General features: G+C 34.2%; 1 long non-coding RNA gene and 1 pseudogene across 2 annotated transcripts; both read left to right on the top strand.

The window, feature by feature from the left end:
• Window positions 1–538: 538 nt before the first annotated feature.
• On the top strand, window positions 539–146,644 carry LOC144287531 (uncharacterized). 2 transcript variants are annotated; one of them, XR_013355315.1, is made up of 6 exons: window positions 539–584; window positions 45,317–45,397; window positions 47,529–47,607; window positions 51,617–51,690; window positions 61,894–61,995; window positions 146,469–146,644. It is a non-coding gene; the product is annotated as an uncharacterized LOC144287531 (long non-coding RNA). The 2 variants fall into 2 exon arrangements; XR_013355316.1 differs by lacking the exons at window positions 61,894–61,995; window positions 146,469–146,644 and adding an exon at window positions 55,419–55,499.
• LOC144287605 (AN1-type zinc finger protein 6 pseudogene) lies at window positions 26,751–28,093 on the top strand (annotated as a pseudogene).
• Window positions 146,645–243,793: the final 97,149 nt, after the last annotated feature.

The raw sequence follows: 243,793 nt of genomic DNA, 5'->3' as shown, positions 1-243,793 counted from the left end.
ATCCTTTTTTTTATTTCCCATCTCTCCTATTATCTGTAAACTTAATGCAAGCTAGAACTTGCCTTCTTGTTTCATTATGCTATACCTAACTCCAAGCAGAGAGTATTAAACATAACAGGCACCAAAATATCTATCAAATCATTGTATGGATGTATAAAAGAACATGTGAATACAGATATACTAGTCTAAACATGTTTCTATAACACATACATAAGTAAGAGTTTCTAACAAATAAGATGGAGACTGATAATTGACCATTGTCAGAAATGGTCTGGTAATATTTTTACTTTTTAGATATTTAAATATCATTTATGTTAATAAATATGCAAATTAGGTTGCTTTCACAATGCATTAAAACTACTTTGCGACATAATTTTTCATCAGAAGTTTCTTTTCATTTTTTTAAAAAAAGATATTTATGTATTAGAGAGAGAGTGTGCGAACGAGCAGGGGGAGAGGCAGGAGAGGGAGAAACAAGCTCCCCATTGAGCATGGAACCAACTAGTGGTTCTTGGGTTCGAATCCAGAACTCTGGGTTTCTGATCTGAGCTGAAGGCAGACACCTAACCAGCTGAACCATCCAGGTGCTCTTCTTTTCATTTTAAAAATTATTGTTCACTGGGATAAAAAGTGTACACTAAATCTTTTTTTTTTTTTAGGGGAGGGGCGGGGTGGAGGGGCAAAGGGAGAGGGGGAAGAGGGGAAGGGGAGTGGCAGAGGGGAGGGGAGGGGCTAAATCCTGAGAAAAGTTTAGCTATGTGAATATATCAAAAACCCTGAATTATGAAATTGAGTATTTTTAATGTACTTTATTTTAGATACTGTGTTAAACAATTTAATAATGAACATTTGAAAGTAAAATCTTCCCTTAATATATATGAGCATGTTAGTCAAGGTAATATTTGCATCTCACTGGCTTAACAAATAAAAGTTGATTTTTTATGTGTGCAAATTCCAATGTTGAGATTCATGGAGACTATCTCTAAATGTGAGTCAGTGATCCAAGTGAATTCCATTGTTTGGAGACCACATATTTAAAGTGTGGCCTCTAAAATCTCCAGTCATTGTGTGGCTCAATGAGTTAAGTGCCTGCTTTGATTCTGGCTCACATCATGATTTCAGAATCCTGAGACTGAGCCCTGCGTCAGGCTCTGACCTCAGCATGGAGTCGGCTTGAGTTTCCCTCTCTCCCTCTCCCTTTGCTCTTCCCCTTGCTCTCTCTCTTTCTAAAATAAGAAAATAAATAAATAAAATAAAATAAAATAAAATAAAATAAAATAAAATAAATAACATAAAATAAATTAAATTTCCACAGCCAGCATTGTAATTGGTACTCGGTCCTTTGACTATCATTTCATAAACCAGTGCTCAGTCAACTAGCTGGACCTCACTTCAAAAGAGTGGGAAAAGACAGTTTAGGGATGTTTCAGAAATAGAAGGGAAGAATATATATTACAAAATCGTAAGCCTTGGGTTGTGGAGGGAAGAATATATATTGCAAAATCCTAGGTAATGGGAAATTGTTATGGGTTAAATTGAGTCTCTCAAAAAGATATGTTGATCATATGTTTTTTTTCTTTATTTTGTTAATGTGATGTATCACATAGATTGATTTGCTAATATTGAACTACCTTTACATCCCTGGAACAAATCCCACTTGATCTTGGTGAATGATCTTTTTAATGTATTTTTGAGTATATAATATCATTTATATGTGGAATCTAAAAATCAAGACAAACAAACAAAAACACAAAGAAACAGACTCCTAAATACAGAGAATGAACTAGTGGTTGCTAGAACAGAGATGGGTAGGTGAATGGGCAAAATAGGTAAAGGGGATTAAGAGGTATAAACTTTCAGTTGTAAAATAAATAAGTCACAAAGATGAAAAGTATAGCATAGAGAATATAATCAAGAATATTGTAATAATGTACAGTACTAAACATATTTCAATTTTTTATTATGTGTAGATGGTGGGCATTGAGTAACATATAGAATTGTCAAAGCACTAAGTTGCACTCCTGAAACTAATATTGTATAGGAATATACTTCAATCATCATCATCATCATCATCATCATCAAATAAGTATTGAAGTCCTAACCCCAGGATCCATGAATGTGACATTTTTGGAAATAGTGTCTTTGATAGATAATAGATGTTAGCTCTAATCCAATTAACTGGTGTCCCTATAAGGAAAGAAAACACACATGCACATACACACACATGGAGAGGAGAAGCCCAGTAAAGATTTAGAGACACACATAAAGGGAAAAAAAGATGGTCTTTTGAAGATGGAGGCAGAGAGAAGTGAACCTGCTACAGACCAGGGAATGCCTAGGGCTGTCAGACAGAAACTGGCCAAGGCAAGTAAAAATCTTCACCTGGAGGCTTAGGAAAAACCATGGCTTTGCTAACACCTTCATTCTAGACTTCTAGCCTCCACAACCATGAGATAATACATTTGTCTTTACTATGTCCATCAGTTTGTGCTACTTTGTTATGGCAGCCCTGGGAAACTAAAAAAGATTTTTGTTAAATAGAAGTATGGAACAAAGTAGAAGGTTAATCATGCCCTTTAAAACATAAAACAAGTTGGGATATAGGGTAAAATAATATTCTACCCATTGGACTCAGACTAAATCTAGTGTATTTCTTCACTGTTCTAGATATTGGCAGAACAGCCACAACATTTTTATTTTATCTGACATTAATAATGAGAAAGAATGAACTAATGCCAGAATTATTGCCATTTGGGGACATGAGTTTAGTAAAAAAAAAACAAAAAAAAAAACCATATAGATTAGAATGAAGCAAGAGACGAGTAACTTGTGGCTGTTGGTCATTCATATTACCTGTGTATTCTGAAAAGTATGAGAGACATGGTTAAGGGTCAAAGAAAAAAAATTAAGGATTCAGAGAGCTTTGCAGGGTAGGAATTCCTCTACAGTCATCTAGTCTATCCTTTTTGTTATATTGGAACAACTTTATGGGTTACATGACGGAAAACATAGATTTGTCTCTAGTAATGTTTAACTTCTCTTGACTAAATGTTCCATCTCTCTCCAGTCTAATCTTACCTTTCTTTCTACTTACCATCTAAATTCATTATCCTCAACATTAAGCAATGTTGCTCAATTTCACCTGTTTAAGTGAATGAACTAATTTTCCCTTCCTTTGGTACTTTTTCTCAAACTCTATATTTGCTGAATAATTTTCAGTACCAAAGTTTTATTCCCCAAGGTTTATTCTTACAGTTAAGCTGGTTTCTTTCCAAACCACGTGCCAAATATTCTTTTGTTTAGGAAACCAGTTATCCCATTGCTACTTCTCAAATCATTGTCCCACTGGTAACTGTTGAACAATTGTATAGCTAATAAAATGTCATTTTTTCTCACTTCTCATAAGGGAAAAGCCATCCCCATCTTTCTTCTATGAGAAAGGAAACTGAGTGAAGCCTGGTATTTACTTTATGTTTTTAAAATTTAGGTTCAGTGGTGGTAGCAATCTGATCAAAGAATGGAGTATTGATGTCTCAGAACCATGGGAAATATAATGTTTCTAGGTCTGAATCCTGCTTGGGTAGGTTCAGAATTGGGCACGTGTCTCCTGGGAGCCAGCAATTGGCCATAATGGAAAGAAACATAAACCAGAAAACTGAACAGAGGATGCAGATCAACACAACCCACTCTTCTTCATTTGCCTTTCTGTTGCCTGACTTTTCTTTGCCCCTATGCCACACATTAGGTTTTAGCCAATACTATTTCTCTACTTTTATAAACTCCTAATTTGGTTTCTATGACACCAGACTCCTTTTCCTATCTCATTGGTCACATGGTACTGCTTTAATTAATTATTGTCTTTTACTTAAATGACTCTCTTGTGGTTTTAGCCACTTGCTCCTCACTTCCTTTTTGCATCAAATGGTCAATTCTTATTATTTAGTCTGCCATATGAATTTTGATTGTGTCCAGATCTCTATTCCCAACATCACTTTCTTCCCTGACTATGACCCATTCTTTCTTTTCATACTGAGAAGTTCTGGGGACATCTCTTATTTACTGGACCTATACTGAATACTTCCCTTTTATAGGCTCAATCCTTAAAAACACAATTTTTCTATGCACTACTATGTACAAATTACATGTACTACTATGTACAAATTACTATGTACAAATTACTATGTACAAACACAATTTTTCTATGCACTACTATGTACAAATTACATGATGATTCAGGACAGAATCATCTCGGTCACTCTCTTGGGTGTCCTACTATTAAGACTTTTCTGCTACTTATTTTTCTACTTAGATATATAATGCAAGACAAAATTGGATCAATTATCTGAAAAGCAAAACAAAACAAATGAAACAATTTTTGACGTGTGACTCTCAAATGACGACTCTCAAATGACGACTCTCAAATATGGCATTTCAGTCAAAAACAGTCTTCTGAGAACTAGGTAAAGATTTTAAATTCTTGAGGTGCCTAGGTGGCTCAATTGGTTAAACATCTTCCTTCGGCTCAGGTCATGATCCCAGAGTCCTGGGATCAACTTTGAGTTGGTTTCCATGCTCTGTAGGGAGTCTGCATATTACTTTCCATCTACCCTCCACCCTCATGCTTTCTTTCACTGTTTCACATTGTTTCTCATTCTCTCAAATAAACAAATAAATAAAATCTTTAAAAAAATTTAAATTCTTTACATCACCACATCATGTCCAAGAATTAATCCATTATTTCATTACTCTTTTACTTAATAATAGTCTTTTCACCCATTTGCCTAAGATAAACTTTAGAATCATTCCAGTTCTTTCTTTTCTCTAATCCCTTCATATGCAGGGAGTTGTCAGGACCACTGGTAGGAGAGTTCCCTTACAGACCTAGACCTCCTACCTGTAGACTCCTATTAGCAGAGAGAGAATTTTAGGGGTATTTCTTTTACCTAAAAAAAGAGTTCAATCCTAGTCAAAGTTTCAAAATATACTTAAAATATTTCATGTTATTTAATTAAAGATAACAAAATAGAATTCTTTAAATTTACAACAATATAAAAATAGAAGTTTCTTGTGAGAACAATGGAACTACTTAAAAAATCAGAACCACACGACTCTGAATAGATTTTGTTTAAGACAAGGATGTTGTTATATATCACTATGAGAACTCCAGTGTTCCATTGAGATGTTAGCTAGAAGCAAAATCCTATGTAAGATGTGATCATTGACAAAAAAGGTGAGAACTACTAATCTGCAAATGTATAATCAATCGTGAAAAGTTCCTTATAGCTTGAAGATGTCATCAAGACTTGGAGTTCTTAAAAAAGAAAAAGACAAAAAAAAAACAAAAAAAGAAATAAAGAAAGAAAAAGACTTGGAGTTCTTACAAATTTAAAATACTCAGAACAGGGGCGCCTGGGTGACTCAGTTGGTTAAGCATCCGACTCTTGATTTTGGTTCAGGTCATGATCTCAGGGTTGTGAGCTGGAGCCCTGTGTTGGACTCTGTACTTGGCATGGAGTAGACTTGAAATTCACCTTCTTTGCCCCTCCGCAATCATGCTCTCTCATGCGTCCTCTCTCTCTGAAGATAAATAAATACAGTCTTAAAAAATACCCAGAATACCTCCCACATTACTAATAAATGTTAGTATAAAACAGTAATATTTAGAGTCACTAGCTGATTAAAAAAATCTGATAAAAATTAGAAATATCTCCTAATGCATTTAAGATGTTTAGCAGCTTCATTTTAAGTACTTGACACTTCCTAAGTATCTCCTGGGTTAAGCACCACAATCAACACTATATTTTCCATGAAAATCAACAGTGTGTCTATATAAACAGCTCTAATTGGTTCAGTTTATTCCAATTCATTATTTCTACTCCATGATATTATTTGTTATGAAAACACTGACAAATTTTAAAAGATTTTCTTCACTTATATGAGTCCTTCTAGTTTGACAGAACTAAATGGGCTTTTAAAATTTATCCTATATTTGATGAACTAGAAAGATTAGCAGAATGGACATAATAGAAATTTGTCTGTTTGAGGTAAATTGTTTTGAATTTGTGTTATTTTGGATAATATACATTTCCTGAACATATCTCTATTCTAAAATGACGTCAATGATATTGCTTTTTTGGTCCCAAGATTGTTAATATTCACTATTTGTTTTGAAGTAGTTTTATAATGAAGATCCTGAGCATTAGCTCAATAGCTGTGACACTTGCAATTAAATATTACAAAATAAGTATCTTAACTTTTACAATGTCTTTCCCTGTGAAACTACACATCATTTTTCAAGACTACTGAAACCTTCCACTTCGCTCTAACAATTCAATTAATTTAACGAGGTTATTTGTTGTGCTTTAAATTGATGTTTCAGATTGAGTGGTTCTGATTTAGAATATGTAATCAGATCCAAGTTCACTTTCTCACTAAGCCATTAAATCTAAATTTAAATTTTTTAAATTGTTTTCATTATATTGATGTGATCCTTTTTATTTGAAGCTTGAAAATTTTACAACTCTAAAAGATAATCGTAGTTGGAGAATTTTTTTGTTTTGTTTTGTTTTTAAATCTAAGTCCTATAAACCTAGCTAATGATACTCATTCATTCAGAAAATATCTACTGATTGCCCAGGCATAGTTTTAGGTGATAGCAATTTATCAAGAAACACAACAGACACAAATACTTGGCATTTTTTTCACAATGATAATACTATTTAATATTTACCCATTTAAAAGTAATTACTAATATATTATGATTTCAAGAATAAGGAGGGGGCACCTAGATGGCTCAGTGACTTAGCATCTGCCTTTAGCTTAGGTGGTGACTGAGTCCCACATCAGGCTTTCCTTGGGGAGCCTGCCTCTCCCTCTGCCTTTGTTTCTGCCTTTCTCTCTGTGTCTTTCATGAATAAATAAATAAAATATTTTTTAAAAAAGAATAGGAGGAAAGAAGAGAAGCATATATCACATTTTATCGTAGTATCAATGTATAATTTGTATACATTTTTAAATTTTTTAAAAAATATTTTATTTATTTATTTGAAAGAGAGAGAGCTAGCAAGTGAGAGGGTACAAGCAGGGGGAGCAGCAGAGGGAGAGGAAGAAGCAGACTCCTTGCTGAGCAGAAAGCCCAACTTGGGGCTCAATCCCAGGACCCTGAGATCATGACCTGAGCCAAAGGCAAATGCTCAACCACTGAGCCACCCAGGCACCCCTAATTTCTCTTTTTAGAAGATTTTCTTTGGGGCACCTGCATGGCTCAGTGGTTGAACATCTGTTTTTGGCTCAGGGTGTGATCCTGGGGTCCTGGGATCGAGTTCCACATTGGGGTCCCTGCATGGAGCCTGATTCTCTCTCTGCCTGGGTCTCTGCCTCTCTCTCTCTCTGTCTCTCATGAATAAATAATTAAATCTTAAAAAAAATAATTGGTACCAAACATTTATAGTGGAAGATTTGGTTACCAAAAACTAACAGGGGGATACACACCTGTTTCAGGATCTGCTACATCACCTACCTTACTCTCTCCCCAAGCAATGGTATTCATGAGATCACTAATCAATTTTGCCAGCTACACTTTTAAAAATACAGTATGAGTTGCATACCTGGTACTTCTCAAGTGTCTATCTTAGGGACACCTGGGTGGCTTAGTCTGCCTTCAGCCCAGGTCATAATGGAATCGAGCTCCACTTCTCCCTCTCCCTCTGCCCCTCCACCTCACTTGTGTTCTCTGTCTCTTTAAAATAAATAAATAAATAAATAAATAAATAAATAAATAAATAAATAATAAATAAATAAAATATTTAAAGTAAAAACAAAACAAAAAAAGGATTAAATTGTATCTTGACCTGTGGGAAGCACCTATTATGTTTGGTAAGCAATACCTTAATTTTTTTTTAAGATTTTATTTATTGATTCATGAGATACGCACAGAGAGGCAGAGACACAGGCAGAGGGAGAAGCAGGCTCCATGCAGGAAGGCTGACATGGGACTCAATCCCGGGTCTCCAGAATCAGGCTCTGGGCTGAAGGCGGTGCTAAACCACTGAACCAACCGGGCTGCTCAGTAAACAATTCTTTAATTCTGTTACTAGTTCTTGGCCCCAAACTTACATTGTGATCTGATGCCCTGTCTTCTGATTTCTGAGACACTCCAGTGTCTTTTTATCATATTCCTTTCTAGTCTCTCATTTGTCCCCATATTTATATTGCTTTCTCTGACCACCAGCCTCCACTGAGAGATCCACCATATTGGCTGCCTCCCTACTCCCACTACCTTAGCTCAACCCTGGAAACTTCATTTCAAACAATCGTGCTTCACTACTACTAACTATTATTGATATTACTGCTATTATTATTCATTTTATATACTTCCTTACCCCACTTGCCTCTAAGTTTCTAAGTTTTCTAAGTTAGGGATCAGTTTAAGCATGGAGTTTTCAATAAATTCTACAAAAACATCTCAGGTTGGGTTTCTTGTTCTCTCCTATGCATTCTCAAGCCTCATTAGCCTTCTTCAAACAGAACACCTATGAAACAAAATTGCATCCACCAACGCACTCACAATTTTTTAGTGTATCAACTAAAAATGTTGATAATAATATGTTGATAAATGTTGATAATGTATGAATTATACATTCTCATTTTTATCCTCAATGGAAGGAGCTTAATAGAACTTATTTAAATGATTGGATGCTTTTTTCTTCCTTTTTGAAGGTAGCTTCTTTTTGCTTCTATGAAAATAGTATACAACTGGGGTGCCTGGGTGGAATAGTCAGTTAAGCATCCAACTCTTGATTTTAGCTCAGGTCACAATCCCAGGGTTGTGAGATAGAAACCTGCATTGAGCTCCACACTAGGCGTGGAGCCTGCTTAAGATTCTTTCTCTCCCTCTACCCCTCTCCCTGCTCACACTCTCTTAAAAAAATGTGTACAATTATTGATAGTCAATGAATTCCTTATTCTATTTTCAAAATTTGGGGTATTTTTATGTAGACATATTATGTAGATTATTATATCCCATAGAAGGAAAACCATACTCACATTTTAAACTTGGCACTTAATAATTAGAACTAAAGCACTTGATGACAAACACTCTGATTGAAAGAAAGGAAACATCACAGAACCTAATTATAACTGCCCTGAAAACGAGAGTAGTGGTAAAAACTGATGAAAGTGATATATGCCTACTACATACTGACTCTATACTATGTACAATTTACATTGAGTTGACATGCAAACTTTGTACTATGGGCTTTTTTTTTAAATAATAACTTATTTTTTATTGGTGTTCAATTTGCCAACATACAGAATAACACCCAGTGTTCATCCCGTCAAGTGTCCACCTCAGTGCCCACCACCCAGTCACCCCCAGCCCCCTCCCTCCTTCCCTTCCACCACCCCTAGTTCATTTCCCAGACATAGGAGTTCTGTCTCCCTTTCTGATATTTCCCACTTATTTTTCCTCCTTTCCCCTTTATTGCCTTTCATTATTATTTATATTCCCCAAATAAATGAGACCATATGATGTTTGTCCTTCTCCGATTGACTTATTTCACTCAGCATAATACCCTCCAGTTCCATCCACGTCGAAGCAAATGGTGGGTATTTGTCATTTCTAATGTACTATGGGCTTTGAACTTATTATTTCCAACTATAAATTATACTGATAATGAAACTACATAACTAAAGTGTCCCTCTATTAAGTCATAATCTCTGTGTTTTTATACTTACAGATTATCTTATATAGTTTCAGGGATAAATGTCCAATGACTTTGAAATTTTGTTTTTATTATTTATTCACAATGTCCACCCACCTTCTTCAGTCAGTAAGCCTGCTTCCATCTTAAAATACTTTTATCCTGAAATGTACATTGACCCTTTGTGACAAAAAGTACCATGATTTAGGGTGCATGCTTTGAACAATGTGTAGATTTATTAATCCATTCTCCTACATTTTCCTTCAGAATTTGGTTACCATAATACAAGATTAAAAACTGGGAAGAAATTTTAAAGTCATAAATAAATACAATACAATCATTTACAGCTATAATGCTACATATAGAACATCTTCACTTAATTATATATAACTGAGAAATCCTCTTGATGCATATTTTAATATCCATATGCATGAAATTTTAGAGAAAAATTTGAACTACTTGAAATAAGTGGAATACAAAGAAATGAAGTCAAGTCTATCTTTGGTTTATAATCAACAGGAATAGACGTTCAGTTGTGTAAGGGAAAAAAAACAATAATTTATTACATGAATGCATGAACTGAATGACAAGGAGATCTTCCAGGCTTGACAGATTAGAACTGGAAATCTAGTAGTTTCCACAGTAAGTTTTCATCTCTCTCTTTTTCACCACGTATTCCTCTTTCAGTACTGCTTCATTCATCTTTCTTTCAGCAGGTTCACTTTCTTTGTTTTTTGTTTTTTGTTTTTTTTTTCTCGGAAATTGTCTCCATACCATTTTCCTAATACCATCTAATATCCAGTCTTGTTTTAATAATTCCAATTTTACATAATTGGAAGTAAGAAACAAAAAAAGAGCTCAAGTGTCTCTCTTCCCTTTATGAACTGATCCCCCGGGACTGGATTTCTGTTTTGGATCAAATTTACTGTCAGTAGAGACAAGGCTATGGACTATGAACAAGATGTAGGGATTCACTGCCTTTTTTTGTGGAGATGAGTTATTAAAGCATATAGAAACTCAGAACCAAAAACATCTCGTGAAATTCTCAGTCTTATCATAGATGAGCCATTTAATGGTGGTAGGAGGATATATAATTAAATAAATATATTATACCAGGTAATAAAAGATTAGTTTTAATTAACATATTTTGTGATGAGTTCAGAGACTTAGTAAGTTTCCCTATACATGACATTTTCTTCCTCTTGATCCTCAAGGCTGCCCTGGGTTTTATGGCACCTTGTGTGAATAAGAAAAGCTGATCTTTCCTCAATGTTCTTTTCTCTCATCTGCTGATAGACTACTGTAACAAATAGATTTTGTTAACTAAGACATGAATGATCTCCTGGATATATATTGTAATAATTATTAAATCTACAATGTCTATGATGTGCAATTTGCCCAATGATATGTGGCCACTTATAGATTCTTACCATCTATTTTGCACCTGAATGGTATGTGGTATAATTAAAGTATTTATAACTGCAAAATGTTTTAATATTTCAAAAATATTTTTGAAACATTATTTTTTAACGGTCTGGAAATTGTTCTTTGCAGAATACAACATGAATGTAGTGCTCCTTAACATGAAGAAATCTTGTAATGCCTTAACCAATTCTGGAAAAAAATATATGTAATACGGATAATTTCAAGTGTCTCAACTTTATAGCATTATCACTCCCTGACCCTTCCCTGCCCCAAACAGAAAAGTGGTTATAGTACTTTCATTCATTCACCAAAATTGCTCTTATTATGTTCCAAGGATTACTGTAGATGCGAGAAATAGAGTAATAAAAATTTTAAGCAAACCTTGTTCTCTCATGCAGGTTACAAAGTAAAGGAAAAGATAAAGACAACACATGAATTTTTAAAAATTTAAATAATTTTATGGAGTACTAAGTGTAAAGACAAATTCCATAAGGCATTATTGGGCAGTTCCAGGAGTTTACACTCAGAAGATAATCTTTAGGCTCAGACTGAGAGACGTTGCAGTTAAAAACTCTTGTGGAAAGAATATTTTTTTTATTATGAGAAATGCCAGTTGCTAAATGTCACTTATACTATAGACAAGTAGAATATATCAGAGGGTCAGCACCATGAAACTACTAGCATGATTGAGTCCTCTGAATGCACTTTAGCATCTAAAGAGTATAAGTATTTGTTTGTGTCTGTATGGTATGTATGTGTGTGAGAGAGAGAAATCCGAAAAAAGTCTTGTTTAGAACTTGGGATTGTGTATCTACGGGGCTTTGGCCTGAAACCTTGCCTTCCGCAGTTATTAACACTTAATTTGCACTTAGTAATGTCAATAATTTTCCTTCAAGGGGGTAGAGAGGGACATAATTTTCTATGTTGTTGAATATAGTCAATTCAAAACCTGTTCCTCAGGAGGAAGGATTTGGAAGGTTTTCTTTGTGACGTCCTCATTACAGTTGTGCTCTAGCCATTGCATAGTAAGGTGTTTTTATTACTTTGTTTACCTACAACGTGGACCTCAAACCCTGTTTGTAATTTCATGACTTTATAACTGCATTTTGTGGTAATCACCATTAGATAATGCTCTTGATTAATTAGATAGCATAAATCTTAGGAGAAAAAGTCCTCTCACACTCTGGACAAGATTATCTGGCCAATTTATGCTTTTCATTAAGACAGTGATACTGTTTTTCAAGGGAACAAATATGAATAGACACTAGATTGTAATATAAATTATGAAATACATATGGTGTTTTAAAGTATGTTGAGTGTTTTCATATTAATATATCTAATTCACTCTTAAAAGATAATTTACCAATTTGGTAAGAAGTATTAAGTCACATTTGAAAAATTAGACTTATTTTCCTATTTATAGCCTTCGTTTTAATGATCTTTAATTTATGTAAAGTTTCCAATATGATCTCTGTCCTTGTTATTCCTCCCTTCCAACTCTCCCCGCTCCCTGCCTTTTCCCTCTCCAGAATATTTGCTGCTCTCAGGTATCACCCAGTGAATTTTACTTATTGTTCTTAATGTACTTTCTAAAGCATCGGCAATAAATATGGAGCAACATAAGCAGTGAATGTGGTTCAATTAATTAATGATTGTAAATTTACTTCTCTTATCTCTGTTGGTATTCTGTGGCTAAATCAGATGAGAATTAGGATTTATTTTAAATGTGCTTGCTGAATGCTTTCTGCAAACTTAAACTGAGTTCATAGATAAGATGAGGCAAATTGTTTCCTCTCAGGGTTCAATGTGTACATTTGCTTATTCAGACAATTTGGGCTGAGCTTTGAGATACTTTGTATCTATCTTGCAATTGATAGGAACACATGTTTTTGACTGCACATCGCAGCAAATCTACATAATATGTACATGCCTGGGACTCTATGAAGTTTTTTATGGCAGAAATTATTTTTAGGTCCTTGATACTTTAAAAATTAGTTTAGGGGCACCTGGGTAGCTCAGTGGTTGAGCACCTGCCTTTGACTCCAAGATCTTGGAATCGAGTCCCACATCAGGTTCCCAATGGGGAGCCCACCTCTCCCTCTGTCTATGTCTCTGCCTCATTCTGTGTGTGTCTCATGAATAAATAAATAAAATCTTTAAAAAATAAGTTTATATACAGATGACCAACAAATATATAAAAATATGCTCAACATCACTAATCATCAGGGAAATGTGAATCAAACCATAAGCTATCATCACACACCTGTCAGAATGGCTGAAATCTGAAGACAAATAAAATAACAATTTTGGGGAAGGGTGTAGAGAAAAAGGAATCCTTGTGCACTGTTGGTGAGAATGTAAATTTGTAGAGAAAGTAGAAAACAGTATGGAGGTTCCTCAAAAAATTAAAAATAGAAATATCATATGAACCAATAATTCCACTACTGAGCATTAACACAAAGAAGACAAAAACACTAATTTGAAAAGATATGTGCACCCCTATGTTTATTGCAGCATTATTTACAATAGCCAAGATACTCAAGTAATCTGTCCATCAATACATAAATTAATAAGGATGTCATATATATGGAATATAAAAGGATGAGATCTTGCTATTTGTGACAGTATGGATGAACCTAGACGATATTATGCTAAGTGAAATAAGTCAGACAGAGAAAGACAAATACCATATGATTTCAATCATATACGGAAACTAAAAAAAAAAAAAACAAAACAAATGAATAAGCAAACCAAAAGCAGAATCAAACCAGTAAATGTAGGGAACAAATGAGTGGCTGGCGGAGGGAAGGGTGTGGGAAGATGAACACAAATGGGTGAAGGGGAGTAGAAGATAAAGGCTACTAGTTTTGGAATGAATAAATCACTAGAATAAACGGTACAATGTATGAAATGTAATCAATGATACTGTGATAGTGTTGTATGACGACAAATGGTAACTACACTTGTGATATACATAGCATAACATACTGAGTAGTTGAATCACTATGTGTACACCTGAAACTAATGTAACATTGTATCAACTATATTCAAATTTAAAAAAAATAATCTTTTTTAAATTTTTTAATAAATTTATTTCTTGTTGGTGTTCAATCTACCAACATACAGAATAACACCCAATGCTCATCCCATCAAGTGCCCCCCTCAGTGCCCGTCACCATTTCACCCCCACCCCCCGCCCTCCTCCCTTTCCACCACCCCTAGTTCGTTTCCCAGAGTTAGGAATCTCTCATGTTCTGTCTCCCTTTCTGATATTTCCCACACATTTCTTCTCCCTTCCCTTATATTCCCTTTCACTATTATTTATATTCCCCAAGTGAATGAGAACATATGACGTTTGTCCTTCTCCGATTGACTTACTTCACTCAGCATAATACCCTCCAGGTCTATCCAGCTCGAAGCAAATGGTGGGTATTTGTCGTTTTTAATGGCTGAGTAATATTCCATTGTATACATAAACCACATCTTCTTTATCCATTCATCTTTCGTTGGACACCGAGGCTCCTTCCACAGTTTGGCTATTGTGGATATTGCTGCTAGAAACATTGGGGTGCAGGTGTCCCGGCATTTCATTGCATATGTATCTTTGGGGTAAATCCCCAACAGTGCAATTGCTGGGTCGTAGGGCAGGTCTATTTATAACTCTTTGAGGAACCTCCACACAGTTTTCCAGAGTGGCTGCACCAGTTCACATTCCCACCAACAGTGTAAGAGGGTTCCCTTTTCTCCGCATCCTCTCCAACATTTGTTGTTTCCTGCCTTGTTAATTTGCCCCATTCTCACCGGTGTGAGGTGGTATCTCATTGTGGTTTTGATTTGTATTTCCCTGATGGCAAGTGATGCAGAGCATTTTCTCATATGCATGTTGGCCATGTCTATGTCTTCCTCTGTGAGATTTGTGTTCATGTCTTTTGCCCATTTCATGATTGGATTGTTTGTTTCTTTGGTGTTGAGTTTAATAAGTTTTTTATAGATCTTGGAAACTAGCCCTACCAATATGTTTAAAAACATATTATGAACAGCTCTATGCCAATAAATTAGGCAGTCTAGAAGAAATGGATGCATTCCTGGAAAGCCACAAACTACCAAACCTGGAACAGGAAGAAATAGAAAACCTTAACAAGCCAATAACCAGGGAGGAAATTGAAGCAGTCATCAAAAACCTCCCAAGACACAAAAGTCCAGGGCCAGATGGCTTCCCAGGGAATCCTATCAAACGTTTAAAGAAGAAACCACACCTATTCTCCTAAAGCTGTTTGGAAAGATAGAAAGAGATGGAGTACTTCCAAATTCGTTCTATGAGGCCAGCATCACCTTAATTCCAAAACCAAAGACCCCACCAAAAGGAGAATTACAGACCAATATCCCTGATGAGCATGGATGCAAAAATTCTCAACAAGATACTAGCCAATGGGATACAATAGTACATTAAGAAAATTATTCACCATGACCAAGTAGGATTTATCCCCGGGACACAAGGCTGGTTCAACACTCGTAAAACAATCAATGTGATTCATCATATCAGCAAGAGAAAAACCAAGAACCATATGATCCTCTCATTAGATGCAGAGAAAGCATTTGACAAAATACAGCATCCATTCCTGATCAAAACTCTTCAGAGTGTAGGGATAGAGGGAACTTTCCCCGACATCTTAAAAGCCATCTACGAAAAGCCCACAGTAAATATCATTCTCAATGGGGAAGCACTGGGAGCCTTTCCCCTAGGAACAAGACAGGGATGTCCACTCTCACCACTGCTATTCAACATAGTACTGGAAGTCCTAGCTTCAGCAATCAGACAACAAAAGGACATTAAAGGCATTCAAATTGGCAAAGAAGAAGTCAAACTCTCCCTCTTCGCCGATGACATGATACTCTACATAGAAAGCCCAAAAGCCTCCACCCCAAGATTGCTAGAACTCATACAGCAATTTGGTAGCGTGGGAGGATACAAAATCAATGCCCAGAAATCAGTGGCATTTCTATACACTAACAATGAGACTGAAGAAAGAGAAATTAAGGAGTCAATCCCATTTACAATTGCACCCAAAAGCATAAGATACCTAGGAATAAACCTAACCAAAGAGGTAAAGGATCTATACCCTAAAAACTATAGAACACTTCTGAAAGAAATTGAGGAAGACACAAAGAGATGGAAAAATATTCCCTGCTCATGGATTGGCAGAATTAATATTGTGAAAATGTCAATGTTACTCAGGGCAATTTACACGTTTAATGCAATCCCTATCCAAATACTATGGACTTTCTTCAGAGAGTTAGAACAAATTATTTTAAGATTTGTGTGGAATCAGAAAAGACCCCGAATAGCCCGGGGAATTTTGAAAAAGAAAACCATAGCTGGGGGCATCACAATGCCAGATTTCAGGTTGTACTACAAAGCTGTGGTTACCAAGACAGTGTGGTACTGGCACAAAAACAGACACATAGATCAATGGTCCACCCAGAAGTGGACCCTGAACTTTATGGTCAACTAATATTTGAGAAAGGAGGAAAGACTATCCATTGGAAGAAAGACAGTCTCTTCAATAAATGGTGCTGGGAAAATTGGACATCCACATGCAGAAGAATGAAACTAGACCACTCTCTTGCACCATACACAAAGATAAACTCAAAATGGATGAAAGATCTAAATGTGAGACAAGATTCCATCAAAATAATCTTTATATATAGGAAGACTTCTAATTAAATTTGGAGTTACTGAAATTAGCTACTTTACATAGAGTGTATTGACCTGAATTCTTAACTTACATTTTAAAATTATTTAATGATACACTGAAAGATTTAAAATAATTCTTGTTTCCAAATTCTGTGTTTTTTATGTATAACCAGTTGGGATATAATCTAAAAGATTAGATCATTTGATTCTATGCCTCCACAGCTCTTATAAGAAAATAAACTTGGCCCATAATGGTGTTGTGAACAGAAACTGGGACTATTCACGTAAAGCAGAGTACAGTCTCTAGAAAACATAAGAACTTGGTAGGTGTTCAGTTTTAGTATTCATATTTTTCTTATTGTCCAGAATTATTTCCCTTTGTTGCTTATTATCCTTTTCACTTTTAGCCATCCCATTTTCAAAGTGGCTTATCATATTGTACTGTCTTTTAATAAATACAATTTTCTCCATCTGGTTCATTTCCAACGACTGTATTCTATTTTATGTGTATTGGTCACCTGGGAATTCAATCTCTGTGTACTCAACATGACTGAATATCATTTCTCCTTTTTATGAACTGTAACATGCACACAAAGGGTGGTATTTTGTCATAACAACCCAGTTGAGTAATGATTTTTCTTAGTTTTCTTTTCTGAGTGGAAGACGCAATATATCTATTTTTATACCCCACAATCTGACATACAGTCTGAGATGTAATGTTCTCATAATGAGCAATTATTGAAGTAAACCAATGGCTAATATATATATATATATATATATATATATATATATATATATATATTTAGGATTTTTCCACATATTGATCAAAGTAAGTATTGACATGGAGGTACCTCATTTGATTTCTATGTGAACACTACACTTGAGTTGTGGGCTATTTTTCCTCAATTCTATTTTCTACTTTTATCAAGTGAAAAGGGTAACCGACTATTCTGATTGCCTAAGTAAGAGGATTCCAAAGTCATAGGACTTCTGGTACTAAACCAGGGAAGTGCTGGGCAAGCTGGATGGCTGATGGCCCAAGATAGACACTCTACATAAATTCATAGATGTTTGACACATTTACAGAGAATCAGAGTATGATTTATATGATTTCGGATACCTTTAGCAAAAGTTAGATAATATAATTTAATAATGTTTAAAACATTAGAATTATGGAAATATTCAAGATGCTTGTTTATACCACGTGATATTTTTTTAACTTTCTTTTGCAATTAAATTCACATGTCTGTATCTCTCACTTAAAAATACAATACATTGTATAAATAACACATGAAATATTTTATACCCATATGGAAGTATTACTAGGTTAAAGAAATTAAAAAGAAACTGCTCAGAAATGCTAAATGACCTTAAAATATCCTATGGTTTGTGACTGTTATGTGATTTATAATATATTCTTACATTAAAAAGTAAATAGTCTTATTTTCATTATTTGATTACAAGTAAATATTTTCTTCTAAAAATATTTCAATTAAACTTTAATTGTTGTTAAACTGCTTGACCATTTTTGGCGAAGCTTTTAGTGAAACTTCAAGGGCAAGGACGATAGACTCAGACAATGTGGATCCACATTTCAGTCCTGGAAACTACTAGGTGACCCTCTACAAATTATCTAGCCAACTGTCAATCTGTTTTTTAACCATAAAGTACAGATAATAGTAATAATACTGATACTAGTAATATCTTCATTTATAAGACTGATGGGATGAAGAAATGAATTGGTTGCCCAGCTGAGAGAAAGTACTCTGTTTAGTGTTTTATAATTATGTACAAAGAGATAAGTTTTCTTTCCCAATCCATTCTAATTATAGAACAGATAAGTCATTCTTTTCCATTTCATGTTTTTAAATATAAATAGTGAATTGCAAAACATATGTTGGTGCCCAAGAATGCATGGCCCTGAGAAAATTGGTGGCTGAAAGGAAACATTTTTCATCCTTTTTTCATCTTATCAAGGATAACCTTTCTGAATGATATAGTCTCTGAAACCCTTTAACATTATGTCCTTGGAACCAACATTCATTAACTTTCTTATTCGCTTCTGGACATTTAATGTTACTTCTTTACTTTATAGGTTTATTTTTAAACGGTCCAAATAAAACTATGAGTTTTATACTGGTCCCTGGGTAGCTCAGTATATGTTATGTATATAAAATTATATCTTTAATATTCACTGAAATTCCTTTTGTTAATACAAAAAATTTTGAGGGATGGGATGCCTGGGTGGCTCAGTGTTTGAGTGCCTGCCTTTGGCTCAGGTCGTGATCCTGGGGTTCTGGGATCAAGTCTCACATTGGGCTCCCTGAAGGGAGCCTGCTTCTCCCTCTACCTATGTCTCGCCTCTCTCTGTGTGTCTTTCATGAATAAATAAATAAAATCTTGATAATCTTTCTAAAAATTTTTTGGAAGAAATATGTCTACTAGTGGGAACATGGATATTATTCTCTGGCCTCAAAAATATAATGCATTATGACAAGTAACCCAAGTTAACATAATCATTTGAAAGTTGTTAGTTTGACAGTCTTTGCAAAGTGATCTCAAATACATTTCCATTTATCTTGAACTAAAGTTAGTTTTAGTTCAAGATAAATTAATCTTCCCTTGAAGTAAATATACATAGTTTTTATCATATACTAAGAACTATTATATCATGTAGTCTTAGAATAACTATAATAAGAAAAGAGAATCTTGCAAATTTTGAAATGACCTGCAGAATTCCTTTTGTATTTCAGAAGAACCATGGAGGATACAAAATTATACAATCAATTTACAAGTCTCATAAAGAGCATATAGCATTGCTTTATTGCCATCTTTTTTTCTCTTTTTCTTTTTTTTTTTTTTTTTTACTTGATAAATTTGTTAAGAAAATTCTATGTCAAAGTGTCGTGGCTTGTGAAAAAAAAAGCAATAGATGCAATTTATCTTACTGTAAGATATGTTCATTAAATCTGAAACAGTCTTTACAGTGACTTGCCAAATTGAATGTGTTCATTGTCTCATTTTGATGTGTTTCTAATAAGGTATAAAAGGATTCCAAAAGAATGAAAATCAGCATGTCAAAATAATGGAGAGGTGAATACTGACACCTGATTTCCAAAAGGATTTCAGTTCTAGGGAAAAAAAAAAAAAGTTTTGTTCAATGTTTTAAAAACTAATAAGAGCACACTAATTAAATTGCAAGTGACAAGAAATTAAGATGAAATGCCAAAATCTTAGAGAAAAGAAGTATTATTTGGAATGACTAGGTCTAATTGGAATTTTCAATTTTTTTCTAGTTCTAAATCTGGATAAAGTGCAAAGGATCTTGAATCTGCTGGAAAATATAACCTGCCTCCATTTGCTGGCTTAGCTGGTGTTCATGATACAGACAGAACATAAGTTACTTTCTCAGGTGTTTTTTTCTTGCCAGTCCTCACATCTCTTGAGTGATCAAAATTGAGTTTAATGACTTTCTAATCAGGAAAAAAGAAGTTGCTGTGTATATACAGTGTCTATGTAACTAAATAAAATCATTTACTTATTTATTCTTCCTTATGTTTCAGAGATGCCACTGGTCCTGATTTTAAAAAATAGGAATGTATTACATTATATCACAGTGACATTAATCACTAGATTATTTTCACTCTTTCTTTCTTGCTTTAAAATTTTTCTTTTATTTTATAATTTTAAATTCTATAATTAAGATTTTTATAAGCTAAATTTAACATTTTACAAGAATTTTCTACGAAACTTTCAATCTCCAGCAATAATTTATCGCTACTTTTATTATTTAAGAAAACATGCAAATTAAAATGTGATTTTCTACAGTGTCTATATAACATTTCATTCTACTAGTAGAGAAAATGGTTTCAATGAGATCCACAAAAAATAGAACCTAGTAAAATTATATATTCACTGTTAACATGGAAATATCTTCAAGTAAATAATGATACATATGTATTTTGCACATGTAATTATACATATGTGGGACATTTATAGAAAGATAAAAGAGAAAGGTCCCTGGGTGGCTCAGTTGTTTAAGCATCCGACTCATGATTTTTGCTCAGGTCATGATCTCATGGGTCTGGAGATTTAGCCCAACTGGAGAGTCTGCTTGACATTCCCTCTTTTTGCCTCTCCATTCACATTCTCTCTCTCTTTAAAATAAGTAAATAAAATATTTCAAAAGAAAAGATAAGAGAGAAGATAAAGATGAAATGGTTAATTTTTATTATGCCAAAGAAGTGGGATTATTTATAAGGCTTCAGGATGAATTTATCATGCTTTAATTTTGCATGGTTTGAGTTTTTAAGAATTTATTTTTAAATTGAATGTTTAAAAATTTATTTTTGTTTTAAATTTAACTTATAAAAAAATGGCTCCAGGCTTAAGCAGACTGATTTTGTTCAAGACATGGTACAGTTCTAAAATTTCTGTCTCAGAATTATAGAAGTTGGAGTCTTGTTTTTAACATGAATACTTATGTAAAATATAAATGTTCATCTCAACTAATAAAAGAATAAAAAGGAATACGTTTTTCATCAGATACTGTCCTTCAAAAATGTGAAAAATCCTCATACTATTTCTGAGTCCAAAGTAGGGACAGTTCACTTAATTTGTATGCCACAGTGTGAATATTTCAGTGGAACTTAATTGTCTTATAATAATCTTAAAATTAAAAAATACATTGTATGTGAAAATATAGGTATTAACATTAAACTATGTGCATATTTTGAATCTTTGCATTAAGTGCAATTTAGTGAAATTGTTAATCATTAAATTTTGTTTAGTTAGACATGGATACTAAATCATTTTAAACGTAAACACTAAAATTAATGGAGCAAGATCACAAAAGAAATTGCTTCCAGGCATTTTTGGTTTACATGCCCGATAAGACAATAGTTAAAGTATATCGATTTTACGAAGTTGTCATCAATTTAGACTAACAGCCATAAGACATTTACTTGAAATAAATATTTACTGAATACCACCTTTGACACTTCCCATGATGGATTAGCCATAGGCATTCTGGAATCATGACAGCATGCCACTGGGGAAAAGCTGGAACTTGCTATAGTTGGTGCTAGGGGACATTATCTTACTAATAATTTGTTGCACAGGGAGTGGTTACTCATTTCAGTTAAAACAGCCACTGTGTATGTTAGTGAGAGTTGAAAGACATTAATGAAATGCTTTTTTGACTTTGGAGTATATTACATTAGTGGAAAAAAGAAGGGAAGGAAGGAGGACTTTGGAGTATATTACATTAGTGAAAAAAAGAAGGGAAGAAAGAAGGAAGGGAGGGAGGGAGGGAGAGAGGAAGGGAGGAAGAAGGAAGGAAGGAAGGAAGAAGGAAGGATGGATGGATGGAAGGAAGGAAGTAATTAATTGAACAAAAAATAAAAAGTAGGATCCTTAATATAGAATCCCAGAATCGAACAATTTCTCACCTACTCAGAGGCAGCTATCTGGGGCTGCTGTATGATCATCACAGTTTCCCTTGCTATACAGGAATAGAGGAGAATGAATGTTTCCTACAGTTAGCTAAATTCTCCAGAGAAAGGAAAGATGGAAGGGCAGAGTCATCCTTCTCTGGCTTCTTTTCCTAAACTCAACTTTAATAATTCAATCTTCCTATCTCATGAGTAAAATAAGTAACAAACAGGAGCCAGGGCTGCAATGCTAACGAGTGGCCCTGCTCATGGAAGAAAATATCAGGATAGAGATTAAGAGTTTCCCCCAATAATATGTCTGTTTGGGAAGAGTGGGTGATGGGCCATTGTATGAGGACAATGATGAACTTGGTTTTGAACCATGATGGTAAAAATTGCTAAGGTTATATGATAGGACCTTGGAGGGAAAACTCCATGAGCTTTCTAATCTTCAGTACTTGCAGTTGAAGAAGTTGGACACCAAAGAGATAATTGTTTGCTCTGTGCAAACCAGAACACTGCTGGCTGCTGAATACATGAAGAAGTAGATCCAGGTTCCAAAGTCAGGGTGTGGATACACCAAAAGTTGTAAGACTTGAACAGACATTCCTCTTTGTTGGAATGCCCTTGACCTCACTTGGTCTAAAAACTCTTGTCTTCTTCAAAGCCTAGTTATTTAGTGCTTGACCTTTGAACTCACATTAATATTGTATACCGCTAAAACAGTAGTTATCAAATTACAATATTGCATGATACACCTTTTTATTTGGGTGAGAAGCATGTTTTTCTCTAATAGAAAATTTGTTGTATTTCTCTTTTTTAAAAAATGCCTTAGATTGCCTTCTGTATTACAACTCTGTCTCTATTTTTGCCTAATTAAAAAAAAAAAGATTTATTTATTTATTTATTTATTTATTTATTTATTTATTTATTATAGACATAGAGAGAGGGATTGAGAGGCAGAGACACAGGAGGAGGGAGAAGCAGGCTCCATGCCGGGAGCCCAACGTGGGACTCGATCCCGGGACTCCAGAATCACACCCTGGGTCAAAGGCAAGCGCCAAACTGCTGAGCCACCCAGGGATCCCCTATTTTTGCCTAATTAATCAAGTTATAAAACAAGGGAGAAGGAGGGACATAATATCTAGCTTGAGTTGGTCAAAGAAGATTTGTAGGCATTTGAAGGGGCATTAGGGTTACATTTTTAAGCATTGAGAGAATTTGAACATAAAGAGAATAAAGGCATAGAAAGCAGGTTGGGGAAAATGATGGGAAGGATTAGTGGCAAGTATGTGTAGGAAATGTGGAGGAGTTCGAGTTCATTGCTAAGTTTCAATATAAGATAAGACAGGAGACAAAGAATAGGGAGTTTTGAATGTCAGCTAAGAAACAGGGTAATATCTGTTAGCTAATGAGGAGTCATTGAATAAGAAAGAGAGAGAAGACCAAAGTTGTATTTCAACAGGAACCTAAATTTGAGAGGTCTTTTAAAAGTCTCCTATAATAATTCAGGTGTGTAGTAATAAGGACCTGGATTTGTGGATTTATTAGAACTCTGGGAGTAATGGCCATAAGAATAGAGAATAGAGAATCTTTTTGAGAGATATTAAGGTAAAATCAGTAAATGTAATACTGATTGATCATTTTACTCACTAGTTTAAAACCCTTCAATGCTTGTCATCTACTGCACTTAGCATAAATTTTAGAGTCTTTATCCTGACCCACAAAACCTTTAATGATTAGGCCCTCTCTTATCTTTTTATCTGCTATCATCTGATGTCGCTTAACTCCACCCCTTCTGTGCTTGCTTCATCCACAATTTGCTCACAATTTTTCTAAAGCTCTTAATTCTTTTCCTGAAGTGCTTTCACACAGACAATCAATTCTCTTGGAATGCTATTTCTTTTCACCTTTCTAACTCCTACATGTACTTCAAGTTTAAACTGAAACAGTTCTCAGAGAGACTCCCCCCAGATCTCCTGGGTATCCTGTCTTTTAGCACCGTTATGTTCGTTTATAGCCATAATCATGTACTATGTGTGTGTGAGTGTGTGAGTGTGTGTGTGGTTAATTGTTTTATGAGAGTTATTTGAGTTATCCTTCCCTTCTATATCACCATTAATGAAGGGTCTTTATTTATTTAATTTGTTATACATGTAGCCCCTATGCCTAGTACATTTGGCACAGAGAAGGTGATCAATTAATACCTTTTTAAATAAACAAATGGGAACAATGCACACTCTAACATCTTTTAATTTAGCAATAGAAATTATCTCTCTGTTTCAACCATGCTCAGGTTGTTCTTCAGAAAGTAAATATAATGAAGTTGTAAAAAATATTCAGAAGTTGTCCTATCCATCTGTCTATCTATCTATCTATCTATCATCTATCTATCATCTATCTAATCTTTCCTAGTATGATAGTCCATTGTGTATGGAGTTGAAGCCAAAAGGATTATTAAGGATTCAATAAAAGGATTATTAAGAGCATTAAAGAGGGAAAAGGAGGAAATCATACCCATGTTTCTAAAGCAAAATGAGATAGGCTAAGCAGAGTAATAAGAAGGAGAAATAAAGAGAGTTAGTGAATGAATCAGAAAAAAAATATATACATAGTATGGAGAATTGCATAAGGCGTGTGGTGGCTGGTAGCGGAGAACAACAGTAGAACATTCTATGGTGATATTTAAGGATCTTTGTTACTTATCTCACAGCAGAAGACATTACAGGAAATGAATAGCTAAATAGTCAAGAGTTTTTAGCTTACTTCTTGTAATGGAGAGATATTACTTGAATTCATATTAAAGACTATCCCTATTGAAAATTTGAGAATTAGCATAATGTGTTGTGAATATACATGTATTGTTCTTCGAATTGCCTATCACCCTTCAGTGTCATGCCTAGAAGGTCCTTAGAATCTCACTTAGCTGTTTCATGTGACACCCCAGGCATTACATTTGTAACCATATTGAATAAGTGGGACTTAGTTAAGGGTGAATAGGCATTAATTTTATTTTTTCAAGGACCTTTAAAGCCATACTCTAGATGTTTTTTGGAGAGAATAGGGGTGAGTGAAATTTTGTGCGGGTCGCATTGCTTTTGTAGTCCATGTCAATCACAAGTGGGATTTCATTTCAGTGATTAAATAACACTCTTAAAAAAAAAAAATTTATTTATTTATTCATGAGAGACACACAGAGAGAGGCAGAGACATAGGCAGAGGGAGGAGCAGGCTTCATGCAGGGAGCCCGATGCGGAACTTGATCCCTGGATTCCAGGGATCACGCCCTGAGCCAAAGGCAGATGCTCAACCACTGAGCCACCCAGGTGTCCCTAAATAACCCTTTTAATATAATATTAAAACTTTATTTATAAATTCAGCTTAAAGTTTCTGCCCAGTGTCAACTCAGTTCTGCCTTAGGCCATAAAGCTTGCATTTGGGAAAGGCGGTTTCTTTTTCCTTCTTTCCTCCTTTTCCTCTCCCAACTACACCTGCTACCTTGGGATCCTCTGGGTTGAAACAAATGGGAAGTTGGTGGGAGGAGGGGACAAGGCTATGCTGAATGTTCTCACTGAATGTTAGATTTTTTTTAGCGTTGGCATGGCCTTAAGGGCACAGGTATATTTGGTAGATGCTGCTTTTCAAATGCTGATCAACTTACAGTCTCTTGATATTTACAAGGTTACCTGTCGCTGGCAATTTTTTGCTGTCTCTTCAGACTTGCAGAAGTCTGTCTCTCTTAAACCTTTAGGCAGTACTTTTAAGGTGAGATCTCCCTTAGGCTGATCTTAGGTAGATTCCTTTGTTCACTCTGTTTAGTCTATAAGAAATATACTTAATTCTATTATGGTATTATATTATGCAGACATAACCCCCCTATACTGCCGTTCTTTACTCCATTGCCAGAAAATGACAGCCTCATCCACAACTTTATAGTAGCGCAGTGGGCAGGGCGGGCTGCCGCCAGGTGTGCAACAGAGGAACATGGCTCAAGAAACTGCACTGCTGGGGATTTACCCCAAAGATGCAGATGAAATGAAATGCCGGACACCTGCACCCCGATGTTTATAGCAGCAATGTCCACAATAGCCAAACTGTGGAAGGAGCCTCGGTGTCCAACGAAAGATGAATGGATAAAGAAGATGTGGTTTATGTATACAATGGAATATTACTCAGCTATTAGAAACGACAAATACCCACCATTTGCTTCAACGTGGATGGAACTGGAGGGTATTATGCTGAGTGAAGTAAGTCAGTCGGAGAAGGACAAACATTATATGGTCTCATTCATTTGGGGAATAGTGAAAGGGAATAAAGGGGAAAGGAGAGAAAATGAGTGGGAAATATCAGAGAGGGAGACAGAACATGAGAGACTCCTAACTCTGGGAAACGAACTAGAGGTAGAGGAAGGGGAGGTGGGCGGGGGCAGGGGGGATAAGGTGACTGGGGTGATGGGCACTGAGGGGGGCACTTGACTTGGGATGAGCACTGGGTGTTATGCTATATGTTGGCGAATTGAACTCCAATAAAAATATATACCAAAAAAAAAAAAAAAAAAAAGAACCTAATCACAGCCAAGTGCCTATGCTTTGTTCCATTGGCTGCAGGTTTTATGGAAACCCTCGTACAAATGGCATGCGTTCAGTATGCTATAAAGAACATCTTCAAAAAGAGAATAGTAGTAATGGTAGTAGAATAAGCCTACCTGCAGCCTCTGTCAGCCTCGGTCTGAATCTTCGCCCGTCCAGGGCACAGACAGCAGGGCCCGGGAGGCTCAGTTACAACTAGACTCCACGTCTGCATCTGTGCAGCCAGGCCCTGTATCGGATCAGTCACTTGTATCAGAATCCGTTGCGTCTCCCCAAATGGACAGTACATCTGTGGACAAAGCAGTGCCTGAGACAGAAGACCTGCAAGCTTCAGTATCAGATACGTCACAGCAGCCATCTGAAGAGCAAAGCAAGTCTCTTGAAAAACCAAAACAAAAAAAGAATCACTGTTTCATGTGCAGGAAGAAAGTGGGACTTACTGGGTTTGAATGCCAGTGTGGAAATGCTTACTGTGGTGTACACCATTACTCCGATGTACAAAATTCCTTTTACAATTACAAAGCTGATGCTGCTGAGAAAATCAAAAAAGAAAATCCAGTAGTTGTTGATGAAAAGATCCAGAAGATTTGAATTCCTGCTGGAATACAAAATCCTTTGACCATCTGCAAACTAAAAATTGACTTTAGGGTTTGTTTGTTTGTTTTTCCTAGTCATTGGGAATGTAGAGCACTGGATCTTGCAAAGACCTTTTAATCATGCATATCATCAGAAGAATAGATTTTTGTTTTTATTTTGAAAATGACTCTGAACATTTATTTCCATTGCAGTTTCTGTGGCTGAAAAGACTTAAGTAAACTTTACAAGTATTATACTTTTAAGAACATTTTAGTTTTAGTTGAGTGCAAAGGGCTTTTATAACAAACGTGAAGAAATTTTGGAGGGCTGAGATTTTTCCAGAATTAAACATGCATGTGTTGATCTTGCAGTTTATTTTCTCATTTTGTGTGTACATAGCTTTTCTCTGCAGCACTACCTCTGTTTATGGCACCCCTTTGGGGCACAGCAACCTACCAGTCACTGAATGTACCTTCATCCTTACGGCTGCTTTGGGGTTTTCATTAACAAAGGTTCTACATATGTTAGCATATAGTTTCTTTGCACCCACTATTTATGTCTGAATCATTTGTCACAGGAGAGTGTGTGCTGATGAGATTCTAAGTTTGTGTATTTTTACATTTTTTTGAGTGAGGGAAGAAAAGGCTGTATGCATTTCATTGCCGACTGCAGGTTTCTTTCAGATTACGTTCATTGGTCTGTGTGTATACAATATGAAGAATGGTCTGAAGTAATTGTGCTATATTTATGTTTTTCCACCAGTCTTTGATTAAATAAAAAGGAAAAAAATAAAAATAAAAAAGGAAAGAAAGGAAAGGAAAATAAAAGAAAAAAAAAAGACTTCTCCCTTTAGGAATCAAATAGTATCTATGTCCCTTGAACTTTAGGAAACACGTAGCAAGCTGTCAGGTGGTTGTATTATTACTTCCTGCATTTGTTTTAAAGGTGGGAAGCACCCTTCTCCATCTCTAAAAAGAATGCTAAAGCCAGGAATCTGAAACCCTCTCTCCCAAGTGGATTTTTTAATGTCTAACTCCTTTACATACCAGAGGTAGCAGAACCCATTTCACATTTAAATATGCCTTAAATAGGTGGATCCCTTCTTTAATTTAGGATCTGAGGGTACTTCACATATATTACATAAATTGTTCTTGATTTTTGAGGCATCAGCCAAAATTAGAACTAAAAAAAACAAAAAAAAACAAAAAACAAATCCTATTTCAACTTTGTGACTTGTGCCACCAAGAAAAAAAAAGTCAGGTGTTAATTCTTGCCATCCCCTATTTTCCTGTTTTTTTTCCCATAGATAAGTATTTACATGTGCTATTTCAAATTCCATTTGAGTCTTGCTCTATACCTGCTTGTCATTTGCTTTAGAATATCCCTGCCAATGCAACATATAGGTCGCATGTTATCAGATCAGATTACCACATTTTAACTAATATTGAAATGATTTTTCTAAATTTAAATATATAAAGTGAATGGTAGATTTTTATATTTTCCCAATATTTAGCCTGGCTCATATTAAAAAAAAAAAAAAAAAAAAAAAAAAACCTCTTTCTAAGTGTCTGTAACTAATATTTAACAATAGTACTTAAGGAATACGTGCTTAACACTAATATTTAACTGGTACTTAACAGCAGTACTTAACCAGTACTTGCTCTTTGACTTTTTTTTTCTTTGACTTCTTCAAGAGCAGGTTTATGTGAATGAATACATGTATATGTGTGCATATCTGTTTAAATTACTTTCCCAAGATGGAGCTACTTCTGCCTGGCACCATCTAAACAAGCTGAAACTTAGGCAATTTTTATGTCCTTATAAATGTTCCACTTGACCAGAAATGAAGTATATTTAAGCACCCAATCTCCAAATGCTAACCCAGCTCTGGGATCTATACTTATTTCTTCTCACTCCCACCAAGGTGGCCCAGCCAATCATGTATTTTCTATTTTTCTCATCCTTGCTCTTTATTCTTTATCCTGTACAAATTTCCTGTCTCACACCCCATTTTGTGGTTCTCTGAGCTCTGGGGAGAGACTGTCTGTTTCATGAGGCATTAAATAAGCACTCATTTGTATCACCTAAATTGTCTTTAATCATTTTTAGCCTGTGTGTGTGTGTGTTTCTGTGTGTTAGTTAAGTGAACTTTTCAAATAATTTTCTCTATGTTCTATATTTCCAATTCCAGTTGGTCTGAGAGGTGATTTGAAAACTGATCACAGAATTTTATGGGGATTTAGCCACCAAGTTATTTCATACATTCAAATTATTTTACTTTGATTTCACATTGTAAACGATTGAAGCTTCCTGAAGATTTAATCTACAAGAAATAATGTATTGTGAATTTTTGTGAAAATGTATGTAAGGGAAGTGAGTTCTCAATTTTCTTTATAAATTTTCCTAGAAGATAAATTTGCAAATCTACATGGCAAAATTGACTTTGATTGATCATTCATGGCATGTTATTTCTTATTTTAAAACTCAAGTTAGGGGGACACCTGGGTGGCTCAGTGGTTGAGCATCTGCCTTCAGCTCAAGGCGTGATCCCAAGGTCCCGGAATCAAGTCCCACATCAGGCTCCCTGCATGGAGCCTGCTTCTCCCTCTGCCTCTGTCTCTGCCTCTCTCTCTCTCTGTGTGTTTCTTATGAATAAATAAATAAAATCTTTAAAAAAATAAAACTAGAGTTAGGGAAATAAAGATGTTTAGTATTCTGAAAAAGTGACAAATTCAATCTTTCTTACTATATTTTCTATGAGAAATATGAGTTCTCATAAACTTATGATAAGTAGATCATTACTGAAAAAGGATACATTAGACTGTCAAATTAACTTCAATTTTTTTCCCCATGGTCTTCAACCTTCTTTGATTTGATCACCAATAAGCTACCAATGTTTAACTTTCAGACAATATACTTAAATTCCATTTCATCAGAAGTCATAGAAATTATGAAATCAGGTTTCTACAGGTTATTATGATGTCCTTTGTATGTTACATCTTCTCTAATTGTTAATCAGTGCAACATAGTTTTTAAATATCTTTTCAAAAAAATCTTTTCAAATTAGAAAAAAAAAATACATAATAGAATAAATAACAAAGTAGAGACAAAAGAATTGCCACTCCCATAAACCAATGCAACCCTTGGATTAGTCTATTTTCTAAATGCATTCACATTGATTTTCTGATTAGAGGCTCACAACAATATTTTAAAAATTTTAGAAACAAGTTCTAATATATTTTTACTATATTACAAATGGGTATGACAGAAATTAAAAATTTAATGTGATTTCTATCCATTATTAGAATGCTGTGTTTCAGGAAACAGTTTTGAGGAACAGATAGAAGGAATTCTCTCTACTTAAAAATACTTTAAAGATTAAAAAGAAAAAACATTAAAGGGTATATTTTTATTCCAGAAAATTATGAAAGGGGAAAAATCCTGAAGGAATAAATTTAGATTTAGAATTTAACTTTCTTAGCAATGATATATTTTTAATAAGAATCACAAACCCAGGGGTGCTCATCGGCTAAGCATCTGCCTTCGGCTCAGGTCATTATTTGAGGGTCCTGGTATTAAGCTCTGCATTAGACTTCCTACTCAACTGGGGGTCTGCTTCTCCTCCCACCCTACTTGAGCTCTCTCTTTCTCTCTCTCTCTCTCAAATAAGTGAATAAAATTTTTTAAAAAATCACAAACCCAAATTGCAAGATTATATTAAGAAGAAAAGTTATGAGAGCCCAATTAATTGGGCTCACATAACTTAGACATCCAGAGAGTTGCCTGTTTGGGATATTTCTTATATCAGGCATTTAACAATGCTATTAGTTCTCTATTTCTTTTCCTACCCTGAGCACTTCTCTCTGAATGTGGGGCTCATTGTCCCCTACTGGACATAACTGAACATGTATATGGGAAATACTGGCACAGGGACCACCTTACATTGTTTTCTAAATTCAAAGTCCTAGGAAGAAAAGAGAAAACTCTTTGCAGGTGTATGGCTCGAACATACTGACTCCAACTGACCTAACTTAATCATTGACCGTTTGGATTGAGTAACAGAATCATGGATCCCTAAATAAAGGCTACTTGAAAGACAGGAGAAATGTTCCCATTAAACAAAATGGGCTACAGCAGCAAACTATCTATGATTTAAATTTGTCAATTAGCACAGCCCTGAAATAAGCTTGAAGAAATCATTAGAGCCATGGGAATCCCATTCAGCATGCGAAATGTTCATTAGCCCCTGATGCATTTATTCAGTAAAACATTTATCCTGTATGATACTTCTGGCTTTTCTAAATGGGAAATTGTGTGTAAGCCACTAGGAAGAAACTCAATGTTGTTTTATTACACTTTCATTTAAGGTAGAAGAGCGTAAATTTGTAATAGGACACTCAAAATATTTGAGTCTTTATGCTGCTTCAATCTCTTTCAAAACAATATGCCTGGTGCCTGGACAGCAATGGTATCTTTTCTCCGGTGCACTCATTGTAAGACTGACGTTGGCAAACTTCGTGATAGGACCATACAAAAAATGCTTTCAGCATTGCAGGCCTACAGTCTCTGTCTCAACTACTCAACTCTGTTGTGTAGCCTGAAAGAAGCCATAGGCAGATAAGAAACAAGTGAACATTGTTGTGATCCGATAAAACTACTGTGGATAAAAGTAAGATCTGCCAATAAGAATAGCAAAAATAACTTGGTATTCCAGCTATTAACACATGTCATCTTTCATAGTGCTATGATTTAAATGCAAAAAAGAGAATCCTCAAGTAGCCTCCTTGTTGAGTATGGAGCCTGAGGTGGTGCTCAATCCCCGGATCCCAAATCATGACTTGAGCCCAAATCAAGAGTTGCTACTTAACCAACTGAGCCATCCAGGTGTCCCAACACTTTTAAAATTTTAAAGGAAACCTGATTTTTATCTTGAATCCCATATCTCAGGAAAATAATATCCATCAAATATGATAGTCTAAAAAAGTCATTCACAGAACTGCTGAGTTGAAGAAATTTTATATCCCACAAACCTGTTCAAAGAAACCCTCTACTAGAGGGTAGAAACCAAAAATGAAGAGTGTATGGTATTAGTTCAGTGAAAAAAACTAAGGAAAACAGCAGGCCTGAAAGATAATTGGGCAAAATTAGAGAAAAATTCATGAGCAAGGGTAGTTGATTTTATTTTTGTTTTATATATATATATATATATATACACACACACACATACACACTCACATGAGAGACACAGAGAGAGGAAGAGACACAGGCAGAGGGAGAAGCAGGCTCCATGCAGGGAGCCTGATGTGGGACTCAGTCCCAGGACTCCAAGATCAAGCCCTGGGCTGAAGGCAGGCACTCAACCACTGAGCCACCCAGGTGTCCCAAGAGTAGTTGATTTTAAAGATTAGAATGCATTCTAAAAAACAGATGAAGTTTTGGAAATGACAAAGGAGAAATATTTTCCAATTATAAAGAGAAATTGGAAAGGCAACCAGAAGTCCTTGGATTGAAAACAAAATGAAACCAAAATCCTGTATAACAATGTCATTATTTAAATATGAATGGAACTAACGTGTAACATAACTTGAGCAATTAGTGGAGTTTAAAAAGAAAATCTACTTGACCTTGCTCTGAGGAACTTTCTCTTTTAAATGGCACAGGGCATGAGCACTGGTAGAGAAGAAGAAGCAATCTATCAGACTTCATTAATTAGACCTGCAGTAAATAATATTTATATAAACAGATCATATTAAATGTTATTGATCCATTCTCAATTTTTAGATACAAAGTACTAAGCATAGAAAATTTCATTATCTTTAAAGAAATAAAAATAAATTTTAGTAACCAAGTGCAAACAAATATACATTTGAAGTAATGTAGGAGGGGATATATGGAGGAGGAGAGGCAGAGGGATGACTGAAAATTTGATAATCTCTTTTTACTAGGAAGAAGAGAATCAATAGGCAATGTTTTGTTAAATTGACAAATCAAGATATTCAGCTCTAACAATCTGAAGCTTAAAAATTACCAGTTAAGGTAATAGAAATAATACAATTATTAGGAAAGAGGGGCTTACAAGCATGGGAGATGCAAATGAATTAGGTCTCTATCAATATTATTAATATTAGGTCAATGGTTAATAAATGGACTTGATTGATCAAGAAATAATAATCTCAGAGCTCAAAGATGGTGAGAGAGTAGGAGGACCATGGGCTTGCTTTGTCCTACAAATACAACTAGATGACTATCAACTCATCCTACATAACCCAGAAATCAACCTCAAGACTGGCAGAACAAACTCCACAACTAAAGGTAGAGAAGAAGCTACATAAAAGAAAGTAAGAAGTGAAGTGATATGGTTTGGTAGAGAAACAGATCTTGCCCACCGAGGAGGGAGCCATGGTAACAGAGAAGAGTGAGAGACAGACAGGGGAGCACACAGTGAAAACTAATCCCCATAGCACTCCAGGAGTCCCACAAGGAGAAAGAGAAAAGGAGGCAGAAATTTATTTGAAGAGATAATAGTGAAAACTTCCCTAATATGGGTAAGGAAACAGATACTTAGTTCCAGGAGGCTCAGAGAACCCCCAACAAAATCAACAAATGCAAATCCACACTAAGACATATTATAATTAAAATGGCAAAATAAAAAATAAAAAAATAAAAATAAATAAAATGGCAAAATATAGGTTAAAAAAAAGAAGAAAAGAAAAGCAGCAAGACAAAAGAAGACAGTTACCTATAAGGGAAACTAATAAGGCTATCAGGGGATTTTTAGCAGACATTTTCCAAGGCAGAAAGGAGTGGCATGATATATAAGAATTTCCCAGACAAAAACTCAATGAGTTCATGACCATTAACCTAGTCCTATATAAATATTAAAAGAGACTCTTTTAAAAATTTATTTATTTATTTATTTATTTATTTGAGGGGCAGAAGGAGAGGGAAAGCGAATCCCAAGCAGACTCTGCACTGAGTGAAGAGCTGGTTGTGGAGCCGGATCTCACAACCTTGAGATCATGATCTGAGCTGAAAACAAGAGCTCCTGGGTGGCTCAACTGAGTGTGCCACCCAGAGACCTGTGAAGGGGACTCTTTGAGTAGAAATACCAGTCAAGAAATTCACAAAGCAAAAGGATGTAAAATATGACACTATATACCGAAAATATGGGGAAGAGAGGAGTAAAGAATGGGTTCAAACTTAAATGACCATCAACTTAATATCGACTACTATATATGCAGAAGATGTTATATACAATCTAAAAGGTAACCACAAGTCAAAAGACACTAAAAATATGCAAAGAATAAAGAGAAATAAATCAAAATATATCAAAATATAAATAAGGTCAGAAAACCATGAAAAAGAGGAAGACAAGGAGGGTCAGAGAAAATCTTCAGAAGCAAAACAGTAATAAAATGGAAATAAATACATATCTATCAATAATTACTTTGAATGTAAATGTACTAAACACTCCAATCAAAAGACAGAGGGTTATAGAATTATAGAAAGAATTAAAAAAGCCATTTATATGCTGCTTACAAGAGATTCATTTTAAAGCTAAAGACACCAACAGATTGAAAGCGAGCAGCTGGAGAAACATCCATCATGCAAATGGATGTCAAAAGAAAGCTGGAGTAGCAATACTTATATCAGATAAAATGGACTTTAAAACAAAGTCTGTAATAAAAGACAAAGAAGGACACTAAATAATAATAAAGGGGATAATACAACAAGAAGACATAAAAATTGTAAATATTTATGCACCCAACATAGGAGCATCAAACACACAAAACAGTTAATAATAAACATAAAGGAACTAACCAGTAATAATACAATAATCCAAAGGCTTTAACACCCAATTACATCAACAGATCATTTTAATAGAAAATCAAGGAAACAATGGCTTTGAATGAGATATTGGACCACATGTATTTAACAGATATTTTCAGAACATTCCATCCTAAAGCAGCAGAATGGAACATTCTCCAGAATAGAAATAGATCATACATTAGGCCATAAAACAAGCCTCAACAGATTCCAAAAATTGAAGTCATTTCATGCATCTTTTCTGATCACAAAGTTATGAACTAGTAGTCAGCCACAATAAAAAAATCTAGATAGACCATGAACACCTGGAAGTTAAAGAACATGCTTAAACAATGAATGGGTCAACTAGGAATAAAAGTATGAATAAAAAAAGTACATGGAAACGAATGAAAATGAAAGCACAATGGTCCAAAGTCTTTGGGATGAAGCAAAAGTGGTTATAAGAAAAAAGTTTATAGCAATACAGGCCTACCTCAAGAAGTAATAAAAAGGTCAAATAAATAATTTAACCTTACACCTAAAGGATCCAGAAAAAGAACAATAAACAAAACCCTAAACCAGCAGGAATTATTATAAAGGAAATAATAAAAATTAGAGAAGAAATAAATGATATAGAAACTAAAAAAGCAATAGAAGGGACGCCTGGGTGGCTCATCAGTTGAGCTTCTGCCTTTGGCTCAGGGCCTGATCCTAGAGTCCCAGGATTGAGTCTCACATTGGGCTCCCTGCATGGAGCCTGCTTCTGCTCCCTCTGCCTAAGTCTTTGCCTCTCTTTCTGTGTCTCTCATGAATAAATAAATAAAATCTTTATAAAAAATAAAACTAAAAAAATAAAAATACATAAAACTAAAAAAGCAATAGAATAGATTAATGAAAGCAAGAGCTGGCTCTTTGAAAAAAATCAATAAAATCAATAAACCTCTAGCCAGACTTACCAAAAAAAAAAAAAAAAAAAAAGAGAGAGATGAAGAATTCAAAAAAATGAAATCACAAATGACAGAGGAGATATAACAACCAACACCACAGAAATAGGGTTATGAGAGAATATTATGAAAAACTATATGCCAACAAATAGTATAACGTAGAGAAAAATTCCTAGAAACATATAAACTACCAAAACTGAAACAGAAACAAATAAAAAATTTGACCAGACTAATTACCAGCGAAGAAATTGAATCAGGGATCCCTGGGTGGCGCAGCAGTTCGGCGCCTGTCTTTGGCCCAGGGCGCGATCCTGGAGACCCGGGATTGAGTCCCACGTCGGGCTCCCGGTGCATGGAGCCTGCTTCTCCCTCTGCCTGTGTCTCTGCCTCTCTCTCTCTCTCTCTGTGTGTGACTATCATAAATAAAAAAAATAGATAAATAAATAAAAAAATTAAAAAAAAAAAGAAATTGAATCAGTAACCAGAAAACTCCTAGCAAACAAAGTCCAATACCTGATGGCTTCACAGGTGATTTCTACCAATCATTTAAAGAAGAGATAATACTGGGGATCCCTGGGTGGCTCATTGGTTCGGCTCCTGCCTTTGGCCCAGGGCGATCCTGGAGTCCCGGAATCGAGCCCCACGTGGGCTCCCGGCATGAAGCCTGCTTCTCCCTCTCTCTCTCTCTCTCTCTCTCTCTCTCTCATAAATAAATAAATAAATAAATAAATAAATAAATAAATAAATAAATCTTAAAAAAAGAGATGATACTTATTCTTCTCAAACTATTCCAAAAAATAGAAAAGGAAGGAAAACTTCCAAATTCATTCTGTGAGGCCAGCCTTACTTTGATACCAAAACCAGATAAAGACAACACACACACACACACACACACACACACACACAAACTATAGGACAATACATCTGATGAACATAGATGCAGAAAAACTTAACAAAATAGTAGCAAACAAATCCAATAATACATTTTTAAAAATCACCAAAATAAAGTGAGATTTATTCCTGGGTTGCCAAAGAGGTTCAACATTTGGAAATTGATTAACATAATACACTACATTAATAAGAGAAGGATATGAACTATGTGATAAAAAAACGGAACTATGTGATAATTTCAATAGAGAAAAAAACATTTGGCAGCATACAACATCCATTCATGATAAAAAAATCTCAACAAAGAATTAGAGGGAGCATACCTCAACATAATAAAGGCCATCTATGAAGAACCCACAGATAACATCATCCTTAATGGATGAAAAATGGAGAACCTTTTCCCTAAGCCCAGGAACAAGACAGGGATAACCACTCTCACACTTTTATACAACATAGTAGTAAGATACTGGCCATAGCAATCAAACAACAAAAAGAAATGAAAGGCACCCAAACCAGTAAAGGAAGCAATAAAACTTTCACTATTTCCATATGGCATACTATATATAGAAAACCCAAAAGGCGTCATCAAAAAACTGCTAGAACTGATAAACAAATTTCGTAGAGTTGCAGGATACAAAATTAGTGTACAGCAATCTGTTGCATTTCTATACCAATAATGAAGCAGCAGAAAGAGAAATTAAGGAATTAGTCCTCTTTACAATTGCATCAAAAAGAATAAGATAACTAGGAATAAACCTAACCAAAGAGATGAAAGACCTGAACTCTGAAAAATATAAAACACTGATGAAAGAAATAAAGGTGATACAAAGAAGTGGAAAGACATTCCACGCTCATGGACTAGAAGAACAAATATTATTAAAATGTCTATACTATACAAAGCAATCTACACATTTAATGCAATCCCCACCAAAATACTGACAACACTTTCCACAGAACTAGAACAAACAATCCTAAAATTTGGATGGACCCACAAAAGACCCAAATAGCCAAAGTAATCTTAAAAAGAAAAGCAAAGCTAGAGATGTCACAGTCTGCGATCTCAAGTTATATGATAAGGCTGTAGTAATCAAAATAGTATGATACTGGTACAAAAACAGACACAAGGATCAATAGAGCAAAATAGAAAACCCAGAAATAAACCCACAATTATATGGTCAATTAATATTCAGCAAAGCAAGAAAGAATATCCAATGGGAAAAAGTCTCTTCAACAAATGGTGTTGGGAAAACTGGACAACAACATGCAAAGAATGAAACTGGATCACTATCTTACACCCTACACAAAAATAAATTCAAAAGGGATTAAGACCTAAATGTGAGACCTTAAAACATAAACATCTTAGAGGAGAACACAGGGAGTAACTTCTCTGATGTGGGCTATAGCAACATTTTTTAAGATATGTCTCCTAAGGCAAGGGAAACAAAAGCAAAAATAAACGGTTGAGACTTCCACAAAATAAAAAGCTTCTGCACAGCAAAGGAAATAATCAACAAACTAAAAGGCAACCTATGGAATGTGAGAAGATATTTGCAAATGACGTATCTGATAAAGGGTTAGTATCCAAAATATAGAAAAGAACTTGAAAATTCAACACCCCAAAACCAAATGGTCTAAGACATGAACAGACATTTCTCCAAAGAAGACATCCAGATAGCCAACAGACATATAGAAAGATGTTCAACATCACTTATCATCAGGAAATGAAAGGCAAACAAGGTATCACCTCATACTCATCAGAATGGCTAAAATCAACAACACAAGAAACAATAGGTGTTGGTGAGGATGTGGGGGAAGAGGAACACTTGTGTACTGTTGTAGAAACTACACTGGTATAGTCACTGTGAAAAACACCGTGGAATTTCCTCAGAAAGTTAAAAATAGAACTATTCTAAGATCTAGCAATTGTACTACTATTTACCCAAAGAATGCAAAAACACTAATTCACTTAGTGTATCCCCATTAAATCCATGGGGATACATGGGCCCCCAATGTTTATGGCAGTATTATTTACAATAGTCAAGATACGGAAGAAGCCCAGTGTCTATCAATTGATGAATGGCTAAAGCAAATATCGTATCAATATACAATGGAATACAAGCATAAAGAAGGATGAAATCCTAATATTTGCCATGACATGGGGGGACTAAACAGTATAATGCTAAGCAATTTAAGTCAGAGAAAGACAAATACTGTATGAGTTCATTCGTGTGGAATTTAAGAAATAAAACAAATAAGCAAAGAGGAAAAAAGAGAGAGATACAGAGGGACAACCAAGAAACACATTCTTTTATTTTTTTTTTAAGATTTTATTTATTTGAGAGAGAGTGCGTGTGTGTGCACAAGTAGGGGAGCAGCAGGAAGAGGGAGAAGCAGGCTCCCCTCGTTGAGCAGGAAACCCAACTAAGCCACCTAGATGCCCCAAGAAACACTCTTTTAACTATAGAGAATAAAATGATGGTTACCAGAAGGGGGATGGGTTAAATAGGTGACGGGGATTACGGGATACACTTGTTATGATGAGTACCAAGTGATGTATGGAAATGTTGATTGTCTATATTGTGCACCTCAGATTAATATAACACTGTATATTAACTAACTGGCATCAAAATAAAAAGCTTAAAAAAGAAATAATCTCAGGGGCACCTGGGTGGCTCAGTCAGTTAAGCATCTGCCTTCAACTCGGGTCATGGTCCTGTGGTCCTTGTGATAGAGTCCCAAGTTGGGCTCCCTGCTCAGTGAAGAGCCCTCTCTCACCCCATTTATGCTCTCTTGCTCTCTCCTTCTCTTCCAAATAAATAAATAAAATCTTCAGGATAAAAAAAAGAAATAATCTCAGGCAAATATTTAGAAATATATGAAGATTTCTTCCAGAAAATATTAAAAAAGACAAAACTAAAAGCAGTTGTCTCTAAGGAGCAGTAATAAAAGACAAAAAGAAAAAAGAAAAATAAATATATCTTAAAGCTAGTAATAAAAGTTTTTTTTAAATCAAACTATTTTCTATTACCTTGTTAAATGCATGAAATCTTATGTGATAAAAACAAAATAAAAGCATACACATAAAACAATGACAACTGCCACCAAAGCAACAACAATAAAAAGATTACTCTCACAATGCCAAATTAATGGACATTTCTCTAGTGAAAGACATTAGGACACCAAGGTCAATGCTAACAAACGTCATTTAGACTGGCAGGATCCTAATACCTGAGTAATTTATACCTTTAATGTAAGTTCACATAGAAAACATTGGAAAATAAAATGTTTAAAATCAAAGTCGAATATGTTCACAACGAGACTGAGAGAGCATAGACTTATTTTTAACTTTTTATTAATTTATCTATTATTAACTTACAAATCTATTCTTTTAAAAATATTTATTTATTTTAAAGAGAGAGAGTGAGCCCGAATGGGGGGAGTGGCAGAGAGAAAGAGAGAATCCTCAAGCAGACTCCTGACTGAGCAAGGAGCCTGACTCCATCCCAGGACCCTGAGATCATGACCTGAGCAGAGGTCAAAAGTGAAAGCTGAAGCAAGTGAGCTAAGCAAGCACCCCTTTAGAAATCTGTTCTTAAAAATTGTGGATTTCTGCCTCTCCATAGTGAGCATTACTTTAAATTATGATATAGTGCAAGGTAAACATGGAAGGGCTGTGGTTTGTGGAGTGTGCAATCAGAGATTGGCAGATACAGTGAACAGTTCTCTTTGGGGGATACATGGCTCCATAGTCACTTATATAAAATTAGGTCTCAGGGAAAAAAAGGATGCAAAAAATAACCAACACTATTTCCTTATGATTTTATTAATTAAGATTCTATTGTTTAAATTTATTCTTTATTTGAATCGAAAAGTGCTATAGTATGTATCTTACCAAAACTACCTTAAAAAGCATACCCCATGTAGCATTTCTTTATTAGTTATTTTGCAACATTTTTATAATATAAAAATGGTAATTTCTTACCTTTAATAACTAGCACTTCAAAAACACAATTACAAGTAGTATGATCAAGAATCCCTTTTGCATTCAATTTTTTCTTAACTTTGTGAATAATTAATTTCCCTTAAAATAACAAAATAATGTATTTTAATAAAAGAATTACAACCCAACTTAAGTGATATAATTAGTAGTAATTATTCTCAATAGCAATTGTCTCTTATTAAAAATATTGAAGTGTCAACTGAGAAACTTTAAGATTTAAAAATGAATTTTTTTCTGCAAATGTCCTTGAAGTTGTAGAATATAATAGACTACTTTAAAGGGAATTATCCTCTGGATAGAGCATGTTTAAACTATATGGAAGTTAGCCTACACTATTAAAGATGCTCCCAGAGGAATTCACAGTGTGATTTTGTGTATCAATTTGACTTCATCTGGATCCAAAGTTAATTTGGCCTTAATTTAGCACATCTCTTGTGATGGAAATTAATTTGGATGTAAGTTCTTCGTGTTAAAAATTGCAATTCTAATGCTAATAAATTGTTATAATTATATTTCCAATATGGAAATATAATTTTACATGTCTATATTCTCATTTGACAGGTATCATATAATAAGGCTAAAGTCAGGAAATTTTATCAAAGAATGAATAGGTAACACTTTGGTAGAAGTGACTGAGGCCACTGATCTAACCAAACTGTTTATAGCTGATTTAGACTTATATAATCTTATGTATATTTGTATAAAATATATCAATATAAATAAATTAAACAAAATATATTACTACACTATTTGAATACTCTCAAATTTCTAGTTGACTGGCATAATTTAGAGAAGATTTAAAATATTATACCATGTAAAGATACCTATGCCATTGAAATTTCTAAATATGTCATTAAATTAGAAAATGTTCTTATGCCTACTTATCTTGACATTTAATGATGTTAAGATTGATATTTTTTACAGTTAGCCAGAGGAGAATCTAAATATTTCAATTTGAAAATGTTAAATAAGGTTAAGTAGAAAAAAGTCCTAATACATTTAAACCACAAAATAAATCCCCACTGCCATATAAGGTATTTCCATGTAGTTTTATGTGGATTGATACAGTTAGAAAATAAATATTCTAGAGAAAAAAAAACAGGAAACAACTTGCTGAATATTTCTGCCTTATTCGTTTGTTTCTGGAAAAGTTCAGATTTCTGCATTTCATCGGATTAGTATAAAGTTCATCTACCTTGGCTATAAATAGAGACAGCAAAGCAAATCCCCTATTCTTTGGACTGAGTCAGGAATCTCTTTCTTGCTTTTCCCTTTGCCTGGCCTGCTCTTCTTGAGAGAATCTGCATGACTTCTACACTCCTCACTTAGCTCCACACCATTCATTCTATACCTACATGTGACTTTTTCAGGGTAGCTTTTTCTGACTATTTCATGAAATAGCATAACCCACCAGGCATCTCCAATGTAGCCTATTAGCGTACTTTATTTTTCTCCAAGTTAGATACCATTACCTAATGTGCCCAACAATTACGTGGTTATTTTCTGTTTTTCTCCCCCAAAATGTAAAATCCATGCAGCAGAGATGGTCTTTCTTTTAGTTACTACCCTCTTGCCATCACTTATAATAATATCTAGCATCCAGTCACTGCTGCATAAATGCTTTTCAGTGAAAATGAAAAGAAAGAAGAGGAGGGAGGACGGAAGGAAGGAAAGGAGGAGGGAGAGAGAATGGGAAAATGGGGACGAAAAGGAGGAAGGAGAACAGGAATAAAAGGAAAGGAGAGGAAGGGAGGAAGAGAAAAAGAAGAAAGGAAAAATAATGAGCTTAACTTTTGTTATTCATTAATAACCCCTGATAAATGCACAGACTAGGCTGACATATAAGGAAGGCTTTGAATCTCTCAAGGTCTTAATTAGGAGTCAGGTAGAACATGGAGTCTGAAGCTGGGGAAAGTTACAAGAGTCTAATTACAACAGGATAAGACGTGTGTAGGAAATCTGGGAGGCACAGTGCAACACCCCAAGCCAGTGACAGTGGAGTTCTGCAATGATGCCTAGGACTGAAGGATTTGACTAAACCATCCAAAGGGGAGTAGGCATGCCAGGCCACTGCCATAAGGAAAGATGGAGAAATGTAAAGGAATAAGCAATCTGACCCATTGGATCTTTGCTTCCAATGTTCTGATGTTCTCCTTTTTTGGTCCCCAACCAGAAGCCAGAGGGCCAGGCAGGTGCTGTCACTGGTTAAGTTCCTAGTGAATATAGGAGAATGACAGATCTGCTGGGTTAGACAGATTAATTCACACTTCTGGAATTTGCTTTGCAAATCTTTTGCCTTATATACAAGTTCATGTCAGATATTTTGGAAGAGTGAGGCAAAATATTAGGTCTCACAATCTCAAATAAGACTTTCTTTTTCTCCCTACTAAGGCTTTACCTCAGGAATTTGTGTTTTTTTTGTGTGTGTGTCCTGCGACTTAAGCCCCTGTTTGATTAACTTAGTTTCAAATAATGTTTCCTATGCATGATTCTCTGAATTAGTCACTCAAAAACCACTCCGTTTTTTTTTTTTTTTCCAGATCTGGGACTTTAGGTTTTTCTCTGATGAGTCTTCCAGTAACGATTGCCAAATTTTCTCCTAAATCCCTGCCCTGTAATCCTGAGCCATTTTCTCAGGAAATGGCTCATTTTCTCAGGAAAATGTATGCCATTTTCTTCATGACTTCATTTCTTCATGACTCTGTGCTACCACATTCTTCCAAATTTCCTGTTTTTCTTCTCCTTGTTTCTCCTTCCTTTATTAAATTACAGTTGTACTATGGTTAATGATTGCAATAATAATAATAATAATAATATCAAGAATGACAAACATATGTAAATAGTAATAATGTACCAGTCATTACTGTAAATAATTTCAAGAAATACCTCTTTTAGGAGTCCTAATTACCCTTTGCAGAAGTTACTGCTATTATCAACTATTTACAGATAGGAAAATCAAGGCAAAGAGCATGTAAGTACTGTGCTGAACTCATGGCTAGAAAGTGAGAGAGAATGGATATCAACCTCATAATCTGTCATTTAAATCCAGGACTTAATCATTGCACTCAATCATCATTCTTAGTAAAATGTTCTAGCATCTTGGATGGAATTTTCTTCCACTTTTCATGGGTTTACACCAAGAAGCCCTCATCCCTATCATGTTTATGTTGTAGGTACTATAAAATTTGATCACAAAGTTTCCATTTTGATCTGCCATTGCCCTCCTTCGCCCACTACTGATAGACTTAAACCAATTTCTGGTAAATTACAAAATCTTAGAATTAACTAGCAGTAATTTCAATTGACCTTGGAAAATACAGATGTGCAGTGCTTGGTTTTTATAATTCTTTAATATCTAAATCAAAACGAAGGGAGATGATCAAAAGTAATTAAAACCTAGAACTGTTCCACAGATTTTCTCAACTTAAAGAGATTCAATTGCAGATATTTTCTAGAATGGAAATAGTATATAATGTATATATAATATTTTCTAGAATAGAAATAGTATATAATGTAAAACTCTTAAGTTAAAATACAATTAAATTTTTTAAAAAGTTTGCTTTTGTAAATAAAGTTTCTTTGAAAATTTTCTTTTAACACCTATCTTTTTTACTTCTTGTCCACCACTTTTTTTTGTTTAATGTGAGAGAGAGAGCACACACACAATTATGGGGGGAGCGGAAGTGAAGGGCAAACGGAGAGAGAGAATCCTAAGGAGGCTAAACTTTCAGTGTGGAGCCTGATGTGGGGCTCAATCTCATGATCCTGAGATCACAACCTGAGCCGAAATCAGGAGTTGTATGCTTAACCAACTGAGCCACTTAGGTGTCCATCACCATTCTTACTAAACATTTCAGCAATCATGAGAAATCACAATCTTTTTTTCATATGCTTTGTCTGTTAGAATGAATGTATGGAAGATTTCTCCCCTGTGTCATCTTATTTTGAATGTATCCAGTAAGAATGTGCACAATATGGATGCTTATAGCACTTACTTCAGTTTATTTACTAAAATAGTATGCTGGAAGATTTTTGGTCCCAAATCTGAAAACATGATAATAAATTAAAAACAAAGCAGAACATATTTCCATTACCTCTTTCTCAATGTCTATTATCCTTTTTCCCCTTCTAACAGTTGAAATTTTAGTTTTCTCAAGATTAACTTCTCCTCTAGAAGATATGCAGTCTGATAATGATATTCTATATTTAATTTCAAATAAGTCTCTCTCTCTTTTTCTCCTTCTCTTTTTGCTTTGGCAGGCAAAGCACAGAGTTCCACCAACCAGATGGGACTTCATGAAGGGAAAAAGAAATAATGCTGTGTTTGGAACAATCATATTGGTATGTGTGGTCTGAATGTGAAATTAAATCTGCCTTCTTGGTTTGATATCCCAGAGAGGAAAGAAGGAGGGAATTGAGGATAAAAAAATAAAAATATCTCAGATATGCCATCTCTGCACAAAATAGTCTAAATGCAACCCAAGACAGAGGAAAAATGTAACTGGAAAGAAATCTGCAGGTGGCTTTGTCACCTAAGGATGTACAAAAAATAAAATGCTACAAATACTCAAATTTTTTCATGATTTGCCATGGACTGTTTCTAGTGATTCAGAGTTGATACCTGTTAGCCTGCACAAAGTAATGCCTAAAAGTAAAATTGTCGAAGAGAAATTTATAATAGACAGTAGAATAAAACACCTTCTTCCTCTGCTTTCGATGCCTGGAGCCCTTTATCTATGTTCTGACTTTACCCCCTCACTATATTTCTGGAAAATTATTGGCTGGGATGAGCTCTCCCCATTAAATTATGTGTTGTAATAAAAGAAGAACTATTTTGGAGACTATATAAAAGCATAGTACAGCTAAAGGGAAAAAAAGGAGAGTGATAATGATTTTCACAGGAATATCTCCAATCCAGTGAGATGACACTGTTAAAAATGTAAAAACTTTGAAGGAAAACCATCGCTTGTGAAATTTGAGAACCTAAATGGAATATGGCCTCAATACTTGAAGGCCTCAGAGCAGATCTACTCCAGGAAGAGATGATGGAAAACTAGTAAGAGATCTAATTTGAGTTTACAGAGCTTAAGAAATGAATGTCCCCCTCCAAAAATAAAAGAAAAAGAAAGAAAGAAGGAAAGTTAGAAAAAAAGAAAAGAAAATTACCTGGAAATTTATTGTGATAGAAAAATAAATAAAAAAGAAAAGGAAAGAACTCCACTGACAATCCAATCAGAAATATGTTCCCATGGCAGAGAAAAGTGGGGGAAAGAAGTGACATAAAAAGACAGAGAAGTGAAAATTAGAAAGTGAGCAATAAATGTTCAAGGAGAAATTGATTCTGCATTGGCATAATTGCTACTTTGAAGAAGAGAACAGAACCAATAAAACTTAAACATACACAGAAGAAGAAAAATTATCATTAAAAGAAATGTGATTTTAATGAAGGAAGATCTGAATATAGAGACTGAATGAAGAGAATCTCACTCCCAGGAAACATGATTCCACAGATTAATATGAACATAGATCTTTTTTTTTTTTAATTTTTATTTTATTATGATAGTCACACACAGAGAGGCAGACATAGGTAGAGGGAGAAGCAGGCTCCATGCACCGGGAGCCCGACGTGGGATTCGATCCCGGGTCTCTAGGATCGTGCCCTGGCAAAGGCAGGCGCCAAACCGCTGCGCTACCCAGGGATCCCTGAACAGATCTTTAAAAAATTTGCTGGAAATCCTCAATAAAGAATTCTCTAAGCAACCAGACCAGAAAATACACACACGTGGGAGCACACTGAAAAGGGAATATCAGGCTAGATTTAGATTTCTTCAGGGCAGCAGTCAGTCATAGAATATAGTAGAGCAAATTTTTTAAATCTCGGGAAAAGAAAAATCACATAGATTTTATTCATCCAAGATGAAAAGTGACAGAAAATATGTTCAAATATGTAAAACTGAATGAATTAGTTGTACTCCATAAGTTCTTGAGAAAAATTACAGAAACAACAAAAAGAAATAATGCAATAAATATGGTGCCTGTAGCAACCTGTACAGAAAGAAAACAAAACAGAACTCTAAGCATACCAACTAGTTAGTCTGGAACACAACGAGAAATTGGATATTCTAATATAATTTTTCTATAATTGTATATATATGTATATATCTTATTTTCTATTTCATCTGTATATTCATGCATAGAGAAATTTAATAAAAGTGTGAGAGGGAAAAATCTGTTATCATAATTAATGGTAAACCACATAAGCCTCTCAGTAACATAAAGAACAAGACAAGGTGATGACTGTTATTATTATTTAACATTATAGAAGTGCCACCCAATTCTCTGACTCAATTTATAATGTTATAAAAATTGGGAAGGATAAAAAAATGATCATAACGGATATAATATGAAATATGCCATTTGACTTATAAGAATTTGACATCATGAGGGTTACTTTCCGTATTTTCTTTTATAGCTTGAGCTCATTTGGGTTTCCCATGATATGGGAGCAGCTGAGCAAAGAAAGGAGAGCACTCAGGCAGTTATCATCTCAGGTGAGTAGTTGACACCATGGCATTAAGGTCTTCTTTCAGACTACTCTAGTTTTGCAGTGAAGAGTATTGCAATTTCATGCATCATTTGCTTTGCTAAGATTGATTTATTTTGTCTCTTCTTTTGGATTTTTTTTGCATAAATGTTTCAATTACATAGACTATCAAATGATTTTTGTTTGCTTGTTTGTAAACTACTGGAGAAATTGCAAACCCATAATGTCACTTATAGTTAATGTTCTAATGATGATAATTGATTCAGATTAGTTTTTCCAGGAACAAACTGCTATTTTAAGTAAAGGGTAGATTAGATGCACATACAGATAATCATATATTTGTGGAACCTAAGATGATAAAATTTAAAAAGTTATTCAGTAAAGTGGTAAGTTACATAATTATTAGGCAAAAATCAATAGTTTTCCTCCATTAAAACATCTCTTAGGAAATATAATGGAAAGAAATATTTGTATTTCTTTGTATTGTATAATGGAAGAAATATTTGTATTAATAATAGTGACAGGAGAATAACGTGTCTATAAATAAACTTAATATTAATGGGAAACATTTAACCTTTGAGAGATGATTGTCATGAATAATGTGATGACCTGTCTGGATGCCCCTTTCAGGGCCAACACATCAATTTTACTTGCTGCTAAAAATATCAGCAGCTGAATATTCACACCTGTGCCTCTCACTGGGATTTGTCCCCAGTCACAGGGAAATGTCTCCCCAAGGTTACACCTCCTTCCAGGGCTCTGCCCATAGTCATTGACTGTGCAGGAGAGAAAAAAAGTTTTCCTCAACCCTCTGAGGGTCCCTGGCTGGGTCTAGATTTCACATGAACGCAGAGATTTATAAGAGAAAAGCACACAGATTTCATGGAATTTTTATATGTACATCCTCACAAGAGAATGAAAACCTGAAGAAGTGATCAGAGCAGGAAGGTTTTATACCTTTTAGACAAAGAGATAATCAATTCGTGAAGAATTGACAAGACACAGGAGTTGGAGCTAGGGATAGTAAATGGTGAAGAAATAACTAAGGAAGTATAGTTAGTTTAACAAGGTTTGTTTATACAGAGTTCTCTGCTCCAAATTCTTTGTCTCTAGAGATAAGAATACCTTCTTTCCTCTTGGTACAGCAAGGGTACTTTTCACTTTGGCGATTTCTCCCCTGCTCTCAGGGAAGAAGGGCAAGTGTGGAGGGACATCAGAGTGGCCTTCCTGCTTCTGCTGTTTTCTCAGACTCACTTCAGCTTAAAATATTCTATATACCAACATGCCATATATCGGAGTTGCATGTCCTGAACTCCATCAATTGGCTGATACAAAAATGTGAAGGCCTTGTGTCCTTGCCTCAATTTGGGATAATTATTAAGGGCCATCCCAGCTTCATGGCATCTCGCAGAATTAGCTACAAATACACTGTGAGTCTGATTTCCTTTGGCCTAACTCTGCCTTTCTTTCATGCTTTCTCTGTCACTCTCTCAGGCATACTTGGGATTGGCATTTCCTTGTTCTCTTAGATTGAAGCTGTGGGTGTGAATAGAGGAAGCAGTGGCTAATAATTCCAGGTGTTCTTTACAGGTTCCGTCTTAGCATCATCTGAGTTTACGAGAAGATACCTACATTCAGAGCTTGTCATGTGCTTGTCTAGATTAACAAAGGCATTTCTTTTTCCTCCTTTGCCATTTCCCCTTCAATAGAGAAAACTACATAAGGGGATCCGGGATCCCAAATGCCACCCTGAATTCTGAACATACATGAATGAGTTTATATAGTCATGGACAAGTATAACCTTAGTGTCTTCACATTCATAAACATTTCAGAATCTCTGTTCTTTTAATGTCCGAATAAAATAAGTTCCACATATGTCTGAGAAGATCTGGGAAATGTTTACGTGGGATACATTTTCTATGGCAGAATGAAGAATTTTGCTGCTGTTGCAGAGATGAGAAAGCAATACATTCTGCTTTGGGAATAGTGAATCGCAAAAAGAAACACATAAATTAGATCCTTGAAGGAATGTAGAAGAATAAACAAGGTTTCACATTGGCTTTTATGCTTAGAAACCTCAATTTACATCTCACAAGCAAATGAAAAACCACACTTTTATTTCAAATTCCAGAAAACTACAATTTTTCATAGTATGGGGTATCGCGATTTCATTGTAGAAAAAGGTTTAAACCTAACTTTTAGGTTGAATTATATATAAAAAGATTAAAAATATGAATAATATTATTTATGAACTATCAGTGACTTCATTTTTGTTATATGTACAAGGAGATAATATGCACAGTTTCTACATCTTACATTAGGTGATAGATCAAAATAAGAAATTGGGAAATGTATACAAAAGCATTAATAATGTACAGTTTTATGAAAATTCAAAGTATTGTTATTGCTTCAAATAATTGTTATTTTTATTGACACTATCACAATTCCAAAATATTTGTAACCTTCTCAAAAATAGGGATGTCAATAACTTAAGAAGAAGAGAAAAACATTAAAAGACTGCAAATACCTTGAGGATAAAGATGGTCTTATTTCTCTTATTACACCATGGTAGAATACATTAGTTCTTGACTGGTTATGGAATTAGTCAGGGTTCTTCAAAGAAATAGGGTATATACAGATGAAGCATCATTATGAGGAATTGATTTATGTGATTTTTATGGTTGAGAATTCCCACAATCTTCTCTCTGCAAAATGGAGTCCTAGGAAATTTAGTCTGAGTCAAAAGGCCTGTGAACCATAGGAGCTGATGGAGAGCAATGGAAGATTAAATGAGATGTCCCAGCTCAATCAGTGAGACAGAAAAATAGGGATGAACCTCTCTTTCCTCTGCCTTTTTTTCTATTCAGGTCCTCAATGGATTGGAGGATGTCTAATCACTTTGGGGAGAAAAATCTACTTTACTGAGTCCACCAACTGAAATGCTAATTTTATCTGGAAACACACTCATAGACCATTCAGAAACAGTGTTTAATGTAGGCATCCCCATGGCTCAATCAAGTTGACATATAAAATTAACCATTGCTGTTATAATATTAACAAATCAGATAGATAGGGATAGATGGATGGATATTTATGTAGAGATATATTTTATAAATGACATGATATAATTATAAAAAATAAAATTATTAAAATTATATATATATATTTTAGATATACTATATCTGTGTATAATGATAAAGAAGTTATATAATTGAATTTTGAAAATTTTAATATATTAGCAATTATTAAATATTTCATTTGAATATTGATTTTCTTTTTTGAATACATTGTTTTTAAAGCTAATGTGAAAATACGTAACATCTAGATATGCTTCTGTTTGCACTGCTACATTTAATGTAGTTGCTCTTGAGAGTATTTTAGATCATTAATACATTGTACTCTCACCACAGTGAGCATTATGATTTATAACACAGTTTTTAAAAATGTGTTTTAATTAGATAAACAGTGAATGATTGAAAGAACCAGATCAGCCTGTAATATATTCTTTCATTTCTCTTAATGAAAATATAGAAACCTAAAAATACTAAGCCTTTTTAATCAACGTTAAATCATTCATATTGGAGATGCCTGGGTGGCTCAGCGGTTAAGCATTTGCCTTCGGCCCAGTGAGTGATCCTGGAGTCCCAGGATCGAGTCCCACATCGGGCTCCCTGCATGGAGCCTGCTTCTCTCTCTGCCTCTGTCTCTGCCTCTCTCTCTCTCTCTCTCTCTATCTCTCATTAATACATAAATAAAATCTTAAGAAAATAAATCATTCACATTGAATTTACATTGTATATTAGGCATTAAATAAATTTTGCCTCTGTCTTGTGAAGGCAAATTCTCACAACCAATGCATTCCCAGATAGAGCTAGAAACTTTGGAAATAAGTTTAATACTTTCAAGTCACTGACTCCTTGTATAGTATCCTAGTGTTCCAGTTAATGAACATTTTAAATGTGTCTCAGGGTAAGATTTGAAAAACTAAGTGACGTCATTTTTTTTTTTTTTAACAGAAATACATTGAGGGCCCACATCATGTCTGGCACTGCTCTAGACTCTGGGAACATACCAATTGTGCAAAGTGCAGGTATACCATAAGCATTCACAAAGCTTTATTCTAGCACAAAAATGTACTCATTGAAATAATGCAATTCAAATTGATTAGATATTTGTCTACATATAGAGGAATATGCTGATGAATATTAGCAAGGGTATATATAATTTGATTCATAATTGGTTTAACCTATTAAAGCATCCTATGAAACATTTAGGTTGATTTTATGTCTTTGGCCACAGGAAAAAAAAATCAGGTAATATTATTGAAAACATTCCAAAGAATTTGGCTTTGCATCTATAAATGATAAATAATTGACCAGGAGTATGACTCAGTCTTGCTTGCTACCTGTAGGTTGACAGCATTCCAGATATTTCTCATATCGTAGCATGAAGCGCATGTTTAGGGGACCTGATTAATGGGTCTCTTTATTCAAGTCACAACTTGATATGTACATCAAGCCATCAAATTAATGACAGTATTCCTATATGATCTGTGTTTTGGTTATTCAGATGTTTTGCCTCCACATCCCCACTTCCATCTTCCTCTTGAGGTATGGGGGCTGGGATTTTGCAAAAGATATTTCTCCTTTGGCAGATCATTCCCTACTGGATTTTGCTAATACAGGTCACCAGAGGAAAACTAGAGGAAGAGGCAAGCAAAAGGTCTTACTCCTTCTGTTGAACTGTTCCTATCAATGTCCTCTTAACAGTGATTCTTCTCGGGGATCCCTGGGTGGCTCAGCGGTTTAGTGTCTGCCTTCAGCCCAGGGTGTGATCCTGGAGAACCGGGATCAAGTCCCACATCAGGCTTCCTGCATGGAGCCTGCTTCTCCCTCTGCTTGTGTCTCTGCCTCTCTCTCTCTCTCTCTCTCTGATGAATAAATAAATAAAAACTTAAAACAAAAAAACAACAGTGATTCTTCTCTCTACCCCAAGCAATTTATCTAGTTTTCAATATTTTTTCAACTATACCCAAACCAGGCTCATGGTTACCTTCAGAGACCATCTGGGCAGTGGCCCTACTCAAGTGTTGGAGTCCCAGTTTCTGACAGGTCCTGCTCTGAGTCTCTGACACACCAGCCACAGCTAGGTTATGCCTCACCTCCAGAGATCTGAGTTCCTTTCTGAATGTTTTCCTGTAAGGTTCTAAGCTCTGATAAACCCCAACCTCTGCCCTTTCTTCACAAAATCCTAGAGACAACAGCTACTTCCTGCAAATAGAATTTCTGTTATGCCTGTTTTCCCTCTCTGCCTTTCTGTCCTTCAATTATGGTTTAATTTCTTATATTAATTTTCCAGTTAAAATAATTAGTATGATTCTGTTTTCCTGTCTGGATCCCAACTGATATGGATTAACTAAAATTAGTTTAAAAATTGACCTTAGGTTTTGAAATCAACTGTTGACACAAAACATGATGACGAAAGTAGACGTTCCAGATCAGGATCAAACAAGAGCTTGAGGTGAAAGAATATTCAAAACATTAAGAACAAATCTTTAAATAGATGTCTATCTTATATGCTGGTTATCATTCATCCTTTGTTGCAACTGAATTACGAAGAATATTGAATTCTGCTTATGGGAGTCACTGTGCAAGGGTTTACATTTGCAAATTCAAACAATGCATGATTCTTTACCTCAAAAAGCTACTCTGAAGACAGAGACAGTTATATTCTAGCAGTATGTACACATTTATACACTGATATCATGTATAAACAACATATAATATTCAGAAATATTACAGAGAAGTTGGTAATTAACTGCCTGGTTGAAGAAAAGGGATTGACCACAGAAGAGGTAAAGACCCAGACAAAGTAAATGGTTCAGTTAAATTTAATCTCTTTACTGTGACCTAGAAGCTTCAATGAATTGAAGAAGTTTGTCAAGTAGATAAAAGGAAAAAAAGTATTCTTGGAAGAGAAAGTTTTAAACAATGTGCCATGCATGTAAACTGCAAATTTGTTTGTAGTTTACAAATTATTGTAGGATATAGTGCCCCAGGAAGAGAAGAGTTGGGTCTAGTTTGGAAGTAGATAATCTAAGAAGTTTAAAATTATTTTAAATATGATGAGGAATCACTGAAGAAAAAAAATGTACGAGTAAAACAGCCACAAATTGACTTTATAGAAAAATATAGAGGCAGAAAAAGAAGTTATAAAATTATATCAAGAGTCCAGGTGAAAGATGAAATTGAATTTAAGGAGGTGTCAGCATAGATGGGGAGGTGAGGGCAGCTTAGAGAGGTACTTACTAGTCACCTATGGAAATGACTGTAAAAATGAAGTGAAAGAGAAGTGATTGGGAGACATAACAAATTTGGATAAATGGTATCATCAACCGAAGTAGGAAATTTAATGAGGAATTCTATTTTGGAGGAATGATAGAAAGATAATTTTAATATGAAGTGTATTGTGTTGCAGGTCCTGCATCTCATATGCAGATCCACTCTAAGCAATCATGAGCTGTTATTTATACCTGAGTATGAAGACTTACAGCTTGAAGATAGACTGGGGAGTTAAATGTATATTCAATTGCATGTTAAACTAAACAACTAAATGAGGATTTCTAGGAGCACATGCAGAATCAAGAAAGAGGAGAATCAAGGATAGAAATCTAGGGAATCTCAAAATTTGACAAACTTCCCAGTGCACCAACTCTATACTATACACTTAATTAACTATCTTTATAAGACTTGGAGTTAAAAGAGTACCTTGAGTAAATTGTGGCATATCTATGTTACACTTCTCTATATAGAATAGAGACTAGAATTCTTTTTTAAAATGCCTTAATGTTATACGTACACTAAAAGAGTGAAAAATTAAGTTGGTCAAAACAGATTCCCATGCCATGTATATGGTGTCATTTCAATTAAAATATGTAAATGTCTATAGAAAAAAATGACACTAAGATATAACATCATAATGTGATATCTACCTGATAGGATTCTGGTGTCTTTTATTCTTTGTGTACATAGCTATTTATCAAAATATTTGATATACATATATATATTTAATTTTAAATTTCATATAATTTATAATTAAAATTTTAATTTTAATATATTTAAATTTTAAATTTAAATAAGTGTAAGTATGTTTAAAACTTTACCTCAAATAGTTGATGAGATTTAATAAAAACTGAGACCTCAAATAGCATTATCAGGCAAGGTCTTGATGTCTACAGAGAGTAGATGATGTAAGAAAAGGGCTTCTCTAAGAATATATATGCAATGTAACAATCTTTGTGATCTCCACTTTGATCACCATAGTCTAAACTACCAACCTACCTAATTGATTGCTTGCCCTCTCTGACTAACTAGTCTCCTTCCTTCCATTACTGTCCATGGCCAGGACCTATTCTCCACACAAAAGCCAGAGTGTTACTTTAAAATGATAATTCGGATTATGTTACTCCTTAGCACAAAAATCAAAGGCCTTGTTTTGCAATCTTATTCCTTTCATAACTTGGCCTTCAACCTCATCTCTGAACTTGGCCCATACGAGCCTTTTCCAGGAATATTAGTCACTTTGCAGGTCCAAACCTACTCCTATGTATGTCCCTTTGTTCTTGATAGTCCTTCCTCAAATTTGCTTTAATCTCAGAAAAACATTAGTCCCTCACAGATGACCTACCTGAGCATTTTGTCTTGAATGTGCTCTGTGCCTCCTTAACATGCTTCTTTTGCCTATATAAACTTTAGCCACTAAGGTATTACATATGAAGAAATTTATGTGTATTTGCATATGTTGTTTCTTCCCCATCAGAATGGGAACTGTATGAGAGAAGGACCTTATTTGTCTTGTTTACTGGTGAATTATCAATCTTTAAAAAGCAGGCTTTCCAGTAAGTATTTGCTAAACAAGCGAATGTGTTTTTTTAGAAGTGCCTGAATAAGAGCTAGTCCTTGATTGTATAAGTACTTGCTAAAAAAAAATGCTCAGAAATTCACAATAGAAATTGCTGTAAGTGCCAAAAGAAAAAACAATATTTATCTACAAGAAATTTGCCTGTACAGCTTAAAAAATTCACTCATGCATCCATCTGCATTATCACTGAAGACTTTGATTCATGAAATCTAAGTTGGGTAAGAGGGTTTTTAAATTATTATTTTGTGGGTATTTTTTTTAAGTTTCATACTTGAAATACTGGTGATTCACTTCAGAAACTATTTATCAAATAATATTTTTTACATAAAAGAACACGTTTGATTTTTTTAATTTAATAATTAATTTTGGCATTTTGGCTGGACAATTCATGTGTAAAGGGATGCAATTAATTTTGAATCACAACTCTCAGTAAAAATATGAAACTTTATAAGGTATTTATGATTGTGAACTCATATATTGGAGAAGTGTTGCTGCAGATTGAGCATTATGTGTTTTAATTTTCATTTTATATTCATGGAAATTCATGCTATAGCATATTCGTAGCATCTAACAGTGAATTTTAATGAATAATTAGAAATATGGATTCACAAATATTCATTAAAAATGCTTGACTATGTTGGAGTGTTATGAAAAGCAGCAACGGTCCGGGCTTAACAGCAATTTTTTTTCTCAGATTTTAGTTCATTGAACTTTTCTAAAGATATTTTATTAGAATAACAGAATAATTTTTTAAGGTTATAGTCAAGTGCTTACACATAAATTTAAACATCATATCATTAAATTCAAAGTCTCTTTTATGTGACAAAATATTAACATACACAAAATCTACTTCATAAGTAAACATTTTGAGTAGGACAGGAAAATATAAATACTTTTTCTTAATCATTTCCTGTGACAGGAATATCTGTTAACATTTATCTGAAACCTGTGTAGAACTTGTTCAGATATGGGCAGACTCAAAATAAGCCCTGAACTGGTTTGTTTTTGCTTTTCCTTTGTTTGTGAATGAATAGGGATACTCACACACTCTATAAAAGAATCAAGTTAGGTTTCCACCCTCTCAATGTTGAGATAATACAGATACATCCCTATGAAGACATAGACAAAGTAGGATTCTTACTGAATAATTAAACTGATAGACAACCAATGCTGAAATTTCATTGGATTGTAAGTAGAAAGATGATGGAACTGGATGGGGGTGAGGGTTCAGTGCTTGATCTATAGAGCCTTTACCTCATGACAGCCTGAAAAAAGAAACAAACTCATTCCTTGCTGTTATAATTTCCACATCCAGGAAGACAATGAAAATTCTTTAAAAACAAAAACATATGGGTTAAAAAATGGTTAGAAAATAGGAAAGAGCATACTTGTTATAGTCTCTAAGTCGGGTTAAGAAAAAGAAAAAGTCAGCATCCCTGGGTGGTGCAGCAGTTTAGTGCCTGCCTTTGGCCCAGGGCATGATCCTGGAGACCCGGGATCAAGTCCCATGTTGGGCTCCTGGTGCATGGAGCCTGCTTCTCCCTCTGCCTGTGTCTCTGCCTCTCTCTCTCTCTCTCTCTCTCTCTCTCTCTCTCTGTGTGACTACCATAAATAAATAAAAATTAAAAAAAAAAAAGTCTAGTAGGAATTTAGCCTGGAAGGGCACTATAGTTTTTGAGAGATGACATGTATTTCTTGTGTGAAGAATAATATCCAAACTTGGATATAAGGCAAAATACATAATGCTAAATCTGCAGTAACATTTCTTCAATATGAGTTTACAATTATAAATACCTTATAAAGTTTCATATTTTTACTGAGAATTGTGATCAAAATTAATCACATCCCTTTACACTTTTCAATATCATACTGGAGCACTGTTACAGGACTATCCAGGGACTATATAATTATCTAAGGAAAGCATTCTTTTGTTTTCCGACTATTTATCATTGATAAGAAGCTATGGTGTTACATGTTTCCTTGTATATTTTTCCCAGTAAAAGTGAAAATTAATCCTGTTTGTTAGAAAATATAACTCCAAAAGTTCAGTTTTTCACTCAGTAGGAGAGTGAACTGTTGTCTCTAACTTAGCAAACTTATCGTTGCATGCATTCTCTGACTGTGTAAATCTCCCTCAAATCCCCTTTCAACCAGCTTCTCTATCCTGCTGATGTCCTCACTAGATAAATCTTTACTCTATATGCAGTCTATATTTGTAAATTATATTTTGACACTACCATGGTGATGAAAGGAAGATGCTATTTCAGTAGGATGGAAATTCTTTAGGTTTCTGCTGTAAGTGAATATCTGGGCAGAGAGCTGCATGCTTAATTTTCTTTGTTTGGAGTTATGCTCTCATCTGGATATCCCTACCTGTCTTTACAGTCTGGTTTCCAATGCTTTTTTTCTGTAAAAAACTAGCTAAAAAATCCCTCAAAATTTCTTGTTCTTTTAATATCCATTCTAGAAAATCTAGAATTCTATGCAAACCCAAACTTCTGTCTTTTCATGTCTGTCCAGATGTAGCTATATGCTGCCATGTACAGAAATGGGTAGGCTAACACCAGTATACCCACATGGTTACCTAGACAAGTAGAATAGGCGGGCACTGAGGGGGGCACTTGATGGGATGAGCACTGGGTGTTATTCTGTATGTTGACAAATTGAACCCCAATAAAAAATAAATTTATTAAAAAGTATATAAAGAAATATTACTGTGCTCCTTCTATCGCTCTGCTCTCTGTATCCTTAGACATTCTCAGCAGGTACCCTTGCCTCCTAATCAAAGAAAATAGAAACAAGGGGGATCCCTGGGTGGCTCAGCGATTTGGCGCCTGCTTTTGGCCCAGGGCATGAGTCCTGGAGTCCTGGAGTTTCAGGATTGAGTCCCACGTCAGGCTCCCTGTATGGAGCCTGCTTCTCCCTCTGCCTGTGTCTCTCCCTCTCTCTCCCTCTGTGTCTCTCATGAATAAATAAATAAAATCTTTAAAGAAAAAAAAAAGAAAATAGAAACAATAAGATACAAATTTTCTCTACTTCTTGATATAAAAATCTATAAACATATAAGCCTACCTGAATTTATGTGAAACTGCATCCTTCCTTTGATGATCAGTAATAGATAAATGATTAATAATGTTAGGTTTCCATAAACATATGGATTTCAGAATATATGATGAGAAATCGGAATATTTAATACTAAAAGCAGAATGAAGAAATGAATGGTAGGAATATATTTTGTAAAAAGTTATATAGGAGTATTGCATAGGAAATGATATTTGAAAATACAAAGTATTCCAAGTGGTTTTCTGTCTGTTGTGGGGTTCTTGATTATTTTAATTTTCTCTTTACATTTTAGGTGTTTCAAGTTTTAACTCTCTAGATCCTTCCTAAGGTATTTTGGGTCTACTCAGCTTGTGATTTGTTTTCTTAGAAAGATGTTATTATGTTTCCTCAGATTCTATGTAAAATATTCCCCTCTTCAGAACTGGAGGTTTTCTCAGTTCAAGGAGGGCTTTTTTTGTTTGTTTGTTTATTGCTGTGTTTCCTTTTGTAGTTGTTGTTGCTGTTTTAGTTTTACTGGAGGATAAACACCTTTTGCTGACCTATCTATACAGCAATCCTAACCCAGCAAAGAATCCCTTAGTAGGGATTGCCCTACTAAGTCATGCATTTCTTTCCAAGGGATATTAGACTCACTATATGTAAAATGTTTCCCTTTTATCAAGTATCTTAACATAATGATCTATGGCACACAGTGTCTTTCCAAATTTACAGAAGAGATAAGTCAAACCATCAATTGAGATGTTTACTTTTATAACCAAGCTAACTTTCTCTCAAAGAATCATTTTTAGGCGATGACCTCTTAATTTTACATACAATTTGATATTGGGGACAAATATTATACATAAGTACTGATTTTTGAAGGCTCCTCTTAATTCTTCCCTAGGAAGTCAGAGATTTTTTTTAAAGCTAGATAAGGTAGGTTGGAGGTAGGGTTTTAAATTATCCACGTTTATGAGTTAATAGATTTTCATAGCAACTAATCTTTCTAGGGTATCTATTTGAACATTAGTTATACAAAGAATGCAAACACTTGGCAGGGTTTTTTATTTTAGGGTGTGATGTCTAAATGCTAGCAATAAATATTTTAGTAGTTAATGAGTGGTTTAAGAATTAAAACATATATTTCAGTCTGAAATATAGCTACTCTAACTTCTTCATCTAAATAATGTCATGTAAAAATAAATGAAACTAAATAGGCTAACAATATTTTAAATCCACCAGAATTAATAGAATGGGAAAAAAATAAAAGAAGAAGAAAATTATTTGGAGAGTCAGCAAAAGAAAAACCCCTAGGCTTCTGGAGATTAAAGTGAATTGGGAAGCTATTATGGCACCTTTCTTTCATTGAATGTAAATTATATATTTCTTCACACGTACTGCATTTAAAAATGTATTACAAAATGGAATTTTAAAATGATACCGAATTTTTAAAAATGAGACTCAAGAAATTCTAAGATGCTTGACTTCTATGTGGAATTACATATACTTTGAAATTCTTTCTTCTTGTCATTAAAGAGAGACAAAGACTGAACTTTTGTTAATTGATTCAGCCAGCATTTATTAAGCACTCACTATGTCTATGTTGCTACATATTCCAAAAGCTGCCTATGATAATGCGAGAAGTGTGTAATACATTGAAGAAGCAAAATATGTTCCTAAACAAAAATGAAAAATATTTCAATAGTTAGAAACAAGAAATTTACTAGGATATCTTTAAAATTTCAGAAGTAATCATCAAATTATTGTGCATTTTTGTTTGGAAACATTTTGCATCTTCAATGTATTATTACACATTTTATGCAAAGAAAAAGAGACAAAAACCCCTTTCTTTTTTAAAAACCAGATTGTATTTATTTATTTGAGAGAGAGAGAGAGACAGTGAGAGAGAACAAGAGCAGAAGGGAGGAGAGAGAGAGAGAGAAGCAGGCTCCCCACTGAGCAGGGAGCCTTGGATGTGGGGTTCAATCCAAGGATCATGACCTAAGGTGAAGGCAGACGCTTAACCCACTAAGCTACCCAGGTATGCTTATAAAACAGAATCTTAAATAGAAAATGAATTGGTGGTTGCCAGAACAGAGGTGGGTGGGAGGATGGGTGAAATAGATAAAAGGAGGGTAGCCTGGTGGCTCAGCGGTTTGGCGCTGCCCTCAGCCCAGGGCATGACCCTGGAGACCCCTGATGGAGTCCCGCATCGGTCTCCCTGCGGGGAGCCTGCTTCTCCCTCTGCCTGTGTCTCTGCCTCTCTCTCTATGTCTCTCATGAATAAATGAATAAAATCTTTAAAAAAATAGATAAAAGGGGATTAAGAGTATACTTATTGTGATGAGCACTGAGCAATGTATAGACCTGATGAATAATTATGTTGTACACCTGAAACTAATGTATTACGGCTCTTAATTATACTTCAATTAAATATATGAAATTAATATAGATATTATAGCTTCGTTAAATAAAAATAACCTGCTGTCAATTTAACAAGTTAGTAGTCATAAATTCAATGTCATAGTTTGTTGTATATTGATCAAAATGTTATAGTGCAAAAAAAATGTTATAGTGCAGACCTAGTCTCAACACAGCCCTACAATAAAAGACAATAAATAAATTTGTCAAATGGACATTTAATATTACATGTTTAAACATTATTCAATGCATCTATAATGTATCCAAAAACTTATATATAATTTTCAAAATCACTGTTTATGTGTGTGTATATACATACACATTTAATTTGGAATAAAATTAGTTGTATAGGAAAGTTGCAAAGATAGTACAGAGAGTTTCCATATATACTTTATCCAGTTTCCATTAATCTTAACATAACCATGGTACATTTGTCAAACTAAGAAATTATCACTGGCACATTACTATTAAGTTTGCTTTTAAGCAAAGTATAGTTTATTTGGATTTCATCAACTTTTCTATCAGTATCTTTTTTCTGTTTCTGAATCCCATCCTGGATACCACCTGGCGCCTTGATGTATTTGTCTCCTTAGTCTCCTCTTCTGTGAGTTTCTCAGTATTTGATTTACATGACTTTGGCAGTTTCGAAGAGTACAGGAAAAAATATCCTGTAAAACTTTCTATATTTGGGGTTATATGGTGCTTGTCTCATGATTGGACTGAGATTATAGCTTTTGGGGAAGAATGCCACAGAAGTCAAAATATCCATGTCATCACATCATGTCAGAAGTGCGTAATATCCGCCCAATGTGACTGATGTTGTTAACTTCGATCGTTTAGTTAAAGTAGTTGTTCCAGGTTACCCCATTGTAAAGTTACTATTTTTTCCCTTTTCATATTTTATTTTTAGGGTGAGTCGCTAAGTCCAGTCCACATTTAAGGGGGAGAGAAGATTAAGCCCTACTTCCAGAGGGTGGAGTATCTACAGTTACTATTTGAAAATCTTCTGACGGTAGGAAGGGAGGCTCTCACTACTATTCAATACTTATTTTTAAAAACTCAGAAACATGTAAAGCAGTTTCAAAACTTCTAAGCTATATAATCTGTGAGAAATATATTCATTAGGCTACCATGTTTTTGCACAGTTCTTTTTTGTTGTTAACCTTAATGTTACCCAGTCAAAATACTGTTTTCCAAAAGTCCTTGGGTCAGCAACATTTGCACTCCATGCTCTGCAGTAAGGCTATGTTAAATATTGAAATATAGTTAGATTCACTTTTCACACGTTATATTCCATCAGTAGACTTTTTGACATTCTGCTTGATTCTTTTCCTTTCTTTTTAAATTTTCATACATTAAAGTTCATGCTTTGTACATTTCCTGAATTTGAGCTGCTACATAGAATGATGTATCAAGCACCCCAGTATCATATGGAACATTTCTACTACCCTAAAACATCCTCTGTAATTCCCTTTTGCCCTCAAAGCACACTCCATGCCTCCAAACCCTTCCACTGAACTTCTTAGATTTGCCTTTATAGAATGTTATATGGATGGAATACTACAACCAACAGCCTTTTAGTTTTTGGTTTCTTGAACTGGGCAAAATGCATTTAGATTCAAACATGGTTTTGTGTTAATATTTTTTATTATTAAAGTATAACTGACATACAATGGTTTATTAGTTTCTGGTGTACAACTTAGCAATTTGACAATTCTATACATTACTCAATGCTTATCAAATTAAGTGTAGCCACCATAGGTCACCATACAATGTTATTACAATATTATTGATTATATTCCTTATGCTATACTTTTCATCTCCTTGATTTATTTATTTTATAACTGGAAGTTTGTACTCCTTAATCGCCTTCACCTATTGTGTCCATCCCTCCATTCCTCTACCTTCTGGCTACCACTAGTGTATTTTCCTTTTAGGAGTTTGTTTCTAGTTTTTCTTATTTGTTTGTTTGCTAATTAATTTTGTGCTTTGTAGATTCCACATATTTGTGAAATCATATGGTATTTGTCTTTCTCCATTTGACTTATTTCACTTAACATAATATCCTCCAGGTCCATGCATGTTGTCAGAAATGGAAGGATTTTGTTATTTTATATGGCTGAATAATATTGTGTATATACACCACACTGTGTACATATGCCACAACTTCTTTATCCATTCATCTATTGTTGGACACTTGGATGACTTCCAAATCTTAAATATTATAAATAATGCTGCAACAAACATAGGGGTGCATATATCTTTTCACATTGATGTTTTCATTTCACTTGCATAAATAACACAGAAGTGGAACTACTGGATCATATGGTATTTCTATTTCTAGTTTTTCTGAGGAAGCTTCATACTATTTTCCATAGTGGCTTTACCAATTTACATTTCCACCAACAGTCCACTTTGGGTTCCCTTTTCTACATACCCTCACCAGCACTTGTTATTTCTTGTCTTTTTGATACTAGCCATTTTGACTGGTGTGAAGTGATAACTCACTATGGTTTTGATGTGCATTTCCCAGGTGGTTAGTGATCTTGAATATCTTTTTATGTATTTGTTTGCCATCTGTAATCCTTGGGAAAATGTCTATTCATGTTCTCTGCCCATTTTTAATTGAATTTCATTTTGCTTTTGAGTTGTATACACTTTTTATATATAATGGGTATCAACCCCTTATTGGATATATTATTTGCAAGTATCTTCTCTTATTTCATAGTTTGCTTTTTTGTTTTGTTGATGGTTTCTTTCACTGTGCAAAAGCTTTTTCATTTGATGGAGCCTCAGTTGTTTATTTTTGCCTTTGTTTCCTAATATATTTTTCTTTTTATTGTTGAATAGATATTCCATTGTAGAGAGGTACTGGTTTGTTTATCCATTCTTCTGTTAACAGATATTTTGGTTCCTTCCAATCTTTGGTGATTCTGAATAAAACCGCTACAAGCATTCACAAACACCTGTTCATGTGAACATGAGTTTTAAATTTATTTGGATAAACATCTAGGCAGAGATTGATGGGTCTATTGATGAGTCTATTATTAACTGTAATATTCCAAAATTTTCCAAAATGTCAAAATGGCTATTCCATTTGGTATTTCCACCAGCAGTGTTTGAGAGTTCTTTTTGCTTTGCATTTATTTGTTGTTATTTAAAAATTATTTCAACACTAAGATCCTGCCATATTCATCTCTAATTCAAGAACTCAGCATAGTGTAAATCATTTGCTAATAATGCTTAGAATATTGCTAATTGCAGTGATAATTTAACTAGTTACTATGTAATAACTCACATTCATTACTGTGAACACACAAATTTAAAAAATAATCGTGCAAATAACTTTACATCTTCACAGCAGTTGTAGAATGTAACCTCAAAACAACTCTGTAAGTGGGTATTAACATTACGATTTTTATTATTATGTTTATATTACAGAAAAAGCATATGAAGCACAGACCTCTTGTTCAATTTAAATTCAAGTTAGTTAACATATAGTGTATTGTTAGTTTCAGAGGTAGAGTTTAGTGACTCATCAGTTGCATATGACACTCAGTGCTCATTCCATCAAGCATCCACCTCCAGAAGCAAAGATCTCTTAAGCAACCTCTTCACCATCACAAAACTCTTAAGTGGTGGAGTCAAGATTCAATTAAATCTTCATCTGATGTTATCAGCTTAGCTCAAATATTATTTTAAAATTATCACCAATAAAAAAAAAATTATCACCAATATATCCATTACCCATAATATCTCCACAAACTATTAGTGGAGTCTGAAGTCCACAGAACTTAGAACAACAAGAAAGGTTAGTAGTCAAGCAAGTTAAAATAGTGGCTAAAAAAAGAGAAATCTGCCAAAGTGTCTTTTCTGGCTCTGGATTAGGAGCTTTGCAAACTGACATAAATGATACAATGCCTCTACCTCCATTTCCTCCACTAGAAAACAGAACTAATTATTACTTCATGAGGGGTATGGAACAATACCTCAAACTTGGTAGCACACAGTAAATTTCACCTCTAATATTAGGATTTGTTCATTGTATTTGATATCATAGAGGAAAGTATAGATAATATACTGATAGAAATTTTTTTTAGGGATGCCTGTGTGGCTCAGTGCCTCTTTCTCTCTGTCTCTCATGAATGAATAAATTATTTTTTAAGAAAGATTTTTTTAATTTTTTTTTTATGATAGTCACAGAGAGAGAGAGAGAGAGAGAGAGAGAGGCAGAGACACAGGCAGAGGGAGAAGCAGGCTCCATGCACCGGGAGCCCGACGTGGGATTCGATCCCGGGTCTCCAGGATCGCGCCCTGGGCCAAAGGCAGGCGCTAAACCGCTGCGCCACCCAGGGATCCCTAAGAAAGATTTTTTTAAAATGATTATTGCTAAGTATAGCTTTCAAAATATTTTCTCTCTCATCTCATATTTCAAAAAAATAACATATTCCAGTTAAGACGAGGACAAAATTTTAAGTTATCTTTTTAAATATTGTTGCTTTTCTAAGACACAATTACTTGTGATGTTCACAACTTGATACCAGCCTTGAAAAAAAATGAAAAGATAGAAAAGCATAGCATTAATTTTGATATGGGTATTGCTGCAGTTTATTACCTTTCATTTATGTACTTTCCACAAGGTTTTTTTTTTTTAAGATTTTATTTATTTATTCATGTGAGACACACAGAGAGAGAGAGAGAGAGAGAGAGAGAGTCAGAGACACAGGCAGGGGGAGAAGCAGGCTCCATGCAGGGAGCCCGACATGGGACTTGATCCCGGAACTCCAGGATCATGCCTTGGCCCGAAGGCGGTGCTAAACCTCTGAGCCACCCGGGTTGCCCAAATTCCACAAGTTTTATAAAAAAGTGGGGTAACAGAAAATGTTGACACAACATGGAACTGCTTTAAAATATTAATCTTCCTTTGAGTTCAACTTCACATTTGTATTTTCCTGCTTGTTTGAATATAGAATCCAAGTTAAACTCATAAAGAACTAAAAATTCAGATTACTGGCATTTACAAGAAAGTGAAGGTGACACTTCAATTAACATAGTCCAAATTCCATTAAACCTAGAAATCATACCTTAAAAAATATGACTGTCATTATTGGATTTTATAATAGATGTTTCAGTAATCACCATACAGATAACAGAATATCTATGATAAAATACATATAAATTTGCAATTGGCCTTATGAAATCTACAGTATATCCTGAAAAATATAATGATATCTAAACTAGAAGAAAATTATATTTTGGAAAATATGTATCTGAGAAAAATCTTAAAGGTTAACCTAATATAAAAACTATTGTCATACTTTAGCTACCTTCATCAACACATCCTCAGGCACCTACGGAAGGTGTGATGAGTTTTTAGCATCTATAATATATTCATCCCTAGGTACAGTGGAGCATCTGCTTATTACTTGGGGTTTTATTCTTCTGCTTTAAGTTAGTTAAGCTGCTGAACATGCATTTCTTTGGTACTTCATTAATTTTAACTAGATTTTGTTGAGGGATAGAAGATTATCAGAGTTTGGAAGTTACAAATACCACTAGTGATCAAGTTATACTGTAGACACTCAAATCTTATTTCTTTAGAGTTTTGCCACTCATTTTCCCCTCTAGTGGGAATCAACTAACAGCCTAACGAACTATTTGGAAAGACTTCTGTATTCCACTTGAATAAATATCCTTACGATAAATGTAGCAAAAATAAAGTAATCCCATTTTATATATGTAATATATACATTTTACAGCTTTCCAGTATATTTCCTCCCCAGATAACTTTCCTAGAATACCCTAGAGTTTACTGAAAGGAGTTATGCAGAGAAACACGATACTGTGTAAATCTAGCTAATCCTCTAACTTATTTATTTATTTAAAAATTATAATTCTGGGAGTAAAATGAGTTAGGGGTTGACCTAGACATAAGTCCTCTGAGCCCTTTTTAGTCTCTACTATCTCCCAGAAAAAGACAGTCAATAGGCAATTTCATTCTAATTTATTTCTCTGCCTCCAGTTGCACCCTGATGTATTTTCCAATATTTCACATTAATTCAAATGTGCTTTTTCCAAGATAATAAATTTGAAGAAAAAAAACAACAACTAGGTAGTACCATGCCAGGTCACAATTAAAATAATTTCCAGTCGACCATGAATAAGATTACCATGAAGTCATTATAGAAATTCTGACAGTGTCCGTAATTAAGCCTATGGGCACTTATAAATCTTTTGCTCATATACTCTCTGAATTTAAGAAGTTGATTTAAAAAATAAATAGTTTCTAAAATTTCTAATTCCTAAACACTTTTTGTCAATAGAATTGACTGATGGCTACAAATATTAGGCTCAGTAAGTTACAATATAGGGCTAAGCTCTATTTTCTAAAAATGTTTCCATGTATGTTTGCCTTTAGCGAGTTCATCTACTGCTAAACTTTGAGTTAGTGATTTATATGTTTTTTTTCTTTTGTTCTTGTTAGTGCAGTCTTGCAATGAACATAGAGCATTCTGTGTATTTAATAAACTTCGATGAGGAGTGTATAATCAGGAATTAATGTGAACAAATTGCACAGCTTTAGTTCCAAATGCAAAAAGTTTAAGGAAAATATACACAATTCCCAATTTGAAATAAATAAATACAGCTTATCCTTATACAAATGTAGACTTATTCCTGGATTCTCAATTGACAAACAAGCTGTATTTCTAAAGATTACTTTTAAAGTTTTTTGGGTGGAAGAAATTAGTGTGTCCCTTAAAAGGGAGATAATTATACTGCTTGGTTTCTCAGGCTATAGATAAAATTGTGTCATGAAAAATTAATAGACTTTTGTGGCCAGAATAAGATTTTCTCATTTGATCATGGTAGCTTTATTTGGGTAATAAAGTTTGAAACTCTACAATTCTCTCTTGTCTTCTCTCTTCTGCCTAATATTCTGTGTCCCATTGCTTCAATCCCTTCCCACTATTTAAAACCAGAACTTTGTAATTCTTGTGATACAGAACATCCCTATAGACAGTAATTAAAGAATGTACTGGTTGATTTTGATTGGCTATTGGGGATTTCAGTATGAGATGACATTCAACTTCCTTTTAACGCTGATGTAGAAAATCCCAGTTTCTCCTTTTAAAAAAATTTTACCCTAATGGTGACAGCGGTCTGCACAGTGAAGTAAGGATTGACAAATGCTTTCAAAGAGGAAGGCAATAATGTTGCTGTGAGATTCTGCTGTAATAATTGTTAACAATATTTACTGCCATAAAGATACCATCTTTGGTAAGGGTGGATAAATAGATTTATAAATAGCTATCAGTGTAAACATGTATGCTAATTTGCAGTGATCATATATTATAAATACTTTTGACCATTTTATGTCTACAATAAGGTGTTATCAACTAGCTTAATAAAGTCAATCTAAACAAATCAGAGAAAACTTAGCAAATGTTTAATTCTAGTGATAGTATGATTATTTTGAAGAACAAAATAACAGTTTTAATAGGAGATAGATGATACTGAATATAAAGTGGTGGCACAGAATGCTAAAATTCTATATTCTCCTGGGTGCTATTCGCAATTAAAATTTTGATTTGATTTTCTAGTGTAATAATCTGACTTCATAGATACAGATTTCTCTGTAACTCACTTTCTCAAGATATAATAAATGAATATTTTAAAATGCCTATCTTTTACACTTTAACCTCAAAAATGAGATCTGAACATTAATATTTAGATACAATATCAGTGAAGGTATTTGCACTAACTATATGCTTACAGATGAATTAAGATATGTATTACAATCAAAATATTTACTTTAAGATGCGTACAGATCAGTCCAGGCAAAATTGAGAATAAAACATTTTAATATTTATTTTTAATACCTCCTTTCTATTCTTTTTCCTTCATCACCCCTGGTTTCAAGTATTTACCAATGTGTTCATGCTCTCTCTCTTCCACTAAAAATTATTTTCTAGGAAAAGCTTCTTGGGGTATGAGATGCCTAAGCAAAACCATGAACTGTGAGTTGGAAGTTAGCCAAGTACAGATGGTGAGAAGGCATTTAAACCTAAGGAGCAGCAGTAGCAAAGGCCAGAGGTGTGAGAAAGCATGACCTAATCAGGAAAGTGCCAGTAGTTAACCTGTCACAACCTTCAAAAGAAGAAATAGGCTTCATCTTCATGAGAGAGTTAATGACTATATAACTTATAACAAAGAATGTAAATGTAGTTCCATCTGCTGAGAGTACTAGTATTTCTGTTGCCATTGTTATTTCTGAGTGGGAGGAGTTACTTCAAAGCATGAGTGGTTTTATAGGTGTATCATCTTGTTGTTATTGTTCTAGGAAGGTAATCTGAGTGGCCTTATGTATATCTACAAGTCTGTGGGACATGTTTGTGGACTAACCCACATTCCAAGGTAGCCATGAAATAATGAATTTCCTTTTTTTCTTGAAAAAAATCTAATCATAATAGGATATTCATCCTGCCAATCTACAAGTGCTTTGTACTACCTCCGGTCAGTTTTTGGAAAAGTCTGGAGATCTAATCAATCATTCATTAATTTATTGACTAAGTAAACATTTATCTAGTATTTACCAGAGCAATTCTGGGAACTGTTTTCCTGTCGAGCAGGAAGGTCAAGGGCCTAACCTCATGGGATTTCTATTTTAATGGTTTTAAATTCTAGCACTTATGACAGAAATGTCTTTTGTTCCAGTCCCTTCAGGTCTGAAAACTGGACTTCTTTTTCCCTAATGTGCAGGGGACCCAAGAATTCTTGCCAAAATGCTACCTGCCACCTGCTTGGGACATGTCCTAGAATGGAGTTGTATATTCCCAGTGCTAAGAAGATCAGCCGGTATTTCTGTCTCTCATTTCATGATGCCATTCCTTCATTAGGAAGTTCATGAGAGGTGTTCATCTTTTTTTCGATATCACTGCCCTATGATGTAATCAAGTCAGTTTAGGTTTTAACAAGAGAGGGGAAGAATTTTTAACCTAAGGTTGCTTCTTCTCAGCTTACTATCAGCACCAAAGTAGGAAATTACAAGGCTTTTCTACCTAAATAAAGGAAACAAAGGAAAAGTATATAAGCTGTTACAAAAATGAATATCCTCTGAATTACCTGGCCATAAATGGTTTCGCATTCGTCTCAGAATCTGTACTTCTTACTTTTAGAGTAGTCCTGCCTGTTGGAATTCTATGAACTAAATTTCATATATAGTGAATCAACACTCCTGTCAGTAAAAAGAAAAGGTTAGCGATCAGGGAGGAACCAGTGTTAAGGAGATGCCTGGGTTCAGGCAAGTGGTGAATCTGAATGAGAGCAACCTGCAGAGGTCGGGCAGCTTATGGCTCTAGAGGGTGACCTGGGGGCTTTGAAGCATCTGGGAATTGGTGCGCAAACAACTGGCAGAGATAACAGTGACAGAACAAAGGATTTCATGGTGATATGAGCATTTCTTTGGGAATTCCAGTGCTTTCTTGTGGGGAGGAAACCAATGAAAAAAATACTAGCTAATGTTTTCACAGCATTACTGTGTGCACGAAGCATGGTTCTAGCACTTCACATGCACTAATTTAACCTTCATGGTAATCCTATGAGGTATTATGTCCAATTTTCAGATGAAGGGGATAAGGTACAAGTAAGCTAAGTAAGTATCCCACAATGTGGATAGTAAATGACAGATTCAGTAGTCAATCAAACCCGGTGGTGTGGTTCAAGTGTATGTGCCTTTTTACCTCTAGCCTGCCTGGAGAGACGGGCTGCCTGAGATCCATAGCTTGGTAATGATGAGAAAAACATCCCCTGAAATCTAGGAGCTGGTCTGGTACTCTTAGCTAAACTATGGTGTTTTTCTGTCAAACATTATCAATTTCACAAAATAGCAACATCAGATAATGTCATTCTGTGACTAGGATGATTTCAAACAAAATAAGACCATTTTGTAACCCTGTCTGAACAGACAAAACATGAACAATGTTTGAGCCACAAAAATGACCAAACATACCCATATCCGGGTAATAGAAGTGACTGCTGCTTCTTTAGTAATTATAGCTGTGCAGTTTTCCTTCCTTCTAGAAAAGACTAATTAAGAATCAATTACCCATGCTTCCTGAAAGCATCTGATTCAAATCAAAATCCTGCTGCCTTAAACTCACCTTAAATTGATGTATCATAAGCTCTGATGCTACAATAGTTTTTTTTTCTAACATCCTTAGACTGAGACACCCCATGGTGTGTGTTCTTTCACTTGCAACAATCATTAAACCCAACTTGTTTAACTACACATATTCCTGGTGGGCTTTGTCTGGAAGGAATTGACAGTGACTTTAAATTGTTTATTTGGGCATTCAAAATGAATGCACCTTATACTAACTAATGAAGTAGAATGAAGTGGTTACACAGAAACATAAAAAAAATATATATATACCAGAAGAACTTTAAAAAAAGAAGAGAAGAAAATATACAAAGAGAAAACCAAGAGGTGAGTGAGAGAGAAGAGTTCTTTACTTAGGCTCCCATAAGGGCTAGGGGATGAAGAAAAATTATTTTGTTGATGATTATAGACTTTACAAAGCATTGCTTCCCCAATCCTAATATTGATAATTTTATATTATGTAGCCTGATTTAAGACATTATCCCTGTCAGTGGCAATACTTTCACGTTTCCCCTAATTATAGAATGAAAGATATTCAAGAAGGAGATAAGGGGGCATGTGTGAGTGCAGGAGGCATCTTCTGGAGCCACCCAAATGTTGCACCAGTACAGTCAACTCTGCAAACTTATGAAGCAAGTCTTAGCAGTAAAATTCAAATACTAAGTAAACATAATTTCAAATTATGAAATTGTGTTATAAATTGCATAAGAAAACACTATTTCAGAGGTGGCTTAAATGATTTAGAGTTTAGAACCTCACTTTCAAATTGTAAGACATATGCCTATTTCTTAGCAAAATTATGTTGGAAATATGTTAGTTATAGTTAAAGGTTAAAACATGAAAAAGGGTAATCATTATTAACATATCTATAAATTATATTTATATTATTACCGTCACAGTATGTGTCTTATTGTGGTGCTGAAATTATATGCCAAAAAAGTTCACAGTTGCCCATCCTTCTTCACAAGAGTGTAAATACATAGATCTTACTTGAGAGAAATGACGTTGGGGTTGTCTCCAAGCCTAGCTTTCTGAGCGATGAGATCATCAGGTCAGCTCAATGTCACCTTAGATAAAAGTCAAACTAAAAGCAGCATGGATTTAAATCTACTGCAATGTGCATTAAGAATTGTCTTTAGTAAATCTTTGTTCATCCTTGTACATATTTATTTATTTGTTTATTTTAAGAGGTGAAATGTAAAATGTATTGCCCTTTGTTCTTCAAGTTCAATACACAGAAGAAAGTAAATTGAACTTATCTGGAAATGCATGTGTTGATTACTGATATTATCTACTTTGACACAAAACACTAATTCTATCATAGTCTTTGAATGTGAAGTGGGCTAAAATTAGTCCACTTTAATTGGAAAACAAAACTGAATAAATACCAAAGACCAACTCCCTCTTCCTTCTGTAATGTTCGAGGGAAACAAATCTTTGGGAAAGTAAATCAGAGTCTTCCTCTACCTATGTCAGGCAGAGATTTAGAGGCAGAATGAGAAATAGAACTTTGTTCTAAGTCTTGATTAAGTGAGTCTGCCATGTGTGTGTCTGGGCATGTCTATGAGAACACATGCATGTATTTGGTTGGTTTTTTAAACAAAGCAATTTGATATGACTGAATTACATATAGTTCTTGTGGAATAGAATACGTACTAAAATGCTAATTGGCCAATGATAGTTATAAATTATATTTATTAAATGATGAGGAAAATGCATGTAGACCTAGAAACATAGATTCAGTCATAAAACAATATGTAAAAACAGAAATCATGGAAGTTACCAGAAGAGTTTATCTTTTAAGCATGGTATATTCTGGATAAATAAAAAAGAGGAGCTGATCAAATATGTGTAGTGTACTGGAAAAGGCAAACAGCAAAGATTTGTAATACATTTTCATTTTCACTAAAGTAGATCTTTTGTTTTTATAATCAGCTTATTACAAAAAATAACTGCATTGTCAACAACATTTAACTGTTTTTGGCAATCTAATATAGCTGGTAGGAAATTCAAATGTAACACAAAAAATGGATTTTATAGGAAATTATGGAAAAGTCACTTGGCAATTTCTTTTGTTGCTCTTTTAAAAGTAATACAGTAATTTTCTTCACTTCAAGAGCTTTCCCCACATGTCTCTTATTTTGAAGAGTCTTTCTGAACTTCATAAAGTCATTATGAACTTCATAATATTTTAAACATTTTATAGGATCTTTTTCATAGTATCATGTTGCAAGTCAACAAGAATAGCATCCATTCTGTGGGTCAAAGCCTTTCATCAGTTTGGAAAATTCTCAGCAATCGTCTTTTCTGACTCACTTTTTCTTTCCTCTGGAACTATATTATCTGGAATCACACATATTTTAAGTTCTTTCAGTGTTTCTCTTATGTCTCTTATGTTCTTGTTCAGTTTCTTCTATTCTTTTTTTGTCTGTATTCTTCAGTTTTGATATTTCCTAAAACCTGTTCTTCAAAGTCCCTAGTCATGTATTCTGCTTTTCCAGATCTTTTAAAGCAAACTAATAAGTTCTTAATTTTGTATACCAAGTTTGGCAAGTTCATCATTGCCATTTGGTTTTAAGTAGATTCAGTTTTCTCATCAAACTCTTTATACTGTCATCTGTTTTCACACTACTGAATATTTTTCTAATATTTTTCCTGTAGCTATTCTATAGTCTCTTTAGGTAACTCTGATAACAGAATCATTTGTGATTGTGTTTCTTTTCTTCTCTCTCAGACTTTGGCCATATCAATTTTTCTGGTATGCCTAATATATCTATATATTTATTATTCAGTTTTGGGTTATTTTTCTCTGTCTGCTTAAGAGTTTTTCCCATTATCTCAGATTTTTTTCACCATTTAAAAGTTTTTATTCAAATTCCAGTAAGTTAACATTAAGTGTTATATTAGTTTCAGGTGTACAATAAAGTGATTCAACAATTCCATACATTACTTGGTGCTGGTGCTCATCATAAATTCACTCCTTAATCCCCATCACCTATTTTACCCACTTCCCCACCCCCTCCCTTCAGGTAACCATCAGTTTGTTCTCTATAGTTAAGAGCCTGTTTCTTGGTTTGCCTCTTTATCTATCTCTCTCTTTTTTCCCCTTTGCTTATTTGTTTCTTAAATTTCACATATGAGTGAAATCATGCCATTATTTCTGACTTTAAGTGGCTCCTGATTCTATTATCTTTCTCCAGGGAGGGTCTACCTCTGCCCCACTAGTCAGAGAATAGAGACTACTCAACTTAAAAAACACAAATGGTTTTGACTCAAGGGAAGGATGCAGCCTTGGGAAGTATCAGTCTACTCTGGTAGTTGCATGAACCTCCGTGGCTTTAAATGAGAATTATGGGTCTCTCATGAATAAATAAATAAAATCTTTAAGAAAAAAGCTTAGTGTAACAATATTTCATGGTCTTACAGTAAGATAATATCCAACTTTTTTAACCGAGACACTTTAGATTGACCAATTTATAACACACTGAGAATTTTTCCTAATTGTTTTCTCTCTTAGGTAAGCCTTGATGAACAATTCTGCTTATTCAAATGTTACCAAAATTTGCATGCTTTATGCATATATTACCCATTAATCACTCAATAATGGCATAACCTTAACTTTCTTCCTCCTATTTGCTTTTGTTCTCCTTTCATTTCTTTTCTATTCTTCATTTCTGTAGTTTTCTTATTTTTTAAGATTTTATTTATTTATTAATGAGAGACAGAGAGAGAGTAAAAGATTTTATTTATTTATTAATGAGAGAGAGAGAGAGAGAGAGAGAGAGAGACAGGCAGAGACATAGGCAGAGGGAGACGCAAGCGCCATGGAGGGAGCCTGATGTGGGTGGGACTTGATCCTGGGACCCCAGGATCACGCCCGGGCCAAAGGCAGGTGCTAAACCGCTGAGCACCAGGGATCATTTCTGTAGTTTTCTAGGCCTTTTCTGTAGTTTTCTAGGCCTTTTTAGAATGTCAGTTTGTTCTAGGTAGTTCAAATCCTTTTGTAAATGAAAAGGTTTTTCAGAGAATAACTCTTAGGAGGAATTTTAAGATATAATTTCTTTAGTAATTCAGAGTCCAGCAATATTTTTACACCTTATATTTTATTCTATTCAGCTCAACAAAGTGTATGAGTACTACCTTTATTCTTTTTAACTTGTATCTTTATTTAATCAGCAGTGAATGTTAATTTGTGAAGCCACTGGTAAAAATATGTTAAATATTTATGACTCTGTTGAAGAAAAGTCAGTCTTTATTCATGCTTCTAGGGGCTGCTGTTCAAATTATAATTCTATCATAAAATGAGTCATCAACTAGGAGAGACCATTTGACAAAATTAGCGTTTATCAAATAAGAACATACATATTCATAAAGAGTGCATTACTTAGCATGATATTTTCTTGATTTTTAAATTTCTCTTTGTGGTAATGATTTCTTTCATTATTTCATACATTTTTAGATGCCAAGCATCATCTTTTTCTAATTTTGCCTTATTTATTTAAACATTTCAGCTTATGTGTTGCAAACTTTTAAAATGCAATCATTCCTCCATGTATTATTCTGAATGTCTGCCATGTTCCCAGCACTGTTAGATAACAGTTCCTATAAAATATGTTCAACATTGATTTCAAAGCTTAAATAAGTGGGGGTGCCTGGCTGGCTCAGTCACTGGAGCATATGACTCTTGATCTCAGGTTTTGAGTTTCAGCCCCACATTGGATGTAGAGATTATTTTTAAAAACTAAAATATTCAAAAAAGTACTTAAATACATGAAAATTATATATGTAACTTGTGATAAAGCAGTCATTCTCAAATGGATATTTGTTGAGATAGGTAGAGTGAGTTCTTAATATTACAATAATAGCCATTCTTACTCAAACAAAAGTTTAAAGGTTACCTATATTCTAAGCAAGGATGGTAAAGAAGACATCTAACTTTGAAGAAAGCTGGAGTTAATGCTCCCTTTTCAAGGGAGTTTTCCACATTCAGTTATTTACTTACTTTTTTATTATAGGTTGGATTCTCTAGATACTTTTTCAAAAACTCATATTATTTTCCACTAAAACTCAGCAAAAATATTATAAATTTTTGAAGCCCAGGTGGTTTACTAAACGATCTGTAAATTACTAAGTTCTATTCAGGAATGTATTATATTGCATAAAATAAACATAATAAGGTGGGTAATACAGAAAAAGTGTTTTTTTCAATAATTTTTATGAACACATGAAATGAAGGCTTCATATTAATTTAATAGCAAAAATTCTTTCTGTAACACAGACATAAAAAACTAATTAGTGCATGCAGTAATATAGGTGAAGCCAATATTCATGAGAGTTTTGTATAAGTATTCACTGTTAACAATTTCATTTATCTTATTCCTCTTTTACTACTACAGGGACTCCCTAGGATGGATTTTTCTTTTCTCTGTGTGATATGCTGGGGAAAATATGAAAAAGTACTGATATGATTATTTTAACTATTAGGCTTCCCTTAAAATGTCTTCATTTATGAATATCTGCCAACACTAGTCTGTAATAGCTAAATCAGTTTATCATCTGCTCCATGTATTTATTAGGTTTTAATGTCATGAGAATAATTTTATGTATGGTAATCCTAACTATATTTGTTTGCATCTTATTCCCTTGGATATAGCACCCCAAGTGAGAAGAAGATCTATTTATTTTAGGCTGCTAAAGGGTACTGCATTAAATTACAGTTTAAGAATTTTTTCAGATCACAATTTTATAGAAATGTTTTTTTTACATCTGGAAAATAATTTGCAAGTTTAAATGTTTATTGATGATTCAGGGTTGAGTTAACTACTATTTGTTGAATTTTTAGCAGAAGTCAGATGCTGGTGCCCTGTATTTTACTATATATGACATATAATGCCTTCTATAAGGCAATAATTTCCAATATTATTGTTTTACATACAGTATACCAGGCATGACAATGTTATTTTCTTACATTATCAAAGTAAGGAGCTGTAGAGCCCAAATTTAAACTCAAAGGCTTCAAAAGTTATGCCATATTGAGGCCTTTGTTTGTGTAGATTTAGGTTAAGCTCCATTTTTCTCAATCACATTGCAAATATGCATAACACTTGAACTTAACTATGTAGCTAAATTCTTTTAAATTCTTTTAAGTCAAATTCCAATTGTGAATGTTTAGGTATTTGTTTGGGTCCTGATCACTTAACTCTCACTCAGACCAAATGACCAAGAATTATTTTTACCATGTTATTATTATATTCTGTACAGTTATTTGGCAAACTATAAATTTCAATTGTCATACATATTATATTAACTTTTACATGTGTTTTTATAATATTTGAGACAGCAATAATTCAATTACTACTTCATGCTATAATTCACATAATTGTAAAATTATTCTCACATATCTTGTATTTCATACTAAAATGAATTCTATAACGAGTCCTATGATTATGGCCACTTAATCTAAGCTAGTTGGTCGTGAAGTCCAGCAAATAAACAAGACATGGAAAGAGTCCACTAAAATGATGTATGTTTTCCTTCCACATAGAACAGAGTCAGGCACAGCGTGGTGCGTTCTTGGGGCAGGTATTGTAACTACAAATCTCAGAAAGAGTTTGGCTCACACATAGCCCTAGACCAAGAGAGAAAAATAAATAGAAAAATGTATGAATGGGCCAAATCTCCTGGAGTCTTAAAGACCTAAACAAGTGATATGAATCCATCCCAAACTGATTAGGAGATTAGCAAGTAAAGAGACCTTCTTCTGTTATCTTCATAAAGAATTGACAATTTTCCTTTTTTTTTTTTTTTTTTTTTTTTGACAATTTTCCTGATGTAGAATGTGAAAAGTTCTTAGAATGTGTCTGGACTATTTTCTGGGGTCCCCTTGGAGGTGATCCTGATCTCCTGTGAATTCACATTGGCAAGTAATGGATGCCTGATTTCGTATTATGGAACATTTAAAAATGAAAACAAAATCCTAACTAAAATGCACATAAAAAGGTATGCTAAGCATTATTTCAAATAAATAAGTGAAATTGGTAAAAAAAAAAAAAAAAAAAAGTGACTATCAGGGGCCGGCAACAAAAATGGAAATGAAATATATAGTTAGTAAGAATGTTATGTGAAACAACATTGGCCATGACTTCATTTGGAAGACCTGAAGTTGTAAGTAATGAATAATTAAGGATGATATTAAATTTCTCACAAATAATATGTTAAAATACTGATTGCCAGACTGTACAAGCAATTGATTATAAAAAAATACACCTAAAATTTAAGACAAAAATGTTGTAAAAAATTAAAAATGCTAACCAATGGAAACTGAAAAAGGTAGAGTAACATAGATAAACTTTTAGAACTGAAATACACATAAATTGAATTACACGAGGCATTTAGAAAGAGGATAAAACTAAAACTAACCAAATGATCATAAATCATAGGAAAATTTGATCAAGCTCACCAGTAATCAGGAAAATCCAAATTGAAATTGATATGCAATAACATTTTACAAATATCAGACTTGCAAAATTCAGTCTGGAAATAGGGATTGCTGGCAGTGAGGTGGAACAGTAGGCATTCTCACACACTGCTGGTCAGAGTGTAATTTGGTATAACTACTTTGCAGCGCAATTTGGCTGGCAATATCTAGTAAACTTGAAAATGTGCATATTTTGTAATACAGCAATTGCCCTTTTAGGTATAATTGTCCGGAGAAACTCTTATAGGTGCACCTAAGGAAACATGTAGGAAACGTTCATTGAAAATGCATCTGTATTAGCAAAACATAGGAAGCAGTCTAAATTTGTAAGATATTATGGTGAGGATTGATAATAAAGCTGACAATACTGAAAGTATAACGCTATGCATCACATCTATAAACCTCAATTTCCAGTAATAAATTGATAATGATTTATAAGCGCAATAATACAAATACTCATGCATGCAAACACAAACATACATATATGATTAAAAAAAACAGTCCAAACTAGATCTATACTATTTATGAATCAGTAGTTATTTAGTAAAATTAAACACAACATATAAAAATGGTAAATACCGGGCAGCCCGGGTGGCTCAGCGGTTTAGCGCCGCCTTCAGCCCAGGGCCTGATCCTGGAGACCTGGGATCGAGTCCCATGTCGGGCTCCCTGAGTGGAGCCGGCTTCTCCCTCTGCCTGTGTCTCTGCCTCTCTGTGTGTGTGTGTGTCTCTCATGAATAAATAAATAAAATATTTTTAAAAAGAAAGGTAAATATCAAAGTCAGAAGGGTTTTTACAATGCCTTAGGAAAGAAGGATGAGGCTCAGACTGGGAACGAGTGTATATGGTAGATATACATATATATAAACATATTTAATATGTTTGTTTTTTAAAAAGAACAATCAAGAGCTGAAACAAACTTCAACAAACATTTGAAAATTTGTGGTGTTGGCACAGAGTTGGTCACTGAATTATCTCTTATAATTTTCAATGTAATTGAACATTTTTATACGGTAAATGATAACCCCATAGGATCCTGTATCCAGTGAGTTAAAGGAGAATCAAAAATTAAAAAAGATATTTAGGAAAATGGAGTCTCTTAAATCTCCAGGGCATACCTTGAACAAACAAAGAAAGAATACTCATAATATGTAAGTCCATTGCATTAAAGAAATTCTCCAGAGGGGGGGAAAAATCAGTCATATTCTGTTCTTATTTTGCAAAGAAGATAGGAACTAGCGAGACTATTTTTTAAAAATCATTTATTCATGAAATCACATAGAGAGGCAGAGACATAGGCGGAGGGAGAAGCAGGCTCCATGCAGAGAGCCCGATGTGGGACTCAATCCCAGGACTCCAGGATCACCTCCTGGGCCAAAGGCAGACACTCAAACACTGAGCCACCCAGGCGTCCCAAAACTAGCAAGACTTAAGTTAGTGAGATGGAAAAACAATGGTAAAAATTTGAAGTCACAGAAAACCACAAGGTTTGAAAAGGTAAGTGATAAGCCCAAAGGCTTAACATATATATGATAGCAATTCCATCAGGAGACAAGGAAATAGATGAAGGAAAGACAAATATTCAGCAAATAATAGAAGTTACCCTGGAACTGAAAAAAGGACTTGAGGTTGCAGGTTGAAGGTGCTCATCTAATTCCAGAAGCAATTGATGAGAAGGAGACACAAATCTTGGCAGATCTTAAAAAGGTTCCTGACCTAGAAAAATTTTAAAAGTGCATACATGTCCTATTGCAATGGGAGAGTCAAAGTAAAGTGAACCCTCACTTATTGCTGATGGATAAGCAAATTGTTGTGGCATTTCTGGAAAGCAACTTGCCAATACCTCTTAAAAACAAGACACACATACCTCTTCCTCTACCCAACAGGATTACACCTGGGAATCTATCACAAATAATTTTAGAAAATACACGTAGCTAAGGATGTAAGTAAAATATGTTTATTAGAACACTGTTTCTGTGGGATCCCAGTAAATTTGTCAATAAAGAAATGATTGAAAAAAAATATGGAGCATCTACCTAATGGAATATTATGTAACTTCCAAAAAGAATTAGCAGGCAGCCTGGGTGGCTCAGCGGTTTAGCACTGCCTTTGGCCTAGGGTGTGATCCTGGAGTCCCAGGATTGAGTCCCATGTCAGGCTTGCTGAATGGAGCTTACTTTCTCCCTCTGCTTGTGTCTGTGCCTCTCTCTCTCTGTCTCTCATGAAGAAATAAAATCTTTAAAAAAAAATAAAAAATAAAACAAAAAAAGAATTAGTACAGAATATACCAGTTGACTTCAAGGGATTTCCATAATGTATTATTAAGTTAGAGAACTAGGATAAAAAATAATCTTGTATCATGTATAATATTCCGTTTTTAGAATCCAATTAATGACCAAAACATTTTGTATTAGTGTACATGCATATGAATGTTTATGTCCATGCATGTTTAAAGTTACTACAAAAATTTATACATGTAAAATTCTCATATAAAGTTTTGCTTATATGTGGAATAAAAGAAATAATGAAAGGGACCATAAGGGAAGGGGGGGAAACTGAGTAGGGAAATATTAGTGAGGAAAACAAACCATGAGAGGCTCCTGACTCTAGGAAACAAACAAAGGGTTGCAGAAGGGGAAGACTATGGAGGATTGGGGTAACTGGTGACGGGCAGTAAGGATGATACATGGTGTGATGAACACTAGGTGTTCGGCAAATTGAATTTAAATAAAAATAAATTTAAAAAATGCCCATATAAGAGCATGAATAAAAAGTGGAAGGAAATTATACTTAATGTAGGTTGTGGGTTGTAATGCAATTTGAGAACAGAAAAGGTTGAATGAGTAGCATTGACAGAAGAAAAAAATTGCCTTTGGAAAGAAAACATGCATGATATTGTACTTTAAATATAATAGTATATATGTGCATAAATCAAGAAATACTATGTAGATTAATATAAATAGTAATTAATATTCGTATAACTGAGTCTAAATGAAGGAGTCTGATAAAATAAATTTAGATATGAATAGATTGCCTCTTAAGGGTACCCCTGTTAGGTGAATAGAGCAGATTATATGTACTAAGCTTTTATTTCAACACAGCAAGAAACAACAAATCATCTATGAGTGTCATGATTGCAAATACTTGCATTAGCAAGGATACACCCAGGTCACAAACATGACTTAACTGTAGGGTAAGATAAGTTGGACCAAAGATGATTGGTTAGCTTTGTCTTAATTCATCTTGCTATTAGGTTGTCAAGTATTGAAACAACTTATTTCTTTATTTATTTGAAAAAAATAAAATAAAATAATTAAAATTACTCAACAAATTTCTTGAAGAACTTTAAGCTAAATGTTATTAAATTCCATTCAAAAATTAGTTTACATTTAATTCAATAAAAGTTTAGATGTTACAGGCATAAAATTCCGGGAGGCACAATGGCCTAATGATTATTTGTTCAAGTTTTAAAATCAAAGAAATTGGGATCATATCATAGTATCTGTATAATCTTGGTATGAAATTCTGGGAGGCACAATGGCCTAATGATTATTTGTTCAAGTTTTAAAATCAAAGAAAGTGGGATTATATCATACTATCTATATAATCTTGGTATAAAATTCTGGGAGGCACAATGGCCTAATGATTATTTGTTCAAGTTTTAAAATCAAAGAAAGTGGGATCATATCATACTACCTATATAATCTTGGAAAATTACCTAATGGCTTAATGCACCAGTTCCTTTGTATGTAAAACACAAATAAGAATAGGAAAATGAGGATAATAATAGATATTAATAGTACTTCTTAAAATAATGCACATGAAACTCTCAAACTGCCTGACACACATTAAATGCCAAATATAGGTTAGTTATAATAATTAAGAAGAAAAAAGATCTTCAGTGAAAATAAGATAAGGACAGCTAACACTGGTTCAGTGAATACTACCGGTGGGCTTCAAAGTTCAGAAGATTTACAAATATCCACTCGAGGATATTCACAATAGCATCAGAGATTTGCCACATCAAATGTATGGGTCATTTACTACATTTCATAAGGAAAAAAAGTCAGAAGCGCTGAGTGATTTTGCCATTGTCACTCAGATTGTCTAAAAATTTAGATTTTCCAATCTTGGTCCAGTGATCACACACCTGGGACATTTTAAAAGCCCTAATTTACATTACTAATATATCTCTGAATATGTATTATGAAGAGTCTTCTGTACATTTGAATAAAGCAATTTGAAAATGAATCTTAATTTTGAAAATTGATAGTATGAATAGTTACAGATTCATTACATGTTTACAGTTAGTTTATCTTTTGTTTGTGGTAGATATCAATTTATACACTTTAATTTTTGAAGGTTTATATTGATTTTTATATTTGGAATCTTCACAGAGTTGGATTATCTTCAAACATTGATTGTAATAGTAACTTGCCAATACTGTTCAGTAAGGACTGGGAAAAGTAAATATATAATTGGCTTTGCTCATGGCTTTATCTTATTTAGATTCAGATGAACACAAGCTCATTTAATGTTTAATCTTGTGTAAATTCACTCTGGTTATACAGAAGAGGTGGGTGTCATGTCCCATGCCCCCAGCTAGCACTTCTGTGGTTACTCTGGCACTCTCGTGTGTTCATTTCCATAGCATTTAACCCTCTGGTATAACATGTTAGAGTCTAATTATAAACTGACTTGGGAGTTTTTATAATTACATACAGAGTATTTTATAATCTCAATTACATAATAAAATCATTAAAACAGGAATAACTTCTTTCATTTCCTTTATAACTCTCCAGTTTGGAACAAATAATACAATCAAAGAGTTTTTATTTTATGACATATAGATGAAAAAAAGCATCTTTTAGATGCAAGCATCCTAATTAATTCAAAACTAGTGCAGGTGTTATGGCTATGTCTAGGAGATGTTTTCCTTTTTGTTTATCTTTTCGTATTTAGACAAAAGACAATTAAATATTCAGAAAATACTTTGGAATTTTTTTTTATAAACTGGGGTTAATAAAAAGATATTGGAAGAACTAGAAGTTCACAACATGCCCCAGTTTCATTATACTCGGGGACAAAAAAAGTCTTATTCTTAGAATTACAATTAAATACTTAGGGACTTTGGGGAATGTTACAGTTTTCTATTTAGTTCACAGTAACTAGAAATAAGAATTTTATCTAAGTCTAAGGAAAAATGCTGCACTCTGACTTCTCTCCACCCTTTCCTTATACCAGCAAGCCTAGCTTAATTAGAAAGCAAGTTTGAGGTGAACAGCTAGCCATTTGAAACTACCTGTATCATGCATGTCTTCCATGGCATTGTGATACCATAGTGTACAGAGCATGTGTGCACAACAGCTCTGAAAAATCTTATAGATCATTTTTTTTTTTTTTTATGACAGTCACAGAGAGAGAGAGAGAGGCAGAGACACAGGCAGAGGGAGAAGCAGGCTCCATGCACCAGGAGCCCGATGTGGGATTCGATCCCGGGCCTCCAGGATGGCGCCCTGGGCCAAAGGCAGGCGCCAAACCGCTGCGCCACCCAGGGATCCCAATAGATCAATTTTTTAAAAAATATTCTGAATTGTCTTTCTCTGATTGACTTATATGACTTAACATAATACCCTGTAGTTCCGTAGTTCTATCCACATCATTGTAAATGGCAAGATTTTTCTTTCTTCTTCCTTTCTTCCTTTCTTTCTTCCTTCCTTTCTTTCTTTTTCTTTCTTTCTTTCTTTCTTTCTTTCTTTCTTTCTTTCTTTCTTTCTTTCTTTCTTTCTTTCTTTCTTTCTCTTTCTTTCTTTCTTTCTTTCTTTCTTTTCTTTTCTTTTCTTTTTTCTTTCTTTTTTTTTGATGGCTGAGTAGTAGTTCATTGTATTTATATAACCACATTTTCTTTATCCATTCATCTTTCATCTGACATCTGGGCTCTTTCCATATTTTGGCTATTGTGGACATTGCTTCTATAAATATTGGGGTGCAGATGCCCCTTCAGATCTACATTTGTATCTTCGGGGTAAATACCCAGTAATGCAATTGCTGGGTCATAGGGTAGCTCTATTTTTAACTTTTTCAGGAACCTCCATACTGTTTTTGGGAGTGGCCATACCAGCTTGCATTCCTACCAACACTGTCAGAGGGTTCCTCTTTCTCCACATCCTCATCAACAGCTGTTGTTTCCTGACTTGTTAAAATTTTACCATTCAGACTGGTGTACTTTGCATGAATTTGATGGCTATCATTAAAAGATGGAATTGAAGATAAGATAATGAAAGAGTGGCCTAGATTTGAAGCTTCTGGCCTGGGCTTATCTCTGCCAGTTCTGTGTCACCACTCTCCTCCTGGTCTACCACATTCTAGAGTATTTAAGAATACAGTTCAGGGAGCACCTGGGTGGCTCAGTTGGTAGAGGAGCTAACTCTTGATTTTGGCTCAGGTCATGATCTCAGGTCCTGGGATTGAGCCCTGCATTGGGCTCTGCACTCAGCAGGCAGTCAGCTTGAGGGTTTTCTCTCTCCCTCTCTATTTGCTCCTCTTCCTACTTTCTCCCCTTTACTATAAAATAAATAAATAAATCTAAAAAAAAAAAGAGAGAGAGAGAGAATACAGTTCAGGATTCTTGCAAAGGCTATTCCTTTCCATGGAAAGCTCTCTGCTCTGCACCATGACTAACCCACACATGGATCTTTCTGCACAGTTTCACAAGACCTTCCTTACAACATATATATACATATGTAAATATAAATATATGTATAGTAATCACCTAAATAAGTTCTCTATTTTTCTCTGTCATTACTATATCATTCCCATCACAATTGGTATTTAAATATTTATTTCCTGATTTTTGCTTTTCTACTTCAGTAGGGTGTAAGCCTCCAGGAGGGCAGAAACTATGACTGTTTTATTTACCAAGTACACCCAGTTTTTGGAATACACTAAATAGACAAAAAAGATTTTAGTGTCTGACTAAACATGATCATTAAGGGATATATAAAATAGCTTACTTAAAATAAAAACAAAGGGGAGGCTAATGAAAAAATAGAAAAACCAAGAGAAGGTGGCATTATGGAAACTAAAAGAAAGGAAGGAGTTCTAAGAGGAATTAAGTTATCAAAAATGACTCATTACTTAAGGTAAGACAACGATTGCAAAGTGCCCAAAGTCAAAGATGGTAATGAGTTAAAAGTGCCACTTTCAAGACAGCACTTTCAGTTCTCATATTCCAGAGTTTTGAGAAGTTAATGAAAGATAACAAGGTAGAGAAAACAATTGAATATAGGCAACATTTTAAAATGTATTTTTCAATGAAAATGAGCAAATTAGAGAAGAGGGAGCAATGGCTGGAAAAGGATGTCGTGATCACAAGAGATTTTTGTCTTGTTTAAATTGTTTTAAGGTGATATATACTGACCAATCACTATTATTCTGAACTTGATTTACATTCAGGGATGTAGAATTGTAGCCAGCCGGTAGAGAAGGACAGCTTACAGGAAGCACTTTCATCATCACTCTTATTTAATAATATTACACAGGCATATTTTAATCAACAGTAAGATTATAAAATAGCCTGTGTGGACTACCACATTCCACACACATAAATTTTCCCAGAAGATTGCATACAAAACTCTCATTTAAGCCTTTAGTTTTATAACAGGGCTTTTGAAAATATTTTTCCAGTTGTGTTAATTATTAATACTACTTAGTTTTTAACACAAATTAGGAAATTTTAAAGTGTGATATCTGCTTATTTCTAAACAGTGCCCAATAGGAGTATTCTGATTCCTTGTCCTAGAATATGTGACATGAGAAGTGGGGTTGGCCAACTCTTAAACTCAGAATCACAAAACAAAATATAGATAGAAGTTTAGGGCTGAGAGAATATAGCTTAATAAATGACACACCTGCATGCTTATTTTTTTTCTTATACTGTTGCACCAATTACATTTCAGTACAATGTTAATAGAAAAGATCATAGCCGCCTTTACTTCCTGAGCTGAGAACAGTGTTTTTTTTTTCAGTATTTCACAATATATGATGTTTGTTCCTGATATTTAGAAGACATCTTTTGTGTGACTCTGTTTCTAGTTTGCAAAATTATTTCTGATAAACCATATATTTATGCTACATTTTATTAGCTTATTTCTGTATTTATAGAAAGGAGTGCATGTTTTACTTTTCTCCAAATTTTGTTGAAGTAGTGAAGCACATTGATTTTCAAATCATTCCAGGAATGATAGCAGGTTTGTTGTTGTGAGGTATCATACTTCTATTTGCTCTATTTGATTTACTGATATTTTGTTTGGTATATTTGCATCTATGTTCATGAGAATGACTAGCCAGAAATTTTCTCTTTTTAAATAATGTCTTGTCAGATTTTGATAACACAGTTACATTATATTCATAAAGTAATTTGGGAAATAGATTTATTCTCTGGAAATGTGTGCAGGGAAGGTAATATTTCTTCCTCAGATTATTAGAATAATTCATACTCAAGATATCTGGGTATTATCTTGAGTGAATTTTATTTGTTGGAAGTTTTTAATCATAGGTTCAATTTTCTTTTTTTTATATAAGATTTATTTATTTATTCATGAGAGACATACACACAGAGAGAGAGAGAGAGAGAGAGGCAGAGACATAGGCAGAGGGAGAAGCAAGCTCCATGCAGGGAGCCTGACGCAGAACTGGATCCTGGATCCTGGGATCAGGCCCTGACCTAAAGGCAGAAAGAAGCTCAACTGCTGAGCCACCCAGGTGCCCCATAGGTTCAATTCTCAATAAGTAAAGGCCAGTTTAAAAACAAAATCGGTGTGTTTTGGAAGTTGTGTGTTTTAAGGAATTTATAAACTTTATAGTTATTCGGTTTATTAGTATAAACTTTTTATTCTATTCTATTATTTTCTTTCCAAAATTAAAGTTTTTAGTGGTATTTCCTTTTCACTCCTGATGTTGGTTATTTTTACCTCTTTTTTTGACAGTTTTTTTTTTTTTTAGTTTATCAATATTATGAGCTCTTTTCTAAAAACTAATTTTAGTTTTTTAGAATCTGTTTTGTATTTGTAATATACTATTTAATTTCTGCTCTTACTCTCATTATTATTGTTTTTATTTTTCTTTCCTTTGGCCTTAACTTTTTACTTGTGTGTTAAATTGAGATATATATTTAGGTCATTGCTTGTTCAACCTTTCTGATTTCTGATGTTTTTAAGGCTATAATTTTTTTTTTCCAACTACTGCTTTGTCAGCATCCCATGGATTTTGATTTGCCTTATTTTGGCTCTCGCTTAGTACAAAAATATTTTCTAATTTCCACTGTGGTTACTTATTATACTTGGTAACATTTTAAGGAGATTGATCAATTTCAACATTTCTAGTAAGCTTTATTATCTATTCTTTACTTTGAGTCCACCATGATTAGAGAATACTCATGGGCTGATTTGAAGGTGGACTTTTATTCCTTATGACAGGCTTTCAATCTGCCCTTATTAATATCTGGTAGTGCTTGAGAGTGCCATCTGAACAGCTGGGATCTATTCCCATGTCCCTCCACTCCAGTAGGCCTCAGGCTACAACTTTTATATCTCTAGCCCCGTGAGATTATGGAATGCTCTATTCAGCTTCTTCACAGCTTTCAAATTGACAAATGATTCAATGGACAAGCAGTGCTAAATGTCAAGCTCTTTTTCTGAGTTTCTTTTCTCTCTGATATTTTGGAACACATGCCCTCACTGCCTTCTAACAAATTGTTGTTGTTGTTTTTGTCAATGTCACACAGAAATAAGGCTGATTTAAAGCATTGTCAACACTTGATAATCAATTAAATCCTAATTTTTAAACACTATGCTCCATGTCATGTGTTTCCTTTTGATACATTTGAATAAAAGTTAAAACTGCTTATATCCAGTAAACATGAGATTGATTCTAAAATTTAGTGCTTTAGTATCCAAAATTCATAGTATATTATCTGCTACATTTTCATTTATTTTAATGAGATTACAAAAGCAAAAATATTTCATCAAGAAAACCCTTAATAGGTAAAGTGGATCACTTTGCAATAACCTGAATTTTATTTTATCAGCTTACTTAGGATAAGAAAATATTCCCAAGGAGGAAGCCATAGAAGAATATTAGTAAATAACATAAAAACCCAGGATATATAAAGGTCAAAACTTTCAAAGTCTTAAATTATAACTTTTCATATCATATTACCATGTTGTTTCCTGTAATTCTCCCATCATTTTGTCTTTAAAACAAACAAACAAAAAAAGACCTCATATGGTGCATACTTGTGCTGTAGGAAAGAGATTATAGGGCTTCATTTATAAACCCATGCACAAGTTTTTAAACAGAGAGTAAAACTATCCCAAGTCAAATTAGTGGTATTTTTAACTTTAAAAATCTTCAGCTAGATTTAATCTTAGCTAGAAAAAAAAGAGTATGTGCCTGGAAATACAATCTCACTAAGACATATATATTTGAAGTCTCTCAAGTACAATCTTATGAAAGAAATCAGAACTTTCCTTCTTTAAAACTCAGGGATTAAAACAAACAACAACAACAACAACAAAGCAAAACAATAACAAAAAAACAAAAACAAAGAAAAACTCATGGATTACTTTCACATGTTTCAAAAATTAGAATTTAGTTAGTTATATCTAAAATATACTGTATTGAACCCTAGTACCATTAGAAATAAGTATGTTAATTTTACATTCTTAAAATTAGAAATAAATTTTATCCCCAACATATAATGGAATTTGGTATAGCTACATACAACAAGTAAGTGAATAAATAAACATAACATGTATTGAGCTCCTAGTATATGCTGGGCAATGTTCTAAGTACTTTAAATGTTAACATTATTTGACTTATGTCATTTGACTTTATTCTCCCAGAACTCAGAATAGTAATTACAAAAATAGAGCATTTCCTGCTCATATCAGGTATAATTCTTGACTTATTCCTATAAAGGAAAAAATAAAAGGGAGAAATAATGGTTTTAGATCATTAGTTATTTTTTCTACCTGTGTTTATTACACTTCTATATATATATAGATATATATATATATCTATATATATATTGCAAACAAGCTAAAGCAAGAAAAAAGAAAACCTGCAGTAATATCCAGGGATCTGTTTGTAAATTCAAAGATTTAGAATACATACCTGCTGTGTGAAAACACAGTGCAGATGCTGCTTATTGGAAAAGATAGCAAAACTATCTGGTACCTTATCTGAAAGAGATTATGATCTGCCAGATAAGACGGGATTTAAATAAATGAATATATACAGAACTATAGATAATGTAAACATTGGCAAAAATGTCTTAGTCTGTATGAGACTGTTCTGTTGTAGCTAAGAATGTAGGCAGTTTCAGAACAGGCAAAGCTGTTTTACTTTAAACTCTTACGAAGTGAGACTCAAAATCATCCTGGAAATGCAATAAGCCAAACTAGAGTATTCTTCAGTCTGCTAGAAAAGTCTTTACGATTTCTTTCTACCCTTATTTGTAAGCTTTACTTCTCACTACTACCATAATTTTCATGACTCCTTAAAACAAGAAATCGTGTATGTGTGTGCGTGTGCATGTGTACTAACAGGAAAGGAGTAAAAGAAACACATTCTGTTCAATAGCCCCAATTATCCATTCCTGTGACTGTTTAGTAGAAACTCAGGAAATTTTTACAACTAAAGCATTGCAATCAATTGTGGCACAAAGTACCAAGGTATATTTTAAAGGCATCACATTTCTGACCACCCAAACCTTCACCAGGACACGGGGAGACATTTTTCCATTTGAAATAGTTGATGCTAATTTCCTCACATTGTAATCACTCTGGATATAACTCACCAAAAAGAAGTAAGATTTCTATACTTTATATTAACTCTATACTGGGCACTGTTCTAGGCCAACTTGATCCAAAGCAATATTTTTCTATGATGGAAACGCTCTACCCAGTTGTTAGGTACTAACCACATATGGCTCCTGAGCACTTGAAATGAGAGGGATATGACAACGGAACTGAATTTTATTTGAATTTATTTTTAATTGTTTTAATTTTCATAGCCACATGTGTCTTACGGCAGTTTACTGGAGATTTGCAATATCAAAGAGACAAAGCTCAAGCTCACACATAGATAGCCTCAAATCTAATAGGATAAGTCAAGCAATAAGTACATCAACAAATACAAGCATGTTAGGTAATAAGGGCTTATTTGAAATAAGCACTTTAGAGAGGATGAAATCTAAGCCAAAACGTGAAGCATATAAGTGAGTTATGCTGATATATCTGGGAGAAGTATTTAAGACAAAGGGAACAGAATGTTCAAAAGCCTCAGACTGGGAGTCTGCTTCACATATTTAAACAGAGTGAGACCACCGTGCCTCAAGAAGGGAAATGTAGGGAGTCAGAGAAGATTAGGTAGGCCATGGTGTTCAGAGCCTTATAAAATCTATGAAGAACTCTGATATTTCTAGTAGATGAGAAGGAAGCCATTGAGCTACATACTGGAGAAAAAATACAAAATTTATAATATATAATTAGAGAAATCACAGCAATAAAAAATCCTATACTGGACATGTTGCAAAGTTATTTCTAGATACAAGAGCAAGTCCCCTCATACACAACAGAGTAAATTCTCATTTATCCTCAGCTAGTAGAACAGAGATCTTCCTCTTGCTGCCCCAGTATCTCACACACTTGGTAGCACTTTTTTAAAATTACAAAATATATAATTTTTATGCATATTTTTGCCAAAATTTAGAAAATAGAAATAACACAGTCATTTGGAAATCCCAAACTTCTTAAGAAAATCATCTATACTTTCTTTTACTATTTCCTATTTCTAATCATCCCATAAGCCATGGCAGAGTGAGTTCTCCAAGTCAGTAATGACTTTCTAGCTAATTCTAGCACACTTGTTTCTTTATCCTACTTGATTTCTTGGCATCAGCTAGCACTGTTAGCACTGGTGTTCCTCTTAAATGCACTTTTGGTTTTAGCTTCTGAGATAAAACTCCATCCTGAACTCTTCCAAAAGGCTCTGATGATCACTCATAATTTCTAGTGGAGTTCTGTTCTTATGCTCATGGCTTTAAAACTGAAATTCTTTGGGTTCTTGCAGTGACTTCTACCCTCTTTAGTTACACAATTTCCCTGGGTTATTGCATCCCAGATCTTCATTTGATAATTCTGCATCAAAGACTTATAAATTTATTTTTCTTTTTAAAGGTTTTATTTATTTATTCATGAAAGACACACACACACAGAGGCAAAGACAGAGGCAGAGGGAGAAGCAGGCTCCCTGCAGGGAACCTGATGTGGGACTGGATCCTGGGACCCCAGGATCATGCCCTGAGCTGAAGGCAGATGCTCAACCACTGAGCCACTCAGGTGTCCCAAAACTTAGAAATTTCTAAATCTAAATTTCACATCCACTCACTTGCCTTGGTATTGCCTAGAATACATAATGTCTCCTATCCACTTTTATCCTCCTCATTCTTCTTCCCTAAGTGACAAGCACCAACATATATACAATTATTGAATTCAAAACTTAATATTCTGGGAAGCCCTGGTGGTTCAGCAGTTTAGCGCTGCTTTCTGCCCAGAGTGTGATCCTGGAGACCCGGGATCGAGTCCCATGTCGGGTTCCCTGCATGGAGCCTGCTTCTCCCTCTGCCTGTGTCTCTGCCTCTCTCTCTCTCTCTCTCTTTCTCTGTGTCTGTCATGAATCAGTAAATAAAATCTTTAAAAAAAAAAAAAAACTTAAGATTCCTAAGCCATAACAATCATCCTAATTGCTAATTATGTCATTGTTATATATAATACATAGCATATATTGAAGCCATTACTACATGTCAAGGAAAAATTAATCACAGACCTCAAAATCAAGTGTCAAAGTCCAATGTTGGACTCTAAAATATTTCACAATTCGATTTATATTTTAATTTCAGTTCACTTTAGACAAGATGGTAAAAAATGTTCTTGTCTTTGCTTCCCTCCTTCCACTGAAGTTAAGTCCATTTCACTGAGGAGGGCTGACTTCTAGTCTACCGTGGAATTTGCAGAGTGCATCAGGTTTTCACAAAAATAGCATACGTCCAACAGCCCACTGAGCAATGGTCATGGTGTGTGGTTATTCTTTGTTTCTTCTATGCCTCACTTGAGAACAGAAACTCTCTGTAAGAATTGTCCGTGGATTGAGCTGCCTGGATACATTTATCCATTCAGTTTCTCTCAAGGTTCCTGACGTCTTTCAGGTAGTATTGGCTGGCAGTCTAAAAAAGTCTCATTTCTTTCACTTTTCTCTTCTCTCTCCTACTCAGGATAGTTACTTTCTGGAAATGAAACAACTACACATTGCTTCTGCCAGACTTGTGTCCTACACCCCGAATCATCTTTCTGTAACCTATTCCACAAAAATATTGGACTTCTATAAGGCTTTAGACATTTAAGATGAAAACCCAGAAAGATATTAAGGCTATTTCTGTTTTATTTCTTTTCCCTTTTCCTTCTAAAAGCAAAGAGAGCTGATGATGATTGAGCAGGAATAAAGGACAAATTAAATATTTTTAAGAGTCTTAAGCAAGCATTTCAAAATATTACACTATGCCATATATTTTAATTTCCTATACATTGTCTGCATTCTCAATCACTCAAAACTCAGTGCAAGGCAGATCTGTATATAACTCCTTTGCCTTTAAGTTCTTATTGATGCCAAAGTCAGAGATATTGCAGATGAACATATATTTATGGATAATATAAATGGATATTTATTATAGAAAACCCTTATCTGTCTTCTTCTTCATATGCAGACACAATTTCCATGAGTTGTGGCAAAATTGCTTATCCCTATGGCCAAATAGAGAATAGAATTCAGATCAAAGATAAGGAAGGGCATTGCCCTGATTTAAACTCTTCATAAAGATTATCAAATTCCTGAGAGTTACATTTAAAAAAAAATTCAGAGTTCAGATTTAGATCCAAATGAGAATTTTTAGGAAACTAACAATCTAAAGTAGAGCAGACGGCTATCTTAATATCCTTTGGAGGCCTTTGGCTTGTTTTATTGCAGATTTAATCTTTTGGATGTGTTATTGGGCATGAACCAAAGCCAAACATGTTTAACTAGCAAAGCTTTACAGTTATTTCAGAATTGTTCAATGGAATGTGTTATTACAGATAGAAAATGATGTTTTAAATCTGGTATAGTGAGTACATTTTTCTTAGAAACCATATATGTGTTTAGAATTAAAAACAATAATATGTATTTGAGTAAGAAAATTAGGTTGGATCTCGTATTTAGAACATCAGCTCACAGATTTTTATTTTTTAATTTGTTTCATGGATCAGTTAGTTCATGATTATAATAAACTGAAAGCTAAACCCTGATTTATGTTTTTTAGTGGATAATATTCTGAAATATTTCCATTGAAAATTCACTGATTTATTTCTAATTTTAAATACTAACCATATATCTCTAGAACTGAAGTGTTGTCCTTAGTAGTGTGTAATAGATTTTTATTTCATTTATTTAATAAATAGCAATTGAATGCCTAGTCAGTTCTACGGACTTTTTGGGTAAAAACCTTTACCTCATCTGCTTGCAACGTCTATACTGTTATTATCTAGTCTGTCCCTTATTTGTTTCTTAAGAGTTAAAGGCTAATTAATATAGGCTGATATAAGCTGAGACATTTTTTTTTTCCTGGCTTGTTCCTCCTTCATGGTAAACTGCAAATAATTAATACAGGAGTGGGCATACTGCAGTTAAGGTTCAAGTATAGCCTACATATGTTCTTTGTGGGTTTTTTTTTAAACAGATTTTCTTTTTTGCCATATTTTATATTGAGATATAGTGTCACATAACATTGTGTTGAGGTTTGCAAAGTATTGGCTTAATATATTTATATATTGCAATATGATTACTACAGTAGTGTTAGCTAAATAAACCCTTTATCATGTCACATAATTCATTTGTGTGTGTGTGTGTTGAGAACAGTTAAGGTCTTGTCTCTTACCAACTTTGAAGTTTATAATACAGTATTGTTGACTATAATCATTACGTTGTGCACTAGCTCTCCAGAACTTATTTACCTACTTGCTGAAACTTTATACTCTTAAACAACATCTCCCTAATTCCTTACCCCTCTCAGCCTTTGGTAACCACTGTCCTACTCTATGTTTTCACAAGTTCAGTATTTTTTTTTCAAATTCAATATTTTTAGATTTCACATATAAGTGATATCATACAGTACTTGTCTTTCTGTGTCTGACTTATCTCACTTGACATAACATCAAGGTCCATCCATGTGTAGCAAAAGGCAGGATGTCTCAATCACATTTTCTTTATCCATGTATCTGTTGGTGGACACTTAGGCTGTTTCCATACCTTAGCTACTGAATAGTGTGCTTCAGTGAACATAGGTGTACAGATATCTCTTCAAGATATTGATTTTGATTCCTTTGGTATATACCCAAGAGTAGGACACCTAGATAATAGGGTAGTTCAGTTTTTAATTGTTATTGGAAGAATACCATGCCTCCTTATTCATATGCTGTCTATAGCAGCTTTTGTGTTACAACTGTAGACCTAAATAATTGCATCAGAGATGATATGGTCCATGAGTTTACAATAGTCACTAATTGGCCAACCAATTCAGTGAAATCTGTGACTTCATCAAGTTTGTCATCCCTTGCTCTATTAGAATGATTAATTTAAAAATTCAAATTTGTATATCTCTGTGTAACATTTTTTCTTGCTTTCAGTAGACTAATAAATGTATTTGTCAAAGATTTTCTAAAACAGGGCATAAGAAGACCACAGATATGGAAAGAAGATAAGGGTGGGAAAAGGGGTTACTGGCAACATATAATTTCAGGAGGAGGAATCTTGAAGAGAATAACAGCCAGTACAAACATAGGCAAGAGTGCCCAGGGGAAGCAAGCAGGAAAGAGGTTTTATTTGTAGAGATTTAAAAGGAACAGTTCTAAAAAGAAAAAAAAAAAGTAAATTGAAATTTAGGTCTCTGTTTGTTTTGTGGCTGTATTACAAAGGTAAGCTGGGACGCCAGGGTGGCTCAATGGTTGAGCATCTGCCTTCGGCTCAGGGTGTGATCCTGGGATCTGGGATCTGGAATCGAGTCTCGCATGGGGCTTCCTGTGGGGAACCTGCTTCTCCCTTTGCCTGTTTCTCTGCCTCATTCTCTCTCTCTCTCTCTCCCTCTCTCTCTCTCTTTCTCTGTGTGTGTGTATGTGTGTCTTTCATGAATAAATAAATAAAATCTTTAAAAAGATTAAAAATAAAGATGAGCTATATCACTCTTCCCCCACCCCCACAAATATGGTTGAACATAAAGACTGATCATGCCCACTCATATACCAAGAAGATATGGAAAGATTTATTGCTAACAAAATGAGGTTTACTCATTAAGGGAGAAAGCAAGACAAGTTTCTAAAGCTGGTCCAAAAATGCCTTGAGGAAGAGAAGGAAAAGCAGACTGGCTTGGGTTTTGTGCTGTTCTTGTTAAAGTTTACTTCTGTATTTTTTTAGTAATCTCTACATGCAAAGTGGAGCTTGAACCCAAGACCCCAAGATCGAGAGCCACAAGGGACCAGCAAGGGACCCCTGGCTTGGGTTTTATAGTGATAAGGAGTGGGGGTTTGTTTAGATGGGCCTTGATTTGAATGTCCCTCCACCAGCATCAAAGGAGAGTACGAGGAATTTCTTATTAGCTTGCCTGTATAGTCAAAGGGGGAAGCAGTGGTGAGGTCTGAAAGGTGTCCCCAGCCAAATATCAAAAATGGAGTTACATGAATATTAGCGCTTTGGGGAAATCACACTAGAATATAAATATGAGATTTGAGTTTCAGTTTTGTTTAAATAATTGGCATTTGGTCAGGTCTTTTAACCTCAAGGTCACACTTGAGCAAAATGGGAATAATGATCCTAGCACTCCCTACCTCAACAAAAGTACTGTGATGTTCAGGAGAAATATTTGTGGAATAACACTGAAAGCTAAAGAGTACAGCTTTAGCTGTACTAAAGGGGTAAGGGTGGGGGGGTGGGAAGTATGCTATTATATGTTAGTGCTTTACATTCTCGGGCCTTCTTGTTTTAAATACGGTGCTATTTGAGTACAAAAATAGACTATGGTTATTTGAGTGAAATTTTGTAGATGGCTCTAAGTATTTTTGAAGGTAATTGCAAGTCTTCTTTTGCTTCCTTTTAGCAGCAATTTTTCTGTCAGAAAAAAATAATACTATTTTGAAATTACCTGGGTCATCACTTCAGCAGGGAGAAACCAAGGATAGTGTCATGACCTTCTGGTTACATTTTGACACTTTGTATTATAAAACAAGATAAAAATCTTAACCACCAACCACAAATTACTAAGGCCTGTATCAATGACACAGCTCAAATAGATGCTGTTAAAAAAAAAAAAAAAAAAGAAGTCTTCACAGAAGTGCCCCATCCCTTCCAGGTGGAAACAGGATAAATATCTTCTAATTGAAACACTTTATAACCATTCCTACATTTTAATTTATGGCTGAAAATATGCATTCTAACAGCAACCCATCTGACATTTACAAGCTGAGAAAGAATATGCCTTCCTTGCTGCTACTGGTTATAAAAATGATATTAATAAGAATGACTAGGAACTCCTGAACCAAATGTTGACTGACCTGCAGGCTCACAAAAATGAAGCTCAAGGGATTCTCAAGAGTAAATCACCGCAGTGAATTTTCTAGTACATATTTTTTTTAAAAAGACCCTACATACCTGATTTTAAATACAAGTTACACTAAAATCTGAAGCCCTTTAAAAACTCTTTAAAAATCTCATTAAATTGTCTGTTTACAGATATTTGTTTTATTTCATCATGTTGTCTGAACTTACCATGTAATTGAGTACTAACAATATCATATCAGGGGATGTGTTTTATGTTTAATATCCCTTTTCAGTTGCTTCAGGAGAAGCAAAACATAAACAGATCAGTTACACATTTTTAATTCTTAGCGAAATCAATACTACTAGATTATATCATCTTCATCATAGTAAATTTTGAAATTTGTGTCTCCTAAATTCTCTGATTAGATTCACATCTTAATTTTACTCTTTTTTTGGCAATTGGAAATCATTTTGTTAGATATTCTTGATAAATTTACTTTATTATAGATACCTACCTTCTCTGGGTAGGTATCTATAATAGTATACTGCTATAAAAATTTTAAAATACAGAAAATTTTAAGGGATTTTTTCAAAAGATACTTTAGCAGTATTACATTTTTTCTAAAACTCATCTAATTTTTAGCTTCACCATAATTCCTAACATTCTTTATGTCTTAATGGCATATAAATTGTAAAACTGCTGATAAGAAATATATTGTACAAATTATTTTGTTATTAACAACAATGGTGAAAAATTTCATCTTTTTGCATTGTATCACAAAAAATAAATACATTAATAACAATTTCTCCTGGCCATATTGTGGCAAAATAAAAATCATGATGTTATCTCAATTTTCTGCATAGAGTAATCATCCATTAATCCTAATCTTAATGCTTTGAGCTAACATATAGAAAAAAAAATCCAAATGTCACCGATTGTGGTTTTATGTGTAGATTTCAGGTAGAGAAATGTAATCTATATTTTCTTTGCCACCATTTACTGTATATAATAGATGGCTGCATTTGGGTAGTGATTAGTTGTTTTTGTTGTCTCTCCCAAAGAGGGAACATACTCCCAAAACAATATAGGATTCCACGATTGACACAGACACATCTGTCCCTAAATTTCATAACCATACCTCCTATCTCCTAAGGTCACAGCATTCATCTCTATGCTTGTGCATTTTAGAATAAACTAATATAATGTGAAATACCTATTTCAGAGAGATCACTACCTAACAGGAATGCATTAGAAAGGAGGTGGAGCTCTAGAAGCATTTCCATTATAATCTGTACAACATGAATATTCATTACATCATATACTTTACAAGCCATTGACTTTATAATATTGCAGTAAGAATGAGGTCATATAGGACTATTGCTTCAGCTGATGTTAAAAGATTTGATATTGGAAACATTCCCCTGTCATTTTGTATCTTGATATAAATTATTATTAGGATGCTAGTGCTTAACAGATGACCTCTGAGAACACTTTATGAGGTCTCAATGATTTCAACTTGGCTATAGGTATTATTTACATAATAAGGTCCTGCTTATTCACGAGTGGGTTCAAAGATCCATACATTTTATTCTTCCATATTTCACAATTTGTAATTCATGTGTGTCGTCTGCATATATTATTCACTCTGGATGCAGTAAAATGAACAAGATGGACATAACTACTTTTCATAACATTCACAGTTTGGTAAAATGGATAAGAGAGTTAAAAAATAGTTGAGTGTACTAAATTCTATGTTGTGGGAATTACATGATTAATTGAAAGCAGGGAATAGTGAAGATAGGTCATTATAGAGTTACTAAATATAGCATACTGCCACTTACCCCTCAGGTATCCTATGCAGGCACTGTTAATTGATCACAACATTCTGCCAAGATGCCAATCATGACCTTGTCACTTTCAGCGGAGTGATCCATGTGGTTGTCATCAAAAGGAGTTTGCCAACAAGTAAGGCTCTTCACACTCTAGTCAAATGCTATCACCCAAAGTCCAGAAAAAATATTATGTTCTTCATAAAATAATAATAATAATTCTCCCCTTTGGCTTTTAGGCATATACTTGTGGCCCTCTGCAATTTGACTCAACTTTAGCTTTAGCTGGCAGAGACTACTATTAACTTATAACTGGAATTTGATCCCTCCAACCTCAGTTGTCTTTGTGAGTTGGGGATGAGCACACCATCCACCTGACAGGGTTGTGAGGAATAACATAATAAAGTATATATTAAAAGCTTAAAGTTGGGCTCATAGCAAGTGCACTCTATCAGATGCCCTTTTTAAAATATAAAAATAATTCAGTTAGCTTAATATACATACAGATATAATTAGATAGATACAGAAATAATTATAAGTATATAAATATAAAAGTGTTAGTAGGTATAGAGTATTACCTAGGTCTGTCCTCTGGGAGGCCTGGAAGCAATGACACTTCAGAGCATGGAGGAACTAAAGCGCCAGACTTGGTTTCTAAATATAATTTTCTGATAAAAGGAATAAGGGTTAGTACAGAAATGGTTAATTGTAGGACTTAACCATGAAACATGCAAGATGAGCCTGGAACATCTTTTTGTGCCAGAAAGTAAGTTCTAGGTGTTCAGAGTAGAAGAGGTCTCAATAGGCATGAGACTGAGATGGGCCACTCCGTGCAGATAAGCAGAAAATCATTAATGAATGGCCAAACTAACAGAATGTAAAAAGTGACTAGATATAACAAACATATTTCTCTGAATATTGAGCATTGTATAAAGTAAAACTAGAAAGTGATACTGAAAAAAAGCTATTTCTTCTCTTCCTATTTCCACTATTTTTTGTTTTATTTTTTATTATTATTATTTTTTTTAAGATTTCATTTATTCATGAAAGGAACAGAGAGAAAGGCAGAGACATAGGCAGAGGGAGAAGCAGGCTCCATGCAGGAAGCCCGATGTGGGACTTGATCCCAGGACTCTGGGATCACCAACCTGAGTCAAAGCAGATCCTCAGTTGCTGAGCCACCCAGGCGACCCACTACTATTATTTTAAATTAGATTTATGTTCTTGCTTTAGAACAGATGACATGATTTGTGAATATAATCTTATTCAAGAGTTGCAAAATACATAAGAAAATTCTTCAACGTATTTATTTTAGGAAAGAAACACACAAGAGTGACTGAATAAATCAAGTAAAGACAATTTTTAAAAATTTCAGGTGAGAATGAGGCTCAAGTCTTCAGTCTCATGGTTTCCAGCAACAGAAAGCTTGATAAAGTAAAGGTTTGAAAAATATCTGAACACCAGATTTTTTTCATGTTGATTTTATCATGTGGGAAGTGAGAATCCATTGTTTCAGAGCTATTAGTCTATACTGTATGGATGTATTTGGAGAGAAATATGAAGTATAGAGTTACAAAGTCATTCAGTAGGGTATTCAAGTTCTTCTGTGTTTGTTAAAGGGAGTCTCAAAAGTAAATCTTAAACAGGAGGAAAAAAAAAAGGAGAGCTGTTCGAATATTAGATATAATTAATTATCAGGAAAGAATTTTGATGGAAGGAAAGGATCAAGGGTGATATAAAACTTGGATGGCTTGGAGAATTGCGACATTAACAGAAATAGATCTGTCAAGAGGAGGAAATGTCTTACAGATATCTAGCCATATTTTTGGAGGTTTGCATGAGAACAGCAGATGGTTCTGGTAGCCACAATTATTTTCTATAGGGCATATTAGCACATGTTTGGGATGAGTCCAGATACAGAAAGACAGTTTTAAAAAATTCCTAGTAGAGCATCATGAACCTCCATTTTAGAAAGTTAAATATATTTGGCAAAGCAGCAGCTGTATGGCAAACTAAGGTAAAAATAAATAAATAAATAAATAAATAAATAAATAAATAAATAGTAGAATAGGAAAAAAAAAGTGTACTGAGGACACACCAAAGTAAAATTTCAGACGCGAGGTATCACTGTGGATATGTGGGCTCTAGGTTTTTAAGAGATGGGCCACCTGCTGCACTGCAGGGCAAACCTGTTCCTAGGGCTTTCTCACTCACCGTCAAATGCAGTTCCATCCATCTCCCCATCTCCATGGTATTGTTCCCACAAAGTAAGACTGATGTCTCAGCCAAAGAGAGTCTATCGAGCATTTCTTTCTTTTTTTTTTTTTAAGATTTTATTTATTTATTCATTGGAGAGGCAGAGAGAGAGAGAGAGGCAGAGACACAGGCAGAGGGAGAAGCAGGCTCCACGCAGGGAGCCCGACGCGGGACTGAGCCAACGGCAGGCGCCCAACCACTGAGCCACCCAGGTGCCCCTTATCTAGCATTTCTGTATTACTTTTATTATCTTGTGGTTAGCCATTATATATTAGTCAATAATACTGAAATATGAGTGCCTATATATGGATGGAGTTTTCAAATATTTCAAATGACTTGAAAATACTTTTTCAAGTACTTTTAAAAAAAACCAAACTTATTTAAGACAGAATTATTTCTGTAGCATGTAACAGATTTTTCTGCTTTCTTATGCAGAAAATAGTGAACATATATGAATTTTATTAATTACTCAATGTAATCAATATATTATTCTCCTAATAAATATAATGAGATGTAACTCCTATCCACTTCATCAATGTCACTCTGTCAAGGATAAATGGTTACTTTCCCTGCAGTCAGAGGGCTTGGCTCTAAAATCCCCACCGCATTCTTTTCTTTTTTTTATTTTATTTTATTTTATTTTTATTTTATTTCATTTTTTAATTTTATTTATTTATTCATGAAAGACACAGAGAGAGACAGACAGAGACACAGGCAGAGGGAGAAGCAGGCTCCACGCAGAAAGCCCAATGAGGGACTTGGTGGGGGACTCCAGGATCACGCCCTGAGCCAAAGGCAGACGCTCAACCACTGAGCCACCTAGGTGCCCCTCTCCACCATATTCTAATTTATTATTTGTTTTTCCTTTAGGAAAACAATGACAAAACTCTGCTTTCGATATTTAGCAGAATGAGGAAGTTAGGAGTAAGCTGCAAGATCTTATTTAGTGTACAGTTTGTTGTTTTATGGTGAGAAGAATGAAATCTTACACATGCAATGAAAAAGTTTCTGCCAAGAAGAGAGATTCAGTTTATAACTGATATATTTTCAACATCAGAGCCAAAAAATAAAAATGAAAACGTTAGATTAAGCAGCCTTAAAGATTAAACAGGGAGTAAATAAAACATGTTTTCTGTTTTTATGTACTTAATCTTGCTCCTAGTATTCATTACACATTCTTAGATAGAAAGATAGACATAGAAAGAACCTACTTTGAATTCCATTCTGAACCTGAGAATTAATCTTTACATACACATCTTAGTTGTTTTAAAAAAGAGTGCATTTTTATTATACAGAATTATTAATCAAGTTAGAACACATGCTAATCTTTGTTTTAATCAGCTACATTCTAACAAAGTAAGCCATTCTTAACATAAAATCATACCACTCTCTAGTGGCCATTTATTAAGGATACAGGCATGAGAGAACATCTAGCAGTCTCTAGAGCCCTGATACTACAAACCCACAATTACTAATAGATAATTATAACAACAAATTGTATCATTATTATTGATGAATCCGAATTTATCTTTAAACATAGGAAGAGGCTACACACTGGGATTCAATTATATGTAGGAATCAATGTACGTACTACAAAAAATAGTATTTATACAACATTGTGAAACAAAAATCCATTAATAATAGTTCCTCACACAACACATAAGGGATTATTAGATGCACAACTAACTAAATGTGACATGAATATGATATAAGCCAAGACAGAATCATAAATAAAGTGCCATCAGAGTGTAAAGAGTGAGAGAGAAATTCTATGCTACAGCAGCAATTCTTAGGCAATTTTGCACACTAGGTTAGGCTCAAGACCCTGAGATCAACACCTGAGCTGAGATCAAGAGTCAGATGCCTAACCAACTGAGCCACCCAGGTGCACCTTCATACCACAGAAATTTTGAGAGAGAATATTAAGCTTCCAATTTTATCTCTTACAATTGGAATAATGCTTGGAAAATGTGTATATATACATTATATGTATATAATATATAAATATATAAAATATATATATTTACATAGTTTATGAATCTAAAATCAACTTTCTGAAATCCAAAAGGTAGAGATGATTTGAGCAAAGATGTATATTCCTATTTAATGTAAGCCTTATCGTTTCATGTCCCGTGTTCCAGTCACTGTGGATACAATCATGAGAGATGTCTGACTCTAGCTGTCCTTGACTCAGGTACCAAAGACACCCAGAGATGATCCATTTTGTCTGTTAAGGATGGACCAGTGTTCATTCCTTTGTGTGATTCAATTTCATCTCTACATGAACCCTAAAGATTAAAAACTCTCTTTGATATAAGAAAAATCTTAGTTTAAACTGTGCCCACAACTTTCTATCTTTTGTCTTGGAATGGTACTAAAACTCTATAAAACCCAGATTCTTTGTTTTAAAAAATGTGATTAAAAATAATCACTTCCTGGGATTTTGCAAAGATTTTGTAAAACAATATATTTAAGGTACTTGGAAAAGACTAAATATTAACTATACTTTTTGGTGCAGGATCAATATAATGTTAATGAATGTATACACTTAAGCTATATAAATGTTATAAACACATTTTATGCAAGATGAGATCTAGGCTTTATTTTTTTTCTTTTTATTAGTTTCAGAGGTAGAATATTCTAGGCTTTATTTATTGTTTGTAGTAATAACATGCATTCCATTCTGACCCACAACCTTAGAAATGGGTATGCGGTCTACACCTTGTTCATTGGCAATCTCAATAACTATGGATCTTATATGAGAGTTCTTTTCTGTATTTTATAAAAATAATTGACAACTATGCTCTTCTTACTATCAGCATATATTCAATAGGTAGTAGTGTATGCATGACATCTTATTCTTTCCTCTCTGTGATAAGAGGAATACAAATTTTAATTTAATGACTAATATTAAAAATATATATATAAAAAAAAAAAAAAAGGGATTCCTGGGTGGCGCAGCGGTTTGGCGCCTGCCTTTGGCCCAGGGCGCGATCCTGGAGACCCGGGATCAAATCCCACATCAGGCTCCCAGTGCATGGAGCCTGCTTCTCCCTCTGTCTGTGTCTCTGCCTCTCTCTCTCTCTCTGTGTGACTATCATAAATAAATAAATAAAATAAAAATAAAAATAAAAAAAAATAAAAATATAGTCTAAGGGGAAAAAGGGAATATATCTAAGACAGGAAAAGAGAGGATTTCCTCAACACATACCTGAGTCTCTAAGTGGGAAACAAATTCATAGCACAGACAGTATATTATTGTCTGACCTTCTAGGATCAAGAAACTAGACATGCAATTTAATTATTAAATATAAATAATCAGTTAAAATGGTAACTACTATATAATAAAAAACAAGATGTTTAATGTGCATAATTGTGTACACTGACAAAAAATGTCTCTTACTTTCTCCAACAAATACCAAATCTCTTAAATTAGCCTACTGCCAAAAAAAAAAAAAAAAAAAAAAAATTAGTGTACTGCCATTCCGAACATTCAAAATAACTGGGAAGTGAAGAAAAGAATAGTTGTCCTTAGAGGGTTGATATCAAAATAATATTTAAAACATAAATACAAAAGTCATCAATATACATGATTCATTTTGTATACTAATGCCTATAAATGAAACCTCAATTGTAGACAAAATAAATTATTTGAGGGAAAAAAAGAAAGTTACTCACATTCATAAGCATCACCGTTTATCACTAAAAAGTGAAATTTTGTATATGTGTGTGTGTATAATGTATAATCCAAATATTAGGGATCCCTGGTGGCGCAGCGGTTTGGCGCCTGCCTTTGGCCCAGGGCGTGATCCTGGAGACCCGGGATCGAATCCCACATCGGGCTCCCGGTGCATGGAGCCTGCTTCTCCCTCTGCCTGTGTCTCTGCCTCTCTCTCTCTCTCTCTCTGTAACTATCATAAATAAATAAAAATTTAAAAAAAATTAAAAAAAAACAAATATTATATATATACAATTTTCTTTTTAAATTTAAAATTCATATTTTAAAATACATAATACATATAGTACCTCTGTACTATAATAAAGATAGTAGAAACCCAGAAGACAGATATTTTTTTTCTTTTATTTGTTATTTATGATAGTCACACAGAGAGAGAGAAAAAGAGGCAGAGACATAGGCAGAGGGAGAAGCAGGCTCCATGCACCGGGAGCCCAACGTGGGACTTGATCCCGGGTCTCCAGGATCGTGCCCTGGGCCAAAGGCAGGCGCCAAACCGCTGCGCCACCCAGGGATCTCAAAGACAGATATTTCTATTTCAACACAGGTTCATTTATATAACATAGTTTGGAGACTTGCCTACTTTTCTCTGTTAGCCTCAATACCCACCCTGTCTTAGACATAGATGGAAAGGTATGGATATCCAACCAAGTTATTTTCCAGGACTTCTCGGTTTTTTTAAACAGGAAGAAAGAGAAGATGAATCTGTAGGGCATCTTGGGAAGCTCTTTTTTGTTCATGATCCCACTAGCCCCCTTTCCTCCTCAAAGTCCCAGGGATGGATTGATGTTCATTGAGCAGACAATTGCAAACTCTTGAATTACTCCTTTGGCTTCTGAACAACCTTTACTGTTAGTGTCACCTGCAAACTCTGAGACATTTTTTTTCAAATTTATTTCTATTAAAATCACTTTATATAATGAAATGTTGACTTAAAAAGCAGATGATCTTGTTTTCTTAAAGAATTTAAAGCATGCTATGGGTAATTGCATGTCACGTCTCACCCTCATCATTAACCGCATTTTCATCTGTTTTCTCAGTTTTCTTGAGAAATTCTCTCAATGCTGTACAACTTTCTTCTCTTTGCCAAGTGGACAATAGTAAGAACACAGGTTTAGCCAACTACTTTGATTGTTCCACCTGGAATTGCACAACATGTAGCTGAATATAGACCTGTCTTCCCCAACCACAACTGGCTTTTCTGAGTAATATTACATAGCATCTTTGAAGATATTTTAATGTATTAAATCTAATGTCATGAAGGATAAGGTTGATCAAGAAGTGAATAAATTACAGATTTTCTTCCTCTTTTTTGTATACTATCATATGCATCTACTAGAATAGACTTCTTTTATTCCTTGAGGCTCTACATCTCTTCACCAGCAACCAAATATTAAAAGAACTAGAAAGATTAAATCACAATATTGATGACTAGTCACCCTACCCTTGAAAAGGAGCAAAGTACATTGTGATCCTAGTATGACAGTATATTTCTCAGTGTAAAACTGATGTTGATTTCAATGATGAATATTTGTTGAAAGACATCTTTCTTTTTTGTTTTGTCTGTCACTATGACAAATTCTAAAGAATGTCCTTCCATGTCATTTTACTGAACAGAGTAGAGGAAAATATTTTAGAACAGTAATGTTAACAAACACTGTTGCACATTTAGAAATGACTCAGAATTTTCTTTCCAGGGCACTATAGCCATCTTTGCTGGGTGTTTCATAAAGAAGACTGGCAGATCACAGTCTTAAGATCGTTTTGTTTTGTTTTGTTTTCTTTTTAGTCTTTGCTCACTAGGAAAGCATTTGATATAAAGTGGAGTTAACACTGGTGGGTGGTGATAAAAAGCCTTGGATTCAAATACTTACTATGGTTCAGAAGCTCTTTCCTTCCTCAAGAAATATTCTATATTCCACTCAAAGGTGATAGCTGGAAGTTCATGTGGTAAAACAAATATTTCAAAGATCTCTATCCAGGCGTGCTAGATGTGAACTTTGAAATTATTTAAAATAGCTACTTGTAAAAAAAATACAAAAAAAACCCCTATTTCATTAGCGTACTAATATATACAGATTAGAAATAAATGCCTGAGTTTTGAGCTCCTGTTTTACCTACTGACTCCAGCCAACATATAACATTTTCAGTTTTATTTTTCCCATCTGTCACACTGGAATAATTTTCTTCTTTATACTTTCAGTGATATGATGAAGTCTCAGAATAGTGGCAACATGGGAAGCATTAGTGAAGGAAGGAAAAGTGTTATACCTCAGCTCCCACTGCTGTAGCAAAAGCTAATTATGGAGAAGGAAAGTGATAAAATATTTGAATTTCAGGCTTAGATAAAGTAGAAATTGATGAGAAGAAAAAGAAAAAAATCATAAAAGAACCTACTTATGTTTAGATTACTAAAAACAGTGTTGTCTGCTAGGGAGAGGTAGTTGCTGCAAAATGCCCTGGTTTTGTACCTCATTTCGTGACTCAAGTATTGGTGAGCACTGTGGAATAGGCCTTAAAATGTCACAAGCATTGATACAATGAACAATGTTTCCTGAAGCCAGTGACACATCTTTTATGTTGTTTTCCTTTTCTGTTGAATAGGTGCTTACCACATACACCCAAAATGAATGCTAAGAATAGTCAATAATCCTATTTAAACCATAAAAGCAGAGTTTTGATGACAAATAGAGGTCTACTGGAAATGACCTTCTCTGTTCTCTAAAGGTGAAAGGTGGGGATTGTCAGAAAGCTCTTACTAGATATAAGCAATCATTGGGAGGCATAAAAAGCAAAGAAATGTCTGAGACAAAATTTATAAGCTTTTTTAAAATGAATACAGTATTTTAAAGTTCACTGACTGGTAAAATAAACAAGCAACATTCCAACGTTTCCTGAATCAGCAACAACTCTTGAATTAGTTCTTTTAGGAGCACATAAATATCTATATTAATGAATATGCTCTAAGACTATATTCCTATGTATGCATACATACACACACACATACACACACACATATGAGAAAGAGACAGAGGGGTGACTTGTTTTTCCTTTTCCTGACATAGCTATCAACACACATTAATGTTCATTTATTTATTCTAAATTGAATTCTTTTTACCTATTTTTTTTTTTGTAAAAGACTTTCAAATCTTGACCTCATTTATCTTGAAAATTCTGTCTTCAATAATAGATGTTTTACGAATGTATTTTGACTGTAATATCTCATGGAAAGTTTTCATCTTATATGATTTAATATGCAGCCACATTTCATTCACCTCTGTGGCCTTAACGCATTCAGAATAGCCAAGATGATGTTTGTCAATGAAAATAGTTCAATGTGTATTCTTTCCACTGCAATGAATTCAAGGCCTGCAACATGTATTCATGTATATTATTGTGTTACAATTATTTAAACATTAGTGCTACATTGGACTTAACTCAGTGAAATATTAAATAATATATATATATATATACATATACATATATTTGTTTTCTAGGTATTATTTTTTAAAAATATTGCTTCTATATATTTAAAGCCAGGCAAGGGAACAACGGGAACAGATATGAACACATTCTCCAAGGAGAAAGTATTAATAAAAGACTATTAATCTGGAAAATCACATAGAGATGATTCCTCAATAAAACAAAATAGATTCGCTGTGGATAGCAATATTTTTTAAGATATAATTTATTTATTCATGAGAGACGGACAGAGAAAGAGAGGCAGAGACACAGACAGAGGGAGAAGCCGGCTCCATGCAAAGAGCCCTATATGGGACTCAATCCCAGGTCTCCAGGATTACGCCCTGTGCTGAAGGCGGCGCTAAATCACTAAGCCACCAGGGCTGACCTGTGGATAGCAATATTGATAAATGTCTTATGAGCCATCATTGAAATAGCATCATTTGCATTAAAAGTTAACATTATTTTATATAACTTTGATAATAGAAAACATTGACAGAAAAAATTATTATGTAAGTCATAGAAAATCTTGGTATTTTGGATTATTATTTTTTTTTCCCAGGGAGTGATATAAATGTATTTTGGAAGCTGCCTGTGTACTTTGGGGTAAAAAGCCAGCACAGCGGGTACCCCCCATGCCCCTCTGTTTTAGAGGGGTTAGTTTAGTTTTAAAAGGTTAATGATATCAATAAATATGTCATATATGACTATTTATTATTTAATTATGTTATTAACCAAGAAAAAAAAGCCTTCAAAAACAGAAATGGAAGTCCCTAAGTTATGCTGCTGCATATAAAAAAAAGCATATGACTTTTACAATCACACTTAAAGTGCATTAATACAACTTAACCGTTTGACACATCCCTTATTATACTTCCACACACATAATTGATTACTTTATGCAAAATGATATTTAACAAAATACATACATATGTAATAATTACATTATGCAAAAATAATACAAAGTAATACAGATTTTCTAAATAATTTGCCTAGTTTTTAAATCATGTTTCTTAGAAGTGGATTAAGTTGACTGAAGAGTTAGTTTTAGAAAAATTGATTTTTCAACACAGGTACTATCATTTAAGCAAAATGGCAATGACTCCAAATTCTAGTCGTAGTAATGCAGTGAATTACTATTATAATTTATTGTACTGTTGAATGAGAAGCATAGGTTAAACAGGAGATAGTAAAAATAGTCACCACAACCAGACAGCCTAATTCTGTCTCCGGATTTTGACTGTACTGTTGTTTGAGAATTCTTAGTTATTAAATTATAAATTTTCCCCTTAAGATCCATATATGTATGGTCCTTAAGTACAGGTTAGGTATCTTATTCTTCTTCAGTTTCCATTGCCATGCAAAGGCTTGTGAGAACACAAGAAAGGTGATTTAAAACCGATTAATGAACAACTCAAGTTAAGAGTGACCATTATTTAGGGACAATTTAGGCTACTGCAGCAGGTTAAATCTACAAACAATCCCTCCATTCTATCCTCATCTATTGCTGTTTGCATTAATTTTGGGGAAAAAAGTGAGTACAAATCTAAAATATAACCTTAGGAGAGATAATGTTATGTGCCATGATACATCAATGAGATATATGTAAGGTTTTCTTGTTAGACAGGAAAATTAAAGGACAGAAGAAAATAGAGGTGTACTGGCATAAGGCAACCAATAAATCACTGTACAGTCTCAATACTACAAACATTCTATATGGAGTTATATCTCAGAAAGATAATCAAATGCACCCTTGAAAGATAACAAAAAGGCAATGCATCATATTTTAGGGAAAGCCTTTTGGCATGCTGTAAGTGTTTCATGAGAACATATGCTGGGATGGCTATTTGCCTATGAGCCTCTTGTCCATGACACAGTGCAGTTTTGTTGTTGTTTGTATGTGTGTTTGTTTATTTGTTTGTTTAAAAAGATTTTATTTTATATATTTGAAAGAGAGAGCGAGAGAGCGTGTGAGTGAGCAAGCACAAGCCAGGATGGTGGGGAGAGGCAGAGGCAGAGGGAGAGGGAGAAGCAGACTCCCCACTGAGCCGGAGGTCTTACTTTGGGCTGGATCCCGGTGATCAGGACTTGAGCAGAAGGCAGCTGCTTAACTGACTGAACCACCCAGACAACACTGTTGGTTTGTTTTTAATGAATTGGTTGCAATCCTTTCCCTTATAGTCAATTTATCTGAATAGCTTTCAAGTAAAAGTAGGTTGGAAAATCCCATCTACTAAGAATCAGTATGTTGCTATACACTGAAGTCATGATACTTAAATTTTAGTATTTAGAAAGTTTATATCTGTAACAAGCTTCCAAGTTGTTTCCAATACACCTGAAAGTATAAAAACCACTGCTCTTAGAGAATTTCTCATTACCCTTTCCTAACTCTTAACATCTCCACTGTAGGAGATAAATATGGAGTAATGTTTCTTTTTACTTTAGTGAGAATTTTGGATTCATCACTCATTTCCTAAATTTCATTCAATAAAACCATAGCTCTTTACTGGGTATTATGCTATAAGTTGGCAAATCGAACTCCAATAAAAAAAAATACAAAAAAAAAAAAAAAAGAAAACCATAGCTCTTTTCTCTTAATATAGATAAACCCTTTAAAACCATTCTGAAACTGTATCTCATGGTGTTTTCTTTCATCATCCAAGCTTCTTAAATAAATTATCCTCCATTTATTACTAGTTAATATATGGTTAGTTTCAAAAACATTGGATTATTCCATCTTGATTATTCCCTAACACTGCTCTGGAAAAAGTCATCAAACTTATCTTAGTTGTGAAATCCAAAGGATTCCTCCCAGATAATTGAAGTTTCATTATTTACTCAAAATTTCAGTGCTTTTTCTCACTGTCAGGCTCTAGTCAGATTATCCCCTGTACCTAAACCTTTAGTAAATCTTACCTCTGCTCCTTCTCCTTCAATTCCCCTACCCTTTCTTTGCTCTGAACTAAAAAAGCATTTATTGTTTAGTGATCTGCATAAATATTTTCTCTAAAAAGTCTTCCTACCCCCAAAGACTTGGTGAGTTGATCCTACAGCACATGTAATTATCTTAGCAGTGTATTTATTCCTTATTGAAAATTCTGTTTAGTTGTTATCTTTCCCACCAGATTGTCAGCTCCTGTAGAATAGAATCCAGATCTTTCTTGCTAGAAGGCATTCAAATGAATGTTTGAAAGAATGAAATGGTTCCCCTGTTTGCCTTTGATGCAAGTTCCTTATTATATGTCTAAACTTTTTGTTTCCATTGTTCTTCATTCTTCCTTCTAGGCATGTGTTTGTCCTTTCTCTTGCCAGGCTTCTACCATATAAAGCTTGCATTTCCAGTGTACAAGTTAGAGATTTTACTTTTCTGTCTTTCTTGCACAGGGATGCAGGCTTGTGATGTGGGTCCATTAATTAAATGCAAAGATTTAGTTTCAGTAGCAATTTGAGGAAATGGGCAGCACATGGAATCCATTCTTAATGTAAGGCTTTCTAGACCAACAGTGCAGAGGTTCTAGTATCCAATCCCAAATGTAAGCACCGTCCACTGGAACATTTGTGCTCACTTATAACAGGGGAGCTTGCAGGAGAAAACTTACAGTGTGTTCCATCATGCATGACATGACTCTGAGCCTAACTTTCTGGCCTTTCTGGAGATACATTAAGCTACTAGATATCATTAAATAAATGCCTTTCCTGATTAAACAATCCGGATGATTTTTTTTTTCAACTATGAGCTCTGATAGATAAATCCTATTATCCACAGTTGTTCCTTTGCAGTCAGTTTTGTAGATTCTTCTCCCTATGTCTGGACTTTAATTATATTTATTCACTTAGTTATTCAGGGAATATCAATTGTGTGCCTGTAGATGTCAGATAATGCTCTAGTTGCTGTTGATCCTGCAGAGGACAGAACAGGAATATTTCCTGCTGTGTTGCTCATATTCTGGGCTGAGACAGAAATGATTATTTCATTAACAATAATTAATTTGAAAATTTAAGTGGGGTTAAGTGGTACATGGGTGTTGTTTGAGGTATGTTATACAGGGAAGGCTTCTCTGACCTGGGACATTTAACAAGAAACCTAAGTCTCTCAAGCAATCTTTGACTTTCTGGAGGAAGCATTTTCCAAGCAGAGCAAAGAATAGATGGAAAGGTCCTGAAATGGGAATATAAATCCCATACTTGAAAAAATATAAGGGTTCAGTAGTGCTGAAAAGAGTGGTTAAAGGGGGAGAAAAAGAAAATGAGACCAGAAAATGAGCTAAAGGCAGATCATGTAGAGCTTCACATGACATTGTAAGAACTCGTATTTCATTTTAAGTGAGATGGGAAGCCATTCGATATTTTCATTATATTTTTAAGATTTTATCCATCTAAAAAAAAAGATTTTATTCATCTATTCATGGGAGACACACAGAGAGAGACAGAGACATTGACAGAAGGAGAAACAGGCTCCACACAGGGAGCCCAATGCAGGACTGGATCCCTGGACCTGGGATCATGCCCTGAGCCAAAGGCAGAGGCTCAACCACTGAGCCATCCAGGCATCCCTGCCATTTGAGATTTTAAACAAAGGATAAGATCAATCTGGCTTCTCATTTAAAATATCACCCTGACTGCTCTATGGTAAACAGACAGAGAGCATGGATCATTGTAGAAGCAGAGATCAAATAGTTTTGCTGGTGAAGAGGTCAGAGCACCAAGGCTTGAGCTTTTTCAGCCACAGGAAGATGTAGGAGATCTAGCAAAATCTACTGAAAATGTGATTGGTGGGGGGTGGGGTGGAGAAAGGATGTGTTCCAGACGCATTTGAAGAAACAATTTCAAGGAAGAGACTGTCAATGACGTCAACTGGTATCAGTTGACAAGATGAGCTTGGAGAGTTGGCAACATGGAGGTTAGCAGTGATATGAACTTAGAGTTAGTTCTCTCATTTTTTTTATTCAACCCCATCATTCTCTACTGCTCTGTGACATCTACTTAACTTGTCCTTTTTCAGCTACTCGATATTTGATAACTACATGCTTCCATTCATTTACTTCTTTTTCTTATTTCACACAATGCCAAAATGATTGGTGACACAAAGATTGCAAGTTGCTTAATGCAGCATCCATGCTTTCTGTGTTCCTTAGTAACAGAAGCTCATTTATTTTTTCAGGTCAGCAGCAGACCCAGCTAAAAGGCAAAAAAAAAATTGCACAGTCTTCTTTAGCTAGGTTGGACCATTTAACTAAAATCTGAGGAATGGGATATGTCAGTTTTATAGTACTTTCAAGAATCCTTTTTAGGGGCAAGATTGTTTCTTCTTCCTTCCTTCTGTCTACCACCTGCTGGCTGTACTCTGTATGCAATTGCATGGCAAAGTGACAAGACGAAGGAAGCTGAACCATTGTAAATTATACAGATGTAATGCAAACAAAGACTCAAATGTTGAAAAAGAGCCTGAAAAACTATCTGTCTGGACCTTGACTTTGCATTAGTAAAAGAATTTTGGTAAATTGTTATGTGCTGTGCTGCGAAAGGGGACTACATTCTGACCAAGGTAGTAGCATTAAGTGTAATTGCAGGGGACTGTATAGGATTACATTGTGATGCCTGTTTGCTGCTTTCAGTAAAGTTCTACAACAAGGTTATGAGCTTAAGCTAAGGGGAGCACATCTACAGGCAAAGATGGGTATCCCCTATTTTGTAGATCTGCAGTTTAAAAAGGGAACATCATTGTGCTAGAAGATACAATATGTTTGTGTGTGTGTGTGGATAGATTTAGAGAAAGAGAATAAATTTCCTAAGGCTGCTGTAACAAATTACTACAGACTTGGTGACTTAAAACAACAGAAATTTATCTCTCATGGTTAGGGAGACTAGAAATCTGAACTCAAGGTGTCAGCAAGGTTAATTCTTTCTGGAGGCTCTAGGGGGAGTCTCTCATAATCTCTCGCTAGCTTCAGGTATTGCTGGCAATTTGGGACATTCCTGTGCCTATAATTGTATCAATCTTCTCTGCCTCCATTTTTCATATGTTCTTCTTCCCTTTCTATCTGTGTCTTCACATGGCCTTTTAATAAGGATGCCAGTCATTACATTTAGGGCCCGCCCTAATCTGATCTCAACTATTTATATCTGCAAAATCCCTATTTCCAAATAAATTTATATTCTGTGGTTCTGCATACACACAAATTTTTGTGGGCACTATTTGTCCCAGTATAGACAGACAGACAGACAGATAGATAGTTAGATATATTGACAGATAGATAGCAGTGCCTCACCTTTAACACTACCAGAGCATTGAAATATGATTCTGCTGGCAAAAATGGTATTAAGGGTTTTACTTTCCTATCCAAGCTCATTATTTTAGATGGGCTTAATTTTCAAAGTGCAAATGGGAAATAAACAGAGATTAGGGAGTTTAAAAATCCTTAATCTCAGATAATTTGTCTATATAAAATTTTTGGCTATGGTTCCTTGCATTTGGGACTGGAAGCAAATAAATCAGAAATCTACTATATATCTGGAGGAATTTATTACCTGTCCATGCCTGCCCTGCAAAAACAGCCTGTGGATTATATCCTTAAAGAAATGGTGTCCTTAAAACTCCACCACTGGAAAATGGTCTAAGAAAATATAGCAATTGCCAAGGATACAGTCATCATTACTCATCTCACTAATGGCGGTGGATAGTAGAGGGAAAGGAAGAACTTTAAAGACACATGCAATGTAGCGGGCAACAGTTCTCCAACTGGGCTTATTATTTATTTTTTTTATTTAAAATCAATTATTCAACATATTCATCATTAGTTTCAGATGTAAAGTTCAGTAATTCATCAGTTGCATCTAATACCCAGTGCTCATCACATCACCGGGTTAATTCTTATGCACAAACTTTCTGAGAAGCAGTTGTAGACGTTTGTTCCATTCACTATTTCCAGATATATGCATTTTAGAACAAAAGTTTATAACTGCATAGAACAGTAAGGCTCTAATTCCAAATATAACTTCAGTTTATCTACTACTCCATACTCCTCCAGCAAAACAATCAAAATCTAAAACAAGGCAAGAAATATCCTGCATAGTTGATGGATGTATTGCATAGGTTTCTTGGATTGGATTAGATTGGATTGGATATTGGTCAAACATTCATTGGATACAAGTGTCCTTATAGACATGAAAAAGTTTTTATCTTATAAAACAGTTAAGGTTATTTTCTTTGTTCACAATGATGTCTTGACATGTATTTTTACATAATAAATATAAACATAAAACAACTTGGACTTACCAAAGTAGCTGTTAAACACAAAGATTGTTATTTTCCATGTGAATAACCATATCCTTCAAATTTTATGTATACCTCATGATTTATGATAATTTTACAGTCTAGTGGGTATAGTTAGACTGTGCCAGTTGGTCTGAGACCAGAATGTTATATTATAGACACAATGGGAAGGGTTTCCTTCCAGGGCTAATTGCAAGATATTCTGGTGTCATGGATGGTTAATGCTTTTCCTTTTTTTTTTTTATTTTTTTAGTTTTTTTGGTTAATGCTTTTCCTAAAAAAATAATTACCTGACTATTTATATTGTCCATCAATATTAAACATTTTATTTGATTGTATCTTTTAATAACTGTAAACAGGTATGATTATCTGAATTATATTTATTTTAATTCCTAATGAGTTTTTACAATTATAATATGTAAGGATTTATAGAAAGAAGAACTTAGGAATAACTTCAAAAGCCTTATATAACTGCATTCACAACTTAGGGATAGTCATGTATGATTTATCTCAAAATGTAACTTGCATGTCACTTAGAAGTAGAATGTGTATAATAGTTTGGTGATATATTGAGAAAAAAAGCTGGAATACATAATATCAATAAAGCCTAAGCATTGTAATTTCTTCAGCTAAATATTGCATATTAAAAAGGTGTTAGAATTTCTACCTTTAATAAAATGACTAATGCTTGGATTGCCTACTACTTGAGCAAAATGCAAGATTAGATTTGGTGGCTTCATGGACCTTCATTGTAACAACACAAAATGAAATAGATATTCCCCACAGAAGGGTACTGAAGATCAGGAGTGCAGGATGTAGAAGAAATGTATGAATATATAAGAAGCTCCACACCAGGAAAAATAAAGAATATATTGATCAAGTAGATTACAAAAAATAGATTTTTCAGAGTTGTATGTGATCACCTTTCAGTTCTATCTTGCAGAAATGGATAGTAAATATTGGTTATACATTATCTATCAAGTATACCTTCAATTATATTATGATAGTTCTATTGGAAATCTGCAAAGCATTCATATAATTTTGAGTATTGAAGCAAAATGATTGATTTTAACCAGAATATAAAAGCTTTTCTGATTTGCCTCTTAAAATTTGATTGAGGGAAATATATACTGATAAATTAATAAGGTGTGTATGTGGACCTGTTTGTGGTCATAAAATTCGAGGTCTAAAGAAACTTCTGAGGAAAAGAACATTATGAAGTAAAGATCAAAGTACATTTACATGCTTATTTAAAAATGAGTCTACTTCAAATGCACTAAGTTCATTTATCTGGAAGTTACTTAGAATTATAAAAAACTTATTAAATGACATCATTTGATGAATTTCCTAACATTTAATACCCTAAAATTGTTTCAGTTGACACAAATATAAATGAGATTTGTTTTTTTCTTTAATAATAGTTTGCTTCTCCTCTCCTGCTTCAAGATGCTGAAATAAGGAAAATCAAGCTAAAACTTGATTGTGTCAGGAAATGCAAAATAAAGTGACTAACTTTGAATAATAACAAGAGATACTGACAGTACAGGAAATGTGCATTCATGGATTTTTAAATGTTTTCTATTTTTTGGAAACAAAAGGAAACTTGATGAAAATGCTTTCCTTTATGAATGAAATTGGAACACATAATTCTAGATTGTGTCTTCAGTTTCTGAATGAAATCTATAAATTCAAATTAGAATGTCATTATACTGTGATCAGTTATGTGATATCAATATGAAACCTAGAATGTAAGTTCATAAGCTCTAAGTAGACTTTTTTTTGTCTCTGGCGTTTCATTCATGCAATTAATGAATGCATGCTACCCAAGTATAAGGTACTTTTTTACATACCAAATAGGTTTGTAGTATAGTTTATTAATTAAATAACATTTTAACTAGTGGTTACCTTGTCTAAATACTTAACACATCGGTATTTTTAAATATTTCAACAGATATTCATGATCCTCTAATAGCTTTTTTTTCCCCTAAAGAATACACTTCACTAAATAGGATTTCTAAAGTTCTGTGGACTTCCAAATGGAAATTATCCAATAATATAAAAGGTCTAGCTGTGTGCACTTATGAGCATATCAATTTCATTCAAATGTGCAAAATCATGCCATATAGACGTATGAATAACAGCATTTGAAAAATATATGCAGATGAAAGGCAATTACCTGTATTTATTATATTATGTAATTACATACATATGGAAAGAAAGATATATACACATACAAAACAGTGTATTTCAGAAATTCATTCAAATATCTTTTTTTCATTCATATATCTAAAACTTTGTTTTTGTGATCCTAAATAGTAAAGAAATAAAATCAATTTTTTTAATCTTATTTATTTATTCATGAGAGACACAGAGAAAGAGAGAGAGGGCCGGAGACACAGGTAGAGGGAGAAGCAGACTCCATGCAGGGACCCTGATGTGGGCCTCGATACTGGGACTCCAGGATCAAGCCCTGGGCTGAAGGCAGGTGCTAAGCCGCTGAGCCACCCAGGGATCCCCAATCAATTGGTTTTTAAACTGGTTAAGTGAAGTTTATTTCACTTTGTTCTGTTGAGAGCTATAACCTCTAATGCTTTTCAACTGAATAGATTTTTTTAAATGCCTATATATATATATATATATATATATATATATATTTGTTTAGGCATAGACATAATGCTGATATGTTCCTTTAAAAATTCCTGTTATCTCTTTCTTCTTTATATTTGTAATTTTTTTATGTTTCATAATAAATAGTCTGCTTTATGTAAGTTATAGGTATAATGGACTCCTATGCACCGATCATTCAATTTAAGAACTACAGCCCAGGGGCACCTGGGTGACTCAGTCCATTAACTGTCTGATCCCAGGGTCCTAGTAAACGGGGAGGTCTACTCCACCCTCTCCCTCTGGCCCTCTGCCTACTCTTGCTTTCTCTTTCTCTTTCTCTCTCAAATAAATAAAATTTTAGGGCAAAAAAAAAAAAAAAAAAAAAAGAACTACAACACCAACAACACTTTGCACCTATTCATATGTTCCTGTTTTATGTCATTCCTCTGCCTCCCTACCACAGCAAATAAGCAGTATTGTGAAATCTACTGCATTTATCAGCTTTCCTTTAACAAGAAATCACTGCAAATTTGAGTGGAAAACTTTAAGTATTTATTTCTTAAAATTTTGTGAGGAGAATAGAGGTGTTTCTGCTTGAAGCTGTAAGTGCAGCTGAGGTCTTTGCTGTACTTGTCATGGGGAGGGCTCTTGGAGAAGGCCAGAAACAGTAATGTGAGATGGAACACTTCCATTTTCACTTACAATCCCACTGAATCAGCAAATCACATGGCCAAATCCAACATCACAGGTATGTACCATTGAGGCAGTGTCTGGAGGAAGGTGCATATTTGTTAAAAATAATATAATCTATTATACCTGCTTTTATCATTTATTTGATTTTTCACCAAATTATGGGCATTTGCTCATGGCATTAAATTCCAAAGGGAAGGAAGAGTGGACCTCATAGGTTTATGATACATAAACCAGCAGGGTCAATAATACCCTTCAATTGATTAATTTATTTACCATCTATTTAGGAAATGCATATTATGTTTTAGGTACTTCTCATATTCTACATTTTCTCTGTCCCAGTTTTATCACTTAAGAATTCATTTTTTTGCATTCAATGTTTTATTCAGGATATACAATATTTTTATACATTTTTTTTAAAGATTCTACTTGTTTATTTGAGAGAGAGAATAAGCATAAGCCTGGGGAAGGGCAAAAGGAAAGGGAGAGGCAGAGCAGGGAAATCCCAGGACTCTGGGATCATGACCTGAGCTGAAGACAGATGCTTAACTGACTGAGCCACCCAGGCACTCCCAGAATATAAAATATTTTTTTAAAAGTACACCTTCTATATAGCATAGCTAATTGCAGCTATTATAGTCACCCCTTATCCACTATGGGATAGATTCCAACTCCCAGTGGATGGTGGATGCCTGAAACCACAGCGAGTCCTAAATCATATATAGATTATGTTTTTTTTTTTTCCTACACATTCATACCTATGCTAAGGTTTAATTTATAAATTAGGTGCAGTGAGAGATTAGCAACAATAACTAATATTATAATAAAATAATTATTATCACAACAGACTATAATAAGTGTTGTGTCTCTGTGGTCTTTCTCTAAAAATCTTATTGTCCTGTACTTACCCTTCTTCTTGTGATGATGTGAGAGGATTAAAACACTTACATGAGAGATGAAGTTAGGTGAAAGATGTGGGCATTGTCATGTATTGTTGGGCTACTATTGACCTTTTGACAATATATCAGAAGGAAGATCATCTGCCTTCTCATCACTTGACTGTTGGTAACTGAGACTTGGGAAATGAAACCATGGATAAAGAGGGACTACTGCATATTCATTTCATAATAATAGCAAACAACATGCTAAAATATACAGTGATGATGAATGATATCTAGTGAAGTGTATTATATATGAATTATTTTAGTGAAGTTAATATTACAATAATTAGATTAACTTTACCATTTAAATAAATAACATAATAAAACCATTTACTTTATTATCTGTTATTCTGTGATCCCCTTATGGATAATGCCATGTAAAAAATGGTCCATTAATAAAGTGATTGAATTAATTTATCAGTAGAAAGTTTATTTCTTCAAGAGGGTTTTCAAACACATCAGCAGTTAAGGTTTTGTTACCAATTTATTTGGTAAGATAAATTTAAGTTTATAGTTCCTTGCTTTGTTCTATTTGAAGTGGAAAAATTTTCTTTGAGAAAATAATGTGAGTAAGTAGCTTGGGGGTTTTTACACAAAACTTTTATGTTTTCAGAAAATGTCTATAAAAATGGATTTATTGTGGTATTATTAGACAGCTTAACAGTAAGTATTCAAATATAGGTATTTTCACTGATTATATAATGAGGCCTGAGAGATGTAACTTTAGCTGCACATCATCTTTGCCAAATTTATTTCACATAAATAAAGAATACTCAATAAGATTTGTAAAGAATCACCATGTATTGGATATCAATCAGTTCCATGCCTAATAGTATAAGATTCTTAAAGTCCACATTGAAATGCTGTTACACATTTAACAGATTCTTTTTATGAGCCTATACCTTATGCCTTTAGATTGCAATAATCTAAATAATCCATGTGCAGAAATTATACCAATTAGTCCCTTAAAATCCAAAGTTAAAGTCATTGTGAAAATCTAAAATGCAAATGAAAGTAAAAAGGTTCAGTTTTTAGCAATAAAGTAAAAACTGGGATCATTTATTTATCACTGTCTTAAGAAAATATACTGTTAAGAAGCATAATGCACATCAAGATAAGTGTATTCTTAATACCTTTCACCTATTTTGATGAACAGTGAGTAGTATACAGAATTATTGATTCACGATATTGTACACCTGAAACTAATATAGTACTTTATCTAACTACATTGGAATAAAATAAAATAAGTAAAGTAAAATGTAAATATCCTTGGTCTGCAATTTTTGAAGCATCTTTTGGGATTTAGGGCATGCTACTATTTGTAAAATTTCCAACATAAAAACAGATATTAGAAGGTTGCTTTAAGAACCTCCATGATGTTCAAGCCATATCACTAATTCCATGCTCCAATAGATTTTTCTATTTGTCAATATTTTTAATTAATCATTTAAATATTTAGGAGTCTTTTAAATCTTCTCTTTCAACTCCTGGACCACTGGGCCAAGAGAAGAAAACATTAACACACACAGTTAGAGGGGGACCTGATTCCACTTATATGAGGTATCTAAAGTAGTTAACTGATAGAGAGTAGAATGTTTATCAGGGGTAAGAGGGAAGGGGAAATGAGAATTGTTGACCAATGGGTATAAGGTTCTAGAAGATAAAGTTCTAGAGATCTGCTGTACAACTCCGTGCGTATAGTTATTGAATATTAACTGAATATTTAAAAATATTTAAGAGGATAGTTTTCATGTTATGTGTTTTTTTCACCACAATAAGAAGGAAGGATGAAAGGAAGGGAGGAAGGAGAAAGGAAGGGAGGGAAAAAAGGAGGTTTCCCAAAGCATATTCAACAGAAATGCATTAAAGCAATCATACCACTATTAATGACACATTTTTCTTAAATCAACAATCATAAGAAAATAAATTTTTCATATAGACCATCATCTATGATCCTTAAACATTGCATTATAAGGCATTGCTATTGGCAGATTCAACTTTCTTATATGGTGAAAATCATATAATTGTTAAAGAACCTTCTAAACTCTGCATAATTACATGTTATTTAAAGCCGACGCCATGGGAACAGCTAGAGAGAGGTCCATGCAGACTTTAAGACAGACTTATTTATTTCCAACATAATGTGGGATGTGAGGATGTGAAGGCTGTGTAGATGCAAGAATGGACATATTTTCCCTGTGTTTCTGAATCATTGTCTTTCTTAAAATGAAATCTTTAAGCATTATGTTAACTTTTGTGGAAATGTAAAACAAATATCAATATAAGTCATTTGCATCCTTTGCACATTAAATTATTACACTTCCTGTTGATAATAATCAATAACTTGTTGTGGTATTAATCATATCATGTAAACTTGAAAAATGCAAGTGAGTTGTATCCAAAATTATTTATTACCAAAAGAATTTGTAAAACCAATATAATATGGCTCAATCATATGCAAATTTCTAAATCTAAAGTTAGATATGCTCAATTATTTAGTCATTAACCAATCAAACAAGTCACTTAACCTCATATTCTGTAATTTTTATATCATAATAATGTATGACTCAAATCAAATAACAAATGAGAATGTAATTAAAACTGTGAAATGAAAACTCAAACACCATTATTAGCATACTTATATAAGTGAACTACAAATAAGTCAGAAAAAAATGGAGTCAATCTTAGAATGCATCTTATGTCTGAATATTTTGTTTGTGTCACCATAGACTTAACAAAAATATTCACACAGGTTGGGTTTTTAATTTGTCGTCCATGATAAATTTCCACTGAGAGAATTTATTCCTAGAGTTCTACATTTTTCTTCTCTAATTTTAGGACTTTGAAGGAAAAGAAAGGAGCTCCCCTATTTAAGTGCTGTTTCTCTTGTCATAAGGGTCTTCTTTTACCTTGGTTATATCACCCTCAGCAAAAAGGTCAGAAGGGAATTCCTCAGTAGCCTACCTCCATTGCTGCTCTGCAAGCAATAGCAATGAAACATAAATAAACATAAACATAAATAGGTAGGGGATCTTTGGGTGGCTCAGTAGTTTAGTGCCTGCCTTCAGCCCAGGGCATGATCTGGAGTCCCCCATCGATTCCCACATCGGGCTCCCTGCATGGAGCCTGCTTCTCTCCCTGCCTGTGTCTCTGCCTCTCTTTCTCTGTGTCTCTCATGAATAAATAGACTAAAAATGTTTAAAGGGACAAGATCTGGGTCAACTTTCCCCTCCTTTAAAATAAATAAATAAATAAATAAATAAATAAATAAATAAATAGCAACAGGTAGATGGTGTTTAACATGAAGATCAATGGGGGCAAAATTTAATGAGTTAAGTATGCTAAAACAAGGTTTCAAACAATTCCATAGTTCCATCTGGCAAACACATTCCCAGAACCCTGAGCTAGACAATGGTAGATGCAGAAGCATATTTGGTGGGAGACAATTAGAAATATTTTTCTGTCAATCACAAAATACAATTTAAATAAATGCAGACACAGAGACAGATACAATATTTAATATTTTATAGAAACCATTATCCCAAAAATTAATCTACAAATTCAATAAATTTCTAATAAAAACCCTACAACTTAATACTCAAAGCCAGAGTCAAGAATAGCCAATACAACTTTGTATTAAGAAAAAAAGACAGATCTTATCAGATTATTAGTGTTACAAATCTTGTAAATCTACAATAATTAGGAAAGTGTGGTATTGGGGTGCCTAGATAGCTCAGTAGATTGAGCATCCGCCTTTAGCTCAAGTTGTGATCCTGGGGTCTTGGAACCAAGCCCCAGGTAGCATTGGCTCCCTGCTCAATGGGGAGTCTGCTTCTCCCTCTCCTGCTGCCCTTCCCTCTGCTCATGCTCTCTGTCTCTCACTCACTCTCTCAAATATATAAGTAACCTAAAAAAAAGAAAGTATGAAATTTTTGCATGAGATTGGTTAAAAGATCAATGGTGGAATAGAGAACACAACTATAAAGTGAAAACTTAGTTTAATACTTGTGTCTCCCCTTTTTTTATCCATACTGCATTAAAATTTTTAAGATAATTTTACTCAATTTATAAAATCCTACTATTTAATAAAGTAGTCTTTAATAGGAAAAAAATGACTTTGGGAAGAATTACACATTTTAAAAGATTAGGATGATTAATTCATCACATAAAAGTCAAAGATTTAGAGTACTTGATTAGGAAATAAGAAATGTGCTAGTTCCACTGGATTATATAATTTTTTTCTAAGAAAATATTTAAAGGTAGAGTAGACATCCTAAAACAATGCCTGGAATGCATGCCTAAGGCTAAAGAAAGACTAATTCTAAAGAAGGAGAGACCCTCCCTAAAGAGAAATAAGATTTTTCTTTTCAATTTGAATCTATAAAACAAAAGAACAAATAAAAATAAACTAAGAACTGCTGGGCAGCCCGGATGGCTCAGCCGTTTAGTGCTGCCTTCAGCCCAGGGTGTGATAATAAAATCTTAAACAAAACAGAACAAAACAACTAAGAACTGCTTATGTCTTCAGGATAGATTTAACTTTTTAATGATATGAAAATGCTATTATGTTGCTGTTTATTTTGTGAAATCTCAAATATCAATATCATATTGATAATTATTATAATTACTTCTTTTATTTTTTTTAAAGATTTTATTTATTTATTCATGAGAGACACAGACAGAGAGAGAGGCAGAGACACATGCAGAGGGAGAAGCAGGCTCCATGCAGGAAGCCTGACGTGGGACTCAATCCCCGGTCTCCAGGATCAGGCCCTGGGCCAAAGACAGCGCTAAACCGCTGAGCCTCTTGGGCTGCCCTATAATTACTTCTTTTAAAACTCCAATTGCAACAGATTTTTAAATCGAACCCTAGAAAGTATCGTTCCTTCTAAACACACAGTAGAAGCACAATAAGTACTGCTTGATTTTTAAATATTCCTGTTTTTTATGGAAGCATTGCACTTTACTATTGTGAATAAAACATATTTGAATTTATTTAAGGTAGCTATGACCTTAAAATATTTTTAAGAATATATTATATGCAACATACACAGCAATGCTGGACATAAGATGGTCGTTTTATATTTTATGACTACTTTCTTACAGAAATGTTTGTCACAGTACTAATTTATGAAAACAATGTTTAGAAAACTGTTAAGTAGCAATTTTTTTGCCCCTTTGAGTTAATAATTTGTTTTAGCATGATCCAGAAGAGAGACAACATAAAGGCATACTTAGTACAGTTCCCCACAATTTCCTTCCCCAGCCTCACTGCTCTTTAGACCATATGTAAAACCAGGTGTGTCACCATGGCAAATGAATTATTATGAATTCATTCAAAAACCAATCTGTCACTTCAGGTGAAGTAATCGATGTGAAATGGAATTAACTATCCTCAAACTCGGGTCAGTCACACTGTGTAAGTCAATGATGTTTGTGTATTCCTGATTACCTTTCCTGAGAATCAGATGTTTCACCCAAATACATTTTTAAATTGCCTCCTTAATTAATTTGAATTTTTAAACATTTTGGTTGGGTGCCATGGTGTTTCTTCTGGCAAAATTGATAGTTTCTCTTTTTAAAAGAAGAAATGTCTATTTTTTAGTCAAATCCTAAATCAAAATTACATGTTAATATATTTTTTCTCCCAAAGAAACTTATTTATTGAAACATGTTGATTTGCAAATTATCCATTGGGTTAACATCATGAGAAAATATATTTTTTTGTTTGATACCAAAGCATTCATTCCTTATGTACACTCTAAATATAAAACCAGCACCAGCAATAATCATGAAGAAAGAATTAAATTGCAGGGTGCCATATGTAGTGACTTTTACAGTTGCATTCATATTGATTACATGTAATTTCTACAGCAGACCTCTTTTAACTTTATAAGAGAAGACAGCAATTAGATACTTTTACTTCACTACATGATATATTATCTAATAGAAGTCCGGAAAAGCTGTCTGAATTTAAATGTGTATTTTCACTACATTAAAAAAATACCCCGTTTAGTATTTTGAGAATTATAGATCATAGAGTTTAACATTGCTATTAATTTTTATGATCCTTTCTTATTCTATGAAAAAGAAAGCAACATGATTGAATTGCTAAATTTAAACGTATGAAATCAAGACATGTTATCCACAGATCTACCATTATGATTATTGATGTTTTCACTTTTTAATATAATATCTACATTAATGAAGATTAACATTAATAGCCTTTAAATAAAATTTTATTTTTGTGCCACTGTAAATCACATGTATGTCATTCTCTTTAATGCTTATTCTCTTGCTGCTTCATAATGTGAACATTATAGGTATTCTATATTCTCCCAATTTAAAGACATTCCATTTTTAACCCAAAATGTATGAATATAAGATCCTCACACTGCTACCATTATACCCATGTACTTACTAGCATGATACTAATAAAAAAAATCAAATATGCAAGGTTTTTCAAAGTAATTTAAAAGTTTCTAAGATAATGTTTGTAATTTGTTCAGAATTTGCCTATTGTAGTGGAACTGATAGCCATTCTTTTCTATATAACTTTTTGAAAGAACATTTTTGATATACTTTCTACTTTTCCCCAAAGTTTTCCTCTTAAATAACAAATTTACAGTTTTAGCTCTTTTTTCCTGTGGTTTTCAAGCCAATTCACATATAAAATCCTATTATAGATGGTGATTTTATTCTGCAGAAATGCAAAATATGTTGCTCCTGATGAATAATTTTCTGTCTACATAAATAAAAAATCCCCATTTGAAGTTCACATTTGAAAGTGACCATTTTAATTTCTTTATTCATGATTTATTGGCCAGCATGTGTTCCAGAGATGTGATGGCACCAACTTAAAAGATGAGAGAAAGCCTCTCAAATCTACATGTCTAACTTCACATATTAGAATAGTTCAACATCCGGTGTATTCTAATTCTTGTCACTGCAAAATAACATTTCCTCAGTATTTCTTTAATATAAAAGGAATTTATTCTACATACAATGTGTTTCTGAAATCAAAAGCTTACTAAAAATCTTTTTTAATGTCTATATAAAGATATTATCCTAAAATGAATTAAATGAACTGTACCACCAGCAGCTATAGAACAATATACAGTTAATTGGGCCCCATGAGGATCAAGCTTCTGATGTTGGCCACAGCAGCACACAGACAAAGAACAAAGATTCCCTCAGATGCTTGAACTCAGGGTGTGCCAATGGTGAGCCCTATGTACTGCCTTCCCCACTAAGGCAGCTCAACTCTGTTTCTTCCACAGATTCAGCAGAAAATACTGGCATGTGATATAGATTTGGACTTTTTATTATTAACCCACTAAAAATAGTAAGTGGCATCATACTGTTGCCACAGATGAACATAGAAACTTGCAATATATGACAGATTAGAAAAGATTGCAATTGTGGAATACTGGAAAGAATAAACTGTTTGGATATCTGTGCCTTATTCCCAATTGCACTAACATCTGGCTATTTAATTAGTAGGTCTTTATTGTTTCCTAAAATAGCATTTTGATTTATATAATCATTACTATTCTTCCATAATTTCCCATATTTTACCCTCATCCAAATTATGCATTTATTTCTGATCAACTTCAACCATATAAAAATAATTGCTCTATGCAAGCAATAATCATAGTTATTTATGGATACTTATTATAAATATAAAATGTTAATATGGGACAACATGTAAATATATTAATACTTCCATAGGTTTTTGGTGATTATGACTAATATTCACAGATTTGAGTAATTATTTTTTAAGATTTTATTTATTCATGAGAGACACAGAAAGAGAGGCTGAGATATAGGCAGAGGAAGAAGTAGGCTCCCTGCAGGAAACCTGATTGGGACTCAATCCCAGGACTCCCAGATTATGACCTGAGCCAAAGGCAAATGCTCAGCCACCCAGGTCCCCTGAGTAATTATTATTTTTTAAATATGTATATATTTGGAGAAAGAGGGAGACAGAGAGCACAGCAGCAGGCAGGGGTAGAGGAAAAGAGAGAGAGAGAATCTCAAGCAGATTCCCACTGAGCAGAGAGCCCAATGCGGGGCTCCATCTCATGACCCTGAGATCATGACTTGAGCCAAAGCCAGGAGTTGAATGCCCATCTGACTAAGCCACCCAGGGACCTCTGAGTAATTCTTTAGTAAATCAAAGGGGATGATAATATCTACACTGCATGAGTTACTGTGAGGCTGAAATGAGCTAATGTATGTAATGCATGTTGCACCAATTTAAATCACAATTTAATAATTTGATGATCATGTCTTACTGAATTAGCTTCTCAACTCAGGACTCACATTTAATGGCATCTATAAAATAAAGGGTTATCCAAAACCTTGAGTCATTTCTAGTGTCTATTTTATGATGTCAGTAGTGAAGGCTAGAAAAACAGCAACAGCAGCAGCAACAAAATATTATGTAATGAATCACTCAAGGGAAGTAGGGAACCTATCTAAGGGGTAGACTATCATTGAAACTTCACTTCTCCATTCCTGCTGTTTATTTCACTCAACAAATGTTTATTACCTGCATTATTATACTTTCAGGTGTAACAATATGAACAAGACAGAGAATCTACTTCATTCAGTTGACAAGTCAGCTAAGAACACTGACATTGACTGAATAATTACAACCTGAAGGGTCTAAATCTCCATTGATAGAAATCTTAGAACTTTAGGAAAGGAAGTTGTGTTTAAGGGGTGGCAAGCATCATAGTGGCTAGAAAAGTCAAGAATGTTAGTTGACTGAGAGGTTAGTTGTGGATAAGAAATACACAGATCAGGCTAGGTGACTATTTTCATGGATAACAAAAGTCAGAATGACTAAAGGAGTAACTGCAGGACAAATTCATGGGAGTTTGTTCCATAGCCCCAGAGAAGCCTCAAGGCAGAAATATTTTAGTAGAATCCTAGAAGACCAGTTTGTCTAAAATATTTTAAGCATATCTTCTTGGTGGAATTCAATGGTGGTTAACAAGTACAATATATACATTCCTTAGATATGAGGGATTCTATGTAGAACTATTCTAAGGTCTGACAGGCATCAATCAAGTGGAATAATCATGTCTTGATTTCCCCGACCCAGAGCTCCATGGATAATTTTTCTATCCTCAAAGAAGAGAAAACATTTGTCTGGTGTATGGAAGGTGGAATTACCTCCTTTCTTAATGACTTAGTACTTTTACATAAGGCAAATGCATTTTAGGCCAGAATGGGGAATTAAGCTGTTGCTGGAATGGTGATATATTTCAACTATACCTCTAAAGATGTTAAGCATTTAACAACCATTCATTATTTAGCTCTAAAAATGATTAAAAAATGGATATATTATGATACATTCCCTTACATAAAAAGTGACAAAAATTAGAAAAATACCAATTAAGTGATTTTTGCCCAAGGTCACACAGCTATTTCATTGCTCTAGGACACACATTTGCACCCAAATCAGGGCTATTATTTCATGTTACCAAATCCCATTAACAGCTTTCCCAAGACCTGCTTCTCAAGATTAATTTCAGTAAATTCATTTATAAAGCATCTGTGGAAAATTACCCTCAAACAAAGGAAATTAGTGAAAATTATAAAGCTATTAAACTATTTTGTGTAAGAACAAAAATTGTAACAGATTAAATAAGATAATAAGAGGAATTTCCTAAAATTCTAAACTTAATAGTGAAATTACATTTAACATAACAGTGGTGTCAATATCATTTTATCTAGCAAAATATCCATAATCAAACATCATACATTTCTGGTTATAAAGGTTTTCACAGATACGTATATAGATAAGAAAGATAATATTTTTTTCTCTATTATTAAATCTGCCTGTTTCACAATGGCAAAACCCACTTATTTATGTTAAAATATTCAAAGTATATTTTGCATTTTTATTTATATTCTCTGAATCCTTTTGATGGTCATCTGAATCTGCCTGCACTTATAAGAGCTCTGTATAAGAGCTTGGTAGATAATTTACACATTTTCATGTGGCTTGCTACTTAATGACGGCCAGAGCCAGAGTGGCAGAAACTAACTTCCCTTATTCTGGGCCTGATTAGAAGTATTTTAATATATGACTGATTTTATATAAAATTCTAATATTAGTATTGTACTATTTATTAAAATGCAGGTTTTCAAAGCATGTGAGACTAAAAATCTGTTGTGTGAATACTACCACACTTTTATTCATTCAGATATGTTTTCAAAAGATTTTAAGACTTTATAAAGGTTTATAAACCCTTTTCCATCTCTACATACTGTGAATTAGTTTCATAGCCATTTGTCTTTAGGTCTAAATTGAAAATACTTACAGTTTTACTTTTTGGTATTTTGCTGCCTAAATGAGTTTTCATTATGCAGATATTACAGCACTGTGAAAGCTGTGATTAGAATGCATCCAACTTCTTGCTGTAAATTCACAAGCACACAATTTCCAATGAGATAAGTGTTCAAGTAAGCAAGAATCTAAGACAAATAAAATGAACCTGAAAAGCTATCATGATCTGGTCATACTAGATCATTAATAAAAATTAAAATATCACTTGAATTGTTATTTTCCTGTTTTATCAAGCTCTTAAGTTTCAGAGACATCAAGTGCATCGTCTCAGCGATATTTTGCAATGAATATTTGTGGGATGCTAAAAATAATTTCCATCTGATTGATTTTTAAGATTTATCAGTGAAGCAAATCATCACTCCAAATTACTAGAAGACTGTGTCTACATAAATGAGTATTCTCTGGACATACTGAATACATATGAGCTAGTACTCACTGGTACAGCTAGCTTGTTTTTCATGGCTGATGTCCATTCTGATAGATCATTGTGTCCATTTTAATGGTTTCTGCCTTGCAGTACTGACTGTAAAATATTTTTAATATAATCCCTGAATATGTAATAGAATACTATTACATTTAATAAAATTAAATATTTATACTCTTGACCATTGAAATATTGTGAGGCAAGTACATAACTACTCAATAAAGTTAAGAATATCTATTTCATTTGAATCTAACTTCTAACCAAGCTTCTTCTTCTTTTTTTTTTTTTTTACATATTTTATTTATGTATTCATGAGAGACACACAGAGAGAGGCAGAGACACAGGCAGAGGGAGAAGCAGGCCCCATGCAAGGAGCCTGACTGTGGGACTTGATCCTGGGACTCCAAGATCATGCCCAGGGTGGAAGGCAGGCGCTAAACTGCTGAGCCACCCCGGGATCCCATCAAGCTTCTTTTTTATGATTGCTTATACTACTTTTCTTTTTCTTCCCCTTATACTGCTTTAAAGGCAATATTTTGGTTAATTATTTCTTTTCTGAGAAGAGAATCTACATAAATAAATCTGTCATTTAGACATGCCTTTTGCTCTTTATAGTTTCATTACTATACACACACACACACACACACACACACATACACACATACAAAGAAAGACAATTAAGGAAAAGAGTTGGATCAACTTAGCTCATTTCATAAAGCAGTATTTAATTTACTCCTAGTTCAGGGTGCTCTCCCAGTCCAATCAGCTGTCTCTTCCACATCATTTTAATGATGTAAAACAAATCTGTGCCATGTTTTCAGTTTTCTTGATTATTTTCAGTGTAATAATTGGATACCTTTTATCATAATAGTCATTCAACAATGGGTTAATATATAACTAAGGGATTTAACTGACTTTTACATAGGCATCAAATATTGCTGAAAGGTCTCCTCAAAAATGGAATCAAAAACATTTTTGACTCATCTCTATCACCTCCTCTTGATATACACATTTTAGAAAGGCTGGTTTATTATTAAATGTGATTATGGCAATAAAGGGATTATCTCTTGTTCAATAAGTGATTAGTAACAAGGACAAAAGAGGGTAGAGGGTTATAAAGAAACTCAGAAAATTTTGGATTCTGTCCTGACCAATCTGCCCTGATATGTGTGGGCAAGACAGTGCTTCTTACTTTCCCTTAATACCGATGCCAGATCCATCTGTTTGGTATAACCTTCATGTGTCAGGAAAATCAAATGATTCAAACTTAATTCTGTATCAGCTGTCTGAATCTGAATTATTTTCTTATTTGATAAGGATATTGATTACTGAGTTGAGTACCCATTGAAGAGGCCCACTATATTGTCCAAAATAGTTTAAACTGTGGGATATAAATGGTTTCTGTATGTTTTGTAAGGTATGCACTCATGCTTCTTGCACTTGACCCTTCCAAATTAAATGTTTGGGTCTGAGATTAATTTTTCTAAATGTAATGTTATCCTTCCTATAATGGGACAAATTTTGTGATAGTGTGTGTGTGTGGGTGGGGAACAGCTTTGGTGCTTGGAAAGGGAACACCACAGAAACTGAAAGAAGTAGGAGGGTTGATTTTCAGTAATAATCTTTGTCTTTTTAGAACACCTGGAGCCTTCCAAATGAACAAAAAAATGCCCTGAAGTAGATCTAAAATGTTGCAGAAGCCTTGAGTTCAATGCTTCTGTGCTGGCCATCACTGGCTAGACAGTTATCATTATTTGATTTCCTTTCTCCCCATCCCTAACTAGAAATTGAAGAGAAACTGTTGTTGAGGACCCCAGATTCTAAACCTTCAACACAAAATACCTATGAGTACCTTTGAATACTTCCAGCCATTTATTCCTTTTTTTAAAAATTTTTTTAAATGTTAATTTATTTATGATAGTCACAGAGAGAGAAAGAGAGAGAGGCAGAGACACAGGCAGAGGGAGAAGCAGGCTCCATGCACCGGAAGCCGGATGTGGGATTCGATCCCGGGTCTCCAGGATCGCGCCCTGGGCCAAAGGCAGGCGCCAAACCGCTGCGCCACCCAGGGATCCCACCAGCCATTTATTCCTGAAGGTATTACTCAGACATTCTTTGAGCAAAAGAATTACACCCAGTTGGTAGCATATACTAACAAGACGTATTTTTCTGTCTATCATGACTCTGTTTCTTAAAAAAAAAAAGACTAGAATCAATTATTCAAACCAAATTTGAAGCCCTAAAGTTGGAGGCAATGTCAACCTATGTACCTTAATTATTACAGGTCACACTCGGGGCCTCCCAACCATTTTAAAATTCCTTTTCAAGGTTATCAGGCATACTGTTGGAACTTACACTTTTTGTGTGGAATATAAGCATTAATTCATTACTAAAAATGCAAATACATCCAAGGAATTTGTAAAGACCTTCAAGCATTTAAGTAAACATCTCCAGTAACTCATGTGAACCTCATATGACTTGGAGATTTCTCCAAAATGAGACTACCTGTGCTTAAATTTACTGAAGGAATAACTGACTCTACTTTTAGCATATCCTAGGCAGTTATTCCTAGAATAAAGGTTGTGGGAGACTGTAAAGGTGTTATAAAATGTGTCTCTGACTCTACATGAAAGACATTGACACTGACTCAGTTTGGATATTGTTCATGTCAACTTCAACTCACTGGTCAGGACCATTATGTATAGATGATGGAATTGTCCTTCCTTTTCTGTTTAGGGGCTGAGGTGTAGCCTGTACTAACAATTCCTGTTTTAGATGGACTAGTTCTTTAGGACAAATAGAAAGGTACATACAGAAATTTAAGAAGAAAGCCACCTGGATTTCTAAGGTAGCTTAAAAATGATGGTGTATTGGCATATTTATTTGAAAATTCACCAGGAGCCAAGATGCTCTAGAAATGAGTGGTTAAATATTATTGAGAAATAACTCCAGATTGGCTCTTCATATTTCTGTCATGTGAATAAGGAATGAACAGGCTTTTGCCAGGGTCATCTTTCCATGGATGATTTTATAGTCAACAATGTTGGAGATTAAAGATACTGTATCCTAACAGAACAAAAAGCAGGCTTACTTATTACCGTGGAAGTTAGGTATTGGAGCAAAAAGTAGGTTTGCTTATTTTCCATTATAAAATATTTGTTTTCCTAAGACCAAGTTTCTTCTACTTCAACACAATAAATCCAATGAATGTATAAATGCCATTTGGCCCTTTTGATCCCCCCAGTGAGAACTGAAGTTCAGGAAACCAGCAGAAAATTGATTGGCTATTACTAATGCTGTGGGTATTTTTTTTTAAGATTTTATTTATTTATCCATGAGAGACACACACACAGAAAGAGGGAGAGAGAGAGAAAGGCAGAGACATAGGCAGAGAGAGAAGTAGGTTCCTCATAGGGAGCCCTATGTGGGACTCGATCCCAGGACCCCAGAATCATGTCCTGAGCTGAAGGCAGATGCTCGACGGCTGAGCCACCCATGCATTCCAATGCTGTGTTATTATGCCCCTCATCTTTGACACATGAGTCTCATGTTTTCAACTGGCATTCATGAAAGTATACTAGGCTGTATCATCAGTTTTTACCTCTGTTAAAATTTCAGATGACTCACAGTTCTTAATACATAGAATTATTTATATTATTGTAGAAAAGTGTTTTGCTCCCATTGAAATAAACACTCTCAGTTCAAATTTGCCTTTTATGTCTACAATGTTTTAGCCAAATATGCCATTCCTGGATTCAGAAATTGGTTTATTTACCACTATGTTCTTCTAGAATTTCTCCCCTAGCTTCTCACATAATTTTGCAATATTTATAATATATCTCTTATTTCAGAGTGCATGTAGACATTTACTTGTTAGCTGATACACTAACTGGTACTTAATATCCACCATCTATCTGTCTTTCTGCTGAGTTTACTCAGACATCAGGCTGCAATATAAGGTTGCCTTATGCTAGGTCTTAGAGGATGAGCATCAATCAAATATTAACCAGGTATAAAAGTACCAGTCTTCTTTGGCTGTACTTGGATTAAGAGTGGACATATAACTAAACTCTCATCAAACAGGTATAGGGAGAAGTCTTTTGGGAGGATACTGGGAAATATAATTTTCCATAATACAAATGGAAAGAGAGAATGGAAAGATACTGTCTTTCTTCCAGTGAATTTCTAAGAACACAAAATGCCTCAAGCTTTTGCAGCCTTCTTGTGATGTTGAGGATACAAGCTGAACTATTAAGACAAAGATAGCAGAAATGGCTAAGTTAAAGAATCAAAGACTCAAGTCTTAACAATTGTTTTGAACTGCCATACAAATTCTGGACTCTTGTCCTTCTGAAAAATTCTGTATTTACATATAAAATACTATATTTTGGTTGTTGAGACACATTTAGTTGGACATTCTGTTACTTGGAAATTGAAATATCTCTAATAAACAATATAAGGAAATAAGATCTCATTATTATTAGTGTCCATTTACTCAACTTATGTTATTGTGCCATTATCTCATTTGTCTCACCAACATTTCACTTCTGTCGACCCAAATGTAGTGAGCATGTGTGTGTGTATACATATGCATATCATAAGAGATTGCAGTACATCAGCCTATTTATTCATGTATCCCTCTTACCTCATTCAATATAAAGCCTTACATCGATATTGTGATACTTAAATTTAAGAATTTTATTATAATTAAATCTTGTTATAATTGTACATCTTTATTATTAGTGTTTTGAAAAATATAATGAAATGCTAGCATGAATTTTATTAGAATCTAATTGTATATTTATGTTGACTGTAACCTAATTCTATTCACTCAATAAAATTTTAGACAAATGGGAATCATGTAAATTATTATATAATTGAAAATAATTTGTGAGGTATGCTATCACAGTATAGATAACATGTATTATCATGAATAGACTGTCAATATAGCAAAAGTGCTCTAAGGCACAAACAAGTCTTAAAAGTAATATTAAAATTCTCGATTATTTATTTCTATATATAAATTTGACTTTAACAGTTAAAAGATAAAACTTTTTTATCTTTACATGCTATAATCTATTTTAGTTTCACTTTTCCAGATCTTAACATGACATAATATTAGCCAAAGTAAAATAATTTGCCCTTTATAATAAGAGAATTTGTGTTTTGATTGAATTTGCTAGTGCTGAATGTAAACTCTAATCCTTGTCTTGCCTTCACGGGTTATTTAGTGATATGCTTAAAACATTGTACTGTTACTTCCTTTTTAAAATTGCATATATGAATGTTTATTAATAATTTTACTGTTATGAGTCAAAATACAGTGCTCTACTGCTTCACTGTTATGATTCTTGATTTTATTACTAAGCTGTATTAATTAATTTATTAAATATTAATGATAGAAAAGTCATTTTAATAAAGAGCAAGCATTGCTGATTCTGTATTTGTTTTTTAGAAACCATTTCAGGAAGATAAAGGTGCTGTCAATGCCATAAGTTAATAATCTTACTAATGGAATGACAAATATGTAACTGAATCTGTTAAATTAGTCTTGGCAATAGGCATTTCTCCTCACAAATTTATCTAATAAGGACAAGAAGGTTTTTTTTCCTCTGGCATTTAGATAAAACAACTTCTTATTTTTAAAACCTCAAGAATAATTTTATTTTAATGTTATTTCAAGGCAGTGGGAAGAATATCACTTTGAGGTTTAATCATCAGTTGCCTTGATGTCATCTAGTGTGGAAATGTGTGACCAGTAAATTTGTGTCTTGTTTTCTTCCCTTGAAAAGGGCTCTGAAGACCTCTCTTGATAGATTGATCTGACCTTGATCCACACTGGTCTTGTGGATAATGCTACATGTTATTTTTCTTATTGATCTCTGAAATCGTCCAGCAACTCTAACAGATAGCACTATTTTGTCCCCTTTTCGAAGGCCCTTTAGCCAATTTACTAGGCTTAACTGATTGATTATCTCCTGAGTTTTCAGAGATTCTTCAGTCTCCTCGATAACACAAAAGAAATGGTGAATGGGTTAAAAGTGCTACCGAGGGCTTTTTTTTTTTATATAACACCAAGTAGTTAGCTTTATTCCCCTGAATTTGTTACTTATAGTACTGGGTGATGCTGCTCAGGTGTTTCCCTTCAACTGCTTTAATTCACTAAAATTTCTAATGGGACCTTAAAATTCTTTTTCCTACTTCCTTTTCTCATATTCTCTCAAGGTGAGAAGTAGGTTTTCTTTGTGCCTGAACAATACGTACAACTTATTCTCCTCCCTAGAGAATATAGGCTGATGGCCTAGTTATTATAGTTGAAGCATATACCCTTTTCTGGAAAACAAAACAAAATTAAAACTTGCTTTGAGTTATCAAGTTGTGGTATTTAACATAAGAATTAAGAAAGCTATACAATTGGAATAAAAATATAATATTAATATTTGGAAAATATCCCTATTACCCGATATTTAGTGTTATGATCTAAACCATGGTCCTGATAATTAAGGTTTGAAAGATAGTAATGACTGTATACATTACAAACAAGACAGGGAGACTATAGACTCTTACCTAAACAAGGTTGCAGACCTAAAGAAAATATCAAAGACAAAAAACACCAAAAAACTTACTCTCTTGGACAATGGACACTTTATTAACCTAAGGGCAAAAGATTCAGGATAAGAGTTTACCAAAAGTGTAAATCATGTAAAGAAAGTAGAAAATCAAAGCAATGATTAGTGAAAAAAATCATTATTGAATTCACAAGGAATTAATATTTAAATCTATGTAATTATCATTTGTACATAAGGAAGAAGTGCAGTACAATCAAATGTAAGTTCCTTATAAATATGAATTATGATAAAGTGTATACAAGTGGTAGTATATATATGAAATAATATTAATCAAAATGCTCTTATGTGGGTATTATAGTGTCTCAAAATATGTTCTATTATTTATTCTTCCAAAAATGATTTATTGAGCACTAAGTGAAATTGAAAAGTCCCAAATAGTCAATTAAAAATGTAGTTATCTGATAGCAAACTGAGGGTTACTAGAGGGGAGGTGGGTGAGAGGATGAGTGAAGTGGGTAATGGGTTAAGGAAGGCACTTGTAGTGATAAGCACTGGGTATTGTATGTAAGTGATGAATCACTAAATTCTACACCCGAAATGAATATTACATTGTATTATAGCTAACTGGAATTTAAGTAAAAATTTGAAAAATAAAAATAAATATTAATTTAAAATGCAGTTATGTGAATAAAGAAAGGAAAAGTGAGCTTAAACTGGGAAAAGGTACTAGATTGACTTCAATTCTCAGGCAAATCTCATGACACCTGATCCTACATGCTACCTTAAAACCTTAAAGTTACTGTTACCCTCCATCCCCAACTACATGGCTAATAATAGACTTTTCCTACAGATTATAATTCTCATTCCAGTGTTCACTGGAGTAATGCTACTCTATGAAGAATGTATCCTAACATAGTAGTGCAGTTTCTTTTGAACAGTAACCAAATTCACCTCAGTGTGTGTTTTTTTTGGGGGGGGGGGGTCTTAAAAATTTGTAGATACAAAGAGAAGTAGCCATATGCTTGTATTTCAACTGGTTCGGTTAAAAGAAAAGTGTTCCACATGAAACATTTATTTTCAATTGGAAGCTATAAAGTATCCATTTGTTTTATTGTGCTATAGAACTAATACAACATGAAGTTTTACAGCAGATAAAGATAGATGAGAGAAGTTGCAAGCCCACTAAGAAAGTTATGTTGACAGATTGATACTAAAGTCTCATATATTGTGGCTGACAAATGGGTCTTGTAACATTATTTTTACAGAGTAGGCTTGATTTCTCATCTACCCATTTTCCAAATGTGATTGTAAAAGGCCATACTCCATCTTCATAGATAAATTGTATGAAAGCGTCACACTAGAAGTAAAATCACATGAGAAGTGCAATGTTTATTCTACACATAGCTTTATGTGAATGACATTGATTGTTAGTTAAAAGCAAGTTAATCTACAATCTCTCCATCCATCAGTTCCCTTAGAGGAAATTAGGACATATGCAAATGTATTTATACCTCCTTTGACAGTGAGAACTCTAATTTCAGTAAATATGAACTGTCAGTCAACTTTTGGAATGGAAATCAGGTTATAAATAGAAATAGAAAAAAGGCATAAGGCTAAGAAAGAAAAATTTTCTAATCCATTTTAAGAAAACCAAGGAAAGGTTGTTAAGGATTAAGGTCCATATAGAAAATAATATTAATATTTGCAATATTTGGGACTGCTGGGCGGCTCAGTGGTTGAGCATCTGCCTTTGGCCCAGGGCATGATCCCGGGGTCCTGGAATCGAGTCTAGCATCAGGATCCCCACAAGAGCCTGATTCTCCCTCTGCCTATGTTTCTGCCTGTCTGTGTCTCTCATGAATAAATAAATAAAATCATTAAAAATATATTTGCAATATTTAATACAAAAATATACAATAGACAATTATTGAAACAGAAGGAGAGATCAGCAGTACAGTTCTAGAGGTAAGATATAATAAAGATAGGAGGATTAGAAAATAATAAATTGACAAGGTAAGATGATAATGATAACAGAGATCCCTGGTGGGAGAACAGAGGCAGCATGAGATGTAATAGTTTTTGCTGCATTAATTTTTTTAAAATGTTGGTTAAGTAAATATACTGCCAATGCATATTGCATTTCAGCAAAACAATAGTATCTACTATATTTAATTAACATTGTAGATGTAAATGTTAACAATTGGAAGTTATGTTTACATTTAAGGTATACATTTCTTTGTACTTTTAAGTAACATTGTGATAAAAGTAATCATTAGTAATCACTGATTGCCCATTAATTGGATATTTGAGATTTGATCACAGTGACCAGGATATAACAAAAAAAGCAGGGTTTCTGGCCCAAAATCTTGCCCACAAAACTCCACAGAATTGAGTAAAATCCAAACTGTTTAAGGAAAACACTTCAAAAGTTAAAATTGTTGTTCATGTCGAGTAAATTTAGGCATATTATATACATATAAAATACACCCTCTTATACCCTCTTACACTGCCGTTGATGGGAATGGCAACTGGTGCAGCCATTTTTCCAAATGACTTCAAAATGAAGAAGAGATTCTGTTTTGATTTGTTTTTAAATATCCAAAGAGCTACTGTACTTTTAAAGGGAGCTTAACTGTGACACCGAGGCCAGCAATTAGGAGTTACAAGGGAGTAGACTGTGAAGACATTGTTAAGGATCTAAGGTTCTGATGAAGTGGTATGTGTCCCACTGACTGGTTCAAACACAACTATGATGCCCCCACTAAGATTCCATGGGCATAGAACGTTCTATACAAAAAAAAGTATGTTAACTAACTGGAACTTAAATAATAAAAACTTTTAAAAAAGAGCTATCTTGAACTAAATGTTCTTTTTTTTTTTTTTGAACTAAATGTTCTTAAAGACTTCTAAAGGTGTACCAATAGAATTGTTCTATGAAAAAGTGCTGCTCCATGTCTAAAGGAAGAAAATTAATATCATAGAGAGTCAAGTCATTGGCAGAGAGTGTGAATGAAAAAATGAGGCTAAAATCCTTGTCTTCAAACATTAACTCGGTTGCATATATTGGCATATAAAGTTTAGAACTACTTAATTCTACAATTTATTTGATTTAATATTTTTAAAAAGATTTTTATTTATTTATTCATGAGAGATATATATATAGAGAGAAGCAGAGACACAGGCAGAGGGAGAAGCAGGCTCCATGAAAGGAGCCCAATGCAGGACTTGATCCCAGGTCTCCAGGACCAGGCCCTGGGCCAAAGGCAGACGCTAAATAGCTGAGCCACCCAGGGATCCCCTGATTTAATATTTTTAAAAGTCTTTGTTTGGGCATGTCACAGGCACCTGTCACAAATTCCTGCAGCTTTGCTAACGTTCTTTCCCAATGTGACTGCATCCTTTTCACAACTTTATCATTCATGTGTCCTTGATACACTTTATCATTATTTTGTAATTTTTAAGTCCAATTGTTTTGGGACTTTTTCATGCCTCTACCTTTTTTGCACTTTTCTTGTTCTATTTGCTGTGGCTATCTCACATTTCATTTCACTTTGATAATCATCTATAGTAACATATTTTTCTTCCAAATCATAAATGTTTAATTCTATTAATTTTACTTGAAATACTTTTAAGGCAACCTAAATATCCAATAATATGAAGAGAGCTAAAAGATATACATAACATATATACACACACTAATATGCATTATATAACATATATAATGCATATTAGTGAAGATTATATTTAGGTAGCAAGATTAAAAATATTAATGCAAAAGCAAAATATCATAATAAATATTTGAGTTCAAAATATACTTACACTAGACAAACTCATGTACCAGGTTGACTGTTGTCAACTTTACATCATCCCCATCCATACTGTGCCCTAGAGGGAAACCTAAAACATCTTTCCCAGAAAGAATAGAAGCCATTGTTCTCTGTTAGGGTCTGTGGACAGTCAGCTGAGATCAGTGGTAATGGCTCCCTCTGGCTCCTGCAAGTCTTTCAGTGTATTATACATTACAGAGGTGTAGGCAACTGGGATTGCCCATGGTAGTTTCCAGATAAGTTTACCAGATTTAACAAATAAAACATAGGACACTAAGTTAAATTTGACTTTCAGAGATAAGGAATAATTTTTAGAGTAGATATATTTTATGCAATATTTGGGACATAGTTATCCCATAAAAATATTATATATCCGAAATTCAAGTTTTAACTAGACCTACTATATTTTACCTAGCAACTATACTTCCAGGGGCTCTGGGTATACTTCTGAAAATAATTTATTTTGGTTCCAAGAGACAACTGAGATCATTGGTGCCTGCTTCCCTCAATCCTCAGGTCCCTGCACTTTCACATTTTCACTCATGGTCTTCCTAAACTGCTTTTTCTTGTCCTTCTTTCATATAAATCTATAACTATCTGTGATAAACTGGTAAACTTCTTCCTGTTCAAAACACTACAGTATGTTCTGCTTTTTAACCCGTCAGGTAGACACTATTTTATATAGAGATAATCTTCTAAATCTATATTTATATAACATAGATTTATATTTATATTATATATATGTATAGTTATATTATCTCTCAATATTTACATACACAAAAGAAAAGACATGATTTTTAGATGTCGCTTATGTGTCATTTGTTTCTCAAAATTGCCCTTATTTTTATGTTGTTGATATGTTACTAAACACACCAAAATATCCTTGAATAGGTGGCTTGAAGGTACATAAACTCTTATGTCCTCTGTTGATTTTCCTCTCTGTTGGAACAATTTTGATTATTGGATTCTGTAGTCTGCAGGTTCTCACCTATCCTTTGTTTCTCTGTTTCAGTTCCCCAGTGAATGATACTCAGTCTAAAAGGATTTTATAGAAAGAAACAGTTACAGGACAAAAGATCTTCACAGCACATTGCATCAAGCTTTTATAGATCCCATACTGACAGTTAACTCCATCATAGAGAAATTCCCAATAAAAGTATAAACTTATTAGGCTGATTAAAAAGAATGGATCACAACATGAAATATAATTATTGGTTGATGTATAAAAAAGGATATTATTTCTATAAAGCTAATGCTTGATGGAATTAATTCCTCCTTCCGAATGTGCTGGGGCTTTTTCCTTACCAAATGTTTAAAAAAAAAAAAAAAACATAATATATAGTGTGTGCATTGTTCATATAACTTCACTGGAACAATAATCCAAATAATTGGATAAATCACTTTTTTCAAGCAAATGACAGCCCTGGATGTAATATTTTAAAATAATATGAGCACTGTAATACATATGATATGGTGCAGATGCTTTGGAATCTGATATTTTTTATGTCTTTCTGCCATCTTGGTTCTATCAATTACTATTTGAGCGACTTTGAGCATTTCTGAACTTCATTTTCTTATGTAAAATAAATATAATAGTACTTATATCTCTATTGTTGAGAGCTTTGAATGAAATACACGTATATGCATATGTAGGGTATAGCATTTAAAGCATATAATTAATTTTTTTTAAGTAACTAATAATCTGCACTAGCAGTCAGCCTAATATATTTTTACTATCATCAGTTACAGGTGAGAAAACCCATTAGCTAAACCATAGCTCTACATTATGAACAAATTAACCAAATGATGAAAGCATGTAGCCAAAGTCAGCGTCGTCCATCTTTCTCCAGAAAGAGCTATTGTATCTCTGAATGATCTGTCCACTTTACCAAGATTGTATAGCATTCTACATCCAAAAGTACTTCAGTGTATTTTTAACTTAAATATAACATACAGTGTTATATTAGTTTCAGATGCATAGCATATTAATGCAACAATTCTATATATTAGTTAATGCTCACCATGATAAGTGTAGTCACCATCTGTCTGCATCCATTGCTGCAATATTATTGACTATATTACCTGTGCTTCCCTTTTCATTTACGTGACATATATTTTATGAGTAAAAGTTTGTACCTCTTAATCTTTTATTTCACCCATCCTCCACCCACCTCCCCTCTTGGAACCACCAGTTTTTTCTCCATATTTCAGAGTATTTTTCATTTGTTCATTTGTTTTGTTTTTTAGATTCCACATATAAGTGAAATCATATGGTATTTTCTCTTTCTCCAAGTGACTTATTTCACTAAGCATAATACCTTTAAGTCCACCCATGTTATCACAGGAAAGATAGCCAACAGACACATGAAAAGATAATATCACTAATCATCAGGGAAATGCAAATCAAAACCAAAATGAGATATCACCTTATACCTGTTAGAACAAGTAGAATCATAAAAACAAGAAATAACAAGCATTAGCGAGGATGTGGGGAAAAAGGGACTTTGCTGAACTGTTGATGAGAATGTAAATGGTACAGCCACTATGAAAAGAAGTCTAGAGGTCCCTCAAAAACTTAAAAATAGAATTACCATGTGATCCAATAATTCTACCACTGGATTACTAAAAGGAAATGAAAACACTAATTCAAAAAAGTATAGACATCCCTGTATTTTTTGCAGCATTACTTACAATGGCCAAGCTATGGAAGGGTGCTTGGGTGGCTCAGTCCATTAAGCGTTTGCCTTAGGCTCAGGTCATAAACCCAGGGTCCTGGGATCAGGCCCCACATCTGACTCCCTGTTTAGCAAGAAGTCTGCTTCTTCCTCTCCCCTTTGCCCTTCCCCCCAGCTCATGCTATCTCTTGTTCTCTCTCTCAGATAAATAAATAAACAAACAAACAAACAAATAAATAAATAAAAATAAATAAAAATAAATAAAAATAAATAAATAAAATCTTTAAAAAAATAGCCAAGCTATTGAAGCAACCCATGTGTTCAATAGATGAATGGATAATGATGTGGTGTGTGTACATGAGCAGTAAGTATACAATGCAATACTACTCAGTCATAGAAACAATGAGAACTTCAATGTATTTTTAAAGAACAAGCTACTTCTATTGATATTCTATAAATAATATTTCTAAAAATTAAAAAACAAATTTACTCACATTCTCACTAATTACTATAAAACCAATCCATTTACATTTTCCCACTTAATCCTTTATAACAGTATATAATTTTATTAGTAACATTTTGATTTTAATTATATGCTCTCATCATCTTACACACTGTTCATTTTTTTTCTAACTTCCAAGAAGTCAGTATTGGAGTGGAAAGAACATAAACACTGTAACATTATTCCAAATAAAATATTTAATAGTAACTTCCTTGTAATGTTAAATACATGGTCAGTTTCTATATCTATTGTCTATTATAGTGGTTCTCAAATTATTTGGTATCAGGAAATCTTTACATTCTTAAGATTATTGAAGTCCCCAAACATCTTTTGCCTTATGGGGTTATATCTACTGATGTTCATTTATCATAAATTAAAATGAAGAAATTAATTTTTGATTTATTAATTCACTTAAAAATCAAATCTGTTTTAACACAAATTCCACATCTTAAATGTAAAATAACTATATTTCCTCCTGAAAAGTGAAGTGAGTAGCATTACTTTACATTTTTGCAAACACCTTAAATATCTTGCTTAATAGACAACTACTAGGTCTTGATATCTTATTTTGCATGCAATATGTTACTATATGTTGTTTTAATGGAAGTATATGAAAAAAATTAGCCTCCCTTTTCCATACAGCTGCAATACAAAGAAATGTTGTGAATAGCATATTTTCTCAAAGCAGGCACTAGAATATTGAAGTTCTTCTCCTGGCTCAGCCATCAACCAGCTGTGTATGTCTCAATGTCCTTGTCTGTAACACAGTTTACATGACACTAGAGCAATGATTCTATTTTTTTTTTTTAACAAATCTCACTGTTTTGGGAGGCCCAATATATGAAATAGGTAAAAGTGGAACTGCTCTAGTAGATCATGAGTCAGAGACCTGGAGTTCTACATATCTTTTTGTTTCCCCTTCCAATCAGTCACTCTTGAGGCCTTTTGGAGAAGCAAGGCATGAAGTTGGAGATCTGTCTCACAGATTCTTCATGCCAGCCCCACACATCATATTAATGGAGAGGGGCAGGTAAAAACAGTTGCGATGAAGGACAAGCCTCCCATATAGCTTTACCAAGTAGGACCTGACATGCGTCTGGCATCAGGGACCCCAGCTCTTCAGACTTTAGCTGCCAGGCTCTGAATAGCCTTTTTAGATAATAGTGGATAGATATTCTTTTTTGACATTATAATAAATGGGATATGTGAGAGGTTCTTTTTCCCCAAACTTTATTGAAGAATAACTGACAAATGTAATTGTGTATATTTAAAATGTACAATGTGATGAGTTGACATACATATATTGTAGAATGACTACCAAGATCATGATAATTCACACGTCCATCAGTTATTTGTTAACTTGTGTGTGCGTGTGTGTGCGGGCACGTGTGTATGCATGTGGTGAGAACACTTAAGATCTACTCTCAGCACTTGTCAAGTATTCAACACCATATTATCAACTATAGTGACCATGCTGTACAGTAGATCTCAGAACTTAACCTCATAACTGAAATTTGTACCCTTTAACATAGAGCTACCCATTTCCCCCTCCCCAAGTCTTGGTAACCACTATTCTATTCTTTGTTTCAATGAAATCGGCCTTTATTAATTTTTTTTTTTTAAGATTCCACATAGGGGCACCTAGGTGGCTCAGTCATTTAAGTATCTCACTCTTGATTTTGGCTCAGGTCATGATCTCAGAATACTGCTATCCAGCCCACATGCGGCTCTGCTCTCATCAGGGGTCTGCTTGGGGCTTCTTTCTCTCTCATTGCCCTTTTCTTAGCAGTAGAGTGGGTTTGAGCTTTGTATTAAGAGAGGAATAGGTGGACTTATTTCTTCAGGATCCCTAAGAAAGTCTTCTCAACTCCCAAATCTGATGTCTTGGTTCATTTTAGCAAAGATTTCCATTCTGTAATTAAAGATGTGGTTTAACAAATAAGCATCGCTAGAAGCAGGTAAATAGTAATTCATATTGAAGAATAAATATCTGATATTTCTTTCTTTCCTAAGGACAATTTTGACCAAGAAGAGTGATAAAAGAATAATGGACAGTTGTCAAATATGAAAAAATGGAAAGAGTTTTGAAAGACAACAAGGACAAGACTATATTTATGCTGTGACTCAGCATACCTTGGTCTTAAAAACAAATACAATAGAAATCTATAAATATTTCATCTAATAAAATATCTCTGAGAAAGAGGTTTCTAACTCTTTGGCATTCTGTTCACTTAGCTAGATATTGTTTGTTCTGATAACATTTAGATTTATTCTATAAAATAGCTCAAGAAAAAAGAACTATTCTGATATTACTGACTGTAGGCCCCATCATTCAAAAATCCTATGGACAAAACACTATCATCATTTTTCAAGAGCTGTGCTGTCTCACAGACTTCATCTTTAGCGTTGTCAGCAACACAGAGTACATCATCAATCTTCCCTTCTTTTTTTGTAAAGTTTGTTCCATAACAGTTTTGAATGAAAAGAAGTACTTTCTTATTCAGCTGTGATGAAGAGTAAAAGAACATTTCTTGGTAGCTCAGGCATGAGCATTGTGGAATAAATGTAATACTATTAAATTCTGGTTTTTTTTTCCCATTAATTCATCTATTAAGTATATACTAAGAATTAATTATGTTATGACATAGTGTTTGTATTAGTTTTCTAGGGCTGCCATAACAACAACAACAACAACAAAAAAAAAAAAAAAAAAAAAAAAAACACCCAAAGACTGGATAGCTTTAACAACATGCATTTACTCTCTTGGTTTTGAAAGCTAGAAGTCTGAGATCAAAGTGTCCATAGGATTTTTTTCCTGAGGAATCTCTCTTTGGCTTGCTGATGGCTATCTCCTTGCTGTGTCCTCACACTTTTTTTGTTTGCTTGTTTTGCTTTGTTTCTGTGCATGTGCATCCCTGGTGTCTCTCTGTGTGACCACATTTCTTCTTCTTATAAGGATATCAGTCAAATTCCATTAGGGTCTCCTCTAACAACTTCTTTTTAACCTAATCACTCCTTCATGGGTCCCATCTCCAAATATAGTCATTTTGAGGGATTATGTTGTAATAGGGAAGGGAGTTAATATGTGTGTCACCATATTTAAAGATTGCTGTTTGTAATAAAAATATTTTAAAATAAATAAGAATAAAATGCATTATGCTTCAGTAGTGTGGTTAGTTGATGTCTTTCCAAGGAGGTGAAATCCCATCTAGAAGATAGGATGAGCCCTCCACTGAACCTGAGAAACCTTTGCTCCCAGGTGGAGCAGTTCATGTGATAAGGCTCTGGGAAGGGAGCGTTCTGTGTGTATTCAAGAACCTTATCATTGGCTATGTTGCCAGCCTATAGTGAACAGGAGGAAGAGAGATATCATATAAATTTGTAAAGACTGGCAGAAGCTAGATGACACCAAACATTATAGACCGTAGCAAGTGGAAGGGTGATAATCTAAGTTTGAAAAATAATTGAAGGCTTATAACAAGAAGAACATAATTAAATTTTATCAAAAAAAAGAGGACTGAGCAGTTATTCAGAGATGCCATGGGGGTTTGGAATAAGAATTAGTAGTGAGAGGGACACCTGGGTGGCTCAGCGGTTGAGTGTCTGTTGCCTTCGGCTCAGGGCACGATCCCCGGAGTCTGGGGATGGAGTCCTGTATCGGGTTCCCAGTGGGGAGCCTGCATGTCCCTCTACCTATGTCTCTGTCTCTGTCTCTCTCTCTGTGTCTCTCATGAATAGATAAATAACATTAAAAAAAAGAATTAGTAGCAAGAGGAAAATGGTGAATAGAATTAAAACATGTTTGGGAGGAAGATAAATCTCACAGTTTGACATCCATCTATGTCAAAAACTGTGAAGGATTTGAAGTTGCTTTTTTTTTTTTTTTTTCCCTAAATACAAACTAAAAAGCTAGCCTATCACCATTCCTTTGATGTGGGCAGAAGATATGGAGCTCTTGGGTTCAAGCTAGAAGTTAGCCTTTTGCGTTAATAAATGCTGGCCAAAGGCATCAGAATCCTAAGGCAAAGCCAAAGGGGCAATTATTACTCCCAGTATAACCAGTATCCAGAGTACTGGCATTTCCTTGTACCAGTTCATTGACTCTCAAATCCCATAGGGTCACATGAATAAGTGCTAGTGATACCTGGACATATAATGAGGAATGTTACATGAGAGGACCTCCGAGATCATGGAACTCAAACCTTTTACAATGGACAGTAACCAAACTTGCTTTGGCCTCGGGAAGAAAATACTATGTATACTGTAAAAGACTGTAAGCAAATCTTCTCTCCTCTGTCAGAAACATTATCTCTGTCTTCTGAGGCTGTGTTTAATATAAATATCCTTGAAAAACTTAGCCCAGACATAAAAGGGCGGTCAGTACCACTGCTCTCAAGACGTGCATAAACATGAGATATATATGGAGAATTGTTTCCCAATAATATCTAACTCTTTCTTCTATTCTGTCTGGAATTCTGGCAAATTTTCCCTTGTGTGCACTGTTCCATCAGCCACTCTGATTAATCTGACAGGTTGGGAACCAATCTGTTCAATTTATCTCATACCGTATTTAATTAGGGCTACTATCAGTAGGACTCCAGTAGGAAGAGCCCAGACTACAGTATTCACTTCAACCATATCCCCCAAAGTCATAGACCACAAAAAAAAACTGAAAAATAAAAACTAAAAACCATGAGATTTTTCCTTAGAAAACCAGGTTGCTTAGATTTACTTTAAGAAATCAAGTCACATAGTGGCACCTGGGTGGCTCAGTCAGTAGAGCATCTGCCATCAGGTCATGATCCCATCATCCTGGGATTGAGTTCTGATTGGGCTCCCTGCTCCTCACACTACCTGCTCTTCGGGAAGCCTGCTTCTCCCTCTCCCTCTGTCTGCCTTCCCCTGCTTGCTATCTCTGTCTCTGCCTCTGTGAAATAAATAAAATCTTAAAAAAAAGAAAGAAAGGAACAAAGAAAGAAAAAAACAAAGAAGAAAGAAAAAGAAATCAAGTTACTTAAATTTCTGTTGTGCCATTTTTTTTCCTGAGGCACTAATGAAGATAGTACATGGTCTATTAGCTCAGACTAATATATAATTGCTCAGACTTTACCATGGCTTACAAGGAAGTATCTATGGCAAGTCTGTCATTCATAACAATGCTGGCCACTGAGCTGAGGCTGACCTGAATGCCTTCTTTGAGCTGAAGTGGTATAGTTGATCACTTCAGCTAAAGTCAGGAATATTTGTACTACCTCCTGTAACTGGATCTCTTCTGTTATAGAAATAACAGCCTCCGGGTAGTATAAATGAGCAAGGTATCTCCAAGAAGCTCTCCAGAGTAACCAAGGTGATGCCACTTTAAAGAGGTCTCTGTAGTGGTCTAAGAGTGAAATGATCTTTTGGTGGTAATTTCTTAAACATGTGACGGTCTCCAGTGACCACCTCTAATGTGTAAGCCACTGTGCTTCAAGAAGGAGGCAAGATAATGGCTGAATTTCCATACAAGAAACATAGTCAAGGAAGTGTGCATGGTAGCATTCAACCATGTTAAAAATTGTTGGGGGCCCTCAAATGGGATTTCCATCTCTCAGTGCCTCCGTCATGTCATCTAGACTAGCAGATATGTCTAAGGCTTCTCAATTCATTTCAAATAATTCACTTTCAGTCTTTGTTTTTAAAGAAACTACTGATAGAAATCAGGACAAATTGTCTCCTTTGTCCATGGTATCCAACCCATGGAATGAGTAAGGAGTGGGTGGGAGAATGGCAAAAGAGATAATCTAGACAGAGGTGGGAGGAGGTGTTTTGTGAAAGAGGTTTTGGAGCTGGGGCCATATCCTGCTATATCTGATATAATTTTTAGTAAAACTAAAGGGAATGGCAATGAAATCATGACCAGAGCCTCTGGGAAATGATGGCAACCCAGCATTTACTTAAATTTAAAGCAATTGCAACAGTTTAGGAGACTTTCCCCAATGCATTTTTTCATGAGTCAATCTCTAGAAAAAAACTTTCAAAGACAAAGATTATTAATGTCCCTTCCATTCTCCATACCACCAAGCATCTAAGATAATCCCTTTGCAAGTGCTGGGGTTTTTTTTACTCATATTCCACAACCACAAAACCAGTACATTCCATCCCAATAACTATAACTTCCTCTGCTTCTCAGTCATCTTTTACTCATATCCAAACTTTTAGTTTAAAACGGCTAGGTGCCAGAGGGAAAATGTATTTTTTCATTTATCACTACGTACCTATTTTGGCCTGTGTGGCTACTATAGGAGGACTGGACAGAGACCCAGTCAAGTTCATTATATTGATGAACTAAAACCACATCATTCCAACAAGAGAATCCAGATTTTTTTTAATTTTTATTTATTTATGATAGTCACACAGAGAGAGAGAGAGAGAGGCAGAGACACAGGCAGAGGGAGAAGCAGGCTCCATGCACCGGGAGCCCGATGTGGGATTTGATCCCGGGTTTCCAGGATCGTGCCCTGGGCCAAAGGCAGGCGCTAAACCGCTGGGCCACCCAGGGATCCCGAGAATCCAGATTTCTGAAGTAGATTTATGATTGAGTCTCCTGGGTCCCCTTTGAGAAGGCTGCCACCTGAAGGATATACTAACTAGATTGGTATAGGATTGCTGTTAAGTGAAAGAAAGAAGCATCATGCCTAGTAATGGTCAGAGCTGAATTCTAAAAAAAAAAAAAAAAAAATTGAAAGTCGTTCTTTATCAATTTCATACTGATCATGACCCAGGAAGTGGCTGTGAGTAGATAATCCTTATTCAGACAGCAACATTCAGTGTGTTTCTTTTCTTGATGGCTTCCACCACAATAGCAGAGATAACCTCTGTGGAACTTATTTTATAAAGGAGGCATGAAGTCAATACAATGGTCATTTGTAAGTCAGGAGCTGATTCCCTCTGAAAACACTGCACAATATTTGATCTACTCATGTGAAGGGTCAGAGCACCTCAGGGGAAGATGCTGGAAGATTCCATAATATCTTTCAGGTCTTCAGGAAATAGATAATTGGCAGAGGAGTACACTAAAGAATGGGTAATGGGAATAATCTGTGTTAGCATATAAAATACAAACCTACATCTAATAGTATATCCTAGATGATTTATTCAATATTTTTTTCTGTTTGTGAATATGACAGTAAGGTGTGGTAACCCTGCCTTTAAAACTACATATAACAATATATCTGATGTAGAGTTAAAATTTAATAAATATTTATTAATTTTGAAAAAGAAATTTATATATGTATGTGGAGATTCAAAGACAAACACTATTATATCCTTAATCATTTATGGATGGAACTCTGACTTCCAAATAGGCTAAATGAATCCTAAATACCCTACATAGTATTAGATGAGGTAAACTTGAATATTAAGAAGTGGTGCCATGTTTAATAGGGAAAATCATTGACATTTCATTCATATGTTTGTATAATAAGTAATCAATTCACAAATATTTATTATGCTTGGCTTCATTCATATGCAAAAGTGAAGCTGTCCAGGGGCACAGAAAATATGACAACCTTTATATGACAGTATTCTCTTAAGAAATGTTTCACCACCTTTTGAGACTTGCTTCCTGTTATATTTTCACTATGTGAATCCTGTTTGACATACAAACAGGTGGAGGTGGGATGGATGAGTAGGGCAAATGTGCTTTCAACTTCATTGGTTTTCACTAAATCCGAAATAACAAGCAGTTAATTATTAGAGTGGCAACCCTCCAAATGAGATGTTAGGTTTCAATACATATCCTAGTATTTTTCCCCAGACTGGGAATACTAGTATTTTCCTTAACTCCAACATAATAATTTATCAAGTTAAAACCTGGATAAATTAATCTACTAGAGTAGCTTTAATCAAAGAAAGACAAAACGAATGTGATCCCAAAGCTGTCAGTCAAACCAAAAGAGGTACAAGGAAAGGAAATGAGATGAGATGAGGAATGAGATACTGAAACAGAAGAGAGTCTGTGTGGATCTAGGGAAAAGGGAGGGGGATTGTAAAATTTGTTAGACATGGTGATCAGAGGAGAAAAACATTTATGTGCAAAGTGCAATACCCGTAGGGATGAGCAGCATGACTAGAGCTTCTAGAGAAATCTATGAAGGGATGGGCAAGTAGCACTTAGTCACTGATCTAGTAAATAAACGGAAAAAGTTAATGTTAAAGTAATTGTTTTGCCAGATAATTATTTTCTTTTGAATTAAATCCAATCATCTACCTCCTTTAATTAAAACAACTACAATACTAACAGCAGCAACAATAAAAACTCTGTTAATTCCTCAATTGCAATTAAATCACTACTTTCTGGTAACACCAGCACTGTGTTACAATGTGTCTTTATACCACCCTGTTTTCTTTCTTTCTTTCTTTCTTTCTTTCTTTCTTTCTTTCTTTCTTTCTTTCTTTCTTTCTTTCTTTCTTCTTTCTTTCTCTTTCTTTCTTCTTTCTTCTTTCTTTCTTTCTTTCTTTCTTTCTTTCTTTCTTTCTTTCTTTCTTCTTTCTTTCTTTCTTTCTCTTTCTTCTTTCTTTCCTTGCTTTCCTTTTTCACTTGGAAAATTTCTACTCCAACTATAGAATCAGTTTCATGAAAAAGTCCTTGAGCTCCTTCAAGCAAAGTTCCTTCTTTTTTGTCGCCTTAGCAATGGTTTGGGCTGTTGTTAGAGCACTAGCCATATGGTACTGTAATTTATTTTCATTTCTTCTCTACCTCCCTCATCACAGAAAACTCCTCCAGGGCAGAGATCCTGAATACTTCATCTTTCAATCCTTCCTTTTGTAGCAGTGCCTAGCATCCCACATGTATTAGTTAAATGAAAATTGTCAAATGAAGCTTTCTTTACTGAATTACTGGATGTGAGTAAATAAATGGATATTTTATAGGGCAGAGCACGAATACTCTTGAGGGACAGTATTTGGAGCAGAATATTGCATTATAAGATGCTCTAACATTGTATTGTAACAATATCTAGAGGTAGAGGAGGAGACACCTCTCTGTCTTTGCCCAGTCTAGTTACTAGTTATGCTGTCACTGCAGTAGGTTCTTGGTTTACACACAAACGTGCTTGTTGATCAGAACTGGTAACTGAGTTTGGGGTTCCCCCTGCTGGACTTTTTCTTATTTTTTCAGCACTGCCTTAAGCATCAAGAAGCCTCAGACAATAGAATGTTGCAGGTACTTAGGGTTCTCCAGTTTCTGAGTCCTTAACCAATATTCTGAATCTGTTGATTTCTAAGAATTATTCAATATATTACTATTGATTTGCCCTATGCTTGCTTAGGCATGTAGAAATTGTATATAGATGGAAATCAATTGAAAGTATAAAATATTTGTCTCAAATGGCACAAATCAGAATCAGACCTATAAATACAGAGAGTAATCTGATGGTTGCCAGAAGAGGTGGGTGAGGGGTTGAGCAAAACAAGTAAAGAAGAATGGGAGATACAGGCTTCCAGTTATGGAATGAGTAAGTCCCATGAATTAAAGGCAGAGCATGAGGAATATAGTCAATGACATTGGAGATGTACGAGGGCAGCTAGAAGCTACAGTTGTGGTGAACATAGCATTATGGATAAGCTTATCAAATCACTATGTAGTACACTTAAAACTAATGTAACACTGTGTGTCAGCCATACTCAAAAATTTTATACAACTTAAGTGAAAATGACTTCAGTATTTTAAAACCTTTTTTCTTGTTTTCACACAAAAATTTGCAGTGTACCTGTGGACCTCGTGAGGTCTATTGACAAATACATTTCATTTTCCTCTTTTTTGGCAGGTGGGTATAGGGCTGTGCTTTCTGAGGTCTATGAAGTCAAGCATGACTACTTGACTTGTAAATGAAATGGACAGTGCTGGTCATTTTGAATGGAAGCCTTGAAGTTCTAATTTTTTATTTGTGGTATTCCCTCTCTTCACACTCTCAAATGCCAAGCAACATTCCTTATGGAAGCTAGGGCAGCTTGGCTTGCAGAATAAGAATGATGGAAGTTGGAAGCCCTGTGTTCCCCACCCCCTATCTTACACATTGACCTGAACTGATATCAATTGTGAGTGAAAAAATAAACCTGCATTGCATGAATTCACTGAGATTTTTGGCTTCCTATCCCTGCAACTCAACCTGGGTTATCTCAACCTACACAGTACCGGATATAAAAAAGAAAATAGCCACTTTATCTGTGGTACATTCCATTTCTTTATCACAATCACATAATATTGAGAGAAGTAAATGAGGTTACGAGTCTCCAGAAATTTGAGTGACTATTAGTTTTCATTCATTCTGCCTTCATCAAATCATGTGTGAACATTATTTCTACCGAGGGAAAAATAACTGGATCTGTGAAGAATCAAAAATATTTGTTTATAATACCTTCAGGAGATAATTTAAAAAGTTTAGAAGCATATTTTGCTTATATGTATTATTCAAGTGACACTCTCAAACATCCCCATTAATTTAGGTGATTGTGCAAAATGAAAGGGTTTGCTCTGTCCCTGTGTTCTGTTTATTGTCCCCTACACCTAAAGCCACAAATTCTTGTCCTGAATTTTCAAGATGTTTGCTTTATTTGCTTATGCTGATGATGTTAGTGGGAAAATAAACAACAGAAATATTAATGAAAATGAAAAAAAAAAAGAGAATCTCTGAATGTGACACAATTTGAGAAACTAAAGAGTACCACCAAAACTAACTGGCTCATGGGTCAGAGGAGAGGTTTAAGAATGATATACATGAGGATCACATTGCAAACAGAAAAATGTTCTACCAATAACAAATAGAAATGAACAATGATGTAGTAATCAGTGACTTACGATTATCCGTAGTAAGAAAGGTTACAGGTTATAGCTGTACTCTACTTCCTAAAACCACCACTACCATCTTGTGACAAATGCCACCCATATGTTCCGAAGAAGTAAGGGGTTCCAACAAAGAAAGCCATGGCTATCCAACATTTTATATGAGAAAAATAATGTCCCCCAAGTTCATATCATCTTGAAATGAAATGAAATGAAATGAAATGAAATGAAATGAAATGAAATGAAATGAAATGAAATGAAATCATCTTCCATTTCCTTTGTGGTTATTTAAAACTTCCGCAACTTTCAAAGCTCAATTTCAATAATCTCACAAAAAAGTGATATTCTACCAAAGGGAAAAGAGGAATAAAGTTTCCTTTTGGACTCTTTCCTTTCTTTAAAAAATAATCCTATAGATATTAAACATAGTTTGATGATTAATGATCATTTTACCTAGTACACAGTCCATTACATTTAAGCAAAAGAAGCTATGTTTGTTAGTTCTCTGGCTCACCAGCATACCCCTCCATCTCATACACACACTACTTGTATATTTGGAAAAATATATAGCTATAGAGAGTTCTTGATTCACCCTCACTCTGATATGTTTCTACAAACACACACATTAGTAAATGAGGAGTTAGATGTAACCCTTTCATTCATTTCATTCATTCATATATTTTTACCTACACATTTACATAGAAGCAGAGGGGTCTTCTGAGAGGGATATTAATATGACCTTTTTCAAAATTACATTTATTTGATGAATTGGAATAGTTCTGTCCAAGGACAGAATTAGAGAATATAGGGAACTCACAATGAGTACTGGAGGAGAGAGGATCATTAACCTCTGCCTTTTAGGCCAAAAGCAAATGAGTTCATTGATTCTTGCTCTGTAAAATGGGGTACTCAAAACTGTTCCACCTCTGGCATCCGAAAGAAGTCTCATTCCTTAAGGAGTTTGGTTATAGGAGACATATCCAGAAATGTAATATACGGTGTTCAGGTCATTATGGTGTAGTTTATTATTGGTCAAGTCTAATTTTGATGGAGATATAGCCTTTAAGGAATTATTGTGACCACATAGATTGATACAGTTCTAAGCTGAGGGCAGTTAGACAGCAAGTGTGGAGTCAGAAATAACCAATGTAGGTAATTCAATTGTGCCTCATCTCTACAGTCTCCCCACACTCAAGCAAGTAGCCATGCTCAGCAGGGACAACAAAGACGGGTGGATCAGAACAGCAAAGGACAATTCTGAAGTTCAATGTCCTTTCTTCTTAGGATACCTAGGGCTCTTCCTATTAGCATAAGAGCTCTATCACTATAAGTTGGCAATACTTTAGTTTCTAAGAAAACTTAATTCTGAACTGTTGACTCAAAAATTTTTTTGATCAAGCAAAGCTAGGTTTAAAAGACAAACTGCTTGTTTTATTTATTTACTTATTTTTATTTTCTTAAGTAGGCTCCATGCCCAGAGTGGAGCCCATTGTGTAGCTTGAACTCATGATCCTGAGATCCAGAACTGAGCAAAGATTGAGTTAGACACTCCACTGACTGAGCCACTAAGGTGCTCCTAAACTGTTTGTATTAGAGGTAGACATCCTGGTATCAAAGCCATGGTAGGGTTGCAGAAGGGGTTGGTGAGCAAAGCATATTTATAAGGTTTTGGTTTCTAGATTCAGGTGACTTAATACCAGTCTTCACGGGGAGAGGTGATTGTGTTTGGGCCAAGACTATGAAAGATAAAATCATTTAGAATTATTGGACACTATGAGGTGGGGGTCTGGAAGTGAGTTGTGATATGTGTATATTGTCTAATAATCAAGCTTGTATATTCAGATGAACAATACATTGTTCTGTTTGAAGAGGTGTTTGTTCAGAGAGATAAATTATTTTATTGGACAACAGATTTGCAGAATTTATCTGATAGAGCATTGAAGTTCTTTATTGTTTATAGCATTATCTTATGAGTTAGAAAACAATGTAACAAATAGTTACAGGAGTGTCAAATCTCATTACCAATGAATAAGTTCTATGGATATAGGTAATCCCAATTCTAAAGACTAGTCTTTCTTTTGTTTTTATTTTTACTTTTAATTTATTGTATCAGAGAAAAGGTATTTCTACTTTGAGCTGTGAGCGATGTTGTGTGAATGAGTTGTCTTACATAAGCTTGTGAGAGCCTTATTGGTAGCATCTCTTTAAAGTTCACCATGTTGTTATGTAGTTAGCTTGACATTAGCCAGTGGGAGTATTCAACTCCTTGGAATTGTCAAACACTCTAAATCAGACTTTTCTTTTTATCCTTCTTTTTTCTTTCAGAGAGTTAATTAAACATTTACCAGGATACCATTGTATGAAAAGTAATGTAGAGTACTGTCATTCCCATATATACTCCTTTAGATGGAGACTACATCCATTGGCTATGGTTAAAAAAAAGGAATGTTCTGGAGTACCCAGAAAGGTAAACACTTTATAATGATATGGACTAAATGGGTGAGTTCTATTCTACATCCAAACAATGAAGATAACTAGAATTGATTTCTAATGTTTCAATAAACACCTTTATTTTTTATTTTTTTGTATATTTTTTATTGGAATTCAATTCGCCAACATATAGCATTATACCCAGTGCTCATCCTGTCAAGTGCCCCGCTCAGTGTCTGTCACCCAGTCACCACATCCCCCTGCCCACCTCCCCTTCCAATATCCCTTGTTCTTTCCCAGAGTTAGGAGTCTCTCATGTTTTGTCACCCTTTCTGATTTTTCCCGTTCATTTTCTCTCCTTTCCCTTACAATCCCTTTCACTATTTCTCATATTCCCTATCTGAGTGAAACCATATAATGATTGTCCTTCTCTGATTGACCTACTTCACTCAGCATAATACCATCCAGTTCCATCCACGTCAGAGCAAATGGTGGATATTCATCGTTTCTAATGGCTGAATAATATTCCATTGTATACATAGACCACATCTTCTTTATCTATTCATCTTTCGATGGACACTGAGGCTCCTTCCACTGTTTGGCAATTGTGGACATTGTTGCTATAAACATTGAGGTGCAGGTGTCTTGGCTTTTCAATGCATCATAAAACCTTTGTTATTGATACTTAACGCAGGGAAGTGGTCCTTCATTCAACTTGGGTTATTTTATATGTGGGTAATATGAGTTCTAATTTATCATTTTAATGTAAGCCCGGAAAGGGCATTATAAAAATTTTGAGAGTGATGGAAATTTATATAATGATCATGGTGTTGCTTATAAAACTGCATTTCTAAAGTGGATGAATTTTATTGATATAAATTAAAGTATATTTCAACATAGCAGAGTTTATAAAAAATGTAAAGTTCAACTTATTTCTATCTCAAATCTAATAGAAAGAGAGACAGAGACATTGATCTATTGTTTCAATGAAATATTATTTATACTATTAATTATTTTTATTATTAATTTCTTTAACTATTTTATAATCTAGGAAACCAATGAAAACCTTAAAAAATGTATAATTTACAGACATACCTTAAAGACAAACTTTTGGTGGATTAGCCAGCTGATGCTAAGAATATCTTGTCTAGAGAATGGATTTGGGATAGAATAGAGTAGTCATTAATATTTAACTTGTTTGAAATAACTTTAATTTTACTAGAATTATAGAAAGATAATATCAGCTTGATACGAAAATTTAGATCAGAGTATCTAATGTTTCTATAGCTAAGAAAAGCCTGGATTCTCAGACCCTCTCCCTACAGTTTCTTGTTAAGGAGGTCTGGAGCCATGCCTGGATGTCTGACCTTAACAAGTATTCCAAGTGATTCTTCTGATTTGGTAAATTTACTGGCATGAACTTTCAATGAAATTTTCTGATATCACTGAATCTCTTCATGGGGTTTATTTACTAGTTTTTTGTTTGTTTCTTTGTTTCCATTCTCAGCTAGAATAATGGGAGAGAGAGAGTAGTTATAATCCGAAATAAAATATATCCCATTTTTCAATGCAAAACTATATATAAATATATATATTTATATATATTAGCTTAAGGGAAGCTGAACAGATTCTACTATTGCTCCTTACCCCACTGGCTATACTAGCTCATAATATCTTTTTAACCCTTCTTTCTACTCCATGAGGAGCTATAAGGATCAGATGTTAGGACACATCTGCTATTTTTAATTATTGGAAAACACTGGGAAGATGAACAAATTTCAGATTTAAAACTTTTAAAAGGCAGCCTTTCTAAACACTTGGAATAATGGAACATCTTAAGAAATGAGATCTACACTACACAGTTATGATTTTTTTTCAATTCTGCAAAATATTTTTATCTTTGAGTTATTTTATCTGTTCTTCAATATCCTTAGGATAAAGGAAATATATACACCACTTCCACTTCCTAGTTAGTTCCTATATTTGTGATATGGATTCATTTAATAATTTATATCTTTGTGTATTAGAATGATTAACTATATATTGGAAAATCAGATAATTATCCTAAAGTTGCTAATGATAAAAAGCAGTGTTTAAATGTAAGCAGATGTTTAAAGGTAATATCTATTAATGCAAACTTTTGAATCTCGCTTGAGACACAGGTAATTTTTGTTCATGCCATTGTTGTATTAAATTTAAGCATAAAACTTCTGAGCATTATATAAATACAAAAGAGCATTATAAATTCATACAAATCCCTTGCACACAAAAAAAGACTAGGCAACCTTCAAATTATCTTCTAAGTTAATGATGTGTTTTTCATGTGCATGTCAGTCTCACTAGTATCCAATTAAATATATTTCTTCAACACCTGATCTGTAATGTATGCTGTGCTTTGTGCAAACACAGCATGAAGGAATATTTACCATCAAGTTAATAGAGATCATTTAGCTGGCCGTGATACAAAGATGTTTTCCATTTGTTATCGACACACACTGGATCACATAAGGTGTGAAATCCGTAATTTAAAGCTCAAGAGTAATTTCAGATAGACATCCATCATACACATTTAATTGTCAGTTTAATATTACATTTCCATAAATATGAATTATTAATATGAGGTAAAATAACAAATTATAATCAGCAGTAAAAGTTACCTCATATTTTTTTTAATCTTTTTTTTTTTAATTTTTATTTATTTATGATAGTCACAGAGAGAGAGAGAGAGAGAGGCAGAGACACAGGCAGAGGGACAAGCAGGCTCCATGCACCGGGAGCCTGATGTGGGATTCGATCCCGGGTCTCCAGGATCGCGCCCTGGGCCAAAGGCAGGCGCCAAACCGCTGCGCCACCCAGGGATCCCAAGTTACCTCATATTTGTCAAAAATATTGAGATCTCAATTTTTTAATGATGAACAAGAAATCCATTAAATTAATCAATAATAATATTAAAATATACAGTAGCATTGTATAGCTGATATAGGCAAAATATCCACATTTTATGCATTATTTAGATTTTTATTTTTTTTGTTTCTGGAGTTTTTGATTTATAGAAAAATGGTGAAGATAGGAAGTTCCTCAATATATATCCCATACTTAACTTCCCCATTATTAATATATTACATTAGTATATGTATAGAATATAATACTACAATGCAAGAATAATTATTATCAACTGAAGTCCAGAATTTATTCATTTCCTTAGTTTTTACCTAACATCCTTTTTATGTTGCATCGTCCCATCCAGGATATCACTTTACATTTATTTATCATGCCTTTTTAGGCTCCTATAGGCTGTGAAACTTCTCTACTTTCCTCATTTTGATGACATCGGTAGTTTAAAGAGTATGGATTATTTTAGTAAAATATCTCTACACTGGAATTTGTCTGATTTTTTTTTCATGATTAGATTATGGTAGTGGGATTTTGGGAGGAAGATAATAGGAGCAAAAATGACATTTTCATCATATCCAATCAAATATACAATGTCAACATGACTACAGATGTTAACCTTGATCACCCAATGAGGATGGGTTATCATGTTTCTCTGCTATAAAATTATTTTTTCTTGCCTTTTCCATTATGCACTCTTTGGATGGAAAAAGGGCAGAGTTATGTTCTACATTCTAGAGACAGAATATCAACATTATTTTGAATTTTTCATGACAGATGGCTTCCTCTATGTTTTATTTAATCACTCAATTCTACCAGTATGGACTCACAGACATTTATTTAATATTTTGGATTATAATCCAGTTATTTTACTTAATTTGTTGCTCAAATTGTTCCAGCTTTGGGCACCTAGTGCTTGTTAAGTTGTCTTCTGTATGCATTTAACATATTCCAATAATTGTACTATATTTTTTATCAGTTTCTTAATTTCTGATACTATTAAAGGCTCATCTTGCATATCACATGCCCCAGTTTACAATGAGGGATTTCTACAAGGAGTCCTGGTTCCTATATGTAGAGAAGAATAATGTTAGAAACCAAGATCTGAGTGCTGGGTATGCTACTAAAGTGTCATTGCTCCTACATTGCTCCTAGGCCATCTTAATTGACAGAGGAAGGAAATATAGGTGTGTATGCTAACCTGTGAACATACACACATGTCTATAAATTATTTTTGTAAAAAAAAAAAATTATTTTTGTATGTAACTATCTGCAACACTATTAAAAACTAACCAGGAAGTCTTGCTAAGTCTCCATCTCTGATCCATTTCACATGTATCATTTTAGCTTCCTCCCCTTGCTCGTCTATGAATTTCCATAGCAACAATGACAAACCTGACTCCCACCATCCATCTGCTTCATTGTTCAATACCAGTATACACGTACAATGGAAGCAGAACTGTTAACCTGTTCCTCAGTGGGAAACAACTCATCACCTAAAGTGTAGTGCTGATGTGCCGATAAGTTGTCTTTTGGTGTAACAGTACTAAATAAAGTACTTAGATCATCACCCAACCCCCATCTACTTAAATGAGGTTGTTTTGTTCATTTTTCATACAATTTATCTCTTGTCTCATTCTGTATTCCTTCCAGTGGTCACTGACTTCCTAAATGAGTTTTCTAAAAATTTGCACACTTTAAGGTTTATTCTTTGTGTTGCAATGTTCTATGGATTTAGATACATTCATCTAATCACATATAAGTGTACAAAATAATTTCAATGCCCTCAATCATCCCCAGCATTTGACTTAGAGAACCCCCTTTGGTCCCTCAAGCCCACAGTGGTAAACTACTGGTTAGCTTATAACCATTTCTGCATTTTACAGAACTTCACATAATTGGAATTAAATAGTAGGTAGCCTTTCAGACTAGCTTTTTTCACTTGTCATTGTATATACAAGCCCCCTCAGTGTCTTTTGTTGCTTGATAGCTACTTTTTATATTGTTGGATTATTCCACGTATTACTGTACCAAAATTTGTTTATTTATTTACCTATTGAAGAACATACTAGTTATTTCTAGGTTTTGGTGATTATGAATAAAGCTGCTATAAATATTTATGTGCATGTTTTTATGTGGACATATGTTTTCAAATCAATTGGAAGTACATAGGAGAACAATTGCTGAATCATATCGTAAAATTGCAGGAATTATTAAACTCTCTTCTAAAGTTGTTGTAGAATTTTGTAGTACCACCATCAACAAATGAGAATTTCTGTTGATTTGCAACTGCCTCAGTGATTGGTATTGTTAATTTGGGGAATATCAGCCATTCTAATAGGTAGGTAGTAGCACCTCATTGTCTTAATTCATGATTCCCTTATGACAAATGATGTTGCGCATATGTGCATATACTTATTTGCTATTTGTATGTGTTCTTTAAAAATGAAGAAAATGTAATAATCGGCAAAGTGTTGTTATGAGGATTAAATATATTAGTATATATTTAATATATAAAATATATTATATAAATATATATTTAATATATAAAAATGGTAGAACAATCCCTAGCACAAAGCAAGAACTCAGTAAATAACTAGGTATTAGCAGTGATGGTGTTATTAATCAGTTTGTGGTAGTAGTTGTAGTAGGATTGACAAAATATATGAAAATCACCACCATTGTAGTCAGTACACTTGAGCTGAATACATTGAGTTCGTGGCAAATGTCAATCGATTTTTCAGTTACTGGGGCACCTGGGTGGCTCAGTGGTTGAGCATCTGCCTTTGGCCCATGGCACGATCCTGGGGTCCTGGGATCAAGTTCCGCATTGGGCTGCCCGCAGAGAGCCTGCTTCTCCATATGCCTATGTCTCTGCCTCTCTCTATGTGTCTCTTATGAATAAATAAATAAAATCTTAATTTTTATTCAATTACAAAACATATAGCTACAGAAGGTCAATAGTGACTGATTCACTGATTAGTATGTGGATTGAAAATTCCCACAAGGAACATGGTGGCGATTGGGTTTCAATGAAATAATCACTTTTTCCTGATTATCCCTGAGAAAAAACAAGAAGAAATCAAACAAAACAAATAACAAAAATCATGTTAAAAAGTAAAAAAATAAAATAAAAAATTTAATAGATTTAACCAAATTTCTTTCCAGAAGAAAATGTAAAAATGTATACTTTTCCTGATAGCAAATGAGGATTTTCCAGTAACCTCAGATATTTTAAAACTTTCTTTTAATATATTTTATTTATTTATTGTTTTAAAATTTTAATTCCAGTAAGTTAACATACAGTGTTATATTAGTTTCAGGTGTACAACATTGTGATTCAACAATTCTATACATTACTCAGTGCTCATCATGATAAGTGTACTCTTGACTCCCTTCACCTATTTCATCCATCCCTTCTACACACCTTCCTCTGGTAATAACCAGTTTTTTCTCCACAGTTAAGAGTCTGTTTTTAGGTTTTTCTCTTTTTCTTTTTGTTCATTTGTTTTGTTTCTTAAATTCCACATATGTGTAAAATCATATGCTACTTGTCTTTTTCTAACTTATTTTATTTAACATTATACTCTTGAGCTATATCCATGTTGTTGCAAATACCATTATTTCATTCTTTTTTATGGCTAAGTAATATTCAAGTCTGTGTGTGTGTGTGTGTGTGTGTGTGTGTGTATACCATATCTTCTTTATCCATTCATCTATCAGTGGGCACTTGGGTTGGTTTCATAATTTGGCAATAAACATAGTTGTATATATCTTTTCAAATTAGTGTTTTTGAATTCTGTGTGGAAATACATAGTAGTGGAATTACTGGATTGTATGGTCATTTTTTAAGTATTTGAGGAACCTCCATATTGTTTTCCTCAGTACCTACATCAATTTGCACTCCAACAGCGCACAAGGCTTCCTTGTTTTCCACATCCTCACCAACACTTATTTCTTGTGTTTTTTATTTTAGCCATTCTGATAGGTTTGAAGTAATAATATCTCATTCTTTTTTATTAGTGATGTTAAGGATCTTTTCATGTGCCTGTTGGCCATCTGGCCACCTGTATGTCTTCTTTGGAGAAATGCCTGTTCATGTCTTCTGCTTGTTTTTATTAGATTATTTGTTTTTGTGTGTATGTGTTAAGCTGTGTAAGTTCTTTACATATTTTGGATACTAACCCTTTATCAGATATGTCATTTGCAAATATTTTTTCCTATGCAATAGATCGTCTTTTTTGTTGTTGATTGTTTCCTTTGCTGTGCAGAAGCTTTATATTTTGATGAAGTCCCAATAGTTTATTTTCATTTTTGTTTCCCTTGCCTCAGGAGATCTATCTAGGTAAATGTTGCTACAACTGATGTCAGATAAATTACTGCCTGTGCTCTCTTCTAGGATTTTTATGGTTTCAGGTCTCATATTTAGGCTTTTAATCCATTCTGAGATTATTTTTGTGTATGGTGTCAGAACGTGTGGTCCAGTTTCCTTCTTTTACATGTAGCTGTCCAGTTCCCCCAACACCAATTGTTGAAAAGGCGTTTACCCATTGCCGTTCTCATATTCTTGTCTCCTTTGTCAAGGATTAATAGTCCATATAATTGTGAGTTTATTTCTGAGATCTCTATTCTGTTCCATTGATTTGTGTCTATTTTGTGCCAGTATCATACTGATTTGATCATTACAAGGTAATACTAGCTTCATAGAATGAATGTGGAAGCTTTCCTTCCTCCTCTGTTTTTTTTTTTTGGGGGGGGGGGAGGGAGAATTTTGAGGAGAATATGTACTTCTCTTTAAATCTTCTCTTCACCTCTGTGAAGATATCTGGTCCAGGATTTATGTCTGCTGGATTTTTTTTATTACTGATTCAATTTGATTGCTGGTAATTGGCAATGAAATCGAATTTTTTCTTCATTTTTTTAAATTTATTTTTTATTTCTTCTTCTTTTTAAGGATTTTATTATTTATCTATTCATGAGAGACACAGAGATAGAGGGAGAGGGAGAGAGAAAGAGACAGAGACAAAGGCACAGACACAGAGGGAGAAGCAGGCTCCATGCAGGGAGCCCGACGTGGTGCCTGGATCCTGGGTCTCCAGGATCAAGCCCTGGGCCAAGGCGGCGCTAAACCACTGAGCCACCCAGGCTTCCAGATTTCTTTTAATTCACTTTTGGGAGATTATATATTTCTAGGAATTTATCTTTTTCTTTCAGGCTGTTTGTTGGCATATAATTTTTCATAATATTCTCTTTTAATTCTTTATATTTCTGTGGTATTGGTTTTTATTTCTCTTCTTTCATATCTGTCTTTGAGTTCTCTCCTTTTTTGTTTTATATCTCATACTTGTCATCAATCCCAACCTTACATACATTTTCTCTCAAAATTTCTGTAATTTTGCACTTCACATTTGAGTCTATGATCCATTTTGAATAAATTTTTGTGAAATGGGAAATGTCTTTGTCTAGGTTGTTTATTTTACATAGGGAAGTCCAATTTTCCAGTAGCATTTATTGAAAAGACTCTCCTTTACCCATGGAATTGCCCTTGGTCTTTTGTCAAAGCCCAGTTCATTATGTTTCTAAACTATCTACTCTGATACATTAATAGACTTGGTCCATTATTCTGAGTCCATTATTCTATTCTTTCACCAATACTACACTGTCCTAATTATTGTAATTTTGAGACTGGAAAGAGCGAATGCTCTAAATTAATTTCTCTTCTTTAATATTGTGTTAGCTATTGTAGTTCTTTTGCTTTCCATATAAACTTTAGTCAAGTAGTCCACAAAATAGCTTCCTATGATTGTGAGAGGGATTGTATTGAATTTGTAGATAAAGCTAGAAATAACTGACATCTTACAATATTGCATCTTGCAGTCCACGAATGGAATATCTTCCCATTTATACTTCGATGTCTTTCATCAGCATTTAGTAATCCTCCACATATAGGTCCTTTACATGTTTTATTAGATTTGTATTTTATTTCATTTTTTGGTGCTACTAAACAGTATTTTTTAAATTCCATGTTTTAATGATTTCATTACATGTGTATGAGAAAATTATCTACTCTTGTAATTTTTTTGTGAAAAAAACATTTTATTTGTTCCTTCTCAATCTGCATACCTTTATTTCCTTTCCTTGTCTAACTAAATTAGCTAGGATTTATTTATTTATTTATTTATTTATTTATTTATTTATTTATTTATTTATTTTAAATTTATTTTTTATTGGTGTTCAATTTGCCAATATATAGAATAACACCCAGTGCTCATCCCATCAATGCCCCCTCAGTGCCTATCACCCAGTCACCCCCACCCCCCGCCCACCTCCCCTTCCACCACCCCCTAGTTCGTTTCCTAGAATTAGGAGTCTCTCATGTTCTGTCTCCCTCCCTGATATTTCCCACTCGTTTTTTCTCCTTTCCCCTTTATTCCCTTTCACTATTTTTTATATTCCCCAAATGAATGGGACAATATAATGTTTGTCCTTCTCCGATTGACTTATTTCACTCAGCATAATACCATCCAGTTCCATCCACGTCGAAGCAAATGGTGGGTATTTGTCGTTTCTAATAGCTGAGTAATATTCCATTGTATACATAAACCACATCTTCTTTACCCATTCATCTTTTGATGGACACTGAGGCTCCTTCCACAGTTTGGCTATTGTGGACATTGCTGCTAGAAACATTGGGGTGCAGGTGTCACGGCGTTTCATTGCATCTGTATCTTTGGGGTAAATCCCCAACAGTGCAATTGCTGGGTCGTAGGGTAGCTCTATTTTTAACTCTTTGAGGAACCTCCACACAGTTTTCCAGAGTGGCTGCACCAGTTCACATTCCCACCAACAGTGTAAGAGGGTTCCCTTTTCTCCGCATCCTCTCCAACATTTGTGGTTTCCTGTCTTGTTAATTTTCCCCATTCTCATTGGTGTGAGGTGGTATCTCATTGTGGTTTTGATTTGTATTTCCCTGATGGCAAGTGATGTGGAGCATTTTTTCATGTGCTTGTTGGCCATGTCTATGTCTTCCTCTGTGAGATTTCTGTTCATGTCTTTTGCCCATTTCATGATTGGATTGTTTGTTTCTTTGGTGTTGAGTTTAATAAGTTATCTATAGATCTTGGAAACCCTTTACATGATAGGTCATTTGCAAATATCTTCTCCCATTCTGTAGGTTGTCTTTTAGTTTTGTTGACTGTATCTTTTGCTGTGCAAAAGCTTCTTATCTTCATGGTCATGGATTGGCAGAATTAATATTGTGAAAATGTCAATGTTACCCAGGGCAATTTACACGTTTAATGCAATCCCTATCCAAATACCATGGACTTTCTTCAGAGAATTGGAACAAATTATTTTAAGATTTGTGTGGAATCAGAAAAGACCCCTAATAGCCAGGGGAATTTTAGAAAAGAATACCATATCTGGGGGCATCACAATGCCAGATTTCAGGTTGTACTACAAAGCTGTGGTCATCAAGAAAGTGTGGTACTGGCACAAAAACAGACACATAGATCAATGGGACAGAATAGGGAATCCAGAAGTGGACCCTCAACTTTATGGTAAACTAATATTCGACAAAGAAGGAAAGACTATCCACTGGAAGACAGTCTCTTCAATAAACGGTCCAGGGAAAATTGGACATCCACATGCAGAAGAATGAAACCAGACCACTCTCTTGCACCATACACAAAGATAAACTCAAAATGGATGAAAGATCTAAATGTGAGACAAGATTCCATCAAAATCCTAGAGGAGAACACAGGCAACACCCTTTTTGAACTCGGCCATATTAACTTCTTGCAAGATACATCCATGAAGGCAAGAGAAACAAAAGCAAAAATGAACTATTGGGACTTCATCAAGATAAGAAGCTTCTACTCTTGTAATTAACCTTATATCTTGTCACATTGCTATACTAGCTTAGTAGGTTCTAGAGTTTTGTTGTTGCTATTGATTCCTTAATACCTTACACAAAGATAATCATGTAATCTACAAACAAAGGCAGTTTTATTTCTTTCTTTTCAATTTGTATACATTTTTATTTGCATTTATCATTATTTCACTAATTAGGGTTTCCAGCACAATAATGAATCAGAGGTATGAGAAAGGACATCCTTGCCTTTTCCTGATCTTAAGGGGAAACCATCCAATTTCCTATAATTGATTGATATTAGCTGCAAATTATTACAGATATCCTTTATCAAGTTTTCAAGTTGAAGAAGTTAACTTGCATTCTTAGTTTGTTAATAGTTGCTTTCTTAAAACATGAACATGAACATTGGTTGCATTTTGTCAATTTTTTTTTCCTGCATCACTGATATGATCATGTGAATATCTTCTTTAACTGGTTAAGATGATGGGCATGATCTTTGAATACTGAACCAACCATACATACCTAAAATAAATCACTCTTAGTTTCAGGGTATAATTATTTTTAAACATTAATAGATTCCATTCTCTAATATTTTTTGAGGATTTTGCATCTATGTCCATGAGAGATTTTGGCCCATAGTTTGCTTCTCTTGAAATGCCTTTATATGGCTTTAATATTTAGTATTTGCTAGGAACTAGAATCTATGAATTCTAGATTCATAGAATGTTATAGACTGTTGTACTTCTGCTTCTGTTTTCAGACAGAGATTTAATAAAATTGATAGCATTTCTTAAATGTCTGGTAGATTTTCACTAGTGAAACTCTGCAACATGATGGTTTCTTTTAAGAGGGCTATTAATTTTTGTTTCAATTTCTTTAATAGATTTAGGTTTATTCAGATTACCTATTCCTCCTTGTGTGAGTTTTGTTTGTGCCTCTCAAGGAGTTGGTCCTTTTCACTCAAGGAATCCATTCACAGGCATAGAATTGTTTGTATTATTCTTTATAACCCTTTTAATTCCCATTGGATCAGCAGTGAAGATTCCTTCTTTATTTCTGGGATTGGTAATTTATACCTTCTATTTTCTTGGTTAGCTTCATTAGTTTATCATTTTTATTGATCTTATAAAATAATAAGTTTTTGGTTTTGTTAAATTATCTCCATATCATACTGTTTTCAATTTCATTGATTTCTGCTCTAATTTTTATTATTTATTTTCTCCATTTGCTTTAGGCTTAAAGTTTTATAGTTTTATTCTTTTTTATTTAAATTCAATTAGCCAACATATAGTCCATAATTAGTTTCAGATGTAGTTTTCAATAATTCATCAGTTGCATATAGCACCTCACTTACATCATGTGTCTTCCTTAATGCCCATCGCCAAGTTCCCCATCCTGGAATCACCTCCCCTTTAGTACCCCTCAGTTTGTTTTCCAGAGTTAAGAATCTCTCCTGGTTTGTGTCTCTCTCTGATTTTTTTCCCTCTCAGTTTTCCCTTCTTTCCCTTATGGTCCTCTGCTATTTTTTATATTCTGCATGTATGTGAAACCATATGATAATTGTCTTTCTCTGATTGAAGTGTTTCTATGATGAAAGCTTAGGTTATTGACTTTAGAGACATATTTTTTTCTATTATATGCACTTATGATGGTAAATTTCCCTCTAAGAACTGCTTTTGCTGCAAACCACAAATGTTGAAAACATTTGTATACTGATGAGTCTAAATAAGCCAGAATTCAGAATTTATTCACTAATACTAGCAATTGAGACTGGATTATAGAATAGGGGTTGACAAACTATTCTGTAAATATCATATATGAAATACTCCAGAATTTACAGCCATAATATTTTTGTTGTAACAACTCTGATATTGTAACATAAAAGCAGCTATAGACAAAAGTTAAATGAGTGTTTTGTATTCCAAAACAATTTTATTTATAGACACTTGAATTATACGTAATTTTATGTACCATAAAATATTATTTTTATTTGTTTAAACATATAAAAATGCAAAAGCTATTCTTAGCTCTTGGGCCATACAAAAACAGTCAGTAGACTAGACCTGCCAACATCTGTTATAGAGGATCACAAGAATACGGGTAAAGTCAGTAATAATAAATTCTGACCGAGTCTTTCCTGATTTATATGATATTAGTACCAAGAATTGATTTAAACATTCAAATACAAAGTTAATTACTTTTGTAGTCTTTCTGAAAAAGATTTACCTATATTATTCTCTCTTTTATTTTATTTTCTTTAAAGACAAAGTTTTGTTAGTTTCTTTCCGGGAACACTTTCTTTTTGATTGTCTCTTTAGAGAGGATCTGATGTAAGGAAATCTATTACTTCTGGTTAAACTGAAAATTTCAGCCCTCTTTCTTACATAAAAGTTTTTTCTGGTACACAAAAAGGTTGATAATTATTTGTCCATAGGACTTTGATAAGTTTTTACACTCCCTTCTGGTTAAAGTAAGTTTTGACCTTTGCATAGAAGATAAAATAACCATCTTTTTTTCAGTATCTTCTTAGAACCATATATCACGTTGATCCAAAAGCTATGTTCATTTGAGAGAATGTAAGAGCCTTTAAAGTAGCCACAAGTGTGGAAAGGGTTTCTTTTGCTGGTAAAATTGTATGGGACATGAGATCTTAGAAGATAAATGAAAAATTTTAGAAAACCTTGAGCTAAAGGATGTTAGTGCCAATTATTAACAAGTATAGCTCTCTTAAGGTCTTTCTGGGGACTCCTTAAGAGTACAGATTTAAATGAAACCTAAAAATATGAGGATTTTTCTCTTGGTAATATAGGTAGAGGAGTTATTATTCATGTAAGTAAATGGTAACATTGTTTGATCTTCAGAACCAGAAAGAAAATCTCTAGAAGTCTAAATTGGAATTGTGAGGAGTCTAGATGTCATTATCCCTTGATCTGTCTTGCTGCACTAGAGAAACAGTTTTGAAATGAAGATAATATACCTTGCTAAGGGGTAATACTAACTCTAGTGTTTTATGGTCTCACAATCCTATCTGCTTGCAGTGAAGATTTAGATATGAGAGATTCAAATACGGAAACAGATACATTTTAGAACAAAGATCAAGAAATACTTGCACTCAGAAGAACAGGCATATCCATATAGGTCATTAAAAGGACAGATTTTTAAAGTATGTATCACATACTCACACCTATCCTAATGCCACTAAAGGGACATGGAAAGTAAAAACCAGCTTACCACAAGAAAGATGCTTATTATGTGGAATCTGTGCTCTAATTACCAGCATGTTCTCTCTAAGGATGGATGAATGTCATCACAAAAAACATCACTTTATGTACGCTACTTAAGAAAAATTATCTTCTGATAGAAGAAGTGCTTTTTTTCCCCATTGTGATCATACCATGTGTACTGGTTTCACTTAGTTTTCCAACTTCATACATATTTTAGTGGCTAAATATCACTATTGATATTTTAGTCTACCATTTAAACCCGGAAATTGTACTTCTAAGTTTTGACAAAAACAATATGAAAACCTGTTAAACAATTTGTGAACCGACTATTGAAGTTTCTGAATGGTGACATATTCTTCTGAATTTGCCCACCTCCACTTCCCACTGGAAAACCCTTTAAAGTTTACCAAACCAGCGTACTTAACAACAGTATGGGAAATTAAGATATTGTTACATTTGCCTAACTATTGTGAGGAAATACCTTTATGGAATAGATAAACCAATGTGAGAAGTATTAAGTGCCCAGTCTAAACCAGTGAAACAGAAAAAGGACCAAAATAAAAGGACACAAGAAATACCTCTTAAGCCATTCTCCACCTATCTTGTTGTGCTTGCTCCTAGGTACTCTTTTATCATACATAAACTTTGGTCCTTGTTATTGTCAAAAAAATCTGGCAGCCAGTACTCTAAATTGGAACAATTTTTCAGTATCTCCAAGTAATAACTTCAACTTGAAACCTCATCAGAATTTTTCTGCCTGCACTCAGAATGCTTCAACTCCTGCATGAAAAAGGCACACAGCAGTGTTTTTCTTGTTTCTTTGAAATCAGAATATTGTTAGGAAAAACAAGGTAAATACACATCATGAAGGTTGGAATTTATGATAAACTATGTTTTCCAAAAAAAAAAAGGACTACAAATTCTTGTAAATTGTTATTGGACATCTCCTTCATCTCAGAACATCCAGAATAGGAGAAATCTCTCTCTTTGGTTTAGTAGAGCTAACATAGAAGAATATGTTAAGTTTTGTGAAGGAGCAGGAGTATACAGAATTTGTATTACTGGAAACAAATTATATCTTTGTTTATTTCTATTTAGTTCTTAATAACTCACCTAAATGGACATACCCATAATAAATTTTGGCTTCCTTAATCCTAAAACACTCTAAACTAAGATTTGATTTCATTGGTTATAGTGCTTATGATTGAATTTTAGCTTAGCTGGTTTTCTAAGCACTTTAGTGCTATTAAAGAGAGAAGCAGAATCTCCAAGTAAGTATAAAGCTTTTTCTTCCCATAGATATGTTCCAAACAGGATCATTTTCAACTCTCATGATTTCTGTAGCCCAACAAAGTTTATTTCTTGCTGCACTGGAGGAGAACACACTAAGAAGGACAAAATGTCCCAGTAAGAGGGTATTATAAAAAAAATGTGTTATAAGATCTTTGAGTTTTTTAGGTGATTTGTTGGAGAGTTCAAAGAAGACCGGTTTTGCTTTTGAGTGGATGCTGTCGGGATAATTAACTGTGACTGAGCACCTTTATCTATCTATAAGGTCTAAAGAATCAACAAAATTTGAAGCTTTATTTGACAAAGAGGCAACAGTCCCTCACACTAGCTGAGATTTAAGAGTATCAGTACTTTTGTGATTTGCACTGTGACCTTCTTTTGGTTTCTTACATTTTTTGGTTTTGTTTTATCTTGGTCATTTTACTTCCTCATATGATCAAAGAGAATACCACAGCCTAGCTGCAAATGCCAGCTCCCAACAACACCAAAGGCTAATTGTCACTATGATGTAGTTCCTGTATGTCAGGGTCTGTGTTTATTTTTCTCAGTCCCTCCCACTTTGTTTCTTTCCCCCATCCCTCACCCCATTCCACCTTTTAAGTCCAAGGCACATGAAGCTATGCACCACGACATCGATCCATTATATCCTGATTCTTCACTGGTGTCAAATTTTGCTGATTAAAAGTTTGTTCAGAGAACACTGTCTATAGCTGGATGGTGATTAATCTTCCCAGGTCTCTTTGTTCCCAGGTGAGTTGTTGAATCCCCCGATGTGACACTGGCTACACAGCAGCATTTAAGACTCTGGCCATGATATTCTAGCTAACTGTAATGTGCACAGTTACCCAAAACAATAAAATGTTTTTTAGTTCTTGTAACAAGTAGTGAAGTCAAATTCTTAGGTAATTAAAGCCCAGGCAATGAAAACCTGTCTTAGGATTCAATGGAGTCTCTTTTAGAAACTAAAGTTCATTTATTTCTTTGATTGTTTAGCTTACTCATGAACTGTCCTGTCTGCTCTGTAGTGTGTGGCTATACCACAAAGTGTTTACTGTAGCAAAACCCACTCCTTGTCTGCATGAAATTGCTTATTTTTGCCTGCCCACATTTTAATCATGGTGTAAAATAAGTGTTCATGTAGAATACAGCAGCTATTTTTAATTTTCTAACTTCTAATTTTCACTTGTCTGGAGAAAACAAGCATTGATTACTATGACTAAATGTGGTAATTAATATAAACTTTTAATTATACTAGGTACGATAATTTCAGAAAAAAATATGAATTTAGGATTAAGAAAATTGATGCTTAGTGTCTTTTTATTAAAATTTCCATTGTAGCTTACTCAGATAGAAATTTTAATATAAAATATGCATGGTTTTATTTAATATATTAAGTCAATTACATTTTACAGCCTTAAAGCACTACAATTTATGTACTTATATATCTGAATCTGCCTAAATATACATATAAAGTTATAATAAATCCTTCTTGGCAAATTGTTACATGAAAATGTGCTAGAGGAATAAGATTCAAATCTGTGCTGCTTTTTTCTGTAAAGTTACTAAATCATTTTACTCTCAGATTAGGAGAGCTTTGTTTTGTTACCAAATTAGTCTCTTGAAGCTTTTAAGTATATTTCAAAAATACTTATAAAGTATCTCTTGCATTAAAAAGGGTTAAGTTACTAGCAGCTATTTTTTATTGCTGTTTATTTTTTATCAAGTCACTTATAATTATATGTCTTTTTATTTTCTTTAACATCTATACTTGATATTGTCTTTACCAAATTCTGATTAACAAAACTGTTAAGATTTTTTTACACTGGTACTATCTTTGGCTTTCCTAAAATGGGCATTAGATAACAGAGATTTGCTTCATCACCATATTAAAGGAAAGGACAATAAGAGTACTGTAATTATGTTTGTCTAAGAATTCTTCAGATTGTAATTAAATGCAAGCTGCTATAAAAATGTTTGCCTACCAAGCTTGGCATAAAGAATAAAAAATAAAAAAAAAAAAAAAAAGAAAGAATTTCTCTCTAGATTAATAATTAGCATTAGAATATGCCAATACAAATATCTTTCAGTGATTTACGTACTTTTCATGCGTACTCATACTTATGTTCAAGTACAAAGATTATAACAATATCTGTCTAAGAAAAGATAATTTTTCCAGCACTCACAATTAGGACACAACATAGGAGCAAAAGCCAAATCAAGGACGTGATCCTTAGGTCTTTCATAGGAATAAAGTAATCATAGTGCATTGTTTCAGTTAAATAAAATGCCCCAGGTAAAAGAATCATAAAGTGTCATCCCATGAAAGCCTGATAAGCTCAAAATATGTTTAATTGACAGAGAGAGACAAGAGAAAGATAGCTCTTCAAAATAATTATGAGTGTAGCCATTTGAATGATGCTGAATGGACCAAAATAAGCCCCAATATGTTTTAAAAGACTCTATTAATAAAAATGCCTTTGGTTTCTGTTAACAAAGATGCTAATCAACAAGATGTAAGCTGTTGCTAGAGACTTCAAATATCTTTGGCAAGAAGTAGGCAGAAGAAGCAGCACAGCTGCAAAGGAGGATATATCCATCAACCTTTTTCTTTCTTTAAAAAAAAATATTTATTTGAGAGAGAGAGAGAGAGACAGAGTTAGAGTGAAAGAGAGCATTCACATGTGTGCAAGTGGGAGGAGGAGCCAGAGGAAGAAAGAAAGAGCAAGAATCCTCAAGCAGACTCCCTGCCCAGCATGCCTGACTAAGGGTGAGGCTTGATCCCAGGACCCAAAGATCATGACCTGAGCTGAAGTCAATAGTCTGACAACCAACTGAGTCACCCAGGTGCCTCCCCAACTCCCTTTTCTAATGTGGTCAAGGAGGATAACAGAAAAGAAGGACTTCATGTGTGTAGCCAAAAACTATGAAGGATAGAGAACAGAATACCTAATCTCAGCATAACTCATGCCCAATCAAAAATATAATCTAAATGAAGAATAGAATGACCTTGAAACATTTCTTCCCCTGGATGGATTTCAAAATTTTCATGAACTGCCTACATGCTTCCCATTATTCACTGTGATCATTTATTATAGTCAGTCTGTCTCTCTTTTCCACTGTAAGATGTGTGTGTGTGTGTGTGTGTGTGTGTGTGTGTGTGTGAGAGAGAGAGAGAGAGATGATTTGTTTTATTTAGTTCTTGGTTTCCTCTATCAAGAGACAATGAAATGTTCCAGAAATGAATTAGATCCAGGCTTGATTTTAGCCACAATTGTGATTTTAAGCTTGATGCTATGATTGGATAAGAACTTGGAGGGGTTTTTACAAGGGAATAGGTATATTTTATGTGGAGGAAGAAGACAGACATTTGAGATCAGTAGACTGGTGGATTGTATTGTTTGCTCACGATTTTCATTTCCTTTCTGTCCTTGCTGATTTCTCCTGCCCATTAACTTTATTCTGGGACATGTGACCCACTTAAAACAATAGATTGTAAGTTAAGTGAATGTAAGAATTCTAAGCAGAAGCTTGGAGAGACACCATGTTTGTATGTGTATATATTTGAGCCATTCTTTGTTCCTCCATACTGTGAGAGCAGTGGCTACCTATAAGTTTTTAGTGTCTGTATTTATATATATTATACTTAGAATAAAGCCAAGGTTTCTGGAACAAGGACAAAATATTTGTACTTAGGCAAGAATTACAGTGGTTCACCACATCCCAATTCTTCTACCTAATGGGGCTATGTGATGACAGCCAGATGGTTAGGCTAGCATGTACAGATCAGTTTCTTGCAACACAGAAGTGGAATCCTGAGATATGCATCTGGCAGCTTACACTGTACTGGGACAGCTGTCCCCTCTCCCCTCTGTCAGAGGGAGAGAAACCTCTGTTCCCAAGTCACTGACTCAATGGCTAGAACTATAAACAAATGGCTCCATGGTTCTCCATGGTTTCATATACCCCCACTCCACTTCCTTGACATGTAAACTCACACTTGGAGGGAAGAAACTTTCTTGCTCTTTATTCAGTCATTTTTTAAAAGTCTTTTGATCTAGAACCCAATCCTGTGCTTTGAAAGAATTAACTGACTACTGAGCAGAATCATGACTTTTTTCCCCACTTCTACACCTACTGCATCCTGGGTTTGGGTATAGAAAGACATGTGACATTAAACCATACCCAGTTGAGCCCAGCAGATCTACAGTTGCCCCAAACTTCTCTTTTAAATTTATTTTGAAGATTATATTTATTTATTCATGAGAGACCAGAGAGAGAGTTAGAGACAGGCAGAGAGAGAAGCAGGATCCCCGCTGAGCAGGGAACCAATGTGGGACTCAATCCCGGGACCCTGACCTGATCATGACCTGAGCCCAAAGGCAGAGATGCTCAACCACTGAGCCACTGAGAAGCCCATGTCCCGAAACTTCTGTTACATGACCAAAAGTACTATTGGTGGTTTCAATGCCTTGAAATGTTTAGGTTGCTTTATATGTACCACAAAACTATTGAAGCTGAAAATGTACCTTTCAAACTCTTCCCTCACTCCTAAATATTCTGACTTGTGGTGGAGTCATGTCAATGAAGTCCAGAACTGGACAGCAGTGAAGAGAGAGGAGGGGATTTATTTAGGATCACTATAATAGGGGGAAAGAGACCTCAGTATAGAGCTGGGCTCAATTCTAGATGAAGGATTTATAGCCAAACAGAAGGTCAAGAGGGTTGGTTTAAGGAAAAATTCTAAGAAGGTAGGGTAAGTCTTTGCTAAAATGACCTAACAGATCTCTTGCTGAAGGGAGGCCAGGTCATGCAGACAGGTGACCAGATATCACCTGTCAGGTGATGCAGGATGAGGAATTTGGTCAGAGATTGAAGATGATGAGATACTGAGGTGAGGGATTCTGGCTAAATGGACTTAACAGGATTCTTGCTAAAACTGGGCAATGAAAAGAAAGACATAGAAGTTGAAAAGTTGAGGCATAGTTGGGAAGAGGATTCAGAGGAGCCTGACTAAAGTTTGGTCAAGGAGAGATTATGTCCCTGTAACTGACAAAAGCTTTCATAGTAATCAATGCTTGTTTTCTCCAGACAAGTGAAAATTAGAAAAAAAATTAGAAAGCTTTGTCAGTTACAGAGAAGTTTATTTTCATGGATACAGAGTTCATTTCCTCTAGTATTGATACAGAATAATTTGTAATTTATTGCTTGAAGCAGATTACATCAAAAGTTTTGTCCAAATATCTAACTGGCCTGAGTAAAGATACACTTGACTGAGTCCAAATTATGCTAAACAGAATTTTAGATAAGATGAACATAAAAGCCAGTTTTCATTTTTACTATTAATAAAATATTGTATTTTTAATTATTAAATATTTTTACTTGCCTAAGTAAAATACTTGCCTAAGACCTTATAACAAAGCCTGTTGTATTAGAAGTAAAAAAAAAAAAAAAAAATGACAAGGAACAGAAAGAAGAAACTTGTCTGATTTTTTTTTTCTGCTTGACAATCCCCTCCCATATGACACGTTCATTTCATTTTTCATACATAAATGATCTGTTGTCTCTTGGGATAATATTTCCTGGGAAGAATCAGTCAGAAAAAGGACAGATTGACGTCTGCTGGTCTTTTTAGTGTCAGTAAGTGGATGTTGGAAATTCTTAATTTAAACTAAAGAAGAAAGAACATAATTTAGAAAAGACTGGAAAAACTGGAATAAAAAGGGAGGAAATTGAGAAGCTCCCATCTATCTATAGTGAGAACCCTTATGATGCTCAAAATAAAAATTGAAAAAATATATATCTTGGCTTCAGAGTCACAAATTAAGAGTTTAAATGATCACTTACAATCATTATAACAATTTATGTACCTATTCTAAACATTAATTCTATACCTCTAGAAATGGAGATGATAGTTATTTTTTAAGTTTTTTCTTATAATTACATGTCATTGCCCATTTTAAGATGTCTTGCAAAAGGGGTCATTTAATTATTAGTTTACATTTATATTTTTATCACCAATTATCATTTTCAACATTTTCTAATGTGTTACTTAAGCCAATGTTAATTTGTTTTAAATAGTGCCCTCTTAGCTAAGGTCACATGTCTTTATATCAACTGAAAGAAAAATATGCAATGAAGATGATATTCAATAGAGAAGACAGAGTCCTAGGCCTGATTTTAATTTGTATTTTCCTTGAATATTTTTGAGAAAATGATTTTAATTATCCAGTGTTTCTTAAACAGTATGATACTGAGGTGCTATTAAAACCCTGACACAAAATAATCTCTAATATACATATGGACAAAGTAGGAAAATAATAGTTGAAAAAAATAAAGATTGCAGAACTTTAAAACCTGGAGAAGAAAATTAGATCTATCTAACAGAATTTTGTGAAGGTGAGGTGGAAATAAATCAAACACTATTATTTAAAAAACATAGCACAGTTTGCTCACTTAACTTTTTTTTAAGGTTTTATTTATTTATTTGAGAGAGAGACAGAGTATGTGAAAAAGCACATTTGAGAAAGATAGAAAGAGAGAGAGTGAGAGCAGTGGGGAGGGGCAGAAGGACAAGCAGACTCTCGTCCTGAGTAGGGAGCCTGAACTCCATCCCAGTACTTAGGATCATGACCTGAGCAGAAGGCAGGTGCTTAACTGACTGAGCCACCCAGGCTTCCCCTCAGTTAACTCTTAATAAAAAATTTTCAAAAATAAGATGAAAATTTCAACTCTTTTTAGGTTATAAGAAGTACTTTTTGAGAAAAATATTTTTTAAAAGTCAAAATGTAGGAAAAGATATGCCACTATGGATAACAAAAAGTGAATTTTCTATGCTAGTAAAAAGACTGATTTTTTTAATTTAATAATCTTTAAACGTATTTAGTCTTACGTTTTTAAAAAATTAATAGCTTTATTGACATAATTCACAACAAAATACACCTGTCTAACAATGTACAATTCATTTTTTTCACAGCTACAGAATTTTGTAGTCTTTAACAAAGTCTAATTTTCGATCATTTTATCACCCCCAAAAGAAAGGTGAGCCCAATATTGTCTAAAATACAAAACTGACAGAACTAAAATCCCCTAATATGAGATTTCTCTTGATCAAACAAAGATATAGAAAACTAAAATATATATAAATAATATCAGTAAAACTATTAATTCTAATAATTGAGAAGAATTTTTAAAAAGTATAATCTATAATCACAATCCCAGATGATATCAGCAAGCCATTGAAGTAGAATATTGTGAAATAACTTTACTCTGATCTTAAAGCAAATGGGTTCTATTGTTGAATATCCCCAGTTAGAAGCGAAACAATAAAGATTCTAGTGTACTTTTAAGATTTATGGTATGTAAATATCTTTTAAAAAGGCTACAAAAAATACTAACCAGAACAGAAATGGTTGATAAATTAGACTCCACTAAAACAAATTTGTCACATTTATCAGAAGACACATTTAAGTGAGTAAAAAAACAAGCCAAAAGAGTGACAAGAGGTATTTGTAACATATTGATGATGAATTGCAATTCATGATCATAAAAGAAAAGACAGACAACATAACAACAACAACAAAAATTGACCTAACAAGGTACCCCACAAAAGAAGCTACCCACATAATCAATAAATACATAAAAAATAATTAAAAATAAGAATTAAGCATATTAACCATCATAGAAATGCAGATGAAAATTTCAAATAGATATTATAATACCCCTGGAAAATAACTAAAATTTAAAAACAACAATATCAAATTCGTCAAAGATTTGGAGTAACAAAGTTTTGCACACTGCTTGTGAGAGGGTAAATACAAAAGCTACTTTTTAAAATTGCTTATCATTACAAGATATTTATAACAGTGCTATACTTAAAAACCACAACCTGGATGCAATGCAAATATCCATCAATAGTAGAATGAATAAATAATTTGTACATTTGTTCATAAAGTAGAAATTTTATAGCAATGAAACAAGATTTAATATTACAAAGATGTTGAGTGAAGGAAGCCAGACACACAGAAATACCTATGTTATGATTCCATTTTATTTAAATATCCAATCAAGAAAAACTACTAGGGCACTAGAAATCAGGAAAATGCTTAGCCTTGGGTAAGACTATGAGAATATTTACGAGATTTACATAAAGAAGCTTCTTGAATGCCAGGCTGTATGCCTGGATCCTGGTAGAGCTACACAGGTGTGTTTAAGATCACTTGTGTATTTCTATATTTATTATTTGTTGTTCTCTCCCTATATATTTTCAACTTCAACAAAAAGTTTATCTGAAAATAAAACACAAAAAAATTCCCGGGGGGTAGTTGACCATGGTAAGATTTTTCCATGGTAAGGTTTTCACAATACGTGCTTAAGAGAGATAATCCTTTGAGTGCCCAGGGGAAGGGTGTGGAGCAAGGGCAGGAGAAAAATTTCATTTCATGTTTCAGGGCAACAGTTTAAATTTATCTTTTCCAGACAGAAGTAATATTTATAATTTTGGTGCTCAATGACTTCCAATTCCATTTTGTCTGAGTAAGATACTATGTGGCAAATAGTCTTGCCAATAACAACTACACACTATGAACAAAATGAAAAAAAGTGTACTTGGCATTATTAGAGAATAATCATATATAGGTAGATCCTAGGGATATGTAACATTTGGAATATGAGGATAGAAGTGAGTGACTTTACTATTTTCATAGCCTCCAGCATGAGGGCAGGCCAGGGTCTGCAGTCTACATCTGCACCATGCCACACCTTTAAAAAGTTAATAATAAATCCACAGTGTTTCTGTCATGAAGAATAAAAGAAAATGATTCATTTCAACCACAACCATGCAAAATTGCATGAGCAGGGAGTTCTGGGAAGAAGAGAGCCTTAGAAAGTGGTGGAAATTCTACGTATAAATTCTTTCCAAATCCAAAAATCCTTAGTGACTTCTGAACTGGCTTGGCTTCGAGCAGTCCCCTTATGGATTTAAGAACTGAATTGAGATTTGAGCTATGACTCAAGAGACTGTTGGTAGTTTGGGTCTAGCCAAAGGGAGGGAAAGAGGGACAGAGAAGGAAGGAAGGAAGGAAGGAAGGAAGGAAGGAAGGAAGGAAGGAAGGAAGGAAGGAAGGAAGGAAGAGAGGAAAGAAAATGTCCCTAACAGATTATTCAGAGTTGCCAAAAACAACCTCACAACATCCAGGATATAACATAAAATTACTCAATGTTGACACAAAGAGGAAAATAAGACAAATTCTCAAGAAAAAAAAAAAAAAAAGACTAGAGAAGGAGCTTGTGAGGACCTAGGTGTTGGGATTAACAGAGTAGTAGCTTTTACCATTCTATCCAAGGAAAAGGAAAAATATGGTAATAGTTAATTAAAACATAAGAAATGCCAGCAGAAAAATAGAAATTCTTAAAAAATGGAAATCTTAGAGGGGGAATTTCTGTTACATAACATCAGAACAAAGATGACAGAGGAGGTAGAAATCAATCAGCATATAGTTACATTAAGAAAGAATGTGGACTATTAGGAATTTATGGATACTATTAAAGAAAGATAGCCAAGAAAGTAGTATTGGAGAAATAAATAAGCTCTTTAAATATAGCTGAGAATTGTGCAACATGCTGAACACATTAATTTGTGGATTCTTAGAGATCAGTGAACCCTACGCAGAATAAGTACAAAGAAAACCGCACTTAGGCACATCATGATCAAAGACCAAAGATGAAGAAACTTTATTGAAATGAGTCAGAGAGAAGCCCATTGCATGCAAGAGAACAAATAATAAAAATATTTGCATGCTGTTGAATTCTGTTCAGAAATGTGAGTGATATAATATAGTAGGACAGCTCTAAGTGCTAAAAGGTTAGTCCAGTGTTTTTAGCCAGAAAAAATATACTAGGTATGACTAATAAAAATGTTTTCAAGTAAAAGGTGAAGAGCATTCACTGCCATCAAATTCCACTAGAGAAAATACTGAAAGAATTTCTCCAGTGTGAAGAAATAAAATAATAAAGAAATAATAAATAATAAATACTTGGGATTATATAATCTCTTGAGGCTAAAGTAGGTTAAAGTAAGGTTTATTCTTTTGCAGTAATTTTTAAAAGTAGTGGAAACATAGCCAGGAATGAGTCATTCAATGACTCTTTGCTTGGTATTTAACATAGTAAATTAAGAGTATGACTGCATCTTTCTCTCACACTAGTATGTAAAGTTACCTGAAAGAAAGAATTATTTTTATTTTAACCTTGTATCTCACAGCATGATGACAGTGCCGGGTATGTAGCTCTTAGCTCGCATTTATTGAATGCTTGTTAAAATATTGACATCGTTCATTATCTAATAACAATTAACACAGATTAGCTCATTTTGTCATTACAATACTCAAGCCAGATCAGTATTACTTCCTGTATTTTAGAATGAATAAATGGAGACAATGTAGCATGCTCAAGCATATTACAAAAAAGTACATAATTGAGTCTGAATTAGTCTCGTGATTCTTGCAGTCTGTCAGTTAAAAATATTTGAGAGAATACACATTCTGGATGCATTTCTAGATCTAATATTTGAGAGAATACACATTCTGGATGCATTTCTAGATCTAAAACAGTGCACAGCTAAATCCTTAACTATGACTACTTGCAGATTTAGATTTTTAAGACATTCCCTTAAAAATTGCATTCAATAATTAACTCTCTCTACATATATATATGTATATATATAGTATACATATATAAATACTATACATACATATAAAATCGATATATGTAGGATTTTTTTACTGAAGTAACTATCAGTGACTTCATGATGGTGGTTATGCATCATAGTTAAAGCATTCTGACCACTCTAAATTTGTTCTGCTTCCTCAAAATATATGGAAATGACCTTTACCATTTTGTGCTCTTATGCTTTTCTTTCTTTATATTGTTCTCATTAAATATTTAAATGTATCCTAGATGCAATTAAACTGCCTTTAATAACATTTTTCTTCAAATATTAATCTAGATACATTATTAATAGGGAAGGAATAATCTTTTTATAACTGTTGTCTCATTTTAAAATTAAATATCTTAATTTAAAGAGATTCTTGCTAACATGCACAGTTCTCCATAATGATTATTGTGGCATTGCTCTCTATTTGTTCCATTTTGAGGAATTAGGGCTATATTTATCCTGTCACTGCAAAATCTGGTTCAAGGACCTGGAAGATGGGCAGCCTGGGTGGCTCAGCGGTTTAGCGCTGCCTTCAGCCCAGGGCCTAATCCTGGAGACCTGGGATCGAGTCCCACGTCAGGCTTCCTGCATGGAGCCTGCTTCTCCCTCTGCCTGTGTCTCTGCCTCTCTCTCTCTCTCTCTCTCTGTGTGTGTGTGTGTGTCTCTCATGAATAAATAAATAAAATCTTTGAAAAAAAAAAAGGACCTGGAAGAAATTAAATAACTAGGAAAACCAAAAGAACAGGTCAATCCAACTTCTTCACATAGGGGTGAATCACTGGCTTCTTTTTCATTCACTAAAATTCTATTGCATTGGTTAAAAAGCAGTTGTTGTTGTTTTTAATTTTATTTAAATTCAATTTGCCAACATAGAGTATAATACCCAGTGCTCATCACACTATGTGCCCTCCTTAATGCCCATCACACAGTTTTTCTATCACCCCACCCACCTCCCCCTTCTGAAACCCTTTGTTTGTTTCCCAAAGTTAGAAGTCTTTCATGGTTTGTCTTCCTCTCTAATTTTTGCGACTCAGATTCTCCCCTTCCCTTATGGTGCCTATCCCTATTTCTTATATTACACATTTGAGTGAAACCATATGACAATTGTCTTTCTCTGATTGACTTATTTCACTCAACATAATACCCTCCAGTTCCATCCATGTCGATTTCAATGGTAGATATTCATCCTTTCTGATGGCTGAGTAATATTCAATTATATATTGGAATATTATATTCCATTATAATATTCAATATATATATTCCATTATATATTCCATTCCATCATATTCCATCCTTTCTGAAGGCTGAGTAATATTCCATCCTTTTAATGGCTGAGTAATATTCTATTATATATTCCATTATATATTCCATTATATTATGTGCCCATTATATAATCACATCTTCTTTATCCATTCATCCGCTAAAGGACACTGTGGCTTCTTCCACAGTTTGACTACTGTGGACATTGCTGCTGTGAACATTGGGATGGAGGTGTCCCGTTGTTTCACTACATCTGTATCTTTGGGGTAAATAGTAGGGATTCAAGAATCCTCTAGTTTTTCATGTCTAATTGCCACCTGAAAGCCATTAATCTCATGTCACCTGACATTTTTCAACACCATTTGCATCTTCCAAAATACTATCCCCATTCAATGGAATGTCCACTATCTATTTTTTTTAAGATTTTATTTTTTTAAATTTTTATTTACTTATGATAGGCACACAGTGAGAGAGAGAGAGGCAGAGACACAGGCAGAGGGAGAAGCAGGCTCCATGCACCAGGAGCCCGACGTGGGATTCGATCCCGGGTCTCCAGGATCGCGCCCTGGGCCAAAGGCAGGCGCTAAACCGCTACGCCACCCAGGGATCCCTCCACTATCTATTTTGATGCCAAATTTCACGATCATGAAACAATCCCAAATCCAGAAATTTCACTAGAATAAAGCAGAAATGTTTGATTTTCCAATGATCTCTAATTGACAGTTTACAACTATTTTGTCTAATCCTATATTTAATATGAAATAAAATGTCAAGATGTCTTTCTCTGCAGTGACCTTTTGCTCATCAAGGAAGCAGCAATGCACTGGTTGTAACCTCAAGAGATAAATAACTTTGGTATCCTCTGGGTTGCCTTGCTTATCAAAATGAAAAACTAGACAGATAATAATGTATTAAAGATGAGCCCACAGGCAGAAGATTAGTCTGATTGTCCATTCTCTCTGATATCTTTTTAAAGCATTTGTAAAATGTTTTTAAAGAGGAGGGGAAAAAAAAACAGTAGTATTTTAGGCAGACCAAAAGACAACCACATAAATCACTGTATCAAATAATGTACTGATATCAGCTGGCTTATTGTAGACAACAGTAACATTCTTAGAAAAGAGCTGAAAACTACTCTAATGGTTATGTTTCTGCCCAGATCCCATTACTCATATGAGAGAAAGTACAAATAAAGCAAGCTAGTGGATCTTTACCCTGAACCCGCAAAAAGCATACAGTTAGTGTTCTTTTGAAGGGATAAAAGAGTATTTTTTGTATGAAATAATGTACAGTAATAATAGCTAATATCAACCTTGACATTCTGCATTACTATTTCAAGATGAAATTGACAGCATATAGCCACTATAAATATATGTTTTAAAAATAAGTGTTTTGCAGGTTGCCAGAAATAACTTTATCTATGAGATCGCAGCACGCATGTCCTTGTGCTAATAAACAAACTTGCCTTTGACATGTACACAATCTCTCTCTATTATGTATTTCACAATTTTGTGACAGAAAAAGTATGCATCTTTCATATAATGAACAGAAAATGCCTTGAAAGAGTTATAGCAGTGTATCTGGCAGTTAAAAATAAGAACTCTTTATTTTTTTCATATTTCATATCAGTTTATTTTGACAGCTATAGTAACAGAGTCAAAGGTTTGATCACAGCTGTGTGGGCTGCTTCCTCATCAAGTCCACAGTTTCTACTTCCCAGTGGATTTAGTGTCATTTCAATCAGAAAAGTGCCCCCAGACAAATGCAGTAATAAATTGGAGATATCATTTTCCAGCCTTTTCTTCTGCCAGGATGAGCCAGAAAAAGCTGGAAAGTGAGAAAGTAGAAATCATAATGAAAGGGGTGGCATTAAATCATCTACCCAGTGCATAGGTTATAAAGTGACTGAAAAGGAGAACTTTCCTGGAAACAAGCAGATGTAATTAGTGAATGGCAGGGCTTTTAATACCAGGAAGCCTTTCCTGGACTATAGACGAGAAAGGTAGAAATAAAAGATAATTTAACATTTTTATCTGTTTAGTACGCTACATCCAGTACACACAGACTCCAAATATAAAATGGCTCCAATTATCTGCATAGTAACAAAGCAAATAATAGCAAATCAACCATTTCCATACAGATTCTTAATCTTAAATAGACATTAATTATTCTTTTGTTAACAAAATTTAATGGGTTTATTTCAGTAGCTAAAAAGGTTGCTTCTCTGAGAGTCTATAAAAAGAAATCATAGTTGGGATATTTTTCTTTATGGTTTTGGAAATACTTTTAAGTCTCATACTCACATTAAGTAAATGCTAAATGTTTCTTTGTAAATGGTTGTCAGTCAAGAATAGCAAGAACTTCTCATGGGTGTTGGATACCAATGATGCAAAGAAACATGATAAGATAGCCCCAGGTTTTGTTTATGACACGAAGCATAAAATTGCAGAGAGGGTTATTGATTCTTTATCTGTGAGAGTTTTATAATATTATTGTAAAAATCTGCCCCCTCCCATACACACACCAGTGTTCCTTAAGTTCACTATTATTGGCATTTTGCCCTGGGCCGGATACATTTTTGTTATGCGAGACTACATTATGCATCGTAGGTGTTTAAGCAGCATCTAGTGGCATCTGTTTAGACTCTACCTGCTTCAAATTAGTAGCATACTTCCCTGCCAGTTGTGACAACCAAGAATAAATCCAGTAACTGCTAAATGTTGCCAGAGGAGGAGGGCAAAATTGTCCCAGTTGAGAACCACTGACACAACTATGCTCCTCATACACTTCTATACACATGTGCACACATGATACACCCATTTACTTCCATGCACCCCAAAACACCCACATACACACATATTTATATCAGCCATGTTCACATCCACCCAGTTACACACACATGCGTACACACCTACTTTCACATCTCCATGTACATATGCCCCATGTCACATATGTACAGCTCCACATATGCCAACAAATCTGCATGTACATAATGCACATTAAGAAGTTATGTGTTAGTATATAATGTAGTCATTAAGGAATACTATCTCTTAGATGGGATAATTCATTGCCATAAACATAGGTTTTGCATTTTTCTCTTATGATCTGGGTGTGCGGTTCCTTAAACAGGAGAAGATCTCAATACATATTTGTTGAATAAATTAATGACTGTTTTGTCTGATGTTGACATGAGCCACAGCTTATTTCTCTCTCTCCTTATTTTTTATTACTGAAGGTACATATGTGACCTTTTAGAGGTTTATTTCAACTATGTCTCATAAGATATTCTTCTATTTTCCTTTAAATGCATACTACTGGGATGTTGATTGAACCGATATGTATGAATATGATATATCAAAAAACATTATTGTTAACTTGAATTTGAACAAGCATGAATGACAGATGATGTCTGTGTTGGGATAAATTGCATATAGAGTTCAGCACTTATTTTATTATGACAAGAAAAATTGCAAACCTTATGTTATTAGGAAAAATACTATTGAAATTGAATTGGTAGTATGTTAGAATTTTAAAAATAGAATATATTTGCTTTTCCTGAGGTGTAAGAATTAAGGAATAACTCTTTACTCCAAAGAAGACATGCTCTCCATTTTTATTCTATGGAGATTTGTCAACTTTGGGATCCAGAAAAAGAAATTAGGTAGGAAAAAAAAAAAAAAAAAAAACCCTGAAAGATTTAAGACGATTTTTATGAAGAAATCTAAGTCAATTTGATAATTTAAAATCACTTCCTCAATTTATCAAATATTGATTCAGTGTCACCGGACACTGACTCAGTGTCACCTTAAAATGTTATGCAAGCCAGAGAGTTGTGTCCTTGGGGGAGCTTACAGTGTATTGCTACACTGAGACAATATGTTAGTCTATGAGATATGAGGAATATGCTAAGTACCAATACATTTTGTCATAAAAATAAAGGTAACTGGGACGCCCGGGTAGCTCAGCAGTTGAGCATCTGCCTTCAGCTCAGGGTGTGATCCCCGAGCCCCAGGATCAAGTCCCACATCGGGCTCCCTGCAGGGAGACTGCTTCTTCCTCTGTCTCTGCCTCTCTCTGTGTCTCTCATGAATAAATAAATAAAATCTTAAAAGAAAATAATGGTAACTAAGTTCATAAATTGTATAATTACATAGGATTTTTTGTAATAGTGTTCTGTGAAGAAAAACAATGTCATGAATCGGTTCAAGATGCCATGTACATCCAGAAAGATGGTAAGCATGCGTATTCTTCACTGTCTTAGCTGAACTTGAGAGTTTGACCCTCCAATTATGAAATATTATGACAGAATATAAATTTTTCAAGTAAGATTGGTATTTGTATTATAATCCCTCTTTTACAGTAGTAAATTATAAATTTACATGTTGGAATCCAGGCTAATCAATGATTTGGATGAGATTTTTAAACAAAGGAATTAAGTTTTGTTCATGTATATTCACATATTCTCAATCATAAGTGATTCAATATCAGTGTACTACTTTTTGGAGGATATACATTTAGATTTCTTCTGAAGGTTGTATTTTATAAGGTTCATTCTTTTTTATGTTTCTAACAGGTATACTTATATTACCCTTAGTCTTGAATATATACCTTATTGGCATGTTATTGAATAGGATTTCTATAATTAATTTTGTTACTAATTGTGTACATTTCTGATAATGACTTTCAAACAGTAAATTTAAAGGATATACACTGAAATATTACTATGAATACTTTTTCATGTGGCCATCTTTTTGTTTAAAATGATTAAAGACCATCAAAATGTAAAAATAAGTACATTTCATGCTTATTCTCCATCATACATTTGTTCCTTATTTTTGTGTTTGTTTAAATGTCTATGAGTAAACTGTTGTATAAAAATATTGAGAGATGGAAAAGAAAAATTTTTTAAGTGAATAAGAAAACTTATAGAGTAAATAATAGGTCTCATTTTCTATATTCAAATATCTATTGGTTTTTCTAAGTAATTTATTATGATCCTTAGAGATATTTAGATCTAGTAAATCACAAGGTAGTTTGGTTGGAAATATTTTTTTCTAAATTAAGCCTAACACTGTATGGTAGGCTATATAATGATCTCCCCATATGCCCATGTACTAATATCCATAACCTGTGGTTATATCACCTCATAGGATAAAAGTGATATTGCAGACATATTTGAGTTAAGGATCTTGAGAAAAGGAATTATGCTGGATGATTTGGTGGCCCAGATGTAGTCACAGGGACCCTTATAAGAGAGAAGGCAATGTGAACACAGAAGCAGAGAGAGATTTGAAGATGCTATACCTCTGGCTTTTAAGATGGAGGGAGTAGACATGAATCAAGAAATGACAGGAATGCACCTCTAGAAGCGAGAAAAGGCAAGGAAATACATTTTCTTCTGTCATTTCTGGAAGGATCATGGCCCTGATGACACCTAGGTTTTCATTTAAACTCATTTTGGACAACTGACCTCCAGAACTATAATATAATACATTTGTGTTGCTGTAAGCACTATATTTGTGGTAGCAATATAAGAACAACAGGAAAGTAATTTGAACTATTTCACACAAATTAAATTCAAATATATAATTTGTCTTGAATAGTCACCAATAAATTGGCTTAGATAGCACTACATGAAATGTTTTTACAATATGAAACTTTATTTAGTTCATGTTAGAATTTTGTCATTCAATATAAAGAGTTAGTCATGTGATTTTTTGTTTGTTTGTTTTGTTTTGTTTTACTTGTTTGGGTATAAATGCAGGTCACCAGTATCACATTTTTTTTAAATATTTATTTATTCATGAGAGACACACACAGAGAGAGAGAGAGGGGGGCAGAGACACAGGCAGAGGGAGAAGCAGGTTCCATGCAGGGAGCCCGACGTGGGACTTGGTCCCGGGTCTCCAGGATCACACCCTGGGCTGCAAGCAGCGCCAAACTGCTGCACCACTGGGGCTGCCCGCCAGTATCACATTTTCAAATAAAATTTAATATTTTAAAATAACTCCATAAAGAAAAGAAATTCATTACTCATGTTATCTATTGATTGTAGAAACTTGAAAAAGAATTTTTAAAAGGAAAATTCAGTATTCAAACTTATTTTCTAGGATAAATGTGTTTTTAGATTCCATAAATACATGCATGGAAACATCTCTTTCTCTGAAACTCACATAATATAAAATTAACTATGGTTCAGACTAATATAACGTGTTTCCAATAAATAACTGTATGAGTTGATCAGATAGTAGAGAAACATAATGAAATCAAGTGGTTGCATTTCCTGTAATGATTTAAGAACAAAATTACGCATTCTCATTTTAATTGAACAAGAGTTTCCTTTTCACATAACTATTTTTTTCATGAGGTTATTGCCAGTTAATGATTCTCTCTCTGGATCCACAGTTTTATCCGTGACTACTCCAGAGTTTGCAGCATAGATTTACACTACCCTGTCAATTTGAAACACTGCACTTCTATTTCCATGGTCATCACCTTTTGAAACTCAATGAGTTTCCAGTTTTATTAGCCTCACTTCGTTCTTGGGTCATATGAATCTATTGAACTCTAGACAGTTGTTGAATATATATGAAGAAAGTACTACACTTTTCAGTTTACAAGAAATTTGAGGTTGTCATAAATTCTGGATTATTTTGTGGGGAAAACAGTTTTCAGTTTATAGAGTAGATAGAAGATTTTGGTTTATTTTTATTTTTTTTTTAATTTTTATTTATTTATGATAGTCACAGAGAGAGAGAGAGAGAGAGGCAGAGACACAGGCAGAGGGAGAAGCAGGCTCCATGCACCGGGAGCCCGACGTGGGATTCGATCCCGGGTCTCCAGGATCGCGCCCTGGGCCAAAGGCAGGCGCCAAACCGCTGTGCCACCCAGGGATCCCCAAGATTTTGGTTTATTACATACCTATCTACATATCTTATTTAGTATGCACATATATTTATATGCGCACATTTTTTTTCTTCTAAATTTTTTGTGCATGTCTATGTGTTCAATTGATCTCTATTTTCTGAGAAAAAAAATGCAGTACCATTTTAGTTTTATATATCCTCCAAATAATTTCCTGTGGTGGCTGGTAGGTGAACTTTTCAGCAATTTTCTAGATCGGTTCCTATTAGTTATTATTTATCTCTAAAATAATATATGCTAATGATTTTCAAAACTAAATAATCAATGTCCAATTATTTTTAAACATTGTAACAGTATATATCAAGGCTTGACTTTGTTTAATTGATCAATTTCAGACACAAACTGAAATGCTCTTTGTCTCTCAAGCCCAACTTCTAAGATTAAGTCTAGAGTCATTCAGGCCTTGAATAGTGTGAGGCGTTTGTGTATACTATCATAATTTAAAATGAGATGTCATATGCAGAATCAATTAATAAAAGAAAAATTTTAATCCCTGCCTTTCTTGATTTCAAAAACATTGTATCAGTAAGACAAAAGTGTGTGTGTGTGTGTGTGTATGTTCAAAATGGAACAATAGAAGTAAATTAAGTATAAATGTGGCCACTAATTGATGACCTAAAAACTAGCTGTTGGTAGCACTAAATATTAGCAGCCAAGAGATGACACTAGATAGTACCCACTGATAATATTTGGTGTTGCTATGTTGCACAGTGTTAAGAATGGAGACCATCAAGATTCACACCTTTACTGTGCCATTTCTTAGCTGTATGAGTTTGGGAATATTACTTAACCTCTCCAAAACTCAGTTTCTTTGTCTATAAAATGGACACATAACAGAACTTATCTCAAGCTTGCTGTAAAAGCTAACTGAGTTATTAAAATACAGTTTATATAGAACAATAACTGGTAATTAGTAAGAAAAAACTGTATCAGTTTTTGCTATTATTATGAAAACCAGGCATCAATGAAGCTTGAATGTCTTTGTATATATCATTTGAATATATATCCTCACTGCTAAATGTTTAATTCACTTATGTACTGAAGATAGATATTAAAAGTAAAAGGACTTGGTTATATTTTATATTATATTATATAAATATATTCATTTCCCCTAAAGCAACCATTTATTTAAATGAAAATATTTTCAAGTTCTCTCCCACAGAAAAGATTCTCCCCTGCAAGGAAAAAAATTAGGAGGAAACTTCTAACAACAAAATCTGAAAACATACAAATATTACAAAATCCTACATGAACAATTTAAAAATTTTAAAGTATGTCATCAGTACACATCTCAATGTAGAATATTGTTTTTTTATTGAAGCATACTTGACAAACAATGTTACATTAGTTTCGAGAGTGTAACAGTGATTCAATAACTATAGGTTATGCAATGTTGACAAGTAAAGCTACCACCTCTCACCATCCATTGATATTTCAATATTGCTGACTATAATTCCCTATGCTGTACCTTTTATCCTCATGACTTATTCTTTCCATAACTAGAAGCCTGAATCTCCCATTCCCCTTCTCCCTTTTTGCACATATCTCCACCCCTACACCCTCTGGCAACTATCACTTTGTTCTCTGTATTTATGGGTCTATTTCTACTTCTTATTTGTTTGTTTGTTCACTTGTTCTATTTTTTAGATTCCACATATAAGCAAAACCGTACGGTATTTGTCTTTGTCTGATTTACTTCACTTATGCTTATATGATCAATTAATGTATGACAAAGAAGGGAAGAATATACCGTAGGAAAAAGACAGTCTCCAATATATGATGCTGGGAAAACTGGACAGCTACATGCAAAAGGATGAAGGTGGACCGTTCTCCTACAGCACACACAAAAATAAACTCAAAGCGTACTAAAGATCTAAATGTAAGACATGAAACCATAAAAATCCTCGAAGAAAACATAGACAATAATTTCTTTGACATCATGGCAACATATTTCTAGAAATGTCTCCTGAGGCAGGGGAAACAAAGGAAAAATAAACTATTGAGACTATACCAAAATAGAAAGCTTTTGCAGTAAACAACAAAACTAAAAGACAATCTACTGTATAGGACAAGACCCTTGATAAAGAGTCAGTATCCAAAATATATAAAGACCTTATACAACTGAATACATGCACACACACACACACACGCACACACACAATAATCCAATTAAAAACAGGCAGAAGACATGAACAGACATTTTTCCAAAGAAGACATACAGATGGCCAGTGGACACATGAGCAGATAATCAACATCATTAATCATCAGTGAAACGCAAGTCAAAACCACAGTAAGATATCACTTTATACCTTTTAGAATCGCTAGAATCAAAAGGACAAAAATTAACAAGTATTGGTAAGGATGTGGAGAAAAAGGACCACTTGTGCACTGCTGGTGGTACAGCCACTATGGAAAACAGTATAGAGATTCCTTTCAAAATTAAAAATGCCATAAAATTCAGTAATTCCACTATAGGGTATTTACTCAAAGAATATGAAAACACTAATTTGAGAAGATATATTAACTCCTATTTTTTTGCAGCATTATTTATAATAGCCAAGATATGTAAAGCAAATCAAATGTCCACTGACATGAATGGATATGGAAGATAAGGTATATGTGTGTGCATGTGTATAGAATTCCTCAGTCATAGAAAGGATGAAATCTTGCCATTTGCAACAACATGGGCAACTTAGAAAATATTATGCTTACTAGAATATTGTCTTTTTTTTAATTTTTATTTATTTATGATAGTCACAGAGAGAGAGAGGCAGAGACATAAGCAGAGGGAGAAGCAGGCTCCATGCACCGGGAGCCCGACGTGGGATTCAATCCCGGGTCTTCAGGATCACGCCCTGGGCCAAAGGCAGGCGCCAAACTGCTGCGCCACCCAGGGATCCCTAGAATATTGTCTTGAATATATCTCTATATTACATAGTGCTAAGCTTCTAAAGTTTTGGGGAAAACTAGAAAAAAATATCTACCAGAAGTCAAATTCAGCAGAAATTTCATTTGTGGATTGTTCCTGTAAAGAGCATGACTTAGGAAGGGGTGGCAGTGACATATGATTTTTTTCCAGTTTATCAAGATATAATTGACATACAACATTGTGTTGGTATGGTATACAACACAGTGATTTGATATTTGTGTATATAGTGAAATTATTACATTAAATTTAGTTAACATCTATCCCTTCACATAGTTACCTTTTTTCTTGTGATGAGAACTTTTAAGATATACTTGCTTAGCAGAAATTAAGAAAACAATCCCATTTATAATTGCACTAAAAATAATAAAATATCTGGGAATAAAGTTAACCAAAGAGGTTAAAGACCTGTACTTAAAACTATAAAACATTGATGAAAAAAATTGAAACTGACACAAAGAAAGGAGCATTCCATGCTCATCCGTTGGAAGGACAAATATTGTTAAAATATCTATACTATCCAAAGTAATCTACAGTTTTACTGTAATATCTATTAAAGTATCAATAGCATTTTTCACAGAACTAAAAAAAAAAAAATCCTATAGTTTGTATGGAAGCACAAAGACCCTGAATAGCCAAACCAATTTTGAAAAAGAGGAACAAAAATGGAAATATCACAATTCCAGACTTTGATTTATATTACAAAGCTACAGTAATCAAAACAGGATGGTTCTGGCACAAAAATGACATGTAGACCAATAGATCAGAATAGAAATCCCAGAAATAAACCCACAATTTTATATCACTTAATCTTCAATAAGGAAGGAAAGAACATGCAATAGAAAAATATAGTCTCTTCCACAAATGGTATTGGGGAAATTGGACAGCTACATGCAAAAGAATGAAACTGGATCACTTTCTCACACCATACACAAAATTAAACTCAAAATGGATTAAAGACCTACATGTGAGACCTGAAACCATTAGAAGAGAGCACAGGCAGTAATTTCTCTGACATCAGCCACAGCAATATTTTTCTAGATAGGCCTCTTGAGGTAAGGAAACAAAAGCTAAAATAAACTATTGAGACTACATCAAAATAAAAAGCTTCTGCACAACAAAGGCAACAACCAACAGAGCTAAAAGACAACCTACTGAATGAGAGAAGTTATTTGCAAATGATATACCTGATAAAGGCTTAGTACCCAAATATATAAAGAACTTTTAGAACTCAACATACACACACACAAAAAAACCCAAATAATCCAGTTAAAAACAGGCAGAAGACATGAATAGACATTTCTCCAAAGAAGATACAGATGGCCAATAAAGACAGGAATGATGTTCAACATCACTCACCATCTGGGAAATGTAAATTGGTACTATAATGAGATATCACCACACACCTCTCAGAATGGCTAAAATCAAACACACACACACACACACACACACACACCCATATATATATGTATATACATATATATATATACACATATATATATTTATTCATTCATGAGAGACAGAGAGAGAGAGAGAGAGAGAGAGAGACTTATATATGTATACATGTATAGTGGATTATTATTCAGCCGTAAAAAGGAAGAAACTTGGTTTTTGCAACAACATGAATGAACCTAGAGAGTACAATGCTAAGAAAATAAGTCAGAGAAAGACAAATATATTATTTTACTTGTATGTGGAATTTAAGAAACAAAACAATTGAGCAAAAGAGAAAGAAAAAGACACAGACAAACCAAGACACATACTCTTAACTACAGAGAAAAAAACTGATGGTTACCAGAAGGGAGGAGTGTGGGATTGGTGAAATAAGTGGTGGGGATTAAAGAGCACACTTATCATGATGAGCACTGAGTATTGTATAGAATTGTTGAATCACTGTATCATACATATGAAACTAATATTACACTGTATGTTAACTAACTGGAATTTAAATGAAAACTTGGAAGAAAAAAATGACACTGAAGAAAGATCTACTCTCTAGCAACTTTCAAATATACAATACAGTATTGTTAACTGCAGTCACTGTACTACTCTACATTACATCTTCGGTCTATTTATCTTATAACTCCAAGTTTGTACTTTTGAGCACCTTCACCAATTTTGGCCACCCCTCTCATCTCCCACCTCTGTAAATCATTAATCATTAATCTGCTCCTCTATATCGGAGTCCATTTTTTTCTTAAGATTCCTAAAATTGGAATTAATATACTTAGTGTTTTATCATTAAATATAAGAAAGTGTGCATATCCTTATTCCATTTATTCATTCAACAATTAAAAGTTAACTAGGTTTCTTATAACCCTCAAACTAAAGATAAAAATGCATAAACCAGGCATATTATCTACTAGAAAATATCTAGAGAAATTATTTTTGAAATATTTTACCATATAATGACAAATTTTGGGTCTCATTGGAAAATATGAATGTATGGGAGCATGTATGAATCATAAGTGAATTTATATATTTTTTTCTCTCTAAATAAACATTTGGATGTAATATTTAGTACTTGATTTTTTTTGTATATTTTTATATTGGAGTTCGATTTGCCAACATATAGCATAACACCCAGTGCTCATCCTGTCAAGTACCCCCCCTCAGTGCCTGTCACCCAGTCACCCACCCCCCGCCCACCTCCCTTTCCACCACCCTTTGTTTGTTTCCCAGAGTTAGGAGTCTCTCAGGTTCTGTCTCCTTCTCTGATATTTCCCACTCATTTTCTCTCCTTTCCCCTTTATTCCCTTTCACTATTTTTTATATTCCCCGAAATAATGAGACCATATAATGTTGTCTTCGATATAATTCACTTTCAAAAAGTCTAAAACCTGAGGTTCTTGAAGGTTACTTTTTATTTCCAATGAAATAATGAACAGGACAGGTGATCTTCTGTATCTATAAGATGATAAGTATTATCTGTATTTTATACATACATATTTAAGTCTGTTTTTTTTTTAAAGATTTTATTTATTCATTCATGAGAGACAGAGAGAGAGAGAGAGAGAGAGGCAGAGACACAGGCAGAGGGAGAAGCAGGCTCCATGCAGGGAGCTCGATGTGGGACTCGATCCCAGGTCTCCAGGATCCCATGCTGGGCCCAAGGCAGGGGCCAAACTGCCAAACCACCCAGGGATCCCCCTTTAAGTCTGTTTTTTATACTAATCTATTTGGGGGCAATTGATTTATTAAATTCCTACTTGAAGGGAAGTATTAAATATTTATACTTAATAAAATTAGTTCCTACTATTATATTTTGCTTATCTGAATATTTACAATATCCTAAAGTTATGAGCTGACCTTATTTGCATAATTATTTAACCAAAATCTTTATATGGCTTGTATGTAAAATGAATATATTTTATATATTGCATAAGCTATATGTAGCATCTTCTCAACAAAGTTGACTTAAAAATTTTACTTCAGGATTTGGAAAAACATCTGAAAACAATTTTTTAAAATAATTTTATCTTTTTAAGTAATTGAAAATCTCTGAACTATGACTAAATCTGATTTATAAAAAGTTTCATTTACTATTTTGACCCAGTACCTAGTGAAATATCACCCATTGTCTTTGTTAATATATAACATAAATTGTCCTTGAGATATATGTACAATATTCTTAGAGAGCGTAGGATTATAGAAGCTTTCTGATTAATGGCAATTGAAATTATTAAATGTCTGGTGGTGAAGAACTCAATATGATTATAAACATGATTTGGTGCCACATTTTCATTCTTGTTCAGGCACATAGTTATACCCAGCACTGCCTTAGCACCATGAGTGAAAATGTCAGTACAATGAAAAAAGCAAATAACTTCTTAGCTTTTTTCTTAAAAGAAAAAAACTCTCAGATACTCTGAAAAAAAAAACACAGGGACCCCTTGGGCTCTGTGGACTATACTTTGAAAACCAATGGCCCAAGGCCCATATTTCTCATTCCAAGACTAGAACTCATGGCTCCTGATACACAGTCTAGAGATTGTTGCCACCAATCTAGAGATTGTTTCTTACTTTCCCTCTGAATCAGAATTAAAAAGTGTTGACAATCTTTTTCCTTTCTTTTGGAGTTCCCTTTATGACATAGATTCCTTTCTAATTTATGAATTATACTAAAATCGTGTAATTACTGAATTGGTCAACTTTTCCTCTTGATATGTCAAGTTAAAGTATTTCAGATTATAAGATCTCTTTTCCTAGACAAAGCCTGACTTCACAACCAATGTATTCTGTAGGCTCAGAAATTTCATTTTTGATGCACAAAGTTGAGCATTCATCTTTTCTTTTCCTTTGAATTCCCTTCATAAGAATCTGAGCCTCCCTAAAGTAAATAGTTGTCTCTGTCAGAATGAGAAAAATTTCATAAAAGTAAATCCAAATGGATAAACATAATTATGTAATTGTAAATAATAGAATCCTTCGGCTATAACCTTTGGGCCACACACATAAATCCTACACCAGAGCATGGCATTGACAGCATACTTGTGCCTTTCTCCTTGCATGGTTTCTTCTGCTAAATAAATAATGGCTATCCATTCCTGCTTTCAGATAATGATTTCCATTTTATCTTTCAACATATCCTTTTCATTTTTGACTCAAACTTTTTTTTCAAAAGTGCTCAGCTTTTGATTTCTGTGACATTATCACATGTGTCTTCTATCTCTATGTTAACTTTTCTTCCCCTATTCAACTTATTATAAAGGTTTCTTCACAGTTCCCTCCTATAAGACGACATCTTAAAAGTGAGATATTTTTTCAGAGTATTTGGAGATCATTTTAAGAATATGTATCCTAAGTTATCATCTTTCTAACTAGTCCTTTTACTTTCAGGAATGAATACCAAGATTGCTGCTAAGTTTAGATATCAAACATTGTTAAAGCGGCTTTTCTTCTTTTCTTTCTTTCTTTCTTTCTTTCTTTCTTTCTTTCTTTCTTTCTTTCTTTCTTCTTTCTTTCTTTCTTTCTTTCTTTCTTTCTTTCTTTCTTATCTTCTTTCTTCTTTCTTTTTGTTCTATAGCTATTTTCTCAAAGAAAAAAACTAAATGTAGCCCATGTTGATTTTTGTTTCAAAAGAGAATTGTCCAAATTCTCAAAAAGCATTTTAGTTTTCAACAAAATCCACCATAGTGCCAGTTTCCCTTTTAAAACTCAGATATTTTATGCTATCATTTTTATAGTAAAATCTAGTGGGCTTTAGACACACAACTCAACTATTTATCAATGCTGCACACTCAACTCCTGGAGAATTTCATCAAGAATAATATAAGTGGTTGAAACTTTTATTGATTTTTCATTGGCTTTTGACTCTGTGGGCAGAAACTAGTTACCACCTAATCTATACTAACTCAATATAAAATGTTGGCTAATAATACATGGCTCAATCCTGAATTTCAATAATGCTTTCAGATTCATGGATAATAGAACAACTGATCTTCAACTCTGTCCTGAAAAAACAAAAGAAAATTTTAGTGGAGAAAAGACAGATATGCCAGACCCTCACCAATCTATTCCTCTTCTGTCCATATTATATAAAATCACTGGGTTCCATAAACAATGTATGCTTTTACATTCATGAACTGCAAGTCTCCTCAAATAAGATGACTGGCAAGCCAAAAATATTGAAGAAGGAATTACAGCACTGTTTACTATAATAAAAGACAAAAAATTATCTTTTTTAAAGAAATTATCTTTAAAAATATATTTTATATGTGGTTCACCTAAAATAGTAAGTTTGTTTTGTTTTGTTAAGTTGTCATAGAACTCAATTTCAATCAATAAACTTTAAGATCAGTGCAATTGACTAAGAAAATATCTCTCAAAACTTTACATCCAAAAATTGTATTACTGAAAGTCTCCTTTGATAAAGATAGAGAGCTAATGAAAACTAGCGTTAAAAAGTCCAAACAAAAAGGATCTTGGCTATAGGCTGTCATGTAAACTTTGTGAACTATATAAATATTTTCAATTTTATTTATGTGAATCAAGACATTTTTCTTAGAGAAAAATGCTGGCTTTATTCACATGGATATGGAGATAAGATGTGATTTCTGGAGTTCATATTTACATGAAGAAAAGATCATGACCTAGTTAAGATTCTTTGATAAATACCTTAGATTTAAGGAACAGCACTTACAGGTATTTACATACATATACCCTAGCATTTTAAGTTTTCTATAGTCATCTACAATCACTGAGTAACAAAGAATCCCAGGACTTTAAACTCTTACTAGAGACTCAGTTTAAAATTGCCTGCTAAATGGTTGTTGTTTAAGAACTCCTGAGAAAAGCCATATTTAAAATTCCTTAGAAAAAGGCATGCAATCCACCCAGAAGTAAGGCAGCTGAGGTTTTGAACATTATTGTCATATATTAACTTAAGCCCTTTTTGAATTGTATCTGTTGTATTGCATTTCAACATGATTACTTTGACCTTTGTGAAAAGACACTTAGGCTATTGCCTATGTGTTTTTAGAAAAAAAAGTTCTTGCCATTTTTGTGTCATTTTCCTAATCATCATATGAAAAATTAGTGCCATAAATTAGCCCTAAAAAACCCACAATAAGTAAAAACAGAAAAAAAAATGAACTTTGATAACCTTAAAATTTTACTGTATTTATTTATAATAATGTTTATTTAATAAAATGACAGTAATAACAATTAACAAATACTAGGTACATGCCAGGCCATAATTTATATATTTTATAATTCTTAAAATTCTGTGGGCTAGGAATTCCATATGACAAAACAGAATTTCAGATGAACTGTTAAAAGAATTTTTTAATGTTTTTTTTTTACTAGAAAGACCTGACCTATATTTACAATCATCTATGGCAGCCAATGATGCTTTATTACCTGCATATGTTATAATAAACAACATATTGCTTTTATTATATGATAGGCATTGTTAAAGCTTATTGTATATATTAATTTCTCTCTATTTTTTCTATATATTGTTTGTATATATTAAGCATATTATTTAATTCCCACCACAAGCTATGAGAGTTTATAAATAAACAGCTGCCAAAATTTCACAAGTCACATAGACACCAGTTGTGGAACTGTGAATCAAACCCAAGTCATCAGTCTTGAGTCATTGCTCTTACTCATTAGCATTGGCTTTGTCATTTGTATTTTCCTTAATTTTTCTTTATATGGTATGTTACTTGTATTTTCTCAGGTCAAATCCCTAACTTGTTTACTACTTACATTTTGTCCTTAGAGCCCACTTCATATCTAAATTTTATTATAAATATTTTAAACCTAGATTGATAATCTATTCAAGAAATGGATGCTGGGCAGCCCTGGGGCTTAGCGGCTTAGTGCTGCCTTCAGCCCAGGATTTGATCCTGGAGACCCAGAATTGAGTCCCACGTCGGGCTCCCTGCGTGGAGCCTGCTTCTCCCTCTGCCTGTGTCTCTGCCTCTCTCTCTCTCTGCCTCTCCCATGAATAGATAAATAAAATCTTAAAAAAAAAGAAAAAAAAAAGAAATGGATGCTGAAGTAGATGAATAAAGTTACACCTGGGAAATTTATAATACAATGTAATGCTTTTAAACCCCACATAATAATCTAAATATTTCTAATACATATATATGTTTTATGTATCTTCCAGGAACTTAAACTTCGCAAAATTAGGGGGCAAATCATTTAGGTTGTTTTTTACACATAGTTCAGTATATTCATTGAATAACTTGCCATCTGAAAAATTGGGCATATGTGTGCAATGTTGCTTTATTATTATTTTTTTAATTTAAGAAGCTCGAGGTTGCAATTACTAATGCAATACATTAAGCTTAATGCAATTCTTGTATTCTGTCAACTAGACTACTTTTTGCCATGGACAGTACTGATATTAGAGCATTGATGTAAAATTTGGAAGTGGAAAGGTATTATCCAAATATGTCACTTTTTCACATTACTACCTTGATTACAATCCATCAAACAGTGGGAGTTTAGGGACAAAATCAGGAAAGGACTTTTCTATTTCTTTTTAAGGGGCTCACCGAAAAAGCTAAAAAAAAAAAAAAAACAAAAGATAAAGGAAAAGGAAAAAAAACAACCCTGCAACCTAAATAATGCAATCGTTTATAAAATTAGGAGACTCATGCCGGCAGATCTTAGAGGAGTTAAAAGAGGTGGGTAATTATAGATAAAGGAATTTGCTGTTAAAGAGAGTTAGCTGCCCTTCTGCCTGGCTAGGAAGTTAGATTGTAGGCCTTGGTCAGTTTAATTCTCCACTTAACCTTAGACATTTTGATAATGAACAATTCACTGAACCATTCTTCATCTACACCCACACAATCCAAGTTTCCTAACTATAGAATTCATCTGAGTTCAAACAATATTGACTACTCTGAGCAAATGCACTTGATCATGACTGGTTGATATAAATGAGGTCACAAAAGTGCAGGAACGTAGACGTTTGGATGTACTCCATTAATAATATCTTGTTGTTGAAACCAGTATGCCTGCCCCATATTCTTACACTGTAAATTTAAAATATATGGTCTAGGTTATAGCACTGTGGAGAAATGGAGGAAGGTCTACTTGTTCTCTGAATTCAATTCTTCATAACCTTACTGTCCTGCCACTAAGGCTTTATCATTTAAATCTCAAATCTGATGAGATTTACTAGATAAATTGACTAGATAAATTTCAAACATCACATTGAAATTACATACCTCAATAATTAAAATGTCTAAGAATTCTAACTCTAAGAAATCTCCCCACTTAAAATGTCTAAGAATTCTAACTCTAAGAAATCTAAAATTACATGATTCTAAACAAAAAGAAGTAAAAAAAAATGCAAGGATTCATGTATGGAACTTGATTAATTCCGAGTCATTTCCATTCAATTTTAACATTCATTACAGATAGGCCAAGTACAATTCTGTTTGGTCCTATAAACTGGGATATTATTTTAGCAGTGTTTTAATAATCAAAAAAATTCTTGTGTGTCTGTGGAACTTTTACTAATGGCATTTATTTATATTGCTTGAAGTATGAAACTAGAGCCTCACTTTAGAAATGGGATCAATTATAATCTATACTAACCAGAAATAAGATGGTGATAGGAATAAAAATAATTGCAGTGACAAAGCTTTATTATCACTAACCACTTACCATGCTGTGAGTTGCTTCTACAGATTTTCATATGGATTCATGCTTACCAGCCTGGCCATAATGAGTAGCAACAGTTGTCAATTAAGTGAATAAATCAATTATGTAAATACATGAATATATTATTCCATATTTCACAGTATATTGTCACAAGGTTGTGGTGCAAATTAAGTGTTATGTGAAGTGATTAGCAGATTACTTAACATATAGGAAGGATTCAAAAACAGTGGTTTAATATTCAAAAGCATTGACACATTGTCTTTTCATCTTCAAAAAAAGTACAAAATACTTTCACTTTGGAAATATCTAAAAGATGAACTTTTAGAGCATATGCTACAAGACATGTATTATTCTGGAAACTTCCACATGTTAAAGTTTGTTGAATGAGTTAATAAATAAAATTAAACAAATGGTGACAGAACCAGATGGTTAGCAAAGTACAGTAGGTTAGGCATATGTGTGGCCAAAGTGAATAGGCTAAAAAAGAAAATTGTCTTTTCTGGTGGTTTGTGCTAGATAATATGGGTTTAGGATATGAATTGAGTCTACTAAAGACTGTTAATATACTATTTTAATTTGTATAAAGCACATATCCTACTATATTATGTTTTTTAAAACTAATTTTATATATACCTATTTTCAAAAGAAAATATTTTGACATTTTCCAATTTTCAATGAAATAAGCTACAAACTGAGTGAATGAGCAGATACAAATGAACCGAAATCATTCAAATGAGACAACAGCTATATACTAAGTAGGAAATTTTGTGTTTTTACTAAAAAGCTAAGTTTTGCTTAAAAGGTTTTTTTCTACATCTTGAGTGAGGTTGAAATAGATCTTAAGAGTCTGCAAAGAGGATGGAAAAAACATCTGTGTGTTGAATGTCTTTGCAAAACTCCTGAGTTGGCTCACTCAGCCATTAAGTAGTAGTATGCCAATCAATAGCAGGTGTTGCAGGGATCCCTGGGTGGCGCAGTGGTTTAGTGCCTGCCTTTGGCCCAGGGTGTGATCTTGGAGACCTGGGATCAAGTCCCATTTTGGGCTCCCGGTGCATGGAGCCTGCTTCTCTCTCTGCCTGTGTCTCTGCCTCTCACTCTGTGTGTGTGACTATCATAAATAAATAAAAAAAAAAATTTTTAAATAAAAAAAATAGTAGGCATTGAAGAATCAACATGGTGGGTAGTCCCATGTAACATGCCCAGGGCAGAGGAAATTAGAAAACATCAAGTGGTTATGGATGAATTAAGAGGACTGCGGCCAAAGAGTAGAGCAAAGAATGAAGGGCAGAGGTGAGGAGTTGGAAGAATGGAAGGGAGTTAGTGATTGCTGAACATTATTTCTCATCGTATTTACAACCATTGTGCCTTTCCTCTGAGTCTCTGCCAAGCTTCTGATTTGTATTCACTTAAAATAGCAATCAATGTGCATTCTTTTTCAAAAACATCTTTAAAATGCTTAGTGAGGGACGCCTGGGTGGCTCCCTGGTTGAGCATCTGTGTTTGGCTTGGGTGTGATCCCTGGGTCCTGGGATCCAGTCCCAAATCCAGTTCCCTATAGGGAGCCTACTTCTCCCTCTGCCTATGTCTTTGCTTTTCTCTCTGTTTCTCATGAATAAATAAATAAAACTTAAAAAAAAAAGTGCCCAGTGAAATGTCAAGCTTATGACAAAGTGATATGTTGAGAGCACACCAGATGAGGACCAAGACAGGCCCAAAGCACAGGATAGTATCCCTGTTTAACCCTACTATCTTTGATAGTTCCAGGAATCAAACAACCTCTCTAACACTTGACTTTTTCATTTGGGAAATAATGACATTTATCCCTTTGTCACAAGATTATTTGGGGGTTAATAATATCATGCATGCCAGCTCAAGAAATGTTTGTTTGTGAACAATCATGTTAATTACTGAGGAATATGCTAAACATATTTTCATTTCTTCTTTTGTTACATGCAGAAGTCAGTTTTTAAGCTTAAAAAATGCCTTTAAAAGTTTGTTTTATCAAAAAAGTTAGCATGTGTCTTGAAAAACAGACCACAATACTTATATTTAAATCAATATCTCCTTGATAGGGTAAAATTAAACCCAGTTTGTATCTGTCTAATCACAGATTTCAGAGTGAGGAATTTGCATTAATCATATTTAACTGTTTTGAATTTAAATACAGGCTTATGCAAAGTCATGAGCTCAAGGTTGTTTAAAATAACTAATTCAATGATATTAATGTTTATTTCCCAGACATTCTGTGACACTTCTCTTCCACAAACTCATATACCTTAAAATTTATTCGTGCATATTTTCAACTCTACAGTTTACTGAAGTGGGTATGCTAAATTATGTTATTTCCATCCTAAGTGTTGCTCTGTGGAATGAATATGGTGCATAATTATGGAAATGACACTGGTAATTAGCTCGGAGGAGCAGCAGAGCCTACATAAATTAATTTCTAATACATGGTTCAACTCAAAGAATGTTTTCAATAACACTGTGATATTTATTTCCTTATTCATCATATTATTTAAGTGGACAAATGTACTTTATAATCATGAAATTATAGGTGTAACTAATTTATTGATCCTGAAAACAGATATGTCAATTCCAGAAACATATCTTAACTACCTTTATAGTCAACAACTTTCTCAAATGTTGCACCTTTCAGAAAATTATTCAAAGCCTACTTATTTAGAATTGGCTTTATTAAGTATTGCGTTTTTGTTTGGTGATTAACTCAACACAAAACAGATAAAATTGAATGTGGGTAAATGATATCAAAATATCTTAATCTAATAATTTATTGGTTTTCTCTGGGGCAACTATATTCTCTTTAACAAGGTTTTAATGTGCTTTTGCTCTTTCCTATTTTGTTGTTAAAATCCTGTCATAGTAGAATTTATTTGCTAATTAGAACCAGCCAGCCTAATTAGTTTTCTCTAATATTTCTTTGTGAAGGACACTATTTTGTGCTAGGCTAATCATTACTCTTTTTTTTCTTTTTAATGAGAATAGAGATTATTATTTCTAACATGAACTTTATGATGTTACTTATCAAGGAAAAGGCATATGTCAGTAGAAAAATAAGTAGATTCCAGGTTTCAAGACCATTTCAGAAATATCAGTTTAGGTAAAGGCTAAAGTTTTTGTACTTTATTTACACTAGTCAATGATTTGGTTGAAAAAATAGCCCTAGCAGTTTCAGATCCTCCCACAAAGATAAGGATGTGAATTGTAAATCCCCACCCTTGACTGGCCTTTGACTTCTCTTGATTGTTAGGCTGCCATAGAAATAACTTTAAACAAGCTCATTATTTAGGTCTCCAAAATCTTGCAAATTCCTCTCTTGTTGCTTTCAGAACCCATTTATCATGTGAAGATATATGAACTGGTATACTGGGTGATGAGTAGCAGGGGAATAATTTTCATTGTCATCCCACCCAATGTCTACAGTTGAGAGTGAGACCATTGGGGCAAGCCATTTCCAGCCAATCCACTGACTCTCGGCAGACACCTGAGCAAGCCAGCTCAGATCACCTGAACTTGGTCCAGACCAGACTAACACAAGAATGGAACTGCAATCTTAATAAATGGTCTTAATTTTGAGCTACTCTAATTTGGGATGGTTAGTGCCTCAGCAATTAGTAAATAATATAGAAATTGGCTCCTGGTAGTGGGATGCTGCCACACACACACACACACACACACACACGTAAAACCTGTGGCAGTACTTTTGGGAGAAGGTGGCAGACAGCCTATTTTCTAGCCTGTTATCACAAGCACTCATATCACTGCTTTTTCAGTCTCTGATAACCATTGGCTTGCTATCAGCCTTCGCTAATAGTCACCTCAGTCGTTTTCCAGTTTATGCTGTTTATGCTACATAGTAGTGGAAATATAAATGGCCAAACTCACATGTGTGATAACTTGGAAAACAACAAGTATATCTAATGAATGTTACAATCTGACTAAAGAGACCACCAAACAAAATGCTGCAAGTAACTGTTCGGTTTTATTAACTATGAGTAATAAATATGAGCAAGAGAAAGACAACATAAAGAACCTGTCAGTTTTCAAGCAGAATGGTGAGGCAATACAGAGGAGACGGTATTTGCTTAGGCTGGAAAAGTCAAACTGAAATGGAAGTCATCACCAGTCTTCTCAGCTACTAAAACATGCTCAAAGTAATACAAGGCCTGGGGCCAAAGATCAAATCAAGAGTGTGGCTGTAAGACCCTTAAGAGTTCTGAAAGTTTTAGTAAGAAAGATTTAATAAGCCAGGGTCCAGTAGACCAGGCCCCAGACAAAAACAAAACTAAAACCTAGACAAAAGAGGCTCAAACAATCTTACATGGAGTGTTTTGCAGCCAGCTGATGAGCCACTCAAAAGTTAGAAAAGTCTGGGAAAGAATTTTGAATATGCCACATGAAGTGATAACATTTCTGATATATATATGAATATATATGAATATATATATTCCACAAATATTTATGAAAGTTGCATCAACAAAAATCAATCAATAAATAATAAATAAAGCCACTAGGTTGGGCTAAGAGGAATTGTGATTGCTCAGATTACTGAAAGACCTGGATTCCTAACTTTCTATAGGGTAAGAAAGCTACTTAACTGCTGTGAATATGTGCCACTTTTGATAGCACACACACACAAAGGCTATTTCAGAAGATAGACAAAGTTCTGAGAGAACTGAGACTATGTTGAAAGAGAACAGTGCAACGAGGAAGAACTCAACTCTCAGGAAGCAGAACCAGACCTTTTCTCAGGGAAAGATTACGTTACTGTTATCATCTCACCATTATACTGGGTAGGAACATATAACCTGTTTCTTTCAGTTTATAGGTCTCTGGATAAAGAGGAGCCACATTCAAAAAAAGCTCAGTACTCCTCATTCAAATTTAAGCAATTAATTAACATCAATTAAGAGCCTCTTATTAGGATAGTATCTGAATGATTCCTGCTTAATCTAAGCATAGAATAGCTCTAGGTCTAAGCATACTTAGAAGACAAAAGTATCAGAGAAAGGGAACTGTATCAAAACAGCATCTATAGTCAGAATTATGATCACTATGGGTTGTGTTTTTGTTGTTGTTCAAAGGCATAAAGATATTTCTATTTTTTTCTTAAAAAGATGGAATTCGGGGACGCGTAGGTGGCTCAGCGGTTGAGCATCTACCTTCAGCTCAGGGCGTGATCCTGGAGTCCCAGGACCGAGTCCCACATCAGGCTTCCTGCATGGAGCCTGCTTCTCCCTCTGCCTGTGTCTCTGCCTCTCTCTCTGTGTCTCTCATAAATAAATAAAATCTTAAAAAAAAAAAAATGGGATTTTATGTATTTGTTCTGTATAATAAGTATTTCCTGAAATGCTGAGACTAAGTAAACCTTTTAAAGCTGTTTTAAAATATATTAAGATATTTTAAGAGATTATTTATTAATCAATTTGTACCTATTGCTTGGTCATACTAATCAGTACTATGTGGAAATACTGGCATTTATTAGGCTTTTACTATATTAAGAAAACTTCTGACTTTGTTTTCCTGGGTAGTACCCAAACTAAAGATTATTTCTAGTATAGAAAATATTTCCAGTTTAGGATTACAAGGAAACTAATTAAGTTGCTTTTTAGAATTATAGTCAAGCAAATCCATCTCAGCTGAATTACAGGTTTGACATTAAGAATATGTTAGAAGAGGGACTGCTGGCAAATTCAACTTGCCAAAGGAAAACTATTTCTGAGTGCCAGACTTCAGAAGTACATATCCACATGAATCTTTAATCCTATACTCTTCTCCCGATCAGGGGAAAAAAAGAGGAAAAAAGTACATGGGGTACCTGTGAACTACATGTTGTATCCTGGAGAACAGAAAAAAAAAAAGAAAAAAGGTTAAAAATCTGAAGCACCAAATGCAGGATCTGGATCAAAATGGAGAACCATATTATAAATGCAAATGTGAAACCCAAGAAATTAGGGATGGTGAAGATCTAGAGACAACCATGAGGTGCAAGCAGGAGAGATCATGCCAATAGCAAAGCATAACTGTACTTTAGTTCTAACAACTAGATAACTAGATTTATCCCTTGTTGTCATCTCACTCTGCTTTATGATGCACAAATCTCCTCAATAACCTTATCATGCTTTTGATTCAAAATGAACACATTTAAAAATAAAAATGCATATTAGAGGACATTTTGCTGAAATTACTGGTAATAAGCATTTAGCTATTCATTGCAATGGTATCTAAAATCCAGTGGAGAAATCTTTGGGATCCAAGTTAAAGGAAATGTCTCCATAATATTAGATCAGGTAAACTTGCCATTACCAGACTATCAGGGTTCTGTGTTCCTGCTTAAATTCCTGTGAGGGCTTCTAACAGTGTGCTTTATTGGTTCACTGGAATTTGGAATTGACTGTGACCTATATCAAGCAATTTTAAGATGCCAGAACTTTGCCTAATGCAGAAACACGAATCCATAGACTTTAAAAAATAAAAGTGTTGAAGCAAATGTATTAAGTATGACTTACTCTCCCATTCCTTCAATACTAGGAAGGCAATACGTTCTCTTTACTAAAGTATGAAAGATACATTGCTGAGATAGTATAAAAATCCATGAAAATTTCAGTCATAGCAGGCAATGTGAGATGCTACCATTAAAAAGGGCACTTGACTTAAATATTAATAACAGCTATCAGAAGAGTAGAATCCTGGTAGCAACACTTCACTGCCAGAGACAAAGCAGTGGTGAGCTGCATGCATGGATAAAGCCGTACCCAGGTTGATTTTACCTTCAGAGATACTGCAGGAAGGAATTTATCTTGGTATCCCTAGGACTGAAGTAGCATGATAGCCTACTATAGTTCTTATTTTTAGTGCAAAACTGGGGTAACAAAACCCTACTGACATTAAAAATGAAAGACAGTAAAGAAATTTAAAGTATAATAATGGGATATTATGAATGACTTATGTCAATAAAATTTAAAACAGATCAAAGAACTTTCAGTAAAAGAGTATAAAGTTATTGAAATAAATTAGAATATTTTATGGCCTTAGGATGTGTATGCATTTCTTAGACTTAGCCAATAGATATATGAAACCATTTCAACTCAGGAGCAAAGAAATGCCAAAAAGCAACAATGGATATACATTTTGTTACATATGTACATGTGCATTTGTATATGTATACATATATGTGTTTGTATATATACACACATTTGCACAGATGCAGGCTTGTAGGAAAGTTATACTGTAAATATTCTATGTAAATTAATTAGGAAATATTTAATAAATACATCATTTTAGCATCAAGACCTTCCTAATTACAGAACAACCAAAATGTGGTGCCTGGGTGGGTCAGTTGGTTGGGCATCTGCCTTAAGCTCAGGTCATAATCTCGGGGTCCTGGGATCAAGCCTTGCACCAGGATCCCTACTTAGCAGGGAATCTGCTTCTCCCTCTCCCTCTGCCTCTGCCCTCCACTCATGCCCACTTTTCCTGTTTCAAATAAGTAAATAAATCTTTAAAAAATAAGAAACACAGGGGATCCCTGGGTGGCTCAGCATTTTAGTGCCTGCCTTTGGCCCAGGGCACGATCCTGGAGACCCGGGATCGAATCCCACGTCGGGCTCCCGGTGCATGGAGCCTGCTTCTCCCTCTGCCTGTGTCTCTGCCTCTCTCTCTCTCTCTGTGTGTGACTATCATAAATAAATAAAAATTTAAAAAAAGAAAAAATAAGAAACACAATAAAGCAAAAATATGAAGTAGAAGATGGTGCCCGTATCATGAATCTTCAAGTAGCACAATTATTCCCTGAAAAAATATAGGCACACATTTCATTGTCACCTCATATATTTACTTAATTGGTTACTTTGCATATTTAAAGTTATTTAGATTAGGCAGCCCAGGTGGCTCAGTGGTTTAGTGCCACCTTCAGCCCAGGGTGTGATACTGGAGACCCTGGATCAAGTCCCACCTCAGGCTCCCTGCATGGAGCCTGCTTCTCCCTCTGCCTGTGTCTCTGCCTCTCTCTCTCCTTCTGTGTGTGTCTCTCATGAATAAATAAGTAAAATCTTTTTAAAAAGATAAAGTTATTTAGATATTAACAGGCACTTTTCTTTTTGAAAATACTGATTCTATTTACTTGTCCTTCAGTCATGACCCAGAAGAGGGGGAGATGGCTAGGATATGTAAATGTCATTGCAGACATCTTTCCTTCATTTAGTCTTTCTTTTAAGTTCAAATTTTTGGCTAACCAGTTTCCCTTATGAAGAACAAACTTGTCCTTTCTATAGAATAATAAGACCCATAAATCTGGCTTAAATGCCTTTGGCTATGCTTTTCACTATGTATATACCTAAAATTGATTAAGAAGGAATGCAAGGGGGCATCGAGGTGGCCCAGTCAGTTTAGCATCCAACTTTTTTTTTTTTTTAAACATGTTTTTTTTTTAATTTTTATTTATTTATGATAGTCACAGAGAGAGAGAGAGGCAGAGACACAGGCAGAGGGAGAAGCAGGCTCCATGCACCGAGAGCCCGACGTGGGATTCGATCCCGGGTCTCCAGGATCGCGCCCTGGCCAAAGGCAGGCGCCAAACCACTGCGCCACCCAGGGATCCCAGCATCCAACTCTTGATACAACTCTTGATGCTCAGGTCATGGTACCAAGCCCAGCACCTAGCTCTGTGTTCAGGGTGGAGTCTGTTTGTCACCTCCCTCTGCTTGCCCCCCCCATCTCTAAAATAAATAAATATAATCTTAAAAAAAAAAAGAAGGAGTGGACATTTTGATTGAACAACCATGTTAGAACTGAATGGTTGCACAGAAATGAGTTTTATTTAATTCATAAATGAATTGGGCTTGATTTAAAATGAATTAAACCATGAATGAAATCTGAGCTAAAATCACAACATAATACCTTATAAATATTTTACAGGTTTGAACTGTGGTTTTGTGCATATAATACATAAAATCTAAAAACTGATCTATTGTATGTCTTCTAAGGTAATACTTAAGGATTTAGTCAAAGATATATTTAATAACAGGAATTTAAATAAAAACTTGAACAAAAAAAGAATTTAGTCAAAGGTAAACTACTTATAAGTATAAGCTGTAACTTAAAAAACAAAGTTATATCAACATTAAAATAGTTTAGATATACAAACAGATATTCTTATCTAGATATCTTTCATATCTAAGTAGAAATGTTCAAAGGAATCCAAAACAAAATTACCTAACTTTTAAAAGCTACTCATAATATACACAACAGAAATAAATAGAAATTAAAATTCTGTGCTACTTTTCTAAGGAGCTAAGCAAAATATTCATTCAATGTAATTTAACAACATTTTTGTGTTTATGTTGGGAAAATTTAATGAGCACCATCTAGAGGCTGCCATTATACTTCATAAAATGAGGAAGTCAAGGATTGGTTATATTTATCTGATTATAGAAGTAACATTAGTTGTAAACAGTTGGAGAATTATAGGGCTTAGTGAGTTTGTGGATATTAATAAGGTAACAAAGGAATTATTCATATAGGATAACTCCACATTATGTATTCAGATTTATTGGATGTAATGCTGGATATAAAGTAGGCATCTTATACAGAATATATGAAAACCTTAAGACACTAGTTTACACCCAACCCTCACATCTTTTTCAACAGCTACCTCCATGCATCCCTCTCTATAAATGACAAGTAAATCTTTCTGTACTTTGCCAACCATTGTAGTCAACTCTGAACCTCCTAACTCTACATTTATCCCACAAAATAATCCTATTGACTTTTCTTTTTAATTTATTCCAAATCCAGTCTCCACTGCTATCACTTCCACCAGACTCCCCAATGTCCATCTATTATCTGATTCTTGAATTAGTTTTAATAGCTTGTATATCTGGTTCTGGTTTTCCCTCAAATCTGCTTTCTATATAATAGAAAGATCTACTAAATATACATGTCGGATCATGTCACACAGCTCTACTCAAAAACTTCTAATGACTTTCAGTCTCACTCAAGGTATATTCTGAAGCCCTTGTCAAGTCTTTCAGGAAACTCTTGAGCCAGAACCTGCTATTAGCTTCCCTTGCTTACTACATTTCAGACACTCTAGACTCTTTGTAAGCCCACAGTCAACAAGCACGCTTCATCTCAAGGCATTTTTAGTTGTTCTTCCCTCACCTAGAATTCTATCTAGATATTCACATGTTCGATTCCACACTTCCTTAATAATCTACTCATATATCACATTATTACAGAAGTTTGTACTGAACACCCTATATAAAAGAGCAATATCTTTATTGTCATTCTCTTTATCCTTGCCTAATTTTAAAAACAGTAATCATTAATGTAACATGTATATGAACTTGCTATTATTTGTCTTCTCTCACCTAGAATGTAAGCTTCAGTAGATCATAAGTTTGTCTCTGATGGTGTCTTGCCTATAACAAGACTTCAAATATTCTTATTTGAATCAACTAAACTTGAAGATACAAAGATGAGTACAGCACAGTCCCTGTAGTCAACACAACAACATGAACTTTAGGACAATACTTCCTCTTCTATCACTCTTACTCTATTTGATCCTTTTAATAAATGATTCAATGAACAAAAATGTATTTATAGGGATCCCTGGGTGGCGCAGCGGTTTGGCGCCTGCCTTTGGCCCAGGGCGCGACCCTGGAGACCCAGGATCGAATCCCACATCGGGCTCCTGGTGCATGGAGCCTGCTTCTCCCTCTGCCTCTCTTTCTCTCTCTCTCTCTCTCTGTGACTATCATAAATAAATAAAATTTAAAAAAATAAAATAAAAATAAAAATAAATTTAAACAATACAACAATAAACCTTGAATTTCTCCTCTTACCAAAATAATAATAATAATAATAATAATAATAATAATAAAGCAAAAACAAAAAAACTCAAAACAAACAAATGAACAAACAAACAGGGCAGCCCTGGTGGCACAGCGGTTTAGCGCCGCCTGTAGCCTGGGGCATGATCCTGGAGACCTGGGATCCAGTCCCACGTTAGGCTCCTTGCGTGGAGCCTGCTTCTCCCTCTGCCTGTGTCTCTGCCTCTCTCTGTGTCTTTCATGAATAAATAAATAAAATCTTAAAAACAAACAAACAAACAAAAAACAGGCTGGAAATGTTAATTATGTACATGCAAACTGTGTTATTATTAAATATATCAGAAATTTAAACTTCTTAAAATGGAAACATGACAGGTAGACAGTTTCTTAAAGCGCTTCTCTGTTTACTTTTCTCTCATTCATCTGCTTCTCCATTTTGTAAATTTTACTGCTGGCTTCCTTTATTTCAACCGATAATACACTTTTAAATCTAAAACTCTTCACTGTTTAAAATTATTTGCGAATAACGTACCTTTTTTTTAGAACATGTGAAGTCTCTTACTACAAAGTGTTTCCTGTCCTGTTCGCCCAGTCTCTGCCTAAGAACCAATCAGAAAATGTTCTTCAGTGCCTAATTAATAAGTCTCCAATGAATCAAAAAAGCTCATAGAGAGTTTGGCTTTAGCCCAAATCAAGGCCTCCACGATTCTGCAGCTTGTGCCTTACACAAGCACCTCATTCACGAATTCTGTGAGACTGAAATCGATTCCATTTTCTCCAAGAGTTTTTCATTGGCTTGTTGCTGTGTACATACAGGCCAGGGCCTTGTTTCTGACTAAAGGGATTGTATTCAGAGGAGGCTTTTTTCTTTTTTTTTTTTTTAACCTATATTTTCAAAGCAACTCTGGCTGGGACATTTCTAAAACAGCTTTTTAAAAATCTTTGAAATTATTTTTGACCATGAAATAACACTGCATTTTAGTAACTACTGATAAATCTTTCTACACCAACCCAGTTATCAATCACTTACAGAATTATTAGATATCTCAGATTCTATTACTTCTATTTTTGGATGACAATCACAACAGCCAGTAGGACACAGAGGTAACCTAAAGGAGATGGATTGGAACATCAGAAGGAAGGGAAATCAATATTTATTGACCAATTTGGGTTGAATATGTTAAATACTTTATCTAATATTAATGGAAGAAAAGAAACCTATAATTTGACAGGTAATATTGGAATTTTATTCTGGAATATTCTGAAAAAATGTGAAATACATAATGAAACTGATTTAAGAGAGCAATTGACTATGAATATGTTAAGGTAAATAATCAGAAAAAAATTAAAGTAAAATGAATTTGAATCCCTTCTCTAGGGAGATTAATTGGTCCATTCCCTTATAAATGTATCCCTTTCTTGGTTTAAGCACTTGAAGAAAATCTTTAGCATTATCCGTTCACATTGTTTTTCTTTAAAAAGAAGCAGAAATATCAAGGGGTCATCACTTAAAATGAAAATAACTGTATCTTGGGGAAATTTTTAGAATTTTAAAAAGTGCTTTATGTTATAGAGAAGTAATAAATTAAAATTTCAGGTCTTTTTTTTGAAATTCATACTTTATAATTATCACAATGGTATTATATCAGTACTAACAACTGCCTTCCCTGGACTGTATATTTATTGATACATTTAATTTTCAAAACACTTTTAGAGAGTAATGTTTTTATTATCAACTATATTATAGGAGGGAGAGCTTGGATAAATTATCCAAGGTCATATACTTAACAGATCATAGGGTTGAGATTTAAATGCAGTTGTTCATGATTAGGTGCATATAGACAAAAATTTTACAAAAGAGTATTTTTTTTAAGATTTTATTTATTTATGAGAGAGAGAGCATGAATGGGGAAAGGAGGCAGAGGGAGAGGGAGAGGGAGAAACAGACTCCCTGCTGAGCAGGGAGCCCATGTGGAGCTCACTCCAGGACCCTGAAATCATGACCTGAGCCAAAGGCAGATGCTTAACCAACTGAGCCACCCAGGCACACTAAAGGATTAAGTATTAATAACAGAATTAACATAGTACAAGAATTCCTTTTACAGGAATTTTTTTATCAAAATTTTAGATATTATATTACATCTTGACCATGAAATTCAAGAAAACAAAGCTATACCCCCGCTAGTGTTCTCCATATTTACTCCATAAAGTTTCTGTTTTAATATATCCAGGGGATGACTGAAATAATGAGTAAGTCTAGGACATAAAAATGGTCCTGAAGGAAATAAAATAGACATTTTTAGAAAATATGAAATACAAAACTGTTTTAGTGTTAGGACCAATGGCACATAATGTAAAGACTTACAACTAAGGAGAAAAAGAAAAGTTAGATTACAGAGTCATTGAACATATAAAATGAATCATAACTTCAGAAAATCGTGCAATAGTGGAATGTTTTCAACTTGATGTGACAGATACTAAGTAAGTTTTAGTGGCAGCTTTTTGGATTTAGTAGAACATTGAAAAATAAAAGCATACAATGGTAAATGACTTCTTGAGTGACTGGAATTTAAATCAATATTAGAAAAGTAAGTCAGATTTTTGTGATAACACAGCAAAAGGGTTAATATTTAGAATCCAAAAAGTGAAATTCACTAGCATTTGCAGATGGTATTAATGCAGAATTAAATGAAGGATAATTATGAAAATGCCTAAAAAATATTTTTTTTCACAAGGTACAGAGTGTGGTGTTCTTCTATAAACCCAAACAGTATCTGCAAAGCTTTCTACCAAGTAATATAGCATCAAGGACAAAAGCCAATGTTGATTTCTACTGTCAATTTCTCGATATCTCCATAGGGGAAAAAAGAGAGAGAGAGAGAGAATGGGCAGAATTGTCACTCATGACACATAAAATTGGATAAAATAGGAGCATTTTAGGACGTGTTACATATTCAAAGGGAAATAAGAGAGAACACGCTTTATACTTATCAGAGCTACTAGAGTAAGCCACTTTTTAGAAAAATCTTGAAATTTTACTTTGACATCATTTTGAGATATTATTTGCAAGAGAACCACTGAGAAATTATTTGCAAAAAAGAATATGTATGGGGGCAGCCTGGGTGGCTCAGCGGTTTAGCACCACCTTCAGCCCAGGGCCTGATCCTGGAGACCCGGGACCGAGTCCCACGTCGGGCTCCCTGCATGGAGCCTGCTTTTCCCTCTGCCTGTGTCTCTGCCTCTCTCTCGCTCTCTCTCTGTCTCTCTATTCTCATGAGTAAATAAATAAAATATTTAAATATATATATATTTATATAAGATATATATTATTTATCAGTTATAAGTAAGTACTAGAAATGAATATATATTCATATATTATATATTATATAATAATATTATATAAAGGATTACATATAACATATATCCTTCCATTATATATAATCCATTATATATATAACATTATAACTATATAATAATATTATTGAATATATTGAATAATATTATTTGAAATGTTCAAATTTTAATAATTTATATAATAATATTATATAAAGGATTATATATAATATATATATCCTTCCATTATATATATAATCCATTATTACTATATAATATTATATATAACATTATATAATATATAATATATGAATATATATTCATCTCTAGTACTTATTTATCTTATAACTGATAAATAATATATATCTTATATAACTACATATATTTATTTTATTTATATTTAAATAAAGTGTATTTAAATAAAGGTAGTATTGAGGACCTACATTGTTTCAAGCACTTTACAGGAAGTATTTCACTTAATCTGCTCAGAATCCATCTTCATTTAATCTACACAACAAGCTGTGGATATCATTATTTCCTTTCTATATTATAGTTTCGGGAACTACAATTAGGAGAGCTTTAAGACCAGGCTGCCAATAAACAGAACCATCAAGGTTTGAACCGTGGTATAGAATTTTTTTTAAAGTTATTTTCACCACAACACTCACATGGCATCAACTTTTATTAGTGTTCTGAAGTATGAGAAAACAAACTGAAAACAATTGTATATTTAAAATGTAGTAGAGATTGGTTTTTGAGGCTAATAAGTTTTTTTCTTTTTTCTCATGAAAGATACTCCATGATTATGAGAAGCGGTGGTTGTTGTAGATGCGTTAGGGAGATTTTTACAGATATACTTGGGTTTGATTATAAGGAGATAGGATGAAAAAATTCATGGGATACTCTAAGTCAGTGGTTCTCATAATTTAGTATGGATGATAATCACTTGGGGCCCAAGAATTTGCATTTCTAAATAGTTCCCAGGTGAGAAGACTGCCGGCCTGAGGATTTCACATTGACAACCATTGCTCTGGGCAATAGGATACCTGCCTTCAGAGAGATACATCATAATAATAGTCATCAGGGCTTTCTACTACCTTGGGACTCCTTAAGCAAAGGAATAGGACTTGGGCAATATTGTTTTTATTATTATTTATTATTGTCATTATATATTTATTATTAATAATATCTTATTGATTATAACAAACTGCTAATTATATTTAAATCCTAAAATTTTAATTAAGTTTAATTCTGAAGTTCAGAATCTAATTTACTATAAAGGATCTAAATTAATAATACAAGTACTGCCTCAAATTCCTGAAATATTAAAATAAATATGTTGCCAGTCAGCAGAAGGAAACATACTATCTTTAAAATTGCATGTCACGCTATGCAAAATATTCGTACTCCTTTCAGTAAAGGATAAAGATGGCATGTGTAATTTAAAAAATAATTCATGTTTTGATTTTGAATGGATTTTTTTTATTTGAATACATTCAGCAATTCTAAATAAGATGCATTTTCACAATTAATTTAGTTCATCTATATACTAAAGTGCATTCAATAATTCTAAATAAATATAGTCACACATTTTACTTTATTCTGTATTCTATCAGACACATCTCTTACATTTATGCAGTATAGGAAGTAATATGGGACAGATGGAAGAAAGCTTTCCTTTATTTATTTTCTCTCCATTGGAATTAGTATTTTCTCAACAAAGGATGGATATGATTAATTATAGATTACTTAATAAACAAAATATAATTAGCAAATTAAAGCAATTCATTTTATCTATTGAACATGATACTTTTTCCAAAATCAGATACTTTAAATAATTTTTAAACAGCAAATATAACAGCATTTACTGTTGCACATAGAATCAAGTATAATATTTGATATAATTAAGTGTCAAAAATAGAAATTTCTTTAATTTTGAGTATTGAATGACTATTCAAAATGTGCAAAAAAATGTGCATATTCCTAAAGAAATTAATGAACCTACAACATGCATATGATTGTAATTTGATATTGGCTTGAAAAAAAGAGGAATATCTTTGCAAGTATTGAATTAACACAATTGAAAAGGTATATTTCATTATATCGAAACACAGTCTGTATTTAAATAATTCTCTAAATAATATATTTTGATTGCGTTAGATAGCTCATACTAATAGAAAACAGGATGGGATTTAAAGAAGTAAATGTTGCTTTCTATTATGATTTTCTAAATCAATGGTTTAAAGCTTAAAAATATGTTGGGTTGGGGATTTCTGGCTGGAAAATGTGATTCTGAAGGCCAAGTTCATGGTATTAAAGCTCTTCTGCTTTAAATGTCAGGGCCATTCGCCTGTATCAAGCACTGGACTGATAAAAGCAGTCAGGGAAATAGAAAACAGGAATGAGATCAAATATGACATATGGAAGAACAGAGCAGGATTCTATGAAAACTCACATCCCTCATTGAAAAGGAATAGCGCTTGAGCTGAATTTCTGAAAATGGGTTGAGTTGTTTTTAAATTTTATTTTTTCTGGTATTATTGAGAAATAACTGATATCCATCACTGTATAAGTTTAAGGAGTACAGTTTGATAGATTTACACATATTATGAAATGATTACCACCATAGATTCAGCTACTCTCTATTTGCCTATATGGAGAACTCAAGATTTGCTCTCTTAACTTTCCTACATATCGTACAATAGTATGTAAAGCTTTTTGCTAGGTAATGTAGCATGCAAAATCATCAAGCTGGGCATTTAATCTCTAGTATTTATTTATCTTATAACTGGAAGTTTGCATCTTTTGGCCACCTCCTCCAACCACCCTCTCCACCACCACCTCTGGTAACTACAGGTCTGAGCTCTTTTTCTATTATTTTAGTTTTTTGTTTGTTTCTTTGTTTTTGTTTTTTAGATTTCACCATAAGTGAGATCATATAATATTTGTCTTTCTCTGACTTATTTTACTTACCATAATTTTTTCAAGCCCCATCCCTGTTGTTGCAAATGGTAGGATTTCCTCATTTTTAATGGCTGAATAATACACACACACACACACACACACACACACTTCATGCATCTATTGACGGTTTCTTATGTTGTTTCCATGTCTTGACTATTGTAAATAATGCTGCTATGAACATGGGAGTACAGATATGTTTTCAAAGTAAAAATTTTCATTACCTTCAGAAGTGGAATTGCTGAATTATACAATAGTTCTATTTTTAAGCTTTTGAGGATCTTACATCCTGTTTTTCATAGTGGCTTTTGTTTTACATTTACCACTCCCACCAGCAGTGCACAAGAGTTTCCTTTTCTCCATATCCACATTAACATTTGCTATCTCTTTTCTTTTTGATGATAGCCATTCTAACAGGTGTGAAGTGATAGCTCATTGTTATTGTTAAAATGTCAATACTACCAAAAGCCATCTATAGATTCAAAGCAATCCTCATCAAGATTCAAATGGCATTTTCCAGAAATAGAAAAAAACACACTTAAAATTTAAATGAAATCACAAAATATCCCAACTAGCCAAAGAAATCCTAACAAAGAACAAAGCAGGAGATATCATGCTTCCTGATTTCAAGCTATACCATAAAGCTACAGTCATTAAAACTGTATGGTACTGACATAAAAACAGACAAATAGGCCAATGGAACATAAATGCAAGCCCAGAAATAACATCAAACATACACTAGTATTTGACAAGGGAATCAAGAATACTCCATGGAAAAAAAGACAGTTTCCTCAACAAATAGTGCTGAGATAATTGGATTTTCACAAGTAAAAGAAGAGAACTGGATGCATAGATCTTACACCATTTACAGAAATTAATTTGAATGGATTAAAGACTTAAATGTAAGACCTGAAACCATGAAACTCCTAGAAGAAAAGATAGGAACTAACGTTTTGATATGGGTCTTGATAGTGATTTTTTGGAAATCACACCTAAAGTGCAAGCAGCAAAATAAACAATCAAATAATGAGGCTCAACAAATGAGACTACATTAAACACAAAAACTTCTGTCCAGCAAAAGAAACCATACCAAAGTAAAAAAAACAGCCAATAGAATGGGAAAACTATGTGCAAGCCATAGAAGATAGGGGTTAATATCCGAAATACATAAATAACTCATACAACTCAATAAGAAAAGCAAAACAAAGGGCAGCCCCGGTGGCCCAGCGGTTTAGCGCCGCCTTCTGCCCAGGGTGTGATCCTGGAGACCCGGGATCGAATCCCACGTCGGGCTCCCTGCATGGAGCCTGCTTCTTCCTCTGCTTGTGCCTCTACCTCTCTCTTTCTCTGTGTGTCTGTCGTGAATAAATAAATAAAATTTTAAAAAAATAAAAAGAAAAATAAATAACCCAATTAAAATGTGAGCAAGACACCAGAATAATTTCCCCAAAGAAAATATATGAAAGGTCAATAGTTACATGAAAAGATGCTCAATATTACTTAGTCATGAGGAGAATAAAAATTAAATGTTTTATTTATCAGGTCATAAAAGTATAAAATTGTGATATAAGATAGATTTCGGTACAGCCTGATTTTAAAAAAATTAAATTGAATGCATTTTTCATTGTGTAATCATAAGTCGCTCAATATTACTTAGTCATGAGGAGAATAAAAATTAAATGTTATATTTATCAGGTCATAAAAGTATAAAATTGTGATATAGATAGATTTCTGTACAGCCTGATTTTAAAAAAATGAAATTGAATGCATTTTTCATTGTGTAATCATAAGTTAAAAACAAAATTTACAAAAGTTTTGCTTTCATTTAGCTATAATTTTCTTGCTTGTCTTTTTCTCCTCTTTTAAGCATAGGAAATATTAACATTTATTTTATTAAACTTTTGAGAGATGAGTGGCTATTAAGCATCCTGCTGATTGGTGACATATTTCCCTTTAGTGGAAAAAGATCAGAGAATGTTTACCATTATATAACATCACGTTAAGCAGGATGTAAACCTAAAGTGATATAAATTGCAATATATATTCATTCAAGAATTTTTTTATATATGTCTTAAATGTTGGAGCACACAGTTGATTTTCAATATGTTTTTATCTTGGCTGCTGACAATATAATGTGAAAAAATACTGAATAAAAGAAATAAAAGACACAAGAAAAAGGTTGTGGTAAAATCTATTCTATGGACACTTGAGTGATAAAATCTAAAAGAAATAGGAACATTTTCATGCACTTTAGTAGAACATAAAACTCAACTATATTTCTCTATCCTCTTAATATCCCCTTTTATAATAAAGGTTTATACATATATTTTTCAAAGATGTTATTTATTTTTTTGAGAAGAGAGGGTATAAGCATGGGGAACAGCAGGCAGAGGGAGAAGCAGGCTCCCCACCGAGCAGGGAGCCCAATATGGGGCTTGATCTCAGAACCCTGGGATCATAACCTGAGCCAAAGGCAGAGGCTTAACCTGCTGAGACACCCAGGTACCCCAAGCAGGTATATTTTTAAAAAATATTTATTTATTTTAAAGACAGAGATTGTGAGCAGGGGGAGAGGCAGAGGGAGAGAGAGAGAGAGAGAATCTTAAGCAGACTCCCTGCTGAGCATGGAGTGGGACTCAGGGTTGATCCTATAACCCAGAGATCACGACCTTAGCCTAAATCAAGAGTTGGATGCTTAACTGACTGAACAACTCATGGCCCCCAAAGAGGTATATTATCCTCATTTTATATACAACTAACCTGTAGTGCTAGGCATTTCTAATATTGCACTTTGATTTTACAGAGTAAATTATACTTAATTTAAAAGGAACATCTTGGGACACCTGAGTGGCTCAGCGGTTAAGTGCCTGCCTTCCACCTGGGATGTGATCCTGCAGTCCCAGGATCGAGTCCCACATTGGGTTCCCTGCATGGAGCTTGCTTCTCTCTCTGCTTGTATCTCTGCCTCTCTCTCTCTCTCTCTGTGTGTCTTTCATGAATAAATAAATAAAATCTTTAAAAAAAATAAAAAATAAAAGGAATATCTTATAGCAGCCAGGTTATAAAACTTATTCTGTCTTGGTTGCTCTAAGGTAAATAAAAGAAGGTCCATTTTTAATCAAATATAGCTTCAAATGAGACAAGTTACTTACTATGCATTCATTTTTTTATCTTTTTTGGTTGCTTCTGGTAGGAGAGATTCATGTATGCTTGCCTGAAGCTATAAGTAAAAGTTGCATGACAGCTTTGTCTCTATTTCTTTAACTTTTATGGTGATCTGCTGAGTTTATATGAAAGTTCAAGATTTAGATAACTTATACAGTCTCCTCATTTTCCTCTCTTTCCTTCGATCATCTAGTGGTATTAGTAAATTTTAGTTTACCTTTGAATACTATCCTTGAGGCTTAATTTTCTTTTTCTCTACTACCCCTCACTCACAATAATTTGTTGGCTCCCCCAATGCAAACTCTGAAGCTTTTTTTTTTTTTTTTTTTTTTAATGTGTGCTTCTCTTATATCAAGAACTAACTCTTGCATACAAGTTTCACTCGCCTGGACTTGAACACCAATCTCTGTATCCTCAACTCAGCAAGTTCACAAAGATCGCTTGAGACGTCCATCAGTGCTTCAGAGATCAGAATGCATGTCCTGACAGAAATCAGAACATGCACAGGGCTCCCTTCATTTGTTCTCCTTCTCCTGGTGTTCACAGACTGCTCTAGTACCTTCATAGCACTGCCCATTGTACTTCTATCATGCAATGACTGAAAACTATTGTTTCATATATTTTGTCCAGTTTTTGTTGTTTAGAAGGAAAGGTGGAACAGCTCCCTGTTCCTTCATCATAGCCAGAAGAAAAGTCCACATCGTTGTTTGGATTTTTGTTTTCTCAAAGTTCAGCAAATAATTAGAGTACACAGCTAAGGGTTAATAATCATTCTATAAAGTAGAGTGCACTTTCTTTCAAAATAGAGAAACTTCATATTATCTTAAAATATGAGGCACATTAATTTTCTGGCAATCTCTTCAGCATCTATCCAATTTCATTTTGCCTCTCAGATTTAGGGTTGTTTTCTTTGTTTATTTGTTGTTGTTTTTTTTTTTTTAGGTTGATTAACCTTTATTTCTTTCAACAATTGAGTTTCTTGATGCTTAAGGTGCAGTCCTCACATCAGAAGCTTTAGCATTAACTGAAAGCATATTAAAAATCCAGAGGCACCTGGGTGGCTCAGTGGTTGAGCATCTGCCTTTGGCTCAGGTCATGATCCTGGGGTCCTGGGATTGAGTCCCACATCAGGCTCCCTGCATGGAGCCTACTTATTTCTCTGCCTATGTCTCTGCTTCTCTCTGTGTGTCTCTTATGAATAAATAAATAAAATATTTTTTTTAAAAATCCAGAATCTCAGATCTGCTGGGTTTAGTATGAATATTCACAAAATCCTTGGGTGATACCTGAGCACCTCATATTCTAATAAATTCTGAATAAGATATAGATTGCAAAACAAAGGAAAACGAAATGAAATTGCTGTCATGAATCAAGATAACTAATGAGACACTTAAAAGACCACCTAAAGGTATTTTGTGTTTTCAGTTGCATTGTATACTTGCTACTGCTTTTACATTACACACTTCTATTCTATCCCCCTAAAGTGATAAAGTGGTAATCAAAGTAAATATGATATTGTGGAAAGTGAATTCTAGCTCTTGGGATCTTATTTGTGAGTTAGATTCAGTGAGTAGGTCAACAGCAACATGCTTTCTTTTTCTAATATTAGTTTATTCTGTCATATAGTTCCATTTAGTGTCAGGTTGTGTTAGAATTGTTAAGAGTACACATAAACCAGTTCAAGAAAAGAATGGCCATTCTTTGGAAATAACTGACAGATTAATAAACCTTTCACTATTTTACTTTGCAGGAAGTCAAGACACATCAATAGTTATGTCACTCCTCCTGCAGTCCTTCTGAAATTTTTATGGGATGTTGTAAATTAAGAGGGGGGTTATCACAGTTATTGAGAGAAAAGTAAAATACTTCTGAAAGGTGAATGTAAGTGTATTATTTATTGTTAAGGTAAATTTGGTATTTTTTTTCTCCTTAGTTCTCCTTCAACTCAACAAATTAAATAGGTAAGCATGTATTAAATATCTTTTGGGTGTGAGGTAATATGCTGGGTACTACAAATAGAGATATATATAAGACATCATTACGTTATTTTAACATAGCTAACAATTGGGTAGAAGAACGAGACATAAACATAAGAAAGTTCAATATAAAGTAAGTGGCAATAAAGACTATCATATAGGGGGGAATCCCTGGGTGGCTCAGCCATTTGGTGCCTGCCTTTGGCCCAGGACATGATCCTGAAGTCCCGGGATTGAGTCCCACATCATGCTCCTGCATGGAGCCTGCTTCTCTCTCTCTGCCTCTGCCTCTCTCTCTCTCTCTCTCTCTCTCTCTCTTTCTTTCTCTCTCTCTGTGTCTCTCATGAATAAATAAATAAAATCTTTTTTAAAAATTAAAATAAAATATTTAAAAAGACTATCATATATACTTATAATATAAAAGAGTACACATAAATATATATTTAAAGACACCATGATTTAGCTTTGCTATCAAAGGAAGTTCATAGAGAAAGACAAAATGTGGCCAGGTGCTGATGATACCAGTGAGAGGATGGGAATTCCTGGTAGATAGTATCAAATTAGTAAGTCTGATGGCAAGAATACACAGAAGTGGTTGACCTGGATGATTATATAGGAAATTGGAGGGAAGAAAGTTTAAAATTATATTTGATGGAGTGAATAGGGGAAAGGAGAATTTGAATGCCACATGGTTTGAAAGTTTTTGGCCAAGTAGATAACAAAAGCATTGATCTGTTCCATAAACTACATCATTACACAGGAGAAGTTGGAGAACTGTGGAGTTAGTTAGTTCTGCAATAACCTTGATACAAGAATAATCAGAATTGAAAGGAAACAGCATATATGAGAGATGTACTGGAGGTAAATGCTATATAAATTTGAAAATAATAGGAGAGAGTAAAACTCTTAAAGCATCAGAAATCATCAAAAGAAATCCAAATTTTTCTTAGGGGATAGCTCCACTGTAGATATTATAAAGTAAAAAGACAGAGCTGATTGCAGTGGCAAAGAGGTTTGAGGCATGTTAAACTTATGATGTTGCTAGAAAATCTAAGGGGAAATGTAGAATAAGCAGATGAAATGCATGTCTAGATTTAATAATAAAACTTAAAGATCTATCTAATTTGCCTTCTATTAATTTTGTGGTATAATAGTATGTATGTAACTAAAAAAAGGTAATAAAGACATAGAATTTCATGAAACCAAGGAAATGTATTTGAGATAAAAGGCAAAAGACCAAGAAGTTAGACAGCATAGTTTTAAGGAAATAGAAGTATAAAGAATAGAAGATACTGAAGAAAGTAGAAAAAAAAAGTTCAGGAGTCAGAACAGATGCATTGAAAAAAGGAAGAGAACTGCAATATGTATCAATAGTTTTCCCTACAAAACTGGATAAGGTGAGATGGTGCATCCTTTCTCAATGAGTTACATTTTCTGTGTTTCTCCCCATTGTAGCCCTTGCCTATTTCTAAGCAACAAATTGTTCTGTACTGCATTCTTTTCATCCAAATTTGCTGCTCTGCAATTTATTTTGCTAAGATATAATTCAAAATAAAGAACAAAACAATGTACCCCAAAGTTGCCATGATAAATTCTTTATAATCATATAAATTTCCATTTCATCCTCCATTGTGCTCTGGGTCACTCAATGCTTTGTCCAAAAAATCAACTTTATCTTAATATTCACCATTTGGCCACTTCCTCTACCTATCCAGTCATTGCTGTTGGACACAGACAATGTCACAACCTGGCATAATCACCAGCAATAGTATTTTTACTTCACATTCTTTTACAGTGAGGCTAGAAAAGCTAAAGTTACAGAAGATTCTTAATCCATAGAATATCCCCAGAATAAAGTTGAGTTTTTGATCATGAAAAAAAAAGTGGGGAAAATATTGGTTAAAAGTTCAGATATTTTATATGGCATCTATAGATTCTAACTGGAAGAAAATGAAGGTAGGTATGTTTGGAAAGTCAGAGGGTTTTTTTGTTTTTTGTTTTTCGTTTTTTGTTTTTTTGAGCACTTATTATGTCTAGAAACAATGCAATGCACTTAGATCTAAAAACCCTTGCCGGAGGAGGAGCAAGACGGCGGAAGAGTAGGGTGTCCAAATCACCTGTCTCCACCAAATTACCTGGAAAACCTTCCAATCATCCTGAAAATCTATGAATTCGGCCTGAGAATTAAAGAGAGACCAGCTGGAATGCAACAGTGAGAAGAGTTCGCGCTTCTATCAAGGTAGGAAGACGGGAAAAAAGAAATAAAGAAACAAAGGCCTCCAAGGGGGAGGGGCCCCGCGAGGAGCCGGGCTGAGGCCGGGGCGAGTGTCCCCAGGACAGGAGAGCCCCGTCCCGGAGGAGCAGGAGCTGCACCGACCTTCCCGGGTGGAAAGGGGCTCGCAGGGAGTTGGAGCAGGACCCAGGAGGGCGGGGATGCCCTCGGGCTCCCGGGGACAGTAACAGAGCAACTGCGAGCCCAGGAGAGTGCGCCGAGCTCCCTAAGGGCTGCAGCGCGCACGGCGGGACCCGGCGGGACCCGGAGCAGCTGAAGGGGCTCGGGCGGCGGCTCCGCGGAGGGGGCTGCGCGGCCCCGGGAGCAGCTCGGAGGGGCTCAGGCAGAGGAAGAGGCTCCGTGCGGAGGGGGCTGCGCGGTTCCAGGAGCAGCTCGGAGAGGCTCGGGCGGCAGCTCCGCGGAGGGGGCTGCGCGGCCCGGGAGCGCGAATCCACCAGCGCAGGCCTCGAGCACAGGGCGCCGGGACACAGCCCAGGATCCGGCCTCCCCCCGGGACAGGCAGAGGCCGGGAGGGCCCAGGACAGCGAGGACGCTCCTGCCCCAGCTGAGCAGATCAGCGGCCCCGCCCCGGAGCCTCCAGGCCCTGCAGACGGAGTTCCTGCCGGAGCTGAATCCAGGTTTCCAGAGCTGCCCCGCCACTGGGGCTGTTCCTCCTGCGGCCTCACGGGGTGAACAACCCCCACTGAGCCCTGCACCAGGCAGGGGCACAGCAGCTCCCCCAACTGCTAACACCTGAAAATCAGCACAACAGGCCCCTCCCCCAGAACACCAGCTAGACGGACAACTTCCAGGGGAAGTCAAGGGACTTAAAGAACACAAAATCAGAAGATACTCCCCGGTGGTTCTTTGTTTTGTTTTGTTTTGTTTTGTTTTGATTTTTGATTTGTTTCCTTCCCCCACCACCTTTTTTTTTCTCCTTTCTTTTTCTTTCTCTTTTTCTTCTCTCTTTTTTTTCTTTTCGTTTTTTTTCTTCCCTTTTTTTTCTCTTTCTCTTCTCTTTCCTTCTTTCTTTCCTCTATTTTTCTCTTATTCCCAATACAACTTGCTTTTGGCCACTCTGCACTGAGCAAAATGACTAGAAGGAAAACCTCACCTCAAAAGAAAGAATCAGAAACAGTCCTCTCTCCCACAGAGTTACAAAATCTGGATTACAATTCAATGTCAGAAAGCCAATTCAGAAGCACTATTATACAGCTACTGGTGGCTCTAGAAAAAAGGATAAAGGACTCAAGAGACTTCATGACTGCAGAATTTAGAGCTAATCAGGCAGAAATTAAAAATCAATTGAATGAGATGCAATCCAAACTAGAAGTCCTAACGACGAGGGTTAACGAGGTGGAAGAACGAGTGAGTGACATAGAAGACAAGTTGATAGCAAAGAGGGAAACTGAGGAAAAAAGAGACAAACAATTAAAAGACCGTGAGGATAGATTAAGGGAAATAAACGACAGCCTGAGAAAGAAAAACCTACGTTTAATTGGGGTTCCCGAGGGCGCCGAAAGGGACAGAGGGCCAGAATATGTATTTGAACAAATTCTAGCTGAAAACTTTCCTAACCTGGGAAGGGAAACAGGCATTCAGATCCAGGAAATAGAGAGATCCCCCCCTAAAATCAATAAAAACCGTTCAACACCTCGACATTTAATAGTGAAGCTTGCAAATTCCAAAGATAAAGAGAAGATCCTTAAAGCAGCAAGAGACAAGAAATCCCTGACTTTTATGGGGAGGAGTATTAGGGTAACAGCAGACCTCTCCACAGAGACCTGGCAGGCCAGAAAGGGCTGGCAGGATATATTCAGGGTCCTAAATGAAAAGAACATGCAACCAAGAATACTTTATCCAGCAAGGCTCTCATCCAAAATGGAAGGAGAGATAAAGAGCTTCCAAGACAGGCAGGAACTGAAAGAATATGTGACCTCCAAACCAGCTCTGCAAGAAATTTTAAGGGGGACTCTTAAAATTCCCCTTTAAGAAGAAGTTCAGTGGAACAGTCCACAAAAACAAGGACTGAATAGATATCATGATGACACTAAACTCATATCTCTCAATAGTAACTCTGAATGTGAACGGGCTTAATGACCCCATCAAAAGGCGCAGGGTTTCAGACTGGATAAAAAAGCAGGACCCATCTATTTGCTGTCTACAAGAGACTCATTTTAGACAGAAGGACACCTACAGCCTGAAAATAAAAGGTTGGAGAACCATTTACCATTCGAATGGTCCTCAAAAGAAAGCAGGGGTAGCCATCCTTATATCAGATAAACTAAAATTTACCCCAAAGACTGTAGTGAGAGATGAAGAGGGACACTATATCATACTTCAAGGATCTATTCAACAAGAGGACTTAACAATCCTCAATATATATGCCCCGAATGTGGGAGCTGCCAAATATATCAATCAATTATTAACCAAAGTGAAGAAATACTTAGATAATAATACACTTATACTTGGTGACTTCAATCTAGCTCTTTCCATACTCGATAGGTCTTCTAAGCACAACATCTCCAAAGAAACGAGAGCTTTAAATGATACACTGGACCAGATGATTTCACAGATATCTACAGAACTTTACATCCAAACTCAACTGAATACACATTCTTCTCAAGCGCACATGGAACTTTCTCCAGAATAGACCACATATTGGGTCACAAATCGGGTCTGAACCTATACCAAAAGATTGGGATTGTCCCCTGCATATTCTCAGACCATAATGCCTTGAAATTAGAACTAAATCACAACAAGAAGTTTGGAAGGACCTCAAACACGTGGAGGTTAAGGACCATCCTGCTAAAAGATAAAAGGGTCAACCAGGAAATTAAGGAAGAATTAAAAAGATTCATGGAAACTAATGAGAATGAAGATACAACCGTTCAAAATCTTTGGGATGCAGCAAAAGCAGTCCTAAGGGGGAAATACATCGCAATACAAGCATCCATTCAAAAACTGGAGAGAACTCAAATACAAAAGCTAACCTTACACATAAAGGAGCTAGAGAAAAAACAGCAAATAGATCCTACACCCAAGAGAAGAAGGGAGTTAATAAAGATTCGAGCAGAACTCAACGAAATCGAGACCAGAAGAACTGTGGAACAGATCAACAAAACCAGGAGTTGGTTCTTTGAAAGAATTAACAAGATAGATAAACCATTAGCCAGCCTTATTAAAAAGAAGAGAGAGAAGACTCAAATTAATAAAATCATGAATGAGAAAGGAGAGATCACTACCAACACCAAGGAAATACAAACGATTTTAAAAACATATTATGAACAGCTATACGCCAATAAATTAGGCAGTCTAGAAGAAATGGACGCATTCCTGGAAAGCCACAAACTCCCAAAACTGGAACAGGAAGAAATAGGAAACCTGAACAGGCCAATAACCAGGGAGGAAATTGAAGCAGTCATCAAAAACCTCCCAAGACACAAGAGTCCAGGGCCAGATGGCTTCCCAGGGGAATTGTATCAAACGTTTAAAGAAGAAACCATACCTATTCTCCTAAAGCTGTTTGGAAAGATAGAAAGAGATGGAGTACTTCCAAATTCGTTCTATGAGGCCAGCATCACCTTAATTCCAAAACCAGACAAAGACCCCACCAAAAAGGAGAATTACAGACCAATATCCCTGATGAACATGGATGCAAAAATTCTCAACAAGATACTGGCCAATAGGATCCAACAGTACATTAAGAAAATTATTCACCATGACCAAGTAGGATTTATCCCTGGGACACAAGGCTGGTTCAACACCCGTAAAACAATCAATGTGATTCATCATATCAGCAAGAGAAAAACCAAGAACCATATGATCCTCTCATTGGATGCAGAGAAAGCATTTGACAAAATACAGCATCCATTCCTGATCAAAACTCTTCAGAGTATAGGGATAGAGGGAACATTCCTCGACATCTTAAAAGCCATCTATGAAAAGCCCACAGCAAATATCATTCTCAATGGGGAAGCACTGGGAGCCTTTCCCCTAAGATCAGGAACAAGACAGGGATGTCCACTCTCACCACTGCTGTTCAACATAGTACTGGAAGTCCTAGCCTCAGCAATCAGACAACAAAAAGACATTAAAGGCATTCAAATTGGCAAAGAAGAAGTCAAACTCTCCCTCTTCGCTGATGACATGATACTCTACAAAGAAAACCCAAAAGTCTCCACCCCAAGACTGCTAGAACTCATACAGCAATTCGGTAGCGTGGCAGGATACAAAATCAATGCCCAGAAATCAGTGGCATTTCTATACACTAACAATGAGACTGAAGAAAGAGAAATTAAGGAGTCAATCCCATTTACAATTGCACCCAAAAGCATAAGATACCTAGGAATAAACCTAACCAAAGATGTAAAGGATCTATACCCTGAAAACTATAGAACACTTCTGAAAGAAATTGAGGAAGACACAAAGAGATGGAAAAATATTCCATGCTCATGGATTGGCAGAATTAATATTGTGAAAATGTCAATGTTACCCAGGGCAATATACACGTTTAATGCAATCCCTATCAAAATACCATGGACTTTCTTCAGAGAGTTAGAACAAATTATTTTAAGATTTCTGTGGAATCAGAAAAGACCCCGAATAGCCCGGGGAATTTTAAAAAAGAAAACCATATCTGGGGGCATCACAATGCCAGATTTCAGGTTGTACTACAAAGCTGTGGTCATCAAGACAGTGTGGTACTGGCACAAAAACAGACACATAGATCAGTGGAACAGAATAGAGAATCCAGAAGTGGACCCTGAACTTTATGGGCAACTAATATTCGATAAAGGAGGAAAGACTATCCATTGGAAGAAAGACAGTCTCTTCAATAAATGGTGCTGGGAAAATTGGACATCCACATGCAGAAGAATGAAACTAGACCACTCTCTTGCACCATACACAAAGATAAACTCAAAATGGATGAAAGATCTAAATGTGAGACAAGATTCCATCAAAATCCTAGAGAAGAACACAGGCAACACCCTTTTTGAACTCGGCCATAGTAACTTCTTGCAAGATACATCCACGAAGGCAAAAGAAACAAAAGCAAAAATGAACTATTGGGACTTCATCAAGATAAGAAGCTTTTGCACAGCAAAGGATACAGTCAACAAAATTCAAAGACAACCTACAGAATGGGAGAAGATATTTGCAAATGACCTATCAGATAAAGGGCTAGTTTCCAAGATCTATAAAGAACTTCTTAAACTCAACACCAAGGAAACAAACAATCCAATCATGAAATGGGCAAAAGACATGAACAGAAATCTCACAGAGGAAGACATAGACATGGCCAACATGCACATGAGAAAATGCTCTGCATCACTTGCCATCAGGGAAATACAAATCAAAACCACAATGAGATACCACCTCACACCAGTGAGAATGGGGAAAATTAACAAGGCAGGAAACAACAAATGTTGGAGAGGATGTGTAGAAAAGGGAACCCTCATACACTGTTGGTGGGAATGTGAACTGGTGCAGCCACTCTGGAAAACTGTGTGGAGGTTCCTCAATCAGTTAAAAATATACCTGCCCTATGACCCAGCAATTGCACTGTTGGGGATTTACCCCAAAGATACAAATGCAATGAAACGCCGGGACACCTGCACCCCGATGTTTATAGCAGCAATGGCCACGATAGCCAAACTGTGGAAGGAGCCTCGGTGTCCATCGAAAGATGAATGGATAAAGAAGATGTGGTTTATGTATACAATGGAATACTACTCAGGTATTAGAAATGACAAATACCCACCATTTGCTTCAACGTGGATGGAACTGGAGGGTATTATGCTGAGTGAAGTAAGCCAGTCGGAGAAGGACAAACATTATATGTTCTCATTCATTTGGGGAATATAAATAATAGTGAAAGGGAATATAAGCGAAGGGGGAAGAAATGTGTGGGAAATAGCAGAAAGGGAGACAGAACGTAAAGACTGCTAACTCTGGGAAAGGAACTAGGGGTGGTGGAAGGGGAGGAGGGCGGGGGGTGGGAGTGAATGGGTGACGGGCACTGGGGGTTATTCTGTATGTTAGTAAATTGAACACCAATAAAAAATAAATTAAAAAGAATAAAAAAATAAAAAATAAAAAAAATAAAAAACCCTTGCCAACAAGCAGCTTAGGACCTTGTTGTTTGGGAAAAAAAAAAAAAACAATAATAATTCATGAATAGTTAATGAGGGGCCAAACAAAGAAAAGAGAAAAGTGTCAAATAATAGTAAAATTTGTTGGGAATCACAAGGAAGGAAGAAGTAATGGATTCCCTCAAAAATATTGCTCTTGAGGGCTCCTGCTAAGTGGCCAACATCCTTTCTAGCAGCCTTGTTTCTACAAGTCCTTTTGCAACAATGAAAATTAGACAAGTGTAGCTGTGAGTAAGATGGAAAAACATTGCATACATCCATACAGGATGAAGAACTTTCCAGAAAAATACAGAGGATTTCAAATGGAGAATGGCAAAGGCATTTTAAACTTTCAAGGACTATTGCTTTGTTTTGTTTTCATTTTTATTTTATTTGCCCCAATATCAAGAATATTTTCCAATCTAAACTATTGGTCTGTTGTGAAGATTGAAACAAAATTACAACACAAAGTGAAAAGTGATGTCCAGATAGTCTTACTAGAGGCATTCCACTTTGTTGCTGAACCTGTAAAGCCTTCAAAAATAAATTTAAATTGGCAAACCTAAAATAGATTATTAACTACATATTAAGTAAAAGAGCTATGACATAATTCTGGCACACCAGTTCATAAAACTGGATCTCCTGATAATTTGATGGATGTAATTTTGTTCTCCATGGATTTATAATTTATAGCAAGCTGACTTTAAAAATTATTAGATGCAACTGATTGATGTAATTAGACCATGAAAATGAATGAAATCTTCTGACATATTAGGCAGTAACTCATTTAAATGAGGTGCCTAATTTGTTAGCTTCCAGAGTCAAATCAATTTTAGATAAGTAATTTATATTGCTGAATTATATTCCAATTTATGAAGACAAAATATTAAGCACTATACAGTCTGTTGAGGAACTGCCAAAGAATCAAGGATTTTAGTGCTGAGAAGGTTAAGTGTATAAATGCTTAATGACCTAAACCAACAAGCCAAGATTTTTTAAAGCAATAAAAGTAAATAATATAGTTCAAAGCAGTGACAACTGCTAATTTATGAAGTATTAAACCTTGCCAGCTGGCCCAGGTATTGCCAGGCATAGTCTTCTAATTAAGAAGTCTTTTGCAAGCTAATAATATAGTTGGAATTTGCTTCTACTAATGTATTTTAATAGGATCTGTACCAAAAATTTGAAATGTCATTTTTATCAGTAAAGAATGGAGTGTTGGCTTATAACTGAACTATAGGGATCCATTTATAACTACTTAACTATTCACTAAGTCTTGAAGATGTGTATATATGATATGTATACAAAAATACAGATATTCCAAGGGAAAGTGATTTGTCACTTGGTCAAGATAACGCTTCAGATTATACACAGTGCAGAGGATGTTTCTTTCATTGTTCATCAAGAGAGAAGTTCAAAAATGTAACTGGATATGCAGTACCTTTCTCATTTGGAATAAAGGCATGTTCAGCCTATGAAACAGTGGCAATTGCAAACAGCTGTAAACTATAGTACCAGAGAGGCTAGCAGAGAAACACATTCTGGTCTGTGTCCATGGCAAGAACTGCTAATCACAGGGTTTACCACCTCTCAGTCACATATCCACAGGCATGAAGAGCCCATTGTCATCTTTTGGTGTATGACCATTAAAGAGATGTATAAATGTCCACTCTTTGAGAAACTGCACATATTTCTGGTTATGTTTCAAAATAATCTTTTAAACAGCAGAAACTACAATTTTTAATAGGTTATTTCCTTGCTCCTTGATAGTCATCTGGGCTTTTGGACTCTTTGAGACACATTATTTTAATGATTTCACGTAATTTTACATTCCAAAAGAGACAAATATGCCTTTGTATTTTAAACTCTGATTGCTGTTCACATATATTTTTGTAGCTATATATCCATATGAATTATTGTATATATGTAGTGGACATTAACACTTAGCATGATTTAAATTGCTCCAACATGGAAGTACTTATTCTTAGGATCTATTAATATTTTTAATATAATAATTTATTTCACCATTTTATCAGAGCATATATTTTTAGGGTAAAATATAAACATTCATTGGGTTTAACTACTCAAATATGTTTATATGTCCATATCCATATATATGACTTTGTCATGTTATCTGGAATCAATCCAACTGAAGATTTGGTTCATATTCCTACTCTCATTCTTTCTTTGAGACAGAATTTTCATCTATTATAATATGCATTGTTTTTTCTGAGTGTCAAATCCTTCCATATGGGGGTCTAACTTAGAACAGAGGCAACTGTCCACCCAAGGGCAGTGTACTATTAAATTGCCTATGACAATTACAAGGTACTTGCTTCTTAAGAAAGTTGTACTGATTGGCATTTTACTTTTATACTTTTGACTGAAACTAGATATTTGAGATTTCAAAAAAACACAGTACTCCAGAGAATATGTTTTGAGGTAAGTATATGAGAATGTGGAACTCTTTTTTTTTTTTAATGTTGAACTCTTTTTAAAAAAAAATGTTTTTTGTTTTGGTTTTTCTTTAGATTTGGGAAGGTGGAAGAGGTGGTAGGAGGAGTTTGAAGTTTTAAAATTTCAAAAACAACAGCTGATGAATACTTTTACATTTGTTACATTATTAAGAACATATCTTTTAGCTGTCAGACTTGATGCCAATATGATGTCAGTAAGTGCCTACTTGATTTCTAACTCTGAGGCTGGTCTTAGAGATAATTGCATTGTATTTATAAGGCAATGTATTTTTCCTTGTATTTTCTAGAGTCACACAGACTCCACAAAATATGGACATATCCATACAAAGAGGAGCCAAGGATTTTTGAAAGAAAAAAATCAAATGATATTGGTTTTCTAATAGAAAAATTAGATTATTAGTTTACACCAATATTAAACTGAGTTTTAATTCCCTGTGATTTACATTCCTTTATGAGGAAATCATCCTTTAAGTACTTGAAAAAGCATAATCTACATCTAAATCTATCCATCCACCTCCACTGGAGACCAAGTACCTCCTTACTTCACTTATCTCAAACATTGTCCAAAGCCACTGAAATCCCTAGTTTATAAATACTAAATTTTATGTTTTCAATTTCAAAAGGTACTGGTTCACAGTAAATTCTAAAAGAGAAGTAAATTCCTAAGTAATAATCATTGTTTATAGGAAATACTTGTAATAGCGGGATTATACTGAAGATAAATTATAATTTTAAACTGTAATAGGTCCCCAGATACAAAGTTGCAAAATGTGTATTTAAGGGGATCATGCTCTAGCAACCACTGCAAATGACCTTGAAACCCCCAAATATCATCAAACCATGCAAGCACTATTGGATTCCTGTCAGGAGGTATAGAATATTTAAAGAAAAATAATAGAAGATCATGGTAAGTTGCAGAGTAGTATGTAAGAACATTTGGCAGATCTTAGATTTATAACTTCACAGTTCTATCTTTATGAGCACAAACTAGTCAAATTGGTCTATAGCAAGCATCATAACCATTTTCTAGGACATTTAAATGGGAATATGCAACAAGGACACATTTTCCCTAAGGAAAGTTATAAGTACGAAGAAAACATTTCAAGACAAAGAATAAAGGCTATTTAGTATGTCAAATGCATTTTTGTTCCTGTATTTCATTTTTTATTGTGCCACCTAATGATTATTTTGTGTGTTGTTTAAAAAATCCTTTCCTTGGACAACCTTGACAAATATCTTTGTAAATATATTTAGTATCTTCAAGAGAACAACATTTATTTTTACAATGATTAAGAAAAGTTTTTATTTTTAAAATAACTAATTTATGGTTGCAGCAAAAAATGATTGCAAATTTTATAGTATTGATTTAACTTTCTACAACATGTGTGCAAAAAAGAAATTAATAAAGGATGTTTATTTGATCTGAGAGGAGTATTGTTTATGAATAGGTGTGAATGTATGTTTGGCTGTTCAGAGCATGAATGAGAAACAAGGTAGAAGGAATCAACAACCCAATTTGGCATAAGAGGTTGAGAAAATTTTTTATCTGGACTGTTATTTTCCAAAAATATCTAATATACTGTGGACAGCTTCCCCCTATGATTATATTTGGTTGGGGAGACAAGTGAAGGAATCAAGAAAACATATCTATAAATATATAAATATAAATGTGGACGGCTCTATAATAAGTAATGTTGACTAGGCCAGAGTACATTTCCCAAATTTTATTCTCTTGTATGTTTCCAATAAGGATGAATCACAAGGTATATTCTTGGGAGATCCAGACACAAGGGAAGCAGCAGCCATTTTTGTTTGTTGTTTGATGGTTGTTTGTTTTAGCTCACACATTGCTGCTGATCTGCTAACTCGTATTGATGATATGAAGCAAGAGCTAGGCCTGCACCTGCTTTACCTTCTCCTTAAGTTTCTCTGATTCCTGGGCCACAGGTATGTGTTCAGTTTTGTGATGAAGGGCTCTGGCTTCTGCAGGAGACTCTGATCACCAAAGTCAGAGGCAGTAAGAAATGACATGGGGCTCGGTTTATCCTATGGGAATCCAACTTGTTCTTGAGGATTTCAGCATGTCCTTGAGCTTTTCTTCTTGACAACTATTTTTCCTAAATGACTGCATGCCCTCTGGATGTTAAGCTCCAGCTTCAGATATAGAAATAACAGTTTTGAAAAGACTATTTATCCGGCTCCTATGATTCCATGATTGTACATTGCCACTTACCTTTAACAAATCCCTTCATGCATACATATATACATACATATATACATACACACATATACACATACACACAAACACACATTTCTTCTCTGTTTGAATTTTGACTGATACAATCACTAATATTGTTGATATCAAGGCAGAGATGAAAAAGCGGCCATAGAATTTAAAGTGGATAATGAGAATGCAGTAGATACAAGAAAACTAGAGCCTGAGGTGATTAGAAGAAATTTTAGTCCACAGAAATTCATAGTGTGTTTTATGGTTGTGAGATAGTTTTCTCTAGATCTTAGCAAACTAAGTAACCCAGGCAGAAATATGAGTTGCATTCCCTGAGGCAAAAGTTCTTAGTTTTCCTTCTTTGTTTTGTTCATTAAAAACCCTGCTTTCCAGAGAACTTTCTAAAAGATTGTTTCTAAAATACAAATATGATTTTAATCACATGCTTAGTGTGACTCCCTTTTCCAATGATGTAATCCAAGCACTGCATATAATTGAGCCCCCATTTATTTAATAAGTAAACCTTATATAAACATCTACTAGGTGCCAGGAAATCTTCCAGGCCTTAAAGATAAAGTGTTATAAAGACAGACAAATCTCTTGGATGTTGCCTTTTATGATTTTGGAGATTATATTCCTTCATAGAGAAAAAAAAATCAACATAAAATTGTGGTTGCATACATGTCTTTCCCAATGAAATATTTTAACAATTATTGTTTTCCTCAAGAAATAAATAATTTCCTTCCTTTTGCTTTGTTCCAAATATAGCTAAGGTAATTTTTTTTGTTATCACAATATTTTTTTAAAGCCTCTGGTTATTCTGCTCTTTTTTTTTTGGTCTTTCTAATCTTTTTTGCTATTAAAGGTCAGTTGCTATACTGATCCTTGGTTCTACATGCTGCCATTTGTTGATCCTTTTGTAAATGTAAAGTCTAAGGACAAATACAAATTAAAAATAAGAGGCTTAATTTTCCCAGTTGAAAATGGGAGAAGAGATTTTCCTTCCCCTTTTTTCTCTGAGAATTTACCTTAGAAAATTTGTAATTATAAATATTTTCTCATCTGCCTTTTTATTGGCTTCTTTTTCTCATAATATTAACCTTTTTTTTTTGTAGTCTTTTCTGGTGTCTCCCTGCCTAATGCCAAAACTCCTTCCCTGCCATAACTTCAAGCCATTGGATGATCTTTTCTACTCAAGGAGGGTCATGCACGTTGTCTACCTTGGATTTGGCTCTCTCTGCCAAAGATAATTTTGGTAACTCCTATATATTAATTCACCAGCTGACCAATGTTGACCCATAGGTAGGGACATCTCTACATTCCCATTCAGCAGGAAGAAGTTACAGAATATAAGACCTTCCACCCCTAAGAACCTTAAAGATTTAAGGGCTAAAATCATTCAGGAGGAAATGATGAGAACAAAGGCAAAAGAAGTTTAAGTAAAATTAAATTTCCTTGCAACTTGCAGCCCATTGACAAGTATTTGAGACAGACATAGTATGAAAATCCTCAAAGAACTCACAACTGTCTTAATGTTAATGCTTTGCTAGAGGCAAAAAGCAACCTTAGCTTGAAAATAGACCTCTCCAGAACCCTGTACGTCCTCTTTAACATATGAAAAATCCTTTTGGGAACTTCCTTTTCTCTACTCCCTCAATTTAAAAATACATCTTATTTCACAATCCAAGTGCCACTCTTCCTGTCCATGGGGGTTCTGTCCACTCTACACTTGGTGAGGTGAGGAGAGGGTGTGTGTCAGAAAACCTGGCAGCCATCTTTTTGAAATGCCAAATCAAGGAAGATACACCCAATCTCCTAGTTTCTACAGGATCGGAACCCAGCTTCGATGAGTGCCTATTCCAAGTGTCAAAACTACCTCCTGTTACAAAGAGATGAGAAGTTTGTTTTTTCTCCAGATTAAAGCAGTTAACCAACATATAGTCATCCTAACTACTAGGTAAAGTTAGGGTAACCTACATGTGACAAATGGTGCAGTCAAGCCTCTCACTTGAGGACTAGTTACAATTTGTCTTGAGAGGACTAGTTACAATTGGTCTTGATAACATTTAAGTAATGGGTTGTATTTGTTTGGCTATATAAAAGGTGAATTGACTTGCATTTCCTGATGATTAGTAATGTTGAACACATTTTCATTTACATGGTGTCCATTTGTATGTCTTCTTTTAATAATATTTATTTAGGTCCATTGCCTATTTTTTTAAATTTTGTTATTTTAATTAATTGTACTTTTGTTATTGAATTTTATAAGTTCTTTGTATGTTTTGGATATTAATGTCTTGATTCATTTTTGATATGTGGTTTGCAAATATTTTCTACCATTCCATAGGCTGCTTTTTAATTTTGTTGATAGTTTCCTTTGCTGGGAAGAAGCTCTTTAGTTTGATGTATTCTTACTTGTTTATTTTGCTTTTGTTATCTGTGCTTTTGGAGCCATACCCAAGAATTCATTGCCTAGACCAATGTGAAGGAGTTTCTCTCATTTTATGTTTTGGGGTCTTATTTTAAGTATTCAATTTATTTTGAGTTGATTTTTGTGTATGGTATAAGATAGGGGCACAGTTTAATATTCTTGCATATGGTTGTCCAGTTTTTGAAGCACCAATTATTGAAGAGACTATCTTTTTCCATTTTGTATTATTGGCACCCTTGAGGAATAGATTAGTTGACTATATATGCATAGGTTTAATTCTGGAGTCTGTTCTCTTCCACTGTTTCTATGTATCTATTTTTATACCAGCATAAACACTCTACTGATTAATATAGATTTGTAATATAATTTGAAATCAGGAAGTATAATGCTTTCAGCTTTATTTTTCTTATTTAATATTGCTTTGGTTATTCAGTATCTTTTGTGGTTCCAAATGAATTTTAGGATTTTTTTCTATTTCTGTAAAAAGTATCATTTGAATTTTGATAAGAAATACAGTGTAGGTTGCTTTGAATGGTATGGATATTTTAGCAATATTAATTCTTCCAATCCATGAACAGAGGATATCTTTCCATTTATTTGTGCCTTCTTTAAGAGAAACATCAATAATTTGTTTGTCTGGCCAGATAATCTCACCTCAGGTGAGGCATAGTTTTTATGTTTGTAAGAAGTTGTTAGATGATTCAAATAAAGGTATTTGGGCTGTATAGGAATTTGGGGTAATTCAGATGTTGAATTAAAGAAAATATATGAAAGTGGACCTTTGAGCTTCTTGTAAATCCAAGGGAGATACTTGAAGCTGGTCAGTAACAATATATTCACAAGCTTTCATTGTTATTTGCCAATCCTTTGGTTTTATAGGTTGTTTTAGATATAAATTTTATAAAATTATGATAGGAAAATATTTTGAAGCTAGGTTTTATTTCAACATAAACACATACACAATCATAAACACACACTATCTAATCCTTGAAAAATAAGAGAATAAAACACCCAAAAGAGAAATATTATAATAGCAAACATATTTTTGTATAAAATTGAATAAACAATTAGCCAATTAGTCAAGTTAGAACATGTATTAATGTGGGAAAATTTAAAGATTTAATTCTCACAGAAGATTATTAGCTTGGTTTTATATTACTTTTTGCACCAATACCCAGACAACCAAGTTACAAATATATAATAACATTAATAACAACTACTAGAGTATGAAGAAATAGCTAGATTTCTCCAAGTACATAGCCCATAATCAGTTACAGAGTAGAAAATAAGTCACATTATAAGCCTTATTGCTCAATATTTACTAACGGAAACTTTATCTTCTAAATTGCAATGACTATATGAGGGACATGGGATTAGATAACATTGTTTTATAATTGCACTAATTTCTAAACGTTACATTTTCCTTTCCCAGAGAATTTTAAGTTTAATTAAATTATAACCCTTGGGCTGCAGATATTAAGGCATTCCTTAAAAAGGTGGGAATTTACTGGTATTGGGCAAGATTTATCACATAACATCTCAGGATGAGGAAGGAGGCTGAAAGGAGTTTTTAAGCAAGTCTTGAGCTAGAAGTTTATTGGTTTAGTTGTAATCAAGAAGCTATGGTCTTGGTAAAAAAAAAAAAAAAAAAAAGAAGAAGAAAAAAAAGAAAAGCAATTTTGGATATGTTACAGTTTATCCCACTGGAAAAAGTGTTATCTGGAGAAAAATAGTTATTTTTTGCTTGGTCTCACATATGTACAATTTTGTGCTTAGTTTCAGTTCAAAGAAAATGGAAATAATTTAGAATAAAAATATGTGAGAACAGAAGATATCAGGATTCATACAATGTTTTATACTTAATTTTATTTTTCTCCCTGAGTTACAGGCAAGAGAATAACTACCAAGAAAATAATTTCCAATTTTGCAGACTGTTTGCTTAAGGGTTTCTTTCCATATGTAAAGAAGTAAAGAAAAAACATATGCACACATAACAAAAGAGAAAGAATCACATTGAGTTGTAAGATT

Source organism: Canis aureus, chromosome 17 (genome assembly GCF_053574225.1).
Source record: "Canis aureus isolate CA01 chromosome 17, VMU_Caureus_v.1.0, whole genome shotgun sequence".
NCBI classification, from domain to species: Eukaryota; Metazoa; Chordata; class Mammalia; order Carnivora; family Canidae; genus Canis; species Canis aureus.
Note: the sequence above shows the minus strand (reverse complement) of the source record. Positions and strands in the feature narration are given on the sequence as shown.